We start from the raw sequence: 288,358 nt of genomic DNA, 5'->3' as shown, positions 1-288,358 counted from the left end.
CATACTGAGAGCTGTCTGCTGTTTTGTTTCTCTCATGTAAGGCAAACAAAATATATAAAAAGAAAAACTACTTCTCAGTATGATTCAGTGCATTTCAACACTACTGTGCATACTATAAGCACAACAATAAGCATTAATAATTTCCTGATGGCACCAGTTCCAAACAAGCATTATGACCCTCGTTTTGGATCTCATTGCGGCTGTACCTAATGTTGCGGCCGCTGAGCGCATAGCAGTAATTCAATATTTCGGTTGCCTATGGCGTCAGAAAATATTTCGTCTCGCTTTACTGACCGATTTGTAACAATAAGCTATAGCGGCACAGAGTAAGATAAATGATTTGGACTTCGAGGCAAGTGCTGCGAAAATTTAAAAAAACAATTTCTGTGTGGGTGTTAGAAGACAGCAATAGCGACTCAACTGTATTTAAAACTAGAACGTTTTTTGTATTTATTTATTTATAAAATCTGCAGTTTTAGAAATACAAACATTTCCTTGTGCTATAAAAGAGCAACTGAAAACTCCATAGCGCATACGAACAACTTTTCAATGCAGTGAGTGCTTAATTAATTTACAGCATGGATTTCCCTCACAAAAGGCAGTTGAGAAGGCCTGGGCCGCTTTTAAACAGCTGTTCTCGCTCCAGTTCAAACATATATGACACCGCCTGTTTTCCATTTCCATGAAAAAGCCTCTAAACACAACACTCATCTCTCTGACCATTTGCCTCCATTGTCTCTGGGGTCCTTTCTTCGTCTGTAATCTTCCACTAAACAGTACAAGTGTCTTTGTCGCGTGGAAGCAAAACATCTATTGCACATTATTCAAGTAACCCCATGGCACAGCTCAATTGGTTATTCCTCTCCTTTTCTCATGATTGAAACAATGCATTTTTTTCTCCACCAGGATCCTCAGTAGAATAACAGAAGAGAAGCTGTTTGTTTTTTTTCACAGACACAGGCAGCTGTTGTTGTTTGAGATACAACAACAAAACATGTTGCATGATATTCAATGCAGCTTGCATGAATACATCATGGCTCTCTTGAATAAAATGTCTCACGGTAAGTGTTTTATGGGGTTTACACACAGGTGGGAGGGGGCCGAGTGGGTTCATACTTGGTCGCGTGCCCTTTGAGAGACGGGTGAGGTTTCATGTAAGGCCGGCTGCTGGTGAACACGCTGCTTGCCTTCCTTCTCGTTCTCTTTCGAAGTTTCCTGCTGAACACGTTCTGCCACGACTGCAAAGTCTTGGAGGTCCAGATCCACATGCCGCTGGTGATGCCCACCACCAGCAGCATGAAGATCTTCACCATGAAGACCTCGACGGCGGGGATGGACGTCGTCAAAAGGCACTCCGACTCCTGTCCGCTGTTGTCCTTACACTTGTCCTCCGTAGCCTGTGAGCGCCAGTAGTCCAAGTTGAGTCGCTCATAGAAGTAGCATGCGATGACGCATGTGGCCGGGACGGTGTAAAGCACAGAAAAGACCCCGATGCGAACCATCAACTTCTCCAGCTTGTCCGTGTTCTCCCCTTCTGTTTTCATGATCTTCCTGATGTTGAAGAGCGCCACAAAGCCCGACAGGAGAAAGGATGTGCCCGCGATGAGGTAGCAGGAGAGCGGAATGAGCACAAAGCCCGTGAGAGCTTTGACGTCCATGCTGCCCACGTAGCAAACACCTGTCAGCTCATCCCCCGCCACCTTCCTCATCACCAGGATCATGATGGTCTTCACGGCCGGGATGGCCCACGCCGCGAGGTGGAAGTAGCTGCTGTTGGCCTCGATGGCTTCGTGACCCCACTTCTTTCCGGCGGCCAGAAACCATGTGAGAGTCAGGATAACCCACCAAAGCGAGCTCGCCATGCCAAAATAATACAGGATCAGGAACACAATAGTGCAACCGGTGCTCTCCAGGCCTTCCTGGATGACATACTGGACCCCGTTGTCTCTGTCACAGGCGATTCTGTCAGCTCCCACGAAAAGTCGCACGAGGTAGCCCACAGAGTAAACACAGTAGGACATGGAGAGGAAGATGATGGGCCTCTCCGGGTATTTGAAGCGCTGGGGGTCAATGAGGAAAGTAAGCACGGTGAAAGCGCTCGAGACAAAGCACAGGATGGACCAGATGGCGATCCACACCAAGGAGAACTGCTTGTCCCCTTGACTCCAGTATACATCCACTTTGGGGTAACATTTCGGGGCACACGACTCGCTTTTCTCAACGTAGTGGAATTTGCCAGGATTGCTGCAAATCTTCCTGTTGCCGGTGTCCTTCAGGTGCAGGTCCGGCCCGTTCAGGGGACGGTGCAGTCTGAAATCCGGCGGCTGTGTATGCGAGACTTTGGGCTGCTCGTCCGAGCCGTTGTTGGGCGCCTCCATGCAGAGATAGTTGGGGTCGTTTTTGGTGGGGAGCCGCGAGCAGTCCAGTGAGTCCGGCCAGGGGAAGTTGAACTGTTCCAAAATAGGTGAGCACTTCACTTTGACCTGTTCACACATAATTCTGCAAGCAGGGATGGGGTTGGACACTTGCTCGGTGCACATGGGGGCATAGAGCGAACAAAGAAAAAATTTGAGATGACTGTGGCATCCAAACTGGATCAGCGTTGCGAATTCTTGCAGCTTCATGGCTGCTTCTTTTTGGTTGTCGTGACCCATGAGATTTGGCATTCGGGTCATGTTGTAGCCAATGTCCTTACACAGGGGGATGCTGATTTGTTGACATTTCCCCTCTCCTGGCCAGTCTGGGTCAATGGAGCTTATGGCTGTGCCCTCACTGATGCACAGCACCAGCGAAATGAACAGTACGAGGTTCAGGTTTGCAATTGGACACATCCTTACTACTTGAGTTGAAAAACTGTGAAAAATCTGTCCATCATTGGTTATCTTACACAACAACAAAGTATTTTATGAAAACCAGATCAGAGTGGCTGAACTTACACAGCTGTCTGGCGCAAGACCACCTTGTCCGCCAAAGTTGAATAAAAACATAAATCCCACACTGGTCCAAAAATAGAGTTTTGCAGAAGGGGGAGTGCGTTGCAGCCCATGCTGCCGGGCGCGCTGTTTTGGGATTCAAGAGTTGCAGCATGCGTGTTCATTCAATTTCCATCGCAAGAATCTCAAACGTGTGCATTAAAAAAAAAATCCCTTTGGCTGCGCATTCCAAAAGAAATAAGTCACTCGCAAAAGTCCGATTCCTCCATCCTCTCGTTCCATGCCACTTTTCCGCCCAGCGTTGTCTCGCAGCGTTGTGCTTCCTTCCCGTCCCAGTGCAAGAAGTTGGAGGAGGCTCACTCACACTACAAGTAGAGCGCCTCCCCTGCCTTTATTTCCCCCCCTTCCTCTCGGCGGGTCACAAATAATGACGTCCGACTCAAATAAACATCCTCGGTGATAATATCACACGTCTGCCACTAAATCGTATGGAATGGCTGCGCTTCTGGGAGGCGGGCTGTTGATGCGTTTGGTGGCAGCGCTTGTCTGAGCTGCTCGGAGCCGCCTCGGTCCCGGTCCAACCTGCCAAAAGATCCGCCTTCAAAGACAGCCACTTAGCATAAGAAAGATGACACTGACACGCGGATTATTTCCTAATCGTGTGGAACAGCTTGTTCATTACTGCATTTTAAACGGCCCTGCAACCTCTTCTCTTTGGATGTGCTCGACTACAAACTTCACTGAGAGTACAATGTGGGCATTTTTAACGAGAAGCCTTAAATATTGCGCAATATGCTTCCAGTAGGATACGCACCGCGTCAGAGGCACTGTGGCACATGTGTTTAACACACTTGAGCATTTTATTTATTATACATGCGCCGCATATTTACAGGTACACATAGCAGTAGTAATGTTTTGATACTGTTTGCGACACCTTTATTTAATAGAATCCTATTTTTAGTATCTGTATAGTTTGCAGTGCTTTAGAACTCATCGTTGCTGCTATAGATTTTATTTGTAAATAAATAGAATATTAGAAAAATCTTTCAGCATAACTATGTATTTACAACCACAATAATTACCACATCTATATTATCAATTGCATGCTTTTTAGTCTTCAACTGGACACTGACAATTGCCATGACAAAATGTCATAGATTATAAAAATGTCATGCATTTAAAGGGGTCCATATAATGCAAAACTTGTATGTTTCCCTTGAGAATTTTCCAAGTAAAGCTTCAAAGGTTTAACACGGATATGTTTTTTTTTCTTCCTGCAAACATAGGCCTAATCACCTGATATGATTTTACAATGTAGAAAAAGCTAAATAGATCAACACTTAATATCGATCACGTTTTGTGTAACAGAAGATAGGCCTACACAAAACAAGCACTTTTATTTATTTTATTTTTTCACATGTCACTCATAGAATAAATATTTGTGGAAAAAATTTACAAGACTGTATTTGATTAAATATGTTTTTTTTTTTAACTTTAATTGTAAAGATATGTTTATTTCTGCCTTTTCTTTTAGAAATTCCACCTTGGAGTCACAACAATAGAATAGAATAGTTTTCATTGTCAGTTCAGTACACAACACTGTTCCACTGCACTGTAAACCCGAATGTTCAAAATAATCAAATAGATTATGAAAACTACAACTAACTTAACTTTTTTAAGTTGGTGTAATTTTGTATTTTTTTAAGAGTAATTTGTACAATAAAATGTTTGGATTAAATTGAACTATACTAGTTTTGGGATAACTTAAAAACATAAATTAGCTGTTGTTTCATAATTCATTTTACTTATTAATTTGTAATTTTATTTTAGCACTATAGTTGACATTGCAAATGAGAATTTGTTCTCAGTTTCCTATCTGGTTTACTCATAGCAGGCGGCATGGTGGCCCTCTGGCCTTCCTGGCTGGAGGTTGCATGATCTCTACGTTCCTGCGTGGGTTTTCTCCGGGTACTCCAGTTTCCTCCCACATGTACCCCGCCTACTTCCCGAAGACAGCTGGGATAGGCTCCAGCATTCCCGGGATTCTCGTAAGGACACACAGTGTACTTATGGTTTGGACTTCTGTTAACTTAATCCAGTGGTTTTATAACATTTATAAGTTAGTAACTGAGAATAATTGAGTTGCTGTAACAGAAATCTTCTAAGTAACTAAATAATTTGGTGTAATCAAACCATTCAAGTTCTGAAAAACTTTAACTTTTGAGTTGACAACCTCAAAAAAAGTGAGGCAACAACTCAAAAAAAGTGAGGCATCCGATTACCTCACTTTTTTTTAGTTCTGCTAATTTATTCGGGTTAACAGTGTGCGGAATTCAGACCACTGGAAATCATCAGTAAAGAAATAACTGCTAGTCTGCTACTGATGTTTGGGAGCGTCAGATATTCACTTGACCATCCTAAATATATGCAGCACTTCAAATTCTCCCCATGAGTCCTTCATTATAATAATTTCACTCCAAAGAGCACTTAACATAATGCCTAACACAGATTTAAGTGTGTCATGGGAAAATTTCAATTTAGTTCTATGATTTATAATTTATCGTTCCAATGTTTTTAACAAGTCTTTGTAATTCTCACTTTATATATTCGACTTCAAGTTTTTGTAAAGAAATTGCTGCACGGGAATTGTCCTGTCGTTCTAGATTAGACACTCCGGGCCTGATCATATGTACAGGTGTAACTTTGATTGCCATGTAAAGTTTCAACCAAAACGCTATGACAATTCTAAATAGTTATTTTGTTAGCACATGTTAGATTCTACAAGTGCACCAAATCAATGTGACTTGTTCCCATTTTCATATCCTGACACATTTGACATCTGCACAAACTATGATCGACCTAAAAAGCAAGGGTAGCACACCTCGAGAGGAAGAGATATGCAGATCAAGTGGCCTAAGTATTTTTCTATTCTTAATTTGGTCTTGTCTAGAGTATTTAGGTTATTCGAGTCCAGTTTGTGTCCTGCAACGAATCAGGGGACAGCTCCAGCCTCCCCGCCACCCACACAAAAGGACTGGATTTGAGAACAAACGGAAAATGTTGACTTTTACTTCCCTGTTAAAACAAAAATCCCGTTGGGGGCGTACCTCCCTAAAAACAGATGTAAAATAAATAGCACATATCATCACTTTGATGAGTTCTATAAAGTGGCACTTTTATGTCAGACTGCTTGTGCAGGGCCAGGCTGGTGTGTCAGACCTTGGGTAGTGCACGCCTTTTGCTTTGTTCATGTTTATGAGAGATCCTCCAGACCTCGCTCACGTTACCCTGTAAAACGTTTTCAACCTCAAGATTTATTCATGCTATTCATTGGCTATGAAATACTGATCACATGTAGCAGCGACGCTTTAAGTGCATTTTTACAAGGGTACCTCTACTTTGAGAGGCATTTCAGCAATGTGCCCGTGCAAGATGAGAAACCAGGCACTGGTGTGCCTAAATGGTTTAAACACAATGTGTCTTATTGGTGGCGTTTCAGCTGTTCAGGCTCAGCGTGTGGAGCAGCAACATATACGGGGTGCAAATTCAACGTGTGAAAACAATACATGTTCCCGCTAGCACATGTGTTGCACATTTTTCTCTCATCCAGTGGTTGGTGTTAATAAATGAACCGGATCTCTATCAGAAAAATACACTCAGTTATATATTTACAATCCAATCAGAACATGTACTGTAGAAATAATGCTTGGTTATTTTTGGCACTGTCATTGTATCTCATCTATCATATCTGCACTTGCTATATTAGGGGGACTAAAACTGTATTTCCAACACTACCACTATTTGAACTGAATTGTAATCGTAATTAATCACATGACTTCAACTATTAACTCACGATTAATCGCAAATCTCATATCTGTTCTAAATGTACAATATCATTTTTTTCCTCCGTTTTCATACTCTTGTTAACACAAAAGTAGAAAACAATCTTAAACTAATAGAAATATGGCTGCATCGTTTAGTCATTGATACAGTAATTTATTAACAATTCATCAAATTGAGTGTGATCTTGATTTGTGTTGAGGTCATTTTTCTGCCACTAGATGGCATAATTGCATTTGTAAGACGTCGGTGCATTCTTCTTTTCATATTAAGAGCTATCTCATCTTTAACATGAAGTAACGTTTTTAAAATAGTAAAATACAACTTACTTGACCCCAGTCTCCACAAATATATGCATTATTGTTAAATTTATTACAGCTACATTTTGACGTGGACATGTCTACTGCGTTGAGCGTTACAAAAAATAGTGCCGTTGAAGGAACTTTAAATTAACTCAAACTTTGCCACCCCTAATTATAATTAATTTTAAGATTGTTTCATGCATGTAAGTATATAAAATGAATTAAATTTTGGTCATATTCTCAAGAAGCATACGGTCGTCTGTCACCTCTCACAATGGGACAAGAGCTGACATGCCTACTTTTGTCCCAGCTCTATACGAGAGCTTTCACATATGGCTGATGTGAACAAGTAGAACAAAAGTAGTTTCATGTTTAAAACAAGAGGTAGTAAAATGTGTTCCTGGGGCTAGGGAAGTCCTTTTACTCATCATCTGCCTTTCTGGCAAGAGTACATGACATATTGTCAAAGAAATCTATCCATCCATTTGTCTTTATTACCGGTGCTTTGGTAAGATGAAACTGGCAAGATAACATTTTCAAACAGACGTTTGTTGTAATGAATCATCTATTGCAATTTTTTCCATTCCTGCCTGTCTGTCTTTCAGTATGGGCTCTTTGCTGGTCATGCTGACGACGATGGCTTTGAAATATAGACGGAAACAGCATGGGCTCTAGGCGGAGAGCACGTGCGCTCGGTGTAAAAACGGGCACATCTCAATGTTCGGGACCTTGTTGCACCTCTCTGGGCGTTCCGGCGGACACAGCTGCCACTGCTTGACCTGAAAACGGGGACATCTTGATTTCCGGGCAATTCTAGTTTAGTGTGTTTGTAAATTTGGTAGACGTGCTACGCCTCCCTGGGAATTTGGCAATTTGGTAACAGAAAGTAGACTTGATTTTAGATTCGGTAAAAACAGGTCTAAACGGTGGTAACAGAAAGTAAACTTGATTCTAGACTCAATAAAAGCAAGTCTAAATGGTAGCACAGGAGGTGTAATGTTATTTTTGTGGATTAGATAGAGGTGCAGTTGTGTGATGGATATCGCATTTCATTCATAAATATGACAACAGCGTGGAACAATCCATCTGAATCATTGTAGATATAGATGCATGATCGGGGGTGCACTCTCACAATTTGCTTCAATGTCAAGCCCGGCGTGTGCGCCGACCAACCTGATTTTAACGTAAAAGATGGGCGCCGCTACGATTGACCAGGAGTCGGCTACATTCCATCCCATAACCGTGCACAATGGTGTAAACGCCCTGTTACGCCCAATTCTACCTGCACAAAGTCTAGGAACATACCAAAAGAAAGGAAACCCCACCCATGCACATGCCTGTTCAGACTTTAGCATATGTAGCTTCGGTAGCTACAGCTGCCGCTTTTATTATTGTTCTGTCTCGGACCCGATTACATATAGGCCTACAACCCCCTCCTATAGGATATTAGTCATATATGTGACACACACACACACGCACGCACGCACGCACGCGCACACACACACCAGAAACTTTATTTCATTTGTGCAACCACAACAGTGAAAGAAGGGGGAAAGGCAGCCCAGCTCCATCTCTAAGAAATCAGCAACTGTGAGATAATTCTGTAACTAATAAAGTGAAAGGGGGTGGGCTTTGATGGGTGAAGCTGAAAAGATATTTTATTTTTTTTGTGTGGGATTTGCAATCTGTGATTCTATGGAGCTCGCTTGCTCCCCTGCTGCTCGGCTCTGGCTGGGAGCTGCCCCCCCTCTGGCTAATGTTATGGAGAATCGGAGGAATTTTATGGCTGTCTTTTCCCTCAGACCCTTTTTTCTTTTGTTCCCCTTTGAAGAATGACTTTAGACATTTTATTTACATATTTAACCACGGATGAAAGAAATGAAGGCCGAGCAAGCAAAGCTCCTCAGGTTTTTAAGGGAATTTGATTAATACTGTAAAATGAGCTGGAGCTGATGCGTTTTGTCCAAGCTTTGAATTCGATTGATATCAGAATCCACTGTGATGGAGACAATTTGAAAAGTGACCCATCATGCTTTTTGAAGATAACAAATCTGTTTATGCCATCACCGTACATAATAATCGGGATCATGGTTCTCTTGCCCGTTATTGGATGACTTGTCCTCCCTTCCAGCATGTGAGGCATGGGCGACATTTTGGACATGTTGGTGGCATTGAAAGGCCGTGTTGATTAAATGTACGGGTGGGGTTGGGCTCTAATCTTCTTAACCAAGGCCCTCCTCTTCTCTTTCAGACTGCACAATGAGAAGAAACAACACACTCAGCTGGAGGTGAGACTATTTGTTCATATGCCCCGCGCATTGTTCAAAGATCCTGTTCTGCCTCCTGATCGCACACATTCAGCATTTAGCTCAGGATGATCCCCTTTATCAACATCATCTGTTATTGCCACTCAACTATTTGAGGCTGAGATTGAAAAGTGTTTATTTTTCAATCACAACTTTATCTCATCCCAGAATTTTGGACTCGATTTAAAATGAATTTGCATTATGCAATAAATACATTTTGTGTGTCTGAAGTGTCAGCTTTAATAGGAGCTCCAGTTTTAGCAAAGGGTCAGATGTTTTGAGGAAACGCACGAGTCAAGTGATTAAATATTAAGAAGGCCTGTCTACATCAAAGCCTGCATGTGTTTTAAATAGTTCAATAAAGTAATTTATTAATGAGGACTAATTTGTCTCACTCCTTTTTTGGCCAATCTGCTTTGTTTCTCAAGGTTACATCAAAGCCTTCAATAGAAGGTTCAACCTCTGACCTCATTCTTTGTGCTTTGTGCTTAATAAGAGGAAGTGACAGAGTTATTGTAACCTTGTAAGTGTTTATAGATTAGTGTAATTATGGTAACGGTGGGCCATGATAGGGTTGGGAGGCTGCTTGCCAAGAAGGCCTGTTTCAATGGGTTTTGTTTGTTATGAAGCCCAATTTGGTGTAAACACTCTTTCATGGGACGGTCATTTAAGAGAAGAACGAAGAGAGGAGAGGAGGACATGCAGGGAGGGACAATTGTTGAATTTGACAATTTCTGATTTAAAAAAAAAAAAGCTTCAAATGCACACAGTGGAGATGTTGACAACATGAGAGTGACTAGCGGCCTTTACGCGTGAACAAGGAGGAAAAAGTTATAAAGGATGAAAGATTTTTAGGGACTCCTTCGGTGCAGGACACTGATGGCAATATTATTACCCAAGGTCCTTGTGGGGGTACTTGAGTGTGAATTGTTAATCAGGAAGGCCTTCACTGGTCTAATCCGTCTTTGAGTGGCCGGCCGGAATCAGCGCGTCAGGGGAGACTCCCCACTGCTTCTGGCTCCGGAGGCGCCATTCAATAGCACGGTCCTCCTGTCCCATTCCCACAGACCCCTCACACTGTGCGGCGGAGCCATGCATGTCTGCACACACACATGTTCACACACACACACACATATCCTGCTCTATCCAAATTAGATTAGACCCTTCCCTCTCTCCCCAGCAAGGCGCTGATCTTTTCTCTGCCCTGGTCATTTATCCTTCCCTTTTGTCTCCGCTGTATAAAAGAGAAACAAATTCCCAAACACCTCCTCTGTTAAGAATTCACTGGTTTGGAAAAGGATGAAGCAAGGGCGTCTTTAGTGGGCCTTAGGTGATGCTATAATATCATCATCCCTTTGGAGTGTCACTTCTAATGATGTGTGGCTCAGAGGGGTCGGGTGGGAAGGAGGGTGACACTGCTCCTGCATTGAGAACAGCGCCAGCTGTGCGTCATGTCAACCTGTTAGCACACATCACCGCCGAGCTGCTTCAGACAGAAGCGTTGAGGATCTCTTTATTGTGCGTGCGCTCTGATCGGCCGGAGATCAGCACAAGTCCTGGAGTATTAGTTGTTTTGATACCTCCTACCTTTCGTCCTTGCAAACCTGTAATGGACACTGACACATATGGACAAAATCAAGGCTTCGACTGAAGGGGTCTTTTGTATAAAAGCCCTGGTGGAAGATCCCCACCGCCCCCTCCCCAATGCTTCTATGTGCAGCCAAGCTATCCCAAAAGCAGCAAATTGAGATCAAAGTCAAATTAAAGCTGACTCGTTCAAAGCAAGATAAAAATGTGTGAGCCTGCAGCAATATTTTCTCTATTGATTTCCTCCTATGCTTGCACTCAGTGGGACTGTGCTGGCTGTGCTGTACTAAGCGTCGGTGAGGAGACTCGAGGCTGCTGCGGGGAAAGAGGAAATGGCTATCAATACAGACAGAAAAACACCGCCGTAATCAACAGGAACAGACAGCGTTTCCAGTGCCGTGGAAGTGATTTGGTCGTTTTTCATCTATATGAAGTGGTGGTGGTGGGGGGGGGGGGGGGGGGGGGACATAAGGAGCTTGGACTGGCAATCATGGGAATGAGCATGGGAACGGCGTTGTTTTGGGATTCTTGTGTGGGTTTGTCATTGTGTTCACAGGTGAATGCAAGTCATTTTGAAGGAACCACAAGAGCAGTACACCTCTCTGAAGTTGATTTACATTATTCACAGTGCATTATCCACAGATGTGCTTTCATGCTGCACAAAGAAGCAGGCACAGATCACTGTTCTCATTGCCTCACAAAAGATAATCAGCATATTGGGTAGTTGACAGCCTTTAATAGAGAGAAAGCTTCCTCAGATGACCTGTGACAAAACATGAAAGCAAACAAAATTGGCTTCATTGAAGTCAAATTTAGACATGAAAGTTTGTTTATGATTCTTCATTTACCAGGATATCAACAAGGTGTGAATAGATGATTGAGGGTACAGTTGCAGGATTGCACGCCCTGGGAGGGACTGACTTCATCACAATGACGATGTTTACATGCAGTCAAGAACACTATTGGAGTTTTGAAAGCCCGAAAAACACAAATATGATTGCTGGGTTACTCGAATATTTGGTCGAATAAATACGATCAGATTACGTTCTTTGAAAGGAACATTTGTGTTCTGTGCATGCTCTATTCACAAGGAATGTTGGTCTTTTGAGTACAGGAAGTACTATATACGTGGCGGCCATCTTACGTTGCCACTTGCTAAGTGAGCCTTGAGAACATTGATTTCTCAGGGGCATATTTGTGATATTTTCTGTCTCTGGTTGTGAAAAGAGTAAAGAAAAGAGTTTTGCGCATGTTTACATGGCCTTACAAAACCCGAATTTTACTCGCATATATATATACTGCGGGAGTGCGCAGTGCGTCTCAGCTCTCTGAAATGCTTCGGACAACTTAGACAGACACACTACACACTCGCACCCGTCGGCGGGAACGCGCAACCGAGGGGCACAAGGGCGGAAACGCAAGCACTGGGATGCGGCCCACACGTCGCAAACAGCAACCGAAAACAGCGCTGATGTGTGAAACCCGGAAGTCGGAAGTCCCGCCTCCTCCGTGGCATATGCCCCATTGCGCCGTGACTACTTCCGTAAATACTAACTCGAAGACCCCAATTAGCTGTTCAACAATGTGCCTGACATTAAACAGCACATAAACAGTCGAACAATATGCCCACTGTACAATACACTGAACTAAAGCAAGCATTGACATAGCAATGAGGAAAGGCTCCATATATTTGCGAGTGCAATTTTTCATCCTCATCATCAAAGTTTAAATACTGTACAGGGTGTACATGTTTTTACATAAAGGGAAATTAAATTAAATTAGAAATAAATTCAAATATTAGTTTTTTGTTTTTGGAACTTGGGAACGGATTAATTGTATTTACATTATTTCCTATGGGAATTTTTTTTTCTGAGGTTGAACAAATCGCACTTTGAACACGTCACAGCAACAAATTATGTTCAAACTGCGAGGTACCACTTGTAAACGTAGTCAGTGAAACCTGAACATGATGAAAGACCAGGACCCGATTGTTTGTCATCCTGATGTAATGTTCCTTATTCTGGATCTTTTGCACATTCTTGCACATCAAGCTTCATCCACAGAAGAACACTGAAGCCGAGACAGCTGAACAGAAATCTCAAATGTCTGTCAGCCCACACTCGGGGCTACAACGACTGACAAAAAGAAACATTCTTTGTTTTCGGCATCCAGAATACATTCCAGGTTGCAATTGCATATCCATCCTGCTCTCCTCACCTTGCTGTTGTGAGGTGTAACACCTGGCTGACCTGAACGGAACCTAAGTCACGCGGAGGAAAATGTCTTTTAATCTGTTTGAGATATTGTTTCATGGCTGTAAGCGGTCTTTACCTCATCTACGAGGCTTCATCATCAGACAGGGGGATCACTGTGTCTGCAGGCATTCCTTGGGCTCAAATATCAAAACAGCACTAAATAACTTGTCATTCGCATTCCTCACAGCACAATGTGTTAGTGACATTAGTGCATGATCACGCATGCGGGTCAAATATTGTGACTTAACTTGGAAATATATCAAAAGTAATGTGTGGGAAAATATGAAGTCAAATAGGAGTCATGTAGTGTAGAGAAATAAAAAGTATGATGCTCTACACATAATTTTTGGGGGGAAAACATTTTACTTTCACAAATGAAAGTTCTTGTCAAAGCAAAGCGACAGCTGTTGGTAACACAGTTACGGAATGTGCTGATGGGCTTTATTCCCTCTCACGCTTTTTTTTTTGCAAGTGCAATGGCTGTTTGACTTCTTTGTATGTGGTGATCAAGACGTGTCCCAGACACAGATACCCGACTTGGTATCAAGTGATTCTACATTGTGTCTTCGGGCTTTCTGAGTGATCAAATGAGGAACCTTAGACATGCCGATGAAAGGAAGCCACTTAGACAGAACTAAACTCGTCCCAAACTGAGCTGCTTGGCATGCAACTTCATTACATCCTGTTTGATATGCTTGAACGTATTCTCTGAATCAAACTGGATGGAATCATTGGGGAATGAGACTTTTCTCGTTCTATCAAAAAAACTCATGAAAGTATACCCTAACCCTTTATCTGTATCGCTATTGCATGTGTTAACTTTGTATGTGGGTTACAGGTGGTATCAGTGAACTAGTTCACTTCATAGTCATATATATATTTTTTTTTAAGTAAGTTAGTTAGTCCCAAAATGAACTAGTTCTTTTTATTTAAGGACAATGAGAAATAAAATTAGTAGGAAATTAATATAATACTGTACACTAAAATAAATAATGCATGATTTTGACCATTTTAAAATAAAATAACAAAAAACAAAGACAGCTGGTTCCTGTGCATGTTGGCCGCATGTTGGCCACATGTTGCCGTGCATGCATAGAGTACAATGGGATAGAAGAAGGTCACATTTGTTCTCTGTTGATATAAATCGTTTGTCACAGCTTAGGGGAAAAAAATTGTGCCTTTGAGTAGTGTTATCTTGCCAAACTATTTGTGTGTGAATAGCTATTATTTGAAGGGATAGCACTCCCGAAGTTGATACTAATTTCCTGTTAGCATTTGAATGGGATCCGCCATCGACTTCAGCATTAGCGCAAGTGATGTCATTGCTTTATAAACGAAGCATATTTTGTATTCAAATATACGATGTGTGTATTTGTTTATTCTCGTGTGTTACTCTTAGGGGTGGCAGAATCACATAGCATATAGCGTTTGCTACGCAAGCAACACACAGATGCTGTGAGTTATATCGAGCAAGCTAGCGTCACATTTTGATGACGTATGTGCTTGCGACAGATCGGTGCCACTGGCTTGCCAGGTAATGGCATTTCCCACCTAATTACGGCCTGTTTATAGTATCTTTACTTCAAAACTTCATTTGCCACGGAATGAGCTTGTTCATAGAAACGTTCGCAAAGAAAAAATGCACCACATTCAGTTCACATTCGCCTCAAAATATGAACTAGTTCATGAACTTTCGTCCATTGAACTTGTTTATTTTGTCATTGAGGCTTTATTCTGTCATATAGAATTGCGCATTGCCATAGCTGGAGTTTCTGAGTGACACTTTTGTCAGTACATTAATGTCTCTTAGCCGAGGTTTCCCTCAGTACGTTGAGGTTTCCTATCCCTCCTTTTCCATACAAGCTGCGTTCCGTGTGTTCTGCATCCAGCCCCAATCGAGGTCCTTAGCCAAGGTTTCCATCTGAATCCAGTCCTGCTCTCTGTTGACATTTTGTTTTTATGCATAAAGACTTTGTTTTCCAACATTCGTGTCTTCTCTGTGTTTGGGCCCAAGTTCTGCACCTCACATGACAAGTTGCTAACACTTTATCATCAAAGTGTACTGTATATTCACTATACTGCCACTAGGTCAGGCAAGGTCACATTAATACTTACATGCATAAAATTACAAATCCAAAGAAGAAGGATTTAAAATGTGATTTAAGCTAAAATGCGGGAGAACAAGCAAAGTGCATTGTTTTTCTTAAATAAAAAAAAAAGGACACCACCAACTACTGACTTAGTAGATGGAGTCCTCAAGTTATGGCAGAGTAACCCGAATTTCGACTTGTCGGATTTCCCCGTAAAGTTGATATATACATCAAAATACTTTGTACAGTAATCTTAAAAAACATATTTGCGCGACCCAGAAGAGCCGGAACCAATATTTCATGTTTCCGTACGGACATTCATTGCTGACGTACGGCACAGCGCCGATAATTCAAACTTAAACACGGAAAGGTGACGCGCCTGATGGCGAGCCGACCTGTTAATGGAGGTAACAACAACACAACTTTAAATACCTTTAAAATGGCGTGATTACTGTGGGAAACTAACTAAAAAGAAGCTGCCACGGGCGAGGCACGAGCGCCGCAAAGTCGAAACGACATAGGTCGCATACGACGTAACTCGAGGACTCCCTTTATACCTATTATTACTCTTTTTAGATGTTTACCAGGTTTGGGTAAACGTTTTTGTTTTTTTAAGCTACCATCTTCTTATCAAAAATCCAAACAAAAAACTCGGAAAAGCTTTCTTTTTTTGCCCATATGCTAAAATGACAATGGCATTTGGGGGAGTAACAGGTCTAAAAGTGGAGGTTTTAGAAAAGATGTTGTGTCACGCTGGTATGATGTCATGTTCTTTTAATAGATAACTAAACTGTCCTGCCAACCCACCCTACTTGTGGAAACAGAGGATAGTAGGGGTGGGAATCTTTGAATGTCTCTTGGGTTTGCGATTTGATTCAGAATCGATTTACAAATAAGAACGATTTTTGATTCAAAATGAGTTGATTGACAATGATTTTTGCTTCAATTTATAAATGTTCAAGGAATCGTAATGATTTACTCCAGTCTGACTCGCTAATGCTAATTAGTGCTCTACTCGCGGCACTTTTATCACTTAAAAGAACGGCTCCACGCTGCAAAAAAATAATTTTTTTGGAATAACTTGATTGTGACTTTTTCTTTCTACTTTCTAATGTGGCTCCAACTTAACAGTGTATCAGACCGCGTGCAACTACACTGCCCCTAAGTGGCCAAATTGGGTACAACATGAACAGCGCGCCCAATAAAGACACACACAAAGGGACAGTATAAAATAATGCAAATAAAATCGATTTTGAGACATTTAAAATCGATTCTGAATCGTACTAAATGAGAATCGCGATTCTTATAAGAATCTATTTTTTTGGCACACCCCTAGAGGATAGATCCGAGATTACCCTTCCAACCTTACAGTGGAGAGAAATGAAACATGCTGCTTGGTGACAATTTGCTTCTTGTCAATGGTCTGCCTGTCTTTATGTTGCTGGGCTCACCCGTATGTCCACGTTCATATCAGAAGGGACATGAAAGGGATTCACCAAAAGCTGTGACTGGGAGCGTCCTGAACCTGAAATATCATCTTATATGTCAAAACCACAGAGGCAGAAGTGGTGAGAGCACTCAAAGCAGTGAAAGATAGAGGTGCTTTGGTTGTCTGTCCAGACTGGATGAATCCTGCCCGGTTGTCACAGCACTTCTTATTTATAATTGTAGTATTGGGTCAGCTCCAAAGGAGATCTGGGGTCACTGGAATTAGTGTTGACTCTCACTCCTGCTAACCCGCTTGAACTACAGAGAGCTGTCAGTTCTCACCCTGTTTACACAATGCTACAGACGTCAATCGCCTGTGACACCCAAAACAGCCTTGACGACATCATCATCCCTTTGGTCTTCCTCTGCAGGCAAATGGGAAAGGCGTAGATCATCCTGACGTCTCGGCATCTGTAAGAGATGAAACAAACGCCAGCCGCCATTTCTGACTGAACTCGTCTTGTCCCACCACCTACACCTTGTTTACTGCATTGTGACCACAACACCTTAAACGTTGTGCAACTGTGACGACACAAAGTCCTAAAGTTGGGTTTTACCTGGAAGTCACCAAGCAGTGTAGTTTAGTTATTCTCACCATTTTTACCTTTTCCGCATGATGTTACGACTACTGTGGGGTGGAAAGACAAAGTAATCTCTGATGTCACTACTAGTAAAGAAACCTTTCTATGTAAAGAGACCAAGGCAGAATGATTGAGCAGACAAAATTAATGACTTGAATGAGGATTTTAGTCTTCTCACTGCGCCCATTAGGCAAATTAGGCAAATGCTTAGGGTGCCATGGCCTCCATGGGGCACTTCAAAAGAGGAGCATTCAGAGTACATTTGTATTCAAATTTATAACTAATATCATGTAACTCTTAAAATGTAAAGACTAAAATATATTCAAATAATGCACAATCTGTAGTACTGCAAATGAATAGATACGTATTGCTACTAGTATTATTTTCTCCACTTATTCATAGGATTTTCATTTGGTGATTAAGGTATGTACTCAACAAAAAATATAAACACAACACTTTTGTTTTTGCTCCCATTCTTTATGAGATGAACACAAACATCTAAAACGTCTTGCACACACACACACACACACAATATCACCATTTCTCTCAAATATTGTTCACAAACCAGTCAAAATCTGTGATAGTGAACGCTTCTCCTTTGCCGAGATAATCCATCCCACCTCACAGGTGTGCCATATCAAGATGCTGATTAGATGCCATGATTAGTTCACAAGTGTGCCTTAGACTGTCCACAATAAAAGGCCAGTCTGAAAGGTGAAGTTTTGACTTATTAGGGGGTGTCTGGACACCCAGAAAACCGGTCAGTACTGACCAGTTTTCAAATCAGCATCTTGATATGGCACACCTGTGAGGTGAGAAACGGTGATATTGTGTATGTGGAAGAAGTTTTAGATCTTTGAGCTCATTTCATAAAAAAATGTGAGCAAATATAAAAGTGTCGCGTTTATATTTTTGTTGAGTATATATCGTAATTCAGATGTTTTTGTATTAATTTGTTAAGCTTGTAAATTGGGTGACAATGTTAGCTTCATGTTAAATTAACTCATTCACTGCCATTGACGACTATAGACGTCAAAAATGTATTTGAACTTTTTCTATTAGTTTAAAAATTGTTTCCACTTTTGTTAATAGTATGAAAACCCTTTTTTTTTTAATTGTGAGTTAACTAGTGAAGTCATGCAATTCAATTATGATTAAAAAATGTAATTGCCTGACGCCCCTAATTTTTGCTAATCTTTTCTTTTCTTTTTTTAAATCATGCCAGGCAATCAATTTTTTTAATTGTAATTAATTGCATGACTTCAATTGTAATATATATATTTATATCCGTTCTAAATGTAAACATTTTTTTTAGGTTTTCATACTCTTGTTAAAAAAAGTGGGGGAAAATGTTAAACTAATAGAAATAATTCAAATTAATTTTTAACGTCTATAGCCGTCATTGGTAGTGAATGAGGTTTTTTATATATATATTTATGTATTTTTTTTTTTTTTTTTTGTATGTGGGTGAGTGAATGAGGTAAAGACTGTAAGTACTGTAAAAAAAAATGCTATTTGATTTCTTTGTAAGCATATCATTACAGATGGAGGGTGGGGGCATGTAAAATGTCTCCTGGGTGCCACATTGGGTAGCTTCCGTCTCCTTTACCACAATAAATCACTTTGAAGCAATGGCAGTACTTTACATTTTAACTGGTAAGTTGATGCAAAAATACACATAGAGTCAGGTATAGTTAACATGATTATTGATAGGATTACTGATTAATTAGCTTTTCTGTTGCGGACTAATGGCACACAGATGTGCTGTTTTAACATTAAAATGGACAGTTTCCGCCCAAAATGGTCTCGGTTACTGGTTGATGAGCTTCCCTGTTTTTTTTTTTAGATCTCATTACAAGTTGGAGTTGGACCAGAGTCACAAAGAATCCACCTACTTGTGAGCTGCGCTGCGCAAGGGTGGGGGCCTGTGGGCCACCACTTGCTCAAATCATTTTCATCTGAACATCATTATTGAGGGCAGCACAGACATTCATGTGTTGACAAGTCTTAAGAGTTTGGGTTCCTTTGTTTGATACCCTCTTTGTTCTATCTTTTTTTGTGACATTTGCCACAGGGGTGGAAAAAAACATATTTTGAGTTTAATTTTGATATTCCAACTCCCATGGGAGATTTGGGGGACTGCAACAAAATGGAATTCATTTGGATAATTGGTACAAAAACAACTTTATAAATCACTTCAGGTTGTCACAGTAGGACATCATAACATCTGGGTGACATATCTCATTAAGATTGTTTGCTCACTGGCCTAGTTTTTTTTGGGAGAAATAACACAATTTCATTATAACATCTGCAGCCACCGTACCACAACACCACAAATTCTGGGGGCGGGAATTCTACGGTCCTTGTCAGTCAAGGGCCCATAAATCAGCACTAGATTTCCCCCCGAGTTATGGAACCATCAGTATCATCTTCACTTTATTAGGCAAACATGCACAATCATTGAAATAATTTTTTTTTCATCTTCTTTCTTTATAAACATAAAAACGATCACTGTTAGTATTGGTGACTGTGGTTGAGTAAAACAAAAGGGCATGATGTTGATTCCCAGTGTCAGTTAAAAATGAGCATGTTAAAAGCAACAGAGAACTGACAAATATTTTTTAAAGAGGACGTATGAAGTTAACAATGAGTATTTAATGTCTTGTATGCAAACAGTGCAGTTGTGTGTCTGTTGTTCCTGCCCACCCATCAAGCGGGAAATTAAACAACTAAGTAAATCCTTTACCTGTATTTTTCCTTTTTTGCCTGAAACAGTGGTGTTAATTAACATAACCACTACCCCTAAACCAAGTTTCTCACCCAACGCCTTGGCAGACATGCTGGGTGAAGTTTCAGAACGGAAGAACCATTATGGCAGGGGGTTTGGTGCACAATGATATCAAAGCCAAAAGGAGCTTCATGGTTAAAACAGTGACCAGTGCTAGCTAACAGCGTAACCAGCATTAGCTTCTGGAAAAAACAACAACAGCATTTTGCTTAGTTTTTAGATATGTAAATGTAGCCTACTATTTAGTGTTCTCATTTTTTTTTAAATATAAATGTAATGTTACTTTTTTTGTTTTATAATCTCCAAAAAATGTGGTGACTGAGCAAATTCGTATAACTTCAATCTTGCTTGAACCAAGTTACGACTTGACTTAACTTGCTTGTAATTTGGTGTTGACTGGAAACTCAACTTAACGTACTTCATTTTTGTTTTTCTCCCAGTAACTTTCAACTCAAGTTTATTTTAATCACAAAACAGTCTCAATGAGCGTCACACACCCACAGTTACAAATATTGACATCCCCTGATCTTAACCACAAGAAGGCAAGGAAAACTAAAAAAAAATCCCATCAGGGGAAAAATAAGAAACCACAACTTTCCCTTGTGACTTGCATGAGACTTCAAGGTTACAACTTGAGACTTACTTTGGACTTCAACTTGCACATATATGTGACTTGCTCCCACCTCTCCACTCTAGTAAAAGCAGTCTGCAGAGTGAGGGAGAAGTGGAGACGGCCAAACGCAAGCAGTAACATGCCAGTGCGACCAAGCCTACTGCATGCTTGTCAAGCTAATGAAGGGCAAATTCAATGAATTGGCACAGCACGATGGGGTATTTTGACAAAAGCATTCCCAGACATTTTATAAAGCCACCGACATAGGTTATAGTGCAGATTGTTGCTTTGCTATGCATGTAGTAGCCCGCAATATGAATATATTCAATTTTGATCGACCTTGCTTTTCAGAAATTGTGTACACTACATGTGGCCATTATTAAAGGGGAACTCGACGTATTTGTCCTCACTAGAGTAAACATGACACTCTGATTAATATTACATTTGTGGAATATGAGTTATATGCGGCCAAAATCCAGCCATTTTTAGCTATCTCAGAGGGTAGCCATTTTGTCACTGAGCAACTGTGATGTCATCTTTAGTCGACAGCAAGTGACAAAATGGCCACCTTGTGATACTGATAATAAAATTTTAAAAAATACTGGAATTTGCTGCTTTACTCATATTCCACTAATGCAACCGTATTTAGACTAGTGGGGCTGCATAGTCAAGTCAAGTTTATTTATATAGCCCTTAAGAACATATAATTGTAATTTTTTTGGGGGGGGGGGTGAATTCCCTTTTAATTTAAATTTTCCATGCTAAAAATTGCACTGAGGTTGAAGGTCTAGGTTTTGATTAAATTTGAATTGAGCTTTATTTTAGCAGTGTGCCAAAAAATCGATTCTCATTTAGTAAATGTCCCAAAATGGATTTTATTTAAATTATTTTATACTGTCTTGCCTTTGTCTGTGTGTACCTTTATTTGGAGCGCTGTTCATGTTGTACCTTGTACCCGGTTTGGCCACTGAGGGGCAGTGTGGTTCCACGCGGTCTAATACACTGTTAAGTTGTAGCCACATTAGAGAGTAGAAGGAAAAAGTCACGATCAAGTTATTCCAATAAAAGTTTTTTTTTTCAGCATGGAGCCGTTCATTTGAGTGATAAAAGTGCCGCTAGTAGCGCTTTAATTAGCATTAGCGAGTCAAACTGGAGTAGATCATTACAATTCCTTGCACATCTATCGATTGAAGCAAAAATCATTGTGAATCAAATAATTTTGAATCAAAAATCTACTCGGAATCGAATCGCACACCCAAAAATCGGGAATCGAATCGTGAGACATTCAAAGATTCCCACCCCTACTTTATTTCCAGAGACATCCTGATGCCTTGCGATATTCACATGTGGTTGTGATGGCGCTACAGGATGAACAGACCCTCTATAGTGAACGTGCACATGCAGCTTAAATGTATGATTTGTGTGGTGCCAATCATTTCATCTCTCCCTACTGGCATGTAATAAGTCAACGCATTAAAGTGATGAATCAAGATCTCATTAACTATCAAGGGACGTACTTCAATCGGTGGGGCAAACAATAAATGGCATCCTGTTTATTTGAAGCGATTATACTGGGTTTGTTCCCATCTGCCTCGTGGGAGGAAGTGGAGTCCCTGGTACAGATGCTGTTTGTCAGAAGTCAGAATGGTGTTGCAGCAGCCAGCCAACGTACACCGGCGGTGATTCAAGCAAACTGAAATAGAACAATGGATCTTCCAAGCCTGTATCCCATTTCACAGGGAACACTGTCTAGTTTGTTCCATTTTTTTTCCATAGGCATGAAAGACAAGTCATTCTTCTATAGCATAAAGCACTGTGCATATTTGTGATATTTTAGTTATAGTCTCTTTGAAGTCTGTTAGACAATAAAGATGCTTCTGCATAGCCTCAAACAATTTGTTCCATCTGAAGGATTTATGATGCTGATGAAATCCTTTAATACCGGACTGAATTTTAATGGGTTACATGTATACAGTACATTTATGTTCCACTCTGGGATCTAAATCAATCCTGTGGGTCTACTGTAATATCCTGTGTTTTGAACATGATGCTTTGTTTCTGGTTTTATTATAGACATGATTGAATTCAAGCCACTTTGCAAATGCCATAAAATACAACGCGTAAATTGTGCAATGACAGTACTGTCATTGTTTTTTTTGGGGTCACTTTGATAGTTCTGTTTACGATCCCAGATGTTGGCAGAGGGGCGCAATCCTCCACAAAAGACGATTGCAGCTGTGACTGCTCTGTTACGTGTTCTGCTGCTGAAAAAAATGAGCTGGCAAGCTGAAGAACGGTTCCACATCAGCTTGTGGCCACCTTTTCTGCTTTTTCTCAACCAAAACAAGTTTTGAGATTACGACTAGCTCATCTGTCAGTGTAAGCGTCATTTGCATGACTGTAAAAGTCATGTAAAAAAACTGATAATCAAAAGAGTTTTGAATGAGCTTTGTTCCAGAAGGTTTTATGTTGTAAAATTTCAACATCAGTCTAAGTTCACATTTACCAATCCCGCCGAACGCAAATAATTTGTCACGTAGTGTGTCAGGTTTGGTTTACATTTCATGAGTATGGCCGACGGTAGGTCAATAGTTGCTGTGATTGAGAAGTTGAATCGCCAAAAAAGAGCATTGCGAAATCACAGATCCATATGCACATGCAGACTGATAGAAGTCAATTGCTTCTCTCTCTCTCTCGCTTTTGTCTTGCAGCCTTTTGAGATATTTGCTGTCTTCATTTTGTCAGACAGTTTCTACTGTGCGATTTCTTGTTTGAACAGGTCTGGATATAATCAGGCTTGGGTGTGGTCAATGAAAATGAGCTCATGTGACAAGCTGTAGTTAAGGGGGGAAAGCACCCTCACACAGCACTTAATTAACATTTAAAAACGGCATTTTTTTGTTTACTCGGGTTATCTTTGTATGATATTAAATTTTGTTTGCTGATCTTAATTGCAAAAAAAGTAAGAAATTCAAGTATATTTGATACTATGTACTGGTTTGCCTCTAATGCTAAACAACATGCTTATCCTGGTCATCAAGCAATGTTTTTTGTTTACTTTTGAATGGAACGCATTAAGGTTGGACCTCGGAAGTTCCAAGTGGGTTATTTCCTACTATCCTGCGCTGTGGAATGCAGTATAAGGCATGGGATGATGAGGATGATTTTGAAAATGAGAACTAAATCAAACCTTGTTGTGTTTACCAAGCACAAAAATTTGGCTCAGGGTGATTTTTTTTTTCTTAATGTTTTATATTTCCACATTCAAAAGGGTACAGAACTAACTGGTATGGAGGGAACGTCACAAATTGTGCCATTTTAAAAATATCATGGCTAAAGATACAGCGAGGAGGTTTACATCATATTGTATGATGCAATTATATTTATATACTGCAGCTGATGCCGCTATCGGCAATATGCCAAAACAACCCACAATGTCAGATACCATATATTGGTTATACAGGCCTAACTTGCCCACCACATTCTGACCTGGCATCTGCTTGTGAACTCTGCACCCATTTATGGCTCCACTGTATTCTGGGTCCTTTTTGCGCAAACTATATGACATGTGTGAATGGATCCGTTTTAAGAGGAAGCACCATAACAGCCCGTTGTGGCGGACGAGAGATGGCCCCGGCAGCTTCTTACCAGTTACCACCGATCAGCAGTGAAAGAGTAGCGGGAGCCGGAGGCGGCGGTGGGAGTGGAGCTTCTCTGTAATTACAACATGGTCCTAAAAAGCAAATACCAAGCCCTAGCAACCTCAACTGGGAGACAGAGAGAAAAGGGGGTATAGTGCAGAGGAGGGGGTTGGAAAAAAAAATAGGCAAGGAGAGTTAAGAAGCGCCACAGAGAGAGACCCCGCAATGACCCCGGCTCTCCAACAATCGTCCCCTGCCAGCTGGAGCCAGGGTTAGGGGCGAGAGCGAGGGGCCGGGCGGGATCCCCTCCGATTTATGACTGACTATAAGGCCCCTGAAAGAAACCCAATCACCCAGGATTCCTGCGCAGCATGACTCTGGCTGGAGAGAATAGATAGCCCGGGAGAGTGTGGGACTGGGGGCTTCGGCGGCGGAGCCAATGGTTCATATACAGCCACTGACACAGAGGGAGACTGCTGCGGGGAGGGCCGGTGGGCATTGGCTCCATTATGAGCGGCTCTCCACATTGAGCATGATATCATTACGCTGTGCCGACATCAGATGACGGCCCAAACTCGTCGTCTGAACTCCCTTTGTCTAACATATTTCACAACCTGGAATTACATGCACCCGGCTAATTGCCCTATCTGTCTAATTAGTAGAAATGTAATGGTTATTACATTTCAACCTGCTATCAGTGTCGAGTGGGAAAAAGAGAGGCAGGCTGAGAGTAGGGCATGAAAAGAAAGGGAGAAGGCAGCTGTCTTTTAAAGCGGGGTAAGCCGCGCTCCGAGCTACCCCGCTGATCCATTAGCATATCTGAATGATCCTGTTCCTGCACAGCCACCACCACGCTGCAAGGTGGCACATCTGAAGAAGGCGCCCTTTGAATGCGCTTGCAAGCTGGGGAAACTCTTATTTTTCAACCCGTTTGAAAATCCGGAGACAACTTGATATTTGAGAAGCCAACAAAAATAAAAGCGTGCGGAAAAGGGAAAGAAAGTTTCATATTTTGAGGAGGACAGACTTTTACAAGTCATTTGAAGCTGGATACTTAATAATTCACTTGATGCTACAAGCGGCAGTATGGAAAAAATACTCGTGCACAACATCGGTGTTCATCACCTGCGCATTGTCAAAGGAGAAGTTTATGACAACCTCCGGATTAGGAAGCAGAATTCAGCTTTTATTAAAGGCACATTTCAAAGCAAAAATACGTCAAATAAGAATAAAATAATCCTTTAACGATCCTTCCGCATTACAGCAGCACACAGAACATTGTTTGAAAAATAAAAATAGAACTGATAAACCTGGAAATATGTGTCAGATACATACAGCATCTTTTTCAACAATTTCCCGCGCTGCTGTTGTACAGTCTGATGGCGGTGGGCACAAAGTAACACCTGTAACGCTAAAACAGGAAGTCAAGTCAAAAATGTTCTTTACAATACAAGTAATATGTTCTATCTGGCCCCACTAGTCTAAACACGGTGTTCTGATTAATATAGCATTTGTGGAATATAAATAAAGTAGCAAAAGCCACCTATTTTTTATCTATGTCAGGGGGCGGCCATTCTGCCACTTGCTGTTGACTGAAAATGGCAAAATGGCCGCCTCCTGAGATGGATAGAATTGGGTAATTCATATTCCACAGGGTTAGGGTTAGGAAGTGGGAACACATACAACATATTAATGTAAAGAAAATGTGTAGGGCGGCCATTTTGTCACGATACAGCTATCAACTGGCAGTGTGATGTCATTTTCAGTTGACCACTGATTTTACTGCTTAGCTCATATGAATCAGAATGCTGTGTATAGACCAGTGTGTGTTTGTGGGGCGTGTGGGCGCTGGACCGTTTTTGACTTGACTTCCTCTTCAATTGCGCGTGTACACATTGGAGTGTTGTAAGAATCCGTATTTTCTTAAACAACAATCGGTAGAGAAAATGGATGGATGGAATAATAAACCGTTTCAAATATGCTGTGCTCACTCTACAAAAAAAAGCTGTGCAACTTGCAAACCATTATGTGCATACTGTTTTAAAACAGGTTTGGTTGGATCCCTTGATTTTGTGTGGATGTATCATCGTATTTGCAAGTAACACTGAACTAACGCCTTTGGATTTTGATCCTCATTCTATTTGGTAAATGTGTCGGAGCTTAGTCTTTCCCCCTTTTTTGATCAGCCTTGAAGTTGGTCTCCCTTCAGCCACAAAGCGGGCTTCTATTGACTGGTTTCAGGCAGCGTATTGATGGTTCCATAATTTGGGCACAGGAACACAAAAAGGCAAACCCCCGCTGGGCTCAGCACGACAGCCCAGTCAGCAGGGAGGCTTGCATTTATTAGCCTGGGAGAGGAGCTCCTGCAGAATTAAAGCATATTCACCCGCCCATTGATCTCTGTCATGAAAACAATACTCGCCTCCATCTTTGGCAGCGGGCTAGGCACTGCACGCTCAGGGGTAATTTGGTGGCCACAGACAACCACAAACTCAAAGTTTACTATTTAAAACTGAGAGGAACAGCATAATAAAAACAAAAAACATACACAACGGCGTACTAGATGATAAACGCCCCTGCCTATTTTAATTATGCGATGGTTGGGAGATGAGATCATGCTTTTGTATGCTTTCGGGGATTTTAAACTACGGCATCGACAACATTTTCAATGTTATTGTGGTATCCAATCAATTTACAGGTGGAGGCGGTCCTGCCTGTCTATTCATTGCCTTATAGGTCAGGACTCGGCCTCATGCAGCTCACTGAACTTCCTTCTTCTTTTTGCTTTGACCTTATAGTCATATGAAAGAAACTCTGGCTTCTGGCTCTAAAAGGGATCTCGGTCAAGGGTAATATGTCGGATACAGGCGAGCAGGAATTAGAGCGGTATGTTCGGCCATTTTTGTTTCTGCTAATCCACTGATAAGAGTCTTCATCACCTCCCAAAAAGATGTGGCGTGGAGTGGTCACAAGGCAAGAGCACGGCTTCTGCTATCGCCTGCGTGATTTGTGGCATATGGCATATGGAGACGACTCAAGACCTGTAATTACGGCTTCATTTAGATGCTCCTTGATCTGAAGTCCACATTTGTGGATGTCTGAAAACCGTTAAACTCAAGATTTCTTTGACTTCTAAAGTTGTGTTTTTACAGGCTTATAATCATTGTTCACACGAGGATGTGAATGGATGTCTGTTATAATTCGCCAAACCAGAATATGGTCAAAAACAGATATGATGTCATGGCATTATGTGCAAAGAGACAATTGATTCGTACAAGTTGTGTATTGAGTGTCATATTAATGGTGGAAAAGGTTAAATGATTTCTCTTGGTCTTGTTTTGTGTATTTAAAAAAAGACATTTGAACAGGGATCAGTTCATTTTTCACAATTTCAGCATGTGGCAACCTGTCGCTCACATGAGGCCACCAGAGGCCTCACGCAGAAACACATGTAAGGACACCTAGCCTGGACATGTTGTGTACTCAATGTTATTGTTCTTCCCACTCGTCTATAATGAAACACCAGTGCATGATAGAAATCAGTGATGGAAAATAACAAAGTACAAATAGCCTTCTTTGTTACTCTAGTTTTTATTTTTTCACGTATGTGTACTTTACTTGAGTATTTATTTTCTGATGACTGTTTAATTTATTTTAAACCCTATATTTGAAAACAGATATCTGATATCTACTTTAAACTCCTTACTTTGTCAAAATAGGCAACAGTGAAAGTCAAATGCAGTTGAGACTGTGAATGATTGAGAACTTTGGGGGTCATACCAATCATGCAGTGATATGGAGGAACATAAACCAGGGAACATTAATGACGTTAGCCCAATAGATTCAGGCAAGCAAGCTATTTCCCATCCATGGCCTTATTTAAGAGAATTGTTTCATGTTGTGGTGAATGTGTTGGTTTTCTGCCAGCTCAGAAAAAAAACGCAAGCTTCTGGCGTTTAAATATCCGTCTAATCTGGGGAAAACACACACACATACACACACGCGTATAAGTAAAGAAAAACACTTTTTTTTCATTTATCATGAACTAACTAGCATTTTTGCCAATCAGTTCACAACATTAGCAAAGCTATGGGAATCCGTTTTGATCGTATAAAAGTTGAGCCGATGATAGCTCACGACAACAAAGTGCAACAGGATTTTTTTTCCTTCTCAGAATGAACACTAGTTAACAAGGCAGAAAAATGATTTTTCTTCTCTTTGTCAAAGTCAAAACAGACTGTTCATAACAAAATTGCAGTTTAGGTTTCTTACTAAAGTAGATTTAAGTCTGTACTTTTTTTTCTTTTTCTTTTTACATTTACCTAAGTACAGGAGTTGAATCATTACCTCCACTTGAGCCAGTGTTTTTCCTTTTTAATTGCTCTTCTGCTTACGTATATGGTGTGAGTACTTTTGCCACCTCTGATAGGGGTAACTAAAAAGATTTGCAATAATTTACTCTCAGTGTAAGCAATCCCAGCTGTGTGCAATTCATACATGACATACGTACGTGTGCTATAATTAATGTGATCGTGCAGTTATTGCACCACCTTGCAGACTAAAAATAAACCAAATGAAATAAATAAATTCATAAATCAGGGAAAGTTACGGGAATGCAGTTTTGTGATGGCAATCACAAACATGCACGAGTGCAAGTGAGTGTCGTGCAGTGCGCGTGTGGGCCATTTCAAAAGAAGCAGTTTTAAACTTTTTGTTGTTTGCCTGGAATTATTTGTGCTGATATTTTTGGGTCGGCGCTTACGTCCAGTGCACTCTGACGTCCATTGAGACAAGCAAGTTAAGAAGGAAATTAGAAAGTACATTTCAAGAACCTTTACTTTGAGAAAGATGAATGGTCGTAATGACTTTTATCCATTTTTAGCTGAAAACTATTTTTTTGTAAACAACTTTAACTCTATAAAGCCAAATGTATTATATTAAATACAAGACATTTCGAGCCCTCTATTTCATTAGTAGGCCTATAATATTTTTTTCCCCCATTAAAACCCTTACATATATGATTTGACACGCATTGCACGGATAATCCATTAGAGGGCCGTATCATCCAGCTGATGGCTTTTCAGCGACCTTGCAAGATCACCCCAATTGAGAAAGGAGAGACGCCTCTACATATTAATAGTGGGAAATATTTTTTCAGATTTTTGGAAATACTAATATTTTTGATATGTCTGTTTATTATTATAATTGTTACAGTTATAAATGTATGAATTTAAAGCATTGTGACCGGATGTATCAAATATGACACAAATCAAAAGTCATACGTGTAAATTGATTTTCGTTTTTTCTGGTCAGCTCCTAACACACAGGCCGCAATGTCAACACAAGCCACAAGAAGACAGTGAATGTCACACTTCACACATAGTTGAAAGAAGCGATACGTCTCATTATGCCACCTAGAGCTTCTTTTGTCAACTTGGGTTTGATGTGTGGAGGGGAAGGGTTGACGAAGACTCCGTGGCCTGGTATGAGGCCTGCCGCTGCCACCTTTGAAGTCACTGTCGGGACAAGGTCTTTCATATTTACAGAAAAGAGAGGAAAACTCAAGGGATCGCCATGATTGGCACACTGTTGTTAGAGCAATAAATGGCTGGAGCTAATCACCGCTTGCACCCGCCCCGTTCATCAACCCACACGCACCCCCAGGAGTTTTGAAAAGACTGCTTTGCACGCACATTTTCGGGCTCCTCTAACATGAAACTTCCTTTAATCTATTCTTACAAAAAAAGCCATTCAAACATCTTACATAAATTATGCTCTTAGCATTAGAATCAAAGGCATATGCCATCCATCCTCACGCTCTCAGTGAACTTCTTGATAGACAGTTATCAACGCTTGCATTATGGGCTGGGTATGTGTCTTGCAATTCCAAAGGCGACTTTGAAAGTTGACTGCATCATTCCTGACTCAGAGAACAAAGTCCCAACCCATCCCATCGTATTTTTTATTTATTTTTTAACGGAAGAAAATACTGTGTAGGGGGGAAATTTATGCTACAAAAAGGACAAAATCTCAGCTCAGCTGAGTGGGCTGTTTTTCTGTGAAGTGTGCAACAAAATACTGCATCTAGCTAGCTAGCTAGCAAGCTATCTTGCTTGCGATCTCAAAAAGAGATGTGAAGACTTACAACCATATTACTCCTGTTGCCACCCTTCTATTGTCAAGCCAAATATAAGTCAACAACTAAAGGATTAACTTGTGTAGCTACACTATAAGTTTGATTACTATCCAGAATTCGTTGAAAGGTTAAGGCTGATTTATATGTTTGCAATGCTGGGGAGTGCACAGCTTTGTGTACCTACACCTACGTTGAATAGATGCTTCGACAAGCTTTTTGTTGGTTCAACCAGAAAAGAAATGTAAACACTCATAGTTGCGTGGCCTTAAATATAATATCCTTTACTGTATATTTTCAAATTATACATCCATCCATTTTCTATACAGACCTCATTAGTGTGATCGGGAGCACATAGTCATTAAAATCCCCAACAGCTGACGGCACTGGAAGCATATAGTGTATTAATGGACGAACAATGCTGCATCCTCGCCGTCGGGAGAAGTGAAGCCACCAGCGGCCTTTTTACATATCACTCACTAAGGCCACCTAACTTGAATACTTTGATTTTGTCTCTGTGTCGTTTTTTTTGTCCTTATGGTGAAGATGCCACCAATAAGACTGTGAGAAGCCCTTCAAGCACATTTCTACGGTAAGAATAAGCAGAATACGCCAACTACGGCATCTACATTAGTTCAAAATATGTAGGAAGTGCCCAGAAGACGCAACTGATTGATTCTTTCCACAGTCTGTGTGGTTAGGTTTGCCCGGCTTCAGAAATGCACTTAATGACAACTGCGTCCATACTCACACTCTAGTACAGCGATGAGTCCGGTTTCCAGGCTAGGTACCTAAATGTTGGTACTAGCAGAGTTGTCATCACTGTCCAATAGAAAGGACGTACGGTCACTCCAAATTTTGTAAGCAGAGAAAAAAGAAAACAAATCGGTTTTCTTATGCTTAAAAAATGAACACAAAACTAATTTTAAATATTTAAAAATGACTTGAAACAATTATCTTATTAGTTTCTCTTATTATTGTAAGATCTGATTTTTTTCTGTTGCTGTAGATCTTTCTTTAATTATGATCCTTTACTTGTTGTATTTATAATTTTAATAAAACAATTTTTTATATTATTCAGATTTTAATGAATTTGTGTTTAAAAGTTGCTTATTGCCTTCTGTTTTCTGTGAAGCACTTTATATTGCCTTTTTGTATGAAAGATGCTATAGAAATAGTGCTGCCTTGACTTGCCTTTTTGCTTCTGAAGGAAACATTTACATGTACAGGTTCTGTGTTTTACTTCCTATCTTTATTTATAGATTACTATATGGTGGTAATTGTTTTTTTCAGCAAAATACAATATTGAACATGCTTTGCTTTTGAGATTTAGCACTACAAAACAGCGTGTCAACTGTTTAACCTTATGCCTATGGAAGGTCATGTCTCTGTAAAACAAAGGATTCGTTGGTAAACAAAGGAGCGGGAGCGTGAGAGTGTATATGTGTCTGACAATGGCTGTGTAAACAGACTCTGCTCTTATCTTTGTTCAAATAGTGTGGAAAAGGAAAGTTGGGGCGGACACAAACGGTAGACGGGCTGGGTAAAAACAAAGTCTGGTACAAGATAATGAACAAGGTCAAGTGTGCACTGAATGGCTCAGTTCAGTAAGAGAGAGATAAGGCCCAACCTGCTGACAAGGTGTGTGCAGCTCAGGCGAATGGGAGGTCGGGTAAAGCGCTCCACATGTTCCAACTGACTGAGTCGATGGTGTCTCTAACCTGCAGCACCACCTGCTGGAGATGATGAACTACAGCACGTGCTACTCAAACATCAACGCCACCTCTCCTCGAAAAAAACCAACAAAATAAATACAAATAAAAAAAGTTGTAGTTGAACACAGCTGACTTTTGCAGCCAGCATGGGATCGATTCACGCTCAGTTAGAACTATTGGTGGTGTGAATGTGAATGGGCCTGTGTTGTCTCTAGAAGTTTACCATTTTAGGGTGTAGTCTCCCTCTCCCTCCCCACTCGTCACTTCCATGACCCTGATCAGGATACGCTGTAAGGAAAATGGATGGAACAAAATCACTTATGCACAAAGCTGACTTAAGTTCTGTCAAGATGGGATACATTTTCTGCTCAGTGAATATGTGAATATGAAAGTAAATATGGTAGTTGTTTGTCTCAAAAAATAAACCAATATATTTGTTGACTTTAGTGTGTAGTGTGTCTTCCTAAAAGACTTGTAGTCAGTAAATGAATCAAGATTTTCCTGGAGACACTGCAAGTATCTCTTTTGCTTGCTTTGATTTCTTCTGTTGCTTCTGTTTCTGGAAAAGTGAACTTTAAAAAGGCCCCAAGCTCCTCATCTGATGCTGAGCATGACATTTCATATGATTTCAAACGGCAGCAAATAAAGTGTGAAAGGGCGACAGGCTCACAGCTTACTCTCACAGAGCATAAAGGATAGGATTAGTTGAAGGCTATCTCTGATGTGTCACTCATCTTCTTGGAGAGAGGAGGAGAACACAAGATAAAACGTCTTTTGGTGGACCGGCAAAGCCATCAAGGAGAAAGAGAGCTATGATTCAGTAGATATCTGATACAAGTGATCCAAATACTCACCTCAATCTTGGGCTGGAACTGTGATCTCATGCTTGAGAGAAAGAGATGAAAAAACGAAACCTTTGGAGAATTTCTAGGCCTCGGTTAATATACGCTGAGGTGGGCAGGGTCAGCAGGACATTCGGACGGCCGCAGGAATGATCACTACACTGTATATGAAGACTGAAAGACAGCCACGTTTAAAATAGGAAACGGAACATTGGCTTCCCAGACAGCAACGCGGATAGAATTGTCATGTCTCTAATACTACTTCCAAAGATGGCAAGCCAATCACAGTCAAATATAAAACAATTACAATTATTATTGTTGATTATATTTTATCCCAGTACGAGGCCGTGCATTTGGTACCTTGGCCTTCGATGGGGAATTCACCGACTTAATCCACCTTTTAATACCACCACAATCTTGTCACAATAATAGACACCATTACTTTCGTTCACCCTTAGTAATAGTCTGCAAAAATTTAATAGACTAGATATGCTGTGCTACAACATCAAAATCTGACAGATGTATCTGAAAACGTGACAAAAACATTACACCTTTAAATAAAACACAACATACTCACCAGAGATACTGATTGTTAAATGTATTAATGTGTGCAAATGTAAAGTGAACAAGTTTTGCTCTGAAGAACATATCAGAGGACGATAAAATGTTGACGTCATTGACAAGCATGTGAGCTGGCGCTGTGAGAATGAATTTCAAATCTGACTGGTTAGAGAAACAGTCCGTTGCTATTAATTCAAGTTTCATCGACCACAACTAATAATTCTGAATCTGAAAGTCAATGAATCTTGTTGTTGTTTTTACACTCTAAAAACAGTTGGATCAAAACCTAAATTGGGTCAAAAAGGGACCAACCCAACGTTTTGGGTTATTTATTAAACCAAAAGTTTGGTGAAATGAGTAACACACAAAACAAAACAAAAATTGGGTTGTATAAAAAAAAATCTTCATTTTTTGCTGTCAAAATGATTTGGCCACAAAAAAGCCCAAAAGCCAGACAACCCAAAATATTGGATTTTGTATAATTTTTGGTTTACATGCATAACCCGAAGAACTGGGTCAGTCCCCCAAAAGTTAGTTGTTTTGTGGGTTATCCATTTGACCCAACTTTTTAGTTCAAATAAATAGGCCAGAATGTTGGATCGGCCCTCAGAAAATGTATTGTTTTTTGGGTTATTTGTTGGACCCAATTTTTTTGTGAAAAAAAAAAAATGTTGGGTTGGTCTCCCAAAAAATGTGTTGCTTTGTGGGTTATTTATTTGATCCAACCTTTTGTTTTAGAAGAACAAACCAAAATATTGGGTCGGTCCCTTTTTGACCCAATTTGGGTTATTTTTTACCCAACTGTTTTCAGAGTGTAAATTGAACAGATAGCATTAGGATTATTATTATGCCCAGTTGTGCTCGCACCAAACACAGTTTGTGAGTAATTAAGACTGTATATTTATCAGAATCATCTTTATTGGCAGTTGAAAACACACAAGGAATTTGTCTTTGGTAGTCTGAGAAACAATAGGAACTGGGGTGGCGTGGATTAGTGGTGAAGTAGTCATCTCCCAACCCAGAGGTTGTGAGTTCAATCCCATGCCATTGTAACCACGTCGAATTACCCTTGAGCAAGTTACTGAACCCCCAGCTGCTCCTCATGCTGCGTCATCAATAGGTGAATGAGTAGTGGAATGCAAAGCGCTATGAGGGCCTTGCAAGGTGGAAAGCGCCATAAAATTAAGTACAATTTACCACTTTTGCAGCAACATTAAACTAGAACAAATTGGTCATTTAGGGCATAGTACATAGAGTTGGCACATTCCTGAGGAGATGTAATTATATTATATTATATTATATTATATTATATTATATTATATTATATTATATTATATTATATTATATTATATTATATTATATTATATTATATTATATTATATTATGTTATATTATATTATATTATATTATATATTATTATATACAAAATGTTTTCTGGTGAACTTTTTTGCAGCGCTCGCAAATTGTTACTACTAAGCTTCATGGGATTTTTGTTGTGTGTTTTTAAACATAATCTCTACATTTGACTCAACCATCTTGTTTCTGTAATAACTTGACTCAACCAAATCAAATGTAGCATCTCAAATATAATCAGAATTTAGTTTCAAACATGATGGAGAGGCCAAATAAATCTTTTTGGATCTAGTGTCGCCATCTCGTGGTGGCATACATTACATCCTCATTTCCACAGGTCTCGATCACAGACATGCACTGCATGTACTACATGATCATTTTTTGGGGGGTTAATCCTTCGGTAATATTCACAAACCTTTAGTCTAACAAGATGTATGCATGCACAAGCCAAGCAGATAGGAGCTGGCACTGCAGGTCAGAGATGGAACATGAAATCTTTGCCAGTGCTGTTGCTCTAGTAGGATTAATCGGATGTAGCAAGGGCCCTGATGGGGGAAAGTAGTGGGGGATGGGAAAAAGGGAAAAAAGAGAAGGGAACATGGATCACTCTTCTTTATCAATCAGACAATCAGATGCTGTGGCCTCGTTCTCCTTCTCAGTGCCTAAAACAGATAATAAAAGGGTGCAGACCAGGCTACATCCTGGTTCTCAAGTCCACCATTGCTTTATAGATGTGACATTCATCTGTCCATTTTCTAGAGCAGTTGTCCTCATTTGGGTCGTGGATTGGATAGATGTCACATGAAGATTTTTGGCCGTAAATATTGAACACATTTAAGATTGTTGGCACGGTCCGTTTCGGACCCTATCATCACGACAAACTTTTAATTTACCTCAGGCCAAAAGGCAATCTTAGAGGACATTTTATGACATCAAATAGTTGGGCATTTGACGTCCTTGGTTGGAAAGGGGCAAAAATCGGGATAAAAATAGCTTGATTGTCTTTATGTGTGTGCTATTAAAAATGGATGAACACCAAATGGTGGTCATGGACATTAACAGTGATAATGATGTCACAGTATCACAGATGAGTCATTGTAATGGCGAAACGGGCATAGTCTGTTTTTCATAGTCTTAAATTTCATTTAAAAATTTAAATTCACATAACATAAGTAAATCTCCAGCAATGGTCCATCATGGGGCTATTTTTTAAGCTGTAATCCTGACCGATCTAAAGATGCTGTTGTCAAATCTCTGATGCTGCTTAAATTTTAATATCTACAACAAATCCTTATGTACTCCCTCTTCAAATCCAATTATGCTCTAACATGGCTCCTGACTGAGAATTTTGTTTATTCGTGAGTTGATTCCCTCTTTTGTCTCGCACAGCTGGGTTGCTGTCTTGATCAAACGTAGCAGTAGCAAGATTAAAATATAAATATTGTAACATCCTGACAAAATCACTGAGAAATGGGTTCTATCAATTTTCTACACTGCTTGTACCCATTCTTCATGTTCCAGCATTATTTTTTTCTTCTTCCCCTCACATTGATTTAGAGTATGCTTTGGACCTGTTTGGAAAATTGACCTCATCTTTTGCCTCATGTTTTGGATACCTCTGCCCAAGCTGACTGACCGTGTTTACTGACTTGTATTTGGGTCCAACCATTTGTACTGTTCCTGACGGAAACAACAAAAACGGACTATTCTTATCCCATGTGTGTACACAGCAAAATCACCAATGGTAGATTAACACTGAGAGTGTTAAATCTAACACTTGTGATTGATGACAATGTAGAATGCTGTGCATATAGGAGAAGGTATAACAGTCAGGCTGTGGCTAATGCTATCAATGGTGCGATCAACAAACAACGACTCTTCATTTGCATGACCACATTTCTGATGTGGAGTCGTAAATTCAATCACTGTACAACGTTGCCTTTTGATTGACTGTTGACCAGTCCAGTGTAGTCTGCTTTCTGGTCAAAGTCAGCTGGGAAAAGGATCCTGCTCCCCGCAAATCTGACACAGATAAGGGGGACAGAAAATCAATGGATATGGTATTGTTGCAAATGTGTCCTGCAATTTCAACATGGCCGACACGGTGCTGGAGTTTCTGTTTCACAGTCGAGAACTTCTGGGTTTGAATCTCGTTTCAGTCCTTTTTATAACGTACATGAGTATTTGTCAACATACACAGACACACACACAAGATGAGCCTGAAAAGACGGTGAGCACGTCTCACATGATTTCCCAATGCAGGCTGCAAGTAGCAACTAAACCACAAGATGGCAGCATTGCAGCACTGACTGCAACTGATTCCATTCTATTTAGACATCCCTCACACCCTCACCTGATTATTTGTATGACATAACATGATGATTACACACGTGTCTTATCTGTCCGTTCACCTGCACAGTTAGATAGCCAAGGTGCCTGCCCTAAAAACTCCTCGTGTGTTCACTGTCATCCTTGTAAGAAGAAAAATCTAATAACACGGCTGACTAACTGCTCAGCCTGCTTGTCATGCTGTTGTGAGCTTGGTTGAAAGAAATATGCATAAATTAAAGTTGAATTCTAGTTGTGGGTCGTCAACTAAACCTGCCTCTGGAGATGAAAGAAGTTGAACTTTTGGAACAAGAATATTTGTGGTAATCCCCTGGACCCGTTTGCTGTTTGCCAGGTAATCCCTACAATTTGGCCATATCAGCAAAGAGGAATTTAGGTGTAAGATGTGAGGCCCCTCTGGTCGTGCACGCTATTTTTTTTAAAAACATTCCGGGGGAAGAGCACGGTGTTTACAGTCTGTGATGCAGTTTCTGCTTATGCTATGTATTACAACCTCATTCTTCAATCACAGATTAGCAGACATTCAATGGTGAACAGAAGTCCAGTATCCTAAAAGAGACGGTGCCATCCGCTTCCATGTGCTTCCTGGAGCATGAGCGAGAAGCTTATCATCTGTCTCCTCATTTCATGCCCCGTGGAAGTAAATCAGGATGGAGCTGTCATTGACGCACCTCCACTAATACACAGCACACTTACAGCAGCGTAGGGAGAAGCAAAAATGTAACATTTCTATTGCAAGCTTTTCAGAAGAACCTGAAACCTGAAAATGTCTTCTAAACTGAGATAACCCGTCCAATATCAGCAGTTAATGAGGCAGAAAGAGAAGCTGTATCAGACAGACACTATCATCTCTGACTCGCACGTTTTTTTTTTTTAATGTGCAAGATAAGCTTTGTCGGAGGTCACAAAAATGTGATAGTCTGACCGATATCCAGTGCTATTTTTGGCGTGTCGTAAATCTGATGGCAAGCCGTGGTGAATCGGCAGCAATGGTTTTTTTTCTTTCTTTTGGCTCGCAAGGGAAATCTGTTTTTGCTGTTTAGGAGTTGAACTGCAAAACACTTTTACTCCTGGTGCGAAGATTACTCTCATGTCTTATTGAACATTGCCCTCAGCACCGCTCATCCTTGACAGTCTGATTCCAGGATGACCTTAATGTTTAACCAATGGGGTGTTGCAATTCACTTGACCCCTCCGTAAACCTCATCAGCCTCATAGGTCCGTTGGGTGGCCTTTATAGGCCACTCTGGCAGTGGATTAATATCTTTGCTGGCCGTCATAACTGTCCTTGCACTTAAATAACCCTTTAGTTCACTGTACAGACAAGGCGGACTTTGTTGTGGACACTTGATTACTTAGAGTTTAAGTGTCCTTTTATTTATTATTTTTGTTTCACTTGTTTTTTTCTCTATGCCTTTCAGCTTGCCGCTACTGAAATAAAACATATGTCTTGTCTCCTTGTTTTGTTCCCAAATCTGGTATCCAAACTGTTTTATATTCCATTGCCAAATTAAGTTATCACAATAACACTCCCATTTAAAAAAAAATATAAAAAATGGACTTGTTGGCACCTCTTGGGAACAGATGCAAGATGGATATTATCCTTGAGAAAATTGGCAATCTTATTTTGGAAAGTTGCTGTATATTAATATAGAAATAAATGCTGCATGATTGAGATTAATGGAAGAAGTAATAATTATAATCGGTAGGGCTGCATTATTTAATTTGTATCTACTGCATCATTGATTTTTTCCCCCTCCAGACAATTAAACTGTAAATTAATGAGATGATAATGAATAAAATATAATCATTGTGAAGAAACAAGGTACTTTTAAATAATTGCCTGAAACACATTAGCTTCTCCTTTTTGGGTAAAACATGTTTCCATAACTTGTTCTTGTCACTCTTTATTTTGAAGGCATCATTTATTTGTTGAACAGAAAATGTCAAATGGTCCTCATTAGGTCCAAAAAAGACTCTGGGTTGAAAATGTATTCACATTCTAGACAGAATTTCTTTGAACAACCTGCAAGTGTCTTTAAGGACAACGCCAAGAAGACACACAGAGGTGACATCTGACTTTTCCTGTTTTGCCTCCCTTCTGTGAGGTGAAACGCATTGAAAAATTCACTGTTTGGATGTTTTCTTCTGGAAATACCTTTCTCCTGCAGAGAAGCTTTGAACGTGTCTCATCTTAACAGACATATGACAAAAATCAAACGCACATCACATTAGGTGACTCAATTCCCTTCTCAATTCGAACAATCTGAGTTGATTTATGCATTTTTTTCCCTATTTGTCAAGACATGTAAACATCAATTGAAGCCCCAGTCAAGCGTGAGCAGCAATTTTCACGAGAAGTGGCTGCTGTCACCCTGTTAAGAGCGAAGATGCTCTCGTGTGTGTCATGCACAGCCCCGTCCGTCCCGCCTCGGTGAATCTGATGTCTCCGTTGTAGTGTTGGGATTACTCCAGGGATTATCAGGATACTGGCAGCCCACATCGATAGGACACAGATGACAGTTCCCATCATGTTGTCTCCCGCCTCAACCCTCGTTACTCCCTGGTTGGAGAGCGGCACAAACAGCAGATTATATGCGTGTATAGCAGGCGAAGAAGTTACACATCACCCGGTGGAGATTAGGCTAACTCTTCTTCACCCCTCCGGGGGGATTCACAAGCGTCTCTCGTGGCCCAGTTTGGGCTGGATTACCAAAGGCACCGCCAGGGAATTGGGCTGAAATAAAATTTACTTTATGCATCAATTTTATTTTTTCCCCCGCCAGATGGCACTGTTTTTCCCCAATATATTTTTACATTGAATACAAAGTAATGTTTATATTGCAAAATAAATGGATACAAATAGTGTTAAAGCTGACATTAGTCAAACTGTATAATTTTCATTTATTAATGAGAAGTTTAAAAAAAATAATGGGAACTTCTAGCACAAGCTACAGTACAGCCTTCTATTAAAATAAACATTGAAAGAAATGTGCCTATATTGAGAGACTGTGAATACTTTTGAAGGGGAAATAAATGGAAAAAGCTAATTTTAAAAGATAAAAGAAGAATGTATCTCAAAACGAAACATTTTACAGTCTTTTGACACGTTCTTGTGTAATTTGTTATTTGTTTACCCAATAAAATGTATAACATGCAATTTGATTAGGGCATGTGATTTTATAACACATTTTACCAGTCAGTACAGGCAGGGATACTTTTCCGCTTTGTGTTCTGTGGTTCAGGAATAAAAAATACAAAATACAATTTTGGGGAAGATGGTTAGGGCAAATATTGGAATAAAAGTCTGTATTTTAGTTGGAAAATGGAATGGATTATAAGTGAAAGTTGACAGAAATACAAATAAGGAATAAAAGTACAGTGCCCTCCAAAAGTATTGGAACTGCAAAGTCGATTACTTTATTTTTGTTCTATACTGAAGACATTTGAATTGAGATCACAAGATGAGAATCAGATAAAAGTTAATAATTGCAGCTTTTATTTCGTGATATAGTCACATCCAAATGTGTTCAGCATTTCAGGACAAAACACCTTTAATTTGGACCTTTTCAATTGAGTTAAAGTATTGGGCCAGATTATTAAATAAATTTAAAGTGAATAACATTTAATGGTGGTGCAACCCTTACTTGTAATAACTGCATCAAGCCTGGGACTGAATGACTTCACCAGACTGTTGAATTCTTCATTCGAAATACTTTTACAGGCCTTGACCACAACCTCTTTCAGTTCTTGTTTGTTTCTGGGGGGGTTTCCAATTCTTGAGGAAATTAAATCTGAATCGTCTTTATTGGCTAAGTATGTAGAAACACACATTCAATTGGTTTCCGGTTGTATGAGTCACTCAATTATTGCAGAAACAATCAAACATTTATCATCACCCCTTCCCTTTGGAGGTTAAAGGACCACTGATTGCCATGCCCATCTAATTGGGTTGAAATGTGTTCTCTGCATTTGACCCATCCACTGAGGGGGCGGTGGGAAGCAGGAGGGGCTTGCACTCAGGGATCATTTGGTAATCTAACTCCCAAATCCAAGCCGTAATACTGAGTGTCAAGCAGGGAGGTAAATGGGTCCCATTCTTACAGTCTTTTGTATGACCTGGCCGGGGATTGAACCCACGGCCTCCCAGTCTAAGGGTGGACACGCTACCACTAGCTCACTGAGCTGGTCGTTGTTGTCTTTCACAGCTCTCACAATGTTTTTGCCAACTGCTGTTGATACCCTTGGCAGATGTTGGATGTCTGTTGCTCAGTACTGTACACCAAATTGTTGTTTTAGCTTTGCCCAAGGTTTGTGCAATAGCACTGATCAGTTTTCATTTGTCATCTTCAAAATGTTTTGCTTTTCTCTTGTAGAAAAAGCCAAAAAAAAGCCAAATCTAATGTTTAAGCAAAGGTAACATCGGAGCAATTAGAAACAGCTGTCAGTCATGTTCCAATAATTTTGCTCACTTGAAAAGTTGGCGTGTTCAGACAAAAAGTGCTCTGTCCCAAGTCGAGAAACAAAAGTTGTAATTCTGATCTTTTGTCTCATATTCAGCTTTTGATCTGAAACCCAAATGTCTTCAGTACAAAAACAAATTAATTGACCTTGTCATTTCAATACTTTTGGAGGACACTGTGCATGTGAGAACTCTACCCATTTATAGTAACAAAGCCTTACATTACAAGACTGCCATTCTATCTCTAAATGTGTTTAGATCGATAAAGTAGCCTATATGTGCACTCAGAACCATAAAACTAACGACTTCTAAATGATGGCAAATAAAATGCTTTCATTGCAGCTCATGTGCAATATTTGTGGAAAGGGAGAGCAAGACATACACCCGATTTAGATTCTATTCCTTTTTGACAAAACGTGTGGTTAGGGCGCACTCAAGATGGTCAGGTACCATGTCCTAATTTTAGCGCCATCGGTTGCGACTGCTTGGGGATCTCCCATGATGCACGTGTCTATCTCTTCGCATCATTTACTGTACCCTAGAAGGTTCTTCTTTCTCTCGAGCTACTGCCAAGGTTATTTTTGTTAACTAAAACTAACAAAAAAAACTCAAACGAAAATAAACTTTAAAAAACGAAAATAAAATAATGAAATAAAATAAAAACGAAAATGAAATGAACTGAAACTACATTTTATGTTTACAAAACTATAAAACTAACTATAATTATAACAAAAATGTCCTTCGTTTTAGTCTTTGGTAATACATTTAATGCATGAGCCTTTGGGGATTATTTTAAATGTGATTTTAGGTCGATTTATTTTTATATTAACCGGAATAAGGACATTTGATAGTGTGTCACACAAAAGTGACGTCATCTAGCAGCAGCCAATAGAAAAGCGCCTTCAGATGACGTTGCTCCCATGGTGTTTTTTCAATATTGCGCACGTTATACACATTTTTTTTTTTTACTCTAACTAACTAAAACTAAGCATTTATGAAAGAACTAAAACTAATAAAAAAAATAACAGAACAACCTTGAAAACTAAATAATTTTAAAAACTAAAATAAAAAATTCCAAAACTATAATAAACCTGGCCGCCAAAACTCGATGCATGGCGAACTAGTGGTTAGCACCTCTATCTCATAATCAAGAAGTTCTGGGTTCCAGTTTTGACTTGGCACACCTTGTGAGGAGTTTGCATGTTCTGCTAATTCAATTGGAGACTCTGACTAAGACTTAGTTGTCCATTGGTGTGAGTTGACGTTGTTATTTGTCTATAACGGGGGTCTGCAACCTGTGGCTCGAGAGCCACATGTGGCTCTTTCATCAATCTGCTGCGGCTCTCTGTGACTTGGGAAAAAGTATTTCATCTTAAATTACTTCCTTCATTTTCCAAATAAGATTCTAAATTTAAAGATTATGGTGCACTTGTATCATTAAAATAGCAAATCAAAATATGTGTCGCAAGCGCCAAAGTACGACACCCAACGCCACAATTTGATGAGCTATTCAACCCCTGTATAGACAAATCATGTATAAAGATAAGAAAAGGGTCTGAATAAAACAGACCATTTAACATTACACCTACATGAAATATGTTCAAAACAAATATGCCACACAGATGGCAACTTGCAATCGCGTGTGAAAATGAAGGTGACGCTGACACTGAAGGTTGAGTTTCAGGAGCAAAAATCACATTATCTAGGTAAAATACAGATTGCTTTGTGAAAACAATTTTTGTCCTTTTTTTGTTGACATTTTTTTTTTATTTTGGGTTTTTGGGACGTCTGCATTCAGTTTCATCCTAAAAACATTATAATTGTATTTTATTTTTTTAAATGGACATAAGTGTGTTTCACATAGCGACATTATTCTTTCTTACCTATTATTATGAAAATATGCATTTTATTTTACATCTAAGTGAACTTATCTTTTTTTTTTATTCGAGATGACAGCTGACAAAAGTCTCCACACCCAATCAATTGCGATCAGAAGACAACATTTTTGATACGCTGCAAGTGGATAATTTAAGTTTGACTTTAATTTCATGAGGCTTCTTTTTTTTTTAAGTCATTCAAAATGTTTTTGTGAAATGCAGAAATAACATTTTGTGTTCCCTGTAGCAGTTCTTTGATTTCTTTGAAGTTTTTATACATACTATGGCTCTGAGTATTTAAGGTTGTCGACCCCTGGTCTGTATATGTACCCACTTGGCTTGCAACCAGTCCATGGCCGCAAAAAAAGACCAAGGTCTCCGGCTTACCCACGACTCTAAGACCAACTATAGAAAATAGATGTATGGATTTATATTAATGTTAATCTTTGGTATAGTTCCGTGTTTCATTTCACCATAGCTTCACATTTTCAACAAGTGTTCTCTGATGGCACCACTCGTAAACCAACCTTCCATGTCATTTGACCAAGGCAGAGCAAATGACAAAACAGGCTAAAGGGATTTGTTTTTTGCAGGGTGGAACAGGAAGTCGACTTTGCCGTCATATAGTTTGAATGTGTGAAGTTCTCGTTGAAATGAAGATGCTGCATGAGGAAAAGTTTTTGGCTGCTTAACCAATTAAGCCTTAATTGGTACATATAAAAAGGTACCCTAAAGGCTAGCATAGCATATTACCATAAATTGTAACTGAGCATTACCTACCATTTAGTGGTCCTTTTGACGACTGAAGCTGTTTGACTTACAATCTGTTAGGCAATAATGGATGGTCTATTTCCCTCTTATCTAACTAAGAAGGCTACGAGCTTGACTTTTTTGTTACTTGGATTTATGGCATCAGCGTGCTCTCTTGACATTGAAATGAATAGCGTGCTGTCAGTTTACTCAGCTTGACATTCACTCAAACTAAACTCGCGATGATGATCAAACAGGTACCTCTGGCGGCACAACCCCAAACACAACCAATTTGTCATTGTTTCAGTTTCAGATCACAAGGAAAGTTTTGAACAATTTACAGAAGCCAATGAATCTTTTCTGGCCACTCGTCATTTTTTACTACTATTATGACTTTACCATGCTTTACATTTGAATGGGATATTATACTTGCGCATGTAGTGAAGCTCCTGTCGCCCGAGTCCAGTAAAAGAATATAGTGCCAAAAATTCTTGACAATAATTTATTATATGTGACCTTACTAGTCTTAACATGACATTCTGATTATTATTATTTTATCCATCTCAGGGGGCGGCCATTTTGTCACTTGCTGTTGACTGAAGATGACATCACTGTTGCTCAGGGCTCAGGCAACGACCAATCACAGCTCACCTGTTTTCGGAAGCTGCGCTGTGATTGGTTGTTACCTGAGACCTGAGCAACACGGATGTGATCTTGAGTCAACAGCAAGTGACAAAATGGCCGCCACCTGAGATGGACCAAAACTCATATTCCACAAATGTAATATTTATCAGAATGTCATGTTTAGACTACTGAGGTCACATATAAATTTGAAAATTGTCAAGAAATGCTTAAGGTTGATTTCCATTTTAACATTTTGTATGATTTCCAATTAAAACCTGATGAAAACACACTGTAATTGATATATTCATGTCGAATCAACCTGTTCCCCTGTGGAGCCTTGACCAGCAGGTTTTTCAAAACAGTTACGTATGTTTGCTCAGTCCTCCGCTTTGCACCCTTAAACCTTTCCAGACTTGTCATTAATGTTGTGGAGCAGCCTGCAGCGGCTGCTATAATAGAAAAACCTCCAGTTGCCTCCCGCCTGTGAAGGACACAAAAGCCATTTTCTCTGTGGAGATAATAGGTAGAATGCGTACCGCATATCAAATGTGTCTATCATTGTCGTATCCACGGGAGAACATAGACTACCAGAAAAGAGAGAGAAAAGAGCCTTAGCGACATAAGCAGAGAGATCATTATTCATTGTAAGCTGAGGAAGATACACTTTTTGAAGGTTTAGTGGGTGAAAAAGAACAAAATCCTTGTGCAAGTAAAAACATATCTAATTGCAGATACAGTTTTGTGCAGTCTGGTTGATCTGCAGATTTAATGGGTGTAGTTTGACTTGGCGAATGTCGTTATTCTACTTCTTCTTATATTCATATTCCACTGTCTGCTGTGGTATGCGTCTTTTCGCCACAAACAAACCACCCACTGACTGAATGCATAGCTAGTTTAAAATGCAACTGAAGGCCGAGTGTTAAATATTAACACAATGCCTTTTGAGTCAATTAAACAACTCCAGTCGATTTAAATACTGAGAAGCCACCTCAGAGGCACAGAAAAAAACAAATCAAAACCTTTTGCCAACTCTCTTGAAATAGCTTAGTTGAGGCCCAATTATTTCATGATTATATTACACAATCAGACCAAAACCTGATGTTAGACAATCATGGTAAAATTGTGATTTTGGTCCCTCTGTTGCTTTTATTTTATTTTTATTTTTTTAAACATCTCTTTCAACCCAGACAGTGTGGGAGACTCACGTGGAGAGGAACAGAATTTGTGCCTTCTTTATTCTCTAGTTCCTCATTCTCATTTAGTATAAATTTAAAAATAGATTTTAAGGTCTCTGTGAAATTTCAATGCAGAGTATTCTGAACTTACGGTGTCACACTGGGTTATGACATCATTATGGTTTATTATTTATTATGCTGTTTGTACAAATTCTGTTAATCTCAGAACTGCTTTTCGTAGAGCCAAGAGTTTTCTGCTCTTTCCTCTCGCAGTAAACACCAAGCAACTTAGTTTATTACACTATACCTTATTAAGTTGCTGAAGTTACCTCAGTAGGTTTAAAAAAAAAAAAAATCTCTCTCCAGATGTTGCAAGTCTACCGCAATTCTCGGGTTCCCCAACCCGCTGAGACCTGTAGAGAGCATCATCCTGCCATATACATAGATGTGTAATTCACTTTAAAAACTCTACAAATGATTTAATGTAATTGAACACTGTACTTATGGAGCGGGTTACACCTGCACATAATTCGAATTTCGAAAATGATTTCTTCCCGATTAATTGTACAAAAGCGCATTTCTGCCACAACAGAAAAAAAATGTTCAATGTCACATTATAACGTTTTTTACTTCTGGTTCAGGTCAGTGGTAGAGTCTGTTTTGCGTCTTATAAATGGGCGTTGCTAGCTACGTAACTATGCTGCTCTTCTATTATATTGTAAAAAATTAAATACAAATAAAAAATAAAAAATCAGAGATTTCAGACTTAAAAAGAAGACACTCATACCGGTTTGTATATGCAGTGACTGGAACTGAAAAGAATGGCTTTATTTTTTGTTCTGCTGAGTGTGGAAGCCAAACATATGACATTTTCATGGGACACTTTACCACATTTGAATTAAATGAGATATTTTTCACGTAAAAATGTGAAACTTGATTAATGTTATTTAGTGATACACTTCTGTACTTTTGCCACTAGATGTGAAGACAATAACATTGTAAAAAAAGAAAAAGAAAAAGGCTGATGATAATGTTATCCCACTCAGTGACCTATTCAGTCAACAGCAGTTGACCGGTCCATTCTTTACTCAAACTCAGCTAGTTTAGGGTTCCGCCTTGTGCATGACTAAATAACAGGCACTATAGAAAGTGGATGGATTAAAAAGAAGGGGGAAATGTATCTGGTGGTGCAGGCCCCTTAATGCTGACTCATGCAGTTATAATTGCATGCAAAATCCTCACAAAGAGAGGCCAATCTTTACAAATCCATATACAATGATGAACGATAGCTTACAGTTTACAGTGCAGTATGAATAGACCATGCGACAACACAAATACATTATTTTACTTCAAATGAGCACATTTAACCGAATGCTAACTCAGAGAGAACCAGGGGTTCAATCAGTTAAAAGCATCCAAGTTATATTAGAGTCTATATTATATGAAACGGACTTTGAGTTTTCTTTCTGGAGAATGGCAATGAAGACATTAGAGAGCTGTATGTGGCTAAATGCGCCTAAGCAGATGCTACGTCCACGTATGAAGCAGAGGAGAGTTGCACGTTGAAAAAAACCACATTGCCTTCCTTGTGGCACTCACATCTATCACCGGTTTATGGCTGCTCTTCCTCCACTTACGCATCTCCCCTGTGACATCCATCTGTGTCAACACAGCAACTTGCATATATCCTCAGGCTTTATTTAGCTGTCTTGTGGTGATAACATAGTCTGCTTTTACCGTGTGTTTTCTCCGCTAGTCAATCTGGATGTTTCTTATAAGAAGGAAGGTCACAAAATAATTCCCCCCCTCCTCCTCCACAGTGTTATATAATGAAAAATGATGGAGAAATGCGTGACACTCCTGGTAAGTGATTCGCCTCATGTGCTACATCAGGTGACACAACAAACATCTTAAGCTTCACCGCTTTAATAAATGATTCACTTGACAGATTATTCCGTAACTAGGCCTTTTTTACTTACACACAAAAGCAAGGGAAACGTGCCACTGTGTGTTTTTAGATAACGCTATTAGAATGGCATGTGAAATACGCAATTTGGAGAAGATATTGAGACACTGACACTGATCGGTGTAGCCCACAATATATGAGCATACGCAGTGCAAAATAAGCCCTTTTCCAGCCCGATTTGGCAGCTGACTCACTTTTTTAATTCGGGACGATTTCAAGGCATCGATTGCAACGAAAAGCGGAAAATGAGATGATTTTCTGCTACTATGATGTCGAACATGAAACAAGCCAAATGACAACTGGATTTTCTATTTGGAGTCCCTTTTCTTCCATCACTTTAACTTATTACATTGACAACTATAGACGTCAAAAATACAATTTAACTATTTTTATTAGTAAAACATTTCTTCCCACTTTTGTTAACAAAAGTTTGAAAACCTAGATTTTTTTTATTGTATTAGAACAGATATAAAAATTAGGATTAATCGTGAGTTAACTAATGAATTAATGCGATTAATTACGATTTGCGATTTTTTAAAATAATATTTTCTTTAAAAAAAAGAAGTATTTTTTTCTTTCCATAAATTAGGGGCATCAGGCGATTACAATTTGTAATCGTAATTAATCGCATGACTTCACTAGTTAACTCACGATTAATCACTAATTTTACATCTGTTCTAAATGTACAATTACAAAAAAAATCCCAGGTTTTCATACTCTTGTTAACAAAAATGGGAAAAAAAAATTTTGGGGGACGTCTATAGCCGTCAATGACAGCGAATGAGTTAAATTGTGCTTTTGCGTGTATACAGATTGTGTACCTATGTGTCTTTCTTTGTGTTATCAGCAAAAAACGACACAAACACAATTTAGCACATTTTTAAAAGAGTTGTTACCTTGAATCCAAAGATAACAGAAAAGTCTTGTTCTTCTGTTATGTTTAAAATATGCACTATGACACCTACAGGACTGGAATGAAGTCATGATCTTCAGGACGATCATGAGATGTTGTTGCAACTCACGTGAGTTAGGATGCGGGATGACCCCCATGCAGTCTATGCCCTGACTTCAGGAAGATGAACTCCAGTCTCCAGACTCCAGTCTCTACTTTCTTTTTTATTCATTATTTCATAGTATTTGATGGGGTTTAAGTTGATGAGTAGGTCATGGTTTTGTTTTTTGTTTTTTTTACAACTAGCTCATCTAAGCATGTCTTTATGTGCATTGAAAGATTGCAGTAGCACAAAAGATCTGGGAAAAAATTAGGAATTAACATTTGGAAAACTGATCTTAACCAGGGTGTCAAACTTAAGGCCTGGGGACCAAATCCGGCCCTACACATCATTTAATGCGGCCTGCAAAAATAATCATGTGTGACATCTTCCATGATCCTTACTATAATCTGTATCGAAATCTTAAATTGTCATGTGTAGTAAAAAATTATGGCGAGATTTTGAAGAAAAAAAAAGTTACTTTATTTACCATCCAATATAGCCAACTTCAACAATAATTCAAAAAACTATTATCCTTTGACTTCTGATTCAAAAAACTACTAAGACATCAATTTGGTGTGTATATGTAATAATATGATGAGATTATAAAACGTTTATTTGGTTACACCATCATAACGACCCAGTGAGGTAAGCCGTAACTACAAAGTGGTCCACGACAAAAATGAGCTTGACACCCCTGATCTAGATAAACCCCTGAATGAGCCACAACCTGAGGCCATTGAGTTTCTTGGGCTTGATTTCATATTATTCTTTTTTTTTTCATACATAAATGGTTGTCCTATAATTTCAGGTTTTTATTTGTTGGACAACATTGTGGACGAGCAGTTCGCGGAAGTTTTCGTGAAATCACAGCGCCTGTGTGGGTCTCATCCGTGAACTCATTCATAAACATGCATTATAGTTTAAACTTTACATTTTCCATAAGTGTGATTGTGAATACCTTTTTCTGTATGTGCCCTGCGATTGTCTGGCATCCAGTTGAAGGTGTACTCCTCCTTTGACCCAAAGTTAACGAGGCTGGCCTCCAGCTCACCCCCACTGTTGGATAAGCGGTATGGAAAACGGATTGATGGATGTGCATGTGCCACCATCATCCGAAGGTGAGCGGAAAATAGAAACAGGAGTGGATGTGCGTAAAGTGGCTCACAGCCGTTCTACAGCACACTGGGCAACCTGAGCACACAAAAGCTGCTGCTGCTTATCAAAGTGCTGCAGTGAGAGAGAGGAGCTCAAATAGGCACACAGCAATAGCTCGTGGCTGTTGTTGTGACTCTCATTATTGTCCGTTCATCTTTTTTCTGTGCCGCTTAGCCCGATTAGGGACGAGCGCGAGCTGGCTTTGCGGCGGGGTACACCCAGGATTGGTCGCCAGTCACACTCACATTCACATCTGGAGTCTTCAAGTAACCCATCAACGCTTGTTTTTACAATATGGGAGGAAGCCACATACGACAGAGCAAACCTCAGAAATGTGAGGCAGACGTCACTTGTCCATGTGCAACTAAAAGATCAACTGGCATAAGTATTTTCTTAAAAGTAAACAAAATTACATTTAAAAATAATAAAAAATATATGGTAAAAAGGTTATTTCTGTTCAGTTCTTCTACATGAATCTTACTTCAAGCCAATAGGTGGGAAGGCGTGATCCTCCAACAGACATGCTGTAGCAATTAATAACATTACTGATGTGCTTCTTATTATTGTTTTCATAACAGCAGATACCGATAAATGTATATTAACCCACACAAGCATGGGAGGACTCCACTCACAAATGAGAGTCAAACCCAGAACCTCAGAACTGCAAGGCAGATGTTCTAACCACTATCGTGCCATGCTGCCATTGTGGTATTGTATGCTGGGTAATTATATTCAATGCATCCAGTGGCATTCGGCAATGAAGTCACACATTTATTTGAATGAAATACAGTAAACTTCTTGACCTTGGATTTTTTCCATCCTGTTAATTCATTCCTGACTTTCACCACATACGCTAAATTTTACAGAAGTGTTTACATCCCATTTGAGTTGCACCTACATATGAAACTACTTAGATAGTTGACGAAATAAGGTAGATAACAACCTTACATTTCTGACTGCCAGAAAACTAAAGTTATCTTTGTCTTCACAGTACTTATTTATAAGCTTCTTTGGCCATCAGGGGGCACTAAAACCCACCTGATGCTCTCTCTGCTTTACTGCCTCAACGCCAACTTTTTTTTAAAATTAATTAATTAATTTATTTATTTTTTACGATGGCTTTCATCTAAGAAACATCTATGGATAATTATAATACTTATTATTTCAATTCTGGATCTCAAAAGAGATAAGTTTTAATGCTGTAAGAATGGTGCAATACGGACACAATCTAAATTGGTGCCACCTGTGGATGAATACTACTGTGCTTTGACTTAAGTGGGAGAAAAGTCAAATAATTCTCCATCAAGAAAGAGACGCTATGAGTAAATGTGCTCGATGGAGATTTGGGAAAATCAGAAGAAGATAAAAAAAATAAACAGTGTCTTTCCATTCGGTCAACAGGCACATTCTGAATGGAACATGCAATTTAAACATAACCTTGAATATCGCATGTAGTTTTGCTTCACTAGTACTGGTTTGCTACAGTTGTCCTCTAGTGTACAGAAATGTAATACAGAATGGTGAAAGCAGTACTGAAAAACATAGTTCTACTAGTGCACCCTCGTAATGTTGCTAGTGCGCCCAATTGTCCTACTCGTGAGGAAAGAGTGTACTAGTACGTGGACCTTAAATTTGATTTAAGAGTATTGAATAAGTGAGGAGATGGTTACCTTGCTTTTGTTATTTGACTATGTGATATGCGCGAAATACTGTATCACAAACAATAGGCTATAACCACATTAAACCTATTGTTACATTACTGTGAAAATGTTGAGTACTGTCCTTACATTAGAGTGCTCACCGATACTGAGTAGGCCTACTGATACCGGGCATCGATACTTTGTATTATTGTCATTACTTCTTTCAAGTTAGATTTATTTTTTAAATGCTGATATATATGAATCAAAACATTGATCAAAAACAACATTTTTATGGACCGTTGAGTACATTTCACACAAATATAACGGGAAAATCCAAGTTCACTTTCCTTGAATGTGTTTGTGATGCCCTTTGCTGGCACGATTTGACGTAAAAATGTCTGTGCCCATACTGAAATGCGCATTGGTAGTGCATCCCTCCTTAAAACATTTTGAAAAGTGATGCTATTTGATTTCAATGTGCATGTATAGCAAATGCTATAGCAAAAAAAAAAAAGATATATGACTCATTTAGCCATCATCAGCAGGAAAAAGTTAATATTTTGTCTAGAATTAATTTGACAACATTATTTTTAACTGAAAATGACATCAGAGGTGCTCAAGAAACCGGCAACGGCTCACCTGTTTTCTGGGCTTAGTCATGTGACATTTGCAAACTGAGCCAATAATGGTTGTTATCTGTTTCCTGAGCCTGCGTGACGTCATCTTCAGTCTTCTGTTTTTAAAGTTGTTAATTGTACGTAAAAAAAATACTGAAGTTATCACATTAATTATAGACAAAATCTTATCTTCCTACTAAATGGCTAAAGGAGTCAAGTACCCTTTAAACTAATCAGTGGTACTACGCAGCAGTAGTTTTGTGCCAGACTATTTCCTGGATGAACAAATTTATTGATATATAATTGATATATTATCTATTTCAACCCTCATATGTGATTAAAGGACGACAAACTTGTTTTAATCCCACAAGCGGTAACAGAATGCACCTCACTTAAAACAATGTAAGCTTCAAACTGATTCATTTGAACTTAATACAACTATAAACATTTGTTTGTTTTTTTACAACTATTTACAAGCATTCATGCGAAAGAGCTTGGCTTCACCATAACGACAGAAATAATAAATACACACGAGCGGGGAAGAACAAGGTAACAAATCAGAATAAGTGTCTATATGCAACAAATAAAGTATGAAGAGAGCACTTAGATAATGGCTGCATTGTCTAAACCATTTCTAATCAGCCTCTTGTATTGGAGCCAGCGGGGAAGCCATAGTGAAGTGGCTGGCTGAGGGGGAGCCTCATTAACGTGCGATCTCCCACGAGAAGGCAACAACTACGTCACGATTGGCTCTCCAGTCAAGCCACGCAGGGTTAATCCTACCAGCTGCGCAGTGGCCGTGCTTTCCCGGGCGGATGAACAGTGACAGATGATGACATTAGTGCCCTGGGCTTTGAGCTCAAGACACTCGCTGATCTGCTGCCAGCTCCGCAGAGTCCCCGGTCACGTCGGCGCACTGGAATAATCGATCTGGAGCACCTGAGGAGAAAGACATTTACCTTCGAAGATTAACATCCATATCGGAGCAGCCTGATCTATTTTTGAAATCCAAGGATTTGGTCAGTCTTGGTCTGACGTCTCAAGGAGCGCCATTTCCGAGGCTCGTTTCGCGCAACTTTACGCACGGCGGCGCCACGGATGAGCGGACCTCGACGTGCCTTCCTCGTCACCTGCGCGACGCAGGATCACAACAGGTGTGATGGCAGGCAGTGCGCCGCGTGTAGACGTGGATGAACACGCAAGCTCCGCAATTTACTGAAGCAGGAGCGATTTAGCGAGGCTTGAAAGTTCTCTCGAAGGAAGAGTCGCGCCGGGTGCCAAAATGAGCTGCAACTGCCTCAGCTGGAGGATCTTACACCTGATATTTGCCACCTTAACAACTGTTGTCTCCCAAGGTAAGACTGCTTTGTGGGACAATAACAGTTACACTTTTAATTAAGTCTATATGACTTAACGGGCTGGGTTTAAAAAAATGGACCAAAAAAGACAAATACTAGCAATGAATGAACTGTTTATTTTTGCGCACGTTCCCGAGTGAGGGAGATTGTGATGGCATGCAAGCCGAAAATCAGCTTTTCCTACAAGTCTAAATAATAGATAAATGTCCTCATTTGTGACACAAACTTACATCTCTCGCTGCAGTGATACAGCATTTCAGCGACCTTACACATGTCACACTGTCTCAAAAGCTATAATTGCACATGAAACATTGAACATGGAATAAGTAAAGAGTGCAAGATTTAATGTATTGCAACTTAAACCATGACTAATGTATAATTCACAGCTTCTCTATGGGAAGCAATACTTTCCCCTGTAATGTCTTAACACACGCACGCGCACACGGCCACGTTCGTGAGGGGCGTGGGTGTTGGGGCAAATCACAACAAAAGTCAAGCCTAATGCAAAAATATATTTTCCCAATGGAATCTGGGTTAATTTATATGGCTATAATGCCAGACAATAATGCAATGCAAAATTACATATTCTCTAAATCAGCTTTAAAAATCTTATTGGGCAAGGCAATCTCGACCAATCACTCTGCAAGCTTAAACCCCACTCAGACTGCCTCCCCCTCCCCTTGCTGTTTATCTTCTCCAGTTTCTCACTTTGCAGCCTCCAAGGGTGCATGCTGTTTGAGCACCATATACATCATCTTATTTATGATTTTATAAAGCACCTGCTAAAGCACGTAAAAAGATCTATGTAGAGTGGATGAGGCTGGCAAATGAACGTTTGATGATTCGAGAGGGTTTGACTTGTACTTTCTGTTACGTTTTTCTTTTTGAGAGCATCAAGACTGTTAGTGCATGATTTATAATTTATGGCAACAACAAATCAGATGTAGTATCTTCAAGTCAAGCCAAGATTTTTTTTAAATACTTATTTCAACAGCTCATATAAATGATCATAAACACCCAACTGTCACATTACATAAACAACCTAATAAGATTCAGTAGGCCTACACAAGATATTTTACAATGATTATGCTCACTTTGGATGCACACTTTTAGACATAAGAAAATATCACTATACATTATTTTATTCATTGTTGTGATCTAGTTTGCTGTTTTATAGAACTGCACTCCATCATACTGTGAGCTGTTTCTAATATTTTCCCCCAATTATGTGAAGTAAGGTAGCCTGAATTAAAAGAATCAACGCTCAGTTTAAGTCACTACTGAGTGACAATGTCTTTGGAAAGCAGTCATCATTTACTGCATTTATACTGCATTGCACAGTACTGGTATGCGCTTTAGTAGTGTGCATTCAGGCAATTCCGCAAAACACCCAAATTGAAATAGCTTGTCAGTGGTTGAAAGATTAGATAAATTCACAATAAATTTAAACCAGAGCGAAACTTTTATTATTATTATTATTTTTAAATAAAGATTTTACTCAGTTTGTAAGTGTCATGTTTGGGTTCTGTTTTTCCTTGTGTGTCTCCCTTGGTTTTAAATGTAATCCTGCCCTTCCTCGTGTCAGCCAATCAGTGCCCTCAGCCACGTGTGTCTTGCCCCAGGTGTGTCTTGTTGTGTCGTTAGTGTGTGTATTTAGTCTCCTGTCTCCCCTCTGTCTGCGTCGATTCATTCTGTCACGTGGGTAAAGTTTGGTGGAGGACCCAAACGCAGGGAAGCAGGGCAAGGAGGCAGAGGTAACGTTAAAAAAAAAAGAAGGGGAAATTTAATTATACAAAACAAAAGAGAACTCCAAATGGCAAGTGAAAACAAAACGTGGAGAGGACAACAAGGCAAAAAAAAACAAAAAAAAAACCCGGCAGCATGACGGGAGGAAAATGACAATGAATCAACGACAGAGGGGAGACAGGAGACTAAATACACACACTAACGACACAACAAGACCCACTTGGGACAAGACACAAGTGGCTGAGGGCACTGATTGGCTGACATGAGGCAGGATTACACTTAACAAGACCAAGGGAGACACACAAGGAAAAACAGAACCCAAACATGACAGTAACTAGCATGGAAAAGATTTCTGAACTGGTTGATCTGGAACTGGAAACGAGATGAATAGAAAACAGCCATTAATATGGGGATACAGTATTAAGGTCTTTCTTTAAAATGTATTTTTTGGGGGAAAAAGCGTATCGAAAGTTCTAGTGATATTGGTACCCCGTGCTGGTTTCTGTCAGAAAAAAGTGGTTGGCTACTGAACATCCCTAAACTTAATTGTTCTATTGTATAGAAACTTTATTAAGAGCAAAGTAGCATCTGTGCGCGTCCCCAAAATGACTGATTGACAGCATGAAAGACACATTTGTATCCATCGTATCTGTATTAGCTTTGAAAGCAGAGATTTGTTTTTGTCTGCAATGGTGCTATTGGGAGTCAATTGGCGTATGCCAGCTGTTTGCTACATATGGTGAAAGCCATTATGGCTCATTAGAATTCCCAATGCTGATTCAAGGTTGTAGATTCCAACAGGCTAACAGGATTATTGCAATGTGAACATTGCTTAATGAAAAGATAATAAGAAGAAAAACTTTAAAGAAGGAAACGGAAATTATTTTTGTATTTTTTTCCCCCTCCAGGGCGAAGTATACTGATATGCAAAACTAGTTGTTAATGTGGAACGTTATTTGTAAATGCACCTGTGAGAATTAATACATCATTGAATAAACTTTCAACCTTTCCCGGGCTGCATGATTACTTCTCTTTTCCATTTTAATTGAAGAGATTTAAACTAGGAGTGAAGTTGTTCAATGCAAACAAGCTGCCGATACAGTACCCACCTGAATCTCAGTTTCTGGACTGTCCGCTCCAATTCAAATAGACATGATTCTGCATTTGTTTTTATCCATGTAACATATTCGTTTGGGATCAGTACAAGCTAAGTAGCAGCTTGTTTTCTGAACCCCCGTGGGAGATGTTATGTTGTGCAAAACAGGAGAGGTGGCTTTCCGTTGCTGTTGTAACTTCTGCATGGCAACGCTGAAGCCTTCAGACTGGGCCAAAGAAAAAGAGGAAGCTTCTGGTCTTCGGAATATGACAGGTATGAGAGATTGGAGCGGCTGGGGCAACATATTTGCTCTCAGGTTTGTCAGATGAAAGCAGCGCTTACATGCTGATAAGTGAAGAGGTTTGCTCACGCTCCAAATTTCCCACAAAGTGGCAATGAGGAATAGTGCTTTTTAATCTTACACAGAATATGATAAATACATCTTTGGAGGGATTTTGGAAATGGTCCTACGATTAATATTGTGATGTTTGTGCATTTGAAAGTAGGCGAAGCCCTGATAAGGGCACGTACATGCTGTAAAGGGAAGAGGTTGCATGTTAAGTACCTTGTTGCACTGCGTTCTCGCTCGGGAGACGGCGACCCCGTTTATATTCCTCTGGCCAGAGATGCTGCCAGCTCTGGTATTAAACTGCACATCTGTCACTGTGGGGCCTGTTGGGCTAAGTCAGGACAACCTTGTTCCCAGCTTCCTTCTCTGTCTCCTTGCACTTTTTTCGACCACACACCACAAGGTGAAAAGCAAGCGAGGGGGGGGGGGGGGGGGGGAAGAAGCCATTGTGCTCTTCTAAAGGCTTGTGGGCTGTCACGAGGGTGACACATACAGTACTGGCGTGTCCTGTGAACTGTCAGACGCCATCGTGGGCTTTTTGGGTGAGTCGAGGTGAACGCGGCAGACGAACTACTTAAATGTCAACTTCCTTGGAGGGGCACGATGACTGAGTTTGACAGAGAAAAGCTCTGAGCTTTCATTCACGCTTATGCTCAGAGGTCGACATCCTACTAATGCACAACATTTAGAGTTGTGATGCATTTAAATGCAGATTTGTTTGGGTGTGAGTTGCCTCCAACGCTGCGCTTCAAATGCAAATACCATGCTTAGTACGGCTTCATCCATTTGATGTTAATCTGCAGAGTAACTGTTTTGTTCTTAATTCACTAAGTAAGGAAATTATCGGTTCTGTCAGAACAGACATAAATAAAATGAGGCTGTTCGATGCAGGATACATTTAAGCGCTAATAGCAGATCACATATCAGATCATATATTTACATGACTGGTTTGTTTTTACTTAAAAGCCTGTGTTATCCCTAGTTATTTAATAAAAGGACAATCTGAGATTACCACGTACATTCTGCAAAACACACATATACCATATTTTATTAGGTGCTAGAGCTGCATTTGTCAAATTATAAGTCAATAGTTTGTTAATAATAAAAGTTAAAGACAATGACAAGGTTGACAGCAATTTCAAAAGTCAAAGTCAAACTTTATTGTCAATTTCTTTATATGCACTAGACATACAAAGCAATCGCTCCTTGCATTCCCAGGTGTCGGCAAGACTAAAAACAACAAGACAGACAATAGTAAAGTGCTCACAGTTAAAGAAGTATGAAAAAAATATGTAAGATAATATGTAATGTGCATCTTCTTGACATATTTAAGGACAAGTGGTAAGTTACAGATGGCAAGTTCAACACAGGCACAGTGTAGCAGAATGTACAGGAATATATAAATAGCTAAGTATTTGAAACCTCTCGAGGCAGTGCATCTAGAGGAATATTTTGGATCAGGCCAAATGGTAGTAGAGGTTATCAGTCAACAACCGTAATCAATATGGCCACCGAGGCGAGACAGTCCATTCAGTAGTGTGCAAAGTCGCATAACGCAATCTTGATGGCAAATGCAAAATGTTTAATATGATTGTGAGAATTAGGCTTTACAAGATCAGGATTTTTCAGCGATCAAATAGTTAAAAAAAAAAAAGCTAACTGATTCGATCAGAAGATGGAACAATACATATATTTGAAAAACTTTACTCTACAGTCGATCGCCGGCATTCGCGGGGTATAGGAACTGGCCTGATCCAAAAATAGCGAAAAAACCCACGTTTAATTGAAATACATGTGGAGAGGTGGGGGGCTCATAAAAAATTAATATAACATGTAATGTCTTATTTCGTGGAGCCATCGCGCAAATTAAGACATTACGGCCAATCACCGATTTTGCATAAATAATGCAAAATAGTCATCCAACAATAACGACCATATTAATCGTTTTACCACGCACCAAAATACGACCTAGTGTCACGTATTGTAGTTTAGCGAGCTCTATCGGCCATGTTGAATGGTGCAAAAATCCAAAAGTTGAACTCGAACCCTGCCCATCTGATCAGAAGACGAATATATAAGTCCGGCTTTTGGCTTTTTGTGATATTCAACATGGCCGATAGAGGTAGCTAAACTAAAACACTTGGTCGTAATTTGGTACCTTTCCAAAACGACCTAGGTGGTCATATTTATTGGAGGACTGTCTCAAAATAGAATATATCTGACCAAAATAACTCATTTTATTTAAAAAACAAAACAAAAAAACTTGTGGTCAGTAAAACCATGGGAACAAATTATTTAACTACTTAGTATACACACTGTAGTTAGCAGAGTAGTGTGTGCGGGACATGCTAAAATCATGTACATCCGAATAAAAAGTTTAGAATAGGGATGGGCAAGTACCGATGCCAGGTATCGGTATCATACTGATACCCAACCTTATTTCAAGGTATCGGTAAACACAATGGACGTTTTAGGATCAGGAACTAGAAATTAAAACTATGGAAAATTAGCATTAATTTCATATATATATATAGATTTTTCTTTTAAATTATCTGTCAGAGTGTTCAATACCACTTTTTCTCTTACCAATACGAGTACTCACTCCTTCAGTAGTCACTGATGCCAAGTAGTGATACCACTAGTAGTTTTGATACATAAAATTAAAACAAAACAATGACAACGGAGAAAATGAGACTTGAATGAGAGAGACTCAACGTGCTGGTATATGTGCAAAAGTTTGGCCACTTATAATTAAACCTCAGAGTTTGATTATTCTAGCCCTCACCAAGCTTTATTGCATGAACTGAGGCTGCCTGCTCAGGTGAGAGGTGAAACATCTTCTAAGACAACCAGAACAGTCCAATTCAATGCGCTGAGAATACAATGACCTGGATGAATGAGACTATTATTATCATTATCATCATCATTATTATTTACTATTATTATGCAACATTTTCATGACTACTGCATGAAGGCGCTTTTCAGCGCTACTGACCCAGTGATTCATATACTTAGTTATGACAATGCAACTCGCAATGTGCCTACTGTATTTGATCAGCTCAATTGTCTTAATATTCCTCGTCACACGTGAGCGTGTCCTTCACACGAAGCTGCTTGTTTTTGATGTGCTGGCTATTCACAGTCCACTAAGTGAATCTGAAAATCTGTTTTAATCCCGCTTTATGATGGTTAACTTAATTTTTGAGCCAGATGTATCAGATCCCACCTTCAACCAATCCCCTACTCCGCTGGCCCGCGCACACACAGACGCAAAGAGCAAGCAGATCATATATGTGTGTGTGAGGAAACTAGGGCAGCAGAAAAGAAAGAGCAACTATGGAACATGACAGGCAAACAAGCTCACTTGATGAATACTGTTTAGACATTAAAATTACATTCTACCAGAATTATTTAAGTATGCATTGTTGTCTGTGGGATATAATTTGCTCCCTGGGTGATAATTAGCAGAATCCTGTAAAATGCTGCTCCATAAACCCAAATATAGTTTCTTGTTATTTGCTTTCCATTTGCAATCATTAACTTCTGACTGGGCCTGGGTATCAATTATAATTTCCTCAATCGATTCAATTTTGATTCATAAGAGTTCAGTTTGATTTAAATTTGATTTTTTTTTTTTCTCACCAACACATTTCTGGGAAGCAGGTGGATCGGAGCGAGGGATATCATTTCCCTCTGCTCCATCTCACCTGCTCCTGATTTTAATGCACCACACACACACATACTTGTATGTACACTGGGTGGGGTCACATCCACGGTGTAGGGGTAGAGTTCGCCAGTTGGTGAGCTGGCAAACTCAGTAACAGGGTTACTTTTCACTAGACACGCTAGCGTGACGACCGGGACCTTTCCCCGACGGGCCTGGGGTCTCCCGGTGCTCCCTTCTCCCCAGGATTTCTGGAAATAATATGTTGAATATGTCTGTTTATTTTTATATTTTTGACAGTTAGAAATGTACAAATTTAAAGCATTGTGACCGGATGTAACAAATATGACACAAATCCAAAGTCATATGTGGAAGTTGATTTTCAATTTTTTATTTATTTAAAAAAAAGAAGTTTTTTTTAAGGGACAAATAAATACTCTATTTACAAAGAATCCGAATTTTCTCATGTTTTTCATGGTTCAGGCTTTATAGGGTGAACAGTAAATGTCAAAAAAACAGTAAAATACAACAAAAAAAACCACATTGGCCCTTAAAATCTTATTTCCTTATAAATGTATGGGAAAAAGAGACATTAAAATAATCTATTCATGGTTTTATGAATCAATACCAGGCTTGAAAAATAAAATCGATTCGATATCAATTGATACATTTTTGTCCAGCTCTACACCTGACAGTACCCTTTGTGAACTAGATTAGTCCTTTTTTTTCTTTCTAGATAATGTTTCACAAAACTTACTAATAGATCTTTTTTCCTTGACTTTCTAGAATTCAACACTAAGGAGCTGAGTGACACAAAGAGCCCAGTGCCTTTCCCCGTCTTCTTGCCAGTCAGCTATGAGGTTCGGGATGCTGATTACCTCTTCTTAAAAGAAGCAGGTCAGGACTTCATGAGGAATTTCAGCATGGAGAGTAACACGCAACCCTTCGTTATCTTGCGAGCAAGCCGGCAGCCGGCTGTCAACGCCAGCTACGGCCCCATGTCCACAGAGCAGCTCCTGCCTCTGGATCTGGTCCAGGCTGTGCAGCTCTTCAACGCCCCGGACGCCTTCACCTTCAACTGGAAGATTCAGGCCTTTGTGCTCACGCCTCGGGTCTTCTCCAGCAAGCCTAAAGTGCGGGTGCTCTTCTACGTGGCGGGAAGGGACTGGAACAGGCAGGAAGGAGCTGAGGATGAGCTACCATGTGTGACAGTCTACGCCTTCTGGCAAACCCAGGAGGTGAGATGTTCCTGTGCCATGGGAGGTGAGAGGGGAACTTGCATGGCTGAGCTACTACCTTTGCCTGGCTGGTTTGGTCAAGGTTCCGAAAGCACCAGCAGGGAGAAACAGGAGCCACCAGCCGGGAATCTCGTGGAGCTCTACTACCAGGCGCAGCCAAAGGTCAGCGGCGAGTGTAGCACCCTGGAAGGGAGTCGTTGGGGAAACTCGCAACAGCAGCGGGCGGAATATGTTCCCGTCACTCCCATGCAGAAGATTGGCAGTGTGCGACTCCTGCAGGTGCCTAAAGGAATGGCCACACTCTCTCGACTCAAACTGGGCAATTCCATTGTCATACGGACGTCCTCCAAACCGCTGAAGAAGACCGACATCGCCACCTTCTACATCCTCATGGCCAGCTCGGCTCAGCTGACTAACTTCACTCTTAGGTAAGATTGTGGTTTCTGTTGCCTTTCCATTGATCCTGCTTATCTGGATGACGTGATTCAGAGCTCAGTTTTTAGAATCTTCAAAAGCTCATCTAGTATTCCAAAAAGCGAGCCAGTCATTATGAGCACGATAAGCCTCATACAGCGCTCAGAAAACAATGGGAAATTACAGGAAATCAAATGAGGCATTTCTTGGAAACTAAGATTGAGATTTTTTCCTTCTTCCTGGAAACGTACATGATTACATGCTAAAAAATTCATGAATTTATTTTTGAGTTTGCACAGCCTGATGACATTAAGGGCTTAAACGTCATCGCCCTCAAGAATGAGACAGCTCAAATGAAATCCCGTAGAGACTTCTGGTTATTAAAACTCTACTTGGAACCGTTTGCTGGGACTCTGGTAAATCGTTTAATGTTGTTGACCTTATACTTGCATATGGAGATTACCTGCCGCACTGCGCTGGAAGGCTCATTTCTCATTTGGAAATGTATTACTGATTGCCGAATTGTGAAACAGTGTGGAACCACACCATTATCGCTATGACAAATTTTGTGATGTAGGTGTGCGTTTTATACTGAGATTTTCAAAGAAATGTAGCCCACACGTTTCCTAAAAGTTAGTGCATCCATCAAATCATCACAACATTTTATGTGTGACTCATTAATCTTGCAAGGAAAAAAGTGGAACAGATTTACATTGTCCAGTATGACGCAAGACTTCTTAGCTATTGCTTGATGTTGATCAACTAAGAACCTTTATTCACACTCTATTAATAGTACCAATGTTTACATCAACAACAAAAGGTTGGCAACAATTAAGAAGATAAGTGTTATAAGCAGCCTTACAAAAATGTGACTATAGCATTAAATGTGGATCTTGGCTAATCCAAATATGACAATATTTATGCTAAAGCCATCTGCTGTTTACCAAATCTACTATTTGCCAAGGCAAGGCAAGCATCAACAAATACAACAGTTAACCACATTCAAAAACAAAGTAGAGAAAACACAAGTAGCTTTAAAAAAACAACAACATACATTGACAACGTTAAAGCACATTATTTAAAGTGTAAAAAAACACGATAGGAAAGGTATAGGGAAAATTCAATTTTTTTTTTACAATCGGGGCTGACTTTTGACATCTGACGTCTGCTGGCAGCTTATTCCATTTGTGTGCAGAATAACAGCTAAATGCAGCGTCCCCATGTTTACCTTCTGGGTTTATATCCCATCAGCTTTTCTTTAATGTATTCAGGACCCAACCATTCAGTGATTTATAGACCAGTAGCAGAATTTTAAAATCCATTCTATATCTGACTGGGAGCCAGTGTAATACAAAATAAAGCCTTTAGGACGGGAGTGTTATGTTCTTCTCTTTGTTTTAGTCAGAATCCGAGCTGCAGCATTCTGAATGAGCTGCAACTGTCTGATGCTCTTTTGAGAGAGAGCGGTCAGAAGACCGTTACAATAATCAAATCGACGGGAGATAAAAGCATGGGTAACGTTCTCTTGGTCTGCTAGTAGCAAATAGGTAAATAGGTTGACTGGCTGTCTAAATGTGTGCAATGGTGTCACAATTTGCAGTGTCATCATGTTCCACCACCACAAAATGCAATTCTCTGAGTTAAAAGTTGCACTTTTAAAGGTGACAGGATGCAGCTTGATGATGTAATCGTTAAACTACAAGCATGACTTTTTTGATGTCCTTTATCAAAGTAAACCACACTGACATGCAAAGATGGTTCTATTATTATTCCAAACACCAGCTGCATATATAAGTGATTAATGATCTGTCAAGTGGTGTGAAATGAATTAAATGAATTTTATGCCTCAGTCAATGATTTACTTTGTTTTGCATATATAAATGGATCATTCACTCTAAAAACAGTTGGGTCAAAAATAACCCAACTATGAGTCAAAAACGGACCGATCCTCTACTTGGGTCGATTTGATCCTACTTTGAGTCAAGAAATGGATCTTTTAGTGTAAAACAACTCATAAATATTGGTCATATTCTTTACTTTGGTCCAAAAATTTGGGCATTTTGTATAAAACAACCCAGAAAGCAGGGTCAAATTGACCCATAAAGTGGATCTGTCCTTTTTTCTTTTCTTTTTTTTTTTATCCATAATTGGGTTACTTTTGACCCAACTGTTTTTAGAGTGTGTGAGGCTGCATATAATAAAGGGTTGTCTTTACTTGTCAGGTGCTTCAGCATACTGCTATAAAATCATTCTTAACAATAAGATCCTTGTAGTCATTATTGGTGAGATTATGGAGTTCCCAAAGTCTGTTTGTGTTGGCTTCTGGTGTGCATCCAGTTAGTTGAAGGAACAATCAATGCACCCTCAAAGATAAATGTGTGCGTTACCAACATCTCGGTGTGATCACATGCTTCAGTAAATGTGAAGAGGTGAGAGGACAAGAGGGTATTCATGGATTATTTATACATCTGCATTTGCAAATTATTGCTCCAGTCAGTCACTTTATTAAATTGGGAATGACAGAATGCATTGATTCATCCTTTGCACAAAAAACAAACATCCCAGCTGTAATAGTAATAATATTTTTTTTACAACTTGAAAATAGATCCAGTATATTTCCTCTTTAATGTTTCAAAACAGTAGTCACCGTCATTACCCCTCATTCACTGCGATTGATGGCAATAGATGTCAAAAATTCATTTGGACTATTTCTATTAGTTTCACTTTTTTCCCACTTTTGTTAACAAGAGTATGAAAACCTAGATTTTTTTATTTATTTATTGTACATTTAGAACAGATATAAAATTTGTGATTAATCGCGAGTTAACTAGTGAAGTCATGTGATTAATTACAATTAAAATGTTTGCCCCTGATAAAAAAAATAGGGGCGTCAGACGATTTTTTTTTTTATTGTAATTAATCGCATTACTTCAATAGTTAACTCTCGATTAATCATACATTTTATATCTGTTCTAAATGTACAATAAATAAATACAATTATAGGTTTTCATACTCTTGTTAACAAAAGTGAAAAATAAAATAAAACTAGAAATAGTTCAAATAAATTTTTTACGTCAATGGCAGTGAATGAGTTGATGATATGACATCATCAACATTCAAAGTCCTCTGTACTTTGGGTCCTTCTTTGATAAAGACTATAAATTTGTCACGGCCGTATGGCTTGTACTTAAAAATAAGACATTATTTCCGTATGGTCATCAAGAGGCCTGACATTGCGTGAGTAATCAGTTCCAACAGGAAGAAGCCTAATCGTTTATCTATGTGACAAATGTGGCTTTTACAACCATTTTTAGAGCTGTGGCGCTTGCCATCTGGCAGCGATGTTGGCATAAACGGGTTCTCAGCCCCCTAAACGGCTCCATAAATACAATAAGCACGATGCTGATAGCTGGCCATCAGACTGGCTAAACACTGAACGTTTGCCTGCATAAATGATTGCATCTGTTCTTTATTGTCTACTTGACTGGCCCTGCAGTGATGCATTCACAAAAACAGAGATGGGGACCACAAATAATTTATGTAGACGTGAGAATAATTACAAACCCACTGTAGCATCTTGAAATTAGCCTCTGTGATGAAATGCTTTTAGCGTATCTGTACAATGATAGAGATCTATGTTGTATTCAGTAGTGTGTTGTTGTTTTTTGACTACATATTTTTGGGCTGGCCAAACTAATATATAAAAAATAAAAAGTTTGGCAGTGGTGCTCTTATATTTATCTGAGATTTTCCATACCAACAATTTATTGTTAGCATTACACAATGCTGTAAAAATGTATATTAGGGAAAATAGATTGTTTTCAATTGTGTAAAAACTGTTGGTGTATTTTAAACCAAGTATGTTAGCGTGCACATGCAGTGGACTGTTACAAAATTCTGTATTTGAGAAGATAGAAGGTGAAACAAGGTGCCACTCATGCCTTGCCTGGTCAGAAGTGAGATGGATGGCAGGTGCAGCACCTGAGAGCTGTTTTTCCTCACACACTGTCAGCTTCAGTCTCCATGGCCATCCATCTTGCCTGCCCTGGTGCCTCCCTCTGCTTGCCGCCTCCTCGAGGCCCACTAACCAACGCCATGGACACTGCTTCCTATTCCCCACCGCTCATAAAAAAACTTCTCAAATCACAAGGGATTTTATTCTTCCCAGGGAGGGAGAAAAGGGGAGAAAGGGCGGATAAGTCTTCTTGTTGCTGTCACTTTGTATTAGTTAAATTCTGCTCCTTTCGGCTTAATACACAACCATGTCGGGCTTGCTTTTCTTCTTTTCACATTAAGTGCTATGAAAATGGCATGATTTTTTTTTTTTTTTAAGCACACACAAAAAAAGGAGGCTAGATGAGAAAAATGCATTGTTTCACAGGAAGCCTTACTTACAGTACATACCCACTTTATTATTATTATTGTCTTTTTTTCCCCGATTTCAAATATTAACTTGTAAAGGCTTGTACAACAATAACAGTCACACATTTTATACAATTTGGTCAGTGCGTTGATCTCTTCAGATTACCCAGAATGCATGGCCGGCGGCCATATTGAGAATCAAACTCCACTAACAAAACGTCATTTGTAGGTCATGCCTTGTAGTGTGTCATTGCTAGCTGTAACAGTCGGTTTGGGGTGGGGGGGCTGGGATCAAAATTATTACAAACCAGGGATTTGACGCCCTGTTGCTAGGGTTGCAAGGCACAAGCATCACTGTCGGGCATCGATTAGCATTCTGGAGTGTCACATTTAAACGGAGACGTTGTTTACCGACGTGTTTACTGTTCAAAGTCTTCAACACCCTGGACAGCTCTGGGTTTGTTGTTTGAAGGTTTATAATTTACTATTAGGGTGCTGAGTTTGATTGGAATGTCTCCCTTTTACTGTAAAATAGCATTAAGCTAGCTGACGTTTGTTGTTTATTCAATTGTTTTACATGATAACACATTTAAAGGGGAAGTCAACCTTAAAGATTTCTCGACAATAATATGTTATATGTGGCCTCACCAGTCTAAACATGAGATTCTGATTAATATTACATTTGTGGAATATGAGTTATGCGGCAAAATCCAGCCATTTCATCCATCTCAAGGGATGCCACTTGCTGTCGACTGAAGATGACATCACAGTTGCTCAAGCAACGACCAATCACAGCTCACCTGTTTGTTTGTTTTTAAGCTGAGCTATGATTGGTTGTTACCTGAGACCTGAACAACTGCGATGTCTTTTTCACTCAACAGTAAGTGGCAAAATGGCCACCTTCTGAGACTGATACAAACTGCTGGAGTTTGCTGCTTGGGTTTACTTCCCCTTTATGTTCATTTGCCTCCTACATCACGATAACACATGTTAAACTGACGTGGGGGGTGTTGGTGGGGGTGGGGGGTTATTTAGCAGTGGCTCTCCTGAAGTGGAAGCATGCAACGTCATTTCACAATGTGATGATACAGCAGAAGCCTGCATGCCAAGTTTACTTGTCACTTGAGACCTCCTTTTGAGTGCAGTACAGCTGAACATGCAGAAGTCACACACACAAACACACAAATGTGCAAAGAAACTTAGCACAAAAACATCTTCAGGTTACGTTGAATATTTTAAATTGAGAGATAATGCGTTGTCAAGGAGCACTGTCTCTACTTTATGCTGGACTTGCTACAGCTATACTTGAACTATAATTGCTGTTGCTTCTAACACAGATTACACCCCCGGAGAGAGTCATAATGTGATCAGCACTTAAGTCCCTGTGATTATCTGAAAGTTTCAGGAATAAATCGCACACTGTAGCTTTGCATGCAGATGAAATACCAGGAAAAAAGTTGCTCTGGATGGACTCTTGGGAGTGAGCCTTACTGTGTGTTTTGGGTATTAAAGTACCATTGCGCTAAGATGTCACACAGTATTACATTTTGCTGATGGCACAAAGTCTAAATGGTCAGTTATTTCCTTTTTTCATTGGCTCTCAACGGGGGATGTTTTTATTTATTACATTCTTGACCTTTCCATTTTTGTTTTCTTTTACTTTTGCAGAACAACAATAAAGACCGGCGTGACCTTTCGTACAGCAACACCAAGTAACTCTTTACTGTGGGACATCACACTGGATACGACTGCAGATGGTGCCATCTCTGTTATTTGCCAGAGGAAGTCTCCCATTTCTGGAAAAAGGTAAGTCTGACTATTTTCCACATTGCACTTGAATATCTGTGAGCTGCTTCATCAGTTGAAATTCCAGTTGCCTAAATAAACAAACACTTCAGGAGTCCAAAGGGAATCTGTGAGAAGCTGTCTGTGTCAGGCGTTAAAAGGAGTTCTTGTAATGTACCTCTTGCGGCGCATATCACTGTTTGTTTGTTGGCAGCTGTGGCGTAAAAGACAAACCACCTGTCCCACCTGACAAGAGCCAAACACAAAATCTTACTGTGTCCCAGGAGACCATCTCTTACACTCTCAAAACACACAGTGTTTGTAAGTGCTGCAAAGTGTCAAGAGCTCCTTCCTTTTGAAATGATTGCAATCCTCAACACTCACATTACGGAAGTTCCACACAAAAAAAAATAATTCACATTAAACTCATTGGTTTGCTTTTATGGCTATAATTCTGCTTGTGAGGAATGTTGAAATGAGATGAGGTGTTTGATGAGGTTTTTCCACACTGGACTCATCCAAGCATGCCCCCTTTATAGACCCAGATTTGAGCACAGGGGAAGTCACAGCACGCTACAACAATAAATGGCCTTCGCTGAACTCTTTTCAGTTTATAAAAATACAAAATGTCTGGTGTGCTATTTCAGTGGAAATTAAGGAGGGTTTCCATGCTTTTGTATGGTCTTTCGACTATGAATAGCAATAATGATACACATAAGCTTTCAGGTGGCACTTAACTTGCTTTTTGACCTCTATAGGGGGCATATTCTCCCATAGGCATAGGGCAGTATTAAATTCTGGCGGTGTGATAACCATGATATATCACAGTATTAAAATGACAGCTCTTTTTACAATATTTGAGTAAATAAAACCAGATTTCCCATCCCATTGAACACAATTTATGTTATTTATTCATTTTCTGAACCGCTCTTTAAACACAATATAGACTATTTGGTACAGAAGAAATGCGAACCATGTTAAGTATAAATAAATAAATGTTAACATTCTTCTTAGTCCCAGTGTCCCATCACTGGTGAGCTGTTTTTAAAACAGACCCCTGGGCTACTCATGTTGTCCTTGGGGCTAACTAGTACCCGTCTGCGCAATTTTATTTTTTTTAAGACAATGCACATGAACAGAGAAAAAGGCATGTGTGTTTGCAGTGTCTCTTTCATCTTGCTAACTTCCGAAGAAAAGAGCTCATTACGGGTGACAGCCAGCATTAGCGGTTATTGAAACCTTGACTTTTTAAATTCACGGTAAATTGTTAAACCGGTAATCAGCCCATGCCTATTCCCCTGTTTGCTCTCAACTCAATTTCTTATATGTACTTTCAAGGTGCCGCAATTCTCCCGTCTAGGCTTCTGACACACCCAACACGCGTAACTTGGAAATTTGTGCGCAATCCCCAAGGAGGCACGATTCGGTGAAGTCTAAGTGTGGCCCTAATTTCTGGATCGTGGAGTTTTCATGAGACAATATTTCACACTTTGAATATGAATGAGCCAGAAGTTACTGATTCTACTCGATACTGATCCTCACCAGTGATACTTGTGCGGTTCATCTACAAGCAAGCAAGTGTTTTCAGAATACTGAGCACATGAGTGAAATTTTTTTGGGACGTGTTTGTAATCAATGCTTCACCTTCAACTCCTTTTTCCAATCAATATAATATAATATTGTCGTCGTAATATAGTTCTGACACGCATACAGCCAACCACCGCCTCCCAGCATTGCACATTTTCTGATTTAAGCACACAGGGGAATATAAATGTTTCTGCAACAGTTTAGCAGATTCAGTTGAGTGCAGCTCTAGCTACCTAAACAAAAAGTTCACTCAAATGTTCAGTTTTTCTTTTGTCCCAAATGCATGCAAATTTATTATCTGGAATGTACAGTACTATGCCCAAATAAACTAGCGGTAAACTAAATGTAGCCTCACCTTGAGACAGTCTTGGTAAAAATCAGGAACAAGGTGTGCTAATTGTTGCCCACTAAATGCTCTTAAATATGAATCACATTGAGCATATTGTAGTTTCCCTTTATTTAGAATATTCACATTTTTTATTCATGCAGGCTCATTCAAGCTTACCAGTATACCCCCAAAAGAGCTCTGCTGAGGTTCAACGGAAACTGCAAGATTAATTCTGCCTCTGAGAAATACTTGCAAAGCGAATGTCTAATCTGTGCATGAAGGTTGGCACTCGGGGAAAAGACAAGTTGCGCAGAAAGCCGAAAGAAAAATAAATTTGAATACTTTACACCTTGAAAGGAATATGAAAAGGCATAACTATAGCAGTAAATCTTTTTCATGCATGTTTGTGAATCTGATTTTTTTTCAGGTCATACTACAAAAGGATACATCATGGTTTTACATTTGACCTCATTACGTTGTTTTCTCCATTCGGCATGGATAAAAACATTGTTTACCACAACTTCTTTATGGGTTAACATATATTTCATGTTGACTAATCCCGTCATGAAACCAACAGATCCCCTGCAGAGTCCATCACACCACAGATGGAATTCCCTCGACTTTGTGTCTCTAAATGCATTTGCAGTGTCCTTGCATTTAAAGCTGATTTATCCCGCATCTCAGTAGTTTGAGCTTATTGTTAAGGACAGCTACTCACAGACCATAAACAAGATGCTGTGGCTGCTTTGCGCTACAAGCTTCAAAGAATGTGAATAGAGCAACCTCATCCCATTTGACACACATCTGTGTTAATTCATACTTAAGGGGATAGATGCATGCTTATGTCAAGTCAATAGCTTTTCTTGTTGTGATACTTCATTAGAATGACATTATCTTTTAATACCAGGTCTTGGTGCAATATGTTGAGATTATTCAATTATAGTAAGACCCTGTTTTTCCTTTACTAGAGCCAGACACAATGAATCGCAGAGTGAGAAGAGAGGGAATACAAAGCTTTGCAGTTGTTGTTGCGTTTGGAACTAATGGAGGATTAACAAATGATCACTGGTGTTTTTCCATATTGTTACGCTTAAGTAGGCCGATGGTTAGCCCATCGAGTTTATTTGATGAAATAAACAGTGCGGTGGGTTAGATTTTTAAATTAATAAAATGGTTAAAAATAGTTTTTTTCAAGGGTCCTTCTTAACCCATCAAAAAAACTTCTCAATACTAATTGCAGTTATATATTTTTCCTCAACCCACCATCGACCACATTACGCGCATGCTTGTGTTTTCATCAACAATTCTAAGTAAATTTTTCGTGTTCATTGTTTAACCAGAAATTAATTACACAATAGGAACTTTGCTGCATGAGAAAATTGAATCTATAGCCAAGTCACCATTCAGGCTGACATCCTTGAGAAGCCATTATAAAAAGGTCATAAAGGCATAATGCTTTGCTGCTGTACTCCAACCAGTTATTATTCCATACTTATTTCACAGTGCCAGATACTACAAGCTCACTGCCTTTTATGCAGGTGGTAGCCTATATATTTTTCAAAGGACCCGCAGAATAGCATCATTTGGTCTAATGTAGACGTAGCATTAAGTCTTTACCTTTGGACATACTCAATAATTTCCTGAAACATTATAAGAATTCAAATGTTGCCTAGGTTTTTAACCCCCCTCTTTCTGCTTATAATGTTTAAATTCACAACTGTGATGCATTCTGAATGCATAGGCCTAAATATTTTAGCACTTTACTGTATACATTGATCACAGTCCAGCTCACTCACTATATATATTACATTTATTAGCTGATTTTCTACCAACAAGCCCAGGATATTTGAGTTCTGGGTAAAGGGAGTTCTTGGTTGTAAAAGTTTCGCAGGGAATTTATCATTTGTATATAATTTTTCCACAGCGTCTAAGAGTTCTCGGTAATTAATTCAAATGAGTTTGATGACGTATGAGCTTGATGAGCCCAGCTGATGTAAAAACAACGCACCCCCAACATTGACCAATCAGCCTTGGTCAGTGCATATGGAGGATCAAAACTGCCAAATTAATTACTAAAAAAAATAAACAAATGACTAAAAGTGAAAAAATTAATGGAAATAAAAATAACGCGATATATATATATCTATATACCGCGACTTGAGTTGTCGAGGTGACAGTGGACAAGATAGTCGGCCATTGCTGGAGCTCTCTAATGCAAGCCAGCGAGACTTCTATGTTCACTGAGCCGCTCACTCAACCAATGAAAGGTTGCAACGGCGGGGTCCAAACCAAGACCACCCCCTCATTTGAATAACATTTCGTCCTGGCAGACTGTCTGCAGCATGAAATAAATGTGAGAGCAGAGCATTTTTATTTTATTGATTGATATTTTATTCTATTTATATATTTATTTTTGTATTTATTTTTTGAATCTCGTTTTTTATTGTTGTATTTATTTTTTACTTTTATTTATTTATGCATATATGTATTTTTTGTTATTTGTATTTCCATTTATATTTATTTAATTTAATTTTTCAATTATTATTATATCCGTTTTTATTTTCCCTTTTAGTCATTTATTTATTTAGTCATTTATTTTTATTTATGGCAGTTTTGGTCCTCCATAAGTGCAGCTTAAAGTTCCAGCCTGGCTCAGCAAGACCCAGCTGCTGCCCCCTGGGGAATTGAATTACCCCGGAAATTGTTGTGGGAGAAAAAACGCGCAAACTGAATTTTACCAAGGTAAATTGAAAAGTTCTCCAAAAGTTCCAGCGGTGGAAAAGCCCCTAATTGACTGCAATGTAATTGATATTGCAAGTTTCCCAGTTTTTTGTGTGCTTTTATTTTTTTAAGCTTAAAGCAACACTAAGGAACTTCTAAATCTTGATAAAATATCTTCATAACTCTTATGATGAAACATCGACTTACAACTAGTTGAATGGCACATTTGTCATGGCCTGAAGTGTGGTTCCTCCTCAGGACCTGGAGTTGATCAAATACAGTAGCCTACATCATCAAGTGTTCACACATTAATTGAATTCTTCATGAAGAACAGAGCAAGCAGTGATTTATTATAAACATTAAATGCCAATGAATAAAATATGCATATAAATACAGTACATTTGACTGGTGACTCATCCATCCGTCCATCATCTACCGCTTATCCAAGGTCGGGTCACGAGGGCAGTAGCTTTAGCAGGGAAGCCCAGACTTCTATCTCCCCAGCTCCTCCCACGGGATCCCAAGGCGTTCCCAGGCCAGCCGAGAGACATAGTCTCTCCAGCGTGTCCTGGGTCGTCCCCTGGGCCTCCCGCCGGTGGGACATGCCCGGAACACCTCTCCAGGGAGGCGTCCAGAAGGCATTCGAACCAGATGCCCGAGCCACCTCAACTGAGTCCCTCCCGGATAACCGAGCTTCTCACCCTATCTCTAAGGGGGAGCCCGGATACCCTGCGGAGAAAACTCATTTTGGCCGCTTGTATCCGAGATCTTGTTCTTTCGACAAGCCCACAGCTCGTGAGGGTAGGAACGTAGATCAAGAGCTTTGTCTTTCGGCTCAGCTCCTTCTTTACCACAAAGGACCGTTACAGATTCCGCATCACTGCAGACGCTGCACCGATCCGCCTGCACTGGTGACTCAAACACAAATCCAGTTCCAAACAGAACAAAAAGCCAAAGGTTAAAAGTGCAGAATATATTCTTGCAAAAATCCTTAGTGTTACACAACCGTGCTTATCTAAATAGGAATGCGCGTCAGTGGTTAAACAATATCAATGTGGGCACTTTTCTGTTACTACAGAGTAGCAGCCAATGAAACAAAATGAATATCTCTTAACAAAGACCTGCGGAAATGACTTTTCACATAGAATTAGTAAAACAATCAAAGGTAGGAAAGATGCATTACATTTCGGTAAGGACTTGGATAAAGATGTGGATAGAGACAAAAATCACAATGAAATCTTACGTTTGTTTGTCATCCTCCATTAACCGCAAACAGCTTGCTAAGTAACGAGCAGATGGGCAAACACAAACAGGATTATTTTTTTTATTTTTTTTGGGTGGCGGTCTGTGCTCTCCTGGGTTACATTCAAACTATATGCCAGCCTAACAAGATCTGTGCTTCCGCTCTCAGACTTGAAGGCAGTCTGCTGGAAGTGCTTCAGATGGACTTTGAAGTTGATGATCTGAACAGCCCTGTCAACAGTCAGGTGATCATATGGAAGTTGGAGCTCCCATCCAAAAATACAGCCAAGACTGAAGGAGCAATGACCATCTACACCACTCAGAGAGACTTTGTCGGCCTGGCCCCTCTTATAACGGTGAGTTGGCATCAGCTTGCATGTCACATTATGAACCAGTGTTGATATTACTGGCGATAACGTTTAATAATGATAATAACAATAATAATGCATCAGATTTATATAGCGCTTTTTTAGACACTCAAAGGTGCTTTACAATGGAATGGATACATTATTCATGCACTCACACATTCACACTGCGGTGGCGGTAAGCTACTTAAGTAGCCACAGCTTTCCAATAATTCCAAAGCGCTGGATTGCATCCTTTGAGCATCAGCAGCACATGAAAATATATAATGCACTTTGCTCTGATCCATTCCTGTCTGGCTGACTACGCTTTGGACTGTTCAGCAAATGGGTTCTATTTTAAGCAAAGAATGACCTTGTGTTGTTGACTGACAGCTAGCTGATGTCTTTCTTCTGCATTCAAACATGCAGTAATGTGGTCATCCGCTCCTTACTTCCGTGTTTCATTTGCTTCTATTTTAGTGCTCAGCCTTGATCATGCTACCTTAAAACTAATACAGTGGCACCTCAGAGTTTGAACATCTCGGAACTCGTACAATTCGGACTCCAACCCAAAAATCGGAGTAAAAAGTGCCTCGGAGTTTGAACACCCAAGCAAAGCAAGCTAAACCGAAAGTACCTTGAAAACGGGAAGCCGAGCAATGCCGAATGCTCACTTTGCGGTAGTTGAGACTATGCACTTACAGTCAGATCGTGAATACTCTCGGAGGTGCTCCATACATTTGCGAGTGCATTTGGATTTTTCCACAACAATTTTCTTTGCCATGGGCTCAAAGAAAGACAACAGTGTCAGCGGCAGCAAAGAAAAACATAGTGCTACAAACCACAGCGGAATTAGGAAGGAGATTATCGCACAGTTGTAACTACCGTGACTACTTATATAAATACTGGCACGAGGACCCCCCTTAGCTGTTCAACAACGTGCCTGACGTTAGACTACTAAGCGGTCCCTGCGTGCGTTGTTTAACAATATGCCCAATGTAAAATATACAAACTCGGCACTGAACTAATGCTAGCATTAACATAGCATTTATCATCCACTGATGCCATCACACCACAACAGGTAAGCTAAGGTATTTTTATTGTTTAAATACTGTACTATACTGTAAATGTAAAAAACTAATAGAAATTAAAATAGGAATTCTCTGTTTTTGGAGCTTGGGAACAAATTAATTGCATTTACATTATTTCCTATGGGAATTTTTTTTCCCCGAAGGTTGAACACTTCGGACTTTGAACACTTCGCAGGAACGAATTATGTTCAAACTCCAAGGTACCACTGTATATAAAATCATAACTTTCCAATAAATTACATGGCTTTGAATACAATAGCATTGAACCTGATTTGTCCATTTGAACTAGTGGCCATATTGGGTCATATTCACATTGCTGTCTGCTTCATTTGTCATAATACTGAAGAGCCTGAAGTTATGAAGACACATTATCCCTATTCGTGAATTTGACATAGTCCATATCTATTAAGGATTACAAGTTGACCTCAGGCGGTGGACCAAACGTGATTTGCTTCAGTTAGGGGCTGTACATCTGCTTTTGAACTATTGTAATGCCAGTCACAGAAAAAATAAAGACACGTTACTTCTGCCTCATTTAGACCAGTTTTACAGTTCAGAGACAAGCATCCATCTGCTTTATTCTGTCCTCTGGGTGAATTTCACTGATCATTCATAGAAGCCGACCCGGCTACGCTCCACTACTCTCAAACTGTCATGCACATGTGCGCACTTACACACACACACACACACACACACACACACACACACACACACACACACACACACACACACACACACACACACACACAGCACACAATTATTTCAACTTCATTTGGACAACGTGATTTTACACAGGAAAGACACACATCCATCTGCTTCAATTTGATTATTCATGACTGCACACAAGCATTTGCGTCATGCATATATTTACTGAGATATTAACAATAACTATTACCTCCCACAAATTGCTATTCCCTCTATGATTGAATGTGCTGAAGAATATGTTTGCCAAGTTTCAGGAAACAAATGAAAAAATAAAATAGCATGTTAGTTGAGCCAATAACATTGCATTGTCAACACTCAAGATCGATCAATAATAATAATAAAAAAAAAAAAGAAGGCAGACCTACTTGGGGTGTGACCAATTATATTGATTTGTGAAAAGCTATGAAATTAACCATATCTGAGGTTTCTGTTTAACAAAAATCGTATGCAGGGTTGGACTGGCGCACAAAAAAAATCGGCCCTGGCATTTTGACGTCGGCCCACCGGCCCAAGCCAGCCAGTTTTGTCTCACATGTAGTTCTGCCGTTGATGTTTATTGATGATGTTTCAGTTTGCTATCTATATTCAAAATGGCCAGTCCAGCTCTTATCGCATGTTCCCTAGTTGCTGTGAGTGGTATAGGAAAGGCGCCAGAGCAATTTGATTTAATTTGTATGCTCTACCACTTGCAACAAGACAAATGGTCACCATTGTTGTGCAATCTTCTAAAGACATGGAATGAGCATGCCTCTAAAATCCCCCATAACAACTAAATTCACAAAAAACAACAACAATTGACCGCACGTACAGTACATAACCTATCATACTGCCCACACTTCTTTTATCACCAACAATCTTCCTTCTGCGCTAGTTAGCTTGAGTATTTAGATCAAGTGTTAGCATTTGAAACATTATGCTAATTTTGACCCATTGATGTCCCGGAATTTGTCAGAAAAAAAAAAGTTGGATATTTTTAAATGAAATTTTCAGCCAAACAGAGAAGACGAAATGAAAGAATCAAGGGGATATCAGCAATATCAGAATTAATGAGGTTACATAATTTTACTCTAATTGACTAATTTGAAGGTCAGAGTAATATGACACAAAAATATTCCTCAAAAAGGTAACTTTTTTTCACCACACAAATAACAAAATTTCTCCGCAACACTTCATCTGATTTTCAAAATTATTGCTGCCTTGCACTCAGGTTAAAGTGGCCATTCCAACCAGACTATGCATTTTGACACATTTTAACTCATTAACTGCCATTGACGGCAATAGACGTCAAAAATTCATTTTAACGATTTCTATTAGTTTAACATTTTTTTCCTACTTTTGTTAAAGATATGAAAACCTAGAATTTTTTTATTGCACATTTAGAACAGAAATAAAATGTGTTATTAATCGTGAGTTAACTAGTAAAGTCATGCGATTAATTACAATTAAAAAAAATTATCACCCGATGCCCCTAATTTTTTAATAATCTTTTCTTAAAAAAAAAAAAAAGATTTAAAAAAGAAAAAAACTAATTAAAAACTAGTCATCATAATTAATCGCATGACTTCAATAGTTAACTCACAATTTTACATCTGTTCTGAATATATAATTTAAAAAAATTCTAGGTTTTCATACTCTTGTTAACAAAAGTGGATTTTTTTTTAAACTAATAGAAATAGTTCAAATGAATTTTTGACATCTATAGCCGTCAATAGCAGTGAATGAGTTAATTTTATTTGGAAATCCTGTCATGTTGCTTCTTCCAGACATGCTATTAATGTAGCATTAATACTAAAAGTGAAATCTGTCAAAACAGTAAGCTGACAAAGTGAAAATGGAGTCTTACTGCTGTGTCATTTATGTCTCTCTTAACACTCCTTGTAAACAAGGCCTAAAGGCCTGTCCTTTTAGAGTAGTGGCTCACAAAAAACAAACACAAAAGTGTAAAAGAAAAAGCTAATTTCATGTTAATCCATTGATGTTGGCTTGAACAGTTTTTCTCCATCATCAAGGGGTACACTAAGGTCCTCTCGCAAATTCTGAAGACTTGTATGACGTCATTCATGATGGCCGTTTTATTGTAATACATCCATTATTGCAATAAAACCACAAAAAGCAAAACACAAGCATGAGGTGATATCGCACACTGCGGTGCCCCCCCCCCCCCCAAAGGAAAAAACAACAACATATGCACAATAAAATTAGTGCGCATGCTCAACATAATGATCCTTTGCTTTATTATTATTTTTTTTTTTACCAGGCAGCCTTCCAAAAGACTGATTGTAGTGGTATTGTTTCCATTGCAGGACACTGAGGTGCTGAATACTGCAATCCTGACCGGAAAAAAAGTGGTGGTGCCTGTAAGAACTGTCGCTGTGGAAGAAGATGGCCAAGTCACTGATGTTACTGGATATACAGAATGCAGTTCTACTGATGAAGATGCTCTCAAGGTATGGTTCAATCAGCACACTACTTAAAATAAAAATAAAAATCAGGGTTCAAAATTAATTTACTTTCTTCCCTGATGCAAAACTGGTGACATTATGTGACAAAAGAAAATATTATTCACGAGAATGGCGGGCCATGTATGTGACAGCAATGACAACAGTAGACAAATATGTTCTACCAAAGTCACCTCCTCTCTCCATCTCTTTTCCACTCTGTAAAACAAACTGTTAGTCGGGCTTCAACGGTATCACCCATCAATCTCTTCCTCAATGAACAGCCGCTGAGCTAAATCGCTCAGCACAAATTACCTTGCAGTCTGCCACACTGCTCTCTCATCCTGTGACTTTTCCTTTTTATCCCGTGAACCTGGGCATGGCTGACTGCCAAAAATGGGCTTTTTTGACTGATGAAATTGAAAGTCAGGGCCTCTATGGCTGTGGGGTTACAGAATGTAAAAACTTACATTAAAGAAGGACAATGGACTCCAGCCTCAAGCAAACGTATAGTACGTTTTTGATGATAAAAAGTGTTAAAGAGCTTAGGCAAATGTTTCTCCCTTGTCCCTCACTTGATTTTGTTTCATGGGCTGAACTCAAAAGATCAGTCTTTTTCTATATGTACACAAAAGGTCTAATTCTCTCAAATGTTGTTCACAGATCCTTTCAACAAGGGGCCATGATGGTTGTTGATGTTGGTGAATGGCACATCAATGGGACTTAGAAACACTTTCTCTCTGTGCATTTAAAATGCCATCATTAAAATGCACATCTGGTGAACATTCTTAGCCTAGAAAAAAAGGCTAAGTGGGTGGGGCAAACCTGACCAGACAGTAAAAAAAAATAAAAATCAGCAAAGAGCGGGCGTGATGTTAGAAAAACGACTTGTGGGCATCTGCTGCATATTTTTGACCTAGTGCAGTTTCCATAATTGGTGACATATTTAGCATTGTTACAGATGAAATGTGCATGTAGTGCATCTTCCAGTCTTATCACATGTGCACATGTAAAGTGGATGGATTATCTCAACAAAGGAGAAAGGCTCAGATTTACAAGTGTAAATGCACCATTTGAGAGAACTAGGCCTTTTGTGTCCATAAAATGTCTTAGGGTGGTGTGTTTACAATTGTCCTCAGTACTTTTTCATGATGGGATTACTGATGACAATAACAATACAAGTGGTGCACAGTATTCTGCGTTTAAAAGCGTTAGTTGTAATACAAACAGGATTACGCATCAATGTAAAGAGAAGGTCTGTGCACTAAATCATCCTACGTGGATTGTTCTAATCCTTGTATTGCTTTCAGTTTAATATCTGGCCAGACAGCAGCTCCAGTGAACAATATTTCAGATAATTCTAACAGCTGGCTATCTTTTTTTCGTCCGCAGTGACTGGAAAGTATCAAATCTGTTGGTGCTAAATGGGAAGGGTTTGGTTATGGCATTAGCATTATAGACAGGAGATCAACAGGTCATCTCACGAGTTGTTTGGAGTGTATATGTGGAGTGTTTTATGGATTTGTGAGTAGTGATGGGAAAATGAAGCTTCATGAAGCACTTGCAATTTGATGGTGCTCTTGGTTTAAAGACAAAGGCTAGTGCAATGGAAATTGATTACATTTCCACTGCATCTTTAAACCAAGAGTGCCATCTAGAGGAGTAAAAAAATATCACTGTAAGTGCTTCATGAAGCTTAATTTGTCCATCATTATTTGTCAGATCATTAGTGAACAAGTCTTGTATGACTTGTCAGGCCTTTATGGTGTGACTCAATTTATCAGGGTTGAACTGAATTTGACCAATCGCTTAACTTTGCTTCCTGATGGAATAACAGAAGATTCTTTCAATCTTCAAAATATATTTTCAGTAGAAACTACAGTTCTAATTATCAGTGAAAGCATGCCTTTCAGTCTGGACGCACTGCCTCGTGAAACTAAGATAACATTCAAAAACAAATATCAATTTATGACACAAAAACCCATGGCGCTATTATTGTTGACAGAATGAGATTGTGACCAAGAAGAGTGGGCGGCTGCCACATTAAAATATATTCCATTTTAAATGATGTTTTGAAGTGTTATTTGAACAAGGCTCCAAGTTCAGTTTAAGCGTGAAGCTCTTGGATGATGTTCTCGTTAAAAAGAAGAAATGAACAAGAGTGTCTCAGAATATGGATGAATGGATGACTGCATTCACAATTAATTAAAATATGAGGACTCCATACAGCTTGAAACACTTAAAAACAACTCCATTCGTGTCTATTGATCCATGCTTGCATTAGGAATTCTCCATCACTGCCACACTGTAAATGCACTGTTTGGATGGAATTCATGCATGAGATTATTTGTCAGGAAGTTAGGCCATAGCAGGATGACACATAGTGACGTGGTCATTTAAAAGCTTTAGCCGTGGACACGGGGGGGTGCAGGATGATTCTGAAATGCACTGATGATCCTCTCAAAAATAGCATGTGCACGTGGCAGCACACCGTGTAGCCAAGTGCTGGATTCGTGCAAATAAGAGCGAGATTTGCTATTTGTATTCCTCCTTAGGCTATCAGTCAAAGTCACATTATTTTTTTTCCACTCCTGTGTGCATTTCCAGAGGCTGGTGACTGAATTTAAATGTGGCGTTATAATTATCCTGTTTGTTGTGAGCGGTGGCTGTTGAGAGGACCGACGAAAAGCTCCTGATTCATGTCTCAGATTGTCCATGTGATCTTTTTCAGTAGTTGCTTAAACTCTCCAAGGTCACTTTTGAAATGATCGCGTAATGAATGCACTTTGCTGTGAAGGACTGATGTTGAGCGCGATATCTTTGATTAACATAAAATTGCAATGCCGCATCGTCCCAAAGCTTTGGAGCAGTGATCATCAGAGTAGTTTATTGCAGCTAACTGACATTACAATGGTATCACATGCAGTGTGAAAGTGCCACAAGGACATTTAGTGTGGTGAGAATCCACCATTTGTTAAAATATTGACATTTATGAGCTTGTTTGATCCTGTTTGTCATTACTTAAATGACATAACCCCCACTGACAAGCTAGTTGACTATGGCTGCAGTTTGCTCAGAAAAAAAAAAACCTGGATAAACTCGTTGATATAATCAAGACATCACAATGATAAAGTATCCCTATTTCTCTTCCTCTGCAGGTCTCGGACAGGTGTGACTATGTTTTTGTAAATGGCCAAGAAACAAAAGGCAAAGTCAAGATGCTGGTAAACTTTACCTACAGCTACCTCAGTGCTCAACTTGAGCTGAATGTGTGGATGCCCCGACTCCCCCTTCAGATCGAGGTGTCAGACACCGAGCTGAGCCAAATCAAAAGCTGGAGGGTCCCTATAGTAACTTCCAAGAGGTGGGTTACACATTTGCGTCAATAAAAGACAACCTTGTTTGCCCTCTACATGTTATATGATATGATGTTCCTTGCATTGCCTTAATACTTCCTCAGATCCATCCAAACAGAGTCAGATCAAATCTATGAGCCAATTATCAAATAGTCTGTGTGTTTTCTATGTCTCAGATCTGGCTGGAACAGTCAGGTGGATGAAAAGAAGGGAAAGGGCTGCACATTGCAGTATCAGCACGCCCTGGTGCGTGTGCTAACCCACTTTGTGGCCGAGAAGGCGGACCCTCGAGACTCTAAGGCCTATTTCCTGGGCTCTGACTGGCTGGTGGATGTAACAAGGCTTGTTAGATACTGTATGAAGGTGGAAGATCCTCGTGTTGCACGGCTGCAGGCGGGGAGGGTGCTATCAGGCCAAGACATTGGGACCACTGCCATCCAGGTAACTAAGCATGAGCATCAAAACAGTAGGCCTATGTGAACCCCTGAGCAGGGAAAATAGTGTCTATGTATCTGTCTATTAAAAGGGAAGTCAACCTTAAACATTTCTTGACAATATGTTATATGTGACCTTACTAGTCTAAACATGACATTCAGATTTATATTACATTTGTGGAGTGAGTTACACAGCAAAATCCAGACGTTTTTATCCATCTCAGGGGGCGGCCATTTTGCCACTTGCTGTCAACTGAAGATGACATCACAGTTGCTCATGGCTCAGGCGATGACCAATCAAAGCTCATCTGTTTTCTGAAGCTGAGCTGTGATTGGTTGTTACCTGAGCAACTGTGATTAATTTCATTTGACAGCAAGTGGCAAAATGGCCGCCTTCTGATATTGATAAAAACTTCTGGATTAAGCTTCTTAACTCCAAGAGGAGAGGAGGAGGAAAAAAAAAAAAGCACCACAGCCGGTCTCGAACCCACGCCCTGTTGCTAATGGGGCAAGCGCACTATCCACTACACCATCCATTTATTTATTTAAATTCGTTAGCGCAGATGTTTTACTTTACACAGCCAATGGTTTTTGAGACAATTGTCATTTCATTGCAAATGTGAAGAATAATTGATTGCTTTGAATTCATTTGCTCAGAATGTTTATTGATAAAGGCTACTTTTGTCATTATCCCATGGAGGGAGGTCTCAGAGAAAGTGGGCGTGCGTTTAGTCCATAGAGGCGGTGCGGGGGTGGGGCCGCACGCAATGACGTCAAACCGTGCCAACAGCTCGTTTTCTCAGGTTGGGAGGGGCTGGTGCTTGGAGAGCAGAATAACCTAGAATTTCTCATACAGGGCGAATGGAGGAAAACATAACTTTGGTCATGTTTTTGTTGAGGAATTAGTATTTTAACATGGCTAAAAGCTCCAAAAAGTAGATTTTTCATGTTGCAGTCCCTTTAAAATGTCAGCGGTCCAGTGATTCCCTGAGCAGTACTTCAAGCGTTGGCTAATTAAAGTAACATCAAGCAGCAAGATAGTATTTAACTTTGTTAAATCACCCTTGGCAACAATTCTGGACATTCACTAGTTTAAGGTAAAGAAAAAAGTGGATGTTTTTTCGGGGGGGATTTTTCATACTGCACCTTTCTCATGGATCTCTCCAGCTCTGGCTCAAGCAGCTGAATCTGATGGACAGTGTAGCAAAGCACGAAAATGGCCAAGCATTTGCCCCAAGCCGCTACCGTGCCATTCTGACTGACCGACTGACATTGTTCTTGCTTGCCTCCGTGATTCACATAGTATTCACCGACTTGTGGGCAGGACTATCATACAAGGGTAGGGCCCTAGATACTGAGGTGTGTGTGACCTTCATTTTGAAACGGAAGGCACTTATGATCTCTACATGGCATTTTCCAGGTGACATAAAGTAACTTAAAAATAAGCCCATTGAAGGAAAAACATGTATTGAAGCATTGATGGGCCTATTGAGCAAACTTTTAAATAGACAAATTCTGACATATTTTTATTTAGAGATTGCTCAAAGAAAATGTTCATTTAGGGTATACAAATATATGTTTTTGCTATTCCATGCAATTTTGACATAATGGTGAAACGCAAAAGTAAGCTCAGTAGTACAGCGGCATTCCCGGCCGGGCCTGAAACAGCTGTCAAAAGTGGCTTATGCAAATAGAATTAAAAGGGGACGCTGAGAGCAGACAAGACCATGTAAAGTCAATCACAAAGTAGGGATTATGAATGCCAAATAGTTGTTTATTCCTAGAAGACACGGACGGTGACGATGCAGTCCTGGATTCACAATTGACTCACTCTTTTCAAAAGCATCTCACTGATTACGTTTACATGCCATTAATATTTGAGTTAAGGTCAAAATTCCAGTACAATTTCAGTGCCCGTTTTCATACGTGAATAGACAGAGTAACTCCCTACATGGTAATGTGACCTTTTAAAAAAATATATAATTCTGCCTGTGAATTTCCGGTGGGTAGTGCGCGCGTGCACACGAGACGTTCGGACTTTCTGTACCAAAAAGACCAAGATTCCTTGTAAATAGAGTGTACGGAAAACACAAACCAATTCCTCGTTCAATCAAGGCATTTCGGTCATGTTTACATGAACAAATATTTGTGTTAGAAAAGGGGTAACCCAGAGGTTTTAGTCAATATTCATTCTTTTACGTGTGGTTACATTGCCTTTCAAAATCCAAATATTGCCAATCTTCAGGGTTTTGGAAGTGACTGACCAAACACAGGCTACTTATTGTAATCTTCATTCTGTATTTTTGAAGTGGACAACCTTGGCCCTATTATAGACTTTGAATCTACTAAGATAATCATATACAAATATTCATCTTTGCTCACACAAATGTCGACAATGTATCTTTATTTGATCATCTTTGTTGTTATATTAATATTTAACTTTTTGGGAGTTACTGGGCTAATCTGGGACCCCGGGTATCGAATTTCGTGTCTTATCATGTGTAAATGTGTGTTGGTATAACAAAATAAAATTCCTTGAATATGACATATTGGCAAGTACATAAACTGACACCACACGGCATTTACAGCCTGATGAAACAAACTGTGCATTAACGGTATGTGATATTGTTCTGTGACAGGTGTTTTCTCCACTCTCTGACACAATCTTGGCAAAAACGACAGTGAAAGTCACGGATGAAAAAGTGAGCATTACTGAACTGGGTGTCCAGATGGTTGCAGGTCTCTCAATGACCCTACAGCTCAGCCCAGGAAGCAACAGGGCCATTCTGGCAACCACAGCTACACAGGAAGTTCTGAGGTTGCCCCAACAGGTTACATTCTCAATCAACTTAACTCCAGCATGACTGAACGGTTGTTCCAAAACACAATGACAATTTATTTTGTTTTCTCTGCCATTAGGAAGCCATGGTCAGTGCATGGGTCCAGTTCAGTGATGGCAGCCAGACACCTCTTGACATCTATGATCCTGCCTCTTACCGTGTGATGGTGTCATCCTTGGATCAGGGCGTGGTGTCAGTACGTGGAACCCCCCCAGCTGTGGTAGCAGAGGGAGAGGGTGAAGGAGTTCTGGTCCGAGTGGAAATGTCTATCTGTGAGGCCTGCCAGAAGTCTAAACGTAAAACCACTGTAACTGTGGGCAATGGCAGTCTTAAGGTCAAGTTTCAGATGAAAAGTAGACAACCGGACAGCAATAGCCGAAGTTCTGACAGCACCACTGTCAGCAAAACCACAGAAAAAAAGAACGGCGGCGGGGACTTCAGAAATGATGGGGAAGAGATTGAGAGTGACAGGGAGCAAAAGAGACCGTCACAGGTTCCTTCACGCATCACAACATCGGCCAGAGACGAGAGTCCCTTGGCGAAGACCACAATCAAATCTACAGAGAGGACGTTTATGCCCAGCGGCAGCCTTGGAGGCGTGGGGAAACCTAGCATTTCGGGAAGCAGTCCCACCAGCATGGTCAATATCAGTATGATGAGCAGCCCCGGTGACAGCAGTAAAGCATACGGCTCTGACAATATGATAGTGGACAGTGTTCGTTTCACGAGTACTGTTAAGGCTCCCGGTAACCTGGTCAACTCCAATAATGTTCCCACTAAAATTGTTGTTCCTGGACAAGAGTCGGTGGAGGTTGAGATCAGTGGTGAGGAAGATATGTTGACAAACAGACCCCTTACAGACTTAGAGATTGGTATGTATGCTCTTTTGGGGGTCTTTTGCTTGGCCATCATGGTATTTCTTGCCAATTGTATATCATATGTTGTGAAGTTCAGACATAAGAAGTCTCCGTCACATAGCCAGGAGCCTACAGGTCACAGGCATGACTGGGTGTGGCTTGGTACAGATGCTGAACTAGTGATGAGCGTCCCGGGAAGTCCTGTTCAACAAGACTCGCAGACTATGACCACCGTGATAGACATTGGGCCTGATAAAACTGCTTCACTGTCCAGAAGGCCCAGTTGCCTGGCGTCAGTCACAAACTCGCCTATTAGCTGTGTGGGCGCCTTCAGGAGCAAACCATTGCCCGCAGAGTCGCTCCACTCACCAACCAGCAAGAGGAAGCGAGTCCACTTTACCACTTTTTCCACAATGGAGCACCAGCATTCGCCGCATCTCTCACAAAGGGAGAATGGACATGGCATCCATTGGGTTGGGAAGGAAGACAGTTGTGAGGAGGGACCCCAAGTGCCCGTTGCAGAGCCCCGGGACAGCGTATAATAGTGAGTCTGATCAGATCTCACATTGCAGAAAATGTGGCTTTGATCACCTCAATGCCTTTGTTGACAAATATGAGATGGACAAAAAACACAACCCTTTTCATTACCTGCAAAGGCCTTTTACCTGTACTGTACACATACTGTATAATACTGTTAATACTGAAGAAATGAGCCCATGTCCTACTTTACACAATGAAAAAGCCACCAGATGCTATGCTGCATGTGGATATCCAATTCTTTAAATGTTTGCACTTCCTAATGACCAACATACCTTGCAGGCATTAAAGAGCTTATAAAATGAAATCATACGGAACCCACATGGGTTTTAAATCCATATGATAGTCACAAGTAGAGCCAGTAGCCATTTTTTTCCTCTTTATAATTTTGTATTTTATTAACCCACTAAAAATGTGAAATGTATTTGGACTGTTTTTATCTGAGAGTAATTTTAATGCGCAGCATTTTGCAAAGTACAAAAATGTTCATGTGTTCATAATGGCGGTCAAATTAAGCGGTATGAAGTGCATTATGTTCAAATGTGTTCCAATGTATTTAATCCAGGATGCTACTAGATGAGAAAGAACCACAATTCAGGTCATTAACGCTGTAAAGTTTAATGTCAAAAGTAAAAATGTAGATTACTTAATACCTCTGTATGTCAATCAAAAATTTGACTTTTTTTTTTTTTACCCATGCAAATTAATAATTGTGGCAGATCAGTGTTAAGATTTATTGAGAAATGTATCCTAAACTATGCTTTATGATTGAAGTGTAAATATATTTTATAGCTGCAACAAAAAATATACTGTATGTCAAAGCAGATGTTGCTCCTGTGCTTTTGGAAAATCCTTGTAACCCTTCAAACAGGCACGATCTGACTTCATCAAACAAAAGTGGTTGTGCACAGTGGAAACAAAATAAAAATCAGAATGAGAATTACAATTAGAAGTCAAATAATAAAGAGACAGAGAATGGAGTGCACCAACATTTATGTATCTGAATAAATAGTACAATATCAAATGTATAAAGTACATTACATTTTGCTGTTGTATTGATTTACAGTTATCCCTTGGATCCAAGTACCAATAAAAAAATATTTTGCTACATGTTTACAGCATGTTGTAAATTATTACTAGTATCTTATTGTAAATACAGCAGTTTAAACCCATACAAAAATATTCATGTTTGCGTAGACATGCAAAGTAAACATAAGGAGTTGAGCAATGTGGCCTTAGTGCAGCGTATCCACCAACCTCTGGTAGGTTTCTCTCTCCCGTTTCAGGCTGTGATGCTTCACCACGTAGACTTTCCCATTCCTTATCACTCTCTCTCTCAGCTCATGATCTGACAACAGCCTCTGAGACTGATGTACAAATTCCTGGCAGGGATAAAGGCAAAATTAATCTCATTGACTGCCAATGGCCACTTGAGGCCTGCCATTGAAGTTGCCTGAAGAGGTTTTTAAGCACAAAAGCCATATTACAAGACATGAGAGTAGAATGCAGATAAAAGTATTTTCATTGATAAGTAAATACTTCAAAAAGATGGAGCTATTTGGAGCTCCAGGCACAAATCAAGCCCAATAGACTTTTTCGGTTTATCCTATAATGGCTGTCACTTGCAATTTTCTTATGAAGAATAGAAAAAAAAAACTGGCAACTTTGAAGACCATTACCCACCATCTGTCACAGAGACCTGTCGGGTGGGAGGGTGGTTAAAAAATTAGACCAATTAAAATGTGATCAATGCTTAGTGAAGCCACCACTACTTGACATATGGTGTATCCACACTGCATTCCATGGACCGAATGGCGCAGCAGACTGAGAAACACTCCAGCTCAGCCCATCTCCACTCACGTGAGGCGAGGCCCTACGCCCAGTCACCGCCCGTGGAGAGGGCTTATCTCCTACTGCTAGCGTAGAGTATCTCTCGCGAAGCTGTATCACAATTTCAAATTCCTTTGACTTGTGTGACTCTACTTTTCAATCCCAGTTTAGCTCCTCTGGTGAATTACACAAATTACAATTGAAGTACAAACTGGGTTAAAAAAGGCTGAAGCGAAGAGACTGTCAGACTGAAAAGATAATGTTTGAAAAGAAAGGGACACGCTCATTGCCAGTTGTGGCTTCAATGCTGCCTGCTTCTGCTGGATACCTGAGGGGACGAATACAGCAGACCGGTGACCTCATGTTGGACCACAGCTCTATTTCCTGGAATATCCCTGGCCACCACAGGTAGCCCCAGATCCATTGCCTGTCGGAAGGACAAAGCAATTCGATTCTATAGTCGTCGTAGGCACAGTGCTAGCATCCTCACAAGTACAATATAGTACTGCATGTTGTAACTGCTTGTGTTGTTAAAGAGAAAGTCACAACCTGTCTTCAATAATATGTTTTTAGTGGTCACTCCACAAGTCTTCTAAACACATTTTTTCTTATTAACAACACATTTGCGGAATATGAATTAAGCAGCAAAAGCCATGATTTTATCCATCTCAGGGGGCGGCCATTTTATGACGGACCTGAGCCTGGTGCCCTGAGACACTATGATGTCATTTTCATTCAACAGCATCCTGGCGCTTTGTGGCAATTTCAAGAACGTTGTGCTTGAACTAACCAGTTTCAAAGGCATTTTCTTTTTGATGGTGACTTTTGTGCTTCTTCGTCCACCATAGAGTTTCGGACGTGTCTAGTTTGTCAAACAATTGTGACGTATACTCTAAGTCGGACAAGCAGGACCTAAGCATCCAGACTGCACTCGTTGTATTTGATATATGTGCGACTTATATCCACATACGAGGAGTTGTACTGTTTATATTGACATGAAAAAAATCTAATCAGATGTCACAAAATGGCATAAAAAACATTACGTAGAAAAAAAATATGATCATTCCACTCCAGAAAAACAAATGGTTCAGATCCATCATTATAAGCCAAAGATTAATATGACATACTTGGCCACGATAAGTGATTGTTTCATCAAGGACATTGGGAAAAAAAATCTGTTACTTGTTAGTACTTGCTGATGCCGATACCACTGTTTTAATGCAGTGTATCTCTCGATACCGGTATCGGACCAACACTAATTTTAATTGTGTGTGACACAAGAGTCTTTGTTATGCTACCATACATGTTTTTATGCATGCAGTGTCGTGCTGGATATGCTAACTCGTCACATTTAAAAAGCATACCTCAATGCGAATACATGAAATTGGGGAACTTTTGGGAAAAATCACCACAATTTAATTATCCTCCTTCGGAATGAAGAATTTGTGTCACCTCATGCCTTCAGCAGGTTGTTGAGACAAACACGCCAACATCGTAATCCAACCTTAAGCCTACAATGGATTGTCTTAAGTGTGTTGAGAAGAGATAAAGTGGATTTGCTCCATCATCACAGTGTTAGTTTAGCATGATCAAATGTGTGATGATATGATCATGTGATTTGAGACACAATTACCCTTGATGCCTATAAGTTGTTTACCTCCAAGATGGCTGCCGACATGCCCTCTGAGATGGAACTGTTGACCACAGCAAAGCACCTTTTCATGGCAGCGTGGAGCTCCGGCTGGCTCCTCTCCCGGGCTAAGAAGACCCCTGCTGTTCTGTAGAAGCAGTGACAAAGCTCAGTTCTGGCGTGACTCAGGGTTCACAAAAGCGTGAATGATGGCGAGCAGGAGCGACAAGCTTAGGGCAAGAAACACGACTGTACTACTTGTGAGATGACTACAGGTGAAATTCTAACCAAAGAGTTGTGGTGAAATGTTATGGCCTCAAACCGAAAGGCCAGGCCAGATCATGAAGTTGGAGGACGTGAAAAAGTGACTCTTTAGATTTGCACTCATTCCAGCTTCCCTTTTAGATAATGTGGCTGTACCTGCTGTTTGTTTTTCTGCCAATGCGGTCAAACATTTCAGGAGAAACAAAGTCACTTCTTGAGCAGTTTCCCAAATCCCTTTTATATAGTGTGCAACTGACTATGAAAATTAAATGGGCACTTACCTCTTCACAACAGCTTCAACTTCATCAGTAAGCACGGGATCGATCTGGCAGAGACAAAAGCTTCATAATCATTAAGAATGCACGGAGGACAAAATAAACAATGACACGATGACTTCTACAGAAGAGCAAATCATTTTCTGAAAATCCTGTCTTTTTCAGAGATTGGGGTCAGTGTAGGGTGGATGGCCAATCTGATTAATTGCAATGTGGGATTTGTGTGCATTAGCTTAACCTCAGAAAAGTCACATATCAATTTAGGTCAAAGATGTTGCCAAGCAAGCTTTTTCATTATAGCGTATGCCATGTTGAATTAAATCGAAACAGAAGTGAGTTAACATTTAAGAGTATAAACACAGCATTTTAGCGTCCTACCATAATCTAGGATTTAGCATTTATAGTTGTGCCAGCAGTTGAGAGTTGCATCAAAGTGCATAATAATCGAAGAAGAATCAACTGTAACAAATAAAGGATTATGATTAAAAACATTTTTTTCCCTATAACTTTGTAAGAGCATGTAATTTTGAAGTGCAGTGACAGAGGAGTGAGATGCATCGTCAGTGACAAATCGGCCTGAATTTTTCATCCTGGGAATTTATGCTGCAATTTGAGCAAAACACGCATCATTTGGAGAATCACGTCTTTCTTTCTTTTCGTCTTTTTGATTTCACAGTTATCTCATTTGACTACGGAGCCCCCTAAAGTGACATGGGAGGGGAACAAAGTCAAATATGTTTCTCATTAGGACAAGAAACGTTCTCATCCTAACGAGAAATGTCTTCGTTCTAACGAGAAATGTCTTTACATACGAGCGGTAACTTGTTTAGCAGACTTCAAACGATTTAAATGTCTCTCAGACAACATAATGGTGATGAATTACTAGTAAAGCAACAATGTCCTTATAATAATGGCCCAGGTGAAAATATAACCAAACTAGGTCCTACACTGTTATTCTCAATCAGAAATGCAAATGTAGCTAGTATGCAATGGACTACTTTGTCGTCCTAACAAGAAACATATTTCACTTTTTTCACTTTAGGGGCTTTGTATTATGCAGTTTTTGATGACTTGTCTTGACTTGAAAACAATTGTAGCCAAATGTTTCTCCTTTTCATTTCTCATAGAAACAAACAAACAACCTTTCAATGTGATTCAGGCATCTTGAGATGAATCATGCATCTCTGCTTCAACTGAATCATTTTATCATAGGGGACAATTTTGTGGCAGGAGACAGTGGATACGCCCTTGGCCATGTCTAATGGTGTTGTTTTCAAGAAGCAAAAAATAAACTTTTACTTGACACTACGGTTTAAAATGGAGGAGTCACAGAAATACTGTACACTGATGTCATATCAAGCAGTTAGGGTAGAGATGAAGACACAGTGAGAAATCAATGAATGAGCAATAGAAAATGAAATCGGTGAGAAATAGAGCAGCTTAAGTGGCTGCTGCTTTCCACGGATGCATGACTTTGTGACTTCGCAATTCAGGACACTAACATTACCGTGCTATGAGTTTTGGAAAAATTAATTGGTGAGACAGGGCAACATGTGATTTATGTCATATCACATGTCAGTGCATGTGCAGATCTAGGCGCATCCATCCGTGCTGAAAAAAATAAGATAGAGCCCTACTGTATACATGGCTAGTTAGGTGAGTGCTCATCTGAAATATTCAATAAGCAGATGGCAGTTTGACACAAAAGGGAATTGAACAGGCACTGTGCCTGATGACTCTCAGCCTGTGTGAAGAAGAGGTATGCTCAGTGCTGCATACAATTGCAGTTAAATACTCAAAGCAGTATCTCCAATTAGCAGCTGCCTGAGGGCCACTGGCTATGTGATAGCAGCGATATGTAAAGTCATGATATAAAGAGAAATGTATACTTGACAAATGTAACAGGAAAAACACACAACTAGACATTTTGGTCTGTGTACTTACCCTTGGACCAATTATAACAAGCACATTCTGGGGATTCTCACTATGCCACTCTGTAAGAAAAACAACCCCAGTCAATTTGGAGAGAGGAAGAACAACACCTCAATCTTTCTGTTGTCACAAAAAATATGAGAAAACAAATAAAATCCGGCACCTCCGGAGACATTTTTTATACCATAAATTAGCGTGTCAATAATGTTGATTCAAATAAAATAGTGAGTGTCTGATTTTGACAAAAGTGGCGGTGATGTACAACTTCAAGAAAATGTCATAAGAAAACATGCTTAACTGTCTCAGTGGATCCATTACTAGCTGTGAGAAGAAGCTCTTGGCACTTTGACATACATTTTCAATTAGATAATACTCAACCATTGATTTAGCGCCATCATCTAACAACATTGCTTTAGCTACAAGCTAGAATTGAAATAGAAAACTGTTGCAATTTTGGTAGGGTTAACAGACGTCGGGCCCCTTGTGTCGCGGGTCCCTGCGGATTTCGCCAGCCCCATTGGTTTGTCCCATTTTTGCATTTTTCCACTCAGCAAGACAATTGTCTGCTCCATATGTATTTCATTCACATGGTTGTCATAGCGATTCATGCGAAAGGAATTTAATTTAGGAGAGGAATTTAACTGTGAAATTTACTTGCACATTCACGTTTGCGTCATACGGGAAATATACTGCATTCGAGGAAAGTGGGAAGTAGGATTTTTCCGACTTCAAACCAGGAAGTGTGTACGGGAATGCCCCCTTGAACTCGGAAATCCCACTTGCGAAGTCGGGGGGAAAAAAGTACCCCGACTTTACCGACCGACTTGGATGTGACTTCATTACAATGGTGACCACTTTGGACACACATATTGTGAATAGTAAAACACAATTTACTCGAGTACAAAACTAGATAGCCTTCTTCATTCATAATAAGAATTCAACATAAATTCACGTAACACAACATACGTGACAGTATGCCGCTAACTCCCTGCATGAAATCATACAGTAAACTACTGAACTGTATGGAATGCTTATGAAATAAGACAAAAACATAAATGAGGCAAAATTGCGAGAAGGCAAGTGGAGGCAAGTGTTAATATTTCTTGCCATTCACAAATCCTTCGGCACTCTCCGCCATGTTGAAACTTGAATAGTTCTCTCAACTCGGAAACTCGGGTAGCAAAATTAATTCCCAGTTGTCCAGTAGAAAATACGACATGAGGGGGCGTTCACGTGCAATTTTCTACTCGACATGTGGTATTTACCATAATTTCGATATCACATGAAGGCAGCATAAGCCCTGAATGCAAAGCGCAGTTTGAGGCGTGCCTCAACGTCGGGTGGATCTAAACGTTTAACTCCGCCCACACGGATTTTCGACCTCAAAGCGCCTTCTTTTTTTCTTTGTTGTTAAACCTAACCCTATCCCTAATTCTACCACATAACGATTTCAGTGTGTTTTGAACACTTTATTGAACAACGGAAATTAAAAACTGACTGAAACCCAAATACTAACCTGCACTGTCCAGGGATGTGCCATCTGCTGGGGACATGTAGTACTGCACTTCCGCTACCTCAAAACGTTTAGTTAGCTACGTCCGGGCTGACTGAGGCTTGAGCGTTTGTAATTTTCGATGCTCCATAATGTGTTTTTAAAAAATAACGTCATAAGACGGCGCATCATTAAATCTGCAAATTTTGTTTGAAAAAAAAATGTTTAAAATTTTTTGAAAAATCCGTGTGAACGGAGTCAAACATTTAAGTCCACCCAACGTTAAGGCACACTTTGAACTGCACTCTGCATCCAGGGCTACTTGAACTGGGCCCGGGCACGATTAACGTGAGTGCGGGCCGGAGGGGGACGGGGTGGTGGTGGGGGGGGGGCCATATCGGGCTTCAGTACGGTGCGGAAGAAATGGCCCTAGTGTGAGTGCGCCCTAAGAATCATGGCAAATGTAGTCAAAACCGAATGCAAGCTGCTTCTGGCAGCGCTGTTTGTTTTCATTTAAAGACATGAACACACTTTTGCGTTTTCAATGATCGATAGCTGCGTGGAGAATCAAAAGAAAGCAAGTACTATAATCACTCTTGTTCGACAGTTGACGTGAGGTGAATTTAATGACCAGTCACACAGCAGGAGATCTCAAACATCCATTGAAATACTCATTAAATGCGTGAAACAGCAATGACTTGCATGTAAGAAAATTGCTGGGAGTAAACATTTGATATTTGTTTGACGCACCAAAATCAGAACAGACTGAAGTCAAATCAAGTTCCAGGAGATACACATTTTTTCGGGGGTTACTACATTACCACAACACCGGAACCGAGCAAAAAAGGTGAGTGCATTCACTAGTTTGGCACTGTTGAACTGTCAACCAAGATAAAGATATAGCTAAATTATTAGCTAAATTATTAAAACAGCCACCAGACACCAGATTGACTAGACTAAATCTAGATAGTTCATGGTGAGAAATTATTGTATATTTGATTTTAAGATAAATTGTTGTGTCGCAGTTTTTAATTTTGAAGATCGTCACCCTAAATTGAGGTATTCCTGAAAGCAAGATTTGAAACAACAACATTTAAACTCATCCACTTAAGTTCAAGGATTCCTCAGTTTAAATAACGGTGAGCAAGTTTCAGCGTATGATGTACCTGAAAAACTTTCCACCAAATAGAGAGGGTCCTTGACTCTTCTGAGGCCACAGATCAGCAGGAAGACGTGGAGCCGTTCCACATGCCCACCACTTACACCTGGAAAGAGGCCAGACACAGAACGACAGTGCTAAAATAACAAAACACTGCATAATGAACATCCGAAGTACTGGCAGGTAATGAAAGTGATACATCACCCAAGGTCATGAAGAAAATAAGACGGCAGTGACTAATGTGTTTGCGCAATTCCCTGATCAGAGTTGTAATGCTCAGCAGGGAAATTGGGAGACATGGAAAGGCTGTGGCCTAATCAGTGCAAGTCATAACTACACAGCCACAGCGCGACCGTGTCAAGAGCAGCCTTGAATTGCTGGAAAAGAAGTAATGCTGTCAAATTGTTTGAGGAAACTACTGAGTCAGCACTTTGGCCAACGCGTCCGATGTTGGATGCAATCCAGAGATTAGAGCCCAGCTGGAGAACAATGCCAATGGCTACTGTTCAACAGCTGACCTTCAAAAGGCGTAAATCCTTATAACGCGACCACACACAGTATGGTTGACACACATTTACATGTAGGCACACACACAAACACACACCTGTATCAAGCTACATTGCATGCACTATTCGAAACAGTTCAAGCTATAATGCAAAAACAGTTCAGAAATTCTGCACACGATAAGAACCCTTTGTTTGACAAGTGTAAACGTTTGACTTATATTACTATTCAACTTTGTCAGAAATAAATATAAGATGGATAGCAGGTACATGGACTTGCTTGATGTGTTTTGGTTCATTACAACAATAATTTGCAAACACAAGCTAATCGTGTATGTCAGAGATAAACGTCTGCCTATTAACAATCGAAAGTGCTACATATTTCCTTTGATGTTGGCAAGAGTCCCTTGTAAATAGCCCACATTATTATGATACCCCAAACTCGCACATGTTAAAAGTACCATGACAGTCAAGAGAAATCCCCTGCTGCCAGTTAAGTCCAGATCAGGAGGATGAGGCAATACTTTAAAGCTATTAAAGAGGATCTAAACGTGACAGCGTGGAGTCTGGGCATTGACCCCGATCCTTGGAGCCTATTGTCAGTGGAGCGCCGCATTCTCTTGGGAAGTCTTTGCATTGACGTGTGTGATGAAAAAGCACATCAATTTACACCCAAAACACCCAAATTCTACCACCAGAACAAGGTGAATGAAAGTGTTTTTACTCAACCTTTATTTATTCAATTGAGAACAGCTTCATTTGCAATACCAATTTGGCTCTGGATAGAGTAAAACAAAGCAACAAAAAAAAAAAAGCAAATAAAAAGAAATGTATACATGCATAACCAATTGTACAATGTGATGTAGTTATTTATTTACCTAATACTTGACATTACATGATGAGTAAATGCACAGGCTAAAAAGAGCTGCAGCAATCAACTGCATAGTATGCCTCACTAACTATTTAAGGGATCTGGGGATTAATTAGGTGTGTTTTCTTTTAATATTTGTTGTAGAGTGTTTCAGTCGTTTAGGGCAGAAAATTGAAAAGAAAATCAAAAGCAAGGTGGACTTTGTGTCACGTGAGGTGAGGAATTACCCAAACTCAGGCAAGGCACTAGAATTGGGAAACAGAGTATAGCAGGGCTGGATTCCGCGAAGAAACGCAGACAAGACACGGGGGACTTGAGGAAAACACTTGACGGAGAGAGCGGAGCTTCATGCATGGAAGCAACCTCAAACATACCACAGCGATCGGGGCTGGATGCACAACACAAGAACAGCTTGCATGGAAGAGTAGGGATGAGACCAATGACCAATGTCATTCAGTAACTCTCGCAAATCGCTAGGGTATTGCACAATTATACGACAGAATAAAGGCATATATGATTTTAAAAAAAGAGTGACTAATAAATAAGTACTACACATATCAGAAAGGACTAGACTAATTAAGAATGGCTAATACATTGTCATCATCATTAGTGACATAGCAACTACAAAAATCTCCACGTGGGACATAGCAACTGACAACATTATAAAACAATGACCCTATGACCCAACCCCAAGAAAGTCACATATGACCCAATGACCCAACCCATAACACAATCATAATACTTGTGGAACAAAGGAGTTAATAAAACTTACTAAAACGTAGCGTGCGGGTGATGGTATTCAAAGTGAGTAGAGAGTGAAGATAAGGTCTTGCCAATGAGTGTTTTATAAATAAACATGGACCAGTGAATTTGTCTGCATGAGTGAATAGAGGGCAAATTAACCAAGGAGTACACTTCAAAGTGGTGAGTGTTAAAGGATTGCAGGATAGTATACAGTATGGGGTCTATCAGGTGGAAGAGAGTTTTTGAAGCTAATCTAAATACCGGTACCTGTAGTGCAGCTCCATAATCTAGAACTGGGAGTCGGTAAGAGTTGGAAAGATAATGGAGACCTGTCAGAATGAGTAAAAAGAGTAAAAATCCGCAATTCGTTTTCTCAAGGAAAAATTAAAAAAATACAATTATAATCTGCCAGTCGCACCACCTCCCCCACACTTTTGTGCAGTTCACTGAGCTCTGTTTTTTGTTTGCTTGCCTTTAACTTCAGAGGGGCTTTTTGAACAATCCCTTGATGCGCTGAACAGAAGATTAGATTGGGTATGTGTGTGCATGAAAGGGGTCCTTATTTGAACTGCTAAAATTAATCTCTCCCTCGCTCCACAGTCATGCAATAGGGTTTGCAAGGACTTGACACCTTATGTCATTGTAAGAGACATTTTTGGCGCAGTGACAATAATGAAAAGCTGTAATCAGGTAAAACACTGTGATTTACAGACAAACTAAAGTGTTTGTCTTGGTTGTTAACTGATGCCCATTTCAACCATCAAGAGAGATTTGTTTGCATGTTTTGACATACTAAACAAAACAGGCAACAACTTATTAAAAGGACAGACTGATTCACGAATAACAGACAAGACCATATAGATTTACAATGTGAGTCACTATGCATGACTTATATTGTTCTAAATAGTGGTTGTTCTGTTATCAGGCATACACACCGTCAAAATATCTTAAATAACTTACATTGTAGTTCCATTTATATGAATCACTTGCAACCAACTACATCAACAAGGTAACGTAAAGTGCTTATGTCCCCTGGCCTGCAATCCTTTAAAAACACACATACTGTATGTGTTTAACAGGACCTGTACTGAGAACTTACTGTACGTCTACTCGGGAAATTATGGCCCACACCATATCATATACAATAGTATCATTCAGGCAAGACTGCGCTCAGAGGAGAAGGCTCATATAAAATGTCCTCCTTCGTCCAGTCAGTTTAGCAATGATTCATTTATGTCACTAGCAACGGATGAATGACCAGCGAAACCAATCTAAAAAGAGTGAGCCCTGCTGCAAGTGTGTGAGACACAGATGGAGAATAACAATTGACACCAGGTTTGTACTCGTGGATTTTTGTCATGTTGCCTTTCAACATTTGTGGTAAACTAAAAGACCAGATGCTTAAGAGTATATACATTCGGCACTTTGGTCAAAGTTCAAAAGAGGATGTCATGAACACTTCAACTGGTAGAAATCAGCCACCCAATGACAATTTGACAAATAAACAATATTGACAGTGATGAACACAGGACAATGCCAGTACAAACATACTGGTAGATTTGAGATAATAACAGCAAAAGCAAAAAAGTCATAATATGGTGCCTTTCCTTAGAACTACCGCTAAGTACTTGCGAATCAGATTTCAAGATGGGGAAGAAACGTAAGGCAATTAGTATGACTTGCACCAGTTGTGAAGTGTGGTGACAAATGGCCCAAGGCTGGAGAGCTATTAATCAAGTGCACAAAACACTGGAGGTACCAGGATGGATCTCATATGCTGAGTCCAAGTTAACCATGCATAAAGTAAAAATATTTAAATTGCAGCTAACAAAAGTATTGTATTGTAATGGCAGCAATTTATATTTTAGAACTATTATGATGTACCATACACCTGTTAATTATAGGCTTACAGATGAGTGTAAAAATGTTTCCATAATTGTGTTCTGAATAGAGCCTCTGCTGCTTCCATTTAGCTATCTAACAATCTTCTACTGCTTATCCTGTTCCAAGTCTCACGTGAGCTGGACCTTATCCCAGCTGACTTTGGGGGAGAGCAGCAAATATAGAGAAACAACAATCCACACCTATGGCCATTTAGAGTCTTCAATTAACCTTCCATGGAATGTGGGGGGAAACCAGAGTACCGGTACTTTTAAATTTGGGCATACTCATATTCACAGGTGTCAAACTATGGGGTAGAGGCCACGGACTTCCGACTTCCGGGTTTTACACATCAGCGCCGTTTCCGGCCAGCAGTGTTCCAACACTCGCACCCACACTGAGACAGACACTACACACTGCTCGCAGCCTCACACCCGTCGATGGGAACGCGCAACCGAGGGGCACAAAGGCGGAAGCGCAAATACTGGGATGCGGCCCACACGTCGCAAACCGGAAACGGAAACAAAGTTGATGGTTGAAAACCCGGAAGTCCCGCCTTTTCCGTGGCATATAGTCTATTGGCCAACATTATCATATGTGGCCCACTAAAGCAAATCACGTGTGTCTACTTCATAATTCTTGCTCAAAACAGTAGCAAAAATGCAAACAGTTTTCACTTTTATTAATGCAGTGATAGTGTAAGCATTAATTAAGTTACAAAACCCCTGTTTTAATGAATTGAACAATAGCTAGCCTGATACTATTTTCCTTGACCACAGATTTCAAAATTAGCTGGCCTGGACATCAATTAATACGACGAGGCAATAATACATGGTTTCATGTGGGAATTAAAGGCCATCTAAGGAAAACCATAGCCTACAGAGGTGTCAAATCAAGGTGCACAAAGTCAAACCCTGCCCCGGTTTGGCTTAAGCCACATGTGCTTCTACTCAAACGGTTTGTTTACCTGCCAGAGTAAAAGCACCTGTGGCTGGGTTTTTGCTTTTTCTGGACCTGGATTTGACACCTCTACTAGCTCACAATGTGTCCCGCAACAAAAAAATAGTTTGATACCCATTAGTTTTGAGTTATTATTATTATTGTTGTTGTTGTTGTGTTTATCATTATTATAGTGCTGCGTAATGAAAGACCTCTCAATCAGTTTAATTGCATTTTTCTTTAAATTGGTCTACAAAATATTTTAGTAGACTTTTAGTTAATTTTGCTGCTTCAATCATATATTACATCAATGAAGAACTGAAGCTATGCAAATTGCAAACCAAAAGCCATGACATTACTTCCACTGTGCATCACAGTTAAACTGGTCGGGATCATGAGCTAATTTTTTCTTTCTCTAAACTTCAGCCTTTCTGTCAGCTTGTCTCAGCACTTATCACCCATCTTATTTTTCTTATTAATATTCACCTGGTAGCCTCAATCCCGCAAACAGTACCTGTAGATCATGCCACCTTTTCTTCTGCCCTCTGGAGGTTGTTGTTGATTTCTTTAACAGTTGTTTTGGGGTCTTTCTTTACAGCTCTCAAAATGTTTCTGTCATCAACTGTGGTTGTTTTCCTTGGTCTATATGTTTGACATCTGTTATTTTAGTACACCAGTATTCTTTCTTCAAGGTTTCACAAGAGAACTGTTTTGGAAAAATATCACTATCAATTTCAATAAAATTAGAAATTTTGACCATCATCAAAATCTCAGATGCTCTTCATGGTAGGCGAGGCAACAATTGGCTCCCATGTAACTCAAAGCCTTAGTCATGTCAACATAACCAATTTTTACCAGGCAACGGCCGTTTTGTAAAGTTTTATTTCATATTTTACAGCCCACATTAGGGATAGGAATAAGATACAATGCATATTTTTCTGGCAGATATTGCAATTTCGATTCAATTTGCGATTTTCTTCAGCCTACAGTTTACAAAACAATATTTTCAACAAAGACTGAACAAAAAGTAAGAGTGGTACCTGATCTCCGTAAGAATTCAGACCAGCTGAAATCTTCTGCCGCTTGGGTCTCAATACCTTTAACAATAATGCAGATAAAGAACAACATAAATATCATGAAGCAGTATCTACACATACAGTACATCTAATCAAAACACATTACCAACTTGTGTACTACGGTACAAAAATAACCGTACAAAGCATTTGCAGTTATATTTACATCATCACATAACAAACAAACTTTGTTTGATGATTATGGGACTATTATGTTGAAATCTACTTGGGAAGTTGCATCACCCACAATTTTCCTAAGGACTGATTTAAGCAACAAGCAGGTCTGTAACTCTATTTTTTGGGGAAATACACCTTGTACCACAAATGCCAGGCAGTATGACAAAATATATATACATTTTTTTGTTAGACAATCCCGTGTCTAAGATTTCACCAAACTTGAAAACATCAGGTGGTGAAACCAACCAAAGTTGTTTTCAATCACAGTTCTTGCATATGTGTATGAATAGTGTAGGTTTGTGTGCCTTCTTTATTAAATTGATCATTGATCCATCTAAAATAATTAATTTTGGTATTTGTAACTGGCAACCAGTTCAGTACCCCGCCTACTCTCCGAAGCCAGTTGGGATAGGCTCCAGCGCCCCCCGTGACCCTTGTAAGGACAAGCGGTTAAGAGAATGGCTGGATGGATGGAATTTTTGGGGACATTTTAGCTATTTTGCTAATGTTTCAGTAACAACAGATGCAGAGTATGACATTCAGTGTCCTAGGAGAAAATTAATCTGTCATTTGCTTCTCAATCATAATTACGTTTCAGGAAAAAGAAAAAGAAAAAAAGAAAACATCTTGTTTGGTTTACCAAACACTGCTTCCTTCAATTTGGTATTATACCCTATATTGTTCTTCAACACAACAACACCCCAAAATTGAAATTCAATTGCAGTTTTAACAGACTAAAAAGGCTAATTTATTAACACTGTGATTGATAACGATGATGGAATAGTCGCTGGGCACCGTCCGTCCACATGAGTGGGCCACATCCTCAGGTTGTTGGAGAGGAAGTTAAGGTAAGCTCCATGCGACAGTCAGTTGAAATAAACTTGTTCATGTGGCTACAAACTGAGATAATTTACGATTAAAAGATTTTTTTTTTTATTTGTTATTGCAGAAGTTGAGCCAGCAACCTCACACTGGCTGAGTAACCCGGACTGGGCTGAGTTAAAAATATATATAATCCTGGAGTCAGACGAATCTCAGTAAACACTTATGAATTGTTAATACAATTTGTTTAGTATCATTTTTGGAATTTATTTATATAAACATTTTGAACAAGATCTCAAAAACACTAGAGACAAATGACTAAATCACATTACTATTTGAAATGATTTCCCCCCAGCATATTTCATGTGATAGTGTTGTCAGGTGGTACAACCAATATTCATCTGATGGTGCAGACAAATTAAATAATAAATGAAAAGGTTATAGTGACCAAGTGGTAATAGCAAAACAGTGAACAGGTGTTTAATGTGCCCAATGCACAACTGCCAAATGTTATGTAAATCACTGAATGCTAACTCGTTATCATGCCAATAATTGTTCCGGATATAAACAGAGTTGTTGCCGCTGCAAGAGGCTTTTACGTTTTCCCTCTGCTTCCTAAAACGCTTTAATTAAGCACTGAGTGGGGAACTCGGGAGGTGGGGAGCATAGCAGGTCCTCCATAACCCTCTCCCCTGAGCGTATGTGTGATTACATGAAAAAGAAAACCAACTGATCCATTAGTTAAGTGAAGTTAAATGTATTAAGTAAAAATATAGTTCATCCAAATACACGATGATTCAACAGAATTTTTTTTATAGGATACTAGAATACTGATATACTAAATAGTTGCTGCCCAACATTAACTCCTTTACCAAAGGCAATTTTGTTTTGTAAGAACAAAATATCTTAAGACATTTATGAACAATCTCAAAAGTAGAACAGCTACTCCTTGAAAAAAAATCTTGCAAGGAAGTCACAGTTGTGCAGTTCTAGATCCAAGTATGTATGTCAAATCATGTAAAACTTATATGTAACATCTGCTTCTTCTTTTTTTTAAATGTATGCATGCATTGCATTAATTAAACAATCATATGAGCAGCTGCCAATTTCTCAGCATCATTTGATCACACCAACACTTAACGAAAGTGAATAAGACATATACTGACACAGCATTGTATGCTTAAATACAGAAAGGAGTACAATACTGTATCTTAGAGGCATTGGACAGAGTTTGATAAACAACGCTCATAGCAGGAAACAACATGGTGAAACGACTTAAGATGTCCACCATGGCATGCTATCCAAAGTCTGCAACTTAGCATTGGTAAAAGCACGATAACGGGAAAAAAGGGAATATGAGATAATTAATGCAGAACTTGAGTGAGTCAGAGATGCAGATGTCTGATATGAATGTTCTAACTTACCTTGCGGCTGAACAGAGATTTTGCTGCTCTGGGAGTGCTTTGGGGTGGGGTAGGGGGTCACAGGGGGCAGATAGAATTAGGTTAAAATAGCACTAGGTAGAAAATAAGACTAGTTTGCATTATTTTTTTTGCATTTGTACAGTAACTGCTTCATACTATGTCTGAATGAAACGACAGACGAGGCAATTATCTTGTACTGTCAAGATTTTCTGGCTAAATTTGTCTTTTAAAAAGATAAATATTGGTAGAGTAATTGGAATTTCTACATAATAAATCAAGAGTAGATGGGGGGGGGGGGGAAATGACTGCATGTTATCACACTGAATCCATTAATGTTTTTTTTCCTGTCAAGTAAAACGGGTGAATGTGTGTCCTGTCAACCCTTTGCTAGCACTAAATGACAGATAAAACATGCCGCAAGCCTCAATTTGCAATTTATTGCTAGAATGTAATCGGAAAATAAAACAATGTAATATTGTTTTTAATGCCAGATTGGCATGGGGTATGCAGCCTATTGTCTGTGCAATAAAAGCCCTTCTGTTATCTTTATTGAAGTAGTCAGGCTCCTGCTGTTTGTTGAAGCGCCATAAATGCAAATAAATAAATAAACAGCATTTTCTTTCACTATATAGTGGCTTGCAATGTACTATGAGTAGTCTAAAGGTCTACATTTTATCCAAATTAAAATACCATCTCTGGCATTCATTTTAGTTACATATTTATGTTAGCTGTAACTTTGTGGAAGCATGAACGATAATGTATACAGACAGACAGTAAACATAGTTGTGAATAATTTAGCACATTAATAAATCATCTTTTAAGAGTGAAATAGTTGCAACTGGTTGGGCAAACAAAAGATCCATCGGCCACAGAATAGCATTGAAGCAATCACTGCACTTTAAATATTGCAGATGGTCCAATGGAATTAAAAAAATACAACCCTACCAAATATAGCTGAGCATCTTTTTTCAGTGTGTCTGTAAATGCAACTGCAAACCTGTTAAAAAAAACACATTTTATTATTAGTTATTTCAGTAAATTACTTGGCCACAAACTAGCCTTGAAACCCCGTACAAGTAGCAACATGAGATGAAATGGAAGCAAACAATATTAAAATTCCTCGGTTGGGAGGGGTCTGTGATTTGAAACAACAAATAAGGTAGATAGAAGGAAACTTAAAAAAAGAGAGAATAATAGAGATTCATTTGCATATGTGAATTCCATAAAGAGGCCAGTAGGCTATGACAGCATTTCATAACCAAGGTTTGCATGTCAGAGTACTAGAAGGAAATAGATTAAGAGGTTTTCTTCCTTCCTGTCCAAACTTTACACAGGCCAGTTAGATTTGCACGACATACCTTCTGTCTGTTTGTGTCTGGACACAATAAGAGATTATTGAATACGAAAGAAAATAACTGACTTTAAATGAAATCGATGAAGAAAAATGAACTCTAGTTCTAATGCTTCTCTGACCCATTACTACAAGGCAATGTACTGCAGACCCGGGAACAAGGTTTGTGAGGCCAATCACTTATTTTTCCACTTTTTGCTCACTGAGAACATTTTGTGTGATGTGTCAAACCAAAAATGAGATTCATAGATTCACATTAAATTGGGGCAATATCACCGTGCTTTATGTAGAACTTTTTCCATAATCACACGTCTCGTCTCAACTTTCACATCTTCATTGATGTCTGTTCCACCAAAGATAATGCCAAAGGGTACTTGGATGTCTGTTTTGAAGGTTACACAAAAATAGATTTGTTCAGGCAGATACGGAAAAGGAAACGGGTTTCCTGATCTTTTTGATGGTTGTACTGGATGACACAATAGACTGAAAGAGAAACATGCATTTTACCGAGGAGAAGTCTGCCTGCTTTGAATAGATGAATGGCCAGTGCACCCTCAAATTGAGGATTTCGTGATAACAGGTTTGCCACGTCAGAAGACGACTCAAATTCCTCTGCATGTCTGAGCTCACATGTGTGTCCTGCCGATTCAATGTAAGACCTAAAAATGAGGGGAATTAAAGTGTACAGCTCCATAGAAATGTATTCTTAATTTCATACTTTCTTCACATACTTAATCACTTTGAAATGCTTAGGTATGATCATCAATGCAATCTTAATGTTTCACAAAAACAACTAATTCATAAAAATGCAGTATATAAATGATTATTTTTGCTCAGGAACTAAAGTGTGGTGAAGTAATCTCCCTCCTTGTTAAATCATGAGATAACGGCAGTCAACTAAAACTACTGTAGAGTGAAATGGCGGCTAATCCAAGAAGTCACAAAAGATCCCAGTACAACATTCAAAGGAATAATGTCCTTACTGGACTTCATTAAGGTCAGTGTTCAGAATTAACCATAAGAAATATACTGGGCAAACAATAACAAAAGTTTCAAGTTGAAGTCATGTTTGTTTGCCCCTTACACTTTAACATAGCACTTTTAAATAAAGAAAATATATGTGGTCGCGTCTGTCTCATCCTCACTGTCCCTAATGGAGCGGTCATCCCAACTGCTCGCTACTTGAAATCACCACGGAAGGAAGACAAAAATGGTGTGCTGATCTAGTTTACTTTGCTTGTGGTTGTAAGTAAAACGAATAAATGATTGTGTAGTTTTGTAGTTTTGACCAATGCACGAGCATGAACCATGAACTATGCTACGTAAGACTACTGGTCCACACTGAACTCAATTCATGACGTGTATCAATTTGCTTGAATGCTACTACTAGAATGTCATCAACCAATTTGCACGGAGAGGGACCGACCCGATGGAACCCAGCTATAAGCAGAAACAGGAATTCAAAAAATTAAAATCTGTCAAAAATATGTACTTTTGGAGGGGACTGTAGCTGGGAAAACTTCTTGAACATTTAAGAAGCCAAATTATTCCATAACTTTAGTATTAGTGTACTAGTATTAATTGCATCCATTTTAACCATTGTTTACATTTTATTTCTGTTAGGTACTGAAAGTGGGAAGTCCTGATCATATTTGAACAGGAGAATGTATTTGAATAAATGTGCCCCTTATTTCAACACAGAATAAGTACAGTGGCTTGTAAAAGTGTTCATACCCCTTGAACATGTCAACATTTGTCACATCACCACCACAACTTGAATGTAATCTATTGAGATTTCATGTTGTAAACCAACACAACGAAGTGCATAATTGCCAAGTGTAAAGACAATTGGGGATGCACCAAGACCAAGACCAGTATCTCTGCTAATCTTTGCTGATACCATTCGTCTGTACTCTTACGTGGACTCACAAAAAATGCGGCAACAAGAGGCGGTTGCCCCATGAATTGTGGCGGTGAAGCATCCAGAAAGCAATTTTCTGTGTGTATCATGTCCACAGCAACTTCTCCCAGGACTTTCCTGCAGGAAACATACGTACTACATAGAATAAAACAGCTGAAAAGCACAGTACTCGCCAAAAACATTCTCAAAATGGCCAGTGCATTAACAGAAGCATTTTTTTCAAACTGGCTCACATCTAGCCCAAAAAGCCCTTCGCCGATGGCAGGATCATTAACTTAACTATGACTGCGGTGGTGGGATCCTAAAACAAAACTGACTGACATATTTGTGTGAGTCTGCATTTTCTGCCATGAATGTCATCAAATCTAAGTTCACGACCAGACTGACAGATGAGCATTTAACTAATTCAATTGGAGTGAATCTCAGCAGGGACACTCATGCATATAGCTTTATGGTTGAATAAAAGCAGTACCAGTTCTCTCACTGTCTGAAAGGTTTGATGTTTGACAACGGTTAGGATGCAGCGTGCACAATATTGGTGAAGATTATTTGAGTTTTTAAACAGGAACAAGAAAACCTTATTAGACCATTTCACCCGAGATGGTGATTATAGGCTTATAGTCTGTTCCATCTCTAAAAGCACTTACTTAAAAGTAATATGTACTGTCAAAGGCAGAATAAGCTTCTCCCATCATGATTTTGAGTAGCTCATTTTTAATTACAAACCCCAATTCGAATGAAGTTGGGACATTGGGAAAATTGTAAATAAACACAACAATTTTCAAATCTTTTCAACCTATGATCAGTTGAAGACATTACAACGACATAATGTTCAAACAGAAACTTAATTTGTTTTTTGTTTTGTTTTTGTGGTTGGGGGCAAATATGCAGTCTTTGTGTCTGCAAGGCATTCCATAATAAGCTGGGACAGGGTCATGTTTACCACTCTGGTACATCACCTTTCCTTTTATCAACATTTAAAGGGATACTTGACGCATTGAGCCATTTTCAGCTGTAAAAAAAAAAAAAAAAAAAAATTTGTCCAGACTGAATTTGATAACTTCATAATTTTTCTTGTACAATTAAAAAAAAAAAGGAATGAATGTATTCAAATGCACATACTCTGTATACAACAAAATAATATAGTACTGGTTTATCTGTTTGCACAATGCAAGTCCAGTACCAACAAGCATGGACTGCAGATGAAAAATAGCCTTTTGGCTAATTCTGGCATATTTACTGAATTGTTTATTAATATGTCCTGTGCCTGATACAAATAAATCAAAGCACATTTACTTGTGCTATGGAAAAAAACAATGTTAAGAAGTCTAACTAAAATGTGATTAGTTCTCCAACAGTGCGTTAAAGTAGCTCATAGAAGAAAAGAAAAAACTGATTTAGAACAAATTGCATGGTTGATAATCTGTGGACATGAAAAGAAAACTGCTGTTCAGATTTGTTTATCCAAACTGTGTGTCAAATATTTAGCGAATTTGAATGGCAAAAATTGTGCCAATGTGTTAATGACGGTGCAGCTTTAATTGCAATTGGTTGTACTGTAAGTATTGCTCAGAAAGGCTTAACACTTTTGCACGCCACTTTCAAATTTGTATTAGCAAAAAAACAAACAAAAAAAAGATGTTGGTCCGTCAACATTAAATCCTAACACTAAAATTAAATTTACGTTATTGGTGGTTAAATTCAAGGGGTATGAATTCCTTTGCCAGCTGGAGCTTATTTTTATTATAGTGCCCGTTAGGTAGATTAAGATAATAAAAGTTCCCCTCATTGTTGAAGCACTTCCGTATCCGTACACACCCAGTCACAATCAGAAGCACAAGAAGCAGTAGCAGTGTGGAGAAACCAACTTTAACATGCCTGGGTTAACAATTAACTCGTGAGCTCTGCTCCATTGCTTAATGCGAGCTCACCTGAATTATCAATTCATCACCTAAAAAAAATTAACTACTGTAAAAGGGGTGAATTACCTGATTCGCTCAGCTGTAGTGTGGTTCCCTGATTTGGGTTCAAGACAAGCGAGAAATAGTAATTTCATTTTTTTTCTCTCCCAATAATGGCTTAATATACATATGCGTCAGTAAATATGAGGGGGGAAATAACCTGTGCGTGCTAATACTGCAGACTAGCCAGCCCAATCAAACACGTTTCCTGGTGGCTTACTCTTTACTTGGGAATTTACTGTTTGTGTCCGTCTCAGATAAGGTTCCCGAGAAACACAGCTAAGGAAAACAGCTGACTCTGGGCGAAAAATGTTACGGTTTGGTTTCCCCTTCAAAACTGCACGCTATTCAGGCGGCGAACAAAAATTTGAACCATCACGCATGCTCGACGTTTCTAGCAAGTTTATCGCAGCAGCAAAGGTGGCGACATGAAAAACGTGTATGCGTGTAAACTTGGAAGTTCCACTTCTTCTTTTTTTGTTTTTTTTCTGTGGCGTCAGAGGCGTTTTAGCAGATACACAAACGACATGGATGCACTACCCAGCAGGAAGCACGATGTAGCGTTTGTATTATAAATCGCTTATAGAACCACGCGCATATCCAACAGCTTGTTGACTGCTTGTGTGTCACGGGGTAGTGCTGTGACACTTTTGGTCGACTTCCATTCTCTATTGACAAGTAAAAATTTGAAGGATAAACACCATAAAGGTTAATGGAGCTAACCCACCCCTTTTACGCGTGTCAGTAATATTGAAGGTAATGTATATCTAAACTCGTACCGAACTGTCAGTATGCTAAAGTTAGCTTACGGTTCATAATAAGTGGACGACTGTTATGTGCCAACATCAACTTGAGATGACGATGTATAATGTTTCTCTCATCTAGGCTATTTAGATAGTTAAATGTCGACGCTGTTTAACAGTACGAGTTGATTCGATCATTATTAAAAATGGCTTGTACTCTTCGTTGCAGGACTGAACTCTGTATAAGGAAGGAAGCTATCAGTTCAGTAGACGATGGCTATCAACAAACATACCAACGAGAGCACCCCTCTCTTGGCCTCGGATAATGGGACAAATGTGAGAACGTCACCCCCATCAGTTTTCCAGGGAAGAAGACTAGCATGTGCTGCTATTTTGCTGGCTGAATCATTGGAAAGGATTGCATTCTATGGCATCACATCCAACCTTGTCCTCTTTTTAAATGGTAGTCCTTTCTATTGGGAGGGCACACAAGCCAGCCAGGCTCCTCTGATGTTCATGGGGGTAACTTACTTGATATCCCCATTTGGAGGCTGGTTGGCTGATGCATACTTTGGAAAGTTTTGGACTATTGCCTCAAGTTTGATTTTATACTTTATAGGTATTCTATTTTTTCCTTTTATTTCAAATGAAGACACCAGAGTAAATATATGTGGAGAAGAGGCAGCATTTCCAGTGCAACCTGCCGAGTGTCTCAGCACAAACAGTACCCTTCCCAGCAATGTGACCTGCCCCATCCGTGCACCCTATTGTGGCCCTGTAGTTTACAGTGGACTTTTTTTAATTGCATTGGGTGTAGGGACTGTCAAGTCAAACATCACTCCATTTGGGGCAGATCAGGTATAGTATGAATAGCATTTGTGAGTTTAAACTAAGTATTCAGATACTAATTCCATCCTTGTAATATCTCTAAATAGGATCAGTCTTCTGCTGTGGGCCTTCATAATTGGGAATGCAGTCAGATATAGTGTAGACATGTGATTTACTTTATCTTTGCCATGAGGGTTCACTTAGACAAGCACATCCTTCACCACAGCCAGTTAATTGTGTTTTACACACACACAAACACACAGTCACAATCACATACATACATGAGAAAAGAGTATGGCAATTATGGTGGGGAGAAAAACCTTACTGCAAATATACACACTAAATGTTAAAGAAAACAGTAATTGTCTTTCTAAACATAATCACAGCAGCCATGAGAACATTTCCACAGGAAGGCTCATAGCATTGCCTCAGATCGGCTGCTTCTGTGCTCATTACATGTTTCTGAATTCGTGTTTGTTGATGCTTTTGATCATCAACCAACCAACCAACCCACTGCCTCAAATAAGACCCTTATACTGCAGGGAAACAAAAGAGAAAAGTAAACAAATATATATTGGTTTTCACAACATTCAAAACATAACCATAATGGAGATCAGTCAGACATTTGCGTATAACTGATTGCCATTAGAATGATTAGTCGCTAGAGGCACAAATGTTCCATTCGGTGGAGCCTTGGAGGTGTATGGTGTCACGAAACGATTAAAAATTGCTTTATGAACTTTATACTTCTGTTTAAAACATTTTTTGACTTGTTTTCTGTTTAATCTGAAGCCTAGTGAAAATAACAGTAGGTTGAATTGGAATCCCTTCTGTCTAGTCAGTGGAGCTGTCATAATTACTCATTTTGACATGCCACCCAACAGCATACTTAACATACACCTCCAGAGAAATGGAATAACCAAAACGTCATTCCAGACAACAGATAACAAGCAACCCACTGGAAAACAACAAACTCCGTGAAGAGATAATGGACTTCACACCGCCTACAAATTAAAAGTTGTACCAGTGGTTGGTATAAGACTGATCATATTGTGGTCAGAGCACATTTCTAAACTCCAACTTGAAAACGGTAATGGAACTTCGCAAGTTTTGTAACTCAGAACCACTGCCTCTCGTTTTTCCTCCACTTTATCACATATAGATAATATCTATTTGTTTCCTCCAAAGGTGTAGCTCCATGTGGGTCACTGCTGTCACAAGAATATTATCATTTGCTTGCACAGTGAACCGAAAGTACTGTTTTCCATTTTCAATACTGATTATGCTATAATCGCAGGCTACTTTAACATTTCACCGCTCAAAATAACCCAAATGTTTTTACACAGCAGATGTGAAGTTTTGTCTTTTTGAGTACAGTAAGAAGATAAAGCTTTATTTGAAATACAGTATACTGTCGATGTTTGTTCTTCTTTTTTGCCCAATGAAACCACTAATATTTGACTTACTTGCCACTTGCACAGTTAATTTATTAGAGGACTCGGGCATTTGTATGAGGTTGATTTTATGATTTATTAATCCCAGTGTACCGTATGTGTAACAGTGATGCTTTGTTGTTTCGAATAGGTCAAAGACAGAGGACCGGAGGCCACACGCCGATTCTTCAATTGGTTCTACTGGTGCATTAACCTAGGTGCCATCTTTTCACTGGGAGGTGTGGCCTATATCCAGCAAAATTTCAGTTTTGAACTTGGCTACATCATTCCTACTGTGTGCCTTGGGATTTCCTTCCTTGTTTTCCTCCTTGGCCGCACAGTTTTTATCACCAAGCCTGCTGATGGCAGTGCTTTCACCGATATGTTCAAGATACTGAGCTTCGCTTGTTGCTCCTCAAAGCCCAAGGAGCCTGATTTGCTACGGTAATACGTTACCTTTGTCTGTTCATTTGTAGTAAAGTTTAGCATTATATGTCTTAATAGAAAAAAAAGAGCTGTATCATTTGACTGCAGTGGGGGTGGTAATGTAACAAAGCTAACACGTCTCTACAACAGAAGTTTGTGTTTAAAATAATGCACCTAGGCGCAGTTAAAACGTTATTTATAGCTCATTTGAGCCTGTGTTTTCCATCTTAATTTTACTCTAGTGCAATGTTCCTCTCACTTGCATCTGTTTGACTAAAATCCAAAACTAGTTAAAACTGAAATGTCCCAAAACTTGACACTGTATCTTAATTTACCATCCCAGTGCCTTAAAAGAAAACCTTATTAGACCATTTCACCCGAGATGGTGATTATAGGCTTATAGTCTGTTCCATCTCTAAAAGCACTTACTTAAAAGTAATATGTACTGTCAAAGGCAGAATAAGCTTCTCCCATCATGATTTTGAGTAGCTCATTTTTAATTACAAACCCCAATTCGAATGAAGTTGGGACATTGGGAAAATTGTAAATAAACACAACAATTTTCAAATCTTTTCAACCTATGATCAGTTGAAGACATTACAACGACATAATGTTCAAACAGAAACTTAATTTGTTTTTTGTTTTGTTTTTGTGGTTGGGGGCAAATATGCAGTCTTTGTGTCTGCAAGGCATTCCATAATAAGCTGGGACAGGGTCATGTTTACCACTCTGGTACATCACCTTTCCTTTTATCAACATTTAAAGGGATACTTGACGCATTGAGCCATTTTCAGCTGTAAAAAAAAAAAAAAAAAATTTTTTTTGTCCAGACTGAATTTGATAACTTCATAATTTTTCTTGTACAATTAAAAAAAAAAAATTTTTGTACACATTGGGGAGCAAACCCACGCCAACTTGCATCGTAGGCAAGTGACGGTACCACTCCACCACCTGGAGCCCTAATAACTTAAAAAAAAAAAAATTCCACTTGCTGTCGACTGAAGATGACATCCCCATGTGTTGAGGAAGTAGGTAACGACCAATCATGGCTTTCTGGCTTTGGTCAGCCAATATCTTGTCTTTGTAATTTGATGACTGTAATATAGGTTGAAAGGGATCAGCAAATTGTTGTATTTTATTTACCTTTTATACAACCTCCCAACTTCATTTAAATTGGGGTACGCGGATTGATCCTCTTATACTGTTAGGCACTTACAATTTGTATCATTTTTGTTTTATAGAAACAATAAACCAACTCTCTTGGAGGGTGCCAAAGTGACCTATGGAGGAAAATTTCCAGAAGAGAAAGTGGAGGAAGTGAAATCTTTGGTGAAAATCCTACCAGTTTTCTTCGCCCTTATTCCATATTGGACAGTGTATTTCCAGGTAAATTGAGTTTGGAAGTGATGAGATGTATTTTGTGCAGTGGCAAAAGAGAGTCTATACAAAATACAAAGAAAGCCCTGCCATGGTTAAACACAAGATTGGGTGAATGATATGATCTAATGATAATCTCCCTATCATATTGCAGATGCAGACAACATACATTCTGCAGGGCCTCCACCTAAAGATTCCAGTTGCTGCCTCGAATAGCACTACTGACTCCCACGTGGTAACTAAACAAGAATTAGTAAAACTATTATACATTATTTAGCAAAGATTGGATATTTACATTAACACAAAGTACTGGGTGCGGAAAAATAGGGTAGTGGGTTTCCTGCAAAGCGTAGTTCTAGGCTAGATTGTTCACATTTGAAACTGTAGGTCACTGACACAGTGACAGCGGTAGGTAACAGCTGGAGGCAGGCAAAGGTTGTGGTAATGCCTTGGAGATTAAGTCAGAACTTTACTTAACAGACTAATACCTTGCAGATTAGCAACCTGTCTGCAGTTGGAACACTCCACAACAGCGCCTCCATCTGACGGCTCTCGATTAATAAGTCTGACATATAGGCTACCTATGTTTCCATCTTCACATACTGTATTATATATAGGCTGCGATGTTGGAAAGATGAAAATGAGGCATGTCCAGATACATCGGCAGTCTTGCTTTCTCATCTATGACGTAGAATTAAAGCATACAGAGAGATCGTATATTATAGTGCAGCTGTTGTTTCAGGTACGAAACGGAGTGATTATAACAAGTAGAATGGAATTTGTCAATCAGTTTGCCTTAATATTTCATCAAAACAAGGTCTACTCTCAAAGTTAATGTTGACTGCTGGTAATTGTATAAAAACCACCAAGGGAGATTGTTTTCTGTTTCCACAGACATTATACTGTACACGCTATCAAAAATGAAACTGTTTGCTACAAGTCTTGACACTTCTCAAAATCAAAAGGGAAATGAGATTTGATGCTGCAGTGTTTTTACTTCCTCACCTGACACAGTTCAATGGCACAACTGAACAAATGAGATCTATTCAAGGAGACAGAACGCACTGAAAGTGGAGCTGCAAGCGAATGAATGCATTGTAATTATTTATGGTGCGTTACATTCAAAGCTAAATGCAATTGTTTCATCTTTTCAGCTCCTGTGTGTGTATCTATCTTGTTCTATCATGTTCTGTCTTATCATCTGTCTAGCTATCTAAACTAAACGTACAGTAGATGGATGGATATTATATACAGTATATTTTATTTTGAGGCAGGCTGGAGAATATAGAAAGGCTATGCGCTACGCAGTTTTTGTGCTGTCAATATATTTATTAAATGTATTCCCGAGTGCACATAGTGAGCGCGCCACTGCCATCTAACCACAATTTGTGTTACTCCTAACTGAGCAAATCAATTCAATCACTTGCAACGCTAACTAACAAACAGCAGTTCAAGGGTTTAGTGATCTAAAAATAGACATGCAGTATTAATATGCATTCCCCTGCTTTTTTCATAGATATAATAGAATATAAATCAGATTCTCCTTATGCATCCTCATCCTCTTTGCACGAAACCCACGCTTTTCTTTGGGCCCTCTTGTGAATACATATGCATGAGTAGGAACGGAGCAATTTGTCATGTACTTTTGCAGCAGAGTCAGGCATGTACATTGCGATGTTAAGCACATTGCTACAAATGAAACGGAAGCATTGAGATCTTGAAGAAAATACTGCATATATGTCTGATTTTTCATCATCCATCATTACATGATTTGCAGTCACTTTTTCTTTATTTGGCCACAGTTTACATTATTATGTGGCCAATCAAATGTATACATAATAATTATATACAATCATTAAATTTAGCGGAGTCAAAAATGGTGTCTTGTGCATTCAGTAGGCTTGTTTTTGCCTCATCCTAGAAATTGCTGATATAACATAATGGATAAGTGAAAGGGAACTCATTACTGATACAGGGTTTTATTTAGAAAAGAAAATTGATACATTTAAAAATTATCATATGCTAACAATAGACAAATTGAACAAAAATTAGTTTAGTTTAGAGATACATAATTATGAACCAGAGGCGCACCAAACCTCAGATGACATTGACGTTTAAATTTAAATGTTTGCAGGTTCTTTGTTTATGGTTCAAACTTCTAGATGTGCTTCATAAGTACAATTTGATTTTGTGTCTGCTTGGTTGGTGGTGAAGTATTTCACAAAGTTATTCTTTTGATAAATATAAATGTTATGGCAATGCATGCAGATGTGTTGACATAGTGCAGTTTGACATAGTGCAGTTTTCAGTCACATTTAAATGTGACCACCTGGGGGTGCCAAAGTAATAGTAAGCCAAAAGTGCAAATGCAAACTTGATCAGCTGTGTTAGACTGTGACAAAATTCTCCACAGCTTTCACACTTTATTGAATTTCGTACAGTTTTATCTCATCTATTTACTCTGAATCCTCCAGATGACATTTCGCTTCCCGGCAGCCTGGCTCACCATGTTTGACGCTGTGCTCATCCTCATGCTGATTCCTCTTAAGGACAAAGTGGTAGACCCGATTCTGAAACGCCGTGGTCTGCTGCCCTCCTCTCTGAAGAGGATTGCAGTGGGGATGTTCTTTGTCATGTGGTCGGCTGTGGCAGCGGGTGAGTACACAAAAGATAGGTCTTCTGTGCATTCCTACTTATTTCTTATAAATTGATCTGGGGAAACAAATAATCTGGATTATTTTGTGAAGTTTCAAAGCACATACATGTGGGAAATACCTCCACATTCATAACTATAAAAACGGGATCCTAACCACAAAAGTTGGGACTATGGCACCAACATTTTTAATGTGTGCTGTATGATAAATGATTTAGTAAATATGTTTTGTCACAGATGGATGAATAATCCCTAAATGTGAACATCCATCCACTGGCAGGCTGTATATGTTTACTTACTGGAGCAGTTGAGGCATTGCACTGTGTTGACCTGAATGATTGCATCCTTGCCACAGAGTCATTTTCAGTTCTAGCCTGTGGATTATTTCAAAGTGCAAGTCCAGCATGTCTGGGGAGAAAGCGACTGCATTGATGCAGCCAAGCAAAGAATTTTGAGAGAAACAAGCCACAAGGCACATTTCTGAATAAACAAACACATGCAAGATGTTAAATTAATTTATAATTGCGGCATATTTTATTAATGGCTACACCTGAGACTACAGGTAACCAGCATAGGATGACAATCTGAACAAAAATGGATGACATGCGAGAGAAGTGTTTTTGATATTTGATATTATGATGATAAGAAGCGGCCTGTATCTTTGTTCTATGTTTGGATGAAATTGGGAAGTGCAGAATAAAACGTATTGCCGAGGGAGAATATTCTAGACTATTTACCATCAGTGATGGTATGAAAAGTGTATGAAGAATATGTATCTCATGTTAAGGCATTTTCTTTTCAGAGGTCATTGGCATTTCTAGATGTAAAGATGTTCAAACACAATCAGTTAGCTGAAAGACCATTCCGGTATCTGCTTTTATCACCCCACTTCTTTGGGAGAAAGTAAAGCTCTTTCACAGCAAAATAAATTCTGAGTCTTGCAGCGAGCAATTCCTGGGAGTGGAGAGAAAGGGTTTATGAGGGAGCAGAGGTGTGGGCATTGGTCACAGAACAGTGAGTTTACACACGAGCAGTATGGCTGGATTCAGTCACTGGACAAAGTGATGACATGTTGACAATAATGGACTTTACACTTTCCATCCATCCATTTTCATTCTATTCCTCACTAGGGTTGTGTGTATGTGCCCTGCAATTGCCGGACGGCCAGTTCAAGATGTATACCGTCTGTTGTCCAAAGTCAGCTGGGGTAGACTACAGTACATCCGTGACCCAAGTGAGAATAAGTGGTACAGAGAATGGATGCAGTCTAGCACATCAAATCTTCAGCCTGCAAGTCTCTCATAATGAAATAGTTGCAGTGTTGATTTCATGGGGTTTGCTGTTAGGCATGGAGAACAAAGTCGGGCCTCCTATGCAGGAGAAGAGGCCACCAAAAATCTGCCGGCCTGCAGAGAACCATTGATTTGTTATTTTATTTTTGTTTGTGTACAAACTGAGAGAGGCTGAAGAAAAGCAGGGCTCACACTGCTTATGAAGTATTTTTTGTACAATATCTTGCACTATACCGTATGCTTTTAAAGTGTGAGTTCTAATGTGCTTCTTATGGAGCTCAATTGCCTTTAGATGTCCACTACTAGGGATCATGTTGGGCTGTGTGATGTTTAGCAAGGAGGGGGTAAGCAAGTGTTGTGCGTTTGTAGTGAAGGACTAAGTCTCTGCAGCCCAGTCGCCGCATGGACTGAGATGGACAGCTGGTATTATTGCATGGTCGGATTACAAGACTACAACTTTTCTCCAAGTGCAGCATTAAGTGTAGTTATGATATGAGGCAGCCTTTGGGCGTTATCTACAAATACTGCAGCTGCTGGTTGCACGATAATGGCCATCAATTAAAGTTAAAAATGCAGTAGTGGTTGATGATCTACTTACAGTAGCTATTTTCATAAAGGAGCTCTAATAGCGGTTATAAATACAGAAGGATGTGGATGTGATCTTAATGAAATGGATGAAAATAATCCAAAATCGCTGAGTCATTAAATTGGCAGTGAGGCCACAGTCTGGTACCGGCCGGGAGTGGGTGTGTTTTGTTGTTGTTTTTTTTGCTTTCTACTTGTACTCACATTTGCTGTCACACTGCTTGTTTTTGTCTGCCCGTCAGGTATCCTGGAGACAAAACGCCTGGAGATCATCAAAGCAAATGGTCCCATTGATCAAGTGCTTGGCAACGTAGTCTACTATGCAGCAGATTTACCCATTTGGTGGCAAGTGCCTCAATACGTGCTGATAGGCATCAGTGAAATATTTGCCAGCATCGCAGGTACTCAATTTGGTGCTCCTGACCTGTTTAAGCTTTAATTTCAGATAAACATAATGAAGTGCTAACTACCAGTCTGATTCACTGAAACTGGATTGTCAGCTAAAAGTGACCAATATTGTCATATCCTCACATACTCATGTTATCATATTAATTACAGCCACCATGACTCCTATTAAGGATATAATGTGCTTCAATACAGAAGGAGATTTTATAATTGCCAGATGTTAAATGCTACTCTTAGTGCTCAACCCGTTTCACTGCAGCTGACTAGGTCTCTCCTAACAATCATATGGGCATCCACAGCAATCACGGCTTGTGATATATGCCCATCCTGTAACGCTGCTCTGTCTTTCAACCATCCAGTTTTATCTAGTCACCTGAATAGAGACTGCAAGGGCCTTCAAGAACATAGTGTAAACTAGTTTTGCAACAGAACTTCTATTTTTAGGTAAGCAAAAGGATCAAAACAGATAGCCAGAAGGACTAAGACACATATTTTAGTGCAAATCCGTTGCCACAAAAACTGCATCAAAATTATGTACCATGCTCAGACTGAGCTATTGAATCCTGATTTTTTTTGGGGCTATATAAAATTAATGATTGTAAAATTTGTATGTAGCTGGTGTACTCGCCCATCCCTACCAATCTCCCTCACTCAATAAGGCTGCGTTCAGACTGCAGGCAAATCGGATTCCTCCTCAAATCTGATTTTTAGGGCTGACTGTCCAGACTTTTTTTTAGCAAGTGTCCAAATCCAATCTGGCCCTGTTCAGACTGAGCCACATTATTGACCCATCTGACAGGTTGCTGTAGCGGCGCCCAGCGCGTGTAGTGTTTGCCGTCATGTGACGCTGTGTACCGCTCCATACTTCCCGTCCCTCGCAAGCGCGTTAAGCGGTTTTCTTTTATTTTTCTTTCTTTTCTTTCTTTCTTTCTTTATTTAAACTACCGTATATCTATAGCTATGACCGGGCACAATTTCGCTATTTCCGGTTGCGCATGTGAAGCTCTGATGGGGTAGCGATCGAGACCGGCTTCAGCGCAAGTAACGCAAACTGTCACTGTATTTCCGGTTGAGCATAACAGGAGCCGACGGGGCAGTGGAGCCGTCAAGGCGACTGACTGCCGAGCATGCGAGGAAACAGCCGGGCACCGATTGGATATTGACAGCGCGGGCGCATTGGTTTTGCACACGTAGAGTGACGTCGGGACAGTCAAATCCGTTCCGAGTGTTTCAAGCTGATCAGACTGAGAGACATCCTGTCCAAATCTGATATGAAACTACCTCCCACACGTGGTCTCAATCCGCCCCTCAAAAATCGGATTTCATGTGCTTTGTGACTATTCAGACTACAAAAGAGCCATCCACATTCAATCTGGATTTGGGCTGCCAGTCTGAACAAGGCCTACGACTTATGAAACTCTTGTAGAAGAGATCTTAAAGGACTTTTATTCCCCTGGCTAAATAAAGGTGAAATAAGAAATATCTTTGCATTTTACTGAATTGCCATTTTTTAGCTTTAGCCCATTGTGATCTGACCGAACCCTCTATTGATATTAAAATCTATAATTATAGTGCATGGATGCAAACCTTTCTCCATAGATGAAACCACCAGAATCTGAAAAGTGCGTCATGGGACTGTTAGACAGAGGGAGGGTTCATCTCCAATCCAAGCGCAGATGAAGCTGTACTTCCCTAAAATCATTTAAAAAAAATTATCCCTTTCTCGCTCTCTCTCCATTCTTTAGCGCTTACTTCAAGGAGAATAGTCTGACAGAATTGTGACATTAAGTATGGTGAATGAAAAGAAATGTTTTCCCTTCGTCCTCTTTTGTTTGAATAAACCTGTCAAAAGCCACTGCCATCAAATATATATTCCCCCGACTTAAAAGACAACAAGGAACATTTACTTGTGTGTCATGCAGGTTTGTTTTTATTTGTTGTCTTGGAATGATCCCTGACATTTTGTTTGCAATAAAATAATTTTTACTTGCTCCTTTGGAAGAAAAAATGTGCAGTGCATTTGAAATCCTATGTTTGTTCAGCTTTTATTATTTGCCTCAAATGGTTATTTGGTTCATTCATGGTGGACATGTCAACATCAGACATGATCTGAAAAGGTCCTCGCGATATCTAACCTAATATTAAAAATGTGTGTTTTTTTTTTGTTTTTTTGCTGCACACATTGAATTGCAATCAAAAGGTTATCCTTGGATACAAATCTACCATTGAAAACATCTACAAAGGTTAGAGTTTACAATGCTCTAATCCCAACAATTTTGTAGCCCCTTTTCGAATGCATGCATAGGTATCTGTGAAGAAGCTGTCCATAAAGTCTTAAATAGCAAACCATATTCAACCACCACTCTGTAATCTCCCCAAACAGATGTAGCTATTGGGCCTTATTTGAAAAATCACACGAGGTGCCATGAAATTATCAATGTCAGCTTGCAGGCAGACAGGTCTGGTGCTGGAAAATAAGACTTGCCACCACCTCTCACGCTTTCCGTTTTTCTCTGCAAGTGTGATTTATCTTCCAGAATGTGGTTGTCTTGCAGACTAGCATCGCATAGCAGATAGCCAACCGAAGAGAAATCGAATGAAAGGCAGGGAATATACAATTTCAAAATTGTTATGCATTTTTTTAAGCCTCAAATGCTTCAAGACACATTTATTCTACCCCAGACAATTATTACCAATTGATAATTGATTAATCATTTATTGTTGTAGATCCCAGCTACATAGCTACCTACTGTTGCACACATCCTTACTGTCAATACATCTACCTGCCAAGCAACCTACTGTTTTCATTAACACTAATGAAATACTTGTGTTCTCTTTTCTGCAGGACTGGAGTTTGCTTACTCTGCTGCACCCAAGTCTATGCAGAGTGCCATCATGGGACTCTTCTTCTTCTTCTCTGGGATAGGCTCCTTTGTGGGCTCGGGTCTGTTGGCCATCGTGTCCCTCAAGGCGATTGGATGGATGTCATCTCACAAAGATTTTGGTAATAGCAGGGGCACATTGTATAGAATATATATTGTGGTAATATTTATTTGTATTTTGTCTTCATGATCATACTCTGTATTGGAGTAATCCAAAAGTAATTCAAAGTAACCAAGTTACATTACTTTTATATTATAGTACTTGGATTATGTTACTAACTAAAAATAATTAGCAGGTAACTTATAACTGTAACGGAATACATTTAAAAAGTAACCCTCCCAACCCTGCCTCTAACTTAACTTAAACCTATAGGACAATGCATTCTGGGAACAGTATATAAATATATATATATGCAAAACAGGTAGATATAACGCACCCAGAACTCATACGGTCAAATGTTTCTGTGTTCCATTTACATTTGTTTTTTGGAACCATATATTTACAGTTGAGACGCGTTATTTAGAGCTGACAATAGCGAAAATATGTGTATAAGTGACGCCAATTATTTTTAAGTTATAAACCATGATTTTACTGGTCCGGCCCTCTTTGTAATATATTTTCCTCCATGTGGCCCCTGAGATAATATGAGTTTGACACTCCTGACCTTTTAGAGGTATATCGACTCAGATTGCTGAGATTTATTTTATCAGGATAGGACTTAGAATCTTCAAAGCTTGTGGTGATTTAAAATCCACTTAAGGAGGTTGTAAATTAGTTGTGGAAAGGGTAGCAAAACACCCGGTGCAGTTTTGTTGTTTTAAGGGAATTTTCCCATAATAAATAGACATGTCAGCCTAACGACGCAACGTTGTGTAAATCTGTCCAAGTGGCAGAATGAAGAGAGAGATGTTGGCAGCAGATTGATGGGTTCCTACAATCAGAAGGTTGCCAACCCGGATCACATTTCTCTGAGCAGGTGGTAAAGATGTAAATAACATTCCCGCAAAAGCCTAATAGCCCATTAATACAGTGCGCCTCACAAATGAGTGTGATTTTGATTACGTTAGCACTGGAAGGTGGGTTACACGCTTCATAAATCCATCAGTTTCTCATCTTAGCTTCATTTAAGGGGCAGTTAAAGTTGAGCCAGATTGCCTGAAAGACATCTTTTGTTTGAAATGGAACAAAACATCCTCCTGGCCAGAGATTTAAAAACAAATGACACAAAGCTTAAGTATTAAAGTACAGTCAGGAATTGTATAGTATGTTTTGTGGCCGTTTTCCACAGTTTGTAAGATGTTAGCGTATTGAGTCCTCTTAGCTCTTAAGGTGGAAAGGATTCAACTCATTTCCATGGCTTCAGGCATAATGGTGTTCAGTAAACAGCTTCCTAGGTGAACTGTTCGGAGTTTTACTGAGCCGCACTGGCCTGAAGATAGATGAGGAACATTAATCACAGGCCGGGGGTCTGATTACACCTCTCTGCTCGACTTGAGTAAAGCTGTCCCTTGAGCATTAACATGGAGATGGAACTGCTAGTCCGGCATCACACGGCTTGATGCTGTCACTCAGTCTCCACCTGCTCATCCTGGAAAAAGTCAGCTTGTGTGGAGTGTTGCATTTAAAAGTTCCAATCTCAAAAGTGTCTTTCCATCATGTCGGAAAAAGCTGAAATTCCATGTTTGATGTTGTTGGCAGGTATGTTTACAGAGATGCAATCCATCATTTTGCAGACAGTTTGGATGTTTGGATTCGGAGAACTTGCCTTTACATTTGTAATAGTACATACATTCTGCTAATACACATGTTCACACAGATCAACTGAAATGTTGGGGTACCAAGTAGGTATAATAAACATTGATGAGGTTAAATCTTCAACATATATTTTTATTTTAACTGCATAAATTAGAAGAACTATGTTCTGATGACTTTTTTCTAGCTGTGTTCAGTAATCTGAATGGCATAGAGAAGTACATATTTTTTTTACTCAATCAGTGTTGTAGCTTGAACTGCAGTAGGTGACGTCCCTAAAAGTGGACCAGTGCTTTATATAAATAAATAAAAGATTTAAAACATTTAAATACGGGCAAGTAAAAAAAAAAGGCAACAACAATGTATTATCATAATATTTTATAGAACTTACTTTATATCTAGTACTAGTACACAGACCATCCATGTATTTTGTCCACTCGCACAATATGATACCCAGTCAAGAGAAAAATTTTACATTACAAAGATAATAATTTGACATTTTGATTGAAACTGCCAAAGAGGTATTCATTCAACAATATCATACTGAAATTTGTTCCTAATATATTTTTACTCATGTTAACTGAGGTAACCAAAATATTCGACATTGCTCTCATGATGCTACTTTACAGTTTTGTGTCATTGTAATCAACCATAATAATATATATTATTAATCCTTTTTTGACGGGCAGTCAAATTTGACCATCATTATTTTTGTAAAAGCAAAATATTTGATTCATTATTGGGAAAGTGGTGATAATAATGTTGCGACTGTTCAGAGTATTCTTTCTGCATATTGTCATCAGATTTTTTTTCAGTCATTTCCACTTTTAAAACTTTAAATTAATGTGTAAAAATGACTGCTTATCTCATCCCACCAAACATTGTTTCCCCATATGCTTTCTGTATTATAACTCCCTCGTGCCCTCCAATACAATCCTTTTTTACTTTCGCAAGCAGTCTGTTCAGCTTCACCTTTTACTCTTTGCGCAAGCGTGTCCTTCACATACAAAGCTTTTGTTTCTTAAAATACCATTTTCTGCATTTAATTTCAAACCCTTTTATGTTGCTGAATTTATTTCCGAATGAGCTCTTTTCTCAGCTGTTTTAGTCCCACGATGGCAAATGGTCTTTCGTTTGACCAGTGTTCAAGTTGTCAATCTAATAAACGATGTCGGGGACTTTTTTTTTTTTTTTTTTAGGACATTCAGAGCAAGATGACATTCGCACATCCCGCTGAAGCAGTTTTGGGGTCACATTGTGCGAAATGTCAGTGTTTTAATGGAGGCCTTTTATATCACAATTGGCTAACTTAACACAGGCTATATTACAAATGGAACTTCAAGTACAAATAAAAGACTTGGAAGGGTTTAGAAGGTGGTTTTCAGCACAGGTTGGAGGGCCAAACTAGTCTTATGATCAATTGAAGGACTACAGAAAATGACAAAATTTATAGCTGGAACAAACATCCATTGATTTCTGCAGCTCAAGGTGATATTGAATGTGTAAAAGCATTAAAATGTTGAGTCATGACATTTCTGGGTTTGGATCAATTGATCTATTGTCAAATGTTAAATTGATATTGACCACTTTCTTCTGGGTTCCCGTGGTCAGGTGAATTATCATGCATTGAGGCTCACTGTGGAATCACCACTACCTTGAAGACCTGTCAAATATAGTAAAAATAGTAAGACCTAGTCCTTGTGTAATTTGGGCCATGCTTGTGAAATCGCCTGGCTGGGGTCCCTTGTGGGACAGACTAGAGTCTTTAAATGTAACTTCTAATGTACTGCTGACGAAATTAGAGCTTGAACATTTAAAAGCTCTCAAGAAGAGATTAAAATATCCTCAAATGGTGATTTGTCTCAACAATTTACACAACAGATCGCAAATTGGTCTTAGCAAAATAGTACGATGAATGTTTTCCTCTTCAGCACTAAGAATATAGGAGTTTGCCAATTAAGACTGCAGCAGTATGACTCTCTTAAATTAGATTATTGAATGCTAATCCAATAGTCTTAACAGCAAATGTGCTCCCCATTTCCCACCATTTCTCTTCTGGCAATCGCATTGTTTTACGTTTCGTAAATTATTTACAGTTCTTTGGTATTTTGATCCAACATTTGACCAAATTAAGATGACAGAATAAATAATGGCCTGCGACAGATTTCTGTCTCTGCCTGTTGTCTTTTCTGAATGCTGTGGCACAACATCACAGTCATTCACCAGCGCGCCTCAAAGATCAAATGGCTCACGCGCTCTTCTGTTGAAGGCGCATCGGCAGAAGCGTTGGTTGTGTACGCTGCATCCTGTCACCCCAGATTTTCTTTCTTCCATTGAATGTCTAATTATCAACAAGGGTGTGCTCACAACAGAGTGACTGGCAAAATAACCTTGTGCGAGCCCATTGCCATGTTGTGATGCCCTACTGAGATCAACTGATCATGCAATGCTTGAAGATCTCGTTTCATACGACTTAATCCTGTACTTTGATCAACAGGGTGTTCAATCATATACAAGAACATGAAGGTTTTTGTGTTAGCACAGACTCTTTTATATGACACCACGCCTCCGGTGCGGGGAAGTGAATATCAGCGTGGTATGCCTGCTGCATGGAAAACATGTGTGACACAAATAGTACATATTACTTGTTGGCAAGTAGCCACATTGATTGGCTAGTCTTTGCACAACACATTTCCATGCCTATGGCAGGATTACTGTGAATAAAACTATTACTACAAATGTTGAACGTTTTTGCTGTGGAATTCAAGTAAATAAGTATAGTTGTATCAAAAATGCTATGCAAGAGTATCTCCTATTTTTTGTGAAACTCTACATGTGAAAATGTGCGGTTAACAATAATGATTATATTTCAGTTAAGCTATTCCGCTTAAAGAGCTTCTCCATACTGGTATATAAACCATTAAAATAAACAAATGATCCACACGCAACATTAAGGGCATCACACATTATCCTGTCTGCATACGTATGGAAGTCATTTGATGCACTTGATTAGCCAAAACAAGGCCCTGTCCATTACTGCACTACTGTCAGAAACGGTAATTAAAGGCAAATTATTAACTTCCATAAGCACAATGAACAAGGCAAAACACCACTTCCTTGTAACAACGCTATCCTCAAAAGTAAAATGTGTTTTTTCATTGATGACTATTTGGAAAAGGCCATTTAGAGAAACCTCAAAATGGCATCCTGTGCTGTAGTTCAAATTTCTGCATCATTTGACAAGGCAATGTATATAGACTCAATTGTAATGAGCTCGAAGAGTGCAATCTCTGCCGAGTCGTACACTATTACATTCAACAAGTCAGCCAAGTCAACAGCACAAAGTTGGTTCTGAGCAAATAGCCAATTATTAAATTGTCAAGAAGCTCAAAGTAAAGTTTTATGTATCCTGATCCAAAGACTCAATAATATTTGTTCCTGAGACATAAGATGCTAACCTCATTAGACAAGTTCTATTGTTGAATACATTTAACATGCATTAGACAAATGACACAATAAGATGATATTCTATTGACATAATTGTGCTCATAAGTTGACATACCCTAGTAACTACATGTACAAAAGCTAAATGTCGCTTAATGACACAAAAATGCTATTTCATTCATTCCTCCCTGTAAGAAACTCATGCTATGAATCGTCACCAAAATTAACATGCACATCTCTCCTCATGTCAACTTCAACCTCTGAAAATTACAAAACCATTGCCACAGTATATTAGATTTTATGGACATTAAGCCTTTTTTCCACCAAACAGTTGTGCTCATAAGTTTATATAACTGTATGGTATGTAAACTTATAAGCACAACTGCAAAATAGTCTGTCCCAGCTAGCAGTTTCATAAGCTTTCTACAGTGTTTGGGAATCCTAAACTGTTTTATTGTAATTTCTTAGTAATCCTCTTTCCATATATTAGCATCACGATGGTAAATAGGGAGAAGTTGCCGCCATATTTAACCACCATCAAGATTGAGTCGTTTCCTCCAACTTCATTTGCAGTGACAGCTCCACTTGGAGAAGCTAATAGGAGTTTTCTGAGCAAGACAGAACATCGCCTCGGGGGGGCTTTACATTTACGTTGACAATATTACATGACAGAAGCAATCTACTATATGTACAGTATCTACTCACAGGAGAAGCTGTGCCTGAAGCAGCTTCTTACACAAATTAAATATTTGTTTTTGAATATGCGACTACAAACCGGTAGTCTGTCTAAGCCACCTCCAATCTGATATATGTCCAGGAACTAAAGATTTACGTGTTGTGTCCACCTCCCATATACCCTATTTTGACCATATTTGTTTATTTCACTGTAGCTTTGATGTAAGGTGGGTGGGTGTTTGTTTTTTCTTCCTGCAGTTGAGTTTGAGAAATTGAATCAATTAATTTTGTTGTCCCATTCTCAGGGGAAAACAAGTATTGCCTTTAATAGGTATCAAAGACGCTCACGTTGACGCGTATGTTCTAATTCTTCAGTCATGACTTTGTTGTAGCTGAAAAGAGGGCGATGAACCGTATTTGTTTTTGAAAAGTGAGTGAAAAAGTAAGAAGCCAGCTTGCTGAACGGTACCACCTGACAGTCTTTGTCTTCGCCGAGCCTCTCGCTACAAAACTGAATGTTATCTGTCAAAAACATTACTGCGGTGTTCTAGCGGAAGAACATGGCAAGACGACCTCGTTTGATCTTCACAATTTACCCGTGTCATTTTGTCACTCATCCACTCTGTTAAAAAGTGTCACAGACCTGAACTTGTGAAGAATAAAGACTCTTGTTTTCTCTCACCGTCTCTCTAGGAAACATCAATGACTGCTCACTGCACTACTACTTCTTTCTGCTGGCCGGGATTCAGGGCGTAACTCTTTTCATCTTCCTTATCGTCACTTTTAAATATGACAAGCAGAGGGGCCGAGCAGGAAGCCAAAGACAAAGGCACATCTCGTCTTGACCGTGACACATGGACACCGCCTGCTTCCAGTCTAATCAGCATTTGAATACGTGCTTATTAGTCAAATTCTTGCCTTCTACGCTCACTGGAATCAAGAAGTGTTTATCGTGTCTTTTAGGGGTTCTTTAAAAATGCATTTATGTGAGACTGCATAGCTGGAAACGTTCCACTGCAAAATGTTGAGCCAAATGCAGGAGCTATGTCGTGTCTACTCTTATGTTTACTGTGTTGCTTTCATTTGCACGAGACCTGCAATGGTGCCAGAAGATTACAGTGTAAAGAAGTCAACACACCCCAGTCAAATGCAGATTTTGTATTAAGAGTTCAATCATTTATATATCTTATTCGCCATTAATGTGACCTAAAATGTATAAACCTGAATAATAATAAAAAATAAATAAATGTTTGACTTTGTCAAGATGGAAGAGTCATCTTACAAAGAAAAAATGAAACCAAGTTTGGAATTTTTTGGCCATACTGTTTATTTTCTTCAACTCGAACAAGTCAAGATGGAAGGAATTGTGAAAGTTCCAAATATCTGTAGTGCAACCACAATCTCAGATGGAAAAGTTGTACACGTTGTAGGTCACATTAATGGTGGTAGAAGTGTAGAAATGATTTATCTCAGTCTCATTTTTATGTAACAAAAAAAACATGCTTTTTATATCAATTATATATTATTTAAAAAAAAAAATGCTTATTGTAGTTGGGCAGTTTTTATTATTCAGCAGTGCATTTTCTAACCACTTTTTTCTCCAGAGCTTGAAGTGATCCGTATTTAGATCTTTAAAATGAGTGACCATACTTTAAATGATGTGTTGAATGTACTATCTCCTAAATATGCTTTAGAAGGGCTGTTGGAGAGGGTCAGTTACCGACAATATGCAGAAAGGAACTGGTTAAAATGCAAATTATGTTTTGCAGTTTGTGATTAAGGAGGACCTCATAAATTTTCACATTACGGTTCTTGTTTGAGGAGACATTGACTGCATACGTGTTTATATATTTCAACATTTCTTCGTTTTTATATTTTCGATCTACTAGCTATACTGAGAGCAAGGTGTTAGAATGTCCATCCTCCATGACTCCAATGAAGCCTTAAAGATTATTCTTTTGTTTTAGGGGCGTAGCTGCAATAGTCAAGGTTAGTTTGATGAAGAAAGAAAAAGTTTGGAATAGATGTTGAAACTGGAACTCAAGATGCCATCAGAAATACTGTATTTCAAATGTTGATACAAGAAATACATCCACAAGCGTACTTTTTTTTTTTCTTTGCCACAACTCCCTCAAATTGTCTCTAAAACATCAGCGTTTACTCTTTTCATTTAAAAATGCCTTTTGAGAACTTGTATCTGGGTTAACATCGTGGCGCTAATGTGTTGCATTTGTAAAACTATGTTGGCCTTTAGCATCATTTTTGTTTGTGTTGGATCCATTAAACAAATACAAATAATCCTTGTTACATTGCTTTACATTTTTTTTGTTTCTATTCTCTTTTAGAATTCTAACAGTATAATTGTCCGTTAAAATATTTCAAATTGAACCAGTTGTGCTTCAGTCCATTTACCATTTGATCCTTTCCAAATCAGAGTGTCCATCGATTACTAACTTGCTGGATGTAAACACACTTTACAAGGGCAAACATGTTAACTCATGACGTCATGGTAGGGGCATTATGAGTGGAGTAATAACATTTTATATAGCAAATACCCCCTTGGGCAAGCAAGCTATGGCTTGGCTTAGCTGCGGCGGCCATGGCTCAGGGTGTAGAGACGGAGTTCAGGAACCAGAAGGTCAGCTGTTCGATCCCCGCTCTCCGGAAGTTATGTGTTGCAGTCACAGTTGGGTTTCATCAGATACAGGTTGAAATAAATGAGTCACCACAAATCATTTTTCAACACAAAGCCTTTAAGTGACAAGGCTCAGAGAGGTTTTTTTCCCTGTTTAATATGGTCAATAAGTAACTGACTGAACAGACAGCCTGATGTCTGAAAGTCACATTAATGCCTCAGGCTCAGAACTGAGTGTGGCAGATGAATATTGGACAAATGGATATGGTCATAGAGGCAGAATTGCATGAAAACATCACTCCAGTTATTCTTAGAGGCTTTGTCTTTAACTCAACATTTGAACTTTAAATGACATTCCCAGGGCCCATTGACATAATGTATATGCTTTTACCGGTAATTGTAATACTAACTCACCTGTCTAATAGAGACAGCAGATACTGATGACAACATTTCTTCAGTAATTGGGGGATTAGTGGGTATCAGCAGCACGTTAATTAAGATAAACTACTGCAGATGCAATGTTTAAGAATATAGGCGAGCAGACGTAACCATTATGTGTGCTAATCGCTTGCATTTACAGAGGCCTAATTATCTTATCAGAGCTGTCTTTGTTCATCTGCATCCCGGAGGCTTTTTGCTGTGACTGGTGAAGGAGGAGATATAGTCGAGAGTTATCCAAAAGATTCAAAGTAGTGTTCGTCGAGTCCTCTTCATCACAGAAAAGTGCTACTTTTGTTGCTTGAAAGCCAATGTGATGTGACTCTTGATAGACCACAATGATACATTTCAAGGGAAAATGAAGTAAACAAAACAAAAATCCTTTACAATATGTTCTGTGCGCACCTGCTAGTCCAAACACAACATTCTGTTAATATTGTGCTTGTGGAAAACGAATGAAGCCGTATCCATCTCACTGGGCAGTCATTAGAGCAGGATTCTGACTATTTTCAAATTTACGAAGTATGCTTTATCTGGATGGGGGTGGTTGGGGGGTGTTTCTGTGAACTTAAGCCACCCTCAGCTGTCAGTGAATCACACCTCTTTGGCGTTTCGTGTTCATTCCCAGCTTATGCGCAGTAGCTGTGTCAATAGTCTGGACGGGAGAATATGCGTAAATGAAAAGTTTGCAAGCCCAGGCGCATTAAAAAGGACTTACGAGCACATGTGGGAAAATGGTCCTCTGTGCCCTGCAATTCAGCCCGACCTATTCTTAAAAAGAAAAGAAAAAGAAAAAAATATATATGTGGCAAACTTCTTAACTTCATATACACACATGCAGGCTTGGGAAGTAACGGAATACATGTATCGCCGTTAAGTAATCAGATTAAAAAAAAATTAAACTGTATTCTGTTACTGTTACAGGAAAAACGCGCGAGTGGGACCGTTGCTACATGTCAGGGAGGTGGGGACGAACGAACTGACTAGTCGGGTCCTCCACACGCGGGCAGTTTGAAAAAGCTTCACGAATTGGAGGAGGAAATGGCGACTGGTATTCGCTGGAATTTACTCAAAGCGAAAGTTTGAGCTGAGAATCCAGCGGCATGCTACGCGCTGTAGCTTCTTGCTAGCTAGCCCGCTAGCCTACAACCATAATGTGAGTTACACCTTCCAAACAAATCTTCCTCCTACCAATTCACTATTTAAACATCATACACAACATATACACGGCTAAACTTGTGACTGGGATAAAAGTTCATTTTGCAGTTGATGTCACACATCGTCATCCTCTATCTATCCATCCATCCATCTATCCATCCATCCATCTATCCATCCATCCATCCATCCACCTATCTACCTACCTATCTATCTATATATTGTTGAGTTATTAACATTGTTTTTCAGTTTAAATTTATATTTTAGCCGTTTTGGATTTAGTTATAGCTGTGTAGCTCAATGAATAGAATTGTCTATTGTATTCTTATCTGTCTCTTTCGCCTGAGAAGAAAAGGGCAACAAGTTCTTTCTTATGTTATCTAGAAGGGAGTGTAGTCTAGTACCGGTCTCAGCCGGTCGAAGTGAGACAGGCTGATTTATTATTGTTTAGGTCTAATCTGATTTGTATTCCTGGGAACTTTTGCCTTTTTCCTGAATGGGAGGAGACTTTTCGTATTCACCCACTTTTCAATAAAAAACAGTGTGCAGGAGAAGGAGGGGGACACTTTTGAACAGAACACTGTTTGGGTGACTTCAATTGTGTGATCAGAAGCTTCTGACTAATTACCTTTGCAAAGGGACTTCTTCACCAGAATCTCACCATTCAGTGAATTGAACACGCAAAGAGTAGAATACAAATATTGTCTACTCTAACAATATCTATCTATCAAACTGAGAGGTGTGGTTGCTTTCAGTGACAATTCGAAAACAGTGGCCTTCAATCAATCAATCAATCAATCAATCAATCAATCAGTCACTCACTCAATCAATCAATAGCATACATGCTTTTTAATTACACAAGGATTTTTGCTATTTGTAAGCTGCCCGGGTCCCTATCACCCGCAAATAGCAGGGGCACATTGTATAGAATATATATTGTGGTGATATATTTTTTTTTTGTCTTCATGAGCATACTCAATATTGGAGTAACCCAAAAGTAATCCTATTACATTACTTTAATATTATGGTACTTGGATTACGTTACTAACGACATTTTTTAGCAGGTAACTTGTAACTAACGGATTACATTTTAAAAGTAACCCTCCCAACCCTGCACACATGCATGATTTTCATTGTGGAGCTTGACTTCCGTAAGAAGGCACAGGCCTCAAGATAAATATATCTCACCCTCTTACCATATTCGTGCCAGGTGACTTGACTCTCGGTAGCTCTCTGACCTTCTGTTGTGTTCCAGCAGGCGGAAAACACCCTGATTTGTCTCGTTTGATATGTTGCTCCATGCACAGTCCCACTGGTGCTGCAGGACTGATAGTGACATGGTAGATGGGGTTCTAGCCTCAGCTGCAAGAAGGGTTTAGACAGCAAATGCAATTGTGTTTTTGCCTCTGGCTTTTAGAGTCAAGCCTGATATATCTTTGTAGTGAGTACAGTTGCATGTCAACTCTCCAGCAGTCAGCAGGAAAGTTCGCTGGTCATTTGAAGTGTTTTCCTTGTCTGATGATACATCCGAATCTTTTCGAAGGATTATCTTTTGAAGCTGTTTTCACAAAATGCACTTTTAAATATCTTTGTAAAAAGTTTCCATTTGTTTGTGTATGTGCAGATGATTGACTGGCGACCAGTCCAGTATTTACGCCACCTCTTGCCCAAAGTCAAGTGGTATAAGCTCCAGCTCAACCGTGACCCTAATGAGGATATGAAGTATAGAAAATTCAGTCGATGCAATCGTGTCATTTAGGGTCAACTTCCAGAAAATGCAATACTTCAGTGAAGAAGATGTGGTCTAAAGCTTTGCTTGATATAATCACATTTTGTGATTGCCAGTGACTTTGCCATCCTTCTTTCTGTGAAAATTTGTAGTTATACTAAAGCTGCCGTGCGTGCACTTATTTTAAAAATGGCTCTGGAGGAAAAAAACAAATCAGGCAGTGAATCATTTGGAAATTGCAAACACAGACCACAGGGAGAACTGCCAAGCATTAGTGAGAGCTTGTTGTACTCACATCATTAATTTCATTAAAAGTCCATTTAAGATTGAGGCCTCGGGGAGATCCTGTTCACTTTTATTCCAGGGAAGTCTAGATGTAGCTGAGCAAATGTTCGGTTTCCATCCTCCAAAAATGGAATCATTATTCTCCAGCGCTATGTTTTCAAGCAGAACCCCAGGGGGGAAAGACGTTGGAATGCTTTATTCTTACCTGAAGATGTTAAAGCCACCGGTCGCAGTGATTTAATTGCAGCTGGCCCCCCATCCATCATGCCCCTTGCGGCCGACACTTAAATCCTCCCAGACCTCACAGCGGCGCTCCTTGCCCTTCACAGTCTGCCGGTTGAGCAGCCACTGTCCCAACACTGCACATTCTCTTCATGGGTGCTACTTTTGCACAAAGGACAAAATCTTTTTTTTTTTTTTTTGTTGCCAGGCCTTGTGTGTGTGCAGTTTTCACATTAGGTTTAGACTTTCAATAGGTGCATATTTTTTCTTTGCAGACAGTGTTTTGCCAGGGCAACAGCATGCAACAAAATAAAGAACTTTAATTTTTTTTTTATCGTAAACGTTTTCAACCAAACCGTCTTCAAACTTGATCAGATATATTCTGTAGGAGGAGTTTGTTAAAATATGTAGCTTCATGTAGCACTTGCAATATTTGTTTACTCCTCTAGATGGTGCTCTTGATAAAGATAAAGGCTAGTGCAATGGAAATTGATTATTTTCCACTGTATCTTTAAACCAAGTGTTTCATGAAACTTCATTTGTTCATCACTACAAAGTTTTCATTCTTGTTCCTCAAAAATTTGAATATTTACGGAAAATAACAATAATATAATAATAATAATAATATTAATAATAATAATAATGCTTTAATATTTATATGGTGTTGGGTTAACACCCAAATAAACCTTTTAGCATATTTATTATACTGAAATGCTTTCTTAAAAAAAAAAAAAAAAATCAAATTATAGTTTATCAGTTTGTTAATGTTTTTGGTTGATAATGTGGCTTAATTCCAAGAAGACTGAAGGAGATGAGAGAGCCAACAAGCTGCTTGAACTAATTAAACGAGTGCAAAAGAGGCCGCAAAACTTACAAGTGTGTTTGTTTGAGTGCGTATACATGTGTGTGCACGCGCGCATGCATGCGTGTGTGTTTATTCCCAATTATCCTCACACGAGTGCCTGCTAAAGTATCTCAGGTCTCTCGTCATCCAAACTATATTATTGTGAGTGTTGCTGATTAACAATCTGAGCCACAACTGCAGCAACAGTTAACATAATGGGAACATTTCTCGGCTTGATGGAAAATAATAACACACAGGCAGAAAAAAAAAAACAGTTGACACCACTGTGACGGTAATAACGTTGACTGAGAAAATACAATTTTTCAGACGACTGCGTTTGTTTGGGACATTTTGAAAGACGATTATTTGTGCAGTTATGAAAAAAAAACATGCTCGTAATTATCCCTCTTTTCTTTTCATGCGAAAACTTGCGAGCACACGCCCAGTTTGTCCATCAGTATGCTCTCCTGGCAGCTATGGGCAGAGAGGTTAACAAGACCTTAATTGGTATTTTCTTCAAAGCTCACAAAAGTCAGGGGCAGCATAAGAAATGTCACATTACCATGTTGCCCAGCCATTAAAAAGTCCTTCAATGCTCTGGCTGTCCTGTGAGGACTGATTTTTAAGGACAGGGTTGCTTTAATGGCCACTGTTTTCCTTCATTGGTCAGCAATAAAGGACTAAAGCTGTTGCCGTGAGGCTAAATTGCATCACATAAAATACTCTTAACGCAAGCTAATGCGTAATTTGGTCCCCATTCTCAAGCCCTCTGCTTACAAAACAGCAACAGTTATCCAGACAAATGAGATGTTTTGAAGAATAAACGCTGATACACACTCTTGACATTGTTGTGTATTCCTTAAAATGTTATGAAAATACAATATACAGAGCAACGATACAATGCTTTGTAAGAGGTTGTACACTTGGCCTTGTTTGGGAGGATGAGGACGAAAACATTGTGCCTATTTCTTTCCTACATGCACACATTTCGTTTGGCCTTTGATTTTGCTTAAACAGTAAAAATTTTGGTAGTAGAAATTAACTCATTCACTCCCAGCCATTTTCACTGAAGCAAACCCCTTCGCTCCTGGCTGTTTTACTGGATTTTGACTGATTTTGCAAGGCCCACAGAATATTTTGTTCTATTGCTATAAAAACATGGAACCTACTAAAAAAAAGACTAGTCTCTTTTTTTATCAGGAAAAAAAAGTATATTTGTATCTGTTTCAGTTTTGCAGTAATTTCCATTAGAATATAGCTAAGTTTCATCATTATTCACAAACCTGGGAAAAAAAGCTTGTTGCAACATGACCCTGGTTGATCTCTTATACTCTGCTGCCACCTGCTGGCCGTTTTTTGTAATTACTACCATTGCTTTAAGCGACATCTTCAGTTCGGAGGCTGCATCAAAGCCTTCAGTATGCTCTAGCATAAAAACAAACAAACATAAAAATAGGCCTATGAATACGTTTTTGGGACCATGGCAATATTTACAATAGAACGTTTTTATACGTTATTGGGAGCAAATGAGTTGAACCAAAATGTTACACAACGCTCCAAAACTGTTTAATGTGCATAAACATTCTGAACATCTAACGTTTCTTTTAAATTCTACATGCCATCTGAATTTCACAGCTTCATCGGCAGCAGATCATTACTGGGAAAGTTACTAATCCTGTAATACATGAAAGAAAAACTAAGGAACAAAAGAAAAAAACGCCACCAAGTCCTCATTCAATGATGTTTTTCATGTGTCACATTACATTTGTGGCAAAGTGACAAGCCTTTGGCAGGTTGGATATGGTTCTCTATCAAATGTCTTGAGTTCAATTTAAATCCAAACCCACTTTCCCCTGAAAGGCAAAAGGGTGAGTTGTTATGAGTGCATCAATGTGTTATGCCACCTCTTTCGAAGCACTGTCATTTAACCTTTCCATGTAATTGCGTAACTCGTTGGAGTCTGCGAGCGCCACGTCCTGACACACCCACTTAATATCCTGGTTGTGGCATCGGGTCAGCGTGCTCACAGTCGGGTAGCCGCTGTCCGAGGGCATGGTGGTGAACGTGGTGAACTGCACTCGCTTCCTCTTGCTTGTCGGCGATTCTCCCTTGCCTTCCTTGGCCAGGCAGCCCGAGTCGGCCGCCCGGTGCACTTGGCTCTGAACGTTCTTCTGGGCCGAGCCCCCGTTCAACAAGTGGCTGCCTTCCTCCAGCCCGCTGCTGGAGTCTATCATGGAGGTCTGCTCCTCCTGCTGGGGCGACAAGCTGATTTCGCTCTCCAGCAGCTCCACCTCGTTCCCCAGCCACACCCAGTCGTGGGCGTGGTTCATGTTCTCTTGGCCCTCGATGGACAGCTCTTTGTGACGGTATTTCAACGTGTAGGAGATGCAGTTTATGAGAAAGACCAGGATAGCGAGGCAGAAGACCCCCAGGAGGGCGTACATGCCAATCTCCAGGTCTGTGAGACCACGAGCGGTCTGTATGAGGTCGTCTTCCAGGTTGCGCCCACGGGGAAGGTCCGCTTGAGCAGGGAAGTCGGCAAAGTCTATCGGCATACTCTCACTCCCATCACCAGAGAGTTTATCCCCATTGGGTCTGCGCATGATTGCGCTTCCAGTCGTGGTGGCCCCATTCAAAACCCCTTGCTCCATGTCAGATATTGAGCTGCCGTAGTAGTGGGTGTCGAGCCCAACCCTGTCGGGTGAGGGCGGCCTTCCTCTGCTCTCCATCTCCTCGCCATCGGTGCCGTAATCATTCCCCCCTCCCCTGGAGCTGTCACTATAACCAAACTTCACCTTGACATTACAGTTGCCCGCCGCCAGGATACTACGCCGTTTGAATTTCTGGCAAATCTCACAAACGGTCATTTCCACCCTGACCAGCGGACCTTGGCCCTCTGCCTCTGTCACAATGACGGGCCATTTCCACGAGGGGTTCTGCTGCACCGTCACCACGTCCTCGTCCAGGGACGTGGCTGTCAGAATGAAGAAGTCGGAGTTGTACAGGTCTAAAGGAGCCACAGAGCCGTCGCTGAACTGCAACCAGGCACTGATCAAAGCCTCCTGTGAAAACACCAACACACAACAGTCAAGAGAAAGAATTTAACACTACCTTAATACAGTGTGGTACCTAAATACAATTACCAACGTCATTTCATAAACTGACATATAGTGCTCAGCATAAATGAGTACAGCCCAACATTGTGGGATACTATACTACAAAATACTCCCACAAATGCGGGCAATTGATTGCAAACAAGATTTGTTAATTAGTATACACAAAAAGTCATTTTTTTAAAACAAATTTGTTAAAGACAGTTTTGCACAAAAAAGTAGACACCGAGAAAAAGACTGACAACTTGTTAATTCCAGGCCTAGCAGACATGTTGCTATCCATAAAAGTAATTGAGGTCATAGAAAATACTAGATGGAGTCATTTTTGTTATGGGATGCATTCATTTTTTGCATTTGTTAATTTGATTAAAATGAAGATTTTTAATCTATGCATTCTATTATTAACCTTACTTTTATGCTGTGAATTAACAGCATATTCTACAGAAAACATTTAGTACAAAATTTGGAAATTGTTCTTATGTTCATTGAGATATTGAACAAAATCTTAAAAATTTTCAAAGGGGGGTGTACTCATATATACTTGACTGACTAATATACACTTACTTCTCACTGTAAAAAAAAGTTATATTACTTGAAAAAACCTAGTAACGTTTTTTTTCCACTCAGAAATTTAAAGATCGGAGAGTTTTGAGTACATTTTACCAGTTTATTACAATAACAAAAAAGTTACTCAAGCATTGAGGAACAAACTCATGACCTTCAGCTTGGGAGACAGCCACTCTGCCACCTGAGCCATGCCACTCTTGCTGTTTGCCACTATACTGCATTGCTGGTGTGTCCAAAATGAAACCAAAAATTGGTTTCTTGGATGTACAAGAATTCTTACCTGACACTATCAATATACACACAGCAGGAGTGGCATGGCTCATGTGGTAGAGTGACTGTCTCCCAAGCTGTAAGCTTTTAACAAACTGGTCAAATGTAGTCAAATTTCTCCTTGTAAAATGTCCTTCGAATTTCTGAGTGAAACCCCCCCGCTAGTCGTCTTTTTACAGTGTATTAATAATGTGTTCAATATTACTTTCCCCTAATACAAGCCTGCCATATTGCCTGTGTGTGTTTGAGTCATATTACACACACCATGTTGATGTTTACCCCCAACAGACGTAATTTACTTGCACACAACTGTATTGTTAAACACAAATGCATACTGTTTTGTGGTGACCAGTAATGCCAGTAACGCGTAACGCACAAATAACGACTAGTCTAACGCATTACTAGTTTCAGTCAAGTAATAAGACTGCAGTTAATCTTCTAATATCAGCAAAAGTTACTTTAAATATATATTTTTTGCTTCTAGAGTAAGAAGCATCATCATGTGGGAGTGACATCATCGTTTTTAGCGCATTGACTACTCACGTATCCATAAAAAGAAATGTAGGAATGAGTCAGAGATATTCGTGTTTTCAAGCTGAAAGAACGGTCGCTATTAAGGCTATATAAGGCTTATTGCACACTTTGTGTTGTCTACAAATATTAGCTCTGATAACACTATGTCAAAAAACAAAACAAAAGTGAGTGCAATATGTCCCCAAATTATTGTCATATTTATAAACAATGCTCATTGTAATTGTTGAGTTTTGCCATTACAACATTAGGACTTAAATATGTCAAGCAAAAAAAGACTGCCTTTAAAGTACCTTTTAGATTTAAGTTAATAATGTATTTATGTTAAGTGAAGTCAAGGAATACTGTCTTTTTATTCAGTTTTAATTAAAAACAAGTAGCCCATTGACATTAAGGGAAATCCGTAAAAGATTACTTAAAAAAAAAAAAGAGTTAAGCTATCGATTTTATTTTCTCATTGTTAAATCTCACTGTAAAAAAATGCACTTCCAATTAAGTGGCAAAACCGGTGTATTTTTTATGTTAAGCAGAATTGTCGGTATTTGCCGAAAGTGACTATTAAAGTAACTTATACTCTAACTTAGTTACTTTCAAAATCAAGTAATCAGTAAAGTAACTACATTGCTTTTTAAAGGAAGTAATCAGTTAAGTAACTATGTCTCTTTTTTTTTTTAGGGTAACTGTGGCAACACTGATGGTGACCTAACAGTAACACAGTTTTTGGCACAATACTGTTGCGTGGAATCGTAGACAAAACAATATAAATGGAAGTTACTGCTTCACATCGACTTCAAACCAGAAGACTTTGAACATGATGATAAAGAAAATATATGGTCTTTCAATATTCTCCGAAGTGGAGGAACAGAGTGGCAAGAAACGTGAAGAAGTAGTTCAGAGACGAGGTTTGATGGGGAGATCAAAGCGGCCACAATGACGCTAGCTTGGGGAAATGAGAAGGGGAAGCAAAATATGATTTGAGGGCCAAGTTGGGGATATAAGTCATATTTGGGTACAGAGACTGTGCTGTTGCAATTGCATGCACTCAGATTAAGCTGCTACTTCTATTAGCTGCCCAAGGAAACGTATTTGGTCACACTCTCACTTTCAGGTCTTGACTCAAGCGGGTGAGGGATATCTGGAGCAAAAAAATAGACAGCACATGCACATTTGCAACACCCTTTGGTTATTTGAAAACAAACACTGAAACATCATTCTGTGGAATTATAAAGGTTCACGTATAGTTTATTTGCCTCACAACGGGTTTGCATTTTAAGAAATCTGAACTGTATCTGATCTGTATCAAAAAACGGCCTTTGAAAATATAATATTTCTTAGTTTTGATTGACGCTAGCAGGGAAACATTACTTTTAACTGTGAGCATTATTATTTAGTTAATCAACTCATTCACTGCCATTGACGGCTATAGACAAATTTCTATTTAAAAAAATTCGACTTTTGTTAACAAGAGTATGAAAACCTATATTTTTTTATTGTATATTTAGAACAGATATATAATTTGTGATTAATTGTGAGTTAACTAGTGAAGTAATGCGATTAATTACGATTACAAATTTTAATCGCCTGACGCGATTATTAAAAATTCAGGGCGTCAGGCGATTACATTTTTTGATTGTAATTAATCGCATGACTTCAATAGTTAACTCACGATTAATCACACATTTTATATCTGTATTATATGTTTTCATACTCTTGTTAACAAAAGTGCAAAAAAATGTTAAACTAATAGAACTAGTTCAAATGAATTTTTGACGTCTATAGCCGTCAATGGTAGTGAATAAGTTAAGCTAAAGGTCACTTTGCACGCTGAAACATCCATCCATCCATTTTTGCTTGTCCTGTTCAGGGTGCTAGGAAAGATGGAGCATATCCCAGCTGGATTTGTTGCCAGTCAATCATACAAATAAGACAGACAGCCGTTCATAAAAACAAAAAACAAAAAAAACAATCGCATCTTCATATTCAATTATTTAGTGATCCCTCCAATTGAATCCGTCTCATTGTGATCTTCCAAAGACAAATCCCACCGAGGGAGGCAGGTTTCCGCATTGACTTTACAGACAATCAATCCAAAGGGGCCCTTTATTCATTTTCATGCCATTCCAGAAAAAGACGGGGAAGAATTCAGGTGCACATAGTGTGTTCGGTGCACAATTCACATGCACTGAACAGGTCTATGATGAAGGATCACTTGTCTGTTCATATTTTTGCACACGTTTATTGCCCAGTGACTGCGTTTTTGCACTAGCGAACAGGATAATGTGCTACTTTATAATAAGAGCTTTGCGTATTGCAAGCCTAAAACCAATTTTCTCAGTGAATGTCAGCACACTGTTCTTGCTTGTAGCCTGATGACGTCCTGCCTTGACATTCTAATCATAATTATAACTGTAATTCCCCCCTAATTAAACTAAGTGTTTAAATAATTACTGCTTTCTGATGAATTCGAAGCACGATTGTTTTTTAACTGCCATTGCACAAAAAGTCATTCACACTTGATTGTTTTAGTATGCGGCAAACATATATTTTGGCAATAGTGGCTAAAAATCCAACATTGTTCACATGTTTTAGGAGACTGGTTGTATTGTTTCAAAAGACTTGTACACAGTAGATTTTACTCTAGAAAGACTATATTCGGTCCCAGTCTAAACTTTACACTTGGAAGAGAGTAAAATATATATATTTTTTTAAATCACTCGAGGGTTGCGGAACGATCGCAGAACCTTCAGTTTGGGAGATGGCCAATCAACCCGCTGAGCCATGTCGGTCCAAGTGTCCATCTCCCATGCTGATGGTTGTGTGACTGTTCCTGAACCCTTGAGTGATTTATATTTTATTATTTTAATATAGAATAATTTACTCTCTTGCGAGTGTAAAGTTGACTCTAAAGTTTAGACCGGGATCGAATATAGCCTTTTTCAGAGTAAAATTTACCCTACAAAATGTACTGTGTAGGCCATATATTTTGTCATAACTATTTTGATATGACTTATTGTGAAGTTGTAGTCATTGCATTGCGGTGCTCTGACCTGTTTGGGGCTTTGCAGAACCTCTTGTGCTGTCGTGGTAGCGAGAATGGCTCTGTTGCTTCCTGGACTGAGCTCCAGGCTCATGGAGAGTCCTGTGACCAACTGGACCCCCAACTCAGTGATGGTCACTTTGTCATCCACCACCGTGATGGTCCTCTCTGCCAGGATTGAGTCTGACAGAGGAGACAGCACCTACCACGAGACAGAGACATAGTATACAGCGAGTGCAAGAAAATGGTTTTCTTTGGCGTTTACTGAATATAAATTCTCAATATATCATAAAAGTGCCACGGCTACAGCCTCTTCATGACATCGTTTTAATTTCCTGTTGAAGACTTTGTGGCTTTCTTTCTGCGGAGAAACCATCAGAAAGAACAACTATGGCCACACAGAAAAAAAAAAAATCCTATAAGAACTTTGTCAAAAGAGAACCCAAAAAGAAATAAGCCAGTGTTTGATCGACGTGCGATTCCTTGCAATGGAAGGCAACAGCATCACATCAATGACCACTTAGCTGTGGAAACGTCTCCGTCTTGAAAACAGCAGATTAGCGTGAGTTATAGGTGATTTAAGAAAATGTCTCTCCAAGTATTTCATCTCACATAAAAGGCTCACAAGCCTGTGTGCAAAATCCCAAATGATACCCAAAACTACTTTTTATTCCAACCGTTTTCTCAAGCTGCGTAGATCAGACAACAACTCTGCTTGGCTGCCGTCCAACCTCCAAGCCTCCTTCAGGTAGGAATCAATTTCTTTGATTCATACTGGTAATCCAGAGAGGAGACACACTTTCACCCCAAATCAGAGGCAGGCAGTCACACTTTGTTTATGATGAATGTTGCGTGACGAAAGTGTAACCTTTATTTCCTCCATGCAGGTTTACATTAAAGGATGTTCTTCTGTCAGTCTGAGGTGTGCGACAAGCAACCCCTTGCGTCAACTCTTCATGCTCATTTGCGTTTGGTGTGTCAAAAGTGAAACAAAGAAGAATTCACAAATTAGGAAGCAGATTCCCTTCATGTAGATTTTATTTGGAAATGTGACACAGTTGCCATCGATATGCAAATGTCAAATGGGAGGCTAGCAAATCCAAGGAAAAATACGGCTGTAATAAATTCATAATGTAATGTAGTAAAGAGCAGCTGACAAAAACAAGAAAGTATGACTGACGAAGTGTCAATCATTTGACCTGCACTCTTCGGTACCCTCATAGGAGCCTACCCCTCATTTGCATTTGTGATTAGTGAAGTGAGAATTCATTCAAACTTGCTAGCAGTTTTAGCATTTCAAGCGCCGCCTCTAATTATGTCATTTTTCCATTTTCAATTTCATTTGACTTCGTTTTTAGGGATGTTCGCTACCACTTTTTTTTTTGGACCGAAACCGATACAAGTAATCAAATCTACAGTACGCACCAATACCGATACCAAGTGCTGATACCATTAGTACTTATGATAGATAAAATTTCCACACAAAACCCCCCAACACAAAACAATAACAGATACATTTTAAATAATTACCTATATATCCCAATTACAGGGAGTCCTCGAGCTACGTCGCACGCGACCTACTTCGTTTCGACTTTACGGCACCCGTGTCTCGTCCGTAATTTCCCACAGTAATCACGCCATTTTAAAGTTATTTAAAGTTGGGTTGTTGTTACCTCCAGCAACTGATGCCGATACCACTGTTTTTATGCAGTATCGGGGCCTCTCCCGATACTGGTATCGGATCAACACTAATCGATACCCATCGCGAGTACCGGTAACCTTGACATCGTCCCGAGACCGATACCTGGTATCGGTACTCGTCCATCTCTAATAGTTTCCCCTTGAAGTACCAAACACAGTGACGCAATAACTAAAGGGAGGAGCTAGCTAGCTAGTACGACAGATGGATTTACTGGACCAAAGCGAGAAAAACACACTGGATTCTACCGAACGAGGGATCTTGAAAGTTGAAGTAAGCCATTTTAAACTAAAAATAAAAACCTGTGTGCAGGTTAACGTTGCTGTGGCAACGCACCGGTGTACAGTTCACTCTGGTTCAATATATATATCATAGACACGTCTTCTAAAGAGTGAATGAGTGAGGCTTTGCAAAGTGCTTTGGACACTGTATGAGGTAGCTAAAGTGCTACATAAGTGCTCCCCATTTAGCACTTTGTTCAAATTGGCTTTTTCATTTGTTAGACTATGAAGTTTTTTTTTTGTGTGTGTGTGTGTGTGTGTGTGTGTGTGTGGGTGAGTATTTGTATTGTATACATTTGTATTTGTATATTAAAATGTGGTGTATTTTATAATTGATTTAACGCTACTGCATGACATACCTGTATGGTGGTCATTCCCACACCGCGTCCCACAAGTATCCGTCGGTCCAGCAGCTTTGCGACCTGAGGGTTCTCCACCTTGATAAAATCCCAGACTAACTCTGTTATGTCCACCTGCCAATCCGTGCCCAACATGTAGCTGGTCTGGCTTCTGGGATCGGCAGATTCAGCAACAAACTGAGTCAGGACTCTGACCATGGCGTGCTGGTACTGCAGGGCGCAGCCTCGTCCTCGTCTGTCTTCATCATCATCATCCTCACTGTCCCGTGTGGACCTGGCAAGTACAAAACAGGAGTAATGTGATTATTTTATTTTTCCTCACTACGACAGACATAATAATGGCGACATTCACGAAAGTTACTGTGTTTGATACTAAGGAAGAAGCAGAATCTGCTTCATTCCGTTGCTTTTTAGACACATTTTAATGACACCTGACAAACGTTCACACGCACAGCAGGCGAACGTACAGCGGGATGATGAAGACCAAGAAATGTTGTTTTCAAAACTGGAGGAGGATCAATGCAGTGCGTGCATAGCATTGTTCTTCCTTAGCATCTCAATGATGTTTATCCTTCGATTTTCTAGCCTTTATTTTTTCATCAATAATGGAATTATCTGGGAGGACAACAGCTGTCAGAAATCTTCAGTCTTGGTTTGTAATATTTGTGGACCTTTGTAATCATAAAACTGCTTTATCATTAATATATGAGGTGAAATAGTCTCACCAATTAGAGTTGTATCACTATTTCATCCTTTGTCTCATTAGTTTTTACACACACTCAACCATATAGACATTAAAATGGCTTTTTGTGTGTTCTTATCCACTCTTGAGAGATTTGGAATTAAAGCCTCATTTTACATGCAGCTGAACGACAGTCAGAGATCCACCGTGGATAATAGGGAGTAGGAATAATTTCACATCCACTAAGGTTCAAGAGCAACAAGTAATCCAGCGCAGAAGCGGGACGAGACACAATACGAATAATTTTTGCATAGTGCAAAGATCAAGTGTGCTTTTGAATTTACCAGATGCTCAAACACGAATCAATTTGACCTCGTGTTTGAACAGATGCTCCCAAAGCTGCCTGGAGTATGAGAGCAAAGCCCAGCGCTGATTACCTTTTCAAGCAAAACAAGACAATTTTTATGCTATAAATTGTGATTCGTTCCGCAGCGTCAATGAAATTATCAATGGGACAAGAAGCGAAAGGAGAAACGCAAGGTCCTCTTGCTATGTAGTGGGGATGTGTTGGTGCAGTAAATTGGTTTGTAGAGCAGCTGTTTCCTCTTTGAAAAACACTTTTGAGTTGTCTCAGGGTTGCAATTTCTAACACTGAATTAGAGATGCTTGTTGCTTTAGCTTAAAATAGCAGATCTGTTGTCTCTAAGCAGGCCTGCATGACACATTTATTGCATATTCATGAACGTTAACTCTCCGACTCATGACTTTTATGTCTTTTTCCTCACAAAAAAAGCAATGGTGTTCCTAATTCTGAGGCACGGAGGTAATTTGTTTTTCTCCTCATTACTTCATGTTTGTTTTTTCAACTGAAAGGGGCTTTTCTTTTCTTTTGTTTCACCGATTTGCTACAATGGCAAAATTTTACTTTTGCACATTTTAAAATAGACAATGATAAACAATATTTGTGATTGTCCCCCATTTATTCTACCGACATTATCATGAATCAACAAAGAGGGAAACAATTTGCCATCTGAAACTTATCAAATCAAATCAAATATAATCTATCCAGCACTTTTTATATGTAAAATGCAACTCAAAGGGCTGTGCAATTAAAACCTCCAAACACAACATAAAAGTCAAACCTGCCCCGTTCCTCAACATCATCAACAAGCACATACACACATCCTGAAGACATATGCAAAAATAAAACTACATGGCGGGGCACAGAGAAACCATGTGAGGAAAAACATCCAGGGGGAGCTCAGACACACTAAGAGGGCCCAAGGGCACAGGGAGCGCCGCCATCCCAGTGAACCCCCGTCCAGATTGACTCCAGGCTCTACATATGGTGCTGTGCCACCCCCCTTAACCCCGCCTCCAGGGCTAAGCTAATAAACTAAGCTAAAAATGAAACTAATAGAGAAAGAATACTTAACATGAAGACCAACCTGGTTCAGAGATCAGTCTTACACTATTTTTTAGTTTTGACTTAAGAGGATATGTTGCATATTAACTCATTCACTCCCAGCCATTTTCATAAAAACAACCTCCTTGGCTCCCGGCTGTTTTACTGGATTTTGACTGATTTTGCAAGGCCCACAGAATATTGTGTTCTATTGCTATATAAACATGGAACCCACCAATAGAAAGATTAGAGAGTCTCTTCTTTCATCAGAAAAAAGTATATTTGTATCTGCTTCTGTTTTGCAGCAATTAGAATTACAATTTAGCTAAGTTTAATTGATATTCACATTCCTGGTGAAAACACTGTCAAAAAAGCTTGTTGCAACATGGCCCTGGCTGATCTCTTATACTCTGCTGCCACCTACTGGCCGCTTTTTTTTTTTTTTTTTTTTTAAATAACTACTATTGCTTTAAGCCACCTCTTAATGTCAGAAGCTGCATCAAAGCCTTCTGTACATTATTGCATAAAAAAAAGGAAACAAATAAATACGTTTTTGGGAGTGAAGGACAAAGCATGAAAAAAACGTGTTTAAACAATTTTGGGTTTGAAGGAGTTAGCGTTCTGATCATGTGCAACTGGATTTGCACACTCCTTTGTTTTTTCTTGTTTTGAGACAAAAACGTTTTCGTTTACCTTGACTAGTTTTGGCGTCGACTGCAGATTTGCACACTTTTGTGGGCATGTTGTAATATATTTTATATGCTCCATAATATGATGAAGAGCAACGTGGACTGAAATATGCTGATATAGAATATGAATCTAGACATTCAAAGACGCTTTACAATGGAATGGATGTATTATTCATGCGCTCACACATTCACACTGTGGTGGCGGTAAGCTACTTAAGTAGCCACAGCTGCCCAGGCTGACAGAAGCGTGTCTGCCAGTGTGCACCTACGGCCCCTCCGACTACCACCAAACATTCGCACCTTCCATGCAATGGTGTGTGAAGTGCCTTGCCCAAGGATACAACGACACATGACTTGGGGAGAGCGGGGATCAAACAGCCAACCTTCTGCTTACTGAACGACCGTCTCTACACCCTGAGCCATGGCCGCCACAACATATACAGAACATATATACACACACACACACACACACACACACTCAAATTCATGTTATTTTGGTAATTGTTATTCAGTCGGGTCTCATTTTGTTTGAATTGAATTTGATGAGACAAGGTCTAAAATAAGAAAAACAGATTATTTTAATGGTACGACGGAAGGAAAAGAACCTCAGTCGAACTATTTTTATGAAGTGTTATGCTTGGGTGCTACTCCGACACAAGTTTGTCGTCTGTGAGGGCTTATCTTGTCCCCATTTTGACAAGGATTAGGGAGGGAAGGGGTGAGGCATACATGTAGTGCCAGTCGTAAACTGAGAGGAAAGCTTTTGCAACAATCTGACTAACGTGCCTGATGTTTCTTATTTTCCCTCAGTGCAGCCACAGCTTTGCCGGCCTGGCTTGATAGGAGAAGTTCCATCGAATTAGTACCAGAGCTCCTTGGCTCACTTGCGTCTCGGCTGGTGAAAAGTGGACCATTGGCCTTTCTCTCCGAGAGACAAAGTGTTACTTTAAAAGGTCATGCCTGTTACCCTCTGATAAACAAAGACAGGCAAAGGACAAAGAAAACAAGCAGTTATGTTGGCATCAACAATTATAACACACCCCGGCTGTCCCTACTGATAAAGTCAACCAGCACACCTCTGGGAGTCCTTTACTTTCCTCCCTTCATCCATTTTCTATACCGCTTGTCCTCATTGCTGTCACGGTTGCAGCTGAAGTCTGTCCCAGCTGACTTTGGGCAAGTGGCAGCGAGCACCCTGGACTGGTTGCCAGTCAATCGCAGGGCTGTCACTTCTGTCACTAGAAGGGGGGGCACAAGCAATTAGCACACTGGTGCACAGGATGACTCAAAGTTTTCCAAATGTAATTAGAGCAGAGGTAGACTTATAATTTTTTTCCATCAATTGATGCAATTTGTCACTGTTAGGGTAGAGGTGTTGGCAAATGCTGCTGGTGATGAGCCCCCCAGGGGAGAGATCTGACCTCGATACTGCTCTAATAATGTCTTTCCAACTGATGACTGAGAGGTGCAATGACAGGCCACCTTAAGCTGGCTGTAATGACAAGCTGTATTGCACTGGGTCAGCCATTTTCTGATCACCCTCGTAGTGTCAGTGGGCTTGACAGCGCTCATCATTCACACCTGCTATAATTCAAAATACAGTAGTTACAGTATATCACCAGTGAAAAAAGCAATTATTACTGTCTGAAATGAAACTAGTTTTTCCTCAGAGGACAATTATCCAGTGGCATGTGGTGTATTTGGGTCGTGGGCCTTCAGTTACCCAATGGTCCCGAACCACTGGCCCGTGGCGCAGTGCCATTTCGTATCGGTCTGCACAGAGAGACTTTTTATTTATTTATTTTTTCAGAGCATATACGTCAGCCACCTCCCTACCTTCATCGCTGATTAGCTCCGAAGAGGAATGTGCCTCAGCAGAAAGTCCCCAATGGGGAACAATGTGGAACATACGTCAGCAAACCTCTACATCTGACCTCCATCCCTGTTTGGCGATTACCTTCCGATCAGGTTTTTAAAAACCTCAATAAGACCCCTGTCATAAGCACATTCGGAATACCTCGATTGAACGGGACATTGGTTTGTGTTTTGTGCATGCTCTATTCGTAAGGACTCTTGGCCAAATCCACTAAGATTGCGCTGCATCCCCTAACAGCGGCAAACATAGCTCCACATCTGCACCTGTTAGTTAACGTCCTATACACTAAGGATATTGCTCTGACAGTTGGGAGCAACTTTGCGCCTGATTTACCACACATGGCAATGGATTTGCGCCAAGAACACAGCAGTTTAGTAACAGTTGCGAGAAAAATGAAATCAACACAAAGCGGGCTTGAAGACGGAGCAGGTGCAAAAGTGTTTTCCTCATTTAGCGCCATTAAGCTGTGGACAGGATGACATCATTCATTCATTTAATGTTCTCAAAGTACAAATTATTGACGCGATCATGTTTTAAAAAATATATCTGTCATGTGAAAATGACAAAACCAAAAAGCAAAATGCCCTGCACAAGTGAAAATCCATTTATGAGTTAGCATTTGAAGCCCCTGACTGCACGACACTGCAATTATCATGTAGGGCCTTCTGTATATTACTGTGAGCTAAGAATTGAAGATAGTTAATTTGATCATTTAATGAATTAGCCACATAGAAAATTTCTACATAGAAATAAGTGGGTAAAATAGAATTTAAATTGGTAAGGCACAGAATAAAAAAAAAAAAGAAAATATTTGAGTTTGGCTAATTTACCCTCTTTTGCTCTTGTTTTGGAAATAATTCTAACTTTAAAGGCAGTGATGCTAGATTCCAAATTGCTAAATGAGCAATGTCTGATTTGAATTGCGACGTCCTACCTCAAAAAAGTGTGGAAGAATGGATAAAGCTGCTGTCACCTGCTGTTGGTGCAGTGCCTAAAAGTGACTGGAAAAGCCTACCGCAACAAAATATGATAAATCATAAATACTAAAATCACAATGATTATGTTTTATTTATAGGCCAACTGTGGGTGTATACGTTTATGCGGTTGTTTGTATTTTCTCAATCAGGCTACATTGACATTCTCCAGTGGAATTGAGTTGGACTGACATTCTATTGTACTTTTCTTCTTCGAGTTCAGGTATCTACAACTTCACAGCCCTCTGGAGCGCAGCATTAGTTTCCGGGTTTAGCTCAGTCCGCACTGGTCCATGTTGCTAGCCACTTGTATTTTGCCTTTTGAATTCAAGTGAATCCAGGCTCATGCATAAAGTTTTTTCTTTTTTCTTTTGCCTGCCTTTGCTATTCCCACATCCCTGTAAAACCAGATCACATTTGACCATAGGAAACATTTGACATTTACCATCTGATATCCTTTTACATTCATGTAATTTCTTTGAGTGATTGAAAAAAAAAAGGTCTGTTGAAATTATAACTGGGAACTCATCATTGATTTTTTTTTTCTTACCACAGCTATTACTGTCCTTTTGTACTGCATGTCTATCAAAACTGGTTTTGAATATATTAAAAAGAAGTGATGTACATGGAATCAAATCCCCACGCACACCACATCAATTTTGTTCAAGGGGGGAGGTCACCCAAGTGTCAGTTAATAAGAACATCTTGCAGCACTTTACCTGGGATTGCTGGCCATGATGGGCACCCGCCACCCTTTGATCTGGCTCAGCTCTGTGTCAGACACTTCGATTTGGAGGGGAAGCCGAGGGATCCACACGTTGAGCTCCAGCTGAGCACTCAGGTAGGCGTAGGTGAAGTTCACCGCCATCTTCACTTTGCCCTTCATCTCTTTGCCATTCACAAAAACATAGTCGCACCTCTCTGACACCTGCAAAGGAAGAGGAGTAGGGTCGAAGAGTGACGTTATTTAAAGTTCATCTTTTGCACTACAGCGGGGGATGGTCTGAAAAGTGTGTCCACCCTCCAAGTTAATCGTAAGACTTTACACTCCTGAGCGCTCCCGAGCGCGGCTACTTTGAACAAGATGAAAGGTCCTCTATCTGCTCCACTCTTAGTAAAAAAAGAAGGAAAAAAAGGAGGGCAGCAAGGACATCTTTGAACCTCAAGGAAAAAACAGACTCTTCTTTTAAAGTTGTGCTTACAGCTAAAACAGGTACCAACAGATGGGAACTGGTAAAAGGAGAGCCGTCGTCTCTTGATAAAATGACCAAACTCAAAGCCATCTGTTTCATAAATTGCTTTACAGAAAGAATGGCCAGTCCAATTTCGTGCTACAGAAAGATGCAACTCTATCGCTTTGGCATATTGTCTTTGAACTCCATCTTGGCTTTCGTTTCCACTTATCCAGAATCCTATATTAAAAACTTTGATAAAGCCTTGCAAGCACTACAAACAAATGACACCTTATGGGGTATTTAAAAAAGAAAAGAAAAACAAACAAACATGCACTCTTCCAGAGGTAATTAATCAACGAGGCAAAACCAGATATTGCTTGTTTTCTGGCACTCCGTCAACCTCATTGATCCTATTAAATGGCAACCTTCTATGACTTGAATTAGACGACCGTTCCTCCGCTGTGCGAGACTTTGTACAAAGAGCCATTCAATCAACACACTTTGGCACGACATCTGTCTATCTCTCTGTGACCGGGATGCAAACTTTGTGGTTGTTGGCTTGCTGCTTCCAACATCTCCGCAACACTTTTTACAGTGTGGGGAAATACGGTGTGTCATTAGCAAGGCTGCGCCTTATGTTCAAACGCATCTTATGTTATACATGTCAAAGTTATGAATTCAAACTTGCTGTAGTGAAGAGAGAAATAAACCATACATTAGTATAATATTACTAATAATTGTGAATAGCTACACCAACTGATAGCGTACTTATTGATATGGCACAATCAATCTTCATATAGCTGGTGTTCGGTCGAAACCTTGTGCCTCCAAAATAATCACATTTCAGGAGATCCCAAAAACGACGTTTGTTCAACCATTAACATTGCATCATTAAAGAGAGGAAGCCATTTTCAACACTATAGATTGGTCAATAATTTGTAAATTTAATGACATAGACACATGGAGACTGACCAAAAGTACAGAAAACAATAAAAGAAAAAAGAAAGCGATATGCAGAGTACTATATTATTATTCAGAATAAGATGTTAATATAGGCATATCGTTACCATATAACACATTTTTATATTACTGACAATCACCCAGTTATAAGCAGACAAATCCACCCATTTTTATCCATCTCAGGCTGCCATTTCGACACTTTCTGTCAATGGAAAATATCATGGAACTGTTTACGGCTCACCTGTTTTCTATGTTTGGTCATGTGACGTTCACAAGTTGAACCCTTTGGCACTGTGATGTCATTTTCAATCCAAAATGGCCGCCCCTAAGATGGATTAAAACGGGGTAGATTTTGTTGCCTAATTCATATTTTAATGTTCTAATATTCCACTAATGCAATAATAATAATCAGAATACCGTGTTTAGATGAGCCGGGTCACATGGAACACATTGTTGCAAAAAATATTTTTGACTCGACTCCCCTTTTGATGTGAACATTTCATTCCCAAGAAGAATGATCTTTCTTTTCTTTTTTTTTATCCAGCCATTTTTAGGAGACTTTGCTTTAGGTCCTAGGTACTCAAACCTATTCCAGCTTTCTTGAGGCAGGCACACCCTGGACTGGCTAACTAATGTATGCCACCCAGCACTGCAATCTAATATGGCCAAAGAGAGTTATTCAATGAAGCTTTTGAACATTTCTACAAGGGAGGCATCTCTCCCTTGGCTACAGCCAGTCATGGAGAAGATTGGACGCTCGCAGCGTGAGAGACTGTTTGAAATGATAAAGATGTCAAAGGGGCCCCTGCTTCTTATTACAACTCATTGTTCCGCTCACTGTACTCAGTCTGCTGAGAGTTAGTGTACCTTACACTTAATAATGTCCTTTCTGTGACTCCTGCCGGACTGAGTCACAAAATTCTTGAATAACATCTGGCCAAGGGTATATTGTGGTACGAATGACCACTTGAATGAATCAATTGTCTTGATTGACTGCCACTTGCTTTGATAGCTGCAAGTTGTTCACTTATATATTAAGCCCTCTCTCCAAATAGATGCTGTAGTTCACAGAAACAAACATTCTAAAGTTGAACTGCTAGCTCAGCAGAACTTGGTTGCTAACCAATATTAAAGAATTCATGTTTGGAGTCTTACAAGCCATTTCAACATTTTCTTCTTCCTCACACAGTAAAACAGATCATATAGAGACTACAATTTTCTGGTGATTAGCATTCATTTCTCACTCATCATTTCACAACTGCTTTCACTAAAACTCAATTAAAAAAAGAAATCAGGGAAAGTAAAAATAAACAACCCGGATAATGTGGTAATTCGCACACACTGGTGATGTGGCCATGTTCAGAAGAAACCAATTGCATTTAGGTTCATGTTATTTTTTGAATAGGTGTGAGCACACACCTCCGACCATTTAATGTGCCTCCAATTAACCCCATATACAGTTTGGCTGTTCTAGTAGGCTTTTCCTGACGTCTGTGTAGGCACATGTTACAGCACAAAAGACATCAGAAGAAGGGTACAAAATAATTTCTAATACATTAAATACAAGAACAGTGAAGACAGTCATCAGCAAGTGGAGAAAATATGTCACCAAAGTGAGACTATAAACAACTGGACATCCCTCCAAAGCTGCAGAAAAGTTGTGAAGAAAAGTGGTTGGTGAGGCAGATAGGAGGCCAACAGCAATATTGAAGGATGAACAATTTGGCATCTTCTTTCATATTTCTGGACTATGGTGAAAAGATTGAAGCCCTATCTGACAGAGAAAAAAGCCTCCGGGCCCAGCTACATTGGTAAAAACACTTTAAATCATGTGAGGAAATGTTGTACAGTAGGAGAGACCGGGAAAAGTTGTATCACTTTTTATACTTTTAGATAATTCTTGGAATCAATACATCATATATAAACAAAAGTATATTTTTTGTATTCATGTCATTTTCATAACTAGCAGTTATAAGCCATCAAATAGAGATAGTGAATATGTGACATGTTTCCCCACCAATGGGTAAGTTGTCACAGTATATGGGGTGGATTTTGCAATTCATAAAACTAGAACAAAATTATCATTATTCTCCTCTTTTTGTTTGTTTATCATTGACCTTGAACATTTACCATAGTCAATGAGCAAACCTTAACATAAATATTATGAAATAGATTAGAGTACTTAGGAACTGCTGGCATGTAGGTCATAGCTCTCAAATGCCTGTTTTGCTTCCCTTAAACTGGAAATTTGAGATTAAATTGAATTTAAAAAATAAATAAACAAAGCATTTCGGTTGATGGATGGTTCATCATGAAACTTAAACCAGTTATTATGTTATGTTATAGTAAATAATGAAACAAAACCTGGCAAACTAATTTCCTCACTCTTCAGACTCATCTGAAGAACAATTCTGGCATATGTAAACCGAGTTGCCAGAGGTGCATTTTTCATTGGCCTATTCTTTGCATATGTGACAACAAACCCCAAAATGACTGAGACAAGTTGCCCCAAACTACCATGTTGGCTAATACTCAAGTTTAAAGTTAGCTTAAAACAGAGCAGTGACTGAGGCATGACAAGATGCCTTAATCTCTCCTCTAACGAGTGCACATGATTTGCTGCTCGAATTGATCAATGAACGACATCTGTTTCAAAATATATGAAGTTGAACATTTTTACTTTTGTTTGTGCAAAACAGATAACTGGCAATCATGCCAGCTCACAATGTGCCTAACCATTTATACGAAGAAAACTAGTATTTTACTTTTTCGTTGTGCCCTCTGGTGGAGAGGAAAATTGCCATGTGACAACTTACCCGTGATACCACTAGCCCCAGTCTCCCCTACAGTGAAACAAAGGTTAAACATTTTGGCTATAATACCAAAAGGAATATTTGGCACTAACACAAGACAGCGTATCACCAAAAGAATTCCATACCAACAGGGAAGCATGTTAGTGACATCATTATTATTTTTTTATTCAAGCTCACTATGTGAGGACGCACTGTATAAAATGTGTTTGTTTTTGCAAATGAGAAAAGCCATTTCCCCCTTGGGCTAAAATTACAGTTATTAAATCAAAGAGTGCAATATGTAGATCAGAGAAAATGAGATCAACCACAGTAAAACAAAAAACACGGTGGTCCCCCCCCCCCCCCCTTCGATCTATTTCTGCATCAATAATATAAGCGAAAACAATTGTGAAAAATATGTCAGCTGATACGCAGTACATACCACTTCATGTGTTCTGCTTCCATACCTCCAAATCAGACTATTAACATACAAATATGTGCCGCCTCTTTAACCCTTAACTCATCCGCCAAACACAATGTGAAGTAGACAGTCTCGGTCATTCCATTTCACAAAGAACCGTAAATGTCCGGGAGGATCCACTGGCACATTAATCAGACACATTAGTCAGCTAACGGGAGAATACTTACAACGCACATTAGGGCTGTCTCTGGATCCAGCCCAGGAAATTAACAACTCACCAGACAGAGACAATCCATGGCAGATATGAAACAACGGGACCAGACAGCATGAAGGTGGGCTAAGGCTGTCTTTGCCTTGACAGAAGCAATTAACCACTCAGACTCGTCTACACTGGCAACACTGCTCACTTCAATGCATTAGGTGCATGTTTAGTCCATGGAAATGGTGGTTGGAAGAGCCTCTTCATACACTATAATGGCAAATGGCCAAAGCCTTACACAGATAATAACACACACAGTAAGAGTGCGACATTGTACTGTGAACAGCATGAGTAAAAATGAAAAGAGGCAGAGTTAATGAACAGGATTAATCAAACAGGGGCCTCTTGGGATTTTAATGTCTGTTGATGAAACCCACCAACCCTTTTAAATGGCAGTGGATGGATGCGCAAACCTGCTTTCAAACAATATATAAATTGTGGAAATAATTGTCAATTCAAAGATAAATAATTAGGTCATTGGAAAATTTACTATCAAATATGGTGTAATGTAGCCAACTCCTTACCACTGCATATTAGCACTTAACAGAGACGGATTCAATTAAAACTATTTATTTCCCTCAGTATGACCTTTGTAATGCCAAAAATCCCGAATTTCTATACAGATATTCCAAGTATTGCATGACTATCAAAATGGGGCATACATGAAATAATTCTGACCAATCAGAATCATCCTTTCAGTATTAGCCTAGCAAAAAGAATGTTTTGTTTACGCCACGAAGGATTATATTACAGACTCTTACATATGTGTAATGATGTAGCTGTTAATTAAATCTGCAGCTACAGACAACCCCAAGATTTCTGTTGACATGATGCGTTTTCCTTGTTTTGCTACAGCTGATTCGTTTCATTAATTGTATTAATTTTTTTTACTTCTGTCATAGAGCCGTCACCCCCCCCCCCTTCTCAAGAAAAGCATAAAAAAAAAAAAAATAATAACATTAATTCTAACAGGGAAGCAGTGTTATTTTTGACAGTAAATTTTTGTTTAGTTTTAGATTTAATCTTTTGACTAAATTTTAATGAAAGATTCAGTCATAATTTAGTCACGCGGTTGTTTTAACCCAATTTTAATCGACGAAATAAAAGAGCAATTTTAGTTGACGAAAGAAAGAACAATTTTAAATTTCAAATGTTGTTGATGTTTTCCTTCAGCATACATTTAAAAAAGAATTACAGAACATTTTAACATTTATTTGTAACTGTAGTTTAAAGGATCTTTGTGCAGTTTGTCACTTTTTTTTTTTTTATTCGTGACCGCCACCTCTGGCCTAAAGCGTAACTGCAGCATCTGCTTAAATAAAAGTGAGAGTGTGCTCAAACAAGTAACAAATGGAGTCGTCGACATTAAAGAAATGAATGAAATGAGAAGATTGAGATCACCGAGGTGAAAAGTTCCTCCTTTGCGCTGTGGGGATCTGTTCATTGTTAGAAGATATACGGTAAAAGCTAAACACCGACATTATATCAAAAACTGTCAATGTATGCAGTTATGACCTGTGCAGCTTTGTCCACAGATTACTAACCTTTTGCTTGCCCCACATGAAATACTAATGAAAACAAACTGTGTAAAGATATGATGTAAAATACGAGACTTTTGAGGCACTCAGCAGAAGCGCCACACTTGTCCTTTCGATATAAGGCTGTTTATGCGAGGGGCAGGCTGGATGCGGTAGTTTATACGCTCGGTCCTTGAGCTGCCAAAACTATAAATTTGGAAAGAGGACAGTTCGTGCAAAATAATGAGGCCAGGGCATTATTATTATCTTCACGTCAGACAAGATTTGTGGAAGCAAGACGAAACTCTACAGAGGTTAAAAGGAACGAAAATGTGACCTTGGGTGACCTTTCCTTTTGCAAATTCACTATGATCACAAGGCCACAAGTGAGTGCATCATTTTATGTGCACAGTGATTCATTATTCAGGTTTAATGTCACTATGTGTTTCCATTCACTGAGAGCAATGAGCATGCAGGATGAATGCTCTGACCCAAGATCCCACAGGCGGAGCTGCGACTTTTTCCTTTGCAACATCTTTGCCGACAGTTTAATTTCCCTGCGGAACTCTCCTTAACAATCCAAATTCCCATATTGGGCATGATGAAGTGGATCCAAGTGACAAAATATCCTCCTTTTTGACTTTGTGCTGTCATATAACTTTTTAAAGGGCATTACTTGAACTTGATCTGCCTCATCATGCCGTCCATTCGGAGACTGACAGTTAAAAAAAAAAAAGGACAAACTAAAGTGGAAGGAGCTCTTTGCGCAGCAGGGCGGCACATCAAGATGCCGCTGTGCAACTTCTTAACCACTTCTCTCACCAGAAACACAGCCCCACTGTTTCACATAGATTATTCAGGAGTTTCTACAGAAACAAAGTTGCTGATTCGAGGCTCAACTTTCCTCCGTTGTCAGGGATGGATTGTGTTGTTGAGTCTTGTGACCCAGGTTTGAGAGGCCCTCTAAAAATACGAGACGACTGGAATAAGCTGTCAGCCGTGAATGAATATCAAACACTCTTTCATGCGCTTTCCTGGTGTTTGTTTGATACTTTCAGAAGAATTTAGACAGAATTGCTAAACATAGAAATCATTGCATCTGCAACATATTGATATCAAATGTTTATCATTTGGTATTTGTCAGACAATGAACACATTTGTTTTTGACACTTACTGAGCTGGGTTTGATAGTGACAAATTACTGAATGTAAGATGTCTTAGTATCCGCTATGCTTATGTTACACGGTATATTTATCGCTGGGGTCGCGCCTATGCCACAATTTTGGTAAATGTCATACACACACACAAATCTACACTACTGACCCTTCTCTTATGTTAATTGAATTTGATTAGAGGGAAGTCTTTTTTACTAGGGGTGTCAAAACTAGTGCATTCATTTTGAGTTAATTAATCAAATTTTTTTTTTTTACATGTGATTATTGACTGCCCCTTACTTGGAAAGCCTTTATTGGCGGAATTCCAGTCGCAACGCGGCAGACACGTCCGCATCAAAATTTAGCAGTAATAAATTTTAAAATAATGCATACATTTGTGGAGACTGGGGTCAAATTGTATTTTACAATTTAAAAATGTTGTATAATTTCACAAGTTACTTCATGTTAAAGAATAGAAAGCTCTTAATATGAAAAGAAAAATACACTTTGCTGTCACCAACGTCCGACAAATGCAATTATGCCATCTAGTGGCAGATAAATGACCTCAACACAAATCAATATCACACTAACGACATCTTATTAATCGTAACTCAATTATATGAATTATTAATAAATTACTCTCAATGACTAAAAGATGCAGCCATATTTCTATTAGTTTAAATTTTTTTTCCCACTTTTATATTAACAAGAGTATGAAAAAATTATTTTATTGTACATTTTATTGTAAATTTAGAACAGATATGATTAATCGTAAGTTAACTATTGAAGTCCTGCGATTATTTGCGATTACAAATTTTAATCACCTGACACCCTACTTTTTATACAACTGGCTTTTGATGAAAAAAAACTGTATCAAACATTTAGGACAGAACAAGTATAAACTCAAATGACAAAATAACTAGAGTTAAGGAGGATCACTATTGTGCCCCGTAAATCTGACACAACGATCTTCTAAACTAAATGTGTACTTGCATATCATGTTTGCGGTTGCACTTAGGTGGTGTAAAAATCCCATCAATCTTTTTTTATAGCAGAAAAATGAAACTTATATTTCGTTATGGAATTGATGAGTATCATGTCACTAACCTTGACCACATCTTCATCTGTGGTGCGACACTGCACTTCTTCAGAGACATCAATAACGGAAGCGTCTATTCCGACGGTTACCACCTTCACAGGGACAGCAACAGTCTTCCCAGTCAGGACTGCTGTGTTTAAAATTTCAGTATCCTACGGAGGGAAAACAGGAAACAAAATTAGTGCATTAATAGGAACACATTTGCCAGGTCTGGAATCAAACAGTATCAAGAATTTAGAGCTGGCAAGATCAGGCTCTAATTAATCTTCTAGTGATATTTTACATTTTATTTTAACCTGCATTGCTCTGATTTGTGAGGTTCAGCGAGGAATATGAACAGTTATGCATACATCGTTAATATTTAAGACAATAATTATGAATATCTGTTCTCCACCTGCTACGATAACCTCAGCCAGTAAATTCACAGGCATTGTTAGTGTGGCAATGTGAATGCTAAGTCAATATAATTATAGATTGGATGATAACGTTTCATTTAGGTTTGACTCAATTAGCAGCAGGTACATAATTCATGTCTTTTTGTTTGCACATTTTCTGTGACTGACTCAGACATCACTCATAGAGTCATAAAGCCAGTCAATGTTTCCTGTTAAGCGGTTTGATCCAGCTTGAATAGATGATTTCTATGGAGGACGACATTTTGAAGGGCATCTTTTTGTGAATTGCACTAATTGGGAGAATGTAGAAATGTTTTCGTCATTGGAATGAGATTCCTATAGAATTTCAATGACACCTCAAGAGTTTGGTGGCTGGAAGTAATATACCAAAGAGTAACACGGCAATAAAGAATAAAATGTAGCAAGTTTTACGACAGACTGTTCCTTGTATAATTTATTAGTGAACTTAAATGATTATCTGTGATAGGGTGTTACTTGAATTTAAAATCGGAATAATTAAAAGCTCAAACAGCTTTCTTGAACAGTGGTCTTGTGAAGGACCACCGACAACCAAACCCTAACCACGTGGTCGCATTTGACCGAACCACTTTGTTTTTCTTGTGGGGAAAAAATATTGTCGTAAGAGAGCAACATTTTGCCAGGTCATCAAACAGGACTTATTTTAGTTCACTGTGAAAAAAAAACCAATAATAAAAAAATTAACTTATTTTTTTTTTAAGATTAAAAGACTAAACAAGTCAGTATGCCTAAATGCAGTTGAATCAATGCTCATTTTGCTATGAAATCTGATTCCAAAATTTACTGTATATCCTAACTTGTGTAGCAGTTCCCATGACATTTTTCGCGAGTACATTAGCGCGGTTACAATAAACCTGGTAAAGAAGTGCACGCAGACATACACATCTATGCCAGTTGGAGAATTCAAAGAGCGTGCCACTTCTGCCATGTATTGACGCCTCTTTTCTCACAGGCCTTCTGAGTGATCATTCTGCTTCCGGGCAGACTAATACCCTAAAGCATCCATCTTCTTCAAGACCCCGGGGCCTCACAGTGTCTTGTCCCTGCGGCTGGGTTGCTATCACAAAGCTGGACTTGTTATTGTTAAGTGCTGCAAATCTCAAAATGACAAAATGGCAACACAGAGAATTTTGAATTCGATGAAAAGCAAAGAATCGGATGCAAATAAGGAGAGAATACTGAGCCTATCAGTTTTAATTGGGTTTCTAAAAAGCACAAATGACAGCCTCAGTTCTTTAAACACTGTCAGCTCTGCCTCATCATTCTGAACACAAATCTTAACCTTTAATCACCCATGCCCACATTTGCACACTGGGGTTGTCACAGAAGATAATGAGGGCCCATTAAGATATGTTTGTGGTAAGATTTGCTCTTTGCAGTCACCCACTGAACACCGATTCAGTCTCAGAGAAATTACTCCTCAATTAGGTGGCCGGCTATAGAATTCTCGGAAGCACGGTAATGTCTGACTTTAAAGAATGCTACCAACAGACAACCTGGAAAACGTCTCTAATGGAGTAATGCTTTCAAGATGCTCTTAAATGAACAGATTGTACTGTTTTTGTTATTTTCTGAGGAGTTGCCAGCACTGCAGAAACTCTTCTTTATAATAAAAATCGAATATGTTGACATTGACCGTCACAGTGAAACATTTTAAACACAAAGCTCTTAATATTTTGGGTTCACATACAATTTTCAGGAATCTGGACCCAAAAATATATGCAGTAGGAGTATTTGTAGATTTGCATTTGACACTATAGATCTTCATGTACTAGTTAGGAAACTTGAGAAATATGGAATTAGAGGAGTTAACACTCCACTGGTTGACAAATTATCTAATAGGAATCAATTTGTGCAACTGGGTATTATTACTTGTGGAGTCCCACAAAGGTTGGTTTTGGGACCAAAATCGTTTATTATGTTCATAAATGACATTTGTATGCTTTCGAAAATCTTCAAGTTTGTGCTATTTGCAAATGACACAAACATTTTCTGTTTTCGGTGGTCACCAAATAATTAAATTAAATTAAATAATTTGACTCAAACAAACTTTCACTAAATCTGAATAAAACCAAACTGATGTTGTTTGGAAATCGTAAAATAAATACACAAATAATACTGAAGATTAATAACATTCAAAATGAACAGGTTTATGAAAACAAATTTCTGGGTCTGGAAAGCCCATATAAAACATTTTGAATTGTTGGGAAAGACCAGACACATATTAAATGAGAAAACCAGCCATAAGAATAATAAAACACGTAGGGTACCTTGAACACGCCAATAAACTATTTTTAAAATTACGCACACTAAAGCTTAGGGATCTGGCAGATTTTAAAACTGGACAAATAATGTATCGGGCAAATAATATAATGCTGCCCGGCAAGTTGCAAAAAATATTTACACATAGAAAGGGGGGTGTAAATAAAGTAGGGGTGTCAAAATTAGTGCATTCATTTTGAGTTAATTTAAAGTTCCTTTAACGCCGCTAATTTTCTTAACGCACAATTAATGGCCACCCCTTACTTGGAAAGCCTGTACTGAGGGAATTCCAGTTGCAACACAGCATATTTTGCATGTCAAAATTTAGCGGTCATACATTTAATAATAATGCATATATTTATGGAGACTGGGGTCCAATTGTATTTTATAATTTTAAAAATGTGCATAATTTCACAGGTTACTTCATGGATAGCTCTTAATCCGAAAAGAAAAATGCACTGAGCTGTCACCAATGTCTTACAAATGCAATTATGCCATTTAGTGGCAGAAAAATGACCTAAACACAAATCAATATCACACTCATTTTTATATTTTATTGTACATTTTATTGTACATTTAGAACAAATATAACATTTGTGATTAATCGTGAGTTAACTTTTGAAGCCATGCGATTAATTATGATTTTTTTTTAAATGATTGCCTGACCCCTAAAATAAACATAACTTTCTTTTGTGTATATAATGCTTTAACATTTTACACTTGTCTGTCTGTCACTAAGGAACCACAGCCCTAAAGCATCAATTTGATAGAATCTACTTTGCATTTGACTGAGCTTACCATTAACTGAGGCAATAGGTACAAATTTATAACAAAAGACACCACACAAAGATTTTCATTGCACGAAGACAGCATAGAGCATGAAAGTTCTAATACGACATGGAAGGATGTACTGTATACCCATCCTTTCACGCTCCCCTGAGTCAATTCTCCTTTAAATTAATTCTTCGTCTGCCAGGATTTCCCGAGGGTAGTCTATTATAAATGATTTGGTAAATGGTTGAGAAGTGGTGAAAGCCGAGGCTAATGTTAGATTAATGCGGCTGAAGATGACCCAGCAGGCTGAGAGCAAGCTGAGAGCGGTGCACTAATAAGCCTCGGTGGGATCTCACACGGATGCATCAATGGGCCACACACGAAGACATGGGCAGCACAATTAACTGCAAAAATGGCCACTAATGAGTCGAGTTGGCAGGGGTTCCCATTCAGCGCTTTCTGAATGAAAATGCAATAACACTGACGCCTGTGAAGGAAATAATTTTACTGCGAGACTAGAGTTCAAAGTTGCACAGTTCACAAAGTAATAGATGATGGTTTACATCTGCACTGCATCACGGAATAGCTCACTGTCATAAACGATTGTATTTTTTGGGGTGAGATTTGTGTCACCCCATTTCAGTCCCATTGTTTCATGGAAATGATGATTCTCTTGGTGTTAAATCAGCCCCCGCCCCCACACACACACTACACACTATCGTTTCCCAATGGTTATACCAAAAAGTAGTAATTGGCCATTAGCAAATGTTAATTTTTTTCCAAACAGACCCGAACCGTACTACTTGAATGTGCATAGATTCAGAGTATTTTAAGGTATAAGCACACTTTCCACATCGCTTCCTTGTTTGTGCTGCTCTTCCGAGCCAATGCACCTCACAGTATTAGAGATGTCTTTGTGTCTTATAATCTGGGGAGAAGTGGCTGTCTGCTTTATCAAGGATCTCTTTTTTAGCATTCAGCACACCGCGGTTGCTGGTAATGTGTTCTGGGCCGTAATTTCTGCCGTGTCTCGGCTGGATCTGAAAATAAGTGAGATTTATGGTGTCAGCCTGAGTGACATGGGCAGCATGAGAAATAGCAACACCGCCCAGTCTGGTGTCGTGATTAGCTTCTCCTCGTCCGTCGTGATGCAGCTGCACTCTGACCTGGCCATCCTGGTTGCATCTGCTACAAATGAGCAAACATGGCAGAGCCAGAACTTAGATTAGAACTTGTGCTGGAGCTATGACCTCGCGGACGGGCATGCTGAATTCGATCACAAACTCAAAGAGCTACAGTTTAGCGCGGCATATTTCACAAAATTCACTACACTTCCTTTCATTTAAAACATGAGTTATATTGTCATCCTTTGTTCCGCAGATCATGATCACCCAGTGTTAGAGGTGTTCAGGCGAATTTTCACAATACATTTAGGAACACCTCTACTACTCACTTTGGCAAACAATAAAAAATGATTAACCCGGTCAAAAGCCTTCGAGGCATCAATAAAACTCATTAAAACTGAAGAATTCTTATCTCGATACGTGTTTACAATTTATTTTAATGAATATATGGCCAAGTCTGTGCCATGCTTAGCTTTGAAACCAAATTGATTATCGATATTGATATCAGAACAGCCAACTTTTCCCGCTTATCCTTATCCTTAACTCATTCACTGCCATCGCCGGCTATAAACGTCAAAAATTCATTTGAACTATTTCTATTAGTTTAACATTTTTTCCCCACTTTTGTTAACAAGAGTATGAAAACCTAGATTTTTTTATTCTACATTTAGAACAGATGTAAAATTTGTGATTAATGGTGAGTTAACTAATGAAGTCATGTGAATGATTACAATAAAAAAATATATATTAAATTAATTAAATTAAAGTAAAAAAAAGAAGAAATTATTATTAAAAATTAGGGCTATCAGGCAATTATTATTTTTTAATTGTAATTAATCGCATAACTTCAATAGTTAACTCACGATTAATCACATATTTTATATCTGTTCTAAATGTACAATAAAAAAAATCTAGGTTTTCATACTCTTGTTAACAAAAGTGGAACAAAAATGTGAAACGAAATGAAATAGTTAAAATGAACTTTTGACGTCTATAGCCGTCAATGGCAGTGAATGAGTTAAGAAGGCATTCAATTGTTGAAGATGTATTTAAATAATGAGATAATATACATCTGTGAGCAAAGGGGCCACATCTGTACCATAAATCTGTTATACATACTTCACAACCCTTGATGGCATTTTATCATTTATCATGTCCTGTCAAGAACAAATGATATCAAATAAAATATGACAAATGTTTGGCTAACGGGCAATAAATGAAATATCTTCACTTCTGATCAACAGCCCCATCCCTTGATGATAAATTATAAAATAGAGAAGCAAAAGGACAGTAAAATGGGGCCGGAGGAGAGCTGCTTATGAGCTTTAGACATTCAACACAAATTAGACAGTGTCCCAGCGCTTTTAAGATGACCTTCCATCAGTTTTCCTCCTCATGCACAGCGTGAAACCTCTACTTCCTTATTCCAGTGTTTAATTGGTCAGAAGTAAGACACATGGAAAAGAGTGGGAATAAAGAACATGGAAGCCCCATGCGGAGTGATACATCACTGCATGACAGCACATTGAAGGAGCCGCGCTTGCAAAGAAGCCAACATGTCGCCTTTTAATGAGCCTCCCTCTTTGCTCCACAGTATTCCCATTTCTTCCGATTGGTGCTCCTCCAAGGATAAACCCGTCTTCAGCTCCTAGGATCTAAGTGGCTGCGGTCAGCGCATGGCTCACAAATAGACCAGGCTGCCTTATAAAACAGCTTAACCTGCTATTCAGTAGCGGACAGTGCCCTTTCTGAGGTACATGCCACTAAGAGACACGAGCTGCTCATTACTGCTGAGCAAGGTAAGGAGAAGATTAACTTGGCACATGGCCAGACAATGGTTGGTTTCAGAAAGTAGCACCAGAAGAGGAGAGCTAATGAGGCATCAAGATGATCATCACATGAACGGGAAGAACTGGCAGCTCTAAATTAGCAGGTGTGTCAAGGTTCACTATGGTGAGCGTCTCAAACAAGAAAGGGACATCGCCGAAAGGTTGCCTAATTTCCCATCGTAGTTCACCTTAAAGGTTAACCATATTATTTTGAGAATGGGAGTGAGATGAACTGGTGTGTCAAGCCACATGTACATTCAGTCACTCAAAAGTTGTGTCTTTCATTTTAACGTCATCATAAAGTTGGAATGTCTGCTCATTTGTCAACACATATCATCGCCAAGATTGAAAAGAATGTTTCTCATTCAGGATCGGCGAACCGTTCTTAACACAAATCAGTCCCTTTAACCCCCATCCCAGATCAATTATGTAAAGTTATTGCCAGAAGATCATAGCACGAAGTGTTTGATCAGCTTTCTCTGGTGTCATCACAACACCCTGGGGGTATTTTTCCTTTTGTTTGAGGATTGTTATTATGATTAGATATGACCAGCATTATAGTCAGTAATTGTATTTCTTCGGATTGCAGCTTGTGATTACGTGTTATTTAACTCATTCACTGCCACAAATTCATTATAAAAAAAAAGATTATTAAAAATTTGCGGCGACAAATAATTAAATGTTTTAATTGTAAATAATTGCATGACTTCACTACTAACTCACGATTAATCGCAAATGTTATATCTGTTCTAAATGTACAATAAAAACAAATTCTAGGTTTTCATACTCATACATAAAAATAGTTCAAATGAATTATTGACGTTTATAGCCGTCAATGGCAGTGACTGAATAAAAAAAAAGATTAATAAAAACTTGGGGCGTCAGGAAATTAAAGTTTTAATCGTAATTAATCGCATGACTTCACTAGTTAACTCATGATTAATAATTTTTTTTATATCTGTTCTAAATGTACTCGAAGTGGGAATTTTTTTTTAACTAAATGAAATAGTTCAATACATTTTTGACGTTTATAGCCGTCAATGGCAGTGAATGAGTTAATAATATATTTTCAAGTGTAAATTGCAATGTTCATGGCGTGAGACTTTACCCCAGAGTACCGTATTCAGTATCGCAAGGTCCCAAAGCCTCAGAAACAACTTTGTATCCTTTTACCGACTGATGGATTTCAAATTCTTTCTTATTCTTTCCTTATGATCGTAGCATAAAAGGTTTGTTTTGTTAGATCCTTCAAATGATCTGACAGGTACCATTTAAGTGATTTTTTGATTCAACAAATCTGGTTGTATCAGGCACATCTAGTGTGTCATGATCTGTGTTTTTGCTGATTTGGTCTGGATTTTATTTAGTTTTAGAATTTTCTCCCTGCGTCCCTTTTTCTCAAGTCTCTCTCTAGGTTTTTGTGTCCACCTGTTGCCGTTGGTCTTTTGTGTCTTCCAATTAGCTTCCTCAGCCATTCATGTCTTGTCCCTGTCTCATCAGTTTCCTTTTATTTCGTTCACTGGTTTCTTTCCGTCATTGTTGAAGTCAAGTCATTTTGAGCCTTTTCCTAGTGCTATTGATCTTTCTTGATTTCGTCTTTTCATTTCTCCCTGTTCCTTGGTTGTATTTTTGATCTTTTGAAATTATATTAATTTTCATGCAAATTATATTTAAGATGGGTGATTTGGAAACTAAATTTTGTGTGTACTTTGTGAGATACACAATTTTTTTTAATTTTTTTAAATAAATAAAATACTGTCATCAGAAAACAGGAAAGGGGCGAATACTTTTTCTGTCTACTGTTTGTTTAGCTATCGTTTTCTTACCTATAAACTTAGAGCTGAAATATCTTCATTCATTCATCTCATCCACTACATTATACACTTTATACTACACACTTCATATTTTATTGTCACTGGGTTGATTCAGCTGAGTGAATGTAATCATTTCAGTGACATTTCTGAGCGACAGGTCAAAAAATAAAAAGCTTGTTGAAAATAAGAAAATGCATTGTGAGCGGATTCTAGGGCTTATTAGATTCATTGGTGAACTTGAAATTCATGCAAGTTCTGCTTTCACTTCAAAATAAAATGTGTTTCTGGAATGCTCTCAGCATCAGTGAGTTTTTGAATATTGACATTTCATGGACGGTATTGATGATTCAGTCAACACCAAACTGCTCTCCAATGTAAATGAGTTTTGAGGGACATGATTTATGGGTAAACTTTGCAGAGAAGCATCATAGTGACACCTTGCTGACATGACAAATGCACCCGCAATTATTAATTCCGCTCTACTTTGTAGTCTGTGTACATTAAAAAAGCTTGTTGATTTCCCCTATTTTTATGCAGTGTTTGCAAACTAGCGGTGAATATACAGCCTACACGTGCATGGAGGGAGTTAGTGTCTCCAAAAGATAGTTTGTAGAATTGAGTGCGGGTTGGTGCGGAGGCAGTAGGATGCAACTCTCTTGATCCCAGTGGCAATGAATTGCACCTCATGCTGTGAAAACGAGCATGTGAATAAAACATAAGTTCAATTGGAAGGGGTACGATGTAAGTTTATAGGACAAATCCTCTGCAATTCTCATGAATTCCATACCTGTAATGCACGTGGATCAACGTGTCAGGAGGCAGGAGTGAGAGACCCTTGTGAATGTCAACAACGGGGGGTGGGGGGGGGGGGGTTATCTGAGGCGGAATCAAGGTCAGGCGCCAGGGACACGGACATTTCTCTTCTCACCTCATGAGTGAGAGCGCTGCGGGGGCTCGGGGGAGGGAGGTGCCCGGAGCTTTGGCCGATGCTGACCATGGTACAGTGAGATGCCTCCGTGGTGCTCCTGCTGATTTGCCCATTGAGCCTGGGCCCAGAGGCCGGAAAACAACTATTCTCACACCATTCTTGCTCATCTCCAGCCCACTAACTATTTCGCTCGGTTGATCGAAAAAAGAGTTCTTCACCAACAGCCAAGCACGCTTCTGGGTTACGACCTCCTGATCCCTGGTCGGATTTCTGATCGAGATCTATACTGCCAGCTTCGCTTGATTTAGCTTGGCTTATCTGCCCTCTGGACACAGACAACTCTGAGTGGGCACAAAGGTCGGCCTCACTTTAGAGTCCATTACCACCAAGAAATAGGCACTTCTTCCCAAAGCTCAGCGAGCCTGGGCATACATCAGCGTGAACACAAGTGGTCTGTTAGCAGCAGGGAATAGGATATGCGGGAGAATGTGAAGCCTGTTTTTATCAACACCAGCATTTTTCGTACCTGTTTTTTGTCCTTCAGTCCAAACGTTTCTCAAAAGGTGAAAGAGAACAGAAAATCTACTAAATTGGCAAAACAACACCATTGAGAGAAGATGACTAAAAAGGCTTTCCTACCGGTACACAACTGAGCTTTTTTCTGTAAATTATTGTAATGTAAACATGTCATTTTGAAGTATGGGATGTTGACTAATAATTATTTGCTGTCAATGATTGCAACTGGAGCAGCAGAACCAATTGAGTGAATCCTGCAATCAAATGCCAAACAGGGTTTGAGGGTGTAATTTAAAACATAAGTCCATGGATTCACTTTTGCACTCACAAAAAAAAAAATATATATATATATTATAATAATAATAATAAAAAACATGTTGGTTTACAGTGCAAATACGCATATTTGCAATCTACTTTTTTAGGTTCAATAAATTGGGTGTAGACACACTCATTTTTTCAATTATTATGCTGTTCAGTCTCAGGCAACAACTGGAAGACAAAAGGATGAGGTTGACTGGTTTAAGTATAGGATGGGCGAGTTTATTTCATTTTCATTTTTGTATTTAATTCAGGCAAAATATCCCAATTGACATCGGTAACAAAGATGTAAAGAAAAGTACATGCTGCCTGAAAAGGAGTGGGGAGAAGAAAACTTCTAGAGAAGAAGAAGAAAGTTCCAACACTAGGTATCAGTATCGGGCCAATACTTGACCTTATTTCAATGTATCTGTACACATGATACCAATATCAGGAACTAGAAATTAGAAGGAAAAAAAATGGCATTATTTTCATGCTATACTGGGGTATATGCCATTGTTTTTTTGTGGAAATGTTGTCAAAATTACTAGTGGTATCGGTACTTGGCATCAGCATCAGTGACTACTCAAGAGTTAAGTACTTACACTGGTTACGGACCGAAAAAAGTGTTATTGAACATCCCTTACATGGAATGTGGGACCCTGTTCAAGTGTGTGCTTCTGTTACATTACATTACTACACCACTTATGAATTAATACAGCCTAACACTTCATAATCATCCTCTAATCTTGACTGCATGAATTCCGATGAAAATCCCACTTGACGTTTATCCATCAGGCAAGTATTGAATTGCATTGTAGTAACACTGTGAGTCTAAAACAGCATGTGCGAGCCAATAATGGACCGTAAAGATTAGAAACCTGACAGGTAAGATGCGCAGTGGCGCATACGGCGAAAAAACATCATTGCACAAAGTATGTCATTATTGCTTTATATGCTACATGTCTTCTGGATTATCATATAAATGCTTGTTCGTATATCTGCCGATGTTTTTGACAAATAGCTTTCATGCGTTCACTCTCGTGTGTAGACAAGATGTGCACTGCGGAGTGAATGGAATCCTGGAATAAAATGAGACATTTCGTCGGCGGGTGTTGATCGATGACTTTACCATGGGAATGCAGTAGTGACCGCAAACACGATGTATTGTTTAAGAATGCATTGGAAGCCGCATGTGAACACCAACGGCTGCTTTCACTCGTCCTCATCTCCATGCATGCGCAGCGTGAGCCAGAGAGCACAGTTTGGTGCCCGGGCTGGAACAGGAAGACGGATGTGTCCAGATATGATGTATGCCCTGTCCCCCTGCTCCCTCTCCATCATCACACATCCACAGCATGGGTAATGAAGATGAGGGCAGGCTGGACAGGAGTGTGTTACTCTACAATGGCGAAAGATAATGGAGCAGCCTCCTACTGTGCAGAGGAATCCGCTCAGACATCCAATTACAGCCTTTAAGATTCATCTCGAGATGACCTAAAAAAAACACAGCTCCTTCAAGTATAATGAAACGCAGCAACACATGGGGACGAAAGGTGAGCAGGTGTAAATTGAATGTTTCTTTGTAAGGACAAGAAGATGGCATAAAATAGGGCATAATCCAAGAGAGCAGATTAAACGAAGGCAAGACGTGCATACAACATTATTTAAAACAAAAAAACTTCGGAGGATGCGTACGCAAATTTCCCACTTTATAATGTCGCAAATTTCCCACTTTATAAAGTGGCAGATTTGCAAGGAAAAAACTCAGAAACTTACGAGAAACACACGTAGCGTACTACTTGGATATTTGTGCCAATACTTTTCGGTCGGTTTTCAAATAAGGAAATAAAAATTGCTTTAGCAGAGATTAACCATATGATGTTAAGTATTTGCTCTTTGAAACGTTGGGTACGGCCAGCGACAAAGGCGCTTTGCGAAGGTCTACATCCTGAGGATCAAGCATTTAAGTTAATTTGTTAAAATGTACATTTACTTGTACATTTATGTTTCCAGAATTATTTAAACATTCATACATTTTGTTATTTTTTTGCACAAGTAGCTCAGTTGTTGTGTTGCATCTGCTGATCCCCGTCATTCACTTGCATTTACCTAGTATGTAAGTATGCTAGCTTCTGATTGGTTAGTGTTAATCAGCTGATAGGGGATCAGGAAGTGTTGTCGCTCTAGCTGCCGTGTATGACGAGTAAAGTTTAAATTAAGAATGAATCCGTCTCCATTGTCCCTTTTCATTTTATAAACAGTGTCCCATTAACCACCAACGAATCTTCACATTAGTCTATAGCTACGCTACGTGTATTTCTCGTAAGTTTCTGAGTTTTTTCTCACAAATTTGCCACTTTATAAAGTAGCAAATTCGCAAGAAAAAATGTTCACAAATTATATATATATATATATATATATATATATATATATATATATATATATATATATATATATATATACATACATATATATATACACACACATATATATATATATATATATACACACACACACATATATATATATATATATATATATATATATATATATACATACATATACATACATATACATACATATATATATATATATATATATATATATATATATATATATATATATATATATATATACACACATGATATATATATATATACACACATGATATACATATATATATATATGGTTGATTTCTGACACCACACAGGAGACACTCTTTAAAGTTCATTTTTCAAAACAGTGCTGCTGCTGCTCTCCCAGAGGTGTCACTTGGTGGTTGAATTGCAATCAACTATGTTGGTCAAGCAATCAATTCCAGCAAGGTTGCACACATTTATGAGCCATCGTGAATTAAAGACAAAGTATAACATAAATTCTATGGAACCTCCAAATAAGCCTCATATTAGCAGTAGTCGTCAGTTTTATTGTGTTACCGTCTTTAGAGACACAGTCAGTCATGAATCTTTTCTTCATTTGACAAGATTATTCCAGGTCAAAACCATGATTTAATTACAGCAGCTTTTTCATTATGACAAAACGGCTGTCTATCTTATTGGACTAATTAGTGCTAATCACGGATAAAAGGACCTTCGAGAACGAAATCAGAGAAGTGTTGTGTCAACAGATGCCTTCGGCGAGCTTTGTGAAGTCTCAGCTCTCAACTTGATTAAAAAAGATTGAACAATCTTTTGTTTCTCCGTCCCCACCAGCTCTGGTAACACCAGCAATCTTCCAAGTCCTTCATCTATGAGTGCTCAAGTAGTCCTTTCTTTAATCTGTAACCTTTATCCACTGCCAACCTCAGTAATTGTGACATTATTGTTCCACTTCACCCCCCTCAAAAATAATGTTTGTGGATTAGATGAAGAGTATGTTTTGTAATTACCTCACATGTGATGTGGAATATAAAGTCAATGACATTACTGAAGAATGACTGCAACGCTGCGTACATTGAAAAAGTACGATGATTTTCTTGGTCGAAACGAGAAGTGAAAACAATTGAAGATCAAGCTGGAGTTCCTTTGAGGTGTTGAGAGCAGACCCTGGCAGGATGTCAATAGCAGTAGTTCTCTGTTGTTTCTGGATACCTAATCAATATTTAAAGCTTGCCACAATGAATCTACAGACTTGAGGTGATCTGGAATCTTTGAAATTACTAAAGGATTTAAAAGTGCAATCGTTCTGTGCTTTCATTTCTGCCAGCATGAAATTGCAAGGAAAAGAGTTACTGACTTGATTGACGTTTGTTTGTAAGGTTATGCAACAACAACAAAACGTTCCATAGAACCTTGCGCGCTTAGATGAAATGGGGATAGAGGAACATATTTTCTCATTTCTGTTTGATCCTAAATATATATCCGTCCATCTTCTTAACCGCTTGTCCTTACAAGGGTCGCGGAGGGTGCTGGAGCCTATCCCAGCTGGCTTCGGGCAGTAGGCGGGCTACACCCTGAACTGGTTGCCAGCCAATCGCAGGGCACACGGAGACGAACAACCATGCACACTCACAAACACACCTATGGACAATTTGGAGTGTTCAATTAACCTGCCATGCATGTCTTTGGAATGTGGGAAGAAACCGGAGTACCCGGAGAAACTTTCTAATAGTCCCTCTTCTAATAAAAAAGAACTTTTCGGTTATCCGGCACTATTGTGACGTTGCAGTTAGCTTGTTCGCTATGCCCTAAAAAAGCATTTTCATCTGATGTCAGAACAAATGTGTGGGCAGAGCTTCATGCTGCCGTGGCTGCTTTAGAGTGCCTCATTGTCACGGCAATTCGATTTTTCATGACTTTTTTTTTTTTTAATCATTCAAATTTGGCAGTGTTGCTAAAAGCTCTCTGTGGTTTACCGGAATTTAAAGATTTTTGTATGAAAGTTCAAATTTGAGTTTGCGTGTGGGTTTTTGTCAGATTGCTTCTGATTGCTTAAACAGCTGCTTGCTACCAAGTCCTCAACATGTACTCAACATTTGTATAATTTGTTAATAATTCAATCTTGGGGGAGGTCGCCCCTCTCCTGAGTAGTATTCGAGTTCCTGTATTTGCACTTTATGTGTAAAAAACACGTTTCAGCATAAATATTTGATGATTGCATGCACTGGCCAATCACATTTCATACACCATCTCTCTACTGCCTACCTTCACTCTGTTCCAATTACTTCACATATCTGTGCAGAGATCTGTTTTCTATTCCAATTTCTGGGCTTTGTTCTCCCTTCAGTGGGTAGAAGGTGGTGATGGTGAAGGCAGACGCGCGTGTGTGAGAGGTTTGACGACTGCTCTTACATTAACTTCCTTTCAGCGAGGAGCGTAGCAGTGGGGAGGGGGGGGGGGGAGGGTATCCGTGGGCCTTTCATGCCACAGTGATCCCAAGTAATCTAATTCCGTCTTCCCTTTTTTCGCTTGTGTGCCTCTCTCATATTGCTGCATGCAGATTGCACAAGTCTAATGCCGTGTATGTGTGTGTGTGCGTGAGTAGGAGTGAGGGACAGAGGAGGGACAAAAGGGGACAGGGGGAGACATAGAGAGTTAATGAGTTCTGAATGTGTCTGCATGTTGAAGTAGTTGTGTTGTGTGTTAAGTACTCTGGAGTGGATGCAGATACTGTGCACCTTGGGAAGTTCAAGTGTCAAAAGAAACCCTTAGAGAAAGTGTGCAGCCATATGGAGAAGTACAATTTAATGGAAATGTTGCATGTCAGTGCACATCTTGGGGATATGGAATGGGTCCGATTTAAGGGTAAAAAAATAAATCATTATGCACCTGTAATTTCTGACGGGAAAAAGGGCATTTATTTCTAGTGGATGACACACTTGGTCACTAATCCACTATTTGCGGATACAATGAAAAAAGGCCCCAGAATTGAACCCTGTGGAACGCCATACGTTCCATTATACGTGAATTCATATTGCACATATTCGTGGTGGCGCAGTGCTGCCTCCGACCGGCTTGGAAGATTAACTAATATGACTGGTTACTTGTAATGCAGCCGGAGGGAGCAGTTGGTCGGCGGTGCACACGCTGCACGGCAATGTTGAAAAGTATCGATACTTGCGTAATGGATCGATACTGCGGATCGGTCAGAAAAGGATCGTGATATATTGCCAAACGATATTTTGTCCCAGCCCTAGTATTCAATAATAATTTTTTTTACCTTTATACCAGAGGTGGGCATCGAGGGCCGGAGTCCTGCAGGTTTTGCATGTTGCCCTTCTCCAACACAGCTGATATATGATCAGCTCATCAGCAAGCTCTGCATAAGCCTGATAATGATTGGAATCAGCTTGTGTTGGAAGTGAGAGACCTCTAAAACCTGCAGGAGTCCAGCCCTCGAGGACCGAGATTGCACACCATACTCTATATAGGACTTGCAAAATCTCGTAGGATATAAGTTACATTAAATCAAATAATTTTTTCTTCACAGTATATATATAACAATTTGTAATAATCATATTCAATACACAACTCCCTATCCCCAAATTACCTGTTTCCGGGGATCAGACAACAGACAAACCGGCAAATTGAAATTAAAATTGACAGAAGAAAGCATGTTTACACAGTTCTGTAGAAGATTCTATACTATTTATCTTTATGCCCTACGGCTTTTGTTCAGTGTGTGCCAACAGCAGCTCATGTGAAAAGAGAGTATTGGGTCCTTTGAATCTTTACAACTTGTGCTCGGTCCAGATGTTGATGACTTTATAGTGCCAACATAATGAGCATTTTCATATCGCCAACAAGCCAGATGGTTGGTTTTACAAGTTTGTTTTACAAATCCACCTGGCAGCGAGCCAATAAAAACAGTTTGCAAAAGAGCAGGTTCAAGTGCCAGAAGTTGGTTGTCTCCATGCAACACAGATGTGAAGCTGCTCTCACATGCAGCGACGAGGCAACAAAATATGACTTCAGTGATTCACAGGCAAGTAATGCATGACATTTTTTGGATTAGTTAGGGTTGCAGTTGCAAAGGTCAAATGCCGACACCACTGTGTTGCCTAGTAGTCATTGTGTGGCATTTTGTCAAAAGATATAAATTAGATACACATTTGATTTCACTAAATATGTTCCAAATATGTATGTATAAAAATTACAAGGAGGTTGAACTGTACTAACCTTTTTAGCCATACTGCTATTATTCTCAACAGAACTACACCGTAATAAGGCCTGACTGATGACATTGCTATATTGGGATATATACAGTAGGTATTCTTTAAAATATTCTCTCATTGTTTTTTGAGGAAATGTTATTTACTAGTGGTATCGGTTGAATACTCGAGTTTAACTACTTGTGCTGGTATCGGTCTGAAAAAAGTGCTATCGAACATCCCTAGTATATACTGTGTATTCTTGGCAATGGCAAATTAGAAGACCTTGGTGAGCGTTTGTGAGATCTCCTGCTGTTATTGTTATTCACAGAGGTGGTGGCATTTTGTGTCAGGTTACATGCCACGTGGAAACGCGCAGCCCTGATGAGACTTGAGTTTGTCTCTAATCACATCATTAGCGCAGCGCAGAGTGTCTTCTCTCTGACTTCAGAGTACAGACCATGACCAGTTAAGTCAAACGTTTAATGGACTTTTTTTTTTATTACTATTAGAAACTGTAAAATAAAAAGATATTACTACTTTTTTTCCCAATATTTACAACATGACAAGAGCTGGGATTAGCTGCAGTATAGTTCTGTGCCACATTTTATTGGAAAATTTACAGAATCCAGCCAGGGATATGGATCGAAAACAGCCGCAGCGGTGCCAATATTGGAGGTGATAACAAGCACCTGGACCCAAATCAAAGTCGGCACAGGGAATATCAAACCCTTCTGTACATCATCTGTTATAACACACAGGAAGCACTATTCCTCATATTGGAGATCTGCTCCCAGATTATCCTTTCCCTAATTGATTTAGCCAGGTTTAGCAAATTGTTTGTAATATCAGATAACTAAGACGGATTGTGCCACAATGATAAAAAAAAAAAAAAACCTGCATGATTTATAGTAAGCCATAAAATCCCTCCTCAATGTAGAATGAGGAGAATAATAAGAGTGAAAAAGCAGACAGTGTTGGAATTGATTGATGACTATATATTTGAGACATGGAGTACGCTATCATTCAAGGAATTCATTTTACAGATTCAATAGTGGAATTACTTCTGTGTGTCTATGTTCTTGCACAATGGTCCCCTAAAGCTAGTTAAATATATACTTTATAAAAGGTGTAGCCTTTTCTCCTTGAGCAGAAAATCGGAGCCATTGCTGGAAATTATTTCAAATAATTGTGGCTGTTTGCCCCCCCCCCCCCCCCCTTCTTTTTAAGCAGCAAGAGTGGGTGCATACTATATATTCTCAGAGCAAGCTGGCAGTTGATTCATCAGTGACATGAAAGGATGTGAGCAAAGCAAGTCGAACAATACAGCATTAAAAGCGTCGTCTCAATTATCTTGAGAACGCATCGATGCTGGATACGTCGCATTCTTCTGCATCCAGGAACAGCCACCCACAGGCGTCTATTATCTTGTACCGCTATAGGCACTACTTAGAAAATAACACTGCAGTCAGGTTTGTAGTATGCAGCTCCGAAATAGAAATGGAAGCTGGCTTTGTTTTAGTAATCAGTGCTGATGTCTTTCTTCATGTGGTCGATGCTGCTCATTTCTCATCTGAATGCTCCGCATCGAAATCACAAGCTACACTTCCCTTGATCGCTCTACAAAGCTCCAGTGACGCACCAAAGACTTGCCCTGTGAGCTTCAATCGTTAATCTACGCAACAGAACCCGCTTTGCCCTGCTGAGGGAGACGGAGCTACAGGCTTACCCTCCGGCCGGAGCCACCCCCGGACCCCATCGGAGGCCTACTGGGACCCAGAGCTGGGATCTCTTCCTGTCTCGCTCCTAAACGCACTCTCACAGCACAGGATCTAATTATTGCTCTGTCCTCACTTTGCATTTGTCAGGGGGAGAAAATCAATAATGTCTGGATTTGCTCCTCAGAAATGACTGTACTGTACCCACTTTAAGTCAGAATAGTGACGATTAGACTGTTCTTAAATTCCTGTGAATTGTATTTTTTTTATCAAACATGTAGCTTTTTGCAGCATTGTAACCATGAAATTTACTTCATTGAAAATTTCCTTTGACAAATTTCATTGTCAATAATTTCCCTATATGTGTTATCTTGTAAGGTAGTATATCATTTCTGAAAGGAAAGCGAGTGATTTCTCACAAAAAAAAAATACTATCCGACAGGGTTGCCACAGTTACCTTGAAAAAGTAACTTGGTTATATTACAGTTTCTTTAAATTAGATTATAAATTACTTTAATAGTTACATTTAACAGTTACCGACAACCCTGTTTAACATAAAAATGTGACCCCCGGTTTTGCTTGATTTGACATGACTTAATTAGAAGTGTGTTTTTAACAAGTTTGCTTTTATTAAAAATAAAATAGATAGCAAACTTTTTGGCTTAACAATTATTTTAACTTTACAAAATTATGATTTTTTTTCAAGATTCCACTTAACAAATATGCTACTTTTTTTTAATAAAAAAATAAAAAGAAAAGAAAAAAGAAAAAAACTGTCTTTCTAGACTTAGCTTCACAAAAATAAATTTAAAAAATAATTTCTAAAATCTTAATTACGAAATAGTGGCTTTAGGCCTACTTGCATCTTGAAAATGTGAATCGTTCTCCTTCCCTTTTGCTTTTCACGGAGATGCGATTTCGCTGAAAACGATTATGTCACTCCCTCAGATGTGAATGTTAATTTGAATAGTGCATTTGATTTGACCAAGTTCAATACCAGAGTTGATCTTTTTTAGTTTACTTATTTAATGTATAATTATTTGTCTAGTGACTTTCGTGATTACTACTGTTAGGTTACAATTAATTTCCAATACTGTTGCTGAGAAGTGTGTGCTGTGTTTATTTAAGTCTTGTGAATTTTTGCTCTCCCAATTTGAATTTGCACTGAATTGAAAACCTTAATTGTATGGCTTATACTTTCCAACCAATTCAGTAAACTGCCCAAAAGTGTTAACTGAAGAGGGAGGGGGCAGGCAGTGTGAAGACATTGCTTTAATATGTCACAAAAAGTTCTATTTCTGGTTCTATGGAGGTCATTAATTTAATTATATCACTGGTACCTTTCTGAGGTGGCAAGTCAGTTAGGAATGGCTGCATTTAGATGCCCACGGAGGTGAGGTTAAATGTGTGCACGTTATTGTAAAGTATTTTTTGTAAAATTCCAAATAAATCATCCGTTGTATAGCTCAACTACCACTTTGTGTGCGTGTGCGTGACCTCACCATGGCCAAGGGCACGATGCCTGCCACATCCTCTTGTGCCAGTCGGATCTCTGTGTCGGCCTCCTGCGTGGCAGAGCGGCTGGCCGGGTATTCCACCTGCCACGCCATCCAGCGGCTGCCCGGCAGCTCTGGGAAACTTTCGATTTTCAGATCCACCTGCAGCACCCTCTGAACTCCCGTGTCCTCCCTAGTAGAGTGCAGAAAAGAGATGGTGCCAGTTAATGATGAAGCACAGCGCTGGGATGTAAATGAACAGCCAGAGTGTGTGTGTGTGTGTGTGTGTGTGTGTGTGTGTGTGTGTGTGTGTGGGGGTGTGTGTGTGTGTGTGTGTGTGCAGTGTGCACAAACATATCCTTGTTCAAAACACCCTAATGATCTGTGACATTTTTTTTAACAAGAGAGATTCTTCAAAATCATTTTGTGTTCAACTCTCAGGACATTGTTCAACTTTGCGGAATTATATCACCTTTCTATTCCATTTCTCTCCCAATTTACCATGCACTGTAAACATTTTATATTTTGCGGCTGCTCCTTAGAGCTCTTCAAGGCAGTACTTTATACCTGTCGTTACCCCCAGAATAATGCTGATGTTGGCTTGTCACAGGTGCGCATTTGCCATTACAGAGTGTAAATACACAGCGTTCCTCAGTACGATCTACGACTGCCCTGAATTAAGTCAGACGAATGAAGAGCACTGATAATAAAAAATCCCCATAGCGCTATAAGTCTTGGGTGTTAAATAGCCCGGAGACAAGAAAGGTCAGCTTTAAATAAAGGTTGGGGGGAGATGGTACAAGATCTCATGCTATACATGTCAAAGGGCCAATACATTTCCAACGTGTTGCTTACAAATAGCAATTTGTTGCAAGAAATTGAATGTGCATGCTGGGAACTGCAGCTGCAGCCCTGAAATGCCAAAGGAAAGAAGTATATGACACCGATTAATACATCATAACACTTATCATGTAATCACAAGATATCAAACAAATATGCTCCTTGGGGGCATATATAGACGATAACAGACACTAAGTACTTTGAGATGATGGATGTCATGTCATCATTATCATATCATGCCTCTTCTGTATGTGATTTTATCTTTGATTTTCCTTCCAGACAGGTCTATTTATTTAGCATCATTACCAGGAATAAAAGTATGCATCAGTGCATTGTTTGTAAAAATGTCAAACTTAACAAGCTCTTCAGCAATCCTTATGTTAACTCAGGGATACAATTTTACTCATTAAAATAAATTCACATAACATTGTGATTTTTTTCTTGCAATAGTATAGCTTCATTCTTTTAACGCTATTTAAAAAAAAAATCTAAACCATTTTAAAGGCACAATGTGTATAATTTTGTGGCGAACTAATAGAATGCGACTATTTTGAGGCACACGCACTACGGTGCCTCACCACACATCACAAGGCTACCAACAATTACTACCAATAATAATTTGGATTGAGCGAGCGAGCCTGCAGCCGGGCGAGCTGGAGCGGTGAGCAAGAGTGGCTAATAAGAGTGGCTAGCGGAAGAAGCTAGCAAAAGCTAGTGAGAGCAACGCAGAGGGAGACAATCATGGAACTCAGCGACAACCACCTGCAGGCCCCAGCTGTAGAACGTAAGCGGCGGGTGACCCATTGGGTACGACACTAGCTGCAAGCACCACTAGAATGTAACTGTATGTTCGCAACATTTTTCAGAAAGATGGCGGCAAAACATGCTAGCGCTGTGATATATGTAATATAATTAGCGATTATGATTAAAAAAAATGTGTTGATGTGAGAGAATAGATTTTTTAAATATGACTGAAATTAATAGTATTTTTTTATGAATAAATTATTAGTTCACCACTAGAATATTACATATTGTCCCTTTAAAAAACATAAGCACGAACATGAGTAGCTATAACTTGAGTATAGTAAAGTCATGGTATTGGTCTACTGCAGTTTTTAGCAAACATGATGTAATGTCATGAAGAGAGGAAATTCACATTTTGAACATCTTGGAAAGGCAACAGTGCAAATGTACTTTGTAACGTCTTAAATTATAGATACAGACCTAAAACACGAAAATGATAAATAATGGAAAATATTTTGTTCTTGTAGATTCCAATACTGTCTTACACTAATTTCACATGATTCTCATACTGTTCAGGCTTACTTTAAGGGAGTGAAAGCTCTGTTTTGCAATGAAGCAGGAAAAACAATATTTCATATACAACAGGAAGCGTATAAATAATAAAGATGACACGCACATAACTTGTGTCACGTTTCATAACAGCACAGCGATTAGAGAATAGAGGGCCGTTGTGCGACCTCACCGACTTATATAACTGCTCCACAATGGTGCAAAAGTGACAGATGATGCCCTCTGCTTGCAGACCAGCTAAAGCCAGAAGGTTTGTCAGGCAAAAAAAAAAAAAAAAAAAACATGTCTGGAAATAAACCTATGAGCACTACAGAGTCGCTAAAACCTCTGTTAACTATCAGCTCGAATGCCCTACTTTCTCCAGCACATGTAGACACAGACTGCTTTGTGAATATTGCAGAGACGGAACAGTAAAAAAGCCGACTGGGAAGAGCAAAGAGGTTTTATTGTACTATAACTATGCTGTATTTGTTTTTGGGTGTTGTTTCGTTCAACTCTCTGTAGGAAGGCAGAATGCTGCAAACCAACAGCATTTCAAATATTATGCTATGGTTAAACACAAAATTCAGTGGAGTGAGAAACCACTGCTAATGATGCTATGTTATGTAAACATTTAAGAAAATAAAATCACTTCCTTTGGTCGTGGGTGACATTAAAATACAACAGAGACAACATCAGTGGGAACTGCATTGGGGCAGCGGCAGTCAGTGCTGGCTTTCCGTATTTGTTGAGTAATTGAGTCGTCAATTCATTGCTAAATGTATATGTTTCATGTACATAAATTGTGCCACAGTACCGACAGTCTTGAGCAATAACTTTAATGTATGTATGCATGATTTCCTGTTCATGTTCACCCCACTCTCCAGGGCACGATACAATCAGCCCCTAGTTTGTCATTCAAACAGTCTTGGGGATGCGACTGGCATATGACAGTTTTCATGTGTAGATTTGTATCATATTGTGCCACCTTACTATGTACAAATTTGTTGTGACCATTAGTTCAGGCTATACAAAATAAATGAGTTCACTGACATTTTAATGGAGGTGTCTTAAAACCCAAAGCTGTTGGCAGTGAATCTAGATTGCCAATAATTTTGGAAACAGATGGCAAAAAAAAGAGGAAGAAAAAAGCACGTTTGCCACACATAGAAATCCTAGCGGTTTTGTTTACCGCACCTGACCTTTAATGACATGTTTCATTAAACAGAACCTCGCCTGAATGGTGCCCATGCAGAGACAGACCCCCATGTGGCAAGAGCCGACATCCTCCCTCCTAGTAAGCTAACCACACAGCCTCCTAGGGGAAAGTGTTAATTTCGCTGTCACTGCAGCATGGGGTCTAATTCAATTAGCAACAAAGAGGCCATGGATGCATGCCACGCATCTGGCCTCAGTCCGATAATTATCTGTGAAATAGCTGTGGTTTGACTGAAAGGGAGGCCAGGCGAAGGACTGGCTTGAAAGTTCAAGTCGACTCTATGGGTTTATATCAAACCTGACTCGTCAACAAGAAAAGCATGGTTTGGTGGTTAAAGCATATTTTGAGATTAATTAATAGTCACAGCATGGTGGAGAACGTAGTTAGCACCTTAGTCAAGTCATGTGTTCGGCTCAGGTCTTTCTTTGTATGTGCATGCTCTTCCTATGCGTATGTGTGTTTTCTCTTTTTCATTACAAAAAAATACAAATGAGGTTTATTGAAGACTCTAAAGGGTCTCCATATGAGTGGGAATGTTTTTGTTTTTTATTTGTCCTGTGATTGACAGTTAATCAGTCCAGGGCATGCCCTGCCTGTCACGGTAGAAAATGAGTAGATGGATGGACGGATGGATGGACGGATGGATGGATGGATGGATGGATGGATGGATGGATGGATGGATGGATGGATGGATGGATGGATGGATGGATGGATGGACGGACGGACGGACGGACGGATGGATGGATGGATGGATGGATGGATGGATAGATGGATGGATGGATGGATGGATGGATGGATGGATGGATGGATGGATGGATGGATGGATGGATGGATGGACGGATGGATGGATGGATGGATGGGAAATTCATGAATGGTCTTTTATTACATCAGTATTAAGTGAGAGAATGGACATCCTGTCTGCTATAATAGACAAGCAATTGTCAATTAATGTTTCCTTTTCTCAAATTATTTCCAAGTAAGAATGCAAATCATAAACATTGGAATTTTCTTGAAAATACAATATAATACATATGTGCTTCATAAAAAGACTTCATAAAAAAGAAATAAAGAAGAGTATCCAATTTGAGATGACAAGGTAGAGAGTTCAAAAGACCCGAAACTTAAATTGCAAAGACTTTATCACCTTTGGAGACCAAATGGGATTTAGGGTCCCATTTGGGTTAGGGTTAGGTTAAGTTAACCCGAACCCGTTTATCTCAGGCAGTGTTCGGTTAAATACAGTAGCAATAAGCAGCTCCAAAATATAGGCAAATGCCTGACTGTTTAGGGCTTTATAAACAAACTGAATAATCTCAAAATCAATGCTCCCACTCACGGGATGCTTGCAAAGGACAGCAAGAAACGTTGCGATGTGCTCATATCGGTTTGTGGAGGTCGTCAAGTGGCAGCTTTTTGAATGTATTGTAGTAAACGTATATTTTTGTTTAGCTGATGACAGTATACAATGCATTGCAGTAATCTAACCAAGATTCAACGCATGGACGACATTTCCAAAATCAGCCCATCTATGAAGGTGGACCACAATCTTTTTTCTTACTTGAGAAAATGTATTATGAGTATTAACCTATTTACTGTGATTATTAAATAAATTCTTGAAACAAATCAAACATTGGACCAACTACTAGTATAAAACAACTGCTGAATAATCTGCTTTTAACAGACTTGGATGTATTTGTACATTAAAGTTTTTGGCAGACCAAATGCATTGTCAAAATGTTGTTTGTAGTCTTCTGTAGTCAATCATTAGAAAGTGTAAAGACCAGGAAGGAGCTCTTTGAGGTGATTCCGATTCATATTAACCTTGGAAAAACTCAACAGGCCTATCTTGAATCCAAGCTAAAGAGTAGATTTAAGTGTCCAAAAGAATAAACAGTCACAGGAGAGACTTATTGGAAAGGTTTCCATTGAGACGATTTCTCCACAGAAAGCCATCATTGAAAGAGCTTCTTTTGTCTCAATGATCAAACTCATTGTGCCATTGTGACACTCCTTGTTTAATCCCAACCGCAGAGACCAGAACTATCTGTCCTCCACATTCAATTGGCTTTAGAGAATAAGACAGGGTTACGCAAAGAGCTTTTGTCTCAAGAACAAAGTGACAATTTAAGATTATTTTCCCCTCCATCTGCTGGTGGTATTATTGCGTCAATAAGAATTTTGGTAAAACTATTGTAGGTCAAGGAAGGTCCTGTTTGGTACGGATCAATTATGTAGAAGACACTTTGTGCAAATACCACGGGGTGCCTGGGACAAGTCTCAGCAGGTAGCAAGCAACTGTGTCGATTTACAAAAACATAAAAACAGAAATGGCAGATGAAGATTACAATGGAACCAGAAGAAACGCTGTGCACGACAGTGTGAGTACACGTGAGTTGAGTGCTCACCAGCAAAATCCAAATGACTTGTAGAAGGAAAACTTTAAATTTATGGGTTCAGTGGTGCTTGAAAATCGACTGTTGACACGCGCTGTCAACTGGAACCAGCAAAAAAAAACAGCCAGTAGGATAAAGCCGGAGCACACTATACACACACACACACACACACCAGCAAAGCATGGTTTTACATTAACAAGCATACGCAAATCTTAGCTGGTTACGCGCATCAGTGGCTATCTTAAAATTTGAATAACCAACCAAAATGTCCAGTGAGACACAACACAGCACACATAGGATCTTTTAGGGTCAGGCTTCCGGATGTGCAAAACGTGTCGTATCAACTAGACGGGCATTCAAAAACAATTGCTGCCACGATCATTTACATTTCTCACCACCAAGTACCACAATGTGAAGAAGTATTACGGTGTGGGCATCTATGACTGATAATAAACCTTTTGCCTGAAGTAAAATGGGATTGGCTTCAACTCCTTGCAACCCTGAACTGGATACGATGCAATTTGATTTGAGATGTGATACGCTAATTATAAGTGATTTGTCTGCTAAGGCCACTAGTTGGTGGCCCGTGCCATTAGCACACGCCATTGAACACAAAATGAACAGCAGCAAGACTCACAAACAAGCAGCAACTGAAAGGTGGCTGTAATAAAGGCATGGTCAAATTATTTAATATGGTTATATGCTACAATTAATAATGGCAGAAAGGACAATGTGGTTACAATGTCTATAATTCCTCAAATTGTATCTAATCTCTCAATCATGGTCGATTTACACTTGTAAATCACCAATTGTGCTGAAAATATGCAACTAGGCGTTAGACGACTTGAGATTTTTTTTGGAGGGGAACTAAACACTAGACGCCAGTTCCCTGTTTGAATTTTAAATAAAATCACGACGAGACCAATCTGGTATAACTTAATCCACACTAATCAAATTGCTTCCTGAGTTGTTATTTAACTTGAGATTTACTACAGAGTAATTAAGTGGTACACAGGTGAGGGAGCCTGGAATGCAATATTTCTAATATACATATGTGTGTGTGTATGTGTGTACTTGTACATACTACATTGTGAGGACCAAAATATGTCTTTAACCAACAGATTGAGGACATTTTTGTGAAGTGAGGACATTTTGGCCGGTCCTCACAACTCAAGACCTCTTTTTGAGAGTCAAGACATGGTTTTAGAGTTTCGGTTTGGATTGGGTTATAGTTGAGGTTAGGGTAAAGAATGGGGGTAGGCAATCATTTTTGATGGTTGGGGTTAGGGGAAGGAGCTAGGAAATGTATTATGTCAATCAGATGTCCCCACGATGATACAAAGACAAGTGTGTGTGTGTGTGTGTGTGTGTGTGTGTGTGTGTGTGTGTGTGTGTGTGTGTGTGTGTGTGTGTGTGTGTGTGTGTGTGTGTGTGTGGAGAAAGGGGAAAAAAAGTGAGAAGATGCTTTTGGAAGCAATAATTTCAAAATGCTACAAAATTTACGATAAATATCATCATTCAGCAGCAGAAATGAAAAAACAAATGAAACACATGGACTGTGATTTTAATCAAATAAAATTCAAATGAAAATGTTACCAAGACCCTCCAACAACTTCTGGAAAGGTTTATTTTTATGTTTGCTTGATACTACTTATCAATTACTATAAAATATGTTTTCTCATATGAGACACACACAATCATATTTTTCATATATTGACGGAGAAGGCCATGAATTTGATGGTACAGATGGTTGCATAGGCCCACAAAATGAATATTACAATCACTCACATATGCCCACACACACACACATACAGACACCATTAAAATTGATATTAGAAATATTCCATTCCAGGTTTTCAGGGTACCCTTAGCTGTGTACAACTTCATTAGCTACGTCAGTCTGAGACGCAGTCTGGAACTAGTAAATCTCAAATTAAATCTAATCTCAGAAAGCAATTTCATTAGTATGAATTAAGTTAAACCAGATAAATCTAGTCCTTTAAGTTTTATGTAAGAATTTACAGAGAATTGGGCAAAGATATCCAAATTCTCTGTTGTATTTTAAAAATGCATATCCTTTTTATCAGCTGTTGTTTACAAAGAACACAAATATATTAAGTATAAGTATTCATAAAAAAAATAATAAAAAAAATAAACATCAGATCTATCTTCATGCACTCACTTATGTGGGCGACCATTTTTAACCCTAACTCTAACCCTATCTTTTAGAATTCACAAGAATGATAAAGTGATGTATATTCACCAATTTGGGTTTATCGTTCAGGTTTGCTATGAAAACCATACAGAGTTTGTAAATATTTAGCAACGACAAGCTATTGTATGTATTGTTGCTGTCGGGTGAAATCCTCGCATCTCCGAAATCACTCCCTTTCAGGAAATCAAACAACAGCCATCTTACTTGAATTCTTCTATTATAACACAAAAACACCTCAAAATTATGTTCAATCATTAATTTATTAATACACAAATATCGATTACAATGGTAAATTATGGCAAAAATGATTTCTTCTCAACCTATTTTCAACACTTTAATTAGCTTAATAATGGGTAAGAATAATAATAATAATATTCTGTTCGTGTCCTGTCTGGTCCTTTTCCTATTTTATACTTACTCACAGGGTGTAGCACTACTCCAATATAATGCCGCAGTAGTCAAATAATATAGTTTGTTTCTCTTACAGTGTCCCACATTTACATGTTGATCTCTTTGTCCTCTCTTTTGTCTCTGTCTGTCTCGTATTAAACCAAGTTCTGTCCGACTGCAATTTCCAATAATCACTATTACAATAACTATAGTCATCGTAATGGCACAATGTTGCGTTAGCTACTGAAGCGTTAGCTACTGAAACGTTAGCTATTGAAGCGTTAGCTATTGAAGCGTTGCAGGGCACTGCTGATCTATAGAATGGAAAGTCTTTATTGATGGAACTCTAAATATGCCTTCAGTATTCTGATTAAATTATTTTTAATGGATTTAGCTCATACAAAAAAACAAAACAAAAAAACATGTTCTCCTTCAAAGTAAAGCATGTTAGACGGAACGACACACATGTCTCACTAGCGACGACGCATCCGCTATAGCAGGTGTTTTTATATTTTAAGTGTGCTACATTTAGCAAATGGTTATCTCTGGCATTCACAAGTACTCCATGCTCCATGACTTTACAGTCAGCCTTAGACTTAAATGTGCCACTTATTTGGTTCCACACAAATTTACAGGTTACGCTTAGTGGGTGTGTCAGAAATCTGGACTGGAGAAGGTAAAAGTTGTGCAAGTTGGGCTTATACACAAATAGGAGAATATGGTTCTCAGTCGACTAGTGCTATTAAAACAGAATGGATGTTAAAGGAAGTGTAGTGAATAAAATTCCAAAACTTTCAAATGTTTTTTGTTGCCATTATTATTCAAAGAACACCCTCTAATGGTATCCCACTGTTAGTAATATATTAGAATGCTGTGCTCTTTCCAAAGTACAAATTGAAAAATTATATTTATTTATGTCATGCACGGATGTTCCACTATTGTATATTTTGAATATTCTAAACAGGTTTCACTCAAAAAAAGTGTTTCTGTGAAATGCGCATGGGGAGGTAGAAAAAAGCCAGAGGGCAGAAAATTGGGGTTTGCACAGTTGAGGAAAGAAGGTGGATAAGCACCTGTAGACTCATATCCCCAAAGGACCTTTTCAATTCCACCTTTCCAGAATAAAAAGAAAGATAGTGAAGGCAGGAGATGAATGTGTAAACTTCACCTGAAACATTGTCAAATAAGGGCAAGGTGAGAAATGAGAATGGTTGTGATGAATGCGGGTGCACTGGCATTTGAGGCTTTGCCGGTCCTTACTCATGCACACTCGTGGATGTTTCAAAGAAGATCAGGCTTGATAAACATGACCTTTTTTAAACTCATATGTGTAAAGAAAGCAAAGCTGAAGTTAATCTGGCAGTTTTATCTCATGAGACATGGATTTTGTCCCAGGATGGCATTACAAGCAGGTTAGTGTCATCTTTCACCACGTCGTCTTCATTTAAAAATGTCATCCCAAAGAAAGACGATCTATTTTTGCTGCAGTAGTACTTTCTTGTATAGTGGGTTGTCGAACCCAAGTTTATTTCATTATAACGCTGCCTCTGAATGCATTGGTTTGAAAATGCCTGCGTGAGTGTTTGAATCACGTAGAAGATGGCTATATTTCAGCATGCTGAAGTGTTTTCTACATGAAGGCTGCACTCAATAGCTGACGATAAAATCAAGCATGCTGGTGCATCCCTCATATTGCTACCATTTCCTCCAACAAACTAAACCAATAACATTGATTTATGGAATGTCAACTGACATTCATTTACCGCACTCTAAACTGGCTAAACCAAAGAGGAGATAGTAAACCGGACTGTTACGAGAAACTCCTGCTTTAAAGGATACAGACTATCAATTTCAATATATTTCTGGAATAAATATCATGAGATAATGTCTTAAATAAAATTTAAATAAATTAAAAACTAGCAGAAGGGTTTATAATATGTTATTTGCACCACGACTAGTGAAAACATGGCATTCTGATTAATATTGTGTTTGTGGGACGTGAACTAAAAAGCAAAAAAAACACCTGTTCTTCTCCATCTCAGGGGCGGCCATTTTGCCACTTGCTGTCGACTGAAAATGACATCGCAGTTGCTTAAGGCTTAAAGACCAATCACCAGCTCATCTGTTTTTTTAAGTTTGGTCATGTGACATTCGCAAGCTGAGCCATGAATGGTCGTTACCTGAAACATGAGCAGCTGTGATGTCATTTTCAGTCGACGGCAAGTGGCATAATTGAGATGGCTAAAAACGGGTGGGATTTTGCTGCTTATTTCATTTTCCACAAGCACAACATTAATTAGAATACTGTTTTTAGACTAGTGGGGCTGCAACATATGTACTTCGCCTTTAAGAAAAGAGAAATGTAAAAAAACAAAAATAACATTATAAAAATCCATCAATTTTCTACAAAGAAAAGAAAGGCTAACAATGACATTTATTATGGCCATTGAACTTTTTACATGAACAGTTCATCACGTCAGCCTACATGGTACTATACAGGTTACTGTATGTTTTAGGGTCGACAGTATGTAGTGATACTGAAACTGAATGCGTCTCCATTGTAACACCAGTACATTTGTAAAATCCTATGGGGAAAAGTGTAAATTCCATATAGAGTTGGATAAAGGCATATTATGTTCATCATGCATTTTCAAACATGCTTTACCTGTTACACATGAGATTTCAATGTAAAGGAGAAGAAATGTCATGGAATAACTAAACCAAAATCATTTGTTGTATTTTGTTCCTCACCTTGCCTGGAGGAAAACAGGCCACGGTGGCTGTATTAGTCCATCTTAAACAGTATAGCATACACCATACACCATACAAAATCTCATCTTGGACTTAATGAAATGCACCACGCCAACCACTGCCTAATCAAAACTAAATGCTTTTCCACAGTGCAACATTAGGGTCCATCAGTGGACGTATAGGCTCCAATGGTGTAATGGTTCCCTAACGAGGATAGTTATCATCACGGGTGACCTCAGACCTGCGGCAAACACTACTTCCCAGACAGCTGCACTCAATATTTGTCTCATTTAGAGGGAAGCTATCTAAATAGCACATGGCAATGAAATAAATTGCTAGTTGTTCCCACAGTTGCAACCAATTTTCTGCCCAAAGCCGGATAATAGGCTTTGACCACTTTGGGAGCAACATGCAGAGATGCTGATATCTCAAACATGCACGCACTAGGGGGCAGCAGACACTGAGCCGTTTGTGTGTGTGTGTGCGTGTGCGTGCGTGCAAATTCTCATTTTGAATTTAATGACTGCAACACATAAAAAAACAAAACAATTTTTTTTTAAAAGCTGTGACCGGGGTAACAAACGACTGGGAAAGTTGAGGAATGGTAGATAATTGTTCACTAATTTTTTGGTCACACACAGCCATTGCTTATCTTTCCACCGGGTGGCAAAACATATGGTACCAATGATCTGATCATTTCAAATCTAGAAGTGTTAGCTATGTCAACAATGGTAAGGCTAAAGGCACCAAGGTTATGTAAATCCTTAAAGACATCTAATGACACCATGGAGGCACGCAAAGAGTCACAGCACAGGTGCAAGGACAACATCCCCCACGGGCATATAATGTCATCTTCAGTGGAGAATGAATTTTATTTTAACACATACGCACACACACAAAAACGTTCATCAGTTGGAACTAGCATCTTGTCTTTGTAGTGTACTTATTTGAATATAGGTTGAAAATGACTAGCATATATATGCATTCTTTTTTAATTTTCGTTTCATGCAATGTTCCAAGTTCACGGGAAATGGGGTTGTACAGTAATACTGTGTCTGTTTTGGGGGGATTTTTTTTTTCCTGCTGAAATAATTTTTAAGTCCAGAACTATACTATAAGTGCAAATGTTTGGACCATTAGAGAGGGCGTTGAATAAATAAAACACAAGAGTTCTTGAAATTACTGTTGGATAATCTCAGCCAATTTTGATTTGATACTGATTACTTGGGATTTTTTGGTGTTTTGTTTATAACATATTAGTGACAACAAATTAAATGACTTAATGTTTTGTTTTGTTTTTTTAATAAAGGAAGTAAAAGTGTAAAGCTCCAAATGGCACACTAGACAAATCACCATTACATTCAATACAATGACATGGCCAGAAGTGTCATGAATAAATGCAAAAATTAACATAAATATGAAATAAATAAATTTGAAAAATGTTGGGGGGGGGTTGTGTCAACAAAATCACACTATACTTTTTCAAATGAGCTATAACTTTGGTAACCAGGATTCTTCATTAAAACAAATGTGTTGACAGAAAAGTAAATAAATAACACTGACATTCTTACTAAGTAATATAATTATAAAATTAAAATAAAAAAAATAAAAAATAAATAACTTTTACTTTTTAATTGTACTTTTATTGTGTAAGACTGATGTCCAGGAACAGCAACTCACATTTTTTCATACGGCCTGTATATAGTAAGTCATCCTAACAATTGTGGAAATGAGACGTGCACTTTTTTCATGTATTATTTAAGGTGCATTTGGTAGCCACAGCGCACTGTCTGGGCACCCCCAAAGAGTGGCACAAAGAATAACCAAACTTTGGTCAAATGGTCATAGAGTAGCAGTGCATTTTTGATGGATGATTCCATGGAATCAATATGCCCTTCACTACTTGATACACAGTATAGAAAACAAGCCAACTATAAAGTGCATTCTCGTAGAGCATATTCCCATCATCCACAATCTACCAGGCATTCTTTGTCTAATGATAAAAGAAAAACTGAATTTGTTCATTGAAATTCAAAGTTTCAAATTGCAATCTAAAGAAGCTTGTATGAAGAATTTATTGAATGTATTGCCATAGTTAATGGCAATTTTGAGGTAATGGCCACAAGAGAGGTGAGTCATGCAAAGGCTGTGTGGGCATGACTAACTTATTTGTACCTGAGGCTCAATTCCCTGTGAATCACATGCGGGGCTAGAGCAAGTCAAACATGCTCAAGACCTGCAGAGCTCCTCCTTAACTGTTTCATTTTAATTTTTGTTTACCATGTAGTGCTTTTGTTTACCTGAGAATACAACATCCTGTTGACGGGCTAACCAGTTCTCAGAAATACTCATTAAACATTCAAAGGAGTTTGGTTCATCAAAGAGAGGGCTGCAGCTATCAAATATTTGAGTGCTGCTAATGTTCAAAATTCACTTTAATTTTTGGATAAAATATATTTTTGTTTGGTTAAAGAAGTAATTGTGAATTCACCAGAGAAAATAATAAATTTCCCTTAAAGGATGTTTGTTCAGTTTGTCACTTTTTAACTCGCGACTGCCACCTCTGGCCCAAAGCGTAATTGCAGCATCTGTGTCAGGCTCGTCCATGGTGCGCGTGCGAGTACGTGCACGATCTTAGAGGGACAGCCACAGTTGACAAACGAAGACATGACTTCAAATGAGGTAAAAAATAATAATAATAACTCGACTCCGAGATTTGGGATTAATTGTGGATCCATTGCACATTCAGATGTGCTTTTCGCTTCCAAATGGGGGGGACTCGACCACCGGCAGTTCTGATCAGGTTTGTTGACAGGAAGAAAAAGATTGCTCTTTTGAGAGATAGTTACAAGCTTAAAGGTAAACATGACTACGTCAACAAAAATCTCACTAAACAAAATGTTGCCATTACCAAAAGGACGCGACAATTGAGAAAGAGTGGACTTATCAAGAAAACATGGACAAAAGACTGTCGGATCTTTATTCAAACAAAAGAAAACTCATCTGCTCAGAAGAAAATACGGATCGTTAAGAGAGTGGAAGAATTGGCGGAGTTTGAGACACAATAACTACAATCAGTAACGCACATCATTAAATTGTGGATTATCTTTTACTCAAATGAAATTATTGTACCATATTACTAATTAACCCCAAACTGGAGTTGCTTTGATGTGAGCAATGCAAATATAGCATATGATCACTTGCTGACACTGCCAATGTGAACTCTTGTTTATACACCTGCATTGATAACATGTATTGCTGTTCCTGTAAGAATGTAAACATTGTCTGGCTCTATTTCTGTTTGGACATTTGATGCAACATGCAAGGCTGCCGTGATAAGGTTGTATTGCGGCTGTGGACATTGCTGTGGACGCAATGGTCCGAATGCAAGCCGACTTACTCTTCTGGAAGCCGCAACATGTGTGAAAGCTGATCCAAGGTCAGCGAAGACGCTACTGGTAAACGAGAGAGCCTGCGCTCGCCTTGGCTGCTCGCCTGGTGGGGTGGGCCTGTTGGCGGCGTCTGGGGACCGATTTACCTATTCCAAATGACTGGGGCTTGCCACAACTTACACACGGATATTCACTCAAGATGAACTGAGCGAGGAGTGTGCAGACACAAGTCTGGGATAGATGGATAACGATATGAATCAATTACTTCCATAATCAATGTATATAACGGATGCGTTTAGTAAGAATCCATAGGGACAGGTTTCTAACAAGCCATGGCTTCTACCCGTCAGCCTTTCTTTCGTATATAAATATTGCAAATGATGTGATGTGATTAATGTAACCTGTAATAATGTGTCCAAAAGGGGAGGGGGGGGGATAATAAAAACAAAACAAAACAATATTCAAAGTGTTTTTCCAGTTCTATTCTTTCATGGAAGATGATTGTTGACCACAATCCTTGGAGTAAAAAAAACTGAAGAACATAACATATTCTCTACGACCATATGCTCCTTTGACATGGTTGTTTGATCATCCATCCCTTCATTTTCTGGAATGCTTATCCTCTTCAATGTCATGGGAAGCTGGAGCCTTATCCCATCTGATTACACTCTACTGCACCGTCAATGACATGTTGGTCAATAAAGGTTAAATAATTTGTTGCCATCTCACACATGAATCACTACAGCAGTCGTCCAATGGATTGCCTTTGCATGTCCAGTATTTATTTTTCTTTGCACGATTGCATTGATTGACAGCTACTAGACAGTTTTCAGCAAAATACAATTTAGCAAATGTTTTGGATTTATAAAATCATCAGTGTCCATAACTGAATTCCATTATCGAGATGACCATTTTTAAATATTTCACGGTAACTCGAGAAAAAAGAAGAAGAAAAAAAACAGCTCGAGTTTCCTCTAATGCATTTTTGTTGAATGTTAACTCTTTGACTGCCATAAACGTTATAAAACGTTTAGCATAAACCTAGGGAAGGGCGCCGAGGACGTTAAAAGACGTCCCCTATGTTTTTTTTTTTTTTTTTCAAAAACGGGTGCAGGAAAGCCTTGGGCAGCTGTGCTGAAAGTATCAGGCAGATATGATTAGTCAAAGACTCGTTTTGGCCCCTAGAGGGCAGCGATGACTCTCTTTGCACAAGGTTGGATGGGCCGCCCACCGTGGGCGTCAGTAGAAGACGTGAGGCGGAGCTAGAGTGTTGAGGAGACAATGGCTGATCCAAGCCACAATGGCTTGACCAAGCAACCGGTTACAAGCAGCTCAGCTTGAGCATTTTTTTCAAAGACGGAAAGCATCAATCAATACTAAAAAGCGCATTGATGTCAACGATGATGATGACTCCGAGCTCTACGCCAAAGTTGGAAGCTTTGGCCTGTTACTATCACGTAGTAAGCCTCACCGGCTAAGCGCGGCTAGCGCGGCTAGCGCTGCTAAGGCCGGAAAACGCGCACAATAGCCGGCCGGGTACTTCTGCACAAGCGGACATTCGATCGGGCGATGGAGAGTTGGCATCGACCAATGCAGATTGATGATGATGATGATGACGACTCCGAGTTTGACGCCAAAGTTGGAAGCCTGGACGTGTTTACGATCACGTAGTAAGCCTCACCGGCTAAGCGCGGCTAGCGCGGCTAGCGCTGCTAAGGCCGGAAAACGCGCACAATAGCCGGCCGGGTACTTCTGCACAAGCGGACATTCGATCGGACGATGGAGAGTAGTCGAAAAGCATCGACCAATGCACATTGATGATGATGATGATGGTCACTCCCGAGGTTGACGCCGGAGTTGGAAGCATTGACGCGGCCGTTATTCTCTGGTCATAAAGCCTCACCGGCTAGCGCTGCTAACGCCGGAAAACGCGGAGCTGCACAAGCGGACATTCGATCGGACAATGAAGAGTACCCCGAGTCCAATGCATATTCATCGGAGGAGCGGGTACAGTCTGATCACGGAGAAGACACTGTTTCTGGACTACGATGCCACCATGAATGGAGTGGATAAAATGGATCAGAACATCTCCTACCACCCGGTATAGCAACTGAAGGACACGGGGAAGCGAGACGTAACGAAACCGTAGCATGATCCTGATATTAGACTTGATGACACACTGCAGTATATACTTGCTATTCCCCGGAAAAAAACGGCCTGCAAGAAAGTGGCGCACGCGAAGAGGCAATCTGTTGTGCAAATGCTGTTGCGTCTCTTTGCACGCAGGAGAGTGTTACAAAAAGAAAAACTGTCGTTGAAACATCCACATATTTGTAAATAGCACCACAGTTGCACACATTTGTAAATAGTTTGCCAAATTGTTGTCAAATTGTTACACTGTTGAATGTAAATAAACGTATTTTGCTATCAAAAAACACTTTTTCATTCTTGGTGGTAGTGTTTTATAGAAGTAAAGCACTATTTAGGTGTTTGTGGCATCATTCATGGACAAAAAGAAGTGTAAAATTCACTAGAATGCATGAAATAATATCGTTTCACTAAAAGCTTGATTTCTCCATATTTTGGTCCAAAACAGGCGAAATTGGGTCAAACTAACCATTTTCTATTGTTGATTACTAAAGAACGGAATAAGGTAGAAACAAACTTTTTTTTTCTGATGAAAGATGAAAGTCCAATCTTTCATTTGGTAGTACGTGTGTTTCCATAGTCCAAACAGAACATTTTCTGTGGACCTTGAAAGATCAGTCAAAATGCTTAAATCGGCTGGCACTGGCGGCATCCCTTTTCTGAAAACGTCTGGCAGTCAAAGAGTTAAAGAGCGCCGAGAATGACACAAACATTGGAGCTTATTTTATAGTTCTGGACTTGAAATTTATTTCAGCGGTAAGAAAAAAATACCCCCACAAAATGACCCAGTAGTGACTTTAAGCTTGTTTACTGATGGTATTCAGCAGTTTAAAAAACAAACAACTTTTGATGGCCAACATGGTTGAACCTGCTGACATCAACGCAGGAAGGAGGCATGTCGAAACCTACTGTGTTCTTATTTGTCGGTTGTCATTTTCTAATGAAACAGAAACAAATGGGATGGCAAAGCAGAGGGGTGCAATTTGCAGCAAATACTTTAAATGATTCTGACTGGGAGGAAGAAGTGTTTTGGTTGAAGTTGGGAAGGAAAAGACAAACTTGAACAAGAATCAATGGCCACCTCCCTCTGTTGTGGTGCTACCGAGCATCCGTACAGCTCCTCGTATTCGGCTATCGTTGGAAACCTCTTTGCGTACATCATTGTCCCTGTACTAGGACTATGGACCTAATGGCTGATGCTGATATGTTTCGGTTCTGTGAGGTTGGGTTTTTGTTTGATTTGGGGTGTTATTGTCTTTTGTCCGTATGATCAGTGTTTTGTTTTGTGTTCCTTGTCACTCCCCTTGTTTCGTCATGTGTAACCACCTCCACCTGTGTGTGTCTTCCCTTCCCCGTGTGGTCAACCAATCAGTGCCCTCAGCCACGTGTGTCTTGTCCAGGTGTGTCTTGTTAAGTAATTAGCAGAGGCCCCGTCCAGACAGAAGAAAAGCCGGCTTCCTTCCTCAAACAAATCTCGTACACACAGAATAATTTCAAGACTTGCGTGTGTCCAAAAAAAGACGCTGAGGACGTTTAACGGATGTAATGTATATGCCAAGTCTAGAGTGGCGCTGTAGCGCAGCCACAGGGAGTAAACAGAAAGCGTAGAAGAAGAATCAGCGAGGAAGTCACTTTTTTCTAACTTTATTGCAATCTACAGTACAAACATGACTTTGCAGGGATCAAAACATGAAAAAGACGAACACAGGAGAAGTGACAATGGCGGGTGATTCAAGTACAACACCGCTTGTTGAACGTGGGAATAAAGAAGCAAAATATTTTGCTGCTAAGGAGGCTGCGCAAAACGACGCGAGAATTGGCGCATACGTCATCAATCTGCGACAATGCGTTGTCATCGAGCTGCGACCATTACGTTATCACTGGAGGAGTATCCTGCATATGGCGTCCGAACGGACGCGTACGGGGCGCATTTTGAAATCTTTCCACTCTGGAGCCCGGTTTCAAAAGTGATCGGTTTCAAGCTCCGAAACCGCGCCATCGTGTGGACGGACGGCCTAAACGGTAAGAAACTTGTGAGGATACATTGAAACGGGCTTTTGTGTGGACGGGGCCTTAGTTTGTGGGGTTTGTTTAGTCAGTGTGGGTGCATTGTTATTGTCACGTCCTGTTAGTTACCTTGTCTTGTTCCTGATTTAGTTGTACCCTTGACTTATGTTTTTTGACATTTTTTATTTTGTTTCTGGACAATCAATGTGTTGCCTTTTGTTTGATGAAATCCCTTTTTTTACTTCATCCCTGTCTTCCGTTGCTTCGCTGCACTGGGTCCACAATCGCGCTCTGTGACAGTAAACTTCCAGCCGCTGAACCCACAGAGCTAAGAGGTTAGCGGCTTAATGAAGAAGCCGCTAGCAGCATTGCCAGTTCTCCTTTAGAATTGACATGGAGATGCAATCAGAACCGCCGGTTGACAATGGTGAGTCCGCTCAGTCCTGGTGAGGTTCAAACATTATTTGTTCAATCTTTTTGCTGGCTTTGCCCTCCTCTTCCTCAGTTTCTGCATTCATACTTTCAGTGTCACAAACAATTTCCAGTTGACGCCCTTATCCAAGATGGTTTATTGCCAAAATGCTGATTAGACAGCATGATTATTGCACCCTACTGCAGATAAACAGTAGATGAAAACAGTTTGAGCCAAAAATTAAAGCAATGTGCTGCATTTTTAGCCAATAACGGTGACGGTGTTATGTTTGAAAAAGTAATTAATTAATTGCACACAAAAAAGTAACGCTGTTAGTAATGCTATTTATTTTTGACGTTACTCCCATCACTGCAAGCACAATGACGCACACTCAATATAATTTTTGGCATCTGATGTTTGAATTTGTTGTTTGAACATATAAAAGAAATTTGAGCAAAGTGCACATCACAAGCCTTTGAACTGACAGATCTTTCGTTGATCAGCAGATAAGAGCTGTGACATGAACATGAAATGGCAGTGGTAAACCTATATGAAGCAATTTGTGAAAAAAGTGGGGAAAATGAAGTAGGGTGAACTGCCTCCAAAAAGCCAAGGAGCAGAAATGAGACATTGATCCATAATCGGAAGCACTCAGACATGAAATTTGAAGAATAATTAAAGCAAGAGAGCTTTAACGGCCTACATTTACATATTCAGCACAGTGTGGATCACTGTGGCAGCCGCCCACCAGTCCCTGCAAGAGATTGAGCACTGATTTGGAGAGAGTTGAAGGGTTGAGTCAGATCACAAAATGATAGACTAACGACGAGGGCCTAGAATGTCGCGATAGTTTAACATCAGCCACTTGGATGGCACTGTGATTTTTTTTTGTTGCCACTGACAGAGACTATGGAGAGGAATCTGTCTGTATTTATTTATTTATTTGACATTTTTCCCAGCCCTACGCACTAATGATACTTGCCTGCCTTTTGGCTGGTGAAAACCTAGTAGCCTACGTATATGAACACGAGAAGCTATAATGCCAAACCAAGTTTTGACTGCCTCGTCCAAATTGCGCATTTAAATTGAACTGGAAATGTTTTTTTAATTGTTGAGACACTCAGTACATATTGCTATTAGGGTACTTATGCATGTCATTTTATTTTATTTTTTTGCCTACTGAGGTAGACTTATTTTATGTACATGCACTGGTCAGAGTACTTATAAACTTTGTTTGAGAAGCCGTACCAAGCTCATTATCTTGACCATTTTTATTTTTGGTAAAAAAAAAAAATGTTTGTACGTTCTATGTAAAGCCCCCTAGTTAAGATTCCAGATGGTAGCGCGCATTGATTTTGCAGGTGAGAAATATTCAAGCCTTGGCACGTCTCCACCCTGTGAGTGCTGTTGTATAAAATTGCTCCTCAACCTGCATCAGTGTCAATGTGGATGGCAGTGAGTGTAGTGTCATTGTTAATCTCGTGAGTTATTGGATATGTTTTGGTTGTGACCTTCACAAGGACAACTGATATGAGTGTGCATTTAGATGTTTACTGTGTGTACGCTGTAAGAGTGAACATGTACAAAGTGTCACATCTAATCTGGAGTGAGTCCACTGGTCCTGCTGCACTGAGTCACTCAGGCTCTCGCTCCTCATCGCCTCTTTTGGCCTGCTGAGGTGTACACATGCTCTGATTGCATGTCAGAGCTGGTAAATGTTGCTCAACAAGCAGGAGGCTGTAGCAGAGGGCTGCCAAGTGTGGCATCTCTGGTGTTCTCAGCTCGAAAGAGTTGTTGTTGCTGTTTTAAATCTGGTAGACTATGAATGACAGAAGTGGGAAGAAATAGGATTGGATGTCAGTGTCACCGAGCACAAGTGCTTCAGTCAAGAATGCGAGGCAAGCGTTGAACATGCCGTTTGTCTTCGTGGCAGATTAATCCTTCCTTGAGCTGTCGGGGTGCATGAGCACGGTTTATCAGCATCTCTTTCTTTGGGGATCAGTAACTTATTTTGTTTTGTCTTACCCCAAAATAACACCACGACATTTCTCAACAACCCTTTGAAAAGGTATGTAGTACACATTACAAAAAAACAAAATTTTAAATAGAATAACATATTGTTCTACTGAAATACACCTGCAGTACTAAATTCTAGGAGAACATTCCATAAACAAAATATATGAAGTTGTTTTATATTGCTGTCTTCTACTAAAGGACTGTCATTATTGCAAGAGTATGTTTACTTATGTGGGAAAAAATGACAATATAATCACTTGCAAAGCAGCTCTCCAAACACTGGTAGCAGTAATCTAATCTCCCCGAGGATTAACCTCTACCTCTGAGAGCTGGATATTCTCTCATAAACCTTAATAAATCTGAAACACATGAACTCCTAGGGACACATGCAAACCTCAATCTGTCTCTCCTCTGTTGCAAATAAAAGCGTTTAGCACATGGTACTGACAACATTCGCTGCACGAACGCCAACAACAAGCAATTCAGAGAAATCTTTTAGGAAACTTGTGTGCTAAACAGCCCAGTGTCACTATCAGTTGGAATGCCATTTAAGTGGAAAGAATGAGTCACCTTTGTGAAGTAGAAAACAGGACACTGTGTAGAATCAGTGGAGTGATCAAGGAACATGTGGCATCCGCTTTTCAGATTATACAGTGTTCCTTCCACTTTACGCGGAGGGCGTGCTCCATGATCACACGCGATAGGTGAATTTCTGCGAAGTAAAGGGTGAGGGTTTTTTTTAAACGCCTCTTTTAAGCCATTATGAAGGCCCCATGCAGTTTCCACAGTTCTAAACACTTGTTACACTTAATACATGTAACTTGTTAAAATGCGAAACGAAGAATACCGCCGCTGTAATTGCTTATGCGGCTTCCGGTAGAAGTTCTTCTTCTGTGTCTTCCATTTAAAAGAAGAAAAAGAATAAGTAGTAGAAGAAGCAGCAGTAATCATGGCTACAATGCGACACAGGATTCTGCTTAAGGTAAACCATTTTAAACTAAAAAGAACAACTTTAATGTAGGTTTTAAGCGGATGTCTCATCGTCCTTGTGTGCTGCGGAAGGCAGAGCAATCCACTCAAATACATTTCTGAACACAGAACATAGCCTATAATAGTAGCTCGTGCTTCACCTGTTTACTTTCCTTGTACTGCCAGACAAACCGGGCTCCGGTATTCTGTTTTTTGTGTCACTCTGAATAAGGGATGCACGATAATGCTATTTTCAAGAGATACCGATAAACCAATAATGTGCCGGTGAAAGTGCCAGTGTCGATAACCGATAAGTAAGCCGATAATTGTTTGCAAAATGAACTTGAATACAACTATATTTTTGAGTCCTACTATAAGTTTAGCATGTACAAATACATTGAAACATTGTGTAAAGCAACATGAAGCTGTATTTTATTGATATCTCAAAGATATTCTTTAAAACAAAACAGTCGTGTTTTAAAAATGCAACAAAAAACTGCGAGGGTAACATTTTGGTGAGACACAGTAAAGAAAGCCCACACTGGCGACTGATATGCCACCATGATGCATCTTCTGTGAACACGAGGTCGCGCGCATTATGACGTCACAAATATGTGACACTACCATAGGAGAGGCGAGGGGTTGAGGAGTTTCCCATTTCCCATTATTAGTAAGTATAGGTTTCTCTCCTTTCTCAATTGGGATGATCTTGCATAACCCCACAAGCCAGATTGATAATTGTGATTCATTTAAGGGAGTTCTTCACATTTATCAATCTGGGACTTCACTCGGTAGATCCGTTTGGGAAAGGAGGGACTTGCTGTATAATACTTCGAGCTGATCGTTCTTGCACGTTTGTTTTGACCAATCAAGGTAACGGATACAAATGTTGTCTTCCGTCTTGTCTTGGTGGTGGTGTGGTGGGGAGCACGAACATCTTTACCAGATAAAAATGCACAAATTGCCTCTCTGCACAAAGCGCTTCTTGCTGTTCAAATTCAACAAGGAAGCGGTGAGTAATTTTGCGAGAACAGAATCAATTGCAGCGTCCATTCGTCTGTTAATTTCATTTTATTTCCCCCGCGCCATCGGCACTTATTGGTTTTGTCCCGCCCTAAACCACGCCTGATTGGTCCGACCTGAAAAAGGTCGGATGCAAACTTTATCAGCGGGAGCGGTACAAGATGTATTCTCCGGAGTTTGAGAACTCACAAATATCATGAGACGCGAGAATTCAGCTTGCTGGCAATGTTAGATCTTGTAAGGTCACTGGAAAAGCCATCAGCTGGGTGATACTGCCCTCTAATGGATTATCCTTGCAATGCATGTGTCAGATCATATAAGTCAGGGTTTTGATGGGAAAAAAAATATTATACGTACTCGTGAAAAAAAGGGCTTAAAATTGTATTTAATATATGATACGTTTTGCTTTATAGGGTTAAGCAACATCCCTTTTGTTGAACATTTCTAAGGGTGAATTCAAACCTCCTTAATGACGCCCGTGAGTGACTGGCAAATGCAAGTTCATCTTGACCACAAACTTGCTTTTCCTTTTCTTTTTTTTCTTTCTTCTTTTTGAAAGAGAGAGAGAGAGAGCTTTGTATTGTTCATTCGGTAATCTTACCGATTCGACATGGCATCGTCATTGCTCTTTTTTTTTTTCTTTTTCTTTTATGTTTTTGAGTATGTGATTGTGCGGGGGGGGGGGGGCATATGTGCGTGCGTGTGAGTATGTGCTCATTAATTCACCTAAAACCTATTACAAATCCCATACCGTTCACCTAAAAAGAATACTTCAGAATCCAGCTCGAGTCGTGAGGTTGTCAGGAGACCCGAGGAAGGATCAAAGAAAAGAAAGAAAAGTGAAATCCAGCACCGACCAGACGTCACCTACTACCAACCGGGTTACCAACCAGAATCTTTCACCAACCCCAGAAACATGTAAATTCCAACAAATTAGAGAGATCTCAAGAGACCAAAGGAAAGACTGAGGAAAGGAAGAAAGGATCAATGAAGCAGAGTGAGATCCACAGACATCAGCCTCCACCGATTCAACGACCAAAGGAAGAAGCAGATTGTGTTTGAAACAACAAACTGCTATTGAAGAAGTGCATAAGCCGAAACAGCTAAAGTATGCTAAAATATAGCAGCAAAGGCAGAAAACTGGGTTGCCATGGTGTTCCCTGGAGAAGTTGGGTGCGGAAGGTTTGTTACAATGACCACAAGCATGCCCCTGAAAACAATGGGGGTGAAATGACAGGCCTTATGCCAAACAGTGAAGTCACTTTCAGAGGCTGCGGAATGAAGAAGCAACTGGCTGTGGTTCAAGAGGAAGGACTTTAGACTATGAGATAACTGCTGAGGAAAAACAACCAGGTGTTGCTGTTGAGCCCTCTGGAGTTGTTGTGGGCCTAAATTATGAAACACAGAGGGTGGACGAGCCCATTTGATCACCCCAATGATATTTTTACCCCTCTCCCACTCAAAACATCAAGATAGAAACTGTGCTTATTATTGGAGGGATTGCACCATTAAATCCTATAACCTCTGCTTTAATTCAAATAAAAGCAACCAAGACATGTGGAGTTTAAAATGCAAATTGCATGTTCTTTTTTCCTCACGCTTTAGCCTGTGGCTTCAAGTATGATTCCAAGAATGACGCGTCAAATCCTAGCTGTCACAAACAAGGTCTGATTGCACAATCATTCTTAAATTATGACATGAATTTGTTAATACAACAACAATTATATATGTTTGAAAATTGACTGACAAATAAGTGAACACAGTCCCAAATAACTGGTATCTATGTCATGCTTATTTTACTTGAGGGAATTATAGTCGTCTACTTGCATTTTGTCTGTAAGCTCATTCGGGTTACTTCTCATGCTGATAGAAGGAAGGAAATCACAGTGATATCTGATATGGTTCACTTAAAAAAAAGATGAAAAGGAGAGAAAAATGTGGTCCAGGAAGCAAATCTGAATTGAGCATTAAGGACTTAAGATACATTCTAAAAACAATTCCTCACTTTTGCTTCAGTAAAGACATTCCATTATCAGGGAAGATTGGTACAAGCCTGTATGAATGTTATGAATCTATTTGTTGTACCGCATCTTATGCAGAAAATGTTTGCTTTGTCTTTTTATATTTGGAACCAGAAATGGAGGGAAAGAAACTGTAAGGTCTTGGCCAAGCTCACTTGTTACTTCTCTTACTTTGAAATAGTTTTCACATAAAAGTGATTTAAACATTTGCTTCCCAGGAAGAGTAATGCATTTTCGATTAGTACACTACTGTTGGCCGTGCTGAAAGACAAAAAAGAGCCCCGCCTCCTCGGAAGTGGACAGCACTTTTGTGGCTGTAATGAGGAAAGCGCTGTGCCAGGCTGGGTGTGGTGTGGGCGATTAATGAAGTGGTGACTCGCCAGGGAAATCCATCTGCACCTTGGCACTCTTAATGAACTACTAGGACCCAGACATGGCACATTTACTGAGGACTCCACTTATAGCTTACGACATGCTGAGGAAGCAGGACTGCCTTTGTTTCGAATGGGCCAGCCTTTAATGGTGACAAAGTGAACTTTTCAATCTACTAGAGTGCACTCCAGCCAATAATATGTGCACCACACATAGGAAGTTTGTCCCTTCCCATAAAGACTTATTTAGATGTTTGATGTATAAAAAAGAAATCATCACAGGGAATCTCATGTTTTCATTCTCATTCTCTTAGCAAGAGCTAATCCCGTTATACACATCAAACATTTAATATGGTGCCATGTTACAGAATGACAAGTAGCAAATAACCCCTTGCCCTTGTGAGATTTGAATATGTGTGATTGCAGATTGCTAAAACCCCCATTCAGCTGTATTCAGCTGCTTTCCTTTTTCACGTGACAGGCATGTGATCTGATTACAAAATCACACAATTTGGTGTTTGTGCTGTACAGGCCCTAAATTTATGCTTTTCTGCCCAAGTTGAAAGATATATTTTAATCAATAATTGGCATTACCAAAAAAGAAAACTGTATGTTTTTTCACACTATGAAATTACACTGCAATGCTAATTATTAGGTTTTGTGAATACAAAATAATAAAGCGAGTGTACAATTTATCACAATCTCTTGAGCTATCTATCCTTTAACAAAAATTTAAAACTTACAAATTTACCTTAGCCCATAATCCTAACTCCTCAAAGGGAGAGAAAAGTCACGTTGATTGCTCAGGGTCAGTTATCTTTTTTCAATGCTGCTGTCTTCAAGATCCTAATTGATTGTGAACAATGTCAGCGAAGGATTCCTCATCAAATCTGCGGAACTGATCACTAACACGAATCCAATGAGGTAAGTGATGTGAATGTAGTCTATTTGTTCGAGACCTCTTTCGGCTCCAAAGCGGCCCGTCAATTTTTATGTTGCTTCAAATAATTTACTACCAAATCATGTGTAAATTGAATGACTGGTTAAAAATATTTTAGTGATTGATACGTCACCACACCGATAAGTTTACTGGACAAAGCAAGCTGACAGCAAAATTGAGCTCGGTATCATCTGAAAACAAATGTGTCATTATGCCAATAGGAAAAATTGCAGCGTAGACATGCAGTATACTTGTCAACAACAAAAAAAGATATGCTGGGTATTATTATTTCTCAACTAGCTTATTAGCAGGTCTGCTGTTTAACTAAATATATATTTTTCCCCTTAACTTTCATATTTAAATAACATTACTGGAAGTATGAAGCCGAAAGTGATGTTCTGCAACTTGACAGGGAGAAAAAGCAACACATAGCAAGCACAATCCAGTGAAGTTTGTGATTACATTTGATAAAGTATAGATACAAATGAGTGTTTTGATAAACTATACGTAGTTTATCAAAACAAGACGTGCCTCTTAGTACATGCTCGCCACATTTTCTGAAAATGAATTGTTTGGATTTCCTGAACTCTCTTTTCTTTCTCTAAGCAGCACAACCAGTCTGCACGCTGTAGCAGTCCTTGAACAAACAATGACCTTGGAGTGCCTTTACAGGGCTCAATGGCACCATTCAGGGAGAGAGGCAAAAGAGAGAGAGAAATATGCATTCGAGTGTATTAGGATGATCCGAGTATCTGCAGTGGTGAGAACAGATTCAGTGAGATTATAAATAATGCTTTTTGATGACTATATGCAGTTATTCACAATTTACTGTTAGTCTAAACTGTGCCTGGATATTAATTGAATTCAAAACCTGAGCCTTAGCACCTCAGAAAGAACAAAAAAGAGTGACGTGCACACCAGCTTTATTTCGAACGAGGACGGTGTGGCATAAAGCATCAGCTGTGAATGACCAAATTAGCTCAACTGGCATTGGAGCAGCTTTAAGTTACTGAATGAACCTATACACAGTGACCCATCTGTTCAATTGTGTGTGTGTGTGTGTGTGTGTGGCGGTGGCTTGCAGGATGAAGGGTGACATAAGCTACACCCAGGGTCCTATTAACTGCCCCAAAGCAATTATTCAGCATCATTTGGGCTTGTCAGAGTGTGTGAATATTCTGTGTGCGCACGTGTCTGCTAATAAACAAATCATTACTGATGAACTATAGTACAACGTATGCTAGCTGGTGTCATTAGTTCAGCCACTAACAGCTACCCACCCTGAGGCATCCTGTTTGATGTGTAAGTAAGTTAAGCACGTATCAGCTCACATTGCCCTTCGAAGTCAAATGGCAATTTAAAGACCAAACAATCCAAGATATGCTCACCATGTAATCTTGTTTCACTTAAATACCACATTGTGGGTGGCCTGAATGTGCAAATGGGTTCCCAAAGCTACACACAAAAAGCTTTTTCAAAGGGACACTGTGTACTACTTAACGCCATCTAGTGGTGAATTCATAATTCATCTATTTTAATTTAAAAACCCACTATTAATGTCAATAACATGCAAAAAGCTCTTCTTATCTTTTATTACATAGGTCACACCACGCCTTACAGGAGGCTATTATTTCACCGCCATTTTTCTGCTACGGATATCCAAAGGAGAACATTTTTAAAATAAATACATTTTGTTAGCCTCTGGTGGTGCTAGCAGCTAGCATTTTTATTCAAATTTTCAAGAAATGCGAAAATAAAACGGAATGGAAACGCTAGAAATTCGAAAAAAGGCCCAAAATTCGCAAAAAGTTTTTACACTTAGAGTGAGTAGATTTTGAACCGTATTGAAAATAGGGATGTAACCATATCCAACCATCATGATACGATATTATCGATAATTAGCTCATATTAAAAAAAACAATATTGTACTTTTGTACATTACAGCAATGCATATAAACAACCTATAATCTTTAATAACACTTAATATTGAGGCAGCTGCTAAAGCACGCACATATTGAGTTCCTCCACATAGTGATTCGGTTCACAAGTATATTACGTTACCCTTTAATTGACCAATAGCATGGATTTTAAACATAGAAGGGCCAAAACATGCTGTATGAAAATTAAACTGCACTAAAAAACTAGCAACCAGAGGTGACATTGTGACATGACGACGACGATATATTGTGGCAGTTTTAATATTGCGATATTACGGTATTGCCATTTTCGTTACATCCCTAATCCAAAAAAGGAAAATGCAAATTTTGGCTATGGAAACAGGTTTTGCGAATAACCGCTGGCAAGACCGGATACACGTTGCACGCCATCTCAGGCATTTTGGTGCTTCAAAAATTTTGCATTCTATAAATTCACCACTAGATGACACTAAATAATATACACTACCCCTTGAAACGATGATTTTATTGTTTATCATTGTTGCTTTTTTGTTTATGTGCTGTTACTTTTAGTCATGTTTTAACTAAGTCATGCAGTTGAGCCCAGTTCACCATGGTTCGGCTGAATCCCTAAATGGGCGTGTGCTTTCCATGTGGTGATTCTGAAAAACAACACAAAAAGTTTTAAATTCTCTTCTTGAGCTTCGATTTAAAAGGCACATGTGTGTTTTTGAACGGAATACACTGTTTCGTTCCACTTTTGATAACTATTTGTGGCTGGCTCCCCAACAGCAGGTGCCAAAAAGTAAATAAACTGATTTATTTTAATATCTGTCACAAATTATGACAATACGAACACAAAAATGAATGGGTTAAAACATGACATCGCTAGTTCTAGTTCTATTTAATCACATCTATGTCTAATGTTATTCAAGTGTACAGAGGTATTGGTTGATGGTTACAATAAAAAAAAAAATAACTCAACCAAGTTTGTTTGACCTACAATATACAACTTCCACACAGCCAGTCATCCTTTCATCCTTAAGGAGGGAGCCATGACAGCTCGACAGATGAGATAGCGGCGCCTAATCCCCTTCTAAAAAAGCCTCATTGTAAAGACTGGGATCAAATAGGGAAAGACGAAAGAAAGTGAAGCACCGGGCTTTGTATAGCCGTCACGAGACAGGTTTGGTTTTCTCTCGGCAGTGACTTTGACAGCTGTAGGGATTAAGGAATAGTCCACCGTAAATGGCCTAAATGGTTGGAATAAGACTCCTTTCCAATCAATACAAAATAATTACACGGCACAATGAAGCACACATGTACAATGGGTCACCAAGGGTGATGAGGTCCAAACACAGCACAGAGAATTATCTCTACAACTAGAGAATGGATTGTAAAGGCAGACTGCCAAGTGGTTGCTGCTCACTTCAACAGTTTGCTGACGGCTTCTTTCTGTGCGTTTCACGATGCTGCAGCTCCACTCAATGTCATGCCCAGGCCTGGTGTATTACATCCACAGGGGTGTAAAGGCCAACAACGACCACAAATCACAGCCCACTGACAAATTTGACTTGGCACAGAGAGTTTGTGACATTTTAGGTGAAAACATGTTTATTCTTATGTCAATGAGAATTCAATCACATCGGACAAGAAGGAGTCATGTGCTGGCCAGGCTCCTTCCAAATGCAGTCAGCCCTTGTATAAGAAAATGTAAGCAATCCTAACTTTAACCTCAAACATGACTCATTCTCAGGGAAGAAATTTAGCTCCAGATGTAACAGTCCAAGTCAATAAATTGAGGTTTGAGATGTGTATAAAGCTGAGTCACACTGACACGTCACAATGCAGTTTGTGTAAATAAAGATATGTCATGTCGAATTAATTTTCTTGTTCTTTGTTGGCTTATTTGTTTCAGGCCTGAATCATTCAGCGCCATATTGGTCAGTGTCATGTGCTGTGGCTTTATAATCATTTCTGGTCAATGCAGCATGTCTAATCACATCACACAGGATGTCTAATCACATCAGGAGACCGACACAATCAAATTGCATCCCCTGCACGCTGAACTTACTATAACTCACCACATCATCACAATTTTTCATGACACATCCGCATTCTTAAGTATTTGGTTTTCACATTACGTCAGTTTAAACTGTGGAAGCGTAACAGTGCGCGGGCTCTCGAACCACTCGTTAAATGTGTCTCTTTTACACAAAGACTAGTAGACTGCTGTTCTTCCTACAATTAAAGACACCTAGGGAGTAAATGGGATCAACTCAATTTCCTATATAAATAAATAAATAGTAAATGGGGCAGGGTCGACCCTGTCTCGCGCAAGAAGCAAGGTTTGAATTGTCCCACATTGATCCAATGTGCTAATAATAAAAGCACTCATCTTCTGTCCTGTCGGCACATGTAAGGAAGGCAGCAACAAGTCATATTGGTCTCTTTAGCAAATTAGCAGTCAGTGATTTGTTAGATGTACTATCTACTACTATGTACTGTATGTGACCAGACTGTGATTTTTTTTTAACCAACATGGAGTTAACAATGACAAACAAAAATAATGTAATCTACATTGCAAAGTCAGCTGTGCAGATGTGAAGGGGCGTGCATATATCCTCCCACTGCAACAATTAGTCGTTGGGCGAGCATAAACAGTAGGTCCATCCATACATTCCTGGTCAGGATCGCGGGATGCTGGAGCCTATCCCAGATGACTTCTGGCAAAAGGCGGACTACACCCTGGACTAGTTGCCAGTCAGTCGCATGGCACACATAAAAACAGACATCCACATTCACTGAGTGGGAACTGAACCCACGCTGCCTGCACTCAAGTCAGAGAATGTTTTAATTGTTTATTCCCAGTGACAAGTTTAGCAGATGATATTGGTAATATGGTGTTTAAATAGTAAAGCTTTGGGTGATTTGTGATGGAAAATAAGTTAAATATTTACTTACAAGGTGCAGAGCTAGCCCGCTAGCTCCCCCGTAAGTAACCAGCAATCGGTTTGATTTTGGCAGTTCACTAAGTAAATGCTATTTAAAATGAATATGACCAGCACACCCACGACCCTAGTGAGGATAAGTGGTTCGGAAATTTTTTGAATGAAGTCCTCCTGTTGATTTTAAACGGGCCACTTTTGAGAAACCCAACACATATTCAGTAGCCTATGTCATTTGCCTGAATGGCCAACAAAAAAAGTTTCACGGGAAAAGCAAACGATTGGGTTATATGTGACCAGTTATCCAAAAAGTTGCTTGACCATTTGGTTTGAGAGAGAGAGAGAGAGAGAGAGAAGAGAGTAAGGGAGAGAGGGGGAGAGAGAGAGAGAGAGAGAGAGAGAGATTGAAAGAGAGAGAGAGAGAGATTGAAAGAGAGAGAGAGAGAGAGAGAGAGAGAGAGAGAGAGAGAGAGTTAATGTTTTGTGCTAACCTCTCCAGATCGAAGCTGGACTCCTTCCTGTGGCAACGGAGGGTCACGACACGGTGTCCTTCACTCCTCACATCCTGGCTGACGATCCACTGTGTGGGGTTGCCGGGACGGGCCCCGAGGAACGTCATTCCTTCTTTCAACTTCACTCTGTGGAGGGAGAGCGACATCTTTATTCATCTGCACAACATAATGATGCCGACTTTGTATACTAGCAGAAGATTTGATCCATGCATGCTGAGTCCACAGAGCTAATGCTCCTGTCTCGCAATACATTAACCAGACGGTTGTTTGCCTTCAAAGGCTGTCCCAGATGCTACATTGGCTGTCTTGACATCCTATTTGATGAATGTTTTTTTTTTTTTACATTATGTGTTTTATCAGCTTCATAACCAACGATAGACTGTGCTTTGTTAAGTGTAAGTGTAAGGCAGTGTAACGTAAACAGAAAAAGTGAAACTGATCTGTCAAGTACATTTGCTGTTCTAAAAGTGATTTAAAGGTTATGTTGAATAAACAAGTGTTCTGTTATGCTGTTGTGGGTGTTAGTTGTGAGATTTTAAAATAAAACTGCAGTATGACAGAAAGGTAAATTTCCTAATAAAATAATAATAAAAAATAATAAAAAGGTTAGATTAAAGTAAAAATAATAACGTTACCTTGCTTTCATCTTGTATGTGTTGTATTATAAATTGCAAGTCAGAATGAAAATGAAACAACATATCTTCCCCTCACAAGCCAGTTTCTTTCTTTGATGTAATGCTGTCCAATTAAATTGTGCTGGTTATTCTTGTTGTGAAAATGTGGCAGATGGTTTCCTTCCTGCAGATGTGTGCATGTACCGGTAATTATATTTCTGTGTTATAGTCTTTCTAGAATGGTTTGATGTAATTTTGGGCCAGCTGCTTCTATTTCATTTTTGTGTAAAAAAAATAAAAAATAAAATGAGTGCCTATAACTGTTTACAAATGTTATATATTACTATAATATATAATATATTTTGGGATGATGTCGAAAAACAGAAGTGTGAACATTTTATTCTACTGCTCAATAAACAACAATCTTGTATTCACACCTAATCCAGATTGTCATCAGAATTTCATATGCTCTTCTGTGGCTCATGCACCAGACCACTAAAATGTATTTTCTGTGGAATCTTGGTAACTCGATACATTGATCTATCCTACAAAACAGATATCAGAGAGCTATAGTGGAACACCAAGGTGTTTTGGAGTAAAACTCACCTTGCTCCCTTTTTGCATTTACACATCATAGGAAAGCTAAACTAAAATCAAAGTGTACTTTCCTCCAGAAAAAAAATAAAAAAATAAATCGCAATCCCAAGATACTTTTAAGTCAATGCACCTGTTCTCTTTAGTCTGTATATAGACCTCTTCTGAATCGGAGGAGTCACAATCAAGGCATTCTGGATGCCAAGCATCACATAGCCCAAGGGGAAGGAAAAGAGGTGTCAGCCCACAGAGGGGGAAAGTGGGAGAGATGTTAAAAAGGCACCGGCGTTTAGCTGACAGCTTAAAGTTACACTCGATCCAACTCCGCAAAAGTGTCAGCAATCACGGCTAAACCTGACAGGGCTTCATCAGTGCAGCTGAAAGTCAGAGCCAAGCTGAGTTGAACAAAGAGAGTGAATGTGGCTACCAAAAAGGCAATCAAGAGAGCACAGCGCAGTTCACTCTTAAATCTAATGCCAAAGCATTTTATAGCGACCCGTTCTACGATAAAACTGTCTCTCAACTGTTTTAATAGACATCTTCCCTTACAATTGATTGCATGCTTGGAGAAGTTTACTTAATAGTCCTGAGATAAAAGACTGTACTGTCAGAGAGACGGTCAAAAAATATGTCATGACAACACAAGTCAGGTGGGCCCCCACATGTGCGACCTGGTACGCCCAAAACAGTGATACATTTTTTTTTGTGTCAATGTTTTTAGCATCATCGCAAAAGCTATAAGACTCTTTGCATCTTTATCTCCTTTTGGCAGATGTGGAAAAGAAGGCATAGACATTCAGCATAATATTTGAACCCAGCTACAGTGAGATGGTCAAGAACCTGCTTCACTGTATTGTGCACATTGGTGAAGACAGAGTTGTGATCCATAATTCACATTTGTATTATCTGCACTAAAACCTTGATTTGATCAAATAATGATGCAAATTTGTCCACAGGCTGCGCTACGTGAGCTACAATCCCAGCAGCAGACTCCTCCCTATTCTCAATGAAATCAAGCATTTTGACCCTACATTTGGGGCTCAAGTATTTAACTATCAGCCTGTTGGGAGGGTGTTTACCACATTTCAAGCTCTTGCGAACATCACCCACTGCTTTGAGAATAAGGACATCTTTAACCACATCGTATGACTTTGTTCTATACATAGATTCTTTATTTTAATGAGAATTTTTGAATCAGGTGAAATCTTTTGATTAAGGTTCATCTGCACAGTCAGCCCCATTGTAGCAGATATTGTGTTTGACTTTATGGTACACTCCAGCTGCAGTAACCTCAAGGGGAGAAGAGGATCCCACATGCCTCTTTTATGATATGTATGTAATTATCACTAACGCTACCTTATACATTCAGAATGTTAACTTTTTGACACTGAATAATAATATATGATTGGAGGTTTTTAATCTAGGGACTGTATATAAGCTATATATTTCGAAATCTCACAGTTCCTCATCACAATTTTATATTTGTATAATGTGTTAAAAAAATGGTCAGATATTAGGTAGAAGATTGTTCATTCCATCTTAATTCAATTAAAGCATCCTAAACAATCAGACGACAATACTCTGCTAATGTCAACTCTGTCCATACACTGGCATATTATTGTGGCAAAAGCACAAACAGATAGGAAACTAAATCATTTGTAGCAATAGCATAATATGTCATACCGTATCAGCTTCAGAGATGATTGAGTCAAGAAACACTGTGACACCAAGGCATGGCTCTTCTGTGTTCACGCGTGTCTGCAGTGTTGCTCTGCATGCATAACGCTTGATGTCAAACAGCCCACCATGAGCGATTGTAAACACTCGCCAACACACTTTACAATTAGCTTCATGATCATCTCCATTTACGCTGTATAACCAAGGCTGAGCCTCTTCCAGGTCACTTTTGTATTTCTGCAAACATTTGCTCTTTTGTGGATGTGGTGGACATTAAAAAAGGGGGGAAAAAAGTGTTGTGCGGCTCCACTTCAGGCAACCGTGAAAGCAGCAGCTAGCCAGGTACACACAAGACCAGAGCGGGGCTCCTGCGTATCCCGCATTCCAGCTAAATCGATTGTGTGGCTTGAATGTTTCCTGTGTTTTATAATTGATGCCTTATTGTCAGATTTATTCTATGAATGAAAATATGGAACAACCCCCATTCCATATTGTTTCAATACAGAACACATTTAACGACTAAATAAGGATCAATTCTGTTATTTACGGGACGGGTGTTAACCCTATTTCACCTCTATGGCCACACTACCTCACATTATGCATGAAAGGATCAATGACCATTTTCTCTCTTAAAAAATCCACTGAGGACTAGCATTCATAATTAGTACAAACTTTCTGTTTTATTGTGCCATCTTACAAAATACACAGCAAGTGTGCACTGTACTGTAAAAAAACAAAACAAAAACGGGGAAAAACAGGCAGCTGTCGTTACCAGAAATGTTCTGTATAAAATACAGTGCAAATGTAAACAACTTTATTTTAGAGAGTTATTTAATTAAATGTGTTAAATTTCACAGAACGACTTGTTCATTACACTGTTATTTAATGTGTAATAAAACAAAACAAAACATGGATGTTAATTTTACTGGTATTGAATGTACAATAAACAACATCTTAGGAACTTTGCCATAACTGTCATTATCACCTTTTTCGGACAGTCACTATTCATTCGCGTGCACTTTGACAGTCGGTGATTCGGGAGCGGTGGCTCCATTTTGTCTTCTTTTTCGTGAGGTGTAGTGTCTGCGTGTTCGTGTCATGTTGCGTGTTCGTGTCATGTTGCGTGTTCGTGTAATGTTGCGTGTTCTTCCCATGTCCAGTTTGTCCACTCGTTTTGTTCAATGTGCCCACTTATTCCATCCCTCCCCTCCTCCATGTGTGCTACCCGCGCGTAACAATTGGATAGTGCACATCAGACAGATCCGTTTTTCTATCAAACCCGCCTCAAATTCCGTCTTCTTATAGCCGGAAAACTGCTGTACCATCAGGAGGATATTTTTGGAAAAGAAGCTGATTTCGAGTGATCATTTAACAAAGGCTGCTGGAAGGTGTGTATTTGCTCATCCTGCACTGGAGCGGGCAGTCAGCTGCAGGCTAATCTGCAGATCAGAAAATAGGCAGATGCAAAGTCTTTCATTCTAAGCACTACAGCAAAGACTCAAAACTCACAGTAGCACGGCACAGCAAATGCACTCATATGTGCCAATACACATCTGACAAGATGCATGTCTTAAACATGTATCTGTACAGACACATAGGAACATATGTCAAGCTGCGACAAGGCAACTTCTCAAGAGCATTGCCTTTGGCAAGAGTTTTACTGTTGCACTTGTTTTTCCTCCTTTTCAAATGTTTTTGGTGTTGAGAAAATCGAGGGAACTAAAGAGTTGTATGCCCAAAGGAGGTTTTCACATAAGAAGCTGAGCTGAAGGCTGTGTTGTTCATGTGTCCGGGTCGTAATGTTAAATGTTTCATATAGAAAATGGTCAGCAAGTACACACCAAAAAAAAAAAACACTTGACCAAGCTTTACTTCTCCACATATTTATGAAAATATAAGTATGGCATATTTTACGGTTAAGTTGTGAAGCAAACATATGTATGATAACTGTGAGCAAAAGATCACAATATTAAAATTACAGCTCTAAAATATCTCAACTATAATTGAAGCTCAAAAACTTTTTTGATAAATCATTATTTCAATTGAACCCAATCATTTTATTTTTAAACAAAATATAGACTTTTTTTGTACATTATGAAACATGCATACCATGTGTAAATAAATAAATACATAAATAAAAACATTAAATAATAAGCAATGAATAAATAAATAAAAGCATTCTTCTTCTGTTTTAACTCTGCTTAGTAAGTTAGTGTCCCGTCACTGATGCACAATTTTTAGAACAGACCCGTGGGCTACTCATGTTGCCCTTGGGCGCTCACTACCCGCTGGTACAGTATTTTTGATTTGATTTTTTTTCAGGATAGTGCACATTACTCAACATAGCAAGAAGGCATACAGTCAATACTGGAGCGCAGTGCCTAAATCTCAAATTTCTCTGTGTAGGGTATGCATGCTCACCCCTTTCCTCCCTGCTCACCTGAGAAGGAGGGGGGCGGGGAAAGCAACTGACCTCTCATCATTAACTTCAAAGATTTACAATAGTTTGAATGTTTTCATCTCTGCAAGAAGCCAACCTCCAGACCTAAAACCCACTTAAAACTTCTGTACTGTGAACAAGAGGATGGATAATCACAAGCCATCAAATAAGCTGTGCTACTCAAATGATCTAAAAAAAAAATATATATATATATATATATATATATATATATATATATATATATATACATATATATATATATATATATATATATATATATATTATAATTTTTTACTTGGAATCTGGGTGTAATGTTGTTAATTGTACTCAACAAATAACTTCACTAAATTACTATGAGCAAAATTAGGTCACTTTATAATATTATAAATATAGTAATATAATATAATAATATTAAAAATAATAATAATAATGAAATAAAAGCTGACTTTTCCTGACTTTAAAACACATTGGTCAATATGATTCTAATCAATGACTGATTTGTTATTTACGAGCGTACTGTGTCACCTTTAAGTAACTATGGGTTATTTTAGGGACAGCTCATAATATTCAGTATGGTATTAATTTCTTACTGATCTCCTGAGCTCATGGTTATTTACAGCAGCCATGTGCATCATTTACGTGTTTCCCTCTCCAAAGGCGCACAGTTGGTAAAAGATAAGCGTTGTATCACGGAAGCTGCAACTGACACGGCTTGAACAACACAAGGATTTAGCATGCACACGTCGAACCGCTGCCCTCCATGCGCAGGGACTCTGTGAGACACGCTCAAGCCCATCTGCTGCTTATGGACGCATAAAAATGCAAAGGCACATGTGTACATCCACATAATTCCACTTACATCTTTGTTCAAACAAACTCACAGGATTAAATAAGAATAAGATCTCAGCCATAAACAGATCCCATTGCACTGGCATTGTTTAACCTGTACAACTAAAGCTGCAACTATATTTGTATGAGAGAGTAGATGACTGTAAAACATGTTTGGAATTGTTTCTTTTAGGTCACTGGTGTCAAAATCATGGCTCGGGTGCCAGATCTGGCCTGCTACTTCATTTTATGTGGCAAATCGTGTGTTGACTTAATGTAATGTTTCTTGCTAAATCCAAAATTGTAAATAGTCTTCACAACTATATAATTGAGATTATTTTAAGCAATTTTTTGTTACCAATCCCCAATTGAAAAGCAACTTAACTTACTTTTATTTTTATTTTTTTACTTTCTTCTGATTTCAAATCTAGCAATCCATCAATTTGTTGGTATATGTGATAATATAAGTTGATCATGCATTTCATAATTGCCCTCTGAGGGAAACCATAAGTACAATATGACCCGTGACAAAAATTAGTTTGACCCCTGTTTTAGGTCATTTTAATTTGATAGTAATTGATAATGTTATCAAAAGTTAAAAAAAAAAAGCTATACAGTGTAAAACAGGGGTCACCAACTCTGGTCCTCGAGTGCCCCATTCCAGCATGTTTTAGATGTTTCCCCTCCTCCAACACACCTGATTCATATGGTCGGATCATCACCAAGCTCTGCGGAAGCCTGATAACACTGATTGTTTGAATCAGGTGTGTTGGAGGAGGGAAACATTTCAAACATATTGAACAGGAGGACTCTGGTAAACTCTGGTGTAAAACATTGAGTCATAGGTTAATGTTTAGATAATTATTCTGTCAGTAAGTGGCTTTAGCATTTGATGTTGGACATTCCTGAAAATGTTTTGAAAAATAAAACTAGCATCTAATAAATATATGTGCATTATTAAATTATTAGATTATTAGATTATTAAATTATTAAATTATCAAATTATTAAATTATTAAATTATTAAATTATTAAATTATTAAATTATTAAATTATTAAATTATTAAATTATTAAATTATTAAATTATTAAATTGTTAAATTATTAAATTATTAAATTAGTAACATATAACAAATATGTCTTCCACAGCAGGCCTTGATTGAAAAGAGTTGAGGCAGCGTACTGGGCATTTTTATACACAGGGACATATTGGGCCCCAACTTCAGACCAGAAATGTGAGAACGAGAGGCTCCCATGTGCCACCAATAGCCCACTTTTTTTTTTAGCCCTCCTGCTGCTCTGTGACACTCCAAATATTAACCAATGACCCATGACAGTGATTTTGTGTCTCATCATTTTTGTGGCACAAAGTAAAGGGAGTCTAATGATGTTGTCGACCATCAAGGCACTTCGGGATGTTGACGCATGCCTTATGAAACCTGGCTACCATTGCACTGCCACTGAATCAAATTAAGATAAAAGCATAAAAAAGTGCTGCAACGCTTATGTCTCACACTGACTTAGTAACAGATTTCTGTCCTGATGGAAATACAAGGGAATGTTTTTAATGCCCCCCCCCCCCCCCCGCCCAACTATGTGTGAATTACTGCCTCTGCTCAAAGGAAAAAAATTAACAAATCTGACACAGCTTCTCTAATAAAAACAACACCAAATAGCTTGACTAGAGTCCAAGTGCAGAGTGCAAGGCCACGTGAACAGGCAATAAGTGAGTGAGTACAGTAGCTCAGTACTCAGGTAAGAGAGCCCCCCCAAGATCCCCCCCACCCCACCGGCTCTCTGGGACTCCTCGCCCACGGCTGCTCCTTTGATGAAAATTAGCTGTCAATCATCCGATGAACAAAATTCATCTATGACTCAATGACCTTTACCGAGGAAGCAGTGAGAGCACTTCCCGCCCACCTTGGTGAGACGTCAACAGACTAAGAGATAAAACAATAACATCTTTGTGGGATGAGGCAGCGAAGAGGTGACAGAGAGGGCTGCAGGAGGTGTGCAAATGGCTATAGCTATTTGAACTATAGCATTGCTGTGTTCCTGTTACAAAAGCAATTGAGCATCAAATGGATTGAATGAGCGGCAAGCAGACAAGTGGGCCACTGCTTTACATCACGACAGCTTTGCTATCTCTTGCATCGAACTGTCTTGTTACCAACTTTTTGCAAGCTTGAAACGGCACGAGCAGGCCTTAAATATTCATTTTGAAGACTCGCAAGATAGCAGGCATCAAACCCGGCCAGTGATGGCAAGTGAAGTGGGGCTGCTTCTTCCACAGCATTGGTTGCCTGTTCTTTCTGTAGAGTGGCTGCGCTGGCACTTTTTTTCCCTAACAAGTCAAATGAGATTTGAAAGAGACACCGGCTGCTAATGTAGCGCCATAACACTTCAAATCATGCACAACCACAGAAAGCCACGCACGGCCTGATGTAACATTGAGAGTAAATATAACAGGCTATTAAGGAATCAAATCATATCTGCAGGACTGACACCTAAATTACAGGGACTCAGTACACTTGCTCGCCCTTGTTTACATAATGAACGAAGAGGAATACTTTTTTTTACTACTGCAACTTGGGGGGGAAAGTCAACCAGTCTTCCCCTATTCACACATCATTTTTTGTATTCGTCTTAATCCCGTTCAAGGTCACGGAAAGCTGGAACCAATCACAGATGACTCAGAGTGAAAGGAACAGACTACACTCTGGATTGGTCGGTAATCATTTCAGGCCTCAAATATATAAAATAACTCACATTCACATTGCCACTAAGTGGGAATTGGGAATGTACCCCACGCTGCCTGCACGGCTGTCATGCAAATGACAATGATTGAATTAGTGGAAACAAACATAAATGATTTTTTTACAAAAAAAAAAAAAAAATCACAAAATGTTATAAAATTAGATGGATAAACTGGAATCTCGGTTAGCGAACAAAATACAGGGAGTCCTCGAGTTACGGGCGAGTTCCGTTCCTACGCTGGCTATCTAAAGGACCTTTGTGCAGTTTGTCACTTGTTTACTCGTGACTGCCACCTCTGGCCCAAAGCGTAACTGCAGCATCTGTGTCAGGCTCGTTCATGGTGCGCGTGCGAGTACGTGCACGATCTTAAAGCGACAGCCACAGTTGACAAACGAAGACATGACTTCAAATGAGGTAAGAAAAAACTCCGCCCCTCTCCAAATAAACTGTGGAGTGCGAGGATTCGCACACTCTACTATAAAGGGAAGATAAAAGCTGATAGGAGCAGTCAGAGTAAAACAATCAGGGCTCTTCGTAGTCATCTGGGCATTGGTGGAGCATGCGTGATGTAGAAAAAGCTTTAATATACCTTTTTAAATGGCACAATGCACTTTTAAGTTGGATTTACCCGTTCAAAAACCCTGTACAGTAATTTAAAAAAACATATTTGCGTCACCAGGAAGATGGCGGAACCAATATTTCATATTTCCGTACGGACATTCATTGCTGACGGACGGCAAAGTGGAGCTAATGGAAACTTAAACACGGAAATGTGAAAGGTGAGCCGACCTGCTCGATGGACGGCCGTTGCTGGAAGTAACAACAACACAACTTTAAAATGGCGTGATTACTGTGGGAAATTAATGAAAAAGAAGGTGCGGACGAGGCACGGGCGCTGTTAAGTCGAAACGCCGTAGATCGCGTACGACGTAGCTCGAGGACTCCCTATATATCAGACAAATATTGTTTTGGTTCAAGAACTATCCAATTGGCTCTAAGTACTGTACAGCAAGTCCCTCCTTTTCCGAAAAGATCTGCTGAGTGAGTGAAGTCCCAGATTGATAACGTAAAGAACTCCCTCGAGTGAATCATCTTGTGAGGTTAAAAAATCCCTGTAAGTGTTTACATTTTCAAATGATCATTTCTACCACATTAGGAAATCACAATATCCCTTCACTGGAGAGTTTTTGCGATACCATCACCCACTGCTAAATAGTGTGGACCAGTTCAGCATACTACTGCTCAAATTAAATCTCACAAAACAAGCTCACAGTGCTAGCCAAGATATCAGATTGCTGCATGCTCCCTCCTGCCCTTCAAGTATACTTGAGTTAAATAATACTTCTGCTAATAATGCCACATAATTACTGTATGAATGGCTGAGAACCTTGAGAGTGGAAAGGTGCTTTACAAATTCATGTTGTATTCACCCAAGATGCATTCTTTTGTACTCTGCTTGTCGCTCCCCCAAAAGGATTCAATCAAGGCTTCTTCCAGCCTCACCCCTTCTCTTGGCGGGATTTCACTGAAAGCCCTTTCCCTGAGACTCCAACTTCCCCTTGGTTTCCACTTCAACCTTACCCAGTTTCCACTCAACTCTGGCCCACTCTCAGCCTACCCCACAGTGAAGCAATTTTTCTCATCTTAGGAAGATAAAACGCTTTTTTATCATTGATTCTGTCTCTGTGCTTTTCGAACCTCTGCCTGCTGTGCTGAAGTGATGCTGCGTAGCATCCAACAAAAGAATGAAGCTGCTGTTACTCTGATAATGTGTCCAGATGCCTACACGGTCCGTGTCGACACTTCTACCTTCCTGTGGTAACATGGTATCAGTACCTTATAAAGCAGTGACACTCACAGCAAGAAACTGGTAATTACGATACGATATTATGATATTTTGATTGCCTTACTTGAAAACCTTTGATAAAGCACCAAAGGACATAATTTGAATCACTCGTATATATATCATTTTTTTTAAAAAGCAATAACTTTCTGAGTACCGCTGACAATTATTTGGCCCCAAATGTAATGGACTGAGTTCATTATCACCAGGGCTCAAGGCGACCTTTGCCTGTGCACTTCACAGTGCATCAATCAGCCTTGATTGACAGGTGTCAGAACCTATGACAGGCCAGGGGGCAGTGCGTTGAAATGGGCAGTGGATGTTCTGTCCTTGTCCCGCGCACAAAGTCAAAGAGCAGAGGACAGCCCATAGACTCACCTGTCAGAACTCACCGTGCAGCTCTCCAGGCAAAAAACTATTTGTCATTCCACCAGGAAAAGTGTCCTTCCTACTAGGACATAGCGCTGTATACAGACGTGCATTGGTGCACTGTAAAATCGGAAATCTTAAGTAAGATATCATTTCTGAAATGTAACCTAAATTTGCTTATTTTGCTTTGGCAAGTTATTTTTTACTTAAAATGAAATCATTGTGTTTGTTTTAATTACTTAATTATCGTTATTAGTTTTAAGAACTGTGAGGCCTAAAACAAGCATTTTCCACATTTTAAGATGACTACTAAACAACATCAAAAGCCCTGAACTGAGGTTTCATAAATTGAAATGTCTTATTTTAAAATTTTGCATAATCTAGTAATAAGATAAATAGGGAAAAAATACAAGTATAAAAAAACAATCCGACAAAAGTGCAATATAGCTTTTTAAGTGGTTTGTTTCGTTATATTTACTAAGCTCATTTTTCCTCGTTCCAGTATCAACTAAGTGTTATAGTGGTAGAGTGCCTACTTGAAGGTTGTGAATTCAATGCCTGGCTGGGTCATACCAAAGACAATAAAACATGCTCCATGCTTAACACTCGGGCAAAGTTATCCAAGCATAAAAAAAATACTTATGTATTTTAAGAAAATAGTTCTATATCTTTCAGCTTGAAAAAAAAGTCAATAATACTTGTTTTTAGTCTAATAATACTATTTTCAAGACTGCTGTGGTTGATATGGGCATAAGTATTAGTTTCTTATTTTTCAAAATCTTACAGGTAAATTTAAGTAAAAAATTTCTGGCTCTGTTGGCAGATCATTTTGCTTATTTGAAGTTATAATTGTCTTTTTTTACTGTATTTTTTTTCTTAAATTTTCTACTGTCCTTTTTACAGTGTGTGCGTGCGTGCGTGTGTATTTGTGTCTGTTTGTCTTCAAAATGACAAAAACAAGCGCATACGTTTGTGATTACAGTTTGTACAGTTGTTGTAGTCGTAGTACAGCGAGCAACCCTTGAAATACTGTAGCAACAATGTTGTGGGGTTATATATCAAACTCTACCAAGAGTTATAAATGGGCAAGAGATTGTCTTGAGGGTTGTTTGTTGGCAGGAGGTTTATGCAAAAACTACAGAACACAAATGCTTACTAATAACTGAAGTTTTTGCACGGGCAACCGATTAGGATGATTGCTGGACGTCTGGTGCAATGTTCTCGACACATCCCACAAGTAAGAGGCCTTAAGGCCGTATCCCACTAAGTGCCGTAAATTTGACTCAGTTTAGAGTGGGACTAAACAGACTCAGTTTTAGAGTAGTATTTACACTTGCAAGAGAGTAAAATAAAGAATTGAAGAGTAAAACAAAATAAAACAAATAAAAGTAACTCAAGGGTTGAGGAACAAACTCACGACCTTCAGCGTGGGAGACAGCCAATCTACTCCCTGAGCCACACAGCTCCTGCTGTGTGTTAGTATGCCGGTCGTTAGCTGGAATCTTCGTAACTCCATTTTGATCTTGGATGTAAGCAAACAGTAGGAGTGGCATAGCTCAGTTGGTAGTGTGGCAGTCTCCCAAGCTGAAGGTCGTGAGGTCATTCTCCAACCCTTGAGTGACTTTTATTTTTATTTTTTTCCCGATTCTTTATTTTACTCTCTTTCCGAGTGTAAACATCCCACCCCGCTCTAAAAAGAGTCACATTTACTCTAAATATAGTCAAATTTACTCTACTGAATTTACTGTGTAGAGAAGGAAGATTTCTCGCCAGATTTTGAACATGTTTATGTTGTGACAAGAAAAACTGTTGGCGACCATTAAAAGTGTTGGCGAACGTCTGGCAAAAGTCTTTGCAACCTTGAATGAACCCTAACGAAAAGTCGATATCCGCTACTCTCGTAAACAGAAATGTTTGCCGGCCAGTGAAATACAGGCTGTGGATGCTTTTATAAAATTCCCAAGCAGATGGTTCTAAATTGCATGTTCACTCACTCTAAGTGATTGCGAATACTGTTCGTATGAGGGGTGTGGTGACTATGGGAGATTTGCATCAGGGCTTTTTTTCTTCTTCTGGAAATAGAAAGAGAATGGTGAGAATAGATGTTTGTTAGTATGTGTCCTGCCAGACTGTCAACCAGACCAGGTTGTCTATGTCGAAGATTTCAGATCTAAAATTCTTTCACATAAAATGTTCTCTCATCTTTTTGATGATTAACAACTTCACACACAGTTACAGTATATCAACAAAATCAATCCATATATCAATCCATGCTACAAGCTAGTTAGTTAGCGGTCGGATTAACCAGATTGTTGGAACGTTATATAGTTGTTGGATTAATGTTACGTTATAGCTATATTCATCCATCCATTTTCTTAACCACTTGTCCTCACAAGGGTCGCGGGGTGGCTGGAGCCTATCCCAGCTGGCTTCAGGCAGTAGGCGGGTAGGTGTACACCCTGAACTGGTCGCAGTTATGCACTATAATTTACTTTCCTTTTTTTTTACCTTCCACTATCAATCCGCCTCCTGTCTGTCCCATGTGATTGTGCATGTTACAGATTCAAAAGGGGGTGTGTCACTTGACTTGACTATGTGTCACATGAGTGTCACCATGACAGATTAGCAGACACAGGATTTTACAAAATCATATCATTTTCATTTCATCTTTGTTCATGAACTAGAATGTTCATAGATTTTAGTCCAATTTTTATAAGTGAAGTACATTTTTGCAATTAGTCGACGAAAATGCTTACTGATTTAGTCCCAGTTATTGTTCATTAAGGAGGGTTTAAGTCTTGTCTAGTCTTTTCGTCCGGTAAAAAATGTGTGCTGACGAAAATATTTTAGTTTGGTTTTTCAACTAAATTAACACTAGGGTCCCACTGCCCATGACTTTGGACAAAATAAGTAATATTGCAAATAAATACGGATGGACGGAAACAGTCTTTTATATTTCTGTACTGAGGCTACTGTTTGTAACCTGCCAAATTCAGAGAACTGCACGTTATTATTTTACATTTTAATCAGATTGTGGCTTTTGGACGACTTGTTCAATTTCTATCCACACTGCTATGATAAGCACTAATGTTCGAGGCGTAGCTGCTCTGATTAATGCTGTTGATTTTGAAGAGCATATCGCCCGAGGGTTTGGTAAAGCAGTCCTTGTAGAGAGGTGATCAAAAAAATCCATAATCTCTTTTATTTGCCTTCAAGGTGACATCTGTTTTAAAGGAACTCTTATCTGTGCTGATATAAAAGGACATTCTAAAGCCATTTTACTGGCTTTTGTTGCGCGTGTGCACAAGAGTGCAATTTTGTGTGCGCATGTAAAGGCGTCCTCCTTTCCACTTAGAAAATCACAGTAAATGCTCACATGAAAAGGTTCATCTGAAAGCGACACACGGAAAAAAGCTGAATATCCATCCGCAAAAAAAAACACCTTTTATACAGACAAGAAGTCAAAATAGTCTGATGTACTTCTGAAAGCATCATTCCTAATCGAGAGTCTCTAAAGTCATTTGTTACTGACAGTTTCTGTATTTCCCTTTCATCCCCTTTGGGGTTATAGATAATAAAATAAAAGCATAGCATTTTTAGTTTGGCTATTTCAACTTTCTCCCAGGGTGTACATTATTCCATTTTGTTGGAGTGCAAAAGAGGCAGCCTCATTGCTACCTCAATCAGTCCTTGTCCCTGTGCCCGGCCCAGCCAGTGGACACCTCACCTGGACTGCTCCTTTGGACCCTCCCATCACCATGGGACAACTATCTCCCAGTATCAGCAGGGAGTGTGATGGATGACACGTGGAGGGGGAGTGAGCAGGTTTTCTTGGAGCATGTCAGGTTTCCTCCCACTTCCCATTAGTCTTCCATTTAGCCCCACGCCGAGCCGGCCACGGTGATCACGCACTCACACGTGACTATCTGGTCAATGATGAATCCCTAAACTTTCTGCAGCAGGGGAGGCCCGCAAGATCTGGAAATAAGGCCACCATGGTTCATCTCCCTCAGCCTTTAGCCACTCAGACCAACCATTTTGCTTTGCTTTCCCTTGCCCAATGTCAGATGATGCACATTGCTACACAAGGAGTATCATTCATGTCTGCCCAGACTGGTAAAAAGGTCAACTGCAGTGAAACAAAAGCCTTAAGTTGCAGGCAAAAATGGGAACGGTCTTATCATGAAGACACATCTACAAGGAAGGACTGTGGTCACAAGCACATCCATCTAAATATCTACTGGCGCGGGAGTGGTGAAACCATTTGGATTAACTGAAGCAGCATTGATTGAATAGATAAAAGGGAAGAAGTAACACACAGAAAAGATCTTAACAAATAATTGACTGCCATTGTTGATCAGTCCCTTGTGCAGCACAACACGGCTCTGACTTAGGGTGACCAGATTTTCAAAATTTTAAAACGGGACACTACAGTTTGGCTGAAAATCAAATATACAACATATTCTCACCAGGAATTATTCAAAACAAATTGAATCGCTGCTCAATCTGATTGTGTTATTACTGTAAATAATGCTAAATGCAATCTTGGTTGACAGTTCAACAGCTGTAAATAAGTTAATACACTCACCATTATACAGCCGTTTTTGCTCGGCCCCAGCAGCTATTAGAAAGAAGCTGGCTGTGCCGTTTAGCTTGCACCGGTCCCGCACTGTAACATTGGAAATATGCTGCCAGAAAAGCTCAGCTTGCATTGGGCCTGACCGGCGACCGCAGCATGAGGCTCGTACATGGATAAGGAACTCTGTTCCTCGAGAGCCACTGTCCTGCCTGTTTTCATGTCTCCCTCCTCCAACACAGCTGACTCAAATGATCAGGTAATCAGCAAGCTCTGATAACGAGCTTGTTTATGAATCAGGTGTTTTGGTGGGGGGGGGGATACATGGAAAACAGGCAAGACAGTGGCTCTCGAGGACCAGGGTTCCCTACCACTGGGCTAGTAGAACTACATTTCCCATGATTCTTAAGACACGGAAGCATGAAGTATAGTTCTGCTGTAACGAAAACACGCCTGCTAGGGATTTTCAATTCCTTTTAAATTGGTTTATCATATGAATCACTATGACAGTTGAGTGATTGATGTGCATGTGGCATAAACAGTCAGTTTGCTGACTGAATTAAATTAAATTAAAATAAAAAAGGTGCAACGGGACCTGCATAAAAGTGGGACAAAACAGTGGGGCTAGCGAAATCCGATGGGACTTGGCACACAAGACTCAAAATCGGGACTCTCCCGCTTAAACGGGACGTTTGGTCACCCTTTGACCTCTAACAAGTGCTCGGAAAAGCAGCAAATGAACACAAATAAATGCGTAAGTACCGTATGTGTGGAAAAAAATGAGAATCGTGAGATACGCAAATCACAGGTGCTTAGTAAATGTGAGATTGTTTACTACTTCCAGCAGACAAAAATGCACAGCACTCTTATCTTCATTTTTTTGCTTGACAGAGTAATGAAGCTACCGCAGGATTCAATTATTATGTTGAAATTGGTTGTTGAAATAAGATTTCAAAGTGCAGGCCAAATATTACATTATTCCATCCTATCTTCCTGGCATAAAATCTTATCTTTAAGTACTTTCCCATTCTAGCTCTCTATTTCTTTTACAGGGTCACATCAGGTTAATAACAGTTTCTTCCGCAGATTATTACAGGAAGAGGAGGAGGTAATGTAAAGACGGGAGCTGCAATTTGATAATGCAGAACTGTACTCTAATTTCCATTTCAGGAGCCGGTAGATATTAAAATGATTTATCAAAATAGCAAACCTGACAAAAATCAATAGGCAGTATTTTTCTTGCATGTGATGAGTTATTAACATTGTTTTTTAGTTTTAAATTATATTTTAGCCGTATATAATTATGTTAACTCAGTATGGCTGTATGAATAGACCTATATTCTTATCTGTGTTACTTTCATGAGAAAGAGCAACGGGTCTGTCTATTCATTCCGTAATCTAAAGGGAGGTTCCGGGGATTTTGCTGTGTCACCAAGGGAGTCAGGCTTATTATTATTGTATTCTTTTAATCTGATTTATATCCATGGGAACGGATTCTCTTGTATTCAGTTGTAACCAGGTGTGTTGTGGGCTGACCTTTTTCTGAACCCTTTTTGTGAATAAATAACGATGTGAGCTGGAGAGAGAGCCACATTTTGAACAGAGACATCGCTTGGATGGTCTGTCTTATGTGGACCAGAAGCTTCTGGTAATTAAAACCTTTGCAAAGGAACTCCTTCAACAGAATCTCACCATTCAGTTAATTGAACACGCAAAGAGTACAATACTTAATATTGTCTACTCTAACAAATGGTGACCGCCGACGCTGAATTATAACGAATGGTCTCCTCCGTTGAACCAAACGGAAGGTGTTATTCTGACGTGGAACAAGCTGCGGCGTTCAAAGACGGGCGGAACTTCTAGGCCTAAATAAATAAAGTACGGTAAGTGGAGATCTTTATCCACGTAGAAGAAGTTTTGTCTGTCTGGTCCGCTGCAGCTGGTTTTTTCGTCTTGCAAATTATCTAAATTTTAAAAGAGATCTGTGTGAACGAGTTGTAGTTTGATGTTGTGAGTTGTGATAATTCCGACGATATTGAACTACACACGTCGTGAGGCGGTGCATTGAAGTGCAGCCTGTAGATTATAGTATTGCGTTTCTGCTTTGGCAGTTTTTGGCCGATTTGAGGACAAGTAACATAATTGTTCATGGCTCTTGGTGTGAAAACGTCCTAAACACGTAATATTTTTTTTTTTGTTTGAAAAAGCGCCTGTTTGAAATTGAACAGTATTGAGGGTCCAGGTTGATTACAGTAATAATTGGATTTGTGTTACTGTATTTGCAATCGAGAGATTACGTGTAACTTTTATTTTTTTTTGGCGCTTTTATTGTGGTTTGAGGTCAGGATTCCCGTTTGAATTTCTTTTGTTCCACGGTTGAGTTCGTTAGCACGTGATAAATTTCATTATTTAATAAAGCGCCTTGCAAAAATTTTGCAATAAAGGGAGAACAGTTTAGCTCAGCGGGATTGGGTAACCGCTGTGTATAAACGAGAGGTCACGTGATTCTTATGTGTGTCTGTGTGTGGCCATATGTGTTAACATATTGAACTATTAATATTGAAAGTGAGACGTCACTGTATTGAATCCGGAAGTAAACATAAAAACTACAAATAAAATGGAGGCGATTTCGACCCGGATACAGAATGGTTTGTCCTGAATGCGTTTCCGGTTCAGCGAAAAATAAAAGCGTCGATGAACAATGAAAAAACGAACTATGGATCGATTGTATACAAAGCTTTCGCTGGACAAAATGGTATGTCAGACTTTTGTATTTTCTTTGTTGGTAATGGAAAAAGGCTGAATTTGATGCTAAAATGACTCCAGCATTTGTGGAGCAGTTTACGGATGGGTTGTTTAAAGTTACCCGTTTACTGAAATCACCGTATAAAACTGCAGTTTAAATGCTATAAGATTTGTAGACAACGAATTGAAGGAATAACACCGTTAATTTTTTTTTTAAATGACTGAAGAGTGTGTGCGTATGCATTTGAGTGTGTGACCTAGCTTCTAAAAAAGGTGGGGGTTTGTAAGTGAGAAGTGTGCATATGGGGATTTTGTTTGTTTTTCTTTAATATTTTAACTAAGTTTGGTGTTGTTTTGTGTGAGATGATACTGTTGTGATAGTGGCGTTTGTTTTATTAATGGGAATATGATAAAATAGGTTTTGCGATTTATAATGTTAAGATTCCCCCCCCCCCCTTCCCCCGTTTCTAGGTTAGAAAAAAAGGTGGGGGCTGGGCTGTGCGCTGTGAGCATAATGTGTCCTCGTAATGGGACTCTTTTTTTGTCAAAATGGTAAGAGAGGAATGATAAACAATATAAAATAAGTAATAGTATTTGACTGAGCTAATAAATCTTTACACTTTAATGATTGATGACGATGGTTAATTTGTTAACTTTCCCTTTTCGGGACAAATGAATAAAGAGTAATGATAAAATAATGGCATTTTGTTTGAGAGTTGATATAATTATGCCTACATCTTTATAGCTGTGGCTTGAGGTAAGATAGTTGAATAAGGAGTTATGAATGTTTTTGAAATTGACATGTTGATAATGATTTTTAATATTTGTTTTTTTTTTTCTGAGTGTGTCATTTCAGAAACTGATGTTTGAGTTCCAAGGCAGATGAGGGTTTGATGGCCTTCACTGATTACAAACTGCGAACGGGATGCGCCCCAGCTGCTGATACGTTGTATGGCTAATAGCTATTTGAAGGGGTATTGAAAAAAAAAAAAAAAAAGAAATGAGGCTGTGTTTTTTACGGAACAATTTTGAGAAAGCAGGGAGTGAACTGTCTTGCTATGATCCCATATCCTCAGTCTGGCATTTTTAAAGCATTGTATCAACGAATGTGCATTTTTTGATCAGGTGAGCTCTCAGAAAGACTGTGTGTCATCGGATCCACATTGCAGACAGCGTCTGAATGGATGTGGCAGAGATCAAAGGTCTAAAGCCGCAGAGCAACAGTCTTCTCGTCCTGTGCCTAAGAAAAACATGATGTTCAAATTCCTCAATGCCCAGTGACTGTGTATACGCCTCATTCTAGTGACTTCTCCCCTATGGCTGTTTTGCATCCGGAGGAAATCTAAATGCCTGCTCTGAACATTGCTGCCACAACGGCCGCCATGCTGGCCAGGACTGAACATTGACAACAGCTGCCGTCCTGCCTTTTGCTGGGGGTCTGGACAAAGAAAGTTGGTGGTCGGAATGAGATGTGATCCATTCAGTAAAATGCTACATAGTGATATGCAAGGCATTTTTAATGTGTTGAGTGGGGAACTGTGATCTATAGCAAGATATTTCAGAAAATTTAAAACGACATATGTAAATTTGAAATGAGGGATTGAGAAAATTTATTTCAATCTATAGCCTACTAAATTTTTGCATATATTTTTGGGAGAATCAGTTTCTGATTTGGTACAATGGGAATTCTATTAATATGTTATGATATGATATATTTTTATTTTCCCCGTGAGGAACTTTTTTGGACTTCGTCCAGCTGCAGCTATAGTATAAAATAAATAATAGAATAAAATGAGTAGTAACAAGTAAAAGACTAACTAAGAGTTTGATGGCTAAGTTTGATTTTTTTTTTAACAGCACTGTGATTTATAAATCCCAGAAATATTTTGTGTGCTGTGTTTTTTATGAGCCCCGCTAATATGTGAAAGATTAGCAGTTTGAAGATGATTTTTAGTTTGATTAAATCTAGGAAATGGTAGATATTTGTAAATTTTGTGTGATTTTATCCTCCGCCCCACTAATCTATAAAAGAGGTGAGGTTGATTGGCAGTTTAAATAATTTTCGGGACTCTAGGAGAATTAGAGTAATATGGTTACCTCTATTTTTTATGGCCCCAAAGTCATCATATATTAGTGTCTTAAGTTGTATCTGCTTATGCTCAGTTTTATAGTGTTTTGTAGCTCTTTTGTTTATCTCATAGCCTGATTTAGAGGGTTGAGTTATTTATGACGTCTTTTGAGTCATGAGGTCTCTATTTTGTCCTCCCTTTATCTTGACATGTTTCAAAAAATCAGTGGATCTTTGTCAAATGAGGGAGTTTATGTTTAAGAATTTAACCAATGTAGACGAGTTAGAAAATTTAAATCAAACTTGAAAACGAAATTAAAAAGGTTGTGGGGTATCGGCCTACACTCCAATTGACAGGATGAGTTTGAAAATGATAATTCACAGTTTGAATATGAAGAAATCTATCAGAGGAAATCGATCGCAAAGTAAGTCTGAAGCAAGCAAGGACAATAATGCATATTCGCCGAATGAAGGTAATTATATTATATTATATCTTTTATCTCAGAATCAAATTTGAAAAATGTAATGTTTGGAGCCCAGTGTTTGCAAAAGAGTATAGATAATATGAATATATGTGAGTTTTTCCCAGCATGCCAGGATTCGGCCGGTCATGGGATTCTGGGAAGAGAATAAGATATGAAAGGCACAGTTATGAAAATTTAGAACAAATTTAGTCATGGTAAAAAAAAATTACCTATTATTGAACAAAACCTATTTGAAAAATAAATATTTATAAGCTCTGTCTTATATTAATGAATGAGCGAATGTCATTCAACTCAATCAAAGGCTGGGCTCTATTTTAATGTCACAAAAATAGATATTTTCCTGTTCCAACAGCACAGGACCTACGGATCTTAATCAAATAACATTTATTAATCCCAACTAACAAAAACTATCAGGGTTTTTTCCTCCAAATAAAATTTATGTGAGTTTATGAGAAACTAAAAATGAAAAGTTTCTGCACTCAGGAGAACGGCCCCAGGGGGTTGATGAGGAGAAATTCCACAACTGGAAAGGAGACGTGCCAGGCTCGGCCATCTCATCAACTGATGCTCTCAGGTTGAAAGGAGAGAGAAATTCCACAACTGGAGCATCAATCTTATCACCTCCGACCTGGAGCCACGTCAGCTGACCCAGTGATCGTTTTGGAGCGGCCGTTCCGGAGCTGCCGTTTGAGGACATCAGTCAACGGATCAAGAGCAAGTGCCTTTTCTTGGGCAATCATTCCTTTGATCAGTCACATTTTGGGCAGAATAATCCCAGGTGACAAATCGAAGAATTTGGGTAGTCTACCCCAAATTCTTAAAGAAGAGACGAACTATTGCGACACTCTTTTCATTTAAAAAAAAAAAAAAAAAAAAAGACCTTCAAAGAACTTCATCACAAGATGGCTTCAAAGAACACATATTCGTCTGCCGATATATTGCGACACTTTTTAATGAACAACATTTTATGTTAAGCCTCACATATGCTATGCTTATTTCACTAAAAATCTTTTAAATGTATCAAATTGTTTTTTAATGTCATATGATTGCTAAACTACCTCCTCTTCTGCTAAAGGGATGTTTTAAGGATAATTATTTTTACCACACAACCATTGAAAAAAAAATGTTTTAATGTGTTGAGCTCTCAAGAGCTCAAATGAGGGAATGATGAGTTATTAACATTGTTTTTTAGTTTTAAATTGTATTTTAGCCGTATATAATTATGTTAACTCAGTATGGCTGTATGAATAGACCTATATTCTTATCTGTGTTACTTTCATGAGAAAGAGCAACGGGTCTGTCTATTCATTCCGTAATCTAAAGGGAGGTTCCGGGGATTTTGCTGTGTCACCAAGGGAGTCAGGCTTATTATTATTGTATTCTTTTAATCTGATTTATATCCATGGGAACGGATTCTCTTGTATTCAGTTGTAACCAGGTGTGTTGTGGGCTGACCTTTTTCTGAACCCTTTTTGTGAATAAATAACGATGTGAGCTGGAGAGAGAGCCACATTTTGAACAGAGACATCGCTTGGATGGTCTGTCTTATGTGGACCAGAAGCTTCTGGTAATTAAAACCTTTGCAAAGGAACTCCTTCAACAGAATCTCACCATTCAGTTAATTGAACACGCAAAGAGTACAATACTTAATATTGTCTACTCTAACACATGGACAAATATTGTTAGTTTCAAACAAACAGGAAAACATTTAGCTCTTTCAAATGTTCCATTTGGGCTCTACAAGCAATAAAACACACATTTTAAGTATGTTTGCTATCTACAGAGTTCCCTTGACTTACAGAGTAACCTAATTCAAAAGTAAGGAAATATCACTTGATGATAGTCTACTGTAAATCAATTGTTTTTAAATGAAAGAAAGTGATCGATTACAGCCCCAATGGTATGAAAGCTTCCTAAGACAAAATGAATCAGGAATGATCTATTACTACAATATTTCAATTTGCTAGATGGCGTTATAAAACACTGCTTCACTTTTAATGCTACAACAAATCAAATTTAACCTTCAATATAACGGAACCATCTCCATGTTGTCCCCTCTCATTAGACTCAAACAAATGCCTTCAAACTATCAACGATTATGTATATTTATGTCAGCGAGAGAACCCTGTTGATTATGACTGATGTCTGGAAAATAGCTGAACCAGCTGGAATCAAAGGTGCGTGTTCCTTGCGAATGCTATGATGGCCACCTTCAAACATTCATGGATCATTGTTTGATGTCATATAAAGAACATGATTAATTTTTGCTTGATTTGACCAACGGGGCCATTCATTTGTTTATTCATCATTGTGAAAACTGATACTGAAAAGACAAAGATTCTAAAAACTGTTTAGAAAATAAAATTGTTAACATGAACATTACTATTAAAAGTGCATGCAGTCCTAAAGGCCTTTTTAACACTTTCTAACAAAGCGTGATCATGACAGTGTCCCTTTCTGGCTGGCCACTGATTAGCAGGCAAACCACGACTACCACCAAAGGTGTTTATGCTTCGGCCTTGAAAAGGTCTGTGCTGCGCCTGTTTTGTATTTGGAATGAATAAGAATAAATTGTTTAGTGAAATGATTGATGGCAGCAATAAACCCAACAATTTTAAGTATTTCACTGGTGAGGAATTATGTTAGCAGAGAATAAAGAGTTTTTACTTTGTGCTGGAAGGGACGAACGTACGAATCTAAATGCAAAAGAAAAAGTTTGTACGATAAAGAAATGTATTTGTTTTTTGGAGGATGACCCAAAGCACACGTGTTTGACAAAAGTCAAATGAAGTGCTGTCACAGAATGTTTTTCTTTCCCCACTGACAAAAGCATACCACAGGCACAGCCTGGTCCGGTTGTACAGGTAGAAAAAGAAGACACATGGCCTCAGCCAGAAACCAAGACCAAAAGCACTTTAGCAACCTTATGAACGTTATTATTAGCGTTTTATTACTTTTTTCTTCAAACTTTTTATTTGACCATTTATGACCGAAACATCTTCTAATTAGCAGATTAACACCTTAGCTGTACTCCTGCAAACCTCTTTGGCCAAAGTTTTCAGACTGGATTCAGATTCAAATTTCCCGCCCTCTTTCTGTGGAAGAAGGGAGTGTGCAGTTTCATTTTTCGGCCACACGTGGCGGTAGCGATTTGACGTTCAATTTCCTGCATTGAGCAGCTTTAAGAGTTTAATCAAAAAAAGGAACTTGTTGTGAGTTACTGGGGTTGTTAATTATGTGAAAAACTGCAATTTTATTTTTAGGCCATATTGTCCAGCCCTAATCAGTTTTATTTCAAATGTGAATTAAAAATAATAATAATCACAGCACCGCTTTTTAATAAATGGCAAGTGCAAAGGAATCTATTACCCTATGAATTTCTTCCATTCGCAGACAGTAATATTTACCTTTTTAAAATTAATGTATCTTTGTCAGTGCATTACTGTAATGTAAAGATAATGCCGGCCATTCTACTGCCACAGAGAGGCATGCAAAATAAGCCGGCTTTGATATTTGATCAATGGAAGTGTAGCCTATGCAAGAGGAATTTGATTTAGGTGATTAGTCTAGTCTGGAGGTGTTCATCCAGTTTTTAATAAAACAGCCACATAAATAAAGATCTTTACATTGTATTTGTATGCAACCAATTTAATGCCATAGTTTGATTGTACTGAGTGCGTGAGTATGCTGTTCCTATCATGATCATTATTTTTCATCGTTACTAGGTGAATGTGGAGACTGAAAATGCTTGAAGGTAGACTAGCACTAAGCCCATTTACCATTCAACAAACCCCTCTGTCCCTTTACTGCATGGCATGTGTTGTGATGTGGGTAGCGCTGATATTTAAAGGGAAAAACAAAGACTGTGTGAGTCGAACCCCCCCGAGGGACAATAAAGAATTGTTTTGTTGTTTCATACATTAAAATAACAGTTCACAGCAAAGAATATAAATCAAAAAACAGAAATGGTTATGAAAATACAAGTGCGTATTTTTGTTGATTTAAATGTTTTGATATAATTCATGAATAAATTGCCATTTTAGAAAAAGGATTGTGACAGTTATAAAGTCTGAATTTAAACATGACTAATGCCTTTGTTCAATTTGCGCATGCAGTTAAGGTTTTATACCAAGCCAAACTGGCAGGTTCAAATAGTCTTGGCAAGTAACAAATGGATTTGAATGGTTCCCTAAACAATATATATATTTGCATTCACCGACTTTGTACTTCCATGCTTTTTCCTCTGGCAATTACATTTGGTGCAGGCATTCATGCTCTTCCCAGCATGACTGGTAATCACATTTCCATGCAGCGCCATCGTTTCAGTCCCATTTTAAAGCCATACATTAGAATACAAGCAATCAGCTGCACTCAAAAAAGCTACACAATGATCAAATGATCAAATGTTCAAATGTGGGTTAGTCCAAACTGTGTGAGATAATGTTGTGGGCTTTTCTACTTGTTGCTAATGTCACTGTCAGCATGTTTGTATGCAATATCATGCTGAGCCTATGAAGAAGCTGGCCTATCTCCTCCTCTGTTCACAGATAAACGTCTGCGACTGAGTGAAGTAAAGGAAATTCAGACACGCATCACTTAAACGTGCTGCAAAATCACGTCTTCAGTTACAATGTAATCAAATCCGAAATAAATTAACCTAAGGTCTTGTCCAGCATTCATCTCCTGGCAGGAAATTAGGATAGTACCACATACAATGATTCTGATGTAGACAATGTTGTCTCATTATGTTAATGAGCAGACGGATAATAAACAAAACAAATTACAAGTAGCTGTTAATCAACAATGGATGCTTTAGTCTTTATCTTTGCTTCGTTGTTAATTATACAAAAAAAAGGGGGGGGCTAAATTAAAGAAGAACTAGATACCTCATCAGACAAAAGGCAATGAACATTCAAATTAGCAATATATATCATGTCGAGTGGGAAGTTATCACTATATTTGTTTGCCTCAAATCCAATACCTTTATCATTATTTAGCTTTTAAAATTAAGGATTATGTGGGTTGTGTAGCAACTACCAGAGGTGGGTAGAGTAGCCAAAACGTGTACTCGAGTAAGAGTAGTGTTACTTCAAAATAATATTACTCAAGTAAAAGTAAAAAGTAGTCATCAAAAAAATCACTCAAGTACAAGTAAAAAAGTATTTGCTGAAAAAAATACTATGAACATGAAGTCCGATTTATTTTTAAAAAACAATGTCATCAGATAGACAAAAACATAAAATGATGTGCAAATGCTGGCATCTTCAAATCACTAAATAAAAAATAAATATTTTTTTCAGCTCGTTGTGTTCTAACTTCCGCCATGGTGCTAAAGCAGGCAAGCGCAATGAGCAGTGTCCTCTTTTTTTTTTTCTTTTATGCTTGTTTCAGAGCTTAACGACTCACTTAAGTTCATTGTTTGATTGACGCTGATATGCAAAGATAACGCTCCCTCCAAAAGCGAACGCTAGCGCTCCGGGGAAAGGGGGGCTTTAGGGGGTTGAACGGGCCTCTATAAAGACTTGGTTCTCATCATCACATTGAAGAGCCGTTCACACATTTACTAAAGTAAAAGTAAAAAGTATTGTGTGGTACAACTACTTTCAGAAGTATTTTTTTTCAAACAGTTACTCAAGTAAATGTAACTCGTTGTAACACTACCTACTATCAACAGTTGTAATTCAAACTGGAGATGAAAAATTCATTAAAAGTACATATTGAATAACACTGAAACACTAAGGGATGATGACTAATTATTAGATGGACACTTTGTACATTGCTCTTCTTAGAACTGAAGATGAGCAAAATAAAGCAGATTGAATAAATTGACCCATTTAATAGCTTTGAAGAACAGATTATTTTAATTCTCTGGTGAAAAGACTACAGCTGTGTTTATGATGTAGAACTGTGATCTCCGCGGCACTCGCTGTTCTTTTCTCAGTATATTCAGTAGCAGCAACGAGGGCTTAACCTCTATTAGCCCTCCAGCAAGGTGTTTTGATGGTGCCATTCAAATATTGGTCAATTATGAGCGCAGGTGGCAGGGGAGACAAATGTCCCTCCCCACCTTCATGATGATTTCACAGTGTCCTCCTCTGCAATTTCGCCGAAAGAATGGATACAGTATATTTAAGTTAAATACATACACAGCAGTAGGCACAAGTGCGAGCACATGATGGTGAGATTTGAGCTTAAAAGCATTTGAATTGAAAAGGTTCTTCACTTCAACTTGTGATTACAGTGGTCGATACTGTCTGGCCAGAAATATATACAACTGGCTTTAAAGACAATACTTAGTCACAGTGCTGAATGAAATACACTAACAGTGCATGTTGTCCTATGGAAGAAAATGAACCAAATTAAGTCATTTTTCTAAGCTGCAAAAAATATTAGCTGAAATAAGCACACAATCATGGAAGATCACGCACGGTTACTTCTTCAAAAATCAACAGGTTGAGAAGCAACAAGGTTCATGGATTGAATCTGAATCAGCACTCGCTTCTATGTGTTGAGTTTTGACATTATGTCTATGCTGGTACACTCGGCATCCAGTCTGTGGGTGTTTCTCTGCTGGATGTATTAAGTTAGATGAGATCAGCCACGAAGGCAGTGAGAAAATGTATAAATTAGCAAGTAAGGCGTATTCAAATGAGTGGGCCACAGAATGGATTTCTTGGGAATACCACGTTATTGTAATTGTAGAAGACACTCACTAGGCAAAAGATCCTGCATAGCACCTGACTTCCAAAGTGGGTGCAAACTTGATTCTTCATCCAAACAGATGTGTAAGCTGATTTACTCACCAGGCTCAAATGTGCAAAATTCCAGTGCAGTTCACTACACGTGTTCTGGAAGGACTTTAAGCAAATAGATGATTTAGCAATGGACCAATAGTACAGAGCAACATACTTTATTTTTTCTCTCTCTCTCAACATTCCACTCGAGACTGACTACAAGGGGAAATGTAGTTTAACACAATTTCCTTCCTTGCATTTAATTTGCATAGAACTGCCTGCACTAAGAGATTATAATTAATTATCAATACCATTTTACATCTAGATTGCTCACATAATTATACCAGGAAAAAAATCTAATTATGATAATGACTTTAATATCGCTTGCAATATGTAAAGGCCACCATGTCCAAAGTGCTTTTTCAGGGTATTTTTCTCCGTTTGAACAGTTGCATGATCTACTGCTGTGAAAAATTGTCTTTACTCATTAAAACAATATAACCTGCTCATAATCTAGTACTCTACAGGAGACCATTTTTTGCATGTTTTTTTTTCATCTTTACGCTTTTACACAGGTATTTTGAATGTGTTCCACAGAAGCAGGCATTGTATACAAATTATTCATTATTTATTCTTGCCTTTAAAAAAAATAATAAGAATGAGGAATGCATTCACTCATGAAAACACTGGCTTGTATAAAATTCAGTACACTATTAACAAACCCTAACTATTATTATTGTGGACATCACAAATTGTCTCCTGAAAAATCTGAATACAATTTTGGAGTTTGTGTACAGCACATTCAACACCATGCATAACATTTTCGCAACCATGTAAGCCATCACAAATAAAAACTAAAATAAGAAGCATTCTGTAAAGTGTTTCATTTTAAAATGTTTTATTTCGTGCATGGCTAAGTGAGGTTCAAGGGGCAAAGGATGATCACCATTCTTGCATCAACAAATTAAAATGATTTTAACATACTGAAGATTAACCTGACTAAGATCGGGCCATTAATCCCCTCCACTCATACCCATTCACTTTATCTTTAAAGCCATAATACACGTTTAAGGATAGAAAATGTGTTCTGTAATCTGCTTTTAAATATACAGCCTTACACTCTTAATGATGTCACTTCTCTCCCGTGGTTGACATGCATGACAGAGGACCAGACACAAAATTGAAACGTACTGACGATATTCAGTTTGCAATTAAAAGTAGCAAGTGCTTAATATTCCAACCACCAGTCTGAAGAGAGAACACTAAAATATAGTCTCAAACTTTTTGAATGACAAAGCATATAAACTGAGCAGTGAGTCCATCAAATTAAATGAGGCATGCCACATTAGTAGGAAGTGTAGAGAGTAGCAAGGCAGCATGCTGGGAATATGAAAAGTCAAACTCTGGCAAGATTTTAAGCAATTGAAAATATGTGACATTAGTAGTCATATTATAAATCCACGTTATTCTGCATAACATTTGAGACAACTTGAAATAATAATAATTTTAAAAAAGCACTTGGAGGAGTATCACTCTGGCAACGTGGATGAGGTGACAGACTGCACTACTGACTACCTCAACTTCTGTATGGATGTTGCTGTTCCTGTAAAAAAAAAAAAACAGTCGACTAAGCTAATTTGTAAACAACAAACTCTGAATTACGAGTGACATGAAAGACCCACTGGAGCCCAAGCATGTGCAAAAGGAACTAGTCCGGCCAAAGGAGCAGTACAAAAGCAAGTTGGTGCAGAAACTGCAGAACAACAACACGGAAGAGATATGAGATGAGAAGAAGACCCCGAGTTGCAATTCCAAGAGAGATGCCACAACAGAGGTACCAAATACATAGTCCAGTGGAACCACGTTACAGCAGAGACTGACCAAAAAAAAGCCAATTAGAAGGCAAGTTAAAAAGCTACAGAGTAAACACCACGCAATTACAGTAGTACAACACTGCATATATCAGACGAGAGAAGGGGTCAAAAGCTAGCATAGTAGCCTATAATAAATATGACTTATGTAACATAAGCAATGTTATTTGCTTGTAACATAAGTGCTGAGTTTGGATATTGACTTTTGAAATTTGAACAATAAATGTTGTAGAAATGATATAATACCTTAGTCTTTTGTTGTTTATATCTTTGCTGATACAACTCATTTAGATATACTCTCACTATAATTCTTATAGGCCTACTTAGGTTCATATGGTAATATAATATATGTACTATTACCATGAAGGGATTACATTTATACTGTGATATGAAGTTTAGGCCATATCACCCTTTATTATTATTGCTTTTTAATCGACGGGTACTTAGGCTACGTTCACACTGCAGGTCTTAATGTTCAATTCCGATTTTTGGGTGAAATCCGATTTTTGGGGTAAGCGATCACATTCCCTATTAATTGCGACCTCAGTCTGTCTGCTGTGTGAACGTTATGTGTCCCCAAAGTGAACAGCATGCGCAGAAGAAGATACAAAGTCCCTCACAACTCTGTATTTGCGGAAGTAAATATGTATGGTCCAGCGTGTCAGGGCCACGGACTGTTAAAAGTCTGTCGCCGGGGCTCATATTTTTATGAGTGATGCGGGAGGAGGTAGGAATAATATTTTGTGAAAATGAGGCAAGTCTGTTCGAGCTCCTCATCTCATGGTGACCTCTCCTTTTTTTTCCTCCCACGATGATGTCACATCATGGCCGTGAGTAATAAATGAGCCGCCTGTGTGTCTATATTACTAATACCACCACAAATGTCAACTTTATGCTTCATGTTTCAAGTGGGATTAAATTAAAGTCAAATATAAAGTCACAACTGTTACTCTAACCAACTTTGCCGATTTACGTACGTCTCCCGAGTACTTGCGCAGTGCATATTCGACTTTTGATGACGTGGAGGTCGGGTATATGCAACCTGGCCGTTTAGACTGCGGTCGCATTGCAAAAATTCGTATAAATATCCGAACTAGGACCAAATATGGAAAAATCGGAATTGAGCTGTTCAGACAGCCATAAAAAAGTCAAATACAGGTCGCATTTGGGCAAAAAAAATCAGATCTGGGTCGCATTTTCCTGCAGTGTAAACGTAGCCTTGAATCGATCTAGCCATTTTACTGCACCACAATGATGTGAGATAGTTAAACTTGTATCTCAAGTCACCACTGTATATCTTCATTCAATGTTCCTTTTTGTCAAATAAATAAAACAGATGCAACCCAAGAACAGCTTACCAAAATAAATCTAGTAACAGCACTAAATGAGTTTTAACAGAATTGTAACACTTGGAATCTTTGCTGCTTTGTAAGCATCTGCCTGCTCACGTCGCGTTTTTTCTACTTCTCTTAAAGGGTAGCTCAACAGGAAGCTAGACTGTCTTGCTCCACCCATCCCTCACTAAGATTTGAAATCGGCGCTCAAAGGGGGTGACGGATGGGTTGTGAATGGGACTGGCTGTGATTGACAGCAGCAGTAAACCTACAATCTAAATAATGTCCATACTACGAAAAGCTATGCTAAATAAACTAACCAAATGTTATGCTAATAAATCACTAACCTGAAAATGGGTTTAAAGGTGTTTGCAAAACGCTACTAACGAAGGAGCCGTTTAAGGAGGCGTGTACGAGACTAAGCCGGTGGGTGGCAGATTGACTACCGTAACACTACAAGTGACGAAGCAAGCGACTTCTTCTGTAATGAGAGGACAAACAGCCAAATTGTGTTTATCCCAATGTTTAACCTTAAGATGGCGCCAAACACACGTTTTTTTTGCCCCAAATTCAAGCTTTCAACAAACATGCACTAAAATGTCAAAAATAATGACCACATGTAGACAGCAGTAGAAGACGGTTTAGTTTATCAGCAAAAAAAAAAAATAGTTGATTTAATGTTGAGTACACCTTTAAGAACAACACTCTTAAGAAAAACATTTGAAAAATGGTAATTTAAGCAATTTTGCTTATGACCTTAATGTCCACAAATTGTGTGACACGTTTTTACACAATTTTACAAGCTTTAAGGTATACACTCATGTTTTTACTTGTTTAAGTGTACTAAAGGAAAATAATACGTTTCTGGCCTTTCATTTTTGTTAAAAAATGTGTCAAACTTGTGATCGAACGAAGCTTTTGAGAGTAGCAGAAGGTCTGACTGATTGGCTCCAGCAATTCAGAGCTGCCCGGCTAACAATGGCTGTCACAGAGCTGTGTAGTACACATGCGATAATGATGTTGTGAATGCAGAGATCAAAGTCGCCACGCTCTGCTGATTAAGTTTCCTAACGAACGCATATGCAAGGACAGCCTTATCGCCGAGGCCCACACAGGCCTTTGCATATCTGTCACTCTCAGACGGCCAACCTGTGCCCCGCTATGTTGTACGCTGCCAAATAAAAACACCACAGGCATTCCCTCGGTGGTCAGCCTGCTCATTCGGCTCGTGGAATAAATAATTCACGTCCTCTCACCGCTAACCTTTTTGAAAAAGAAAAAGTTTTACACTGAATCATTTTTTTTAAGAAAGTTGATAATGACATGTTTATGGAAGGACTCTGTTAAGATGTGACGTGTTTTACTTTTTAAGATAGAAATATTCTTTGGCAATAAAAAGGAAGAGTACACGTGCATTAGCCTCAAAACATACTGAAAGTCGATGCTTTTCAATTTGCCAACGCAGAAACGCTCAGCTTGTTTATGTTTACATGGAGTAACAAATTGACTTGACCCCTCACTGCAGCGTCTCCCCTGAGTTATAAATGTTCTAAACCAGCGTAATTAAAATCAGCTTCAGCCATTACATTAATGGACATGTATTTTAATTAATGACATCCTTATTTCTATCATATGTTAATTATCCAGATAATTCTAACTCCTCTGTGCCCCACAATTACCCCCCATGAAGCCGTCTCCGGGACATAACCCGGGAACCTTCTATTTCACTATGGAGTTAGCATTTAATTGAAAAGATAAGAAGCTTGGTTCTGTCGAAGTTACCGAGAAAACATTTACAACTAAACTTGCACGCTTGCACAGTTGGTTCACCTGCACAATCTAATGACCTCTAAGAACTAGAATTGTCTTGAAAATTGGTTTCACAAAGATGGTTAGCTCAGGTTTAAAAGTTTTTAATTCTAGCAAGTATATTGATAGTAAGAGATGCAATAAAAACTGACTAGAAATGAAAAAAGATGTGTGTTTTGTGCAATCATATAATGATTATACGTTTGATTTATCATAATAGGTTTACCAGAGGTGGGCATTCCATCTATATTGACGGAAGGTCGGTCAATCCGTCAATGACACAGCGTTTCCGTTGTATTCTTTCAGCAACGGCGCAACACCTCTCCTAAATCTGACCCGCCACTCCTTCGAGTCCACAACAAAAAAAAAAGTGCGCCTTTTGAGTGCAACGAGTTCCGAAGACATTATCTTTCCAGCCAAGCTACAGGGCAAATTTTGCCGTGTCAACGTGCGTTTCTGATTGGTGAGCGGGTTTCACGCTCGTTCCTGGTTGGCTGCTTCCTCAAGCCACTGTGAGTTTTATTGAAAAACACAAGCTTTTAAATGAAAATCAATATGGGTTTAGAGAAAAACGGAACCACCGCAATGGCAGTCATGGAACTTGTAGAAGCAATATCTACTAACATAGATAATAAAAAATGTACTGTTGGAATTTTTATAGATTTAAAAAAAGCATTTGATACTATAGATCATTCTATACTAATGAATAAATTAGAAAAATATGGCATAAGAAGTTTGGCATATAAATGGATGAAAAGTTATTTGGATAATAGATATCAGTACTTACAGTTAAACAATATACAATAAAAACACTTGGAGATTACTCATGGAGTCCCCCAAGGGTCTGTGCTAGGCCCCCCAAAAACTTTATAAATATTGTGTCTCAAAAATATTCAAAACTGTCTTATTCGCCAATGACACAAATCTCTACTGTTCAGGAGAGAACCTGAAGCAGCTTCAGACTACTGTGGAAGATTAATTAAACACGTTAAAAATTTGTTTGACATGAACAAATTATCACTAAACTTAAATAAAACAAAGTTTATAGTTTTTGGTATTGGACAAACCACACAACAGGTCAAAATTATTACCATTATTATTACCATATCTGACCTATTGTGTGGAAATCTGGGGAAATGCATATAAAACAAATACCGATCCTGTTTTCAAACTGCAAAAAAGAGCCATAAGAATTATTAATCGATCAAAATATACAGAACCAACTCATTCTCTATTTATTAAATCAAAAACAATGACATTTTACGACTTAGTACAAAATAGCACAAATAATGTATAAAGTACACAACAACCTACTCAGAAGCTGTTTGAAATTAGAGAGAGTCCTTATAACATAAGGAGTACAAAGTGTCTACAAAAAAATTTAAACAAGAACAAATATTAAGCAAAGGTGTGTTTCTTTAAAAGGTGTATAACTGATAATAACTGACCTGAAAAGATGTCAGTCACTTGCCGAATTAAAAAAAATGTTTAAAAGTAAAGTTAAAAAAAAAATCTTAAATCAGACATGAGCTGTTAAAATTGTATATATGCTGTAATTTCTTTGAATGTATCTGTATGAGCGTAATGGAAATTGTATATGTGAGTGTGAGGATATAAATGTATTATGGTATATGCCGATGAATTTCATGTACATATGTTGCTGGCAAATGTGCGTATGTTAAAGTGCACCTGTATATATGACTAGGTGTATACATTCTCTTTTGTTGAAATACATTAAGCTTATCATTGTATCAACATAAAACAAATAAAGGGTAGGACTAGATAAGTTTTTCTTCCTCCTACCCCTTTTGAACATATAAACTCTTTTCTTTCTTCCTATACTTGTTTTTCTTTTTTACTTCAACATATATTTTATACTTATGTGTTTTGTGTTTTCTTTATGTTTATATGTTCAATAAAACCATAAACCAAAAAAAATGGCTTAACGAGAAAGTGAATAAAAAGAGATCAAATAAAACATCAGACTGCAGTGTGACCTCCTGTCCCCTGCAGTTAATTTTGTCTACCCCGTTTGGACCCCCCCTTTTTGGCGACGTGCAGCGGCCGCGGAGATGACCCGTACTCCGGCCGCAAATGAATAAAAGTAGTTGCCCCCGGAAAAAAAACCCCGGCATCATTACTAAATAGCCACATGGCAACAAGACTGACTCCGATAATGACGAAGGGGAACCTGGCATGTTTGATGGAGAAACTGCTCAGCTCTTCAATTCGGATACTTGGATGGATTTGTGGATGAAGACCGATCATAACGTGAGTACATTGTTAAATAGCAAGCATGCACCCAATAACGCGGTGCGCTTTATGTATGGGTTACATTAAAGAAGCCCCCCAAGGTGACCGGTGGGTAAATGTTCGGTTAAGTGTTCGTCGGTATTCCGGGCTACGTGAACCAATTACCTTGTTAACGCCGGACATCTTACAATAACAGTCAATCAGACACTTCTGTTAACTGATTTACTTAATTTTGTGAGACAGCTTCCTTGTCATCCACATTCACTATTTGATGGAGGGTAGAATAATATTAACCTTTCTTAGCAGGCAGCATTTATGAGCTGAGCTAAGATCTGCTCAGATGAAGTGGAAAAAAATAAAACACCCGCTGAGAAAAAGAAAGTGCAATCAGTCTGTGTCTAATCATTTATGATACAGAACAGACCTAAATATAACACACACCTGTGTCAGAGACTTCATAACAGAGAGTAAGATGCTTCATAACACGAACATAAATCATCCTTACCTGAGAGTGAACGTCTCCACAGAAGAATAAGCTGATACGGTGACATAAACTGAGACTGTTTCTCTCTGACTGACTGGTGTGGCAGGCACCAAAACCATAAAGTTATGATCCAGTCTGTGTTCCGCCAATTGGAGTGGAATGGAATTCTGGTAGAGCCTCACACCGCCGATCCTTCTTAAAGGCGTGGAAGTGTAGGAGCCAAACAGACCTTCCTGGCTTGAGCGGAGGAAGTTTTCCTTCTTGGCCTCCTCTGAATGGCACTCACCTCCTTCTGTGGATTGCAGGATGTAGTAGAGCTCCACTGGGGTGCCCTCGGACGCGTCCAGGTTCTTTTGGCGTCCCGGCACGACACTTGGGGGGCTGAACCAGCTGGCCAAGGGCTCCAGCTCAGCCACGCAGAGCCCCAACTCCCCTTTCAGCTGGCAGGTGCCGTGCACCTCTTGGGTCTCGTGAAACGCAAACATGTGCACACAGGGAAGCTTGTTGATGGCACTGTAGTCATCCCAGTCCCTGCCTGCAATGTAAAATAGAACCTGAACTTTGGGCTTGGCCAGGTGGATCTTGGTATTCATGATAAAAGTCTGAACCTTCCAATTAACCGTAAAAAGTGAAGAGGCAGGAAAGGAGCCCGGGTTCTGGAGAAGTTCTAAGGGGACCGGCTGCTCCACAGAGAGGGGCCCATAGCTGGAATTGACTGAGGGCAAACTCCTGGCCTGGTAGATGAAGAAAGACTCCGTGCGTGACATCAGGCTGGAGTTCCTCATGAAGTCTTGATTGCTTTCCTTTAGAAAGAATGCCAAGTCCGTATTGAGCACCTGGTATGTGACGGGTAGATATGTGGGGATCGAAGTATATCTCTGCAATCCCTCTACCACTCGGCTGTCGGCCACTGCGAGAGAGAGAAGAGAGAAAGTTGAGTTAAAGCTATGAGCGGCAAACTTCAATAATTACACATTAATATCTACGATAAACAATCAACAATGTTTTAAGACCATAAGTGATATATTTCTGTTGGGATTAGAATTGGTTTTAGTTAGGAGATGATCGTTCCTGATTCTTTTTTCATTACATTTTTAGGCTGTTATAAGTATAAAAAAAAAGTTTAATAGCATACACCTGAAAAACAGGAAACAACATGTACTAAAGTGAATCAAGTATAAGCAACACAATCTATTCATGTTCTTCTTGTAAACACGATATTCTCAAGTTAAGTCACACTGTTCCTGGACAAAATTCACTTTGTTGATTTAAAATACTTTAATTGACATACTCAAAAAGTACCCTGAACCAGAAATGCACTGCATCAACCAGTGAAAATTTTAATTTACTTTTGTTCCGCCTTTAGAGGAGCTCCTGAAAAAGTATTCTTAAGTTCATCAATGTTTTTTTTTTTATATGTAATACAGCTCTATTTCTTCGCTAAAGATAACGTAGCGAATGTATATATGAGGTTGGTCAATGGAACCCAAGAACTTCTAAGAAATCATAAAAATGACCCTCGTGAGGATAAGCGGTACGGAAACTAGATGGATGGATCTGTTGAACTAAAACTTTTATTGAATTCAAAAAGTTGAAAGACACTTGAAAACCTGTTTAAAGAATTTAAAAAATTCCATCGAACTAAAAGTTGAATTCAAGTTGAATATTGACCTTATTCTTGAAAGAAATGTTCATGAAAAAAGTCAACATTTTCTGTGGCAAAAAATATGGTCCAATGTAGAAATGGGGAAGTACCGATACCAGGTATTAGTATCGGGTCAATTATTTCAAGGCATCGGTAGTCACAGCCAATAGCAGTATCAGCCACTCTGTTGTGGTCATTTTATAACCATGAACTAGAAATTCTAAATTGGAACAATAGAAAATTGCAATTATTTTTCATGCAATTTTAAGGAAAAATGCTATATTGGCATATATAGGTCTTAGTCTTTATTAATTATTTGTTATTGTTTTTCTTGGAAAATGATATGTATCATAGGGTGACCATATTTCCCAAAGAGAAGGCACTTGCCCCGGCCTTGAAATTGTGGTACCAGTCGCAGTTACACAGTGTACTTCACCTCCCATTAGTCACGCAATGCCAACCGGACATTTTCACAAATGTATTAATTTTTTTAAACGGACGCCCATACAGGACGTTATAAAATGGTCTGTTCTCCCAAATGTCCTCCCAAAATAGGTATCGTTACTTGGTATAGGTATCGGTGACTACTCAAAAGTTCGTACTCGTACTGGTATCGGCTTGAGAAAGAGAAGTGTTATCGAACATCCCCGGTGCCGAGATGGCAAATCCATGTCCAGAAAGTAAAAACCCAGCCATAGTTTGGCTTTAGCCCACCGTGCTAGCTAGCTAGCTCCCTAGCAGGTAAACAAGCACCCGGGGAGCTAGCTAGGGAGCAAGCTCGCTAGCACCTGTGGCAAAAGACAAACTGTGAGTGGTGCCAAGACCTCTTGAGTAAGAAACTGTACAACGTGCATCAGAAATGGTAAAACAGATTTTGACCTTCTCAAGTCCAATCTGCTCTGCGAATATAATCTTACACCACACCCTCATTACCTACCACATTATGTATTTCCACTGATCACCCCTGTAATTGCATGTTGTGACAAAATGCAGAAACATGTAGTGACGTTCCGACTTGCAGCATCACCTCATTGCTTTAGATCAAGACTGCTTTTGAGGGGGAAAATGAGCTTGGAGCAACAGAGTAACAGAGTAAAGAACAAGCAGCAGGTTCAATGTGTTTGTTGACAAGAAGAATTGTTGTAGGCGTTGTGTTACATTGCTAACAAATGCGCAGCAAGCGCAAACCCCGACAGGAACAAAGACTTGTCTCAGCGTCCCAGGGTAACAACATCACTACGTTTATGTCTGAGCCTTCAAGTCGAAGGGAAGCAAAGTAAAGTAAAGCAAAAGACCCCTGGCATCAAGCCGTCAATGCCTTTGTTGTAATTTACTGTCTTCACAGTAGATGTAAACTGTTTGTATACGCACACACTCTAAATACACAAAACAACAGGCATGGATTTCAGCATGAAGAAATGGTGGGCCTAAACCTGAGGTCTATTATGTAACATTAATTTCAGGAACATTGTGTCGCAACCACAAATGGCATCAAGGTTTTATTTTTAGACCCAAAACATTTTAATAAAATTACTTTTTGAAAGCATTAAATCTATGCTAATCTGAAGACCCCCTTTTCAGCATGTGACCAAAAAATCATTATCAAAACAGTAATGAAATTCTTAGACCATTTTTTAAGCTCTGCGGGGCCGCTGTGATAATACTCTGACAGTATAATGACACCAGCACGGGTAGAAAATGATCCAGTCAAGATGAATCACCCTGTAAACTATTTCAAATTACAGCACAGTGGTACAGAGAGGACATTTTGAAGAAATGTCTGTGGAACTTATTCAAGTATTTAATACTTTAGTCAAACTGCTGAGCCTACCTATTGTGACGTTAAATGTATTCGATGCATTATAAGAAAAAACAACAAGCTGCGTCTTGTGCATAAACACAATTTAAGTCTGTCCAAAGGAGAGAGAGAAATGAAATTAGTTTGAATCACAATGCTGTACTGTATTTGGTACTGCTTTTAAACAAATAATAACACTGCATAAAAAAATAAACAAGATTGGCATGAATATTTTCTAGATCAATCTTCGCACTGAAGATTTGTAACCATTCATTTTGTCCCTTATGCTCCAAATGTGGCTTTTTTTTCCTTTCTTTTTTTGTCATTTTGGTAGACTACTAGGTAGTGATTTGGCCACACAACTTAAAGGGAACACCATACACTACTAACTTTTAAGATTCCAAGAACAATACCTGAATTGCCATACTGTGTTCTATTAAACCAGGGGTAGGGAACCCGGTCCTATTATATTACATATATATATTATATATTATATTATCAGCTCATCAGCAAGCTCTGTAGAAGCCTAATAACGATCCTGTTCCTGTGTTGGTGGAGGGAGACATGGAAGAGAGGGAGGACAGCGGCTCTGAAGGACCAGGGTTCCCTACCCCTGTATTAGACCACTCTAAAAACAGATTTGATCTCACTTTGCTGCAAGGATATTTGGAGGTTTTTCTGTTTTTGTTTTTGTTTTAATCGCTCTTCCTCACAGCTTTGACTTTTAAACAGTTTATCAGGAGCTCTCGTGGACCAACTAAAGGTAAGCTTATCCTCTACTGGTTGTAGCCTCAACAATTCTCAGTGTACAATCTGCGAAAGGCGTCATAGACTTTCAGAAGTTTAGTTGGTAGCTTAAGGCATATTTCATTGGGCAAGCAATGAGGATTCTTGCTTTAAATTGTGGCTGCTGGCATTTGAAAAAATGTTCAGATTTGTTTTGACAAAATCACAATCAGGTATTTGCTATTGCAGATCAACCCACAGGATGCCAAAGTCTTGCAAGAATCATCCTGAATGCTTTTGCTATATATGTGGAAGTGTAAAGTAATTAAGTAATAAAATGATAAGTTATCTTCATTTTTGTATGACAAGTAAATACAAGTACTCTACTCTACTCTACTACCCTTACTTTAATATGCCTGAAGAACTGTACTAAAATCAGATTTTCGTCCAAAAAAAGGCGGCTTTCTTCTCTTAAATAAAAAGGAAAGTCAAATAACAAAAAGACAGGATTGTTTGGATTGTACATCCAAAACTGCCCTTGAAAATGTTGATGTCTTGAAATTATTTGAGATGCAGACAAGTGTAGTACTCAAAATAATTTGTAACGTATGCTTCATTAAAAAAAAAAAAGGATAATAATTAAAAACTGTTAAAGTGGCTTGGTCTACAAAATCATTTGTAATGCATGTTTCATTTAAAAAAATGAATGAAATGTGGAGGTGTATATGCAGTCATTTCAATGTTCATTATAGTACGTCACAGAGCGATTGAAAGCCATTTCACCTCACATCAGCATAAGCAAACCGTATGAAGGAAAAGACCTGAAAAAATGACAGTGAGACTATTGCCACGATTTGAATATTTCTTGAAAATATCCAAACACAAACAAAGAGTCATAACGTTGAATAATGTTAAGATGACTCTATTAGGTACAACCTTTGTTTGGGATGAGAACTGAAAAGGTCTGGGCACTTTGCAAACACGACATTGATATGATGTTAATGCATGGTGTTTCAAGCCATTGCTGTTCAATACTTTATCCAACAATTGCTAACGAGGAAGAAAAAAATAGACATTTTAATGTTAAACATCAAATCTAAAACAACCACAATACGATGCAAAGGAAATGTTAAATATTAAAGGCACAAGTTGAGAAAGCAGTTGTATTAATTATACATATTAGAAGATACCACATTTGCTATTCATATGTTTTAAACAAATGGAATAATAGCAATGTAGCACAATAGAAATAAAGAGAGAGAAATGTCTTATTCAGCATACAAATTGTAATCCACCACATACATAATTAAATGAACTTATTCTATGGATTTTAATTGTAAAATAATAGCTGGGATAATGCTGAGCCAGGAAAAAAAATCAAATAGTATATGCTCATCTCATTCTCTTTATGTTTATATAAAAGGACTCCCTACTGCACACAACAGTATTTAGACATTCATATTTGCTGACCACATTGAATATGATTGTTTCCCTAGATTTTGGTGCAGCTTTGTGAGAGCATTGTATATTCGACACATAAGCATGAACAATTTATCCATAATTGCAGCAAGTCCAGCAATTATAGTGTCTGTGTACTGCATCACTAGATTGCATTGGAGCTGTTGTAAACACTTCCAAGTTTCCGTATTATAGGCTAGACACTGTCTGAAAATAAAGTTACTCATCCGATAAGGACAACATCAACAAAATGCAACTACTTATCAAAGATAATCCTGACTGCCATTTAACTGGGCAATGTGATAAGCCCACGAAGATATTTACTGTTGGTAAGTGTTGGTCAGAGGGGAACAAGGCAGGTCTCCAATGAGTGGTAGCTACCAAGCATCATATAGACTCACTTAGGTCAGCTCTAGGGGATTACATGAGGTTACATTGAGTTGAAATGGGACTAATGGACCAAAAGGAAAAAGAAATGAACATCCAACTAAGACACACGCCAGGGAAAGAGGGCCATGTTCCTCCTTCTCACTTCTAAAATGAGTGGACACACAGTGGAATAGCTGCCTAGGTGGCTGGCTGGTCAGTTTCTGCTTCAATAAACATGCCAAGAGGAAAGGCTTGGAAACGTAACAGAAATTAGCAGAAGTAAATGGATAGCTTTCAGGTGTAAAGGGAAAATACGATGTATGTTTAGTGTTTACGGTCTCAAATACACATGCGGGCTTCAGGGAATATATATATATATATATATATATATATATATATATATATATATATATATAGGAATATATATATATATATATATATATATATATATACATACATACATTTAAAAAAAATCACACTAGAATAAAGTGTAATTGCACATCCACTACAGTAGGTGGCAGTGGTGCTCTCATTGCTATAGAGTGTATAAAGAGTATTAGCTCATTAGCAGATGTATACTTTTTATATCGACAAATGATAAAATATTTTATTTTTCCCTGTGGGGGTAGAGAGCGTAACAACTAATAATTGAGAAGCACTAGTTTATATCATTACTAGACTGTCTTCAGTTTCCAACAATAATCAAAAGTGAAAACTTGTTTCTCCCCCCAGATTGTCTGAATGTAGTTTTTTGAACAACCACACTGCAAGTGTAATGACAGCCAGAGAAGACAGTATTAGGAATGACGGATGAGCAAAAGTTCTCTCGTCCCATTAAATCACCTACATCATATTTCTCACCATTTGCCATTAATAAGGGTTATTGAATTTGTGACTGTGCGTCAAGAATAATAAATACAATATTTCCTTCAGGTATCATTTGGGAATGATTTATGCTTTTGAGTAGTCGAGAAATTCAAGAAAAGAGGAGTGGGGAAAAATCAATACATGACCCAGTATGGTATTACTTCTTGCCAACCTCCATAGAAAATGAATCACTCAGGCAGATAGAAGTCTCTGGAGTCCGCCTTGCTGATAAGTACAAGGTATCAAGGGAGAAGGTAGCACCATAATGAGAAGTTTTGAAAGGAGAATGTGCTTCCTAATGTTTAACATGAGCAGAATTAAATGTGCACTTATTGCTCCTACTTAACGTTCATCTTAAATGAGGCTGTGTGTGTGGAGATGTTGGCAGGCTGCAAAAGGAACTGGAGGGGCTGTTTGTTGCCTTGCCCCTAATGGATGGCCACATTTAAGATGCTAAGAGCTAATAAAGAAAAATGGGCTTTCGCCTTCTCTTGGGGGAAGGAAGAGCTATTTTGAGTTCATGAGAGAAAGCATCATCTCGGGGATTAAAGAGTATCGACCGATGAAGGGTAAATACTGCAACACTGAGCCACTGGCCTATTTGGGGGAAACTGGATGAAAAAAAGAGGAACCGAGAAATTCCATCACTGTTAGTGGCTGCTCTGGTCAGTGGGGGTGTCATTAAGGGTTTTCTGAGAAGGACCTCCAGGTGCTGTGATATGTCTGGAACAGTGTTATCACAACAGTGGATGGCAGAGTCAGAGGCAAAAGCCCGGAGCATCCCGAGGACAACACATCCTTTGAGCCACCCTGTGTACATGGCTGGGGGCCAAAGGGGTTGAAAGTATTTGGCTTGCATGGTTGAGACAAGCAAATATCTGTGTGCCAATCAGTATTCCTGCGGCTAGGCCAGACTCTAAAACATAAACTGTGCCCTGGAATTAATCTCTTCTTCCCCTCACATGTGCTTTGATTGCAGAACGATATTGTAAATCAGGATGAATAAAGAGGCATCCGAGTCATCTGGCCTCTTCGTGAGAGTACTTTAACCATGAGTGAGTTGTGCTAGGAAAGCATGTAGACACAAATCCCGCTCAGTTAGGTTCAAGAATATACTGGAATTACTTAGTAAATGGGATTATAAAGGAGGATTACATCACTTTTGGTCAGTATGTCACAAAAAGATAGACAAACAATTTGGTGTAATTCTGTATGATGCTGTGTATTTTCCATTCGATAAGAATCACTACAGCAGTTTGACATAATGTGGGAAGTGTTGTTGAAACTGCTCCAAATCAAGACATTCAAATTATGCAAACTTAATTTAAATAGACTGTTTATTACTGCGGATGACTGTTTCGGATTGTGAAAGAGATGCTGATCTCTTGAACACAACATCTGGTAGCAATATGAGTTTCTTAGAGTACAAAATCAATCAATAAAAAGAATTACACTGGATGATAAATTATTTATGAACTATTTTTACTTTCAAAATGTTAAAGCCCAAACCACAAGGGACTGGAGGTATGATTTGCTGACAAATTATTTTATTTATGAGGATTAGTAAAACAAGGCAAATAATTATAGAGATCCAATCAACATCCTCAATATGCTAGCTACACATACACACATACATAGGATGGTCTTTATTTAGGTCAAAAGCCCGCAAATGCAGCCACATTAAGATAACTCACAAATTGGTTACCTCCACAAATTGCTTGTTTTCATTGGTATGTATGGATTGATTTCTTGGTTTCTTTGCTTGCATGCAATTTTTCTGTATATATTTTTTTAACCATGAACCTCATTTTAGGACATCTCATTATACTTTGGTGATATTCCATGAATAGATTACATTATAAAATATCAATACAGACCCTTATTAAAGAATATCCACGTTGTGAACATTCAGACATACGAACAGACTTCTGTGTAGCTAAAATTGTGTAAATCCATACTACGGCATTACTTCCTGTCCTACACATTAACTTCTGGCAGTCCTTCTTATTCATTTTGGTAACATTCCCTACATAGAAGACATTGGAAAATATCAATACTGACACTATGTCACGGTGGGGTTGGAGGACCCAAATGCAGGGAGGTAGGAGGACCACGGCAGGGATGCATGTTAAACTGAACACAATTTATTTAACAAAAACACTAACAGGGGTACTGGGTAAAACTCTAAATAAACAAAACCAACAAAGTTCTGAAAGGACCAAAAATCAAAGAAACAACAAAACACAAGAGTGGTGACAACGACAACGATCCAACCCAGACAGAGGGGAGACAGGAGACTATATACACACACACTAACGACACAACAAGACACACCTGGGGCAAGACACAAGTGGCTGAGGGCACTGATTGGTTGACACGAGGAAGGGCAGGATTACACTTAACAAGACCAAGGGAGACACACAACCAAAAACAGAACCCAAACATGACACACTACTCAATAACTTTTGAGTTATGGCCATTCAGAGTTACAATCATACTGCTGTGTTAGCTAAAATTGCATTCACAATTCTTCTACAAGCTCAACTGAGGCAAATCCACACCACACCATGTTTTTTGGCAACACACATTCGTGTTATAGCTGTTTGTAACATTTCTTGGTGTGTGTTTTTTTAAATTAAAATCCTAAAATCATTGTCCCGAGTGAGTGTGTCGAAAGCGGGTGGTAGTGTGGCCAAACGTCCTTCTTAAACTATTCAACTCAAATCAGAAACTGTAATAATAAAAGTTTTGCGTGCACCTAATTACACATTATAAACTTGGCAGCAATTTAAAAATCCCTTTTAACATACTATTTTTGGGGGGGATATGGAAGAAATTATGTATTATGTGTAAAACTACACTTAGTTTTTTATTAAGGTTCTTGATCAATGCTACTCAGTCATTGAATTCAAGTGTACATCTTACATGATCTCAGAGTGCTCTCGTTCTTTTGTATCGTCTATTTGGTGTGTGTGCACACGTTCTCCAGCCTATGGTATTTGCACAGAATAATGTCCCAGCAAAGTCTTTGACAGCAGATACTAACTTCCCCAAAATAAGTATTCTAGTTCTATTGGCAAAAGATCCAAAAATACTAAAGCAAAAGCAGATAAGTGCTTCTTATTGAGATTAAATCAGAGAGAAAAGTGGAGCACTTTCACTCACCATTGACGGAATAAAAACATCTCCAGCCAGCCCGCAATGCGGGACACACTTTTTTTCCACAGGCTTCCCATCCAGCTGCCAAGATGAACTTTCCTTCTGTGATTGACAGTAGCTTATTATCCAGCTTAAGTCGTCAGTAGCGATCCAAGAGGACAAAAGGATTCTTCTTCAGAATAGAGAAGAAAAGCTTTTTAATGTGATAGGGGGGGGGGGGGGGAACTCCCATTGAAATGGAAGATGATGATCATTTCATGGATGCTGTGTATGCTACTCTGGAGAAACAACCGAAATCCCCCTCTCTGAGTTTTTCTCACCAGGCCAAACTAAAACATCGTGATTTTTTTTAGGAAAACTAATGCGAGATTGAAAAACAAGCAGGAGGGTGTCACATTATCAATACTATGATGCATCCCAATGATTCTCTTGCTGTGAAAATCAGACGTGGTGAAATCCACCCATATTAAATTATCTCTATATGTATGCTATTACACCTAACTTAGTCATATCATGGCGATAAAGCACTTTAGGCTGGTAACTTTTCTTTTAAAAGTACCCACGGAGAGCAAATCCACAACACCATCACTCATTGCTCTATTATATGCAAATCCACAACTGAAACAATGACATCAAAAGATATATTTTATGGGGAAAACAATTCAGGTCCATGTGCTGTGCAGTAATCTAGTTATATTTCTGACAAGCACAAACTGCCAGCCTTCTGAGCTACGTCTCCACATATTGCACACTCTCTATCATTTCTTTGCCTTGGGAAACAGTAAATATTCTGATGTGACAGCAAGTTATCGTCTATCTCTTATCGCCGTTTTATTGTGCCAGTGGAGTCATTCGGCCCAGGTTAAAGTACTTCCTGGTGTAAAATATGTCTGTCTGTATTGCTTTGACACAGCTTCTTTATAAATTAGTCAGCGGGCAGTAAAATGTGCTATCAAAATGCCAAAAGCCTGTATGCCTACAGTGGGCACAGGAACATTTTAAAAATGACCGGACAGCATTTGGAAACGTAGCCACTAAGACTGCTTCCTTGTTGCTATCACTATTTTATTGAGTTTCACTTCGATTTCATTGAACTACATCAACCAACAATCTGTAAACTCATGGTGAAGAACAAATCTGGTCTTATCTGGTGGCTAATGTATTGTAAATTCATACATATACGTCACTATGAAGGAAACTAAGAGTGTAGCAATGAGCTCATAAAAAGAAGTGACATTTGGCTAAGCAAGCAATTAAATGACATAAGCGAGGTCACAGAATGGCAAGCAAGTTGCTGCAGTGAATAAAGAAAATTTGAAGCATTTACCTAAATAACTTCTTAAAATGTGAGTATGTGGAATTAATAATCCTTTTGGTTCTTGTTACTTGATGCTAATAAAAATAAAATAAACACTGCTGTGGTCAGGCAAAATAGGCTCAAGCTCCACCTCTGTCTGTGTTTTTTTGGTGGGGGGTTATTTTAGGCACAAAGGGTTTAAATTAACACTAGTAAATATAAAACTAAAAGAACTGGACTAAAATAAAAAAGGCGTGTGGTCTGTTTTTTTTTTTAAGCCAATCTCCTCTATCTACTTTCATATAGACTATGTGGCTCTCTGCACTGAATTTCAAGGGAATGATGGGAGCCACTTGGATTGACAGGAAGTCGCCCACTTAAAACTGTGCTAGTCTAAGAAAATACCAAAAGAAACAGAGCAGCAAATGTTTGTTTTGTTATTTACCAATTCACTTCCATTTTAGGGTTAAAATGTGAGACCTTTTCAAAGTAGTAACATTCAAATAACAAAATTGCTTGAACCGATGAGTACTGAATCATCTGCACAGTCGAAAGATTACGTTACGGTAACCTATTTCTTTAACTGTAATAGAATGGGGTCAGCACAGTTGGTCGCTGATGAAGACTAATAGTCGAAGACTTCAAAAATCAATATACATGAAATCTAATCTAGTTATAATGTGTTTGGGAGATTGCTATCAAAAAGGTTTTGAGTTTTTTGTTGTTGTTTTTTTGCACTATATAACACATATAGTATTTAGGGCAGATTTATTATCATGAGTTGTGGACAAATAATTTTTGAGTAATCTGACATTCTGACATGGAGTGACACGTACTTAAACCCTGCAAATAAATGACACTTTTCAGGCTGTTATGCATCCTGTCAGGGCCGGACTGGGACTCATTTTCAGCCCTGGAGTTCAGGGCTCAGACCGGCACACTTTAGTTCACGTTTTAATGAGTGTATCAATGTCAAATAAATGAGCATTCCCTCCAACGATATTCATATTGCATTTGATCAAAAATCTCATTTATAATCACTTACTTTTACGAGAGCGTGATCAGTGTTTATTTGAACAAGTATGTAAATATGAACTGGGCAACGGGACGAAAAGCGACCAATAAGCAAATGTATATTAAATGTGATAAGACTTGACAAGGCGCACTTACCAAATGCAAGTTAAACCAGCAAGATTAAGGCAGCTAACACTGTACTTCCTGTTTGTGCTCTTATTTTGAAATGTGTTCTCATCACTTATGGTGCACTACTGAGCTGACTGACACGAACTTGAAGACAGTGAAGGTAATCAATAATCATAGAGGCTTTCCCATCATACTTTGTTGCCATTACTAGTAACACTTGTGACTGTGTTATGCCTCTTTAATGTGTTATTTTTGTACAGATAAGGTTTAATATAGTTGCATTGTTTAGTGGATTAAAGTTCTGCTACTTTTGGTATTAAATTATTGTAACTTGTTGACACCACGAGTAACAAAAAAAAGCAGGAAGGCAGGCAGTGCTATTTATGGCCTATGATTGCGACATGGACTTACAGCTGATTGTCAATGAGCCAGTCATGTTAAGATCATGTAGATGCGCTTTACTTATGAGTCGGATGTGTGGGCAACTGCGTTTTTTTTTTTTATTTAACTCAAAACCCAAAATAAATAGCGCCCTCTGGCGGCCCATTGGGTATTGTCCCGCCACGCTCGATGGACCGGGCTGGGTCTGCTTCCTGTCAAGGTATTTGGTAAATGACCAATAACAAGTTTCCTCTAATCTCAAGGTTCAGAAACTCAGACAGTTTTAGATATTTCTGGAATACCCCCCTTTTTGCAAAGAGCATATTTGCAGGCTTCCTGACAGGTCAGATTAAGAGGTTTTTAAATAAACCCCACAAACTCCTATCTGTGAAAAGACTAGATAAGTACATAGTGACAAGCTTAGGAAATTTATATGTCCTTTATCCTTTCCTCTGTTCCCTGTCCTTGGCATGGGTATTGCTAAAATAATCATGCCTACTTAGCACTGTTACCCCTCTGTCAAAGAAATATAGATCATACTTGTGTTAATCCCAGAGAGGCTGTGCATGTGCATGTGCACATGGACAGTCTAAGATGACAAAAATGCGACAGTTTCTTCACTCTTTCATGCTAAATTAGCCTTAGTAAATAAAATTTGCCATCGGGGATAAAGACTAGATTACATCAGTCTGAATTTGAGAAATTACCACAGCAGCTAAATATCGTATTACAAGTTCCTCAATCCACGATGCCGCCCTCCTCGGAGAAGAGAACGAGCAGGAGAAGCATGAAAAGAGACAACAATACGAGTCACAAGCAGCTCAACAGGCCAACAATCACTTTTAGGTTGCTTTATTCGCACTTATCTTGTGCAAGGGAATAGTTTAAATGTCATTTGAGAAAACCATATCAAGATCTGCCATCTTGTCAAATGATCTACACGAGGAGCATTGCAGGCTGCGATTGATTCTATGTATGTATGAAGACTGATCAGAATCATTTGTTGGGATGATTGTAAATGGGGGGAAAAAAAGAAAAAACATTTATACAAGTGTAAGTTCTAATCATTGCTATTTGTGTCACATCCATTTGGCTTGGTGTGACTCGCCAATTTGTAAGAATTTTTCAAGCCTCTGGGATGACGCAAGGGAATCATCACAAGATGAACAAGCAGTGACCAGATGCACGGACTGCCAACACCCCTCCTGGCTTGGATGACACCACTGAGCACCAAATTGCCAGTGAGTCACTTTTCAAACACTGACAATATTGTGACTCCATGAATCTAAGCATCCTTCATCATCAACACTGTGTACTCTAGCCTGGGAAACTCTGAACAAAAATGAGCAGGTATAGGATGCTGAACAGTAAATGCAAGCTGACCAAATGCAAATATAGGGCACTAGAAAATCCCACTGAAATTGTGATAGCCAAAGGAATTACTTGAGGACTTCATTGTCAATAAATTACTAATCACAGCACATCACAATACCTCCATAGCCCCAATGCCAATATTACCTCTAACTATACAGTTGTAAGAACCACGCCTCACTTACCGAAGCTTTGAGCGGCACATCACAACATTTACATTAACTCATTCACTGCCATTGACGTCTATTGACGTCAAAAATTCATTTGAACTATTTATTTTGTTAACAAGAGTGTGAAAACCTAGAATTTTGTTATTGTACATTTAGAGTGGATATAAAACTTGTGATTAATCGTTAGTTAACTATTGAAGTCATGCGAATCATTACAATTAAAAAATGTCATTGTCTGACGCCCCTAATTTTTAATAGTCTAGTTAATTAATTTTTTTATTGTTATTAATCACATGACTTCACTAGTTAACTCAAGATTCTTCACAAATTTTATATCTGTTCTAAATGTATAATACATATTTTTCTAGGTTTTCATTCTCTTGTTAACAAAAGTGGGAAAGAAATGTGGAACTACTATAAATAGTTCAAATGAATTGTTGACGTCTATAGCCGTCAATGGCAGTGAATGAGTTAAAGAGAGTTATAACCAGTTAATTAATTGGAATTTATTATAAAATGTGCAGTGTCAAGGCACTTTAACTTTGCATAGACTTTTTGCATTTATGATTTTTGCACATACGAACGAGTGTGATTCATCCGAATTAATTTAGTTCTCTGTGAAAATGTGAACTTAAATGGCTGCCTGTCCCTATACAGTGTGCACACGTTTGCTGGTGACCAGTCCAGGGAGTAGTCAGCTTGGATATGCTTCACATCCCAGCAAACCCTGAACAAGATAGGCGTTATATAAAATTGATGGATGGAAGGATTGATTCCCAGCTCTGATTGTTTACTGTCAGTGTCCTTAGGAAAGACAGTAAAATAGAATTTACCAGGCTTGTTCTCAGAAACCAGGGTCCAGGTGTGTGCTATGTGAGCCCAAAGCTGAACTTGTGCAAAACCAGTTAAAAATGATATATGCTTTGAATCAAACCTACCTACGGGGTGCTATGAATAAATAAAGACACCCGTAGTTTACTCAGTTCTTTGCTCGCAGGAGATTGTTGAAATGTGCGGTCTACTCTGTTGTTACATGTTGGAAAGATATTCAGTTAAATAATTGGTACAAATGACCAATTATTTGTAGAAAATTACCTTTGAATGGTGAACAGACGGAAACAATGGTCGTCAAGTAGCCTACATTCATGACTGGTTACTTTTGAGACACGGTGACGGTGGACACCATCAACTGAGAAGTTTGCGTCGAAAAATACAAAATGTCTGCAGTGGAAGTGCACCCCTTTCAAATCCTGCCGAACCACGCTCAAGAATACAATAAAACAATTGTGTAACCTGCGTTTAATTTTTTTTATCCATTTATTCTATTGTATGGTCGCTACCAAGAAAACTGGACCAGTACTCAGTCGTCATTGTTTTTGTTTTTTTTAAGATTATATGTTGGAGTAAGACAATTAATTGTAAATCATCAGTGGTACCTCGTAGACACATAATGAAAGGACTGTAACAGATTAAAAAAAAAATCCTGCCAACGTAGAGTCACATTATGGACAGCATTGAACTCGATTAATCAGTATTGTGTTGTGATTTCAATCTGCCAGGTTATAGGTAACAATTGTTTTTTTAAGTGATGCATTTTAAGGGTATAAAGGACTCGTAATTAACATGGGGGAATCGGCATGTCACTAATACTAAGTAGTCGCAATGGCTGTTATTCACTGTTCAAAATACACTCACGTACATACAACAGAAATCTCAGTCAGGTTGTTTATTTTATCTCTGCATTATATTGGCAATATTGTAAACAATTAAATCTGGTGATTGATTTCAAAGGGAAAAGAATATTGACTCTCTCAGCCTTCAGCAGACCATGTTTTCTGAGAAACCCGCCTCTAGGTCGGTATTTCAAATGAGAAACCGTTCCCCATTAAACAAAGGGAAATATTTTCAGCATATAAAAAAGTGCATTGCTTAGACACTTCAAAAATACAAATGATAAACAATAGGATATATTGCATTATTAAGAATCCGAATGCTGCTGCATGAGCACACCACGTTGAATAACAAAGAATAGCATTTCAACATGCTCTCGACAATCAATCAGCCCCACCGCAAAGAAGTCAATGGGCCTTGACAGTGTGTACCTGTCACTTCATTGGCTCTAATGCATTATTAGCCTCTAATACCTCTGATAGACTGCGACAGCTCTGCACACATCCATGAGTTCTGCACTGCCAGATGTCTGTGATCACTAAAATCAAGCACTAGAAAATCAAAAAAGACTAGAAAATCAATCAAGTTTTTTTTTTTTAAGCCAATCTAAGCCACATTATCATACCTTGCTTGATATAAAAACATCTAGCCACCCATTTGTGACACCCCTTACCTCATTAAGGCTGTGGGTGACCTGGGGCCTATGCCAGCTGACTTTGGGTAAGATTCAACCATGCTTATTGTGGTTATAGTTATAGTATAGTAGTTATAGTATATAAAACTGTACTGCATCACACCAGTTCTATCTGCTATTTTGTTTGTGTACTTCTTGTTTACCTTTTGCAAAATCATTTTTATGTCCTCATATAAAAGCTGTGAGGGGAAATAAGTTTTGAGAGCATTCCTTTTGTTTGCGTATGAATGCAGCGTATGTAGGGGGGGGGGGGGTGTTGGTTGACTGTCAACAATTTACTTTTGTTGGAAATAACTAATACTTGATCTTCGGTATAATGTTTGATTTGTTTTATTTGGTTGGCTCTACAGCTCGGTAGAATAAAGATGTCATTAAAAAAAATGACTGTATGGAAATTAGATACAATATGACAGTAAAAGCATGCAGATATAATTTGCAGAATCCACTGCATCATAATTTAACACTGTGAAGAAATTATATTACCAAAGGCACATGCAGTAAACAAGAAAACCAAAAACTATATAGAAAAAATTTAACTTTCTTCAGCATTAATGTTAGTAGCATCAGACAAATAAAAATTAGAATTAATATAGCCTATTGCCAATTAAACACATTTTAAAGTAATGCAACTCGATTTGAAGAAATACTCCCCTTTTCAGATTTGTACATTTAGAACAGGCATTCAATTAACTCATTCACTGCCATTGACGGCTATAGACGTCAAAAATTCATTTGAACTATTTCTATTAGTTTCACTTTTTTTGTTAAGACTATGAAAACCTAGGGGAAAAAATTATTGTACATTTAGAACAGATGTAAAAATTTTGATTAATCTTGAGTGGTTAATTACAATAAAAAAAGTAATTGCCTTATGCCACTAATTTAATAAAAAGAGAAAAGATTATTGAAAATTAGGGGCGTCAGACGATTACATTTTTTAATTGTAATTAATTGCATGACTTCCAAAAAAAAGTGAAACTAATAGAAATAGTTCAAATGAATTTTTTACGTCGATAGCCGTCAATGGCAGTGAATGAGTTAATACAGTTAAGATGAAATTAACTTGGTTCAGGCTAGCATTCACACCATGGGGTACATACTGTAGGTTGAGTACCACACCATCAAAAAAAAAAAAGTAATTTAATTTGCTTCTTAATTAAATCAGGAAAATAAATGCAACACGGCAGAGTGCAATATACTAATAGCAAACATGTTCACATGTGCATGTATTGCAGGTTGTGGTATCCTGGTAATGCAAGAATAGTTGGGCAGTAAAAGCAAATGTCACCTTCCCTCAAAATGTCAATAAACTATTTGTCTGCTTTGAAGTGTAATGTTATAGCAAGCTGTTTTTAAGCCCAGCCTTTGTACTGCTTTTTCTTTTCCCATGCCGTTGAATCTGGCTGGCTGTGAACTCATGAACAGATTTATCGGGACAACCTCTCCAAGACAAACTAGTCACTGATGAGAGTGCACGCAACACTGCATCAGCATGTTTAATTATTTCAAGGAGCCTCATTCCTCTCGAAAAAAACACAAAAGACACATTAATAACCATAACACACGCAGTGATTTCCCTGATTTTCTCTCCTGAATGATTCATTCATTCATTGAGTTCATGGCTCCAATAACGACCCAATTACCATAGGGCAAATGGATTTAGTGGAAATAGCATGGAACTTTATAATGATGACATGTGAATTTAAGGAAGGGGGGAATTTCTCATTGGACTCAGTGAATGGAAAGCAACAACGCAGGCTTCCCACTCCCACTTTAAGGATAATGACAGTACAAGAGATTCAGCTAAGTGTCCACCTACTCAATGTGTTTCACAAAATCGTTAAGGCAAAGCGAGCAGATTGACATTTAATCGTGAAGCAATTGTGAGAGCCTGTAGGGGTGGCGGTGGCTTACCCATAAAGACCTGGTTCGGGCAATGGAAGATTTGAGACATAAGTAAGTGTAAGTGTATTTGTTTTTGTCCATGTTTACAAAAACAACAGACTCTTACGGTCTAAGGAATGAGGAGGCTAGACTGGTTGCTGGAGAGATGCTGAATTTACACCTGATAAAAAATGCATCCCCTCCAAAAGTATTGGAACGGCAAGGTCAATCCCTTTTGTTTTTGTTGTATATTGAAGGCATTTGGGTTTCAGATCAAAAGATGAATATGAGACAAAAGTAAATAATTTCAAATTCATGATATTTTCATCTATTGTCATCTTTTGGAGGGGACTGTATGTATGAAAGATGACCAGTCCATTGATATCAGAGGAAAACTCAATTGTGCATACTGTATGACTGTCCTCCATTATCAATGCGTTAAACTGTGCAACAGCTGGCTGACAACAACAACAACAACAGCAACAGAATTTTATGTCATTATCTGTCATAATGTCTTGTTTTCTCAACTGAAGCTGAGGTTGTTCCATCGAATAAGTACCGTACAGGACAGGAGGTGGCTTTCACGTACAAGGGCTACGGATTTAAAAAATAAAAATAAAAATAAAACTTCCATGGAGAGAGTCCCTGCGGCTACATAAACTGCTGGTGTCTTCTGAAAAATCCTAAAGCATAAGCCATATCCAGATGCGCGAGGGCCGACAGCATGGGATGTGCACCAAGTACTTAGAGATGTCGAATGACGGATATCCTTCCTTGATCCCTTTCTGGATCTTGTTAAGCTTATGGATAAGACGAAGTGACACAAGATTAGATATTCCGTTGAGGAACTCGCTCGACCATTCTTCTATTAGATAAAAGAGATGGACGGTTTATTTTTTAATCTACCAATGTTTTTGAGAATACACAAGGTCGATCATCGTTTTACTTACTGGGCAATGTTTTCTAATTCATCGTGCCGTTTTTCAAAACAAACAAAGTTGAATTACAATACCAGACAACTGCCCTTCCTAATTGCTGCTCGATGCTGTGCAGACATTTTTTTTTCTCATATGGATTTGATGCTCTATCTCCTGGGACAATGTTATCAATTTTCATCACTATCTAGTGAGAAGCGTTGTCCTGCAGCTTTATGGCCCACCATGTCAATTAGGATCATACTGCGTGGTTACTGAGAAGGCCTTGAACTATGGCAAGAGTCATTAATAAACACTGAGTCAGCCCCCATCATACTAGAGCTGTCAAATCAGAGTCTTCAACTGTGAAGACAGAAGCATTCTCAAGGTGGATGCAGACAGATGACGTGTCAGATGCAGTTAGATCATTTAGCACTGACCAGATCTAAAGTTAAAAGTAAGAACTTTGTTTTGGCTGCAAAGTTAAATAAGTGTTTTTGCGCATGTGAGGGTTCATTTGGTTAGGAACAGTTGGGCTCTTGCTGCAAACAGATGTGCCACGTGTAAAAATAGTCACAACATTGAACAAAGCATTTGTTCCAATTAATTCTATAGGAGATGACAGGACTTGATTTGCTCTTATGTCTGCTTCTGGTTTTAGTATGTCTAAAACTGCTCTCCCTTAAGGGGCGCCATGTGATTGATTCATGGTCATGAAACAAAAATTTGCATAGTCAGCAAGAACCGCACTGGGACAAAATCAAACATTAATATCCCCCCCCCCCCCACTCAGTGATTTAAGTTGAATATCTCTAACTCTGAAAGTCTCTGTAAACTTTTCCAAGAAAATATGTGGAATTGAGAAATCATTTCAGATACACTAAAGCCTAAACTTGTGTAAACATCAGAACAAATTGAAATATTCATGAGACGAATGTGTTCAATAGCTACTGAGCTTCTTGGGGACATGCAGACAGGTGCAAATCTAGGATGTTGCAATGCATACTGAGCTTTTAACTGCAAGGATTAAAATTTTACAATCACAATTACCATTCACCCTTGTTTCTTTGGCAAATTTTATAAGTCATATGTTGAAAATGTATAGTAAAAGAAAAGGGGGGGGGGGGGTTGACAATGTTCTTACCTCTCAAAAGTAACATCACGGACAGCGGCACAAGGATATGCAACATGTTGAGTGATGTGAGGGGAACTCACCCCAAAATAAAATCACGTCAAAATGTCTTAATTCAAAGGGGGGAAGTGTAATTGCTGCATCCTTCTTTAAAAAGAATAAAGAGAAGACGATGTTCCAGTTAGACAAAAATGCTAAACAAAACAATTCTAAAATAAACCTTTATAAAATGTGCCTTGTTGGGTTGTTTGTCGTCCTCTTTGACTTGAGTATGAAGAGAAGGAACTTGCACGCATTTTGGTGCCTCTTTCCATCATTTTTTGGAAAATAAAAATGATTAAATGTCTTTGTATCTAAGATCCCGGTGGCAACGTGTCCCAAAGAAGCAAAAGGTAAGAAATGTGTTGAATGGTCGTCACATCAAAGCATCACTCCTTCTTTTGCGTAGTGGAAGCGTCCTGGCTGTCGAAAAGATTGCACACAGTTCAAGTCCAAACCCCGTGCATAATACCGCTTCCATGAAAGCTTTCATCAAGTCCGGATGAGAACTCCAGCTGCTCCCGCTGCATACGACGCAAAGACGAATAAAACTGCAGCTTCCAACCTACGTTTGCATCAGGTGCCTCAAATATTCTAAAGTCCGACTTCACTACAACGTCGAGTGTGTGTGCGGCGTGCGTGTGTAGGCAGGTTATTGGCTCCAGCCACCGAAACGCGTCGGAAAAAGAGAAAGAAGGAAGCCAATAGCGGTAACTTGTACTGACACACGTCGTGGGGGCGAGCTCTCCACAAAACAAACACACGCGCGCACACAGACACACAAACGTCAGGTCTTCAATAGAACAATGACGTACTTGAGCATCTCATTGAATTCAAAACAATATTGGACGCAGAAATGTCCTCTGTAATAATTTCATCATTTTGTTCATTTGCAATATTGTAAGATGACTCTCTGTCTCTTTTCAGAGGAGATTGCAAACTTGTCCCGCCAAGTGCATGAACGTGCACTTCTTTGCAGGGTACTAGCGACCCCTTGTGATGTGAATGCTCAACTGACAATCGAGGTGTCATGGATGATAACGTCGCGGTTATCGTTCCAAAGAGGTGATGAAGATGAAAATTAGATTTCTGTGGCTGAGCTAAAGTCACTGCATTCATTTGAATACACGGTTGTTTATTTGAAAACTCATTATTTAGTTTTGTAAATTTACCAATAATTGTAATAAATTTGGAATCTGATGAAAATGACAAATTAGTGACCGTGGTGCATGATGTTATAAAAATCCCCACAGGTACTTTGTTGGAATCATCATGGCATGAATGGACACCATAATTAATTGGTTTCTCCTAGACAATTAAATAAATAAATAAAATGAAAAAGTACATTTTGGGTTAATACTATAATCTTCTCATTTAAATGATAATACATGATGACAAAAGCATTCATTACAGAAATATCAGATTTAATGATACACCAACAGCCTTTTTCACTGAATCTATTTTATTGGTTTCTCATGTGAAGACTACTGATCATTTAAGATTGAGAATATTACATAATAGATGCAACGTACAGATTATTTCTATCGCAAGTAATCCATTCAGCAAAATTGCACATATACCATAATGAGGATTTGGTAAATCATAAATGAACTTTACATAAGTCGTATAGAAGATGGATGGATGGATGGACGGATGGATGGATGGATGGATGGGTGGATTACTACTCCCCCCCCCCTTTTTTTTTAATTATATAAATTACAACCAGATGAGATCAGACTCTTGTGCCTGTACTTCTGACCTTACTTTTAACAAATCAGGCATTTGCTTCTGCCAAGAAATGTGCAATTTGATGCTGGAAGCTTTCTGCAAAATGCATTAGAAGTGGGGATTGCAAAAAGTGTTGACGGAGAGCAGTCTTGTTGCTCATTTTTGTGGTGAGCTGGTGGGCCGATATAGTCATCCAAAAGGAGTTCTTTCTGACACCCCAATAAATCCCTTGAACCCCTGGCCCTGCTGAGGTCCATTGAACAGCTGGAAAGCAAATAGAGCAACATACAGTTCCTTAGTGGCTCAGGTTACATCTTTAGCCTGCAAGTCATTAAACATGTCTGAACTCCTTCAGCCTGTCCATATGGAAATTTCATTCTGCAGGCCAAATTACAGAGGTGTTGGCTGCTGTAAAAACAAGCACACCATCCGTCTCCTGTCCCAGAAGGACCCACGCAAAGTTTTTGGGAAGTGCAACATGAAAGTATGACATCGAGTACATTGTTTCTGGCATTTAGATCGGAAGATTTCACCGAAGACTTTGATGTTCAGAAAAAGGTCTCTAGTCTGTGATGTCTTAGAAGCTCTCATGCCGTGGACATCAACCCAAAGAATGAAATGTCACACATGTAAGAATGCACAAAATACCTTTATATCCTTACCTGGGAAGTCTTATTTTTGTGCAAGAGCATTTTTGTGAATTTTATATCAAGAAAATTACATGTGTGTGTTTTTATGTTATTGAAAACCTCTACCTTACAATTTGGTACTTGCGATGGACAGCAGGCCAGCATCAGATGAGCACAGCATCAGTGAAGGGCTGTCGGGATAGAGGAGGTTGATATGGTGGAGCCAAGCCAAGGTGTGGAGGGATTTATAGGTCATTAGAAGAACTTTGAAGACTCGTGAATGTGTATGAGGGTGGAGGTGATGAGCTGCCAGGGCTTTGAGCGGGCGATAACTCTGGCAGTGGAGTTCTAGACATACTGGAGCCTCTCCAAGATCTTGCTATAGGCACCAGTACCGGACTCCGTTGCAATAGTCCAGATGAGAAGTGATCAGTTAGTGATAGGCATAATCATAAAATGTTTTTAAGGTGATAAAAGATTGACTTGATGATGGATTTAATGGGTGATGGAAATGACTGGTTGGAATCCAGAATAATCACTAGTTTGCAGGCTTTAAAAAAATATTAACAGTGGGAGATAGTGTAACTTTCACCTCAAGGCAACTAGTACAGATTTCAACTTCCTACCTTGACATATAGCCATAAATTTGGATGAATGAACAGACAGAAGAAATTACTGCATGGGGTTAATCGAAGATGCCTTTTTGTAGTTGCTATGTCTCTCACCCGATGACCTTCAGTAACTCCCCGGGCCATACGCTCCTCCTGTTCTTTGTATTCAGTCTAATGAATCATTCCATAAGTCTTTTGGGGTGGTATCCTTCATCCATGACCTTAACCAGCCGCAATAGCTTTTCCTCATGTCAGTGGGGGACAGAAGGCCCAGATTCATCACAACCATTTATTCTCCTCTCTTGGTCTATCTGATCTATGATAGCATTAATAATAGCTTCTGCGGTATACCCTGTCGCCCTCTGTGCCTTGCCCACCTCCAGGCCTGTGCAGATCTCCACCAGCCATTCGTAGGCCATTAAAACTGTATTTACTTATCAGCCTCCCTGGTCTGTCACTTCATTTTCAAGCCTGATGCCCAGAAGGAAGAAAGCGAGTGACCTTCCTCTGGCCTACAGTGCAGTGTGTCACAACTCAGAATCGTCTGTCCTTCCATTTGCTGCCATCTTTCTGCAAGAAGCATCAAACAATAATGATGGCATCTACCATTATGACTGTATATAAGATTGGACATTTATTTATACCAACGATTGTGAACATCATTATAAAACATCAATTCATGTGACTGATTGAATCTGAAAGGGCACTTTTTCAGCGAATAAATTATTAATCAAAGTCCATCCATCCGTCCATTTTCTGTACCACGAATCTTGTTAAGGGTCATACGACACTGGGGCCAATCCCAGCTGATTTAGGGTAAAAGGCAGACTACATCCTGGACTGGTTGCCAGTCAATCACGAGCAGCGTTGGAACTAACGCCTTTCCATCCGTTACGTTACATAACGAAACTACTTTTTTGCTGTAACTTCAAACGTAACGCTTTACATTTTCCCGTTCTATAACGGCCCTATAAATATTGTACGAGCGTTACCCAAGTTACTTGTGTTACGTGATCGAAGTGAAAAGTACAAAAGTCTCCCCTGCGCTTTGTGAGAGCGTGTGGTGGACTGTGTTCTCATACAAGCCTTGTCCACATGGTTCTTCGACTTGAACGCGGCACGTCTCGGAAGAGGCTATTGATTGGTTAAAATAGGGCAAGATGTGAGAGTAAGCCAATCAGAGACAGCCTGACAGTAGGGCGGGTCTTACTAGTATGGCTGTACTCAACACAGACACACAAGCCCATTTTACGCACACACATACAGAACTCCGGTAACACGCTAACCAACACGCTGCAATGGCAAGTGCGCATGAAAGTGCATGCGAGCGGAGGCTTTTCAAGGTGGAAATACAAGCACTACTTCGCATTCCTGCGGATAAAGGACGCCAGAAACAGAAAGCTAGAAAGGAAGAAATGGACAGATGGAGAGGAGAGGAAATTTGGAGAGGGGAACAGAGAGAGAGAGAGAGAGATGGGGAGAGAGAGATGAGGAAAGAGAGAGCTAGAGAGAGAGAGAAATATTACACTACATATATATATTTGGAGTATTGTGCAAGTCTTAAGACAGGTTTTTGGTTTTTCTTATAAAAAATACCTCTTGAATACCTCGGCAAATGCAGCAGCCTTATTGAAAAGCATCTCAATGTGCTTATTGAGGCTGAAAGCACTTTCTTATGTTCCTCCATCTTTTTTATTTTATTTAAAATGGCCAAATGTGAGGGTTTTTTTTTATATAGTGTTGTGAGGCCGGAAATAGTTTGCTTTGTTAATCTTGACGATGTCTTCAGTTGATTATTATTATTTTATTTATTTTATATTGCAGCAACTTTTGTTTGGAAGGCAAGTTATAAAAAATAAATATGCACGTTTTATTGTTCTATTTCATAGTGTTTGGAGGGAGTTGTCTTTTCTCTTACTGTAAGACAGAACAACAATATATATATATATATATATATATATATATATATATATATATATATATATATATATATATATATATATAGGTAAAGTAACGTAACATAAATACTTTGATAATTGAATAACTAGTAAAGTAATTAGTTACTTTTTAGAGAAGTAACTATAACTATAACGCTTTACTTTTAAAAAGTAATTTGAACAACACTGATCACAAGGCACATAAGGACAACCTTGAACCTTTCATTCTCACCTCCATACTGCCACTGAATGGTAATTGACCTCATGCTGGCTGCACAGAAGTCAGGTGAATGAACCGTTACACAGTGACTGGTGTTCAACTCAAGAGCTAAAATAAGCATCTGTTGACCTGCTGGATAGAAAGACATGGTGTGGCGTGGCTCAGTATAGAGTGGCCGTCTCGCAACGCTGAGGTTGCGGGTCTGGTTCCAGGCCAGTGTGAGTAAGTAGCGGTAGTAGTACTAATAGTAGTAGTAGTAGTTGTCTAATTCAGTGATTCCCAACCCCATTGGTTTGCCTTGAGAGATCATCATCAGGTGTGGTGCAGAAGCCGATGATTATTATTTATTAACTGTGAATAATGTATGTTCAGTTATAGTACAATAGCCAGTGATGTAGAGTAATAAATAAGGAGAACAATTAAGTGTTATTCCACTAGATGGCAGAAAGTACATCAAACAATCTTCCCCTTATCCTAACTATGGTTGCAACTTGCAAGTGTACTGGAGCCTATTCCAGCAGATGTCAGGCGAGATGTGGCGTATACCCTGGAATGGTTATCAGACAATCGCAGGGCACGTAGAGACAAACAACCATTCTCGTTCACTTTTACACCTAAGGACAATTTAGAAGCTTAAAATAACCTACATGCATGTTTTGGGAATGTCAAAATGTGCAGATTTGTTATACAACCATGCCGCCACAGAAGGTTCAATTAGGGTACAATTAACCTGTCGATCCACCTATGGCTATTTATACAACGGCATAGGTCATGGCACACTCAAACTGAGTAGCTTTATTTGTGAGTAGTTCTACAATGAGACAAAAATCATCATAATTTCATTATATATACTTACAATATGCCAATGTTGTCTAGTGGCTATGAGATTTTTATATATATGTTTTTTTTTTAATATATTTTTTATATGTATTTTATATATTATGGTTTTGAATGTGAAAAGTCTGACAACAACAACATATATCTGTTTCATGTAGCGTTAAGCACACTATGGTATGCACACAAAACTATATTGATTACTGTATACAAACAATTAGTGAAACATGAACTGCATCCTAGCCAATGTAGCCATCTATTTTCCTCATTTGGGTCGCATCTGAGCTGAAGCCTATCCCACCTAACTTGAAGCAAGAGGCATGGTTCACCCTGAATTGGTCATCATCCAATCATTTGAATGATAAATTGCCCATTTTTTCCCCTCTGCACCCTACTTTTGAATTATTCTCACTGCCCAACAGAAAATAACTCATGAGAGACAGTGAAGTCTTCCTCCCAGAAACACTTATGTCTTATCAGCTTCAGCCATGGTCTACTTTGTGTCCTTAACTCCTACTGACCTTTAAAAGGGCTGAATATTTCCAGCCACAATCTTCACTCAGCAATATGCTCCCAACAGAAAATGATATTAGGCCTGGACCTGCTGGTCTGATGATTCAAAATCTGGTCATAGCACTGAATAGAACCAAACTAGAATGTTATCCCGCTCTATTATAATTTCTCTGCCTCCACCTTCACCTCACCATTGCTTTTGTAGCCACCTTTCACCCAAATGTGCAACTCTTTCAAGAGCTACTGTACGTGTTACCACATCTTAAAAGTACTTTGTGTTTGCAACAATTAAAGTCTCCTACTGTAGGTGCCTCTCAGGACAAATGACGTATATTTGCATTGGCAGAACACTTTGTGGTTTTGTAAATCTCAACATTGTGGTTATCCCACACTCTAAAAACAGTTGGGTCAAAAATAACCCTAATCTCATTTTTCCTGTGGTAACCAAATAATCAGAGGTTGGAGTGGGTCATATCAAGAACAAATAACAGTGATGCCCCACTTCCTTGCACCCTGGAGAGGAAAAGTTAACCAGGTAAGTGATGGCCTTGTTTCACAAGAGGCTATTGCCAACCATTTGTGATTAACAAAGTAATTTTTATATATTTTTTATTTTTGTATTGATAGAAAAGGCTTTAATTTAATAAAGAGTTAATTTATTGTGGTCCTCCTCTGCAGTCAAGTGTGTACAGAAGTTACTTTGTAGGCAAAAGACCAACAACATAATGTATTTAATTATTGAGTTTAATCCTACAAAAGAAAATAATATCTAAACTGCCATAATATTTGATTCCAATGGCCCGATACAGTACTAAGACAAATCAAATTATGATAAGCAGTGTAATGTGAATGAAACAGTGGCATAAATATGCGTTGAAGTGAAGCATCCTCAGCTACTGTGTTATACAGTACAATTAAGTACTAAAATTTGGCTTTGGCCCGCCCTATCAAAAGTTCCAGGTTGGCTGAGAAAGATCTTACTGGCTCTGTGGTACTTAAGCCCTCGGGGAATGACTGAACCTATAGGTAATGAGGTTTAAAAAATATATATATATATATATAACACAACATTCCGCGGTAAATTGAAAAGTTCTTCAAAATGTTCGTATAGTGGAAAAGCCACTAAAGATGTGCAGTGTAACCTTCTGTTAGGCTACTTGTGACCACATCAGTGGAAAGATACAGATTTACCCAAGAAGGGAGAAGAGATTGATATTTCACTAGATGTCTTTGGCAGGCGTGCTCACAAAAGCTTAAAAATATATATCTGGAACTGATTTGGATAGGCGGAATGCAGATTATTCATTCAAATGCATTTATTTTTCAAAATCCCTCAAGAGGTAATTTAACTTACATGCCGATGCAAATACAAATGTCAGAGTGAAAGGAGCATGTAGAGGGTGCTCAGACCGGAACTGTTACCCTGTGGTGCCAAAACCTTAGTCCTAATCGCAGGTGATCCATTGCAACCCTAAATTAAATGTATTCAAATTCAGAAACAAACGCCCTCCCTCCCCCCAAAAAAAAATAAGCGAGGGGGAACAGAATGCCACTGAGAACTTCAGAAAACGTTTTATCACGTATAGGTGCTCTGCATGCAGCTGCTGTACTTATTTTCTTTCATATCCCCAGTTCAGACAGAACGTTCAGCTGTAGGCCTACAGCATCGCTGCCATCTAGAGGCTATGTATGTATTTTTCAAGGATGCGATATGGAAAGACTAGCAATTGAACATTTAGATCATCAGTGAATTATTATTGCTATAGTCCAATATCACTAGGAGGTCATTATCAGGTGATCACAATCACTTTTATTTACTAGTCGTTGTCATGGATAATTCATCTCTCTCTCTCTCTCTCTCTCTCTCTCTCTCTCTCTCTCTCTCTCTCTCTCTCTCTCTCTCTCTCTATCTCTCTATCTATCTATCTATCTATCTATCTATCTATCTATCTATCTCTCTCTCTCTCTCTCTCTATCTATCTATCTATCTATCTATCTACCTCTCTATCTCTCTCTCTCTCTCTCTCTCTCTCTCTATCTATCTATCTATCTATCGATCTATCTATCTCTCTCTCTCTCTCTCTCTCTCTCTCTCTCTCTCTCTCTCTCTCTCTCTCTCTCTCTCTCTCTATCTATCTATCTATCTATCTATCTATCTATCTATCTATCTATCTATCTATCTATCTCCAATAGCCAGCTAGTAATTTAGATTCACTCAAGGAAGGGACTCTGGAGTTTGTGTGTGTGTGTGTCGGGGTGTGTGTGTGTCTCTCTCTCTCTCTCTCTCTCTCTCTCTCTCTCTCGCTCTGCCGTTATGTGTCTAATGATTAATGATTTGCAAAATAATTTTCTGAAGATGCTAATTCAATTTATATAGTTTTTTTCTATATATATGCGCATTTTCTATGAAAAGTAACGCAAATGCATCATATATATAGTATCGTATGTAAATGTAAACGCACCGCCGTAAACTTTCCCCTCGCGTTCTGTGTAATTGGATGTAGCATGTAGGGGGTATATTTTTAAAGTTTGTTTGTATGTTTTTACTGTCGAATTTGCGGAACTTTTATTTCAGTGTTGTGTTTCTGTGGGGAACAAAATGTCAATGGAGCGATGAACACTTCCTGTTTTCAAAACGGCAGGCGACTGATCAAGTTGGGTACATGGTTGTGCAACTTCCATGACTATTATGTCAGTTTTTTAACGTGTCATTAGGACACAGCGAAAAGAAAACACCAAACGAAGTAAGATTTGACTAATACTTGATGGCCACGGATTTTTTTAACGTACAATAAAGACATGGAAGATTGACATTAGCGTAGTTTTACCAGTGAAAGTTGAGAAGGGCGTGTATGTACTATGTACAGTATGTAATCAAGATTGTATCTGTTCTGGTACTTTACACTGTAACATTCTAAATGTGTTTAGAGGGTTGCCAGATGAGTTCTTAAAGAGTAAGACAGTAGTGATGCTTTTGGTTGCGATCGCACCCCCTAGAAAATACCAGTTTTGCGCAGATGTTAGATTTTGTTTGATATTTTACGCCCGACAGTCGTCGGGGGGGTTTCTCCGGGAAATCATACATCCGGTACACCTGTTCGTATCATGGTTTCCTAAATCATACATCATATCAAATATAATTAAACTTTATTTATACAGCGCTTTTCCTACATGAAATGCAACTGTATGTGCTTAGTGTGCCGTGAGATTTCTCAAACGTCAACTGTGTGCTCAATAAAGGTTGTGAAACATTGCCTTAGGAGCCATGCCTTACCTCCACGGCTTTCGAAGGATCATATATGAGTATCAGCCATTGGTGGATGCTGTCATGAGTGTGGTCGGGCTGGAAGAAGGAGACGGTAGTCACAAGGGCAGGTATGTAGGCCTTGAAAAAAAAAATTATCAAGTGTTTCTTGTCAGAACAGCACCTCCACTGTTAGAATGTGCTGCATTTTTTTCCCAGTCCAGAAGTGGAGAGACATCTGTGCAGTTCTTTAGCGGAGCTTTTGGAGCGAGAGTCCCAATCCGAAGTGTTCATGGAAGGGATCAGCTATGCTCTGTTTAAGGTGGCTGAGCAGGGACAAGTGGAGGCTGCTGAAGTCCTTCTACGGTACAGAGCAGATCTTAATTTTGAGGGTAAGTCTATGTGGTATATTACTATCCATTCAGTGTTTTGTTTACAATACAATAACAAGTAACATGCCGATACCATTAATTCTGACGCTAGTATAGGACTTTGGATGCAGCATCCTGTGTCTTGCTCATGCACGACATTCACTGATGTGTGACATGTTCACTGCATGCCAAGCTAAAATATCCTATTGGCCCTTGAATGGTCTGAACCAATGGAAGGACAGCATGTTGAGAAAAAAAAACGTAGATATCGGTATGGTATCGGCATCGGCCGATACTGCAAAGCTGCGTATCGGAATCGGTATCGGGGGCCAAAAAACGGTATCGAAACAACACTAAAAAATTTCCCGCCGAAGAAGATGAGTTATGTACGGTCATTTAAAGTGTAATGTTTTTTTCTTCAATTCCCCAGACCCAGTGTCATTTTACAACCCACTGCATATAGCAGTGCTGAGAAACAAACCAAACATGATGAAATTGCTCATCGAGCACAAAGCTGACATGGAAAAAAGAGACAGGGTAAGTCAAATGATAAGACCTTCGGGTTTACATACAGTAGCTATTGAAATCTAATACCAGAGCTGTATAAAATGTTTTGTTAATTATCACAATTTTGGTTTGTGGAGGTCTACAACTGCCCTGAAACATACTGAGGGGTGTATCTAATATTAAGTTTACAGTATTTGGTATATGGCAGCACAGTGGTGCATGTCATCTACCTCTCAAAGTCTGTGGAGTTGCCAGTTCTCGCAGTGCTTTTGTGGGTTTTCCAAAATAACTCCGGCATTGTGCAACATTCTAAAAGCCTGCATGTCAAGTAATTGAAGACATCCCTCTGACAGTAGGTATAATGAAACCTCTAAATTGCACATAGGGTGTGAATATGAATGTTAATGTTTGTCTTATGACCTGGTGTTGACTGTGATAGGATAGGAGTCACCTATGATAGGTTCCATCTCACTCTCTACCTTAATGAGGACTGTTGGTGTATAGAAAATGAATGGATGGTTATTTTTTATTTATGCATTATTGATAAAACTCATGTGTTGGATCAATCCTTGTGTCAGTGTACCTTATTTTGTGACAAAGTATGTATACTGTATTATCTTTTATGTTGTTTGTAATTCATTAATTTTGCCCTAAAAATAATCTTGAATTGATCGCCCATTAGATTCATGAGAGCAGCCCCTTGGATCTTGCCAGTGAGGACTCGGACCGTTTACCCTGCCTGCTTGCATTGCTTGATCTGGGTGCCAATGTGAATGCAAGGGATAAACGAGGTACATTCATGCTAAACTCCTAATTACATGAGAACAGTATTTTTTTTTTTGTGGGCATTTGCATTTCTGAAATGTTTTGGGTAGACACTAGACACGTTATCATAATGTTTCCCATTTACACAAAGCCACACACAACTGAAGATACTGTAACTTGCAAAGTGTACCACAAGTGAACCAACTGCTTCTCCTCCCATTTGTACCCACACACATATTTTTGATAGTCTACTCACTTTATTTGCACTTTGTGGAAACTCTATCAATTGTATAATCTTGCTAACACATGTACAAAAACAGTCCTGGGAATGATAAAGCCAATATTTTCCAAACAAACACTTTGAGTCCTGTTTTGAACACATTTTATTCACAAAAAACATCATTTTGTTAATGAGGACCACCATTGTTATTTATAAACAGTGTTGTGTAAACAGGGTTTAATAGTTATAGATTGATTTAGTTTACAAGTGATTGTTTTGACGTTGTCTCTGAAGGAAAAACCCCTTTGCTTCATGCCTTGGCAAGCAGCGATGGCTTAACTGTGAACAACACAGAGAGCATCCGGCTTCTCCTACAGAGAGGTATGGACCACACATTGCTGTTATAACTTGACCTTTTTTTCATTCACTTAAAAACATCTTTCCTTATGATACATCCAGAAGACTTAGCAAGAGTTGCTTTCCTCTATGCGTGCTTTGGGAGATGAAAAATGACAGACTTATCATTTGTCTAAAATAGGTAAGGTACTGTATGTATGGATATGCTTGTTCAACCAAAATAGAACAGAGACAATCTTGTATTCCAACAATGTAAATAAATAGCAGGGTGTAAGTACACTCAAATTAATCCTGCATATTATAATTTCAGTTTACTAAACTGTACCCACAGTTTAGCACGGCAGTAAGAAACGGTATCGTATCATGACGTCGTGTTGGAAAGGATACTATTAGCTCTCTGTGCTAAAATTGCCATAAAGAAAATAAAAGATGAAATACAAGGTGATTCTTTGAATATACCACACCGACCAAAACTGATTGGTCTGGACAGGAAGCCCTGCGGCAGCCATCACTGTCAATTTGTGACATTTGTTTTAGCTCGCGCAACAAAAATGCCGGCGCGGAAACACAAAATATCAGTACCGGCTCTTCCGGGTCACACAAATGTTTTTTAAAATGACTGTACAAAGTATTGTGATGTAAATATCGACTTTAAAATCCGATTTAAGTCGAAATTTGTATTACAGCGCCAACGTAGGAACGAAACTCGGACGTAACTCCCTCTTTCTTTGATCTGCAAACCTATGCAGTATAACTTAAATAAGCAACGACGCTGAAGTTGGCTCTACCGTTGCGCTCCTTTCTAATCGCCCAGTGTTTTCCAACCCTGGTCGTCGGGGCCCAATATCCAGCCTGTTTTCCATGTCTCCCAATTCCAGTGCAGGTGAGGATCGTTATCTGGTTTCTCCGAGCTTGCTGTTGAGCTGTTATTGGAATCAGCTGTGTGTCAAATAGGGAGACATGGAAAACAGGCTGGATAGTAGGACCAGGGTTGAGAAACACTGTATTAGCCTTTATTATAAAACCTAAACCACAGTTGCATTTTGTGGCCTGAAGATGGCAGTGTTTTCACAGTTTTGCATTGGTGAAGACACTGGTTTCCTCGTTGCCAACAGTTTTAGAGAACGACTGCTCTAACTGTTTTAACACTCTAACTGCTCTGACAGTTTTAAAGAACAACTGCTTTAACTGTTCTCATTTCCACAAAATCAAAATGGCATGGAGTTTCTCGCCTGTTTCACACTCCACGCTACCCCAGTTTTCAAATATATCAAACTCTTATATATATATATATATATATATATATATATATATATATATATATATATATATATATATTTGAGTGTTCTTCTTCGTTTCCTATTGACGTGCTAAACTGTGGGTACAGATTAGCAAAAAAATCATACCCGGCAGGGCACCAGAGAGGCTGTATGTACTGTACACATAAAAGGAAGTATAAAATGATTTTCCACAAAAACGAAGTCCCCGGCAAAAAACAAAAAAAACTTAATTATTTTTCGTAATAAATCTGCAAATAGGTGAATCCACAAGTGTCAAACCGCTTGTGTGTGACAGTCCACTGTACCAGCTTGACTTCTACTGAGTTATTTTCTTCACTAGGTGTGCAGAGACGAGGGCTGTAACATCATATGCTCACAATAATACTGCTCTATTTTATTTTTGTATGAATACCAAAATGAGACCTGCATTGCAAGAGGAAGTTACCATAATTTCTCGAGAAACAACATTTTACTGCTCAAAAAAATCATCCAAAGTCGAGGGATAGTAATTTAAACAAGTACACCAACATTTCCAAAATGTATTACATTGTATTATAGATGTTTACCAATACCTATTTTTATTGTGAAAAAGGTATATTTTCATGTGGGTTTGACATCATTCCCCCACAGAACGAAGGACTGATTACTGCATATAGGTGTAAAACTCCGGTCCTCGAGGGCCACAATCCTGCATGTTTTAGGTTTCCCTCCTCAAACACCCCTGATCCATCAGCAAGCTCTACAGACACCTGATATTGATCCTGATTATTTGATTCAGCTGTGTTTGGGGAGGGAAACCTCTAAAACAGAGGTGGGCAATCTCGGCCCTCGAGGGCCAGAGTCCTGCAGGTTTTGGAGGTTTCTCACTTCCAACACAAGCTGATTCCAATCAACAGGATCGTTATCAGGCTTATGCAGAGCTTGCTGATGAGCTCATCGTATATCAGCTGTGTTGGAGAAGGGCAACATGCAAAACCTGCAAGACTCCAGCCCTCGATGACCACCTCTGCTCTAAAACATGTCGGACTGCGGCACTCAAGGACCTGATTTTGGCACCTTGTGTATTCCATGCGCAACGCTCTGTCGTCTTTGAAAACACTCGGTGCGTATTCGGGACTTTTTTTTTTCTGCTCTGAGGAAGGCTCGAGTGTTGACCAAACTGTTAGCAAGGTAAGAGAACTTCTCTTTACACAAGAAATACTTGCCTCAACACAATTCTCAATCTATCGAATTACTGTGTGGATAATACTTCAAATTTTGAGCATGCAAATAAGAGAGGGTTTAAAACAAGAGTACAAAAAAATCTGATTTTGAAGGGTGATTTTTAGGGTGCATGTTATTCTCGAAAAATTATGGTAGCACCACACCATGTAAGCCTAGTCCAGATGTAATATTTTTAAAATATTTAATATATTTTTACTAAAGTGCTTTTTAATTGTTTTTATTCGTACTTTTTTGTTAATTGATCATTTATTCTCAGTTGAGTTGTTGCTGGAGAATTTGGCTTTGCAAACAAAACAAAAGTCAGAGTCGAGCTGTTTCTCAAAACTTTAGTTCAAGAATGTGCACCTTCTGCTCAGGTGCTGACGTCAAAGCTGTTACTGAAGATGGCGAAACAGTTGCGTCCTCGTTGGTGTTTCTGGTCAAGGAGGCGCTAGACGCCAACGCCGAGGATGCTGCCGAAATGGGGAAATTCTGCCTGAAAACCACGCAGTTACTGCTGGCCCATGGTGTGGACCCCAGCTGTGATACCAACGACAGCGAGTCCTCCCTGACCCAAACAAGCCTGGAGCACTTTGACCTTCTCTTCCCCTTGGCTGTGCTCGTAATCCAGAGCGGAGCCTCTTTGTTTTGTGCCCACAGTGACTCCTGCTGGCAAGCTTCCACAATTATTTTCCAGCGGCTTCAGGCAGCCCTGCGGCAGTGCTCAGATCCAAATGATGCCTCTGAGCTCCTTGAGCAAGCCGAGTTGTTGCTGGACCTAGCGAGGGTAAACTACCCCACAGTGAGTCTGTATTCCAGGCTGGGTCCTCTTACGTTTGGGCAAGATCTTCACCCATATGCTCAAGCTCTACAAGATCTATACAGCCGGGTGGTCATGCGTGATACTTCCCCTGCTGCTCTCAAGTGCCTTTGTAGGGCGTTTATTAGGGGCCACCTCAAGCCCTGGCCGCTAGAAGAGAGAATCAATGCTTTGCCATTACCAGACAGGCTGAAAGGATTCCTTCTACCCGAGCGCACATATGAGCCAAAGCCTGGTTGGGACCGTTTTAAGCCCCAGCAAAGCCAGCGCTGATCATCTGCTGTGTCACAATTTTGTTGGAATACATTATGTATTGCGCATCATCTACAACAGAAAAGCGACAAAACATTGATGCACGTGGCTCCAATCTTATCATCTGTGTTTTTTCATCTTAACTTTTCAGTTGTGATTGTTGCAAGACTCATAAGACAAATTTATTGTAGCATCGCATTTGTGATTCTATTCAGAGCGTCTCTGGTGTGAGAGGCCATCCAGCGTGCTGCAATTATTTGCAAATGTCACCAGATGGCACTATTTCTCTATGGGGGTTTTACACTGCAGCCTGTTAAAGTTGTTCTAACACAATTGTATTGACCTACCTCCTCAGTGATTGTGATGTGAAATTAGTTTTCTTCCCACTTGAATTGAAGTTTGACTAATAAAAAGTCACAGACTGGCGAGGAAGCATTTCTGTTACTACACAAAAATCATTTAGCAAAGTATTTTCGGAATGAGGTGGTGAAAAGGCAACATAACTACCTTCAATGACTCTGGAAACCGGAGTGAGTATGTTTCATTCCAACATAAGCTGCCTAGTTAACTAAACACTAGTTAACCATCTGGTAAAGTGTTCAAATTCGACTGCAAAGGTGCAGCAAGAGTGACTCATACATATAATGCTTGTACTTAAGTTGGCTTTACGGTGACCATGTAGCTGCAGTGGCTCCTGGCATGGAAAGTTTGACCAAGCATTCTTAATGCTCATGTTTAAATTCGGATGGATTTAGGGATGATTTCTTTCCTCCAATTTAGGTTCTCCTCGTTTGTCTCTGCTTTGACAACGGCACATAATAGAATCAGAGTAGGCTTGTGCATAGGTTCCATACGCTATATGTTGCTTGCATCCATGTGTGTGACAAGCAAACTAAATAGGACATTGTGTTACACAACTAACCCCTTCCTGACATTGCTGAGGCTGGAGTGGCTCCAAGGCTTGCAGGCGCTCCAGCTCCTCTTGGTTATCTAGGTCACAGCCTCTGAGGAGAAGAGCCTCAGCAGCAGTAGCAGCAGCGGCAGCGGCAGCAGCCCTGCATGACACACGCTTCACTCTCCTGTCTGCCTCAATCTCCCCGCATACTCTTGACAAAACCTCAACACCGGCCCTGGCCGAATGAGAGGAAGGGAGGGGGGTTTGCAGGAAGCACAATCTTTTAAAGATACAGAGATGACATATGTGGAGCACGCATGGAAATAGCCAAGCTGGCTAACATTTTGCGCAATATCGAGCTGTAGAATCATAATCCACACAATCAACAGTCACATATGACTTTTAAAACAAGATGAAGCAGCCTCCTTCCACAGTCTCCACCGACAGCTTGAAGAAGGTGATAGAATCGAGGTAGCCCCCGCCCCACCCTGCTAAGTCTGTACTCTCCATCCAGCATTTATTGGAAAACAGTGCGGGTGAAGCTTGGTACTGAAATTAGTTATTGATCTGTTCTCTCCCTGAAGCCCATGGGTCTTTCCACCACACCTGCTTGTTCTCTCACAGCCTTTTCTTACACTGCAGCCCATAACGTACAACCTTTTGATTCAAGCCCCTGCATGTTTACTACCGCTTTTATTTTTCTCAAATTATAGTCTTCACAGACAGACTTATCTCCACAATTAGATCCCAATTTAAGAAAAAGAAGAAGAAAATAATGACTTGGTGTTGAATTTAAAAAGTTAATGTGCAAAAAGACTTCTGGGGAGAGGGAGCTCTTTTATACTTTTTTGCTCTTTCATGTACACTTAAAAAAAGGTGAACTGATTAATTTTCTGAAACTATGGCTGACCACAAGTTCCCCACAAAAATATTAACCTCAGTTTTCCTGTGGGACTGAATATGTGATATTGATATTCACAACACTCAAGCTGATATCAATAATTCTGCACTGCACTGCTTCATGCCAGAGGTATTTGGGATCATTATACTTGATCAGAAGACTTAAAGTTACCAGGATTCTTTAGAATAAGGTACAATTGTGTTTACGCAACACTGACAACAAGATCAGGCGTCTGACTCATTTTCAAAATGTAAAAAACAAAAACCTTACTGACTATGGAAAATATTCTTCATTCATCACTATCTCCATTTTGGCGTGTGTCGTTTCTAGACAGATTATACTCATTCAATAAATAATTTAAAAAAAACTAACTCCAAAGTGGGCAAAGGAATGACTAAATTGTATACTTATATGGACTGAAATAAAAACATTCTTGACAGCAAATGAAACTTGTGGTGTAACTTATTGTAATTTATTAGGACATAATAAATAGCTTTGTCAACAAATCAAATCCAAATTTACCATACAGACAATAAGTTCGGCTCTTGGTGAAATTTTAGAATGGACCTAATATCCAATATAACGTTGACAGATGAGTTGAATTCGACCTTCTCTTAACTTTTGAATGTCCAACTGTTCAATGTTTCAGTACTTTTTTACAACTTGCAACAAAGAACTGATTCTTGGCTGGTTGGCGGCTGATTAATAAAAGGCTACAACAACAAACACAAATCCACTATGTATTTTTATGTTCCTCTACTAGCAGCACAAACACCATAACAAGGGTAACAACAACATTTTTATACGGTGAGGTCACTAGCTTATGAATGATACAGGCAACACAAAAACTGGGGTATTTTGTAGATATAACAATAAATGTGAAGCAACATTTGTATCTAGCTATACTAGTAGCGCCCTCCTTAAATGCGCTAAGTTGGATAGATTTAAGGAGGGCGCCGCCAACATAACAAGGCACCACAGAACAAATATAAAGTCCATGAGTAACTCACTCACCATAACGCTAAATTAAGCGCCACTCGCCGCAGAGCCCAACACACGTGGGAATCACCTGTAGCTGGAAGTCCATGCACCTTTCTTTCTATTCTTCTCTTCAGTTTCTCCTGGAGACTAGTTGGGTTGCCACGGAGTTGCGGTAAATTCAAAGATGTTTCATTTTTTGGGGAGACCTTTTTGGAGACTTTTTAAAGTCTCCAGCAGGTCTCTGAGACATCTTGGCGATGTCGAGACTGGGGAGAAGTCTCCGACTGGTCGGTCACAGATCTCAGCCAGTGAGATAGGCCCTTTACCTTTATATCATCCTCAAGCCACAAGGCAATTGTTTGTATTTCACACCAAAGTCAAATAATGGTCGTATTGCGTCTTCTCCTTTCGAAAAATGGTGCCAATCGCCTTTTGCTGATAGTTTTGGTTTTAGCCTTGTGCAGGTCAACAATTGTCCCTGACATCTTTTGTCAGGTCCACAGTATTTCCCATAGAGAAAATTTGTATTCCTGGCACAGGTGAGCTTTAAACATGACTAGGGGAGATTTTGGAGGACTTATTTTGTATTGGTAATTGGTTGATTGTGTGCAGCTGTGTGCCACATCGGCACCAGCTAATATGAAGGAGTAAAAATTCTGGCTAAAATGTAGGGAATCAAATGTTTTCTTCTTTTTTTCCCTACTTTATATTGTGCGTGTGTTTTTAATGCATTTTGTCTGACATTGTCTATTACTGTATGCATGTAATACATTATTGCATTTGTCTTTAACACAACAAATTTGCATTTGACATTAGCAGAATTTTGATACTTCTTCCCTCCTAGCCGAGCACTGACCTTTTTATGTACCACTACGTCACCAGCTGAAAGATATTGTATGTGTTCCAGGCCTATTCTCTTATAGATCCGTGCCTGAGCAGAATGTGCCTCACTAGACGTTGTCTAGACGCGGGATAATTGCAGACATCACTGAACACTCAGCTGCTGCCTCAAACCTCATGGGACTTGAGGTGGACTTGAGAGCACCAGCAGTCAGTTAGGGGCTCACAATGCTCATGCCCCTTCAGACTGAGTACTTATTTGTTTGCTCGTATGAACGCAGCGTGTTCTCGTATGGAGGCAAGCAATGCTTCATCCTGGTGTGGGAGATTGGGAAAGAAACGAGGGAAAGAGAGCAGGAGTTGAAGCACAGAGCACTTAGTGTTCATAACCGCAGATGTGGTGACTTCATCAGTATGAAATGTACCCCGTCCTATTGCACTTCTGGTGTTGATGGAGCACACGAGAATGATGGTTGCTAAAACTAAGATGAAACCATGGAGTTTTTTCTGGATCCCAACATGCTATATCCCCGTTCGCCTATACATTATGTGTTGTGAGATCATTCCTAATTATAATGTTGAAAGTGGAGCCTGTGACTGCGCGTGTGTACTGTGGGGGATGTTGGTTGGTCTTTCAGCATTGAAAGATGGCTGCAGGTCGACGGGTTCAACCAGGGCCTAGGACTAATCTCAGTGGGGGTGGACAGGTTGTAGGATAAATCCTGTTGGGACAGGACACCTTTTCGTTGAACTGTAGGTGTTGCTTCCTGACACACATCTCTTATTCAAACTAACTGGTGCTTCTACTCAACTTGCAGGTAAACGAGTTCACAAACTGCCCATCCTTGCTGCAAGGTATGTGCAAACAACAAATAAAGGGAATATAGAAAATAATACCACATTTATACTGCATATGATATTGGAAATTAAAATGAAGTCGATTCTCTGACCGTCAACATTTTTAGCTGTAAATGTTTAGTGTAATTAAAATGGAAACCAAAAACTATGCCTAATCATGTACAATCACAACATTGGAACTGGGAATGACCTTTCATGGGTAAGAATATTTCTGGGTTCTTGCTTTAAAATTTTCTGTATTAGCACATTGACCAAAAAAGTCAACCTCACGACAACCGGTCGACAAATGGGGAATTTATGACTTTCAGTTTACATGCCTTACATTTGATGGAGTCATTGCCCCCACCACGTGGCTAACTGTCCAAATAGCTGAGTGAGATGACCGTCCCTTTTCATCAGAAATTGAATCAACTTGCTTTTTAGATGCTTGTGTTGTGTATCACTGTTGTGCTGCCATGAAAGGCAAGTTCTGTCCTGCATCACATTCCTCCCTAGTAGTTTTGGTGAAATGCTTAAACTTTCGGGCTCTCTTGCTAACACCGGTTAGCCGTTGTATAGTTAGCTGCATATTTTCCAGTTTCAATACGGTTGAGCCGGATTATCACAACTGCACG

The 288,358-nt window shown here is 39.1% G+C and overlaps 6 protein-coding genes across 13 annotated transcripts; 3 read left to right on the top strand and 3 right to left on the bottom strand.

Moving 5' to 3' along the window:
- Nucleotides 1–479: 479 nt before the first annotated feature.
- On the bottom strand, nt 480–3,672 carry fzd10 (frizzled class receptor 10). The gene has a single exon (XM_086076940.1). The coding sequence runs from the start codon at nt 2,829–2,831 to the stop codon at nt 1,080–1,082; it is 1,752 nt and encodes a 583-aa protein (XP_085933066.1). The 5' UTR covers nt 2,832–3,672; the 3' UTR covers nt 480–1,079.
- A 49,700-nt stretch (nt 3,673–53,372) lies between these two features.
- On the top strand, nt 53,373–88,232 carry LOC147174014 (transmembrane protein 132D). The gene is made up of 9 exons (XM_086075202.1): nt 53,373–53,993; nt 61,638–62,517; nt 68,534–68,671; nt 74,698–74,884; nt 78,972–79,115; nt 82,265–82,470; nt 82,639–82,903; nt 85,536–85,727; nt 85,816–88,232. The coding sequence occupies exons 1-9, from the start codon at nt 53,921–53,923 to the stop codon at nt 87,133–87,135; spliced, it is 3,405 nt and encodes a 1,134-aa protein (XP_085931328.1). The 5' UTR covers nt 53,373–53,920; the 3' UTR covers nt 87,136–88,232.
- Nucleotides 88,107–109,829, bottom strand: glt1d1 (glycosyltransferase 1 domain containing 1). 2 transcript variants are annotated; one of them, XM_086075205.1, is made up of 12 exons: nt 109,407–109,829; nt 106,005–106,156; nt 105,774–105,879; nt 105,092–105,143; nt 104,147–104,183; nt 101,691–101,747; nt 95,720–95,818; nt 93,074–93,123; nt 91,136–91,179; nt 90,618–90,738; nt 89,289–89,387; nt 88,107–88,512 (listed from the first exon to the last, which is right to left on the bottom strand). In XM_086075205.1, the coding sequence occupies exons 1-12, from the start codon at nt 109,472–109,474 to the stop codon at nt 88,366–88,368; spliced, it is 1,032 nt and encodes a 343-aa protein (XP_085931331.1). In that variant the 5' UTR covers nt 109,475–109,829; the 3' UTR covers nt 88,107–88,365. The 2 variants fall into 2 exon arrangements, with proteins under 2 accessions (XP_085931331.1, XP_085931332.1); XM_086075206.1 differs by lacking the exons at nt 105,774–105,879; nt 106,005–106,156.
- On the top strand, nt 101,953–130,173 carry slc15a4 (solute carrier family 15 member 4). 2 transcript variants are annotated; one of them, XM_086075204.1, is made up of 9 exons: nt 101,953–102,004; nt 110,352–110,980; nt 112,535–112,827; nt 114,051–114,195; nt 114,341–114,421; nt 116,661–116,841; nt 118,959–119,117; nt 121,967–122,125; nt 128,569–130,173. In XM_086075204.1, exons 2-9 carry the CDS (start codon nt 110,396–110,398, stop codon nt 128,718–128,720), a joined length of 1,755 nt encoding a protein of 584 aa, XP_085931330.1. In that variant the 5' UTR covers nt 101,953–102,004; nt 110,352–110,395; the 3' UTR covers nt 128,721–130,173. The 2 variants fall into 2 exon arrangements, with proteins under 2 accessions (XP_085931330.1, XP_085931329.1); XM_086075203.1 differs by lacking the exon at nt 101,953–102,004 and adding an exon at nt 109,710–110,135.
- Nucleotides 130,174–136,117: 5,944 nt separating this feature from the next.
- LOC147174011 (transmembrane protein 132C) lies at nt 136,118–268,519 on the bottom strand. Of its 4 annotated transcripts, none has more exons than XM_086076499.1 (9): nt 267,752–268,519; nt 247,082–247,970; nt 211,562–211,708; nt 179,834–180,020; nt 160,052–160,195; nt 151,386–151,594; nt 145,041–145,314; nt 142,712–142,903; nt 136,118–138,245 (listed from the first exon to the last, which is right to left on the bottom strand). In XM_086076499.1, the coding sequence occupies exons 1-9, from the start codon at nt 267,795–267,797 to the stop codon at nt 137,079–137,081; spliced, it is 3,255 nt and encodes a 1,084-aa protein (XP_085932625.1). In that variant the 5' UTR covers nt 267,798–268,519; the 3' UTR covers nt 136,118–137,078. The 4 variants fall into 4 exon arrangements, with proteins under 4 accessions (XP_085932625.1, XP_085932626.1, XP_085932627.1 ...); XM_086076500.1 differs by lacking the exon at nt 267,752–268,519 and adding an exon at nt 249,643–249,681; XM_086076501.1 differs by lacking the exon at nt 267,752–268,519 and adding an exon at nt 249,585–249,617.
- Nucleotides 268,520–276,860: 8,341 nt separating this feature from the next.
- On the top strand, nt 276,861–283,695 carry asb6 (ankyrin repeat and SOCS box containing 6). Of its 3 annotated transcripts, none has more exons than XM_086077134.1 (7): nt 276,861–276,994; nt 277,491–277,625; nt 277,714–277,886; nt 278,296–278,402; nt 279,055–279,163; nt 279,652–279,738; nt 282,575–283,695. In XM_086077134.1, exons 2-7 carry the CDS (start codon nt 277,516–277,518, stop codon nt 283,288–283,290), a joined length of 1,302 nt encoding a protein of 433 aa, XP_085933260.1. In that variant the 5' UTR covers nt 276,861–276,994; nt 277,491–277,515; the 3' UTR covers nt 283,291–283,695. The 3 variants fall into 3 exon arrangements, with proteins under 3 accessions (XP_085933260.1, XP_085933261.1, XP_085933262.1); XM_086077135.1 differs by having other exon boundaries at nt 276,865–276,994; nt 277,511–277,625; XM_086077136.1 differs by lacking the exon at nt 276,861–276,994 and having other exon boundaries at nt 277,520–277,625; nt 277,719–277,886.
- The last annotated feature ends 4,663 nt before the right edge of the window (nt 283,696–288,358 follow it).

The sequence above is a fragment of the Leptonotus elevatus genome, chromosome 5 (assembly GCF_054856555.1).
Source record: "Leptonotus elevatus isolate MCC_2025b chromosome 5, RoL_Lele_1.0, whole genome shotgun sequence".
In the NCBI taxonomy this organism is placed as follows: Eukaryota; Metazoa; Chordata; class Actinopteri; order Syngnathiformes; family Syngnathidae; genus Leptonotus; species Leptonotus elevatus.
Note: the sequence above shows the minus strand (reverse complement) of the source record. Positions and strands in the feature narration are given on the sequence as shown.

What these genes read in the sequence shown, in the direction of transcription:
- slc15a4 (XM_086075204.1), top strand. Translation starts at nt 110,396, where the DNA reads ATGGCTATCAACAAACATACCAACGAGAGCACCCCTCTCTTGGCCTCG. An exon ending in AATATTTGCCAGCATCGCAG is followed by an intron (nt 119,118 to 121,966) that starts GTACTCAATTTG and finishes TCTTTTCTGCAG; the next exon opens with GACTGGAGTTTGCTTACTCT. An exon ending in GTCATCTCACAAAGATTTTG is followed by an intron (nt 122,126 to 128,568) that starts GTAATAGCAGGG and finishes CCGTCTCTCTAG; the next exon opens with GAAACATCAATGACTGCTCA.
- fzd10 (XM_086076940.1), bottom strand. Translation starts at nt 2,831, where the DNA reads ATGTGTCCAATTGCAAACCTGAACCTCGTACTGTTCATTTCGCTGGTG.
- LOC147174011 (XM_086076499.1), bottom strand. Translation starts at nt 267,797, where the DNA reads ATGTTGCATATCCTTGTGCCGCTGTCCGTGATGTTACTTTTGAGAG. An exon ending in TCCAGCTTCGATCTGGAGAG is followed by an intron (nt 180,021 to 211,561) that starts GTTAGCACAAAA and finishes GCACTCTACTAG; the next exon opens with GGAGGACACGGGAGTTCAGA. An exon ending in ATCATGGCCAGCAATCCCAG is followed by an intron (nt 145,315 to 151,385) that starts GTAAAGTGCTGC and finishes TGTACTTGCCAG; the next exon opens with GTCCACACGGGACAGTGAGG.
- glt1d1 (XM_086075205.1), bottom strand. Translation starts at nt 109,474, where the DNA reads ATGAAATTACTATTTCTCGCTTGTCTTGAACCCAAATCAGGGAACCAC. An exon ending in TTGTTATAATTGGTCCAAGG is followed by an intron (nt 91,180 to 93,073) that starts GTAAGTACACAG and finishes TGTCTCTGCCAG; the next exon opens with ATCGATCCCGTGCTTACTGA. An exon ending in TGCTGTATTCGTCCCCTCAG is followed by an intron (nt 88,513 to 89,288) that starts GTATCCAGCAGA and finishes TATCCCTGCCAG; the next exon opens with GAATTTGTACATCAGTCTCA.
- asb6 (XM_086077134.1), top strand. Translation starts at nt 277,516, where the DNA reads ATGCCTTACCTCCACGGCTTTCGAAGGATCATATATGAGTATCAGCCA. An exon ending in GACGGTAGTCACAAGGGCAG is followed by an intron (nt 277,626 to 277,713) that starts GTATGTAGGCCT and finishes TTTTTTTCCCAG; the next exon opens with TCCAGAAGTGGAGAGACATC. An exon ending in AGCAGATCTTAATTTTGAGG is followed by an intron (nt 277,887 to 278,295) that starts GTAAGTCTATGT and finishes TCAATTCCCCAG; the next exon opens with ACCCAGTGTCATTTTACAAC.
- LOC147174014 (XM_086075202.1), top strand. Translation starts at nt 53,921, where the DNA reads ATGAGCTGCAACTGCCTCAGCTGGAGGATCTTACACCTGATATTTGCC. An exon ending in AACAACTGTTGTCTCCCAAG is followed by an intron (nt 53,994 to 61,637) that starts GTAAGACTGCTT and finishes TTGACTTTCTAG; the next exon opens with AATTCAACACTAAGGAGCTG. An exon ending in TCTCCCATTTCTGGAAAAAG is followed by an intron (nt 68,672 to 74,697) that starts GTAAGTCTGACT and finishes TTCCGCTCTCAG; the next exon opens with ACTTGAAGGCAGTCTGCTGG.